Source organism: Barbus barbus (genome assembly GCF_936440315.1).
Source record: "Barbus barbus genome assembly, chromosome: 25".
Classification (NCBI taxonomy): domain Eukaryota; kingdom Metazoa; phylum Chordata; class Actinopteri; order Cypriniformes; family Cyprinidae; genus Barbus; species Barbus barbus.
The window spans coordinates 513,724-802,081 of NC_136753.1; the positions used below are offsets into that span (position 1 = coordinate 513,724).

General features: G+C 38.0%; 8 protein-coding genes across 11 annotated transcripts; 5 read left to right on the plus strand and 3 right to left on the minus strand.

Annotated features, from left to right (window-relative positions):
* The first annotated feature begins 17,851 nt into the window (after positions 1 to 17,851).
* Positions 17,852 to 28,625, plus strand: LOC306844879 (cytohesin-4-like). 2 transcript variants are annotated; one of them, XM_079377301.1, is made up of 14 exons: positions 17,894 to 18,011; positions 18,316 to 18,366; positions 19,435 to 19,508; positions 20,601 to 20,665; positions 21,307 to 21,373; positions 22,549 to 22,667; positions 22,742 to 22,822; positions 22,902 to 23,014; positions 23,733 to 23,881; positions 24,887 to 24,998; positions 25,243 to 25,319; positions 25,391 to 25,462; positions 26,368 to 26,522; positions 27,870 to 28,625. In XM_079377301.1, exons 1-14 carry the CDS (start codon positions 17,990 to 17,992, stop codon positions 27,949 to 27,951), a joined length of 1,239 nt encoding a protein of 412 aa, XP_079233427.1. In that variant the 5' UTR covers positions 17,894 to 17,989; the 3' UTR covers positions 27,952 to 28,625. The 2 variants fall into 2 exon arrangements, with proteins under 2 accessions (XP_079233428.1, XP_079233427.1); XM_079377302.1 differs by lacking the exon at positions 18,316 to 18,366 and having other exon boundaries at positions 17,852 to 18,011.
* Positions 28,626 to 33,258: 4,633 nt separating this feature from the next.
* Positions 33,259 to 39,348, minus strand: fam83fb (family with sequence similarity 83 member Fb). The gene is made up of 4 exons (XM_079377387.1): positions 38,799 to 39,348; positions 36,334 to 36,498; positions 35,737 to 35,858; positions 33,259 to 34,639 (listed from the first exon to the last, which is right to left on the minus strand). The coding sequence occupies exons 1-4, from the start codon at positions 39,261 to 39,263 to the stop codon at positions 34,000 to 34,002; spliced, it is 1,392 nt and encodes a 463-aa protein (XP_079233513.1). The 5' UTR covers positions 39,264 to 39,348; the 3' UTR covers positions 33,259 to 33,999.
* A 3,616-nt stretch (positions 39,349 to 42,964) lies between these two features.
* Positions 42,965 to 60,093, minus strand: LOC306845426 (GRB2-related adapter protein-like). 3 transcript variants are annotated; one of them, XM_079378212.1, is made up of 9 exons: positions 59,934 to 60,083; positions 52,971 to 53,151; positions 51,979 to 52,075; positions 51,689 to 51,780; positions 49,161 to 49,280; positions 48,912 to 49,071; positions 48,727 to 48,780; positions 48,574 to 48,648; positions 43,189 to 43,702 (listed from the first exon to the last, which is right to left on the minus strand). In XM_079378212.1, exons 3-9 carry the CDS (start codon positions 52,054 to 52,056, stop codon positions 43,526 to 43,528), a joined length of 756 nt encoding a protein of 251 aa, XP_079234338.1. In that variant the 5' UTR covers positions 52,057 to 52,075; positions 52,971 to 53,151; positions 59,934 to 60,083; the 3' UTR covers positions 43,189 to 43,525. The 3 variants fall into 3 exon arrangements, with proteins under 3 accessions (XP_079234336.1, XP_079234338.1, XP_079234337.1); XM_079378211.1 differs by having other exon boundaries at positions 52,894 to 53,151; positions 59,934 to 60,053; XM_079378210.1 differs by lacking the exon at positions 52,971 to 53,151 and having other exon boundaries at positions 42,965 to 43,702; positions 59,934 to 60,093.
* Positions 60,094 to 96,778: 36,685 nt separating this feature from the next.
* cacna1ib (calcium voltage-gated channel subunit alpha1 Ib) lies at positions 96,779 to 179,447 on the plus strand (the record flags this gene model as incomplete). The annotated part of the gene is made up of 35 exons (XM_079377143.1): positions 96,779 to 96,936; positions 113,104 to 113,239; positions 113,516 to 113,649; positions 115,548 to 115,645; positions 125,016 to 125,175; positions 132,581 to 132,923; positions 133,079 to 133,171; positions 136,025 to 136,636; positions 136,925 to 137,076; positions 137,963 to 138,148; positions 138,230 to 138,347; positions 138,992 to 139,147; positions 140,499 to 140,589; positions 140,932 to 141,188; positions 143,167 to 143,574; positions 146,121 to 146,221; positions 149,113 to 149,236; positions 150,210 to 150,278; positions 153,196 to 153,374; positions 153,766 to 153,892; positions 153,993 to 154,118; positions 155,093 to 155,182; positions 156,216 to 156,408; positions 157,152 to 157,303; positions 158,497 to 158,606; positions 158,682 to 158,815; positions 160,282 to 160,352; positions 161,640 to 161,718; positions 162,326 to 162,447; positions 166,294 to 166,695; positions 170,532 to 170,678; positions 172,302 to 172,436; positions 175,461 to 175,605; positions 177,076 to 177,272; positions 178,866 to 179,447. The coding sequence occupies exons 2-35, from the start codon at positions 113,147 to 113,149 to the stop codon at positions 179,445 to 179,447; spliced, it is 6,186 nt and encodes a 2,061-aa protein (XP_079233269.1). The 5' UTR covers positions 96,779 to 96,936; positions 113,104 to 113,146.
* Positions 179,448 to 196,825: 17,378 nt separating this feature from the next.
* LOC306844729 (arf-GAP with dual PH domain-containing protein 1) lies at positions 196,826 to 211,024 on the plus strand. Its single transcript, XM_079377086.1, has 11 exons — positions 196,826 to 197,057; positions 198,915 to 199,045; positions 200,624 to 200,715; positions 201,935 to 202,017; positions 202,104 to 202,216; positions 202,772 to 202,918; positions 206,251 to 206,334; positions 206,415 to 206,477; positions 207,690 to 207,761; positions 208,941 to 209,172; positions 210,424 to 211,024. Exons 1-11 carry the CDS (start codon positions 196,970 to 196,972, stop codon positions 210,450 to 210,452), a joined length of 1,134 nt encoding a protein of 377 aa, XP_079233212.1. The 5' UTR covers positions 196,826 to 196,969; the 3' UTR covers positions 210,453 to 211,024.
* A 1,848-nt stretch (positions 211,025 to 212,872) lies between these two features.
* On the plus strand, positions 212,873 to 213,892 carry uts2r4 (urotensin-2 receptor 4; the record flags this gene model as incomplete). The annotated part of the gene is made up of 1 exon (XM_079377144.1): positions 212,873 to 213,892. The coding sequence occupies one exon, from the start codon at positions 212,873 to 212,875 to the stop codon at positions 213,890 to 213,892; it is 1,020 nt and encodes a 339-aa protein (XP_079233270.1).
* A 5,488-nt stretch (positions 213,893 to 219,380) lies between these two features.
* Positions 219,381 to 223,574, minus strand: LOC306844870 (galectin-2-like). The gene is made up of 4 exons (XM_079377290.1): positions 223,548 to 223,574; positions 222,428 to 222,507; positions 220,694 to 220,850; positions 219,381 to 219,641 (listed from the first exon to the last, which is right to left on the minus strand). Exons 1-4 carry the CDS (start codon positions 223,548 to 223,550, stop codon positions 219,495 to 219,497), a joined length of 387 nt encoding a protein of 128 aa, XP_079233416.1. The 5' UTR covers positions 223,551 to 223,574; the 3' UTR covers positions 219,381 to 219,494.
* Positions 223,575 to 225,904: 2,330 nt separating this feature from the next.
* On the plus strand, positions 225,905 to 234,656 carry kynu (kynureninase). The gene is made up of 13 exons (XM_079376633.1): positions 225,905 to 226,348; positions 226,477 to 226,597; positions 227,400 to 227,482; positions 227,783 to 227,844; positions 227,927 to 227,998; positions 228,082 to 228,156; positions 228,235 to 228,381; positions 231,243 to 231,341; positions 231,467 to 231,540; positions 231,629 to 231,681; positions 231,887 to 231,972; positions 233,210 to 233,440; positions 234,372 to 234,656. Exons 1-13 carry the CDS (start codon positions 226,192 to 226,194, stop codon positions 234,495 to 234,497), a joined length of 1,386 nt encoding a protein of 461 aa, XP_079232759.1. The 5' UTR covers positions 225,905 to 226,191; the 3' UTR covers positions 234,498 to 234,656.
* The last annotated feature ends 53,702 nt before the right edge of the window (positions 234,657 to 288,358 follow it).

The following is a 288,358-nucleotide window of genomic DNA, read 5'->3' on the forward strand; positions in this document are numbered from 1 at the left end:
AGTCTGAATGATCATTAATAATAGAAAACATGAGTTCATTGACCAGCCCAGAGAAAGGCTCAAACATCTTATGCTTTATTGGTCACTGGCTAGAATAAATATCTGTGGACTGTGTCACATTAGTGAAATTTCTGGGCAAAAAGTAAATGGTCTATTCTCAATAGTCACTTTGAACACCAGTGAATTGCCGTGACCAACCTGAATATGAGAACAATCTGCATTGAAAAATTGTTTGCCCAAACAAAAACTCCCAAACGAATGGAAATCCATGTCCACCACAAAAAAAACAACAACAAAAAAACAAATTCATGCTTTGGTAAGCCATAATTATGAGATGAAAAGTCAAAATTATTTAAATGACTTAATTATACTAACAAAATACAACTTTAAATGTCATAATTTTGACATACTAAGTAAACATAATTATGAGACAAACATATAAAATGATTACTTTAAAAGTCAAAATGATGACAACAAGTAGAAATTGAGATGAAAAGGCAAAAATGGACTATATCATAATTTCAAACTTAGTATGTCATAATTTTGACTTTATCGCATGACTTTTTGTCATAATTTCAATGTTTTTAACTTGACAGACTTGGCAGTTTCATCTTTTAAAGTCGTAATTTTTACTTTTTAATCTCATAATCATAATGTTTTATTTCAAATTTGACTTTTCATCTCTGTCTCATAATTATGACTGTAATCATTCCAACTCAGTATGTTAATAACTTTTAAATTCATAATTTTGACTTTTTATTGCACAATTATGATCTTGTGTCAAAATGTGAATCTCTTAATTATGAGATTATCTCATATGTAAATTTTGAATTTCTCATAATGACTTTATCTCAGAGTCAATTTAAATTATTTTTTTGACAATTATTACTTAGTATGTCAGTTTCAACTTTTAAAGTCATAATTTCGACATAATTACAGATGTTTCTGGAAGATATTGATTGTAGCTGGTCTGAATTTATGCACCTTTGAGTCAACATTGCCAAAATTCACCACAATTAACACTTTTTTGATCACAACTGAGACATTTGTTGGGAACAACAGATTAAGGAAAGGATTTTCAGCACAAGACTATAAGACTATGAAAAGACTCATTGTGTGAATTATTGTGTAAATCAGGGATTGCATAAGGACTGGCGATGTTAATCATCCCTCCTGTGTGTTTTTGTGGCTCTTTTATGCGTCAGACTGTGTTTTCCTCTTTCTGCAGATAAAAAGTCACCCAGCTTCACCTCCTCCATCCATTATGATCTAAACGCTCTTCCGATAATTTACTCTAGAGTTCTGTACATTATTTTCTCTACTGACATTTACAACTAAAAGAGACGCAGAGATGTTAAAGACCTCGTTTGATGACGCGCATTAAAGGCGATTACCACACACACACACACACACACACGCACACAATAGAGAAAAACATCTAGTGTTTGTGTCCACAAAGAGACATCAGCGGCAGTAAACTATGCAAACACCTTCATCATCATCATTATCATCATCATCATCATCATCATGTGTGCAGGAATGTGAATCTTGGTGAATAAGATTTATGGTGCAATACAAAGATCAGGACACACACACACACACACACACACACACACACACACACAGAGTTCAGTACAAGTGAAGGGAAGGGCATCTTGTCACCATGGAAACGGCCTGGTCAGTGTCTGAAAGACCATAAAAGACAAAAGAGGATGAACACACACGCACACACACACACACACACACACACACACACGCACACACACACACATTGAGAGTGAGATTAGACCTGTTCATTATCTGAGCACAATGACTGTCAGTGGAAGAGCTCAACACTAAAGAGACGAGACGCTTTACAGCGTGACATTAGCCTCAATAACCTCGTAGCAGGTGTTTCCCAGATAGCATGGTGACACTGATACAGTGTTGAGTTTTGATCAAACCATCATTTTGGCTGAGATTGACATTTCAATGTTTAATATGTTTATGTTGGATCAACATTGATTTTGATGAAAGTCGACAGTGAGACTGAACTAACAGTGATTTGTAGTTGATGAGCACAAGGTCATGCAGACATGTGTCTCTGCAGAACAACAGTGGCTGTGTCTCAATCAGTGGCGTGTGTCAAAACACGATGGGCATTTTCCATTGATTTAGCCGATCTGCTCTCATCCATGGGGCTTGGTTTCAGGCTGGGCCTTCATGATTTTAGTAAGTCTATTTAAAAATGATTGAAAAACACCAGTTGGAGCTTGAAAATGTGCACTTATTGGCAAACACCCATTTTGGTTCTGCATGTGCACTTCTCAGTAATATAACTCATGCTTCCTTATTAGAAAGAAAACACAGGTGCATCCTATACAGTAGTCTTGTTTGTTGAACCGCCTGACTCTGGGTTTCAAACAATGGTGCATCCATCATAATATTTCTCTGTTCCTTTGTTTTGCATGCTTGTTATTTGCATTTGATTTATTGTTACTGAATCTAATAAGATAAATTAAATAAAGTTATTGAAGTATTTGAATAAACCATCAATTTTTCTAAATTCTTAAAAAGTGCATTTTGCTTTAGTAATATTAATTAGGAATTTTCTGATAAAATTTCTGACTATATTTAACAGATTTCTTGTAGTGCAAGTGAGATGAACGTCAGCAAGAATATCATGCTTTACACATAGCCCACGCATTGCATCTATTACTCAATGCTTGCAAGGCACTTTGCCTTCTGTCCTTTAGTAAGTGATGAAAACAGAAGAGTATGGACAATTAAAAACATGAGAAGCACCTTCGTGATTGTGGTGACATAGATTATACATTGAGTTGTAGTCGCCATGATCTGGTATTTGATGCTATCCTTCATATTCCCGAATCTGTATTAAATTTGATGAATGTGACTGATCTCCATTCAGTTTCCACTGAAACACAATCACAAAAAAATACACCTTTGGCCTGAAGCACGAAGCCGGTTTCAGTTCTTACACAGGAAAGTTCACATTTAAGGTCATTGCACATTGAGTCTGAAATTTTATTTAATGTTGTGTGAATCACGTTTGCACACCGCCTCCGAAACTTTTGTCCGTTAAAAAATATTCGGATCAGGTTCGATTTTCTGCGTTTTGGCATCCGTAGCATGCATTTGTTAGGAAAGGATGGGGAATGCGAAAAAACGGAAAAACGCATGTGAAAATTATGATATGAATAAACTTGAATAAACTTATATGTTTTCCTTTTGAGCTCTGTATGAAACTATATAAATAATTAAATGCAGTTTATTCCTTTGCATAGTCATATATTTTCTTTCTGCTGCCAAATATTTGCTGCAGCAGAAGTGTTTAATGCTGCCTTGTAAATGCATTTAAATTTATTACATTTATTACAACGACATCTCTTAATCTCCAGCAGAAAAGTGAACTGCGGTGACTCTCGCGAGAAGTGAATCCAAATGACGCTTCACGAGTTCGTGTGCCCATATAATCTTAGCGTTAGTGGTAAACGGATTTGGCTTGATGTCTGCAGTGGAGGGCTCCGATAGCCCCCTATAGACAGAAGGATACATTAAATAAATATGCATAAAGGAGGAGATGGGGAGGTGGAGGGCTGCTGAAAGAACTAACAACGGAAGTGGAAGAGGCTGTTTTATACTCGGATATTAATTGGAGGATTAGATGGGTGTACTCCTCCTGAAATGACTCCTGAAACACTTTGCCGATGCTCTCCTCGCTCCGTGTGATTGGCTGTTTGCTGCATGCGCTCCAGAGTTAATCACAAACTCTGCTTCAAACTCTGAGTTGACAGAGAGCATTTATATCGAGCTTTGTGAGCCTGCTGAACCTGATCTAAACCAGGTTGGCTTTATCGGGTTTTGTCAACTCAAAACTTACTCTGCAACTCTGAGTTTGTTCATCTCTCTTCGTGCTACAGGCCACTGATGACAGCAGTATTTTATGTTGACATTTCAATTGTATTTTAAATGTTTTAACAAAAGTGATCTCAAACCAACATCTCTTCATAACGTTGATCCAATGTTTTAAACTGAAATAATATTTCACAAGTTTTACTGTATTTTTGCTCAAACAAATGCAGCCTTGGCGACTTCTTTTGTTCAAGTAGTAGGGGGTTCTTAACCAGAATAAACAGAGTTTTGCACTGATACACTAAATGAGGCGAGTAAAACTGTGATAGACCTGTGATGAGATGCAAATATGAGGATCTGAGGATTCACAGATCTGAGACCAGCTGCATAAATCCAGACAAAACAAATGATCCAACAGAAGATATTAATGTAGAGACACAAACAGAGGTGTAAATGAAGAGACTAACGAATCTCCCGGGGAAAGTGAAGGGTTAAATGTAGGAAGGTGTGAGACGTCTAACATACAGACTCATTAAGAAGAAAAACTCGTTAAATCCATGCAGCACTGAGACTCTGATTCCACAGATCAACTCAATCTGAAACACAGACGCTCATTACACGCTTAACTACGTGTCTCTTAATGAGAACTCTTGTGGTTCAATGCATTAGTTCAAGTTCAAGTTCAAGTTGAGCTTTATTGTCATTCTGCTACATGTGGGGACATACAGTGGAACGAAATGTCGTGTCTCGCAGGACCACGGTGCTACATAAATACAGACATACAACAATGAAGTAAAAAACACTATAAACCTATACACTACTAACAGATTTAACTATAAGTATACTATATATAAGTATTTACCCTATACAAACTAAAAAGGATAAAAAATACAACTATATGAATGCTTCACATAAATATTACCCTATACAAACTAAAAAATAGAAGATAAAAAATACAAACTATACGAATGCTTCACAAATACTGTACATGTGCAAAGAGAGACATTTGAGTCAGCAGCTGGTTGGGGAACAGTGCAGGATGATTTGTAGTGCATGAGCATGTAAACATACATATATTGCTGAGTCTTTTGTGAGATTGTGCACACGCAGCAGTGTGTGTAAAGTGTCCATAGTGCACATAGTGTAAGGTGTAAAGTGTCCATAGTGCACATAGAGGAGAGTGTGAGTGTCCATAGTGTAAAGTGTCCATAGTGCACATAGAGGAGAGTGTCCATAGTGTAAAGAAAAATAAGAATAAAATAAATTTAAAAAAATAATTAAAGTTCCATACAGTTTTTCTTTGGTGTGGTAAGGTTTGGGGTGGGGGGTGGTCCATGTTCAGGAGGTAGGGGTTTGCATGGGGTTTCAGAGGGGGGCGGGGTGGTTTGAGTTCAGGGCTCTCACAGCCTGGGGGAAAAAGCTGTTGAGCAGTCCGGCGGAGCGGGCTCTGATGCTCCGGTACCGTCTTCCTGATGGTAGGAGCTGGAAGAGACTGTGGTAGGGATGGGTGGAGTCCTTCATGATGCTGTTGGTTTTGCTGGAGCATCGTGTAAGGAAGATGCCAGGATGGAGGGGAGAGGGGCACCGATGATCTTTGCAGCTGTGTTCACTGTCCGCTGGAGGGTCTTGCGGTCAGCAGCACTGCAGTTCCCGTACCAGACAGTGATGCAGCTGGTCAGCACACTCTCAATGGTGCCTCTGTAGAATGTGGTGAGGATGGGTGGAGGGAGACTTGCTCTTTTCAGCCGGCGGAGAAAGTGTAGGCGCTGTTGTGCCTTTTTGGAGAGTGACATGGTGTTGGTGGTCCAGGTGAGATCCTCTGTGATGTGGATTACTTTCCAACAGGGCCAATTCATTTCTGTACGAATTCAAATACTATATTTCTTACAATATTTAGCATTAAATGTGGTTTCAACATCGTTTCAAACTTATGTCTAGCATTAAACAACAGCTATTATTTCAATGAGTGTTAAAAGTCAACATTAAATCAACTATTCACTCGTTTAATTTATGTTTCTGCTCTTATTGATGATGATCAATCAGTGACGTCATTCTGAATAAATAAATGCCTTTAGAATCATTCCCTCGGGCTTTCCTTCAGCTGACGTCGTCGATCGCTCTTATTGATCAACCGGCTTGATTTAAAGAGACTTTTACTATCAGCTCATCACGGAGAAAATCAACTCCCATCATTTATTCTCATTTAACATCCTGATTGACCATGTCATGTTAAAAGCGCAGTTCACCCCAAAATGAACATTTTGTCATCATTTACTCGTCTTCATGTTTCAAAGCTGTTTGAGTTCTGTGTTGAACCTTCTGGTCACCTTACGCAAAGAGAATATATATCCTAATATATAAACAATCAACATATTAAATGATATAACTGTATATTAGGAAATATACAGAGTAATAGTGTAAATATATATGTATATAATATATAAGGAATTGCCGCTTTTACATATTGAAAAATATGTGACAATATATTTACTTATATATCACAATGTATGCAATTTTATATTCAGTAATACACTTTATAATATATAGATGTATATGTGATGAGATATCGAATGGCATGCGTATAAATATATTGAACATATATTTAGATACTAATGCAGTATAAACACATATATGGAAATATATATTTCTTATGTCTAAATTTATATATATCTATACAGTGGTGTGAAAAAGTGTTGGCCCCCTTCCTGATTTATTATTATTTTTTTGCATGTTTGTCACACTTTAATGTTTCAGATCATCAAACTAATTTAAATATTAATCAAAGATAACACAAGTAAACACAACATGCCGTTTTTAAATGAAGGGAAAACAAAATCCAAACCCACATGCCCCTGTATGAAAAAGTGTAATTGAGATCTATCAGTCTGGAAAATGTTATAAAGCCATTTCTAAAGCTTTGGGACTCCAGCGAACCACAGTGAGAGCCATTATCCACAAATGGAGAAAACATGGAACAGTGGTGAACCTTCCCAGGAGTGGCCGGCCGACCAAAATTACCCCAAGAGCGCAGCAACGACTCATCCAAGAGGTCACAAAAGACCCCACAACAACATCTAAAGAACTGCAGGCCTCACTTGCCTCAGTTAAGGTCAGTGTTCATGACTCCACCATAAGAAAGAGACTGGGCAAAAATGGCCTGCATGGCAGAGTTCCAAGACGAAAACCGCTGCTGAGCAAAAAGAACATAAAGACTCGTCTCAGTTTAGCCAGAAAACATCTTGATGATCCCCAAGACTTTTGGGAAAATACTCTGTGGACTGACGAGACAAAAGCTGAACTTTTTGGAAGGTGTGTGTCCCATTACATCTGGCGTAAAAGTAACACAGCATTTCAGAAAACGAACATCATAGCAACAGTAAAATATGGTGGTGGTAGTGTAATGGTCTGGGGCTGTTTTGCTGCTTCAGGACCTGGAAGACTTGCTGTGATAAATGAACCATGAATTCAGCTGTCTACCAAAAAATCCTGAAGGACAATGTCCGGCCATCTGTTCGTGACCTCAAGCTGAAGCGAACTTGGGTTCTGCAGCAGGACAATGATCCAAAACACACCAGCAAATCCACCTCTGAATGGCTGAAGAAAAACAAAATGAAGACTTTGGAGTGGCCTAGTCAAAGTCCTGACCTGAATCCTATTGAGATGCTGTGGCATGACCTTAAAAAGGCGGTTCATGCTCGAAAACCCTCCAATGTGGCTGAATTACAACAATTCTGCCAAGATGAGTGGGCCACAATTCCTCCACAGCGCTGTAACAGACTCGTTGCAAGTTATCACAAACGCTTGATTGCAGTTGTTGCTGCTAAGGGTGGCCCACCCAGTTATTAGGTTTAGGGGCAAGCACTTTTTCACACAGGGCCATGTGGGTTTGGATTTTGTTTTCCCTTCATAATAAAAAACTTCATTTAAAAACTGCATGTTGTGTTTACTTGTGTTATCTTTGATTAATATTTACATTTGTTTGATGATCTGAAACATTAAAGTGTGACAAACATGCAAAAAACAAAACTAAATCAGGACGGGGGCCAACACTTTTTCACACAGGTGTCCATGTTTCATATTTTAAAATATACAGCATAGGCACACTTGATCATACTATTATTGAGCAAAACTCAATAACAAAACACTTAATTAAATTTTTTTAACAGCATACATACATTCACATTTATATGGTAATATGTATGTGCAATATATACTCAATAAAGGATCAAACTTTGCGAGTATTAGATGTACTTTTGTCTTCATTTCTAAATATATTCGTATGTGTCAATATAGAGCCATATATTGTCAATGCATATATTGCTGTATATTGAAAAATGTAAGCACTGCTTTCCTGTTTATGGAAATGTATTATGTAATATATCACATTATATTTTGCAGTATATTCCCATATATTTTTGTTACGTAAGGGTCCCCAATGATTTTCATTGTATTTTTCCTGTGCTATGTAAGTCAATGGCTACCAGCAACCAACATTCTTCAAAATATCCTCTTCTGTGTTTAACAGCTGAAAGAAACTTAATAAATGATTAAATGATGTCAGAGTTTTCATTTTTGGATGAACTATCCCTTTAACTTTAAAATGATGAATGCATGTGTATATGTTTGTGATAATGAAGAATGGCAGAAACATGAGCTTTATCAAGTTTCTACTGTTGAACTGAATGGAGATTGAGAGCCGATGGAGGGTCAACAGGAGCGAGAGCGTCAGAGGTTAAAGCTTTATTGCTGCCATTCCTCCTTCATCGCTCAAAGTGAATCGAGCGGCTGCAGTGTGAACAGCTGTGCAGGTTAATGTGGATTAATGGCACCTCTGGGAACAAAAGCTCCAGCCATTCTGATCTCAGTCAGTCTGCTGCCATTGAAAAAGCCTTTCACCAGAAACCGTCACAAACAGCTGCGCCGCACACGGGTGAAATGCCAGCGCGTTCAACGACCATTCATCACCGCACAATAATTATTATTTCATCTAAGCATAAAACATCTCATCCTCATGTGAGAATTCAGCACATTTGAGAAGGAATTAAGTGCATCTACTGTAGAATGGATAATAATGTGATTCTACATTCACATGCAGATGTGTTTGCCTTTTCACTCATATAAACAGAAAAACTAATTTTATGCAACTGGTTTTTAAATGAATCCTTCAGGTTAGATCATGCTGTCGATTACCACAGAAAATCATCCAAAAACAAGCACAATTCTGTTATAAATAATGAACTTACAATGCAAATAGACCTTCAAACACACTGTTTATTAATGACCATAAGCATTATTTTAAGTTAACACTCACTAACCTCTTCTGCAACTCCGGTCATTAAATCACATAAACCTGGCAAATTTTGTAACTCGAATCAGAAGTTAATCTGTTTAGACAATTTAAAGCTCAAAAAATAAATATTTGTGCACAAGAATTAACTTAAGTGATTTAACAAAACATAAACGTTATACTTCTGCATCTACATTCTCCTGAATGTGTTAAAAGTGCAGTACTATAAACATGAATTTTTATTATTTTTACACATTATGGGTCAAAACGAATCATTGACACCAGAACGTTCATATAAAACACAACACTCTTCAGTGCTCATGTAAACGGTTCTGTGAGATCTCACACAGAAGTTCTCTGATGTTGTGACACGTGCAACATCAAACAACAGCATCTCTCAATCACTTACACAAGGTCATATTTAGTTACATAATTAAAGTTGGTTTCATATGCCTCCAATTAATAATTTCAGATTACAGTAAAATTTCAAAGTAACATGGAAACTCACCGTTAATAACTTCATGCGTGTCCACCTGCTCAAGCGACTCTGAGGAAATGAGCCACCGCAGCATCAGCAGCACGAGGAAACACAGCATCCCGTATCCAGGCAACCAGAGCAGTGATGCACTGAGAGAGAGAGAGAGAGAGAGAGAGAGAGCAGTGATGCACTGAGAGAGAGAGAGAGAGAGAGCAGTGATGCACTGAGAGAGAGAGAGAGAGAGAGCAGTGATGCACTGAGAGAGAGAGAGAGAGAGAGAGAGAGAGAGAGAGAGCAGTGATGCACTGAGAGAGAGAGAGAGAGAGAGAGAGAGAGAGCAGTGACGATGTTCTTCTGAGATTTCTTCATGAAATATATTCCTCTCATAAATGTGGGCGCATGCCAGGTCAGATGGACCTGATCTGGGATGGTTTGACTCTCCTGTGAGTCATTTAAAATGTTAGTAGAACTTTGTGTTCAAAGATGGTAGCAAATGGGAAATTAGTTTTGGTGCAATTGCCAAAACTACAGAAAAACAGCCAGAAATACCAACACAACACATGAATTAAAAGCCCTCAGTGTTTAAAAGTGTACAGGATTCATGTGAAATCATATCAATGGTTTCAGAAGCATGTAAACAGTAAATGCTATCATTGTATTGCTATTTGTTTAAAACTCACTGAACCCTGATGAAATCAATCAGTTTATTTCCTCATTAGTAGTGATCTGTATCTTCGTAATAACATTGGCGCTGGAAGTGAATTCACTCAAATGGATGACAGAACAGCTGAGACACAACATTTATAAAGTGATATAAATGAATGTACGGCAAACAGAACAATATTATTGATCAGGGTCTTGTTTCAGATCTTGTCACATATAGCAAATTGTTTACGTTGAACCTAAATTATATGAAAATGAATGATCAGATTTTATATTGAGTTTAGGTACAGTTCAGTTTTGTTATTGTCTAGTTCAGTTGCTTATACTTGTCTGTTTTGTGTACTTTTCAGAATCATTGCCTTATTATAATCCTTATTTTCTCTTTTTTTCAGTTTTTTCTCATATCTAATGACCAGAAATTGTTCAATATATTGATATACCGAAATGTGTCCCATCAGTAAAGCCCATTGAGACAGACAGACAGAGCTGCAGTGTTCAGCTGATTCCTCCTCAGTCACTGTAAGGAAAGAAATCAAGAACATACTCAACATGTTTTCAACATACTCCTGCTTTAGAGTCTCTTCCACTCGTTTTATGCTTTAAATGAGGGTCCTGAATGATTTTGAGCAGGCCTGCAGTGCAATAATTCAACAGCTCATTGAAGGTAAAGTGCCCGTCTGCATCCTTCAGATCAGCATTCAGATGCTCGTATGAAAGCTTCTGATTAGTTTTAACACAGATTGGTTCTGCTGTCAGCTGGAGGTTTTGATCGGCTCGTCTCGATCTCACCCGCTGCGAATCTAGAGTGCTACATTTCTCAAAATAGTCATGAGAATCACGCCAGGGATTGATTATAACAGCACTCTGGTTTAATACTCTATATCTCAACAGTAAATGCTCAAAAATGGGTTTAATCCACGTTAGTAACAACATCTATGTTTACATTAAATCCATATCAATCCATAAGTAGAGGATGAGCAAAGGGACTCCTGAGTGACATGATGGCTTTGAGAATAAATAAATAAATGATCAGATTTTATAAATAAACAGCCTTTGGCACTGATCTGTTTTTGTGGCAGTAAGCGGATCAGTCTTGGCAGCTTTTGCAGTTATTAAACAGCCCAAGAGAGAAAACTGACATGTACAGGTTAATGAGGTTAATGCTGCTACTTGCTCAGGATGACCTACCAGCAGTTAAAACTAACCCTCCTCTAACCCTAATTAACTAATAAGAGGTGGTTCGTATTTTCAGGACACTTGTCATGGTGCTATTGAATGATTTCCGTTATTAGGTACCACGGATTTACTCCAAAACTCATTATGTTTAGTGGTCTCGAGAACTGCCAGAGGGCATAACTGAGTGGAATATCTTCCTGTCCTCCTCCTTGTCGAGAACCTAATATAAAAGCTGTCATGACCTTAATGACATGTCTGTCTATAAACACGTCCTTGTGTCTTGATGATGAACATCACATTGCTAGGGGCACCGGGCATTTTAGGGAAGCTCTGGAAGGTCCATGCATCCATCGCAACACGATGCCCCTAGCAATGCGACGTGCTCGCCTCACAGGGATAAGCATTAACTCGGAGGGAAGTATGAAAAGACAAGCTTCGACTTTGGCCTCCACTCCTCTCCTGAAACAATAGAAAGGTTAAAAAGGACTTGCTCGTAGAGTTGATGAATTGGGAAAATTCAGGAGTTTTGGCAAAACTGCAACTCCAGCCAACTTCTGAGATTGCTGAAACTGGTATTCCGTCTCTCACACAGCCTGATCTTGCAATATTTCCGGATGACCTTGATTGTGTCTCCATGGCAGCCACAGACTCGCTGTTCTCGGAAGAACAATCTGTTTCAGATAAGGAACCAGGAATGACTGACAGTGATGTTAATGCAGATGAATAGAGTGAAGGATCACTTATGTCTGACGATCTAGTAAACACAATTCATAGCTTTCAGTCATGTGACCGGCTTGAAGACCTGGAGGGCAAAACATCCATAGAACTGCAGGACAAGCCTGTTAATTTCCATCTATTTCACAGCTGCAAATATTTAGATCACCTCTCAAAAGAGCAAGTTTTGGCCATTTGCAATCCATTTTAAGCACCCGAGGCAATATTTCAATCATAAACAGTGCGACAAAACGTTGTAAAAACAGTTAAAGTGCCTTAATATATTTAAAACAGTAATATTAAAATATCAAATTCTGTAATCTCGATATTAATGATGCGTAGTTTACACAGGCAAGCAGATGAGGTCGGAATATGAACACAATCCACTTAAAGGTTCAGTGTTTTCCTTCGAAGGTTTTCTATGGGAAACCACTTAACATGAAACTTTGTTTAGATTCTGGCTTCATCTGCTTGCCTGTACAAATGTCACGCATATGTGGTTGTAGAGGTAGGCGCAAGACAAAGGAGTATACGAAAAGGAGTTTTTAAATAAACATCAACACACTATTTCCAACATTAAACTCAGACAAAGACAAGGGCAGAACTGAGGACTTATAAAGGAGATGGAACAAAGGAGCAAACGAGATAATTAATATAAGACAGGTGATCTAAATGAACAAAGATTAACTAATGACAAGAACCGGAATAAAAGCAAATGTGGGCAAACAGGAAATAAACAGAAACCAACACGTGACAACAAAATATACATCACCAATAAGGTGTTTACTGAATTTCGCCTTTTAATATCTGTGTTTTACTACATTACTACTTAATGCAAACTGCGTAAATATAACTGGTGGTCAGTGGAGCAAAGCTTCGTTTTGCCCTCCAGGTGGACGTTCCTAAGGGTGTGACGTCATGTGAAAACTATCAATAAAAACCGCTTCTGGCAAAATTATGAATGGATCCCAAATCAGTAATGGGAATTGTGCATACAAGTTTTTTACCGTTCTTTGCCACGCACTAATGTATTTGCGATTCCACAATCTCCAGATTTTATGGAGGCATTCTCGCAAACATTTAAATCTGCTCATTCAACCAGACTGCATCGGGTTTCACATCTGTTAGCAGCAATCAAGGATCTGGGCCCAATCGGTTTGGGTCTGATGCCTCCAATAGAACCTGCAGTGGCATCTTTAATTGTGCCACATGATGAAGCATTGAGACAGGATCCAAGATGTCCACATATGGAATATAGACAGATGGACAACTTAATAGGCAAAATATGCAATTCAACGGCCTGTTTAGGGAGGACTGTTATTGGCAGTTATTGCCTCACTTAGTTCACCAGACACTACAGCCACAGAACTGGTTAATCTAGCTCTGCGATCGGTGGGTTTAATAGTGGGTCTTTGTGGTAACGTTATGGGTTGTTGGTTCAGGCGTGCCGTCAAGTTTGGACGACTTTATCTGAATTTTGCAGAGCCACTTCGCATTAACTTTTCTCGGTCAAATATTTGGACCAGCAGGAGGTGTTAGACCGAAGGCTCATGGCTTCAGAAGCACGATGTCAGTTACAGAAACAGCGCACTTTATTTAAAGTGCCTGGTTATTCGCTATCCTATTCATTCCGCCAGAGTACTTTTTCCTCGCGCCACCAAATTCCAGTACGTGACCTGACAGCAAATAGATCATATAAGGTTCAACAATCCCGGCCATATGGGGCTCCACCCAGATCATATCATTGTTCGAGACATACGACGGTGGCCTCTGATAACCCCCCCCCCCCCCCCCCCAAAGACAAGAAATCCACTTGCAAACAGCATTGACGCACTAAGGTCAGCTAACTTCACAAATTCATTATTGGCATTTAATGACAAATCAATGGATTTTAAAAACAATTTCACAAGGTTACAAGGTTTCTACAGTTTCATCGCCGGCCCCCCTTGAACACTGGAATTCATCCTACCATTACGATGAGCCCAGAAAACACAAAATTCTTTCCATGGAAATTTAAATGCTACTAGAAAAAGACACTATAGAGGAAATAAAACCACTTGCTGCAACACAGGGTTTTTTTTCCATGTGCTTCATCATTCCAAAAAAAGATGGAGGGTTCCATGCAATGCGATGGCCCACAGTTGTCTCATATATGCATTCGAGTAAGGAGCCAGCCGTTGTTATTAATAGCCCCATGTTGGATGAACAGAATGTGGTTTCGTCTTCTTTACCATCTTTTAACAGGTCCACCAGCCTAGTTACTGATCAGACCAGATCTCCTGAATCCTCCCTGTAGAGTCATGATTCCACAGTATGCTTGTATATATATATATTTTTTTTTTTTTTTTTGAAAATCTTGAGTTTCGAAAGTCAGAATCACGAACCTATTCTGCCAGACCGAAAAGAATCGACTCTAAACAGTGATTCATTCGTGATTTGGCATCATTATATCTGATTCTAAACAAACGACAGAAAATACTGGGAACACAACGTGATTGCTGAAATACTTTGCATAGAAAATTATTCTCAGATCTTCTTTACCATGCAAGAATGTATCGGTAAAGTTTAATTGGGGCTTACAACAAACTGATTCCTAATGCTTTCTATTGTATCAAAATAATTCATAGGGACTTTAATCTGTAATTAATGCATGTCACGGGGTACTGATTTTATGTGTCTGGTGTTTAGTAATAATACAAATCACCCATTTCTAAAGTAACTGTCTAACACTGGACAAAGTTTCAAAACGAAGTTACGTTTTCCTTCTTTGCTTGCGTTCAGGTGATCAGTCACGAGAGAGCAGGAGATGCCTCCACTGTGCTGTGATTGCCCGATCACGCTCCATAATGACAATGAGCTTCTATCATTAATATTGGTCCATCTCAATAGCAGATCAAGACTAGATCATTGAGAATCTGAAATGATGAAATACACATAAATGCAATGGCACTATAAAGCTATATTGCAATATAAATCTACTCAAATATGATGCTATGGAGCTTGTTAACAGTCTCAAATGTAAGATAAACAGTGTGCTTATATTGATTTAACCCAGAAACTGAAATGAGACGTGAATTGACCTCATTTGAGAAGACAGCTTTGTAACTGATGCCTCTCTCTCCAGGGTTTGGATTAAAAGAAGTACTGTAGAGCACAAATACTTCTGATTGACAGAATATTGACCGTATATGCGGCTTGAGAAGCGAAGGCATTGAGTCATTGACTGCAGCACTAAATCAGCCTCATGCCTGTGCAGAGAGAAACAAGAGTGCTCTTTTATCTTCACTTTCAACTCGAAATAGATCTCCTAATGAATCTGAAGACGCTCTTTGTTATTTACTATTTTAATCGGAACACATTTGCATGTAAGAGCCATTGCCATGGCAACGCCTTGCAGAGATGAGCTCTCAAGACTTGTTTATTTGGGCTGGTTAGTGTCACACCACTTAATAAACTATTCAACCTGACACAGACCGCTCATCTTCATCACGTGTCACATCACTGTAGGAAAAATGATCATGAGAGATGATGAAATACACGCTACAGGGTTTTTCAGCAATATTAAAGGCAAAGTTCACCAAAAGCTATATAATAAAAGAAGAATGTTGATATGCAAACAGTTGACAGTAGACATTGACTTCCATAGTATTTTTCTTTCCATATACCATGGAAGTCAATGGGGACTGACAACTGTTTGCTTATCAATATTCTTCAAAATATTGTTCATGTTCAGCAGAAGAAAGAAACTCATACAGGTTTGCAACATCTTGAAGATGAGTAAACAATGACAGAATTGTTTTTTGGGTGAACTGTGTCTTTAAGGAGCAGTCGTGATCTGCAGTGAATGCAGATTCTTCCCCCTCTGGTGTTCTTTTTAAAGCATCTTATGCATTTCACAGAAACTGCTTGCTTTGAGATATTGAAATATTGATGTTTCTACCACAAAGAGCGTCAGTTATGAACATGCACTCACTCGCCAGGCAGTCTGATTTTTCCAATGGTTCAAGCCACTGGTGATTCTGGAGTTTTTCTTTGCAGCTGAAATCTTTAGTTCAACAATAAAAATAAAAATCTTAAAAACATTAAAACATGCACATCTTCAAAGCTTCTTTGCACCTACACAGAAAAAGCAACCAACCCCATAAAAAAACTAAAAAACAAAAACAAACAAACAAAAAAAATCACATTTCACAGATAAATTCCCAGTCATGTTTTATCCGCTTCACTTTGAAATAAAGGTTACATATATTTTTTAAATGATCAATTTTGAGTGCTAGTATACATGTACTTATTCTGTTCAACATAAAATACGATTTATTGTGATGCATATTTTTGTAACGTGTAAACAATTAAATGAGTTTATGTCCACCCTGCTACATTGGTGCTACTTGTCCTTCAAAATTTTAAGTGTGTGCCATAAATCACATGACCTGCTAGAAGTGACATCATTTCCTTGGAGGGAAAGTGTATCCAAGAATAAATGAAGTATTAGTCATGAACTTTTCTTTCTTTTCCTCATTTTTAGAAATCTTATCTATTAGTGTAAAACTCAATATGTGCACCCTGTTGAGTCAGTTTATAATGGAAATGAAAATGTCATATATCTGTTAAATTTCTACATCTTCTAGGCAGTAATGGGCTTCGGTGGGTTAAACGTCCGCCCTGTTTGCTCAGGATTATTGGGTTATTGATATAGTTTGATACAGTCTGTTGGATACTAACAATACTAACAACACACATTTTATACCTTTTATAGACTGAAAAAGCACTGCATTTTAATTTTTTTTCACCTTATCTGCTCAGTCAATAGTCCACCAAACTGTAGGAATGACCCAGAACACAGATGATTTTCTTTTTCTTATTATTTTTTATTGTTTATTTATTATTTTTTAATATAAAAAAGGCTAAAATAAAACAGAAAAAATAAAAACTAAATGATAAAGATAAACTGGAATTGACTATCAGAGAGAGATAAAAAACCACATATACACCTTCATACACATACAGTTGTGGTCAAAATTTTACATACACTTTGCAGTATCTGCAAAAAGTTAATCGTTTTACCAAAATAAGAGGGATCATACAAAATGCATGTCATTTTTTATTTAGCACTGACCTGAATAAGATATTTCACATAGAAGACCACAAGAGAAAGTAATAGTTGAATTTATAAAAATGACCCTGTTCAAAAGTTTACACTCCCTTGATTATTAAGCTGTGTTGTTGCTGTGTGATCCACAGCTGTGTTTTGTTGTTTAGTGATAGTTGTTCATGAGTCCCTTGCCTGCTGTTCTTCAGAAAAATCCTCCAGGTCCCACAAATTATTTGGTTTTCCTGCATCTTTTGGGTATTTGAACCCTTTCCAACAATAACTGCTGGATTTTGAGATAGTCTTTTCACACTGAGGACAACTGAGGGACTCATATGCAACTACTTCAAAAAGTTGATAAATGTTAAATGCGTTTGACAGATGATTTTCTAAAGAATCTGAAGTTTTTTTATGAGGTTCATCAATCATTCTGTTATTGGTCAGTCATCAGTGTGTAAGGTGTTTTGTGTTTTCAGTGTGTCCATCACCAGCAGAGGGCATCATCAGATCAGCTGAAGTCCCCTCATCATCTTTCATCTTGTGTTTGTGTGTGTGTGAGTGTGAGGTCCTCCTGCGGAAATGCTTCACTTCTGGTGTGAAACAGTGTTTGCAGGGCAGGGCAGCGGCTGATAGAGGAACTCACACCATCTACAACAGACATGAAGAACGCTTGAGTCCAAACTCACAGCAGATCAGCATTATATATACTGCACATATACATAAAGTCACCATGACCGAGAGCTGTCACTCAGGTAAGACAGCATTTAACTTTAACTAAGCTAAACTCTTATTACTGACAGACACCTCTCTGTCTTCTATCAGTGTCTGTATTTCCATTAACGTTTGATTTATTGTTTATTGGTAATGTTTTATTGATCTGCACTTTATATCAAAACACCAGCAAGCAGAAGGACAGATTTAATGCAGGTTATAGATGATTAAAGTAAATTTAACTACAGATTATTCTTTAATGTAACTGTAAAGTGCTAAAAGAATCAGAATCAGAATGAGCTTTATTGTTCAGGTGTGTTTACACATACGAGGAATTTGTTTTAGGGACAGAAGCTCCACAGTGTGACAGAGAGACAGCAACAGGACAGGACACAGGTAATAAAAGAATAACAACAATTAAGCAAATAGGCAATGTACAAAGCAGCAAAAACACAATATAAAAACACAATTAAAAACACAATTAAATCTTATCTCTATTTTTATATCAATTATTATTTTTTTAAATAATGCAAATGTCTTTTTGAGTTCTGTTGAAGTGAAGTTTGATGTCTGTGCTGATGGATTTTATACAGAAATGTATATCTGTAGGATCACTTCCACTCCCGTAACACCGCTGAAATATTATCTGACATACACTCATCAGATGATCCGGTGCCAAATACTTCTTTATTTCATATCTGCTGCTATGATTGATGGTAGATCAGCTCTTGTTTCTGTCCTCTGATCGCTGTGGTGTGTTTGGATGCTCAAATCTGAAGTGAAACACACACGCACACACACACACACACAGACTCACACACACACACACACACACACACACACACACACACACACATGTTGGTTTTTGTGGTTTGTGGGGACTCTCCATAGGCGTAATGGTTTTTATACTGAACAAACTGTATGTGCTATTGCCCTACACCAACCCTACACCTAAACTTAGCCCTCACAGGAGACTTTGTGCATTTTTAGATTTTCAAAAAAACACCATTTAGTATGTTTTTTAAGCCTTTTGAATTACGGGGACATAGGCAGTGTCCTCATATACCACCTTCATATTGTAATACCTCTGTCATACCCATGTCATTATACACATTTGTGTCCTCATAAACCACATAAACATGCACACACACACACACACACACACACACATGCATGTGTGTTCAGAGGCCCCTCACAGAGCCATCGGCCCCCATGACAACAGATTTCCTGTTTCATAAAGCAGAACAGGACTCGTTGCTCGTGAAGTGTGCAGCTCATTGTTCCAGTCTCCAGCTTCACTGTAGGCTTCAGGAACGTGATTTCAGACGACTCTGATCTCCTCAATAACATGTTTCAGGGTTTGTTTTGATGTTGTCGTGTTGAGTAGAAACTCGCTGCGGTATGTTTATATAGAGCAGAGACAGACTGATGTTTGATCAAATGTTCACTGGTTTGGTTTCTCAGATTTGACGGCGGAGGAGCAGATGGAGATCGAGGGGCTGAAGATGCACAAGCAGATCCTGCTGGAGGACATTGAGGTAAATGAACATCAGCTTCTTCACATCACGTCACATCTGAGGAGAACATTCATACTTGATACGCCAGAAGATATGAACCAAACACAAAATAGCCTAAAACACTCATTTAAGTGTCATATTGGACTTTCCCAGCTAACAGGGAATATTCTCAAAACTTTTTTCAGAAGTTATATAAATGTTAGGACAAAATGTTCATAATGTTTATGGAACGTTCAATATATTAATATTATATATACACGTTCTCATAACGTTAAGAGGAAATGTTCTTTGAGCAACATTCTCTGATGTTATTTGTACTATTGCTCTATGAATGCTTTTGTAACCTTTAGATAATGTTATTTTAGCATTCTTAGGCCCGGTTTCACAGACAGGGTTTAGACTAAACCAGGATTAGGCCCTTGTTCAATTAGGAAATGTAAGTAATTTTTATTAACATGCCTTAGAAAAAACATTACTGGTGTTCATCTTCAGACAAAACAAAGGCACTGATATATTTAAAAATCAGTCGGAGCAAGTTTCCTTCAGTTAAAACAGCTCAGATTTACACTTTAGTCTGGGACTAGGCTTAAGCCTTGTCTGTGAAACCAGGGATTAGAATATTAAAAATAAATGTTCAAATAATGTTACATTTTGGGTGAAAATAAAGTTAGTAGAATGTTGTAAGAAACATTTGAGTAACCTTTATTCATTCATTCACTTTATTTATAGAGCACTTTAAACACATAAAACACATAAAAACAAAACTCACTGAATACTAGCCCAACCTCTCAAAGGCTAAAGACAGAACGTAACTAAAAGTACTTTCTGTAACTTTAAATAACTTTCTAATCATAACAGAAACACTGGACATTTCAATATTTTAGAAACATTCAAACAATGTTTCCAGAACGTGTTTATGACCTAAATGTGTTGTGATGATGTACGGATCATCAAAGCTTGTTTGCAGTCACAATTATTGCTAAGTGTATAATAGACAATCATGGTGAATTATTTGTGTCTGCGAGACATGAAATGAGCTTTACAAACCTTCACACAACGATGTTTGAGCTGATCATCAGCTCTGAATCTTTAAAATGTTTTTTTTTCTTACAGAAACTAAAGAACCAGATTGAAAACGTCATGGCAGATATCCAGGGTTTCAAATCAGCAGAAGACAGGTGAGTGAATGAATGAATGCTGAGCGTGTGTGTCTCATGATCAGAGAAGATACGCTTCACCACAAACATCTGGAGCCTGAATTCAGATGCAGAGTAAGCAGAGGTGTAGAGAAACACAGTTAACATCATTCACTAACTAACACAACACCTCCTCATCACTTACAGCTCCTGACTTAACCTGTGCTATTTTACTATCATTTATCTACTACTATAGCTTTATTTTTATATTTTCAATTTTTATTTCAGTTACATAATTACTTATTTTGTTACATGCTTACAATATTACAATATTATAGTTTTTTGTTAAATTTTTATTGTAAACTTTGTTGTTTTTTGTTTTATTTTACTGTTGTTGTTTTGTTTTTTTAAATATTACTAGGTATGTTTATTTATGTTTTTATTTCATTTTTTAATGAATAAAGTTAAAATGAATAATGTTAAAAGTTTAGTTCAGCTTTAGTTTTGATTTATTTCCAGTTAGTATTTTTCTTTATTTCAGTTAGCAGTCATGGTAACATTTCAATTTTTAGTTTAGTTTTTCATCTAATATTTATGCATTATTTCAGCTATATTTCAGTTTTTTCAGAAACGTCCGTTAGATGTTCTGGTTGAGAAGTTGTTTTTGTGTGACTTTTTCGCAGTAAGACGCTGGAGAGAGAGAAACGCTTCTGTAGCGGCAAGAAGAAGTTCAACATGGATCCTAAAAAGGTGAGATCTGGAGGATGATGATGTTTCCAGCGTGAGATGATGAGTGGAACACATTCGTCTTACTTTACCATAAACCTTAGATCTGAGACATAGAGACACGACTGAGACATTCAGCCTGTGTGTGTGTGTGTGTGTGTGTGTGTGTGTGTGAATGAGAGAGCGACAGACAGAGTGACGTGGAGGATCAGAACACCTTCAGGTCAACACCTGAAATACTTTAGGTTGTTCTCGTTCTGAATCATTGTGGTTTTGCTGCTGCACATTAAAGAGCGAGACCAGCATGAGCTGCTGCAGACCCGATGAGCCGAGAAGAGACAACAGAGAGAGAGAGAGACATGTCAATGTTTGATCTCTGTGAGGTTAAGAAACAAGAATGTTACACCACAAACACACTTAACAAACCTAACTAAACTACAGACAACACACATGTACACTGGTGCTCAAAGCTTTGGGGTCGACTAGTCTCTTCTGCTCACCAAGCCTGCATTTGTTTGATCCAAACAGCAAAAAAACTGTAAAACTGTGAAATATTAATACAATTTAAAACAGCTGTTTTCTATGTGAATATGTGTTAAACTGTAATGTATTTCTGTGATCTGCAGCTGTATTTTCAGCATCATTACTCCAGTCTTCAGTGTCACATGATCTTCAGAAATCATAATAATATACTGATTTACTGCTCAACAAACATTTCTGATTATTATCAATGTTGAACACATTATATATTTTTGTGGAGACTGCGATATATTTTATTTTTCAGGATTCACAGATGAATAAAAAGTTCAAAAGAACAGCATTTATTTGAAATATAAATCTTTTGTAACATTTAAAAATGTCTTAATGATGCACTTATGATCAATTTAATGCGTCCTTGATGAGTAAAAGTATTAATTTCTTAACTTTTTTAATATAATATAATATAATAATGATATAATATGTAAGTAACGCTCAACCAGAGTAATGATTCTGATTTTGTGTCGAGGGTTTTGGTCTTTCTTTAGTCATTCTGCTGAAAAGGGAAGTGTGGGTTTGAAGGAAAATCTCTAAAAACAGATGTTGAACTGTGGAGGAACTGGTGTGGATGGAGCTGATAAACTCACACGAGCCTCTCTTCGTTGTTTATCTGGCTGGGTCTGTGACAGTCACTGAACGGCTCAAACGGCTCTGTGTTTCAGGGAATCAAGTATCTGGTGGATAATGAGCTTCTGGATTGGAAACCAGAGCGAGTGGCTGAGTTTCTGTATAAAGAGGAAGGACTGAATAAGACCGCCATCGGAGACTTCCTGGGAGAGAGGTGACTTATGAAGTATTAACCATCAGATGTGTTTGTGTGTGTGAATGTGGATCTGATGCTGTCTGCTGTTTCAGGGAAGACATGCACCTGCAGATCCTCAAAGCGTTCGTGGAGCTGCACGAGTTTTCAGATCTGAACCTGGTCCAGGCGTTACGGTGAGGACACGAGCTCTTCTTCATCCACCGACGAGCAGCTGAACTCGTCTCATTTCTGTTCATCTTCTTCTTTCTGCAGCCAGTTCTTGTGGAGTTTCCGTCTGCCGGGTGAAGCTCAGAAGATCGACCGCATGATGGAGGCCTTCGCCACACGCTACTGTAACTGCAACGCCAACGTCTTCCAGTCCACAGGTCAAACTCACTCACGCCTTAATATCTAATGACTGAGAAACACTTAATACACTCAAAAAATATTCAGGTCTACATTTAAGATTTATGTATTTGAATTGCATTTAAAATTTCCATGCATTTACATAGTTTGAACACAAACAAATAAGTTTAAAATCATGCATATTTGTCAATCACACATTAACAGATTTCCCATATAGCAAAAAAAAAAAAGGATTTTCAAATATATTCTAAATATATTTCAAAATATACAAAAATATATTTGTTAAAATTTGTTATATTTGGCATATACTTAAAATACATTTTATAGCATATATTTTTTGGCCATATGGGTTATTCTGCTTCTAAGCGATTTTAATAAATGCACTGAATATATAGTTATGTAAATAAAATCTAATGAATGCAAATATTTAATAAAATGACAAATATATTGACAAATACAGTATGCATCACATTAAGTTGATTAGTTTATGTTAATACTATGTAATATATATATATATATATTTTTATGCAATTCAAATGTTGGCCTGACTATTTTTTGAATGAATGACAAATCATTTGACATTAAATTAACTCATAATAATAAAAAAACTGTTTATGTATTGGCAAATCAATGAATTAATCAAGCAGATACTCATAATGGTCAAATATCATTGAGTTTGCTGATCAGTCTGAGCTGAAGGTGTTGAAAGCGTTTGTTGTGTGTGATTGTGATCGTTAGACACGTGTTATATCCTGTCGTTTGCCATCATCATGTTGAACACGAGTCTGCACAATCCCAACGTGAAGGACAAGACTACGCTCGAGAGATTCATCAGCATGAACCGCGGGATCAACAATGGCCAAGATCTGCCTAACGACCTTCTGACGGTGAGCAGCCAATCACAATCGGCCCTCGCTGGTCACATGATGCTGCTAGTGCTAGACCAGTTCAGAAATACCAGACCAGGCTTGAGCCAGATGCTCGTTTGTCTCAATGTTATACTTTATACAATGATATAATAATAAATAATTAAATAAATGTTAATGCTATATTCAAGTTTGTATTAAGTAATGTAACTTTTAGATACAGTATTGTCTGGACCGTTTTGCTGTATTTCTCCAATCATTGCATCTCTGATCAACTCAGTAATGTTTCATTCCTGAATGATTAAGTGTTTTTAAACTAATTTCAAAGTGAGTCAATGATTCATGAGACATTCATGAAAGCAGCTGCTGAATTCGACTAATTTACTATTTTTAGGATATCTTTCTGTGGCCTAAATAGTAATATTTGTACACGGTTCTGAAATCAGCAAGTCACTCCATTCATTTGAAATGAATCAGTCGAATGAGTGAAGTAATGATTTGTTGCAACCTACTATTGGGTTTAGTTCATATTTCAGAGTTCTATTTGAAGTATATTTTATATTTAACACATTAATCTTCTATTACTTTTGCAATTGTAACTGCAGTGTAAATGCATTTATTGCATGTCTGAGCTGCATTAAGCATTCTACGTAAATGCATCTAAATCCTGCTTTAAATGCAGTTTCTTGCCAGTGCATTTTGATTGGTATTTGATTGGTATCAGTCCTATAGTGTCTTACTATTCAGATTGCATTTATTGAATAAATATATGAATCTCCATGAAAGATGATGCATACATTTAATAACGTTAGAAAATTTGTCCTTATAAAGGTAAAAAAAAAACAATTGCCACACTGAAGCTACATGTCGAGATGACATCTTGTGAGAATGGGCACAAATGTCACCCTGGTGTTGTTTATTCGTCAGCGGTGGCGTATATTTACATGAATAAGCAGAACTAACAGAAAGGTTGTGGTTTTGATGTGTTTTGGAGAAAATGTGTGGTTTTGTTTTTTGCATCAACAGAATCTGTACAACAGCATACACAACGAACCCTTCAAAATCCCAGAGGATGATGGGAACGATCTGACACACACCTTCTTCAACCCGGACCGAGAGGGCTGGCTGCTCAAACTGGGTAAAACCGAGCTCAGAAGAGAACATTAGATATTATAAAGAATAATAGAATTCACTACTGACTGCTGAAAACAAACAGATTTTGATCTTCACTGTTGAACATGAACAGTCAAGTCTATAAAATCAAGAGCTGATTTTATTATATTGACAGTAAATCTGTTAAGTTGAATACTGTCACACTAATTGACATGCTCAGACTGTAAGAATATGATCATCTGACAGTGTTATATATTATCTGTCGGCAGGCGGCCGTGTGAAGACGTGGAAGAGACGCTGGTTTATCCTGACCGATAACTGCCTGTACTATTTTGAATTTACCACGGTAAGAACCGTGGAGTCTCTCTGAATGCATGAAGGTGTGTAGATCAGGAGTGATCATGTGTTTGTGTTCAGGACAAAGAGCCGCGTGGCATCATTCCTCTGGAGAATCTGTGTGTGAAGGAAGTCATGTTTCAACGCAAACCGGTGAGAACTTCACACAGACTGGCTTACAACCTCGTGAATGGCAATGAGAAAGCTGTCCGGACAGCTGGACAGAAACATTGCACTGCAGTTTGGCCAGCTCCTAAAGCAGAAGGATAATCACAGAATTAATATATTCAATAAGACTAAAACTAGAGAAGAAATATTAGAAACACTTTACAATATGTGACCCTGGAACACAAAACATCATCTGAAACCAGAATAAATGATCTTTCCATTGATGTATGGTTTGTTATGATCGGACAATATTTGGCTGAGATACAACTATTAGAAAATCTGGAATCTGAGGGAGCAAAAAAATCTAAATATTGAGAAAATCTCCTTTAAAGTTGTTCAAATGAAGTTCTTAGCAATGCATATTACTAATCAAAAATTAAGTTTGGATTATAAATATAATACATACAGTATAGAGTGATTTAACAGACTAAATTAAATAAATAAACATTTAAGATATGTTAATTCTCATAACATATTCTCATGAAATATTAAATGAAATACAATGAAGAAATCACTGAATACATGTTGCAATAAATAAATATAAACCTCATGAAAAGTGAGTACACAAAACATTTTTTAGTGTGGAATATATTTATGTAGCATGAAAAAAGTGACCTGAAATACAACATGATATAGGCCTAGAAATGAACATTATCATCTATCACAGTCTCAGTACTAAAACAAAAATCCTGATAAAATAGTTCAGTCTAATGAAAAGTTGACTATCTGAGTTAGTAGTGTGTGTTTTAGTTGAGAAACATACAAACATCAGCCTGTATTGGGGAGTGATGCGGCTCATGAGGGTTTGAACACAGCCTGTGTTTCTTTGATTTGGTCAGTGAGAGGTTTTATTAGTGAAGGTTAACCTGTGACCTTTGACCTGTGTGTAGTATTGTTTGGAGCTGTATAACCCCAACAGCCGGGGTCAGAAGATCAAGGCGTGTAAGACAGAGACGGATGGACGTGTGGTGGAAGGGAAACATCAGGCGTACACCATCTGTGCCGCTTCAGCCGAGGAGAGAGACGACTGGATCGAATCCATCAGGTATGAACACACGCTGACACTCGACTCATCTGAACACATATGACTTGTGTGAACACATGTGACTCGTCTGAACACACTCGACTCATCTGAACACATATGACTCGTTTGAACACACGTGACTCGTCTGAACACACTCGATTCATCCGAACACATATGACTCGTTTGAACACACGTGACTCGTCTGAACACACTCGACTCATCCGAACACATATGACTCGTTTGAACACATGTGACTCGTCTGAACATCAAACACAATCAAACCTCTACAAATGATTCAGAATGCAGCGGCACGACTGATCTTCAACGAGCCCAAAAGAGCATGTTACACCTCTCTTCATCTCCTTGCACTGGCTACCAGTGGCAGCTCACATCCAGTTCAAGTCACTGATGCTTGCGTACAGAACTACCACAGGCTCAGCACCCTCCTACTTCCACTCACTATTACGAATCTACATCCCCTCCAGAAGTCTGAGATCTGCTAGTGAGCGACGCCTTGTGGTACCATCACAGAGAGGCTCAAAATCACTCTCCAGAACATTCTCGTTCACCATTCCTGGCTGGTGGAATAATCTTCCCACCCCTATCCGGAATGCTGGATCCCTGTCAATCTTCATGCAACAACTGAAAACTCATCTCTTTCGGCACTACTTGACTTCATCCTAAACTAAAAAAAAAAAAACCTTTATCTTTCTCTCTGTCCTTCTCTCCCTCCCTTACTAGCTTGTACTTATTTGAACAATGACTGAGACTTGGTGTTACGAGCACTTCCTCTGTCTGATTGCCTCTTCAAGATTAATCGCTTTTTGTATTCCCCAATTGTAAGTCGCTTTGGATAAAAGTCTCTGCCAAATGACTAAATGCAAATGTAATCATTCTCGACTCATCTGAACACATATGACTTCTGTGAACACATGTGACTCGTCTGAACACACTCGACTCATCTGAACACATATGACTCGTCTGAACACACTCGACTCATTTGAACACATATGACTTGTTTGAACACATATGACTCAATTGAACACACGTGACTCGTCTGAACATACTCGACTCATCTGAACACATATGACTTGTGTGAACACATGTGACTCGTCTGAACACACTCGACTCATCTGAACACATATGACTCGTTTGAACACACGTGACTCGTCTGAACACACTCGACTCATCTAAACACATATGACTCGTTTGAACACACGTGACTCGTCTGAACACACTCGACTCATCTGAACACATATGACTCATCTGAAAACATGTGACTCGTTTGAACATATGTGACTCGTCTGAACACATGTGATTCGTTGGAACACTGACTCGTCTGAACACACGTATGTCGTGTCTCCACAGGGCCAGCATCACTAAAGACCCCTTCTATGATCTAGTGTCCACCCGCAAAAAGAAAGTCATCAACAAAGTGGCAGAGAAATGATGAAATGACTGAACTACAACAACAAACGGACAGAACTATAAGAGAGCACTGCTTATTTATTTAAGCTCAGGAGATCAGCTCTGTCTCAGACGTTTCTCCTGAAAGTCCTTTCATACAGATTCAAATGAGTCAATAGTTTTGAGTATAAACCTATTGAGTATTGAGTATATATGTTGAGTTCATATTGAGATCATTTGAGACATTGTTGAGATCTTGCCTGTTGATTTTAACGTGATTTCTCAGAGGTTTCTCTCTCTAGCTCAGGAAATGTAAGAAGTATAAACTTGGTCTCAGATGTTGCTCCTGAAATTCATCAGGAAATGTAAAAATACTGTAGGGCCAAATGAGTCACTAGTTCTCATCCAGCAAGACATCGTTTGCTGAAACATGATTGGGATGTTTTCTGAAACTCTGAGATTACTGGTGTCATTTTTGGAAGCGAATGTTCATTTGACTTCATGAAGAGACACTGAGATTGTGTTCATGTTTAACATTCGACTGAATCCATTACAGCAAGCGAACACACATTCAGGACAAACACAGTGACTTTGATTTCTTTGTAGCAAATGTTTTTCTATGTAAAATACTTTTGTAAATATTATAGATCACACAGTGTTAAAGATTATATGTGATGAATTGTACAATAGATTATTTAATTAAAGTTATTTGAGACTAAATGTCCTGTGATGATTGTTGTTAATGAACTGTCTCTAGTTTGAGTAGAAACACACATTAGTGCCATCAGGACTCATTACAAAACAAGACGTCTTGACTGAGAAGAAGCTCAGCGTCTCACTCTCAGCACACACACACACACACACACACACACACACACACACACACACACACACACACACACACACACACACGCGCTTAAAGAAAAATGAATGAACACTATTACTCATCAAGGACGCATTAAATGGATCAAACGTTACAGTAAAGACATTTATAATGTTACAGTAGATTTTTATTTCAAATAAATGTCAATCTTTTAAACTTCTATTCATCTGTGAATCCTTAAAAATGTACAGTTTTTTACAATCACTTTGCTACTCTTTTCAGAAGATTGATGTCATTTTTCACATCTCTAGACTCAAAACGGTTATCACTTGTAACACAGGCTGTCTAATGTTCAAAACATTGCATTGTGCATTCATATCTTTAAAGAAATCTTGCACAATCATTGGGTCAAAAAACAAATTTACTGTGAAATACCATTGAAACATAACTATAGATCACCCACACACAAGCAACCGATAGTTCCACTGTGTCATTGTTCGTACAATCATTAAATATTGTAGAACAGAATAGGTGATACAGGTTTCATTATGGTACTACATGTACAGTAAATACATCTCTGTAAAAGTACTGCAGGAGGATGAGAGAATACTACAGACACAGTGGAATCGTTGAACAAAGTTTGTAATATATTGATGCAAAACACTACAGTACAATCACAACATAGGTTTATTTGAATCAAAGCAAAAATACAGTAATTAGCTATGAAATAGAAAATTTCATTTTACATGATTACTGTACTTCTACATTCATCAACTCTGTGTTGTGGATTTGGCCACAGGTTCTCATCTACATCACAATGGATGTTTTCATTAGCCAAACATCTTGGAAAAAACCTTCGGGCACGGCCAATCCAGGCCTGACACTGGTCTGCTGTGATGTCATTGCAGGCGTCATCCATGGCCTGGAGAAGAGTGACTTGTTCATGAGGGTGTCTATCATGAACCTTCCATCTCCATGCGGAGAACAATTCCTCAATCGGGTTAAGGAAGGGGGAGTATGGGGGTAAATACAGGGTGGTAAATTGTGCATGGGCCTGAAACCATGCTTGCACCACATGAGCATGATGGAACCTGACATTGTCCCACACAATGACATAGGTCACACCTTCAGCTCTACAAACCTGATCGAGCTCATCAAGAAAGGTGACAAGGAGAGCTGAATTATATGGTCCAGTATGAGGTCTGCGTCCCACCACACCATCTTCTGATATAGCCGCACACATGGTAATGTTAGCCCCACGTTGTCCAGGTACTTGGATGGTTGCCCGCTGGCCAATGAAATGACCTCTCCTCCTGGTCTTGGCCAGATTAAAACCTGCCTCATCCAAATATATGAATTTGTGATGGTCGTCATCAGCATCCAGCTCCATCACCCTCTAAAAATACATTTTGGAAAGAGATTTAGAGATTACTGTACAATGTAGAATTTTTGGGAATGTTTTTACAGCCATCTTGAAACTGAACTTACCTGAACATACTCAGTCCTCATTTGCTTCACTCTGTCTGCATTTCTTTCAAAAGGCACACGGTATAGTTGTTTTATAGATACCTGGTGCCTTTTCGGTATGCGTGCAATAGTCGGCAAACTTATGGATCCCACATTGTTGAACATGAACATTTTGATTTTTGATCAAATGAATCCAGCCTTGGTGAGCAGAAGAGACTTTTTTGAGGAACAGTAAAAAATAATACTGACAACAATATTTGCAACAGTAGTGTGTGTGTGTGTGTGTGTGTGAGTGTCTTATTTTAAACTTCTGAAACATGATCTCAGAGTTTTAGAGGAAGATGAATCTGTGTCACTAACGATGATTGCAGAATCAAATAGGAATAGAATCTTCTAGCATCTGTCGAAAGGATGAAAGCTCTGCGCTCTGGTCTTTATTCACGCAACAGCAAAATTTAAAAAGGGAAACATGAAATGACCTCATTGCTTTCACTTCCTCCATCAGAACAGCAGCATGTGACATCTGCTGGTGGTTTTGTGAAGGCCCAGGGCAGTTTAAATAGCGTATTTGTAGTGTTTATGATGCTAAAATCCTCTGATTTAACCAGTAACACAAGCAGATGTTTCTCCATCATCATCTCAAGAACATTGGCATGAGTCCATGAGGAGCATCTGAGGAAACATGTTCATCTGATGGACAGATGTATTGTCATTAGTGAATGTAATAATGTTGTACAGCCAAGACCAGTTTTTGAAGGTTTCAGTCTTGTCTAGGCCTCAGACTATGAGGCTGTAGGATTTTATTCAAGATGGATTTAGTTTTATATTTAAAGCTATCATTTTATTTTTTTGTTTCTATATTCAAAATTTTATATATATAACAATATACACATAACATTATTCATGCAGTTGTAATTGTAACAATTGGGATGCAACTTCTGTTCCACCTATGCAGTGCAAAGATGAATTTATTGTTTCATTTGTGATTTTATTTGATTGGTAACAGCTCTGTAGAGTGCCTGGTCTTGGTCTCGGTTTCTGTTTAAGTGGTCTTGATTAAAACACTGGAGTGTTGCTTATTACATTAACACTCATCTGTGGTCACTTCCTCTTCAGAGCTATTGCAGTAAATCCACTGATCCTTTCTGTGGACAAAGCTGTTGCAGCACACACACACACACACACACACAGAGAGAGAGAAAGAGAGAGAGAGAGATCCGGCTAAATAATGTCACTCACTGAATAATAGCAGAAGTGTATTTCTGGCACGTGTCTCAAATGACGCACTTCATGTGCTCTCCTGGGGAAGTTCAGGAGATTATTCCCTATTTGAGATTATGGGCTGTTATTGCTGTATTCGCTCAGAGAAGTGTGTGTGGTGCTCAGGTCCAGCAGCAGAGGGCGAGCGCAGCGCGTCTATAAAGGGCCGTCATCATGAGCCAATCAGAAACGACTTTGAGTTTCTTCACCTGTCAAGCATTTTGTATATTTGGCTCATCTGACATCGGATTGGCTGATGTGCATTTAGTTAGTAGGAGGGATTTGAAGAGCACGTGTGTTTGAAGCCAAGGGAAAGTTAGTAAAAAAACTGATCACACAACAGCTTTAGTTTTTTTTGTTTTGTTTTAAACACAGACTTAACCAAAGCCTAAAATAAAATTCAGTTTGTCATTTCAGAAGTGAATAATATAATGCAGATCCTGCACAGCTGATTTGAAACAATAGGTATGTTCGACTTGAAGCAGAGCTGCGCAGACTGATCAGTGTATGACATCAAAGTACCGCGAGAGCGATAAGAGAGCAGATGGATCCTTATGCTTTCCAATCGCTCTCGCGGTACTTTGATGTCATACACTGATCAGTCTGCGCAGCTCTGCTTCAAGTCGAACACAGCTAATGTGCCCAGCTAACAAACACGTTATCACGTTTTGCTGACGTTCCCAGTTTGGAAAACATTATTTCGGAATGTTCTCTGAAACAAGTTGTAACATTTGAAAAAATGTAACAAAATGAATTGTTCACCAACATTCTATGAATGACATAAATAACATTTTGAGAACATTACTAAAGAACAGATAACTTTGAACAAACATTCTATCTGGAAGAACATTTGTTCATTACTTTGTTCATGACTCCATGTTAATATCACTATATCAATAAGCTATTCATAATTGTTTCTACCTCATATTGCTGCTATTTAAATACCCTGTACAACTTTTTTGCACATTATTTTGCACATTCCTCTTATATTACTATTTATGTCAACAACATACTGACCTGCACATTTCTATATTTTTTTCTTTTTTTATCTTTTCTTTTATTATTTTTCTTTTCTTTTCTTTTTTTCTTTTCTACTTTTCTTTTTCTTAATATTTGTATTCTATACAATTGCACTGTCCTTGGAGCGGACCTGACTGCTGGTTATACTCTGTATAATTGTGTATGTGACGAATAAAATCTTGAATCTTGAAAGAACCTTGAATGAAAATTTCTGATAGCGGGGTATATGTGAAAACACTGTACAGATAAACCTTTCTGAATTTAAATCTAGTCTCTTGGTAGCACTTTATCGTACAGTCCTGTTCCACATGTACATACTAATTACAATAACTAGGTAAAAACCCTGGACCTACCCCTAAACCTAACCATAGCACATGCACTTACCTTATATTAGGGTAGACTGAGTACAACTGAGACGTGTACAGTTGAAATAAATAACTTGTGTACACAAGAGCCCTGAGCCGTGATTTTTGCTCCACACATGTGTATTAGTGTTCTCTTTGATTGTGGGAAATTTGAAATGTGTGTGTCTTTCCTCTCTGAATATATCGACGAAAGTTTTTTTTCCAAGGAGAGATTTTCATTTCGCCATGTCCCTTCCACAATGAATAGCTTATTAATCTTTTATGATTGTTAAAGTTAACATATGTCATTGCAAACGTTACTCTGTGCTCTAAAAATAGACATATTTTATGACATTGTGCCATGCAAGGTCTTTCCATAATCTAGAGAAGCGTGCGAGCATGTCAGTGGTTGAGACACAGTGAATTAACTCCTGTTGCTTCACATGATGTTTAGTTGTACAGTGTTATGATAATAGGATAAAAGTCATATTTACACATATGCTATGCAAATTCTGTTAAAAAATATATTTGTGATATTTCAGCTGTCTATTATTAATGGACATATTTTCTAACATGAATGTTAAAAGGATTACATAGCATTTTAAGAAATATACAAGGTGGCAAAGTGGGTATAGTTGAGACACCCTTTAGGTTGCTATGTACAGTAATAAGTATTACTATACTTATGGCTATTATCAATTTATGATATTTTAGTACACAAGCAAAAGAAATATCATGTGAAAAATCACTTCATTTCAGCATCTAGTTTTTGTGTAGTGATGAAAAAGCAAAAAGTGTCTCTACTGTACTCAGTCTACCCTACAGTACATTCTTATGCAAGTACACTTTAAGTACATGTACTGTAAAATAAAAGTGCAACCAGGCTCTTTATGCACCATTTCCCCCCTTTTTTCCACAGGTTTCCAGAAGGATAAATATCACAAACACAGTTTCACCCCTAAACTTCCCCTTTAATGTAATTGAATAGGATTCCTCATCAAGCATTGTACATCATTAGAAGGCTATCACTATCAAACATATGAACTGAGATGAGAATATCCCAAACACACTCAGGAACACATCAGGAGTCACGTGTTCTGTAAACATGAGGGTTAACAGTCTTCAGGAGTTAAAAACAGCGGCTCATTTAAAAGAGTATGATTAAAACAATCCTCATTCAGCTTCTTCTGAAAAAGCTCATAAATCCTCTCTTCTTCTTCTTGAGGCTGTTCTGCGCCTCGTCTCTGGTGAGTGTGTTTTTAGACGCGTCGTCTGAAGGGTTTGCCACGTTATCTTCAACAACCTCATCACTCGTCTGGTTCTTCTTTCCTTTCTTCCTCTGCTTTGTGTTAAATGACAGTTTCTTGAGTCTCTTGGACTCTTTCTTCTCGGGCTGAGATGGAGCAGGTGTGATGTTCTCCAGGTCTTCTGTGGGATTCTCCAGGTCCTGCTCAGCCGGATCGGGCGGCTCCATCTTATTGAAGAAGTCCTGCAGCGGCTCCGAAGGTCCTGGGATCTGTCCGAGTGCTAGAAGGTATTTTGGGTTGTGATATTTGTGTGCTGGCACTTTCAGATCTCCACGTGAGGCGTCTCCGAGATTGACCTGGAAGCGAGAAGTGGCCACTGTGGTGCGTTTGGGCACCGCCGCCCGCGACAGCGTTCCTGTTTGGGGCTTACTGATGTGAAACTCCTTAAAGAGGTCCAGTTTGTCAGAGTTGGCGTAAAGTTCCCGGAAATCATTATCGTAGAAATCCACCACCTGCCCCGACATCACCGTGATCATGTTTCTGTCCATTCGATAAGAGCTCCAGGAGAAACTGCAGACACACAAACACAGCCATAGATGAGATAATCACAAGATAAATCAAGACATGTTTCTACTGTAACTATGGACTCCGTTGACGAGAGTGATGCAGAAGTTTTATTCACCATGAAGCTTACACTGGTGATGTATCTGAGAGAAAGCGGATTTCACTGGAAATTATCTCATTTTCAGCAGTAAGAAAACAAGTGTTTTAAAGCTTATTGTTTTGTAGAACATCACAGTTATATATGATATGAGAACAGTTGGGCCTGTAGATAGGGAATATGTGTTATTTAATAAAAATATAATTATATTTTCAGAATGACAATTTTTTTTTCAAACATAGTCAGTGGGGTAAATAATAGTGCACCCCCAATGAACATGGCTTAAAGGGATAGTTCACCCAAAAGTGAAAATTATGTCATCCTTTACTCATCCTCAAGTAGTTCCAAACCTGTATGAATTTCTTAGTTCTGCTGAACACAAAGGAAGATATTCTAAAGAAAGTTTGTAACCAGGCTGTTTTGGGGCACCATTGACTGCCATAGTAGGAAAAAAACACTATGGAAGTCAATGGTGCCCCAGACCTGCTCTGTTTCCCACATACTTCAGAATATCTTCCTTTGTGTTCAGCAGAACAAACACATTCATACAGGTTTGGAACTACTTGAGGATGAGTAAATGATGGCAGAATTTTCATTTTTGGGTGAACTATCCCTTTAATTACTGTAAATAACAAATAAATCATTTGTTTTTCAATCAAATGTATTCTAACTAGTTGGTTGAATAAAATATTTGAACTTTATACTTAAAAATTAAGTTAGCAAGCCAGGTAGCATCAGCCAACAATATTTTTCAAATAGGCTATTATAATTTTGTAATTCATAATTATTGATTATATTCTTTTGAATTTGAAGATAAAACTGCCTGTACTCTGATTCTGCTGTAAATGTATAAAGCAAATTGCTTTGTCAGACTGGGAGAAATGTATTTTTTATTAAATCTATTTAATAAGTTGAAAACTTCAAGAACACAATCTTTAGGGGTGTGTTTCCCCGCTCTACTCTATGAACATCATGTAAGAGGTTCAGATTATAAACTCTCGCTCACCTGTATGTTCCAAACATGACTTTGTCTCCGTCGATGAGCATGTACTTGCTGTTGACGTTTCCCGGGATTCTCCCCACGGACAGATTCAACCCGATTCCCTTCACGGTCCGAGTCCGGACATTCTGACAGAAACAGACCATTAAACATCAGCTCAAATTACTGCTAACGTCTACATTTCCAGGTTTTCACCTGATGGGTACAGCAAAAAGAAAAAAGAAAAGAAGTGCCGAAATATATGTAAAAATATGCTGTAAACTGAAGCTCAATGAAATATGTTTTTGAAACAGAAAATATAATTAGGTTTCAACCTTCATATACAAACATTTATTTCATGATTATCACCAATAAGATTATTGCTTTATATTTTCTTATATTAGCTTACATTTAAATGCAAAAGTATATATAGTGTGATATTGTAATTTTTAGATCATTGTAAAGTATTATTTATTATGTCTATATAAATTTTATTTGATTTTTTAGTTAAGTTGTAGTTATTTTAGTAATTTAAGTATTTTTTTTTTAAAGTTTATTTTAATTTCAGTTAATGTTTATTTTATTTGAAGAAAATTGCCTGTTTTTCTGGTTGTAGTTGTGTACCTTCAGCTCTCTAGCTCCGACCTGCAGCCGGCCGCACATGTCCAGAAAGTGCGGCGCTCCCTGCTCGTCCAGCACAATGTAGACGGGGACGCCGCGCTTGGACGCCTCAAACAGATCCCGCAGAATCTGCAGATCGGTCAGCAGGTCCATCACGATAGCCACGACCTGGACAAAACACAGACAGACGGTTCATTTGTTCTCATCAGCAGCAGTTAAGAAGTAGTTAAACCTTCTCTTTGGGGAAAATATTGATCATCTGCCTCTGAATGAATCATGATTCATCTGATGGAACTGAAGCCTGATGGTCCTTTTTAAAAAGATTGTCAATATTTCCCATCCTTGCTTCCTGTTTCAATAGAGAATGTGTCAATACAGGAAAGAAAACGTGTTTGTCAAAGCATTTCAGTGCTGTTTGTGTTTCTGTTCTCTGAGAACTTCTCATAAATCATTGCTGTCGATCACTGAACAGCTCACTGAGGATAATGCACAATGCATGTTGATACATGATTTTAAAAAAAATCTGAATGCAACTGAAATTTGACAATGACTTAGATTAGGCTCACACAAAAGCATCATATGAATGATTAATAATATGATATATTTCATGTCTACTCTGCACAATCAGAGTTAATCAGGATTACAGGAATACTTCAGACTGTAAATGTAAAGAGCTGCTGATTCACAGCCATAGAAACAGCTTTCACTTTCTCTTCTACAAACACTCTCTCTGTTTCTGATCTTCCAGCTGACATCTTTGTTTAGTTTGTTTGTAAAGCCTCAATAAATCCAGCAGGAGTAAATGAGGGCATCTTATTGTTTATTTGTAAAGGCTGGTAAGACAGCAGTGATCTCTGTCCTTCTGTTGCTGTGAAGCAGAAACTGGCTCTGGAATCCGGTGAGACCTGCCTGCTGAGCGGAGACCGATTTTCCCGTATATAAAAACAAGAGATTTGCATACAGACAATGAAGATGATTTGTGAGATGATGTTCAAGACACACTGATTAGCTCAGCACATTATTACACACTCTTCCAGCTTCTTTCACATGACAGATGTTTTGGAAAACAGAAACAGAAAGAGTGTAATTTCCTGCTAAATGTCGAGTCCGTTCAGTGAGTCAGTGATTCCAGATCATTTACAGACATTCCTCAAGAACTGGAGCTGATCAAGTCTGAACAAGAACTTCAAGCATCCAGCACTGCAGGAGATGAGAAACAGAGAGACCTGTGACATGAGGGACTCACTCAGGTCCTGTATAGTCTATCCTCATTGGGCCAGAGGGATCCTCCTATATAAACACTTCCCAGGAACTGTGGATGAATGGGACGGTCCAGAGTACAGTCAACAAAACAAATTCCAGTGTTTGATGAGGCCTGAAAAACTAGTAGATCTAGGGAAACATTTCATGTTATTTTACACTTACAAAGCAGTTTTAAGTGAAAACAAACATAGCTTAATAATTTACATATAAAACAAGCACAAGTTGATATTCCCAGGTTCCTGTGTTATGGCTCACATTTTTTACATTGAAATTGCTCTTTATTAGTTTTTTCTGATCAGTTGTATAGATAAGGGGTTTATGTTACATCTGTTGATAACCAGGGTCAACAGGAATGTCAGTCAAATGAATGGATAATAACCAGTACATTTGACATTGTTGTTGTTTTTTTACAGTGTAAATATATAGAACAGATTTTATTAATTGGGCACATTAACCTTATTTCAGTTAATGAAATATACACTTTACTGTCAATTTAAGTTTAATCTGTAATGCATAAAATGTTGCTTCCCATTTTTATGGTAAAGTTCTGGCAACCACAGCTGCTGCCAGTTTCAGGTACATTTCAGGGAATGTTGTTTTAAAGTCTATGATAAACCAGTTAATTTATATAGCAACCACCTGAGGCACATCTTTAGATAACTGACATGCAAGGAGTGTCATGATCTGATAATGATCACAAGAGAAGAGAAAATGAAACTGAGCATTATGATGATGAAGAGGAATCCCCTTATAAACATTTATCACAGTAACCATACCGAAAAAAAATGATTAATTTAATTTACTGTTTTTTTAAGGTAAGTGGTTGCAATCAATTTATTTTAGATACATTTAAATAAACACATTTAGCTAATTAAATTTCAACATTTGTTTTTTAAATGTAGCTAAAATAAGTTGATTGCCAAAATTTAGCATCATTTTTTCTGTGTAGTTACCAGCTTACTAGCCTATGTTAGTGCACTGAAAATGGCGACATTAACATTAACTGGTTTGAATCAACCTAAATACATTACTTCATACAAACAAAACTGATTTTAGGGGTTAAATGAAGCTATATAATAAAATAATAAATGTAATATAGGTTAATATAATAAAACCATGGCACCTTTTCTTAATTTATTACCATTTACCACCAGTAACTTAAAAACGTAAGTAATCTGCTACTGTAACAGTGAATGCATGCTGACCTTGCAGGACTCGTGTATGAGTTTGCGGGCCACCTCCTTGATGTGTGGGCTGTTCTCTTTAGGCGGGTGTGTGTACACTGACACCCGGTTGACCCCTTTAAAGAGCCCTGATGAGGGCCAGCCGATGTCCAGCGGCGGAACCTCGATGTCCGACATCTGCGGCCAGTACGTGGAGCGCAGCGACTCGGCGTCGGCAGGTTTGTCCTGACTCGCTGCCGCTCCTCCATCGTCTTCCTCGGGCTTGTATTTGACGAAGCTGCTGGTGATGGCCTTGATCTCCCGCGCTGACAGGAAGTCTTGGCTGTTCTCGTCCTTCAGGAGGGTCTTGAAGGCTCCGTCTCCGTCGGTGATCAGCAGCTCCAGGGCCGCCCGGTGCTGCTCGCTGTAGTAGAACTCCGGCTTGGACTCGGGCACCGCGGCGGGTATGAGCCCGTCCTCCATACACAAGAGCTGCGACTCCGCCATGACGCGCCGCTACCTGCCGCTCACCTCACGCGCTCGGAATGCCTCACCTGAGCTCTCCGCGAGCCCGCGGGCAGGTGTGTTTCTGCGGTGGGTGGAGTTCACACGAAATGCGTAGGAAGGGGAACTTTGTTTCTGCATGAATGGCTCCAACAGGAGGGATGAACTTCATCCAAGAAACAACTAGAACATGATAACGTGCATATTATATAGGCTATGACTTTGAGAATATTGAGAATATCAATATTCAATATAGATATTATTTATAATATTGAGAAAATCACCTTTAAAGTTGTCCAAATGAAGTTCTTAGCAATGCATATTACTAATCAAAAATTATTTTTATATATATTTGAGGTAGGAAATTTACAAAATATCTTCATGGAACATGATCTTAATATCCTAATGATTTTTGTCATAAAAGAGAAATGTATAATTTTGATCCATACAATGTATTGTTGTCTATTGCTACAGATATACCTGTGTTACTCATGACTGCTTTTGTGCTGCAGGGACACATATTTGTTAGTTCACGTTAAGTGAACATATGGGCGAATTTGAGTAATTTTTACCACTGGTTAATTGTAAGTGGTTTAGACAGTTGGAGCTGTAATAAAATATAAATAAAATGAATGAAACAGAAATTAAGTAGGCACAGCTGTGTGTCGATGAGGATTGACAAATCTTTGGATCATCCAGTTCATTTTAAGAGTGGTGACACAAGGCTTGACCTCAAGTATTACATTTGTTTTGTAAAAGATTTGATTATAGTAAGATATTTTAAATTAAACTGTCATAATTATACAGTACTTTAAATGCAGTGAATCTAATGACAACAAGCAGATATAGAGCACAGAGTAGAATTATACATTTATTTACATTTATTTAAATGCTATTTTTTTTTTTTTTACAGTTCTGACCTTGAGCAGGTGCACTTTTAGTAAAGTCACAACTGTTATTGAGGTAATGAGAAAAAATGTCACCAATATCAGAGTGTTTGATTCTTAATTCAAGGTCAATCCTGCCACACAGATCAGTAACAAAACCCATCTGTAAGAAACATGACCAGACCATGAATCAACCAGAAGACAGCACGTATCCTGATGTAAGGTAAACTGGGGGATTTACTTTTTTGATGCAGTGCATCATCATACATTACTCAAATACAGCATTAATAACGGACAACATTGCATACACCCTATGATTTGTTCAGTGTCTCATAATAAAGAAAACAAACAAATACATTTTGCTCTGTACATTTACCTCTACAAGTCATCTACTAATGTGCTATTTTAATTTCTTAGGAATTAAGTCCTCAACACGGTTAGATCAAATCTGCTGAAGAAGTTTGAGTGTCTGTATGAGGGAACAGCGACGCAGGGAAGCCCAACACTCCTGAATGAGATCTACACAGAGCTCTACATCACAGAGAGTGAGAGTGGAGAGATCAGTAATGAGCATGAGGTGAGACAGATTGAGACACAATCCAGGAGAGCAGCAACAGAGGACACAGCCATCAAATGCAATCACACCTTTACCTGGACAAGACAAAGCCATCAGAACTGTGCTGACAAAGAGAGTCGCTGGCATTGGAAAAACAGTCTCTGTGCAGAAGTTCATCCTGGACTGGGCTGAAGGGAAAGAGAATCAGGACGTCCAGCTCATATTTCCACTGCCTTTCAGAGAAATCAACCTGATGAAGGACAACACACTCAGCCTTTCAGATCTTCTTCATGTGTTTTTTCCTGAAACTAAAGAAATATCCAGTGATGAATATAAAGCGTTGTTCTTAGAGCGTTGACCATCTTTGATGGTCTGGACAAGTGTCGTCTGTCTCTGGACTTTAAGAGCAAAGTGAAACTGTGTAATATATCTGAGCCTCAGTGGATGTGCTGCTGATGAACCTGATTGTGGGGAATCTGCTTCCCTCTGCTCTCATCTGGATCACCTCCGGCTCCAGACCAGCAGCAGCTGATCTCGTCCCCTCTGAGTGTGTCCATCAAGAGACAGAGGTACAACGCTTCAATGAGCCACAGAAGCAGGAATACTTCAGGAAGAGAATCAGTGATCAGAGTCTGGCCAATACAATCATCTCACACCTGAAGTCATCAAGGAGCCTCTACATAATGTGCCACATCCCCGTGTTCTGCTGGATTTATGCTGGGCATTTATGCTGCGGCGCCCGGGGAGCAGTTGGGGGTTCGGTGCCTTGCTCAAGGGCACCTCAGTCGTGGTATTGAGGGTGGAGAGAGCGCTGGGTGGCACTATAACAGGAAACAAAAAACATGGAAATGGCTGTAACTACAGACACTTTAGTCTGATTGACTTAAAATTTGGCATGCAGTGTCTGAGACCAAGGTGCCACCAATATCTATGAGGGCATTGGTCTACACAGTATCTTGAAAAACATGGCCGCTATCAGACAAACAAATTTGAGCACCTATTAGACAAGGTCAACGGAGGCCAAACTCTTTTTTTGACATGAAGTTTGACACTTGGCCCTAGAGGTCTGTGAGAAATTTGAAAGAAATTGTGTTTTACACCTCGTATATCACACAATGTTTCACACATGCATTTTTTTAAGAAAATCCAAATTGGCAGGGAAATATCAATGACGGAAATGAAATGTCTGTGACAAACGGTCTGAGTTGTGAGCAATTTCACATTTTTGATCGCTTTAGTGCCACCTATAGGCCGATTGGGGTGAATTTTTGCCAGTGTCTCCCCAAATTCTTCAGCTCTGCCATCTGGCCAAGTTTCAAGTCTCTAGAACTTGCGGTTTGGTCTGCACGATCAGTTTTATGGCAGAATAATAATAGCAATAATAATAATTATTCATGATGGAACCCCTAAAAACATTGTGCTTTTCAGAATATAGAAAATTGATTGCCATCTTGATTTCCCTTCCATGAACTTGTTGCATTATAAATGGACAGAAACTCGGCATATAGAACTTGTCACAGTTTTTGTTTTGTTTTGTTAATCTGTGAATATGTTGCAAATACAGTATATTTCACAAATAGGGCTATTGATTAATTTTATAAATGTGATTTTATTTTTCTCCATTCATATAACTGCTTTTAGGATGATGTTATTTTATTTCAGCTTTATTTCAATGAACAGAAATGGTTTTATTAGTTTTAGTTATCTTTAATAACCAGTGAGTGAGTGAGTGAGTGTGTCCCAGCACTGGGGTTGCATAAGTTATTGCACTCTCAGGACTGGGTTGTGGCAGGAAGGGCATCCGGCGTGAAACATGTGCCAAATCAGTTGTGCGGATCACTCTGCTGTGGCGACCCCTGATAAAAGGCAGCAAGCCAAAGGAAGAGAGAGAGAGTTGACTTTAATAACCCTACCTGAATGGCAAAACATCCATAGAAATGCAGTACACTTTAAATTTTCTAGCTGTTTCAAGCCACAAATGTTTACAAATATTCACAAATTATTTAATGCCAGTCTGGGACAAAATTCCAGCCAGGCCGGGAATCTCATCATCCAGGCCTCTCCAAAAAACTACAGCTGTTGCAAACATCATTTGCATTACTTTTAAGAATAATGGCAGTAATGTTGGCAAAGTGAGAACAATGTAGGCGGCCTATCTATTGTGCGTAATTTTTACACTTTATTGCATGATCCCCTTTCCTCCCTCGCAGTGCCGGGCCTGCCCGAGGGTGAGCACATTTTCAACACATTTTTATTTTTTTGGGTGAAATATTCCTTTAAATGAGGAAAATGTAGGTGGGGTTCAGAATTGACTAGATAGAGTGGAACTGATGGTGAAAAGTAAGCTACACAGAGCAGCCAGTTAATAGACACTTCATGAAATATTTTCAAGATATTTTTGGTTAAGCATGACTGAGAAAGAGAATTCTGATGTTTTTCAAAATTGTAACAGAACCATTCATTTAATAACATCATGACTCAGTTGTGCGTTATTAAATATGGATGTATTTATTTAATACCTGGATGAAGATCACATCTCAGGAACATTCCATACAGTCCAAATGCAGAAGATCATAACAATTTTGAAAGATTCATTAACTTGTTTGTAAAAGTGCTCAAACTAAGCAACAATTTTTCCAAATCTCTGTGCCAATAGGAAGAGCAATGCTTTACAGGTGTGTGTGTGTGTGTGTTCTGTACACATGACAAGGTGAAAAGTGTTTCTTAAACTAAGAACTGCTAATGTAAATGTATTCATAAATCATTATTATGCAACATCACAAGGTGAAATGGATTTTGAGCCAAACGTCTGTCACGGATCCTCAGACAGGATTGGTGTAGTTGACGGGGAAGAGTCCGGTTCTTCCGCGCAGAACACCTTTCCACCAGAAACGATCAGACTGATCTAAAACCTCGATAACATCTCCAGCCTGAAAGTTCAGCTCATCTGCGTCCTCCGCAGAGAAGTCATACATGGCTCGAACCTTCAGCGCAGACGCCTGCGCACACAAACAAACAGAACCGGCTCATTCAGCACCACTGACAGATCTAATGCTTATGCATCATTTGTACATAATATGAGCATAACATGATCTGATGTCGTGTGTGTGAGTGTGTGCATTTGTACAGCTATCTTTGTGAGGGCCGGTTTGAGTTTTAGACCATCGAAGTGTGGACAAAATTGTAAAGTGATGACATTTTTGCCTGTCCTCACTTTCTGAGAGCCTTTTAAAGGCCTGTTTGAGGGTCAAGACTTGGTTTTAGGGGTCAGGTTATAGTTGGGTAAAGGGTAGGTTTAGAGTAAGGGTTTGGGTGAGGCACTTAGTTCTGATGGGTAGGGTTTGGGGAAGGAGCTAGAGATTGCATTGTCTCAATCAATGTCTTCACATAGATAGCTGTACAGAGTTGTGTGTGTGTGTGAGTGTGAGTGTGTGAAGGGATGGGCAGTTTTTCAAATACATGTATTTAAAATACGTATTTGACATACAAAATACTATTTTGTATTTTGTATTTGAATACCTTTGAAAAAAATCTAATGTATTTTGTATTTAAATACATTTAATCTTAATATTTTTGTATTTTCAAAATACATAAAATACTTTTTGCCAATCGACCTCTTTATTAGACTGCTGATCTCCTGCATCAACTAGCTCAAACATGCCACTTTCATGCTTTTACAGGGAAAATCTTATTAAAGTCAAAATTGTAGATATTTAAGATATTTAATTTTGAATAAAATGTAGCATCCCATTTGTTGACAACTATATCATCATTCACAGTGCTATCTTTACAGTTAGCTTGTTGATTCTGGATTTTCAGTTAATTACATGCTTGTTTTGCTGTGTATAAACCATACAACATGCTTGAAATGGTTATTGCACTACTATGTGCATGACCTTAACATTAAAACAAGGTGATCTTGCTTTTGTGGGAAAAAAGCATACCTGTCTCAGCAGGTAAAAAAAAAAAACCCTAGCAAGGGGAACATAGCATTAGCACTAGTCAGTTTTTCTTTTTTGGTCAGATTTTGGTTTTATCACCTAGTAAAATGTGTTCATTAAACTTTAATCATTACTGCTTGCTATGGAGATATGCCAATATAAATGTCGGCGATTATATAAGTGTAAATCGATTTAACTTTTCTATATCGTTTATCGTCATATGCAAATATATCTGTGGAGCTTCTAGTGGGCAGAAGCTATTGACATGTCAGAGCGATGAATAAACATGGATAAATGAGTAATAAGCAGCTTTCTGTGTGTGTATTCCAAGACAAAGATAACTATAATGCTAATTAATAAGAATTTGTTTTTTAATTGTTCTAAGGGCATACTCACACTGTTACTCATACTCATACTTTTGCTGTCATAATGATAACAATAGCGCAAACAAAAATAGTACATTAAAGGTGGGGTACGCGATTTCTGGAAGCCAATGATGATATTTGAAATCACCAAAACAAACACGCCCCTACCCTTATAGGGTCTTGCCCCTATTTTGATAGCTCCGCCCCACACATACGTACCCTAAACAACCCAAGCAATGATTATTTCTGTGAAACAAAGCAAAACCAATGTTACACCATGTCTACACTGGACGCGAGCGGTGCGACAAAATAATATAGAAGTCATTATAATCAGTGATGCTGTCAACACTGGATGCTGCACGATACGGGTCCTACTTCTTGCCTTATCATTCCGCAGATGTTTTCCGCTTTTGTTTTTTATCCACCATCTATTTCTGTTACTCGGCTCGGATGTTCAGTGAACACTCTCTCTTTCATATCATGAGTTGACACGCCCATTACTGCTGATTGGCTACAAGTTTGTTTTGTTATTCGGCCCTGACTCAGTTTCTAAAGCATTTTTGAAAAATTACATACCCCACCTTTAACTGTCCCATGCTCCAGTGCGGTTAGCGATCACACTACATGCGTACCGCACCTGAGCCACCTCTTCGAGCAGCCCAGGGCATGGTTAAATGAACCGCACTGGACACAGTACAGAGCAATCACACTTGTGAAATGAACTGGACTTTGGGGGTCAATCATGCTCAAGCAAGGATCAGATCCCCTAGTGTGAATACATCCTAAATCTAACTGAATAAAACACAGCACACCACAACAATAACAGCACAAAAAATCACCTGCCTACACCTTCAACAAAAATGGAAGGAGCTAGAAGAAGAAGAAGAAGAGTGAGAATGAGAGGGGGAGCTCAAAGAGGAGATGAAGGAGGTAGAGGGAAAGGAGAAGGAGATAGAGGAAGAGGGGAAGGAGATAGATGAAGAGGAGATGAAGGAGGTAGAGGAAGAGGGGAAGGAGATAGAGGAAGAGGCCTAGGTAGAGGAAGAGGAGAAGGAGGTAGAGGAAGAGGAGAAGGAGATAGAGGAAGAGGAGAAGGAGGTAGAGGAAGAGGAGAAGGAGGTAGAGGAAGAGGGGAAGGAGATAGAGGAAGAGGCCTAGGTAGAGGAAGAGGAGAAGGAGGTAGAGGAAGAGGGGAAGGAGATAGAGGAAGAGGAGAAGGAGGTAGAGGAAGAGGGGAAGGAGATAGAGGAAGAGGCCTAGGTAGAGGAAGAGGAGAAGGAGATAGAGGAAGAGGAGAAGGAGGTAGAGGAAGAGGGGAAGGAGATAGAGGAAGAGGCCTAGGTAGAGGAAGAGGAGAAGGAGGTAGAGGAAGAGGAGAAGGAGATAGAGGAAGAGGAGAAGGAGATAGAGGAAGAGGCCTAGGTAGAGGAAGAGGAGAAGGAGATAGAGGAAGAGGGGAAGGAGATAGAGGAAGAGGAGAAGGAGGTAGAGGAAGAGGGGAAGGAGATAGAGGAAGAGGCCTAGGTAGAGGAAGAGGAGAAGGAGGTAGAGGAAGAGGGGAAGGAGATAGAGGAAGAGGAGAAGGAGGTAGAGGAAGAGGGGAAGGAGATAGAGGAAGAGGCCTAGGTAGAGGAAGAGGAGAAGGAGGTAGAGGAAGAGGAGAAGGAGATAGAGGAAGAGGAGAAGGAGATAGAGGAAGAGGCCTAGGTAGAGGAAGAGGAGAAGGAGATAGAGGAAGAGGGGAAGGAGATAGAGGAAGAGGAGAAGGAGATAGAGGAAGAGGAGAAGGAGATAGAGGAAGAGGCCTAGGTAGAGGAAGAGGAGAAGGAGATAGAGGAAGAGGAGAAGGAGGTAGAGGAAGAGGAGAAGGAGATAGAGGAAGAGGAGAAGGAGATAGAGGAAGAGGCCTAGGTAGAGGAAGAGGAGAAGGAGATAGAGGAAGAGGGGAAGGAGATAGAGGAAGAGGCCTAGGTAGAGGAAGAGGAGAAGGAGGTAGAGGAAGAGGCCTAGGTAGAGGAAGAGGAGAAGGAGATAGAGGAAGAGGCCTAGGTAGAGGAAGAGGTAGAGAAAGACTTGAAGAGTTGATAGAACCTGAACAAAGAAGACGAGGACCAAATTTGACTCAAGAAATCCGTGCAACACTTATTGACCATGTTATCAACCATGGACTGACACTGATGGAAGCTGGACAAAGAGTTCAACCAAATCTCAGCAGAAATACTGTTGCGTCAGTAATTCAGACATTTCATCGAGAAAACAGGTAAGCTAACCACACAGTACATTGAAACTGAAGCTTTCTGTACTTATCATCAATATTGTTTACTGTGACATTTGACGGTAGGCTGCATGTGCATTTTTATATATATATTTTACATAGGATTGAGGGTCGAGGACACCAAGGTGGACGGGGTCTATGTTCACTCGTGCACAAGAGGCCGCCGTTGGGAACATGGGTTAGACCAATAATTGTATCCGGCTGCGAGAAATCCAAGCCAATATCATCAATGATGACCATATTTTCAATAACATCCAACGAGTCTCTCTGTCAACATTAGGTCGAATCCTCAAGAAAAATCAATATACATGAAGCAACTGTATCGGGTACCATTTGACAGAAATTCAGAGAGAGTGAAACATCTGCGCAATGAGTATGTGGAGGTATGTGTTGTTCATCTTACTATGGTGTGGTATTGTGCACTGCTCATAATGTTCTGGCACAAAACAATACTGTGCAATAGATATTGAATAGCATCTTATTGTCTTTTACTGTGTTTCAGAGAGTCTTGCAAATGGATGTCTGACCAAAAATCTAGCACATGCTATTTCCTAAAATTAGTTTTTTTACAAATGTGTTTTTTATTTGATCACAGCAGTGTGAAACTGGCTGCATCGAGGACTGTGTTGGTTAAATGAAAACTAATAGCATTTTCACAAATATGTGTATATGTTTTGACTGAAGTGTGTCATTTTGCAAACAATCTAGGAATTATGCAAATTGAGTGTGGTGTTTGGATAATTGTGATTTATATTTTGAAAAAACGAACCCGGTTTTCAAAATTGCGTGTAAACAATTGAAAAAAACTGTAATAGTGTTACTTCACTGGATGGCCAATTTCAATTGTATTTTGTGTATTTTCAAAATACAAAGTACTGTATTTGTATTTAAATACATTTTCCCACACAGTATTTTGTATTTTTTATTTTAAATACATTTTGATGCATTTGTGCCAATTTCTGTGTGTGAGTGTGTGTGAGTGTGTGTTTGTTTTGCTATACTTGTGAGGACCAGATGTGGGCCACAAGGATAGTAAAGCCTGAGATTTTTGACTTTGTGAGGACATTTGGCTGGTCGTCACAAGGGAAATAAATTATTAAAAATACCAAATGAAGTTTATCATAAAATGTAAAAATGCAAAAAATCTCCTGTGAGGGCTAGGTTTAGGGGTAGTGTTGGTGTAGGGCATTAGAAAATATTGTTAGGTCAGTATAAAAACAATATAAGTCTATGAAATTCCTCACAAGTATAGTAAAACAAACGTGTGTGTGTGTGTGTGTGTGAGAGACCTGTGGTGGGGGTGGAGGGGAGGGTTCGGCTGGGCGATGATAGGCTGGAGCTGGTGTTCTGTAATTGCGTCTCTCCTGCAGAAGAAAAGCATAATTTGAGACAGAAGCTCATCAGAAGACTGACTGACGTCACAGGAGTGACAGCGGCTGTACCTGAGAGATGGGCGGCAGCTCAGCAGACTTCCTGAGCGGGAAATCAGGTGGATTCTGGGTGAGAGAGAGAGACCAAAGAGGAAGAAACACAAACACTGAGTGTTTGAAGAGAAAGCATGTTCTGAGCAGAACTCGTGAGTGTTTGAGGTGTTTGCTGTATGTTCATCACGCGTGGCTGGACTCACCCGCTGCTCTGTGAGCAGGTAGACACGGCTCTGTTTGGAGATGGAGTTTTGTGTGTAGAACTCCACCAGTCTGTTGAGGGAGCTGAAGGTCTCGCTCCACAGGTAATACTGACCGTGCCGGTCTCTCATCACTTTAAAGTGCTGCACATCGTTCTCATGTCTGACGGCACAAACACATTCAGTATGAAAAACATTACGTCTATGGATTGTCCTGTGAAACCATTATGTGTGTGTGTGTGTGCGCTGTACCTGACTGAGATGGAGAATGCTCCAGGTGAACTCTGGGAGCCTCGGATGAGGAAGGATCCGATTGGTTGACACATCAGTTCTTCCTGTGCTGATTGACGGCTGGTGTTCTCCTGATACCAGCTTGAGAAACACTGCTTTAATATGACATCTTCTCAACAAAATCTGAACGATGTTTGCCTAAAGTACAAATACTTAAAACACTGACTTAAGTAAAGTACAGTAACAAGCTAAAACACTGTCAACCACTGGTCATGATAAATGCATTTGGGTCCACCAGCACCCAAAATTAAATTAAAGTAAAGTGAATTTTTAGTTGATTCTCAAAAGCCACAGATCAGTCTTTTGTATTTATTTCCAAATCCTATCACTATCTAAGTCTTCTCCTCTAGATGTCACTGTTTTATATTAATTTGTTCTTATTTATAATGCAATGGTTTTAATTGTGTAAAATATGTTTGAATCAATCTCAAAATGATAAAACAGATTTTTAACCATTCAACTTATTATATTTTGACAGTGAAATTAGAAATCCAGATGTCTTTCGTTAACTCTTTGACTCATAATGATGGAGCACGTCATGTTTCTGTAGATTATTATGAGTTCTATACAGCCAGAACCACTGAGTCTCTGTTCACACAGACAGTTTAGTTTATATATGTGGCTTTATTAGAACTGCATGAAACCGAAGGTTCTTTACTACCACATAAAGCTAGAAACAACCACAGGACGGGGCTTGATCTTATCCACTGGCTGTTGATTGGATTGTGAAGAGCTGTTTACTGGAATAGACACAGATCTGAATGTGATTGGCTTAACTGCAGCACAGCCTTACATGAACTAATGAATCCGTATCAAATCAAGAGCTTTAACTGGGAATCTGTATATGCAGTCCTCCACACTTAAATGTAATACTAGTGTTATGTGTTTGTACAAATCACTCTGAGCACTAGTGATAGTGAGGACTGACCAGGCAAACACCACTAACTAACTATGCAGTGCTGTCAGTGATCTCTTGAGTATTGGTCAATCTGGTGTTACACAAACAGAATATCGCAACTGTTCCGGTTGCTCTCTGTGGCAAGCCGTTTTAACATTGAATCCTTGTACCAGTGTCCAGCTTAATGCTACTAGTATTTATTCCATTAAGTACTAGTACTTATACATTAGCTACTAGTACCTATGCTTCAGGTACTAGCGTTTATACTTTAGGTAGTGACTTTCTGAAGATACTAGTACTTATTCATTAGATACCACATTAGATACTAGTACTTATTCATTAGAGACCACATTAGATACTAGTACTTATTCATTAGAGACCACATTAGATACTAGTACTTATTCATTAGAGACCACATTAGATACTAGTAATTATTTTAGTAGTGACTTGTAATTATTCTACGGTTGCTAGTAACACGTTTCACATTTTTGTCACTGACTTCTATGTATTTGGAATAAATATTAGTATCTAATAAATGTGTACCATCATGGTAACACTTTATTTTAGGGTATCTTAACTAGTTGCTTATTAGCATGCATATTACTAGAATATTAGCCATTTATTAGTAGTAATTAAGTACATATTAATGTCTTGTCCTACATGATATTATTGTACATCCCTAATCCTACCCAATACCTAAACTTAACAACTACCTTACTAACTATTAATAAGCAGCAAATTAGAAATTTATTGAGGGAAAAGTCATAGTTAATAGTGAATAAGTGTTCCCTATTCTAAAGTGTTACCACTATCATCATAATAAATGTGAACTAGTATCTTCTGAATAAGCACTATTTGCTAATAAATGTGTACTAGTCTTGTCAGTCTTGTCTTTGTTTAATGTCTCTTTGTTTGTCTTGTGCCTGAGAGCATGTGGTTGTGTTTGTTTGTGTTGGCCATGTTCTCCCTTGTCCTGCCTCCTTATCTTAGTCCTTGTTGTCTGATTGTGTTCACCTGATTCTCGTGTGCTCCGCTCCCTTATATTATGCTTATTTTCCCTCTTGTCTTTGCTGGTTCATTTTGTGTGTGCCTTGTGTGCATCCTCCTTGCTAGTGTTTTTAGCCTTGTAGAGCTTGCTAATCAGTAGCTGTCTGTTTTCTGGATATCTTAGTCTTGTAAGTTATCTTACAAACAAAGACAATATTGTCTACTTATTAGACTAACTTATCCATTAATGTTTGTCATTTATAAACCAGTAAAAACGTTCACAGAACATAACTTGAGACACATTGGAAAAGCATTACAAGTCTTTTTAACTAACAAAACTGTGTTAACTGAACAAAAAAGAGAGGTGACTTTACTCAGTGACTTGGTCCAAAGTTGAGTAAACTCAAAAAAGCTGTGCAGCAAGCTGCCTTGAAATTTTAAGTTTAGTCAATTTATCATTTTACAGTGTAATGGAATAGACACTAGCAGCTCAAAATAAGTACAAGTAGCATGAACATAGATACTAGTACACTTCATGATTAAATGTTAAAATGGCTTGCCACGGACTCTGGCAGTGGTGTTTCAGTGAGAGGACGTCTGTTACCTGGGGAAGTGGATGTTGATGTAATTCCGAGGAACGAATCCCTCCATGCCACTTATTTCTGCTCTGAACCATTCATCATTGGTGCCTAAAATCTACAAAGTAGCATGTGATGATAAACCACTGAAAGAGCTGCTGAGGAATGGACAAACTCTGGTTTAAAGTAGCTGAACGTGTCAGAATAACTGAATGAGTTGAGTGCATGTGTATCGGTGGATATGTGATACTGTACAATACAGTACATACAGTGAGCTGCAGATGTGTGCTGCTGTGATGTAAATGTTGAAACACACCTTGATTATATCTCCCTTCCTGAAGCTCAGCTCGTCCTCTGCTGTGGCGGTGAAGTCATATTTCCCTGTCGCCTCCATGATGGAGACAACTCAGAGACTAGAACGAGAAACAATGCATAAACAGAGTGAATATCTCAACTTTCAAACCACATGCCAGTCAATCACAGCTGACATTCACAGTGAAACCAGCCGAACACACACTAAAACACAACCACATGAAAGAGACAGATCACCCAAACATCTACTGACCCTCGAGCCACTCCAAACCCGCCTGACCGTCTGTCCTGAGCACTGAGTGTGAGGGAATGAACTATCTCTGTCAGTCTTTCTTCTTTTGCTCAATCACTCTGGGCTGAACTCACACAGCCGATGACATCCACTGCAGTTTAAACTGGGTCTAGTCACGACTAACTCCACATAAACAACCAAAACGACGTCCAGCTAACAGGAAACGTCCTGATAACATTCTGGCAAGTTGTGAGGGTCATTCTACAGAAATGTCCACTTTTGCTATGGGAAGATGTCTTAAAATGTATTTCTTTTTCTAACATTTAAACTTAGACCACATTATTAGATTACCTTTTGACTTTATGAATACACATAAATGACAGTTTAATGATTTGTTTATCTTTGTTAAGCATTTATTTACCCATAAGGAAGGTGACACCAGTGACAATTTCCATGAAAAATGCATTTTACACAATGTCTGCTGCAAGATATCAAACCACATGCTGTCAATCATGGTATACTGACTAAATTAAGTAGTTTAATCCATTTGTATTCTATTTTTTTTATAATTCCCTATCAATAAAGCAGGTCATACCAGTGAGTTCAACTAAAAGCTTCATATGAAATCATGAGATAAGAACATTTCTGATAACTGAAAATAGACAGTGGATTTACAAACAAACTGACCATCAACCGCAACTTTCAGATGCCATCTTTTCTTTTTTAGCTCAACGACAGAATCAAAAACAACAGTGGGATGTCACAGAGAATGAAGGACACACCGATGCTGCCTTCAGAAATCAGTCAGATGGAGGTGTTTGGATCGTGTCCCCTTCCTCCTCTGTGCTGTCTGCAGAGGCTGTATTTTCAGCGAGTGGACGCAGCCGTAGAGTCAGTGTATCCACCCACAATCTGCTCTTCAGCACGACGCCAACCACAGGAAAACTTCAGCACAACAGAAACTCTCTTTAAATGTCAAACACAAGCATGCAGCACTAACAGCTCCGTTCCTTCACTGAAAATAACACCGAACTTCAGCATTTACTTTATCAAGTCCTACAAAGCATGCTGGGAAGTAAAAATCCACTTCCCAGCTTTCAAAGTTATGCAAACAATTTCAAGTTACTACAACTTAAAAAAGTGCAGACATTTGAGTTTAAATTGCACACAATATTAGGCTGATCTGGTTAAATGCTCTTCCCACTGTGCAATAAAATTATCACATAAATTTATTTTATACCAACCATCTTAGTCCATCCCTACATCTTAGTCCATCTATAGCACGTCATTTGTTTCTATTGTTTATACAGCCTAATTTGTGTCACATGTTTATATATATATGTGTGTGTGTGTGTGTGTTTATTTTATTCACTTATCTTTATTTTATTTTATTTTGTTATCTGTAGGTTGTTGTAAGCTTCTGTCACCAACACAATTTTCTTGTATGTTCAAACATACTCGTCAATAAAGCTCTTTATGACTTCTGGCTTCTAATGATCACAATTATGATGTCAGAAGAGCTCATCAGAAGGTTTAATTACAGTGTTTTCCCCAGTTGCCATCAGGACACGTTTCTCAATTCTTGTCACTTCTTCAATCTCTTCCCATGATGAGCACAACAGCAGTCCATGTGAGCTAAACTGGATCATTTATCACTGCTTTGGCACAAACTGCTTTCAATGACTACATCTTTCAAATTACCCTCATCTTTTCTCCCTCCACCAAACTCTGTGTGTCTACAGTTTACATGTTTTCATGCTCTTCTTGTTCTGAATCCAAACAATTATACACAGTTCAGTTTCGCCGAACAACTATATGGGTGTTATTCTTACAGTCATTACCATCTGTACAAAACGAAGGTAACACTTTACAATAACGTTCATTAATAAATCATTAACAAACATTATATAATGCTTAACGGATCATTAGTTCATATCTAGAGACGCAGAATGTGCTCGTTAATGTTTACTAATAAATGTACTAACATGAACTAAGAATGATCAATACTTCTACAGCATTTATTAATCTTAGTTAATGTTAATTTCAGCATTTACTGATGCATTATTAAAATCACAAGCTGTGTTAACATTAGTTAATGCACTGAACTAACATGAATAAACAATGAATAACTGTATTTCATTAACTAACATGAACAAAGATTAATAAATAGTGTAATAAATGCAGTTCATTGTTTGTTTATGTTAGTTAATATCTAATGTTAATAAGTCATACCTTATTGTAAAGTGTTACACATTACCTAATAATGAACATTTCATGTAAATTAAAATGATTACAAATCTCATTAAACTTCTAAAACTCATATGATCATGCACATCTTGAAAATCTATACAAATAATTTTAACAGATGCTATACAATCATGAAAAGCTTTTGTTAATACACAACACGTTTGCTGCTGTTGAGGTGTGATATAAGGCGGACAGGCTGATAAATTAATTATAAATGACGTATTTTCTTGATTTTTTCACCCCCCCCTCCTGTTGATGTATGACTCAAGGAATATTCTGTTTAATGACACACAATAGTCCACTAATATAAGTGTTTAGGTGATAAAACACATGTTTTGCACCCATATTACAATGTGTGACATGTCTTTACCAAGCATTTAGCTAAACTTATACCACTCTTTACACAAACATCATTAAAGTAGCTAAAAGTCCACTGCCAATAAAGATACTAAAACATTAGTAAAGGTTTATAAACATTTGCAAATGATGAATAGTCTCCACTTTAGATTAGGTACTGCAAAAATGATTAACAAATAATTAATAAATGATTTTAAGATGTGCAAACAGTAGAAGTCTACACAACAAACCAAATATATTTGGTCTTTTTATATTTATTTAAGCATTTCAATTTACATTAAATAACGATCTGTTAATCAGTTGGTAATGTTTAATAAGTTCAGTAGTTAACATAAACACATCATCTAATATTTATAGATATGTGAATAGTAATGCTTAGTTAAACATTATATAATATTTGTTAATGATTTATTAGTGAAAGCTATTATAAAGTGTTGCTGGTCATTGTTTCATGAGTGATGAAGTGTGTTTGTTGAGTGAAAACCTGTAGTGTTATAAAATAACGAGTTGATCTGAAACATGTATGAAGTGTTTTGGTAGTTCAACTCCATTTTGAATGTGCAATAACTGCCATGATGAAAGTTGGTTATGAGAGCTGTGTGAAGAGTTTTGATAAAGTGAAAGTGAAAGTGAAAGTGACATACGGCCAAGTATGACCCATACTCGGAACTCGTGCTCTGCATTTAACCCATCCAATGTGCACACACACACACCGTGAACACACACACAGCAGTGAACACACACACACACACACACACACACACACAGCAGTGGACACACACACACACACAGCAGTGAACACACACACACACATGTTGGTTTTTGTGGTTTATGGGGACTCTCCATAGGCGTAATGGTTTTTATACTGAACAAACTGTGTGTGCTATTGCCCTACACCAACCCTACACCTAAACTTAGTCCTCACAGGAGACTTTGTGCATTTTTAGATTTTCAAAAAAACACCATTTAGTATGTTTTTTAAGCCTTTTGAATTACGGGGACATAGGCAGTGTCCTCATAAACCACCTTCATATTGTAATACCTCTGTCATACCCATGTCTTTATACAAATTTGTGTCCTCATAAACCACATAAACATGCACACACACACACACAGCAGTGAACACACACACACACACACACACACACACACACACAGCAGTGAACACACACACACACACACACACACACACACACACACACACACACACACACAGCAGTGAACACACACACACACACACACACACACACACACACACAGCAGTGAACACACACACACACACACACACACACACAGCAGTGAACACACACACACACACACACACACACAGCAGTGAACACACACACACACACACACACACACACACACACACAGCAGTGAACACACACACACACACACACAGCAGTGAACACACACACACACACACACACACACACACACACACAGCAGTGAACACATACACACACACACACACACACACACACACACACACACACAGCAGTGAACACACACACACACACACACACACACACACACACACAGCAGTGAACACATACACACACACACACACACACACACACACACACACACACACAGCAGTGAACACACACACACACACACACACACACACACACACACCGTGAACACACACCCGGAGCAGTGGGCATTTATGCTGCAGCGCCCGGGGAGCAGTTGGGGGTTCGGTGTCTTGCTCAAGGGCACCTCAGTCGTGGTATTGAGGGTGGAGAGAGCGCTGGACAACCATTAGGCCATGACTTCCCCACCTACATATTGAGAATTGCTTACTTAAATTATTTAAGTACTAATAAGTCCACTGAATTTATTTTAGTTAGGACATTATGAAATTATGATTAAATAGGTCGCTTTTCATTCAGAAGTTTGTGTAAGTGACTTCTTCTGTTTGAGAACAATTTAAGAAAAGCATAATTTCTCAGGACTTCTTACAAATTTTTACAACATCATGGTTGAGAAATCATAGTGGTTAACCTGTTAACTGTCACCCGTCCCCTCTGCGGGACACCTAAATTTACTTCACTATTTTACAATTAAATCCTAATCTAATCAAACTATACAAACGATATATCATTGGAAAGGTCTAAGACTCCTAAATAGATATTGTTCCACCTTTTTTGTTAAAAAATTATGTAGGAAACTAATGGATTAATTTATGACAAGAGTGCACCTGAAAAATCTACATCATAACAGGAGTTCTGACATTTTTCCTAGTTGCCTTTTTCCCTATCACGCTTTAGAAATCATAAGAAATGATATAGTTGAAAACTTAAAATCTCAAAATTCATCCTTTGAAACCCATTTTAAAATCAGACATTGCATTACCATGGAAATGGTACATAAAAATCATGTTACAAAATGTTTCGTTCATGAATATAAACATTTAAATTTGAATAGTGCTCTATAATCTCTATGTTCAAAACTGTGAGTGACAGTTAAGGGGTTTTAAAGTATGAATACTGCGTCAAAACTGCATTCAATTAAAAGTCAAAGTCATCTAACCAAAACGTTTCCAATGAAATTAAATGAATTAAATGTGTAAATGAATTTAAGCTTAGAAAAGTAAAAAGTCAACTTTTTTAAAGAAATTTCCTCATTGAAGTGACTTTGAACTTTTATTTTAAGAGGGTGGGCAAGTGTTTTGAATGGGATCTTACTTCTGGGAAACGGAAGTATTTTATATAGCTTCTGAACGGCAGAACTACATGAAAAAAATCAAAATAAATAAAAAATAAAAATCGAAACAAATTAAGAAACATACAGGCTAAATATCATCATACTGTTCATAAGTTTTCAACCCCCGGCTCTTAATGCATTGCATTTCCTTCTGGAGCATCCGTGAATGTTTTCATCTTTGTAATAGTTGTGATTGTCCTCAGAATGAAAAGATGGATCTCAAAATCATACGCTCACTTTTGGAAAGGAGTCAAACACGCAAAAGACGCTGGAAAACCAGACTGTGCAGGAGCTGGAGAGGATTTTTCTGAAGAACAGCGGGCAGATGAACATTCATCACAAAACATAGTTATGGATCATCCAGGTAACGACACACCGCTTTATGATTTAACGTTTTGTCTATTTTGTCTTGAGGGGTAAATATATAACTGTTATGTGAAACAGCCGATTCAGGACAGTTTCATGATACCACTTATAGTTGAGGTCAAAAGTTTACAGAATCTGCAAAATGCTAATTATTTTACCAAAATAAGATAGATAATGCAAAATGCATGCTATTGTTTATTTAGTACTGACCTGAATAAGATATTTCACATACAAGATGTTTACATATAGTCCACAAGAGAAAATAATAGTTGAATTTATAAAAAAATGACCCCATTCAAAAGTTTACATCCCCTTGATTCTTCATACTGTGTTGTTAGCTGAATTGTCACCTGTGTTGTTACTACAGCTGTGTGTTTTTTGTTTAGTGATAGTTGTTTATGAGTCCAAAATGTCTTTAATGTGAAATATCTTATTCAGGTCAGTACTAAATAAACAATAACATGAGTATGATCCTCTTATTTTGGAAAAATAATTAGCATTTTGCAGAATCTGAAAGGGGGATGAAAACTTTTGACCTGTACTGTATTCAGTTAAAATGATGTAGATGTCGTATATTCTGTAGAGGGTTTGTGAAGCTTCTGTATGTGCGTCTGAAGCAGAATTTCCCCTGAATGCGGTGACGTGTTCATCTGAGGTTTGTAATGTAAGCAGCTCGTGTTCTGCTCACCTGCTTCCGTGCGTTTCTGCAGCGCTGCAGCTGCACCAATGCAAAGCCTTTCATCTCATTTGTGTATCGTTTTTGCTCACGGATCACAGGCAGATTTGCTTCACCGAAACACACATTTGATCTCAGAGTAAAAGTGGAATCTTGCAAAACAACGGCTGTGTGAACCACTGACATGCCTGGCTTTGTGTGTCAGCTCTGTGAAATAGAGGGGCTAGTTGTCACGCTTTATGTTGTTCAGGAGCTTTATTTATTTAGCTAATTACTAAGTTGGGTAACACTTTAGAATACTGTTCCATCATTAATGAATAACTACACAAGAACACACGAGTAACGCAATATTAGCATTCTAGTAACTATTATTTTTTCATACCTCCCTAAGAACTACTGTATACAGGTTCATAATTAATATGAATAATACATAATGAATAATTAATTCTAAAGTAAATGTCATGGTAACCCACTAGTAATGACTCAAGTATTACCAAATTCTTCAGAAGGAATTACTAATTATTTGGATCAATATTCTAAAGTGAAGATCGTGATAACTCTCTAGTAATTACTGAAGTCATTATAAACTTTTAAGGTTTTTGTAAGGTTTTGGTTAGTAATTAATTTTGCTATATTTGGTAACACTTAAATCATTACTAGTGGGTTACCATCATCTTTATTTTAGAATTAATTATACATTATGCATAATTCACATTAATTATGAACCTGTATACAGTAGTTCTTAGTAGTTCTCCAGGATATATAAATATATACAAGTTATTGATTAGCTAATAGTGAACTACCCGTTTCAGCTGAGCTCTATTACTTACTAAATCACTAATCAGAGTGTGTTGTTAGGTAATAGTACTTACTACAATGTTAATAGTGCATTAGTGACTTGTTCCTGTAGTTATTCATCAACAAAGGATCAGTATTCTATAGTGTTACCCTAAGTTGTTATTCCTTCGGCTTTATTTTATTCTATTAAAATGTGTTATAATTACAGCATATAAAACATGTGACAACTTGCCCCTAACCTGATATTTCTTTAAAACACTCTTGTTCTGACAACACAGTTCAGTCTTTCAGTCCAAATCTGCCTTCTGACTCTGGTCTGGTTCAATGTACTTTTTTGGGTCAAAATATTTAAAATTAAAATAGCAAAAGCATGCATTTGTGTAAGTTTAACTCAAAGTTACTGAGATCCTGTGATTCTAGCCTCGGTTTCCTCTCTAACAGACTCTAGATGAGTGAGTTTGTCATCAACACAAACACTTTTATCTCTCTCGTGTTTATTCCTCCTTGTTAACTGTGAGTGTTCAGAAAGAGACACTGAAGTGTTGTGTGAATCTAGAAAGATTGTTGTACTTACAGCTCATGAAATGATGATCTGTCTGTCGTCTGAGCCGCACGATGTCAGCTTCACCTGCAGCTCCGCGCTCAGATATTATTTCATTACACTGGGAGGAAGAACAGAAGTCAAGCTTATCTCACTTTCAACACGACTCGCGCATGCATGACTGCAAAAAGGGGAAATAGAAAGAGTAAATCATCTTCCCCTCCCACTGCGAACACACACACACACACACACAAACACGCACACACACGCATTATATGATATTTTTATAGCTATACTCTAGCTCTAAGCAAACCATCAGAAACTTGTGCAAGACTTTTAATACAAAAATTATTTAATCTATTTATAAGACTTTTTAACTGGACCAGTAAACACTTTCACACTAGGAGGCTATCATGATAATTCACTATATAAGTGATGACATTTGGTTCTCACAAGTATAGCTAAACACACACACACACACACACACACACGCACACACACACACACACACACACACACACATGATCATGTTCAGTCTATTTGTACTTCTGTTATTTTGGTTGACTGGCTTATATTGCACTGTTTTCATTTTTTTGGTGATTTCACACATTCAGAATCACCAGTGGTTCGTTTCCCGTAAAACGATGCATCTCACCGCTTAACCGATGTGATGTATTGTTGTAGAAACTACTAGTCACAACTGTTTCCCGCATTGGTTCAACATTAAAGGACTGTCGTTAGTGACGTGACACGCAGGGGCTGGATTAATCACTTCTTATAATTAATCAACTGCTAACACAATATATCTCATTCATTTCTCCAAATAACAGAACATAATAGCAGCACTTTTCTCTAGTCTGTGCACAGTAGCACATTATACACCGTGTGTTTCACAACTGTTTTCATATGTGACTTTAACGTGAAGTTCATGTGCTTCAGTGTACAGTAATTATACTCTGTTGTGTGTTCACATTCAGTTCAAACTTGAGGGTATTTGAGCGTTTCTTTACTAGTGCTTTCATCTGTGAGATCTCTTTAAGGTAGTGTAATGAAAACTAACTATTCTTAGAATTCTCCTGAATTTCACAGTATCTGCACCCCTCTATTTATGTCATATGCTGTAATAGACATGGCCTTGCAGAATGATTCCTGATCCTCAAAAGGAGGTTTGCGTGACAGTGTTTTGAAGTGATCTCACTAGTGTTCTCTATAGTGCAGTAGTCCATGTGTCATCATGATTCTCACAAAAAGGGAGAATATGTATTTGACTAAGGTTCAAGTTGGTGTGTTTTGAAGTGGTGTTTAGAGTTGTGAGCAAATTGGGAATTGTTACATGAATTGAATGTTTGCAGTCGTATACTGTAATCTAATGCTAATGCTATATAATATGTTATTGTGCCCAAGAGCAGATCTTTGTACGTCTACATGCATGTAATAAGAAACTCTGCTTCTAACCGCAGGCTGAGAGCTGTAGATCCAACCACACTACTTTGCAATGCTGTTGCAAATTGTTTAACTATTTTAGTAATGAGGAACTTGCACCCATTGATGCTAATGATGGTTTTGTTAAAAACACATGCAGTGAAGCACAACATTATCTACGTGAGCTAAACTCTGAAAACATGTGTTTCTCATTCAGACACAACGGCAAAACTCAATGTAGCTATGAGCCAGTCTGCACATTTACATGCTCTTTACAAATCTGTTCAACTAAAGCTCAGTGTACAAAATGAACAAGACAGCAATTTGCTACATTTCTATAGTAATACCTTAATGAAATATATTCTATCAACTCAATTTGATGTGTTGATAGTCATTCAATTTCATTCCCATCAAAAGGAGACACATTTTGTACTGAAATGTAAATATCCAGTATCTTATATTACAGTGAATAGTAGAGTCTCATTCTTGTTTTGTAAAGGAATTTTACAAAAGAAAACCCATGTAACGTTACTGTTGTCAGTTGTCATCTTTGCAAATGTTATGAAGAATGACTTGATTTGTGACTGTAAAGGGGTTTTGTTCATTTTGCTGCATTTTGAATGTGAAATTAACAGCTTTGCTGAAAGTTGGAAGAGAACTATGTGAAGAGTTTTGAAAAAGGACCCGCTATAAGTACTGAGAAATGTGTCTTAGCGGTTGTTAAAAGCTAAAAGTAAAAACGGTAGTTGTGTTAATAGTGTCATGGTGCTTTATTGTGCATCTGTACATATTGTGAAGCACATTCTGCTAAATATCTCCACCAGAAGAAAGTAAGTCAAACTGATTTGGAACAAAAATTATAACAGAATGATCATTTTAGGCTGAACTATCCTTGTGAACACACACATGCTGGTTTTTATGTTTTATGGGGACATTCCATTGGTTTTTATACTGTACAAACTGTATTTTCTATTGCCCTACCTCTTAGAAAACGTTTGTGCATGACTTTTGTGCATTTTGAATTACAGGGGCACAAAAAGTGTCCTCTTAAACCTACATGATGCAATACCTCCGTACGACCCATATCATTATACAAGTGTGTGTCCTCATAAACCACATAAACATGCACACATCACATGAAGGACAAGAGCATGTGAAGTTCACACTCTTAAAATTAAAGGTTCCAAAAGGGGGTTTTCACAGCAACACCACAGAAGAACCATTCTGGTTCCCAAAGAACGCTGAATGTTAAATGTTCATGAAACCATCAATGCCAATGAAGAACCTTTAAAGAACCCTGTCTCTCACTGTGGTCTTGTGGTTTCTCTCTCTCTCTCTGTGTTTAAAGTGCTCTGGTTTGATGCTTCTCTTCATGTTGTATGTCAGTCATGGCTATTGGCTTGGAAACAAAAGCTGCTTTCTGATTGGTCGTATCTGTCATGTGTGACTCAAGAATCATCAGGTTAAACTGGGACTAAAAGTCCCCTTACGAAAAAGAAGTTTATTCAAGTGTGCTATATTAGTATACTTCTTTTAAACTAAAAAATAAGAAAGTATACTTTTAGTTGTACTTCTCGGAAATATACTTAAAATGACATACTTGACTTATACTTCGAGAAAGTCTAAATATATTTGAGCTATACTTGTGCTCCTAGAATCTGTGTTTTCATTGTTATATGGCAGGGGCACTAGTACTCATCTTCTGTACAGAATTTCCCAAAAAAAAACAAAACACAAGTGAAGAAGAAAAATAAACAACAGATGCTTCCACATGTAATCTAACAGGATCATCTGACATAAAACAGCATCAAAACTGTGTAATGTTGTGGAATAAAATGTCGACTGTCAAATTAATACCTAAATAGGGACATAGTAGTATACTTAAAGTATGATGTAAAGTTCACTTAAAGAAAATTTACATGTATTGCAGTATAAAACTACTAAACGAGTAGTTTACTGAGACTATACTTCAAAGTGTACTAAAAATGCTACAAGTATTTAATTAGTAAACTATCAGGATACCTATAAGTTCACTTTTAGTATAGTTGCAGTACAAGCTAAAACATTGATGTAAACTAGCTGTGTACTCAAAGTTACTACTGTTATACTTTTATATACTAGAACGTGGGCCAATTTAGTCCCAAAATAGTACACTTACAAGGAAAGGGAAGTGGTGTGTGGCCAAGTATAGTGACCCATACTCAGAATGTGTGCTCTGCATTTAGATGTGGCATTCGACCATAATACAGTGTGAACTAAATATTTACATTTTCATTTATATTAGTCCTATTTTTTAGAAATTGCATTTAAAAAATGTAATTTTGTTAGAACCTTTAATAAAATACATAAAAACAAAGTTGTTTTATTGAACTAAACTCTACTCAACTAGTAAACATATATTTTAAGAACATTTTCTATTAACAACAAAACAAATAACATTTCAAACTTCCATGAACTCTTCTGCTAACATTTAAAAAAATCATCTATAATAATAACATGAGAACATTCTGAGAATGTTATTCTAAAAACGTTTCCTCTCAACATTAGGAGAATGTATATCAAATATTAATAGTGTAATATAAGAACGCTTTAAGAATGTTTTGTCCTAATTACATAACCTACCTGCTAGAGAAACATTCCTTGTTATCTGGGTAAATAAACACATGAATAAATACACACACACACACACTCGTGCAGCTGTGTGGAGTCACATGACTGATCAGGTGGTTTAAGCTCAACAGGTGGGAAGATTGAAAAGCTTGTGCTGGAGGCCAAAACCCACAAACCAGCCAAGCGAACTGACGCATGTGGATTATATATGTTAATGATGATTTGGTTTATTTGAGAACACAAACTCAACCAAACGAGAGAATCTGTGAAGGATGTTTTCCTCCAGAGGACAGCAGCAGCAACATCACTCATCCATAGGCCAGAGCACATTTACTCTCTTTATCAGCACAGGTTCTCATTCTCAACACATTCAGAACAGAGAAAGCATCATGCAGGTGATTCAGTCCTTCATTCTGCAAGTTAGTCAGGCGTGATTCATATACAGGGATTCGTCAGTTCCAGGCACCTTCGACTGATTGAAATACTTACAGTTTTTGCCTATTGCTTGACACTATAGAGACATGCTTAGACCAAAGTAACAAAACTTGAAGCTTTTGTTACTACACCTTAAACACAGTGTAATCATACCTTAAACAAAAGCGCTGCTTTGCACTTCAGTTGCAAATCTGCAACACACTTGCTCCTGCACATTACACACTATTTCATACATAAGACACTTCGTTCATAAATGCAATCTCATGGGTATCATTGGGAAAACACATCTCTTCAAAATACAAAACGCATTGGGTGATTGAAAACACTTAGACACACACCTGAAAACACTTACTTACAAAACTGATTCACAGTTGCATCCATCATAAGGACATTCAGACTGGAAAACAGGTATATCTTCAACTCTCCACTCCAGACTGTATCTACAGTATTTACAGTACTGTACCATATCACATTACTGTATCACATGTACTGTATTGCAAGTTGGCTAGTGCTCCTTTTGTAACAAAAAATGATCGTTTTGTGGAACATACAGTACAGTATAGTACATAGCAGTGTACCATTGAGATGTTACTGTACAGTATACAGTGCTGTAAAAAAGACGTATTCATCAACATCAATCGAGTAGACATTACCATGATCAGACGTGTCTTGGTAAAGCACAAAATCACATTGACGCAATTGTACAAGGTCCCATTTGAGAGGAACTGTATCAGGGTCAAAGGACTTCAACAAGAATATGTACAGGTAAGTGTTGCAGTCCTTTATATTTACAATACAGTATTTATATAATCAGTACAGTAATAGCTGGATATGTACCATTGCATCAGTACCACATAGATACATGCAGAGAGGGACACAGGTACCTGTGTGTTTGTGTGTGTGTGTGTGTGTGTGGGGGGGGGGGGGGGGTCTGTATGTGTAGTACTGTAGTTGTGTGTTTTGAGTAATGCTATGTATTTTTTTGTTGGACATGGATGGAGCTGCACAGCCTCATGAACTTATTTACATTGAGGCTGGTTTCAAGGTTTTACAGCAGTGTATTTTGTTTTGCATTTTTGCGTTACTGCATTTACTGTAAAGTATAGTACTGTGATGTGCAGTATTGAGTCATTTGTAACCTTTCAGTACTTTCATTTTTGGTTGCTGTGAAAACCTTTGTTGGAAAAAAACAGAACAACAAACTGTTGCATTGAGCTTCACAGAATGCTAACTGATGAACTGAATAAAAAGAGTGAAAATTAAAGACTGCAGTGTGTTATATAAAGTACACTAGTGTGTTGCTGCTAATCTGAAAGTGTACTCGTATGATGCAAGTGTGTCTCATTTTGTCATCAGAGTGACATTTTGACAAAGGATTGTTAGGTTTTGATGGCAGAGTTTCAATTCGACATAGATGTGCATGCTTTATTTCCCAGTGTTGTGTCTTGTGTGTAAAGTTTTGACACAATGAGCCGAAGTTTTGCAAAAAGTGTTCAAGCAATAAGCAAAAACTGTAAAAATTAATCTAATGCAAGCTGTTAAGTAAAACGCGTTGGGGTCCATGATTGAGATATATATATATATGCTAATACGAAATATGCACAAATACAAATTGGATAAATTATGGTCTTAAAAGTGTTTGGAGGGTTAAAGTAGATTTTAAGGTGTTTTACTGTTTTTTTTTTTTTGGGAGGCAATGGGGTTAGGGTTATACTTTAAAACATTGTAACGCCTTTTAAATTAGGAAAACATAATTGCTTAAAGTTATAATTAAAATATAAAAAACCCTTTAAAATCCCAGAGAAGCGAATATTCCTGTGGTGTGTGTTGTTTGTGATGTGAGGCGCTAGAGGACGCCAGAGGAACATCTAACACTTCCGGTCAAACTCACCTGATCCTTCAACACTAGAAGAAAGAACAAACATTTTAGAATTGTGTACTCATGTAAGAGTTCTCCGTTCAGTTCAAATAAACCTTATTGGCAAGACTTGTACACTATTGACAAAACATTGGCAATTATATGAACAACAAACAACGACTACTATACTATATAATACACAAAATAAATATAAATCAGTAAATCAGTCAATAATTATAAATAAATTTTTTTTAACAATTGTATTGTTTTATATTTATTTTAAATTCATTATTTTCAAATTTTAATTTTCTCTCTGTATGCACTTGTATTTTTTTTTTTTTTTTTTTTTTTTTACTAATTTGTGCACGCTTGTGTTTGTGAGCATCACTGACTGCAGTCTTGTCTGTCATCTCGTAAATACTGAAGTTGTGTGTTATTGTACAACTTTCTGAAGTCAAATGCTGGATTGTTTTTTTCTCAGTTTCCTCACAGTGAGTGCAGATGGTGAGGAAGGAAGTGTTGCTCATTTGTCATGATTCAGTAGCAGACCTCACCCTTCACTGCCAGTATAATCGCTTCTGTTACTGTCTGCAATATTTTGAGATGCTAATTGGCATTTCAGACTGGATAATGCTTTGTTGGCTCAGAAAGCCTTTCTCCTTTTCTCGTTCTGTTCAGTTGCACTTATTTTTAATCTGAGATTTGTGGCATGTTTGGTCGTACCAAATGCTCTCACTACTGTGGTCTGATCAGAATGACTTTATTGACCGTCAGAACACAGTGTGAACTTTAATTATCATTGAGTTCATCCTGGAGAACGGCTAACAGTGATGTGAAGAGGGTGAGATGATGATAAAATATGAAAACACTGAGTTTCCCTCTGAACACACACAGGACGAGTGTAAGCACTGGCTTGCTGTAAGAGATCAATGCAATGTCAGATTATATCTTTTGTGTGCTCCTTAACTAAGCATAGCCTGTAGTTCATTCAGTTTGGATAAACTTTGCATTGATCACTGACCAGTTTAAATGCTAGTGTTACATTCTAAAGCTTGCTCAAAATAAAGCATTAATGCAGAGAAACATGAAACATGAAACATGTTTTTCTCTCTTGTCAATGTCAAATATATACACTGTGAATCTGAGTGAAACAGCTGGATGTGTGTAATTATAGTAGATCTGGAGCCCATGGGAGCGTTTGGTCAGACATGTCCTGATGCAGTGAATCTCCTCTCAGCTCAGAGATGCAGCGCTGCCATGCTGGAGCCTGCAGACACACTCATAAACATGCAGACACCTGCAGAAACATCCGCAGACACTCACACAGACATGCACAGACACATACATACAGATGTAGACATGCACAGACACACACAGACATACATGAAAACCTGCAGACACACGCATACAGATGTAGACATGTGCAGACACACATACAGACACAGACACACACATACACAGATACCTGCAGACATGCACACAGTACAGTGTAGACACAGTCACATGCACATATACACGTATGCAGATGCAGACACCTATAGACATGCACACACAGATACACATACAGACGCAGACACCTGCAGAAGTGTGCAGACACATGCACAGACATGCAGACACATGCATATAGATGCAGACACAGGCATTCAGATGCAGACGCATGCACAGACACAGACACATGCATATAGACGTAGATGCACACATACAGACACAGAGTCCTGCAGACACATGCACATACACGCAGACACATGCATATAGACCCAGACACACACATACAGACACAGACTCCTGCAGACACATGCACAGACACATGCACATACACGCAGACACATGCATATAGACCCAGACACACACATACAGACACAGAGTCCTGCAGACACATGCCTATAGACGCAGACACACACATACAGACGCAGACTCCTGCAGACACATGCACAGACACATGCACATACATGCAGACACATGCATATAGACGCAGATACACGCATACAGATGCAGACACACACACACACGCTCCTGCTCCATCAGCGTCTACAGCTGCTGCTCATGCGTCTGTGTGTTGGAGAAGTGTCTCGCTGCAGCCTACAAGATCCAGGGAGTGTGGTTGGATCCAGATCCAACTCCTCCCACCTTACATATACCTAAACCTACCCATCTCCACCCCCTGATCCCTAAACCCACCCCATCTCCACCCCTAAACCCATCTCCACCCCCTGATCCCTAAACCCACCCCATCTCCACCCCTAAACCTACCAATCTCCACCCCCTAGATGTGGATCCAACCATGCCCCCTGGATGTTGTGGACTGCAGTGAGCCCTACTTGTTGTGTTGAGCGGATGCTGATGTGATCGTCTGTCAGCAGCATGTTGATGAAGTCTGTAAACTATAATTATCACCTGCTGAGATGAATAGTTGAATTTCATTAAAACGTTCCCATGCAGGTCTTTCCGTTTGATCAGTAATACTATAATTGTTGCACGAACAGAAAGAGTTTTTTGTCCATTATTAAATGTCTGCTCCTGAATCAGAATCCATTAAACTCTGCTGCAGAGTAAAAAAATTGTTTTTTTTAAAAGTTGTAAATAAAGATTATTGGAGTATGTTTTGCCACAAAATATTATTTCAGTCTTTCTACTTCAGAATTTCAGAATCAATGTGTTAACTGCCATTTCTTTGTAACTGTTTGACATTTACTAACAATTTCTGAGTAAAAATGGTTTCTACAACAATTTTGTTTTTTCTGCAGTGTAGTGATCATGTTTTATCTAGCTCAGCCAATGACATGAGTTTGGGGGTGGGGCTATCTGTTAGTCTGACCAATGGCGTTTAGGAAACCTGTTTGAAACTGTCCTGCCCCTGTAATGTGAATGTGGGAGAAGCTGATCATTTTACCGCGGTAATTGGTGTCTGAGCTGCCAGTTTTCTGGTTTTAACAGTGATGTGCAGGCGGTTTGTGTTGTGAGTCTTTGTAAACGGATCAATATCACACATCTCAAAACAGACCGTCTAGCTTCTGTCTGTTCACTGCAGCTGAGAAATATTGATTAACAGTTTAATATATCAATGCCTTTATGGATTCATTCCACTGCTGCTTTATAAAACACATCCTGTAAGAGTCGTCAGTGACAATGATCTGATTAAAAGAATATAGACTCTTATTACTCTCAGTGGAGAGAATCATTCTGTTGATTTATAAGTCGTGACGTATTGTCAAGTATGGTGACCCATACTCGAAATTGGTGCTCTGCGTTTAACCCATCCAAGTGCACACACACAGCAGTGAGTAGTGAACAAATGCACACACACACACACACACACCGTGAACACACACCCGGAGCAGTGGGCAGCCATGCTGCAGCGCCCGGGGAGCAGTTGGGGGTTCGGTGTCTTGCTCAAGGGCACCTCAGTCGTGGTATTGAGGGTGGAGAGAGCGCTGGACATTCACTCCCCCCACCTACAATTCCTGCCGGCCCGAGACTCGAACCCGCAACCTTTCGATTATGAGTCCGACTCTCTAACCATTAGGCCACGACTTCCCCTTCAGAGATGCATTTATATTTCATGATTCCTTCAGATCAGCTAAATATTTGATGCTTAGGTCAGGTGAGTGGAAAGCAGCGTGCTGGCCTTAGACTTGACTTTAATTCAGCGGAGATGGAGTTAAAGTAAATGGTATTTAATGTCTGTGGAGTGCTGGGTTTTTTCACTCCTCAGGTGACGATGTGTGATTGAACTGCGATGCACGGCGATCAATGTCACCAGAGTCGGTCTGAAGGTCTCTGATATGATTGAACACATGTAATCAAGCTGTTCTGTCTGCAGTCTGAGGAGATTCAATAAATCACTTCAGAATGGAATCAGAGTGTCATTATTGTTTAGTCTGAATGATTATGGAATTGATCTGGCTGTTGTGTTTGGTGTCAAAAGCACTTAATGAACATGTTTATTAAAGTGCGTGAGAGAGAGAATCAGTGAGCGTCTCTGAGCTTCATCTGCTGAGTCTGAATGCAACTGATGCAGGATTTACTGTGAAAGTTTTACAATTACAAAGAAACAGCAAGTAATGCACTGAATTAAATGTGAAAGCTTGAAGTAGAAAGACTGAAATAGCAATTTTAAAAAATATGTACTCCAATCATGTTTGTTTTATGCACAAGTTTGAAACATATTTTTACAGTGCATGTACAGTGAAGGAATGATTTGAGCTGTGGAGTGGAAAATATTAGATTTCTCATAAAATTATCATTCTGTCACATTTACAGATTTACACTTTTGACATAATGTCACTCCAAACCTTATTTTTCCTGTGGAAAATTAAAGGATGCATTTTGAAGAATCGTATTGCATCTCTTTTTTAATATACCCATACTTCTTTGAAGTCTTCTGCGAGCATATGATGTTTCTGAGAAGAACAGACTGAAATGTAAGACATATGACTTCAGTAGACTTGAAATATCATGCATAAGTCACATGGCTTGCTGTTATGATGCTGTTATATCATTTTTACAGCTGTACATCCATCACGAACTGCATGATGATTCTTCAGAATTTCTTAACAGAGAATAATGTGATCTGTTTTTGCAGCAATATGAAGATGAATAAATGTTGACATTTTTATATTTTTGTCTTTAAGCCATCATGATTTTTATGAAAATATAGAGAATTAATTTGAAATGTCTCTCTAACATTACAATGTTTATGCATTTGTTCAGACAAAACATTCCTAAAATAATGTTTATGAAACGTTCATATAACACGATTAATGTTGATGTTTGATATGCATTCTGGTAATGTTCAGAGGAAGAACATTGATCTTGGAGCGTTCTCATGATGTTACTAATATTTGCTGAATAATTTCGACGTTTTCAGCATTTAAAAAAATCTGAAAGTTTTTATAATAGTTCCAAAACAATAAAATGCAATGTTTCTGTAATGTTCGCATAAGCAATAAAAACGTCATTTAAATATAAAAAATGAGTGTTAAAAACTGAAAGACCATTCAAATGTAAGATTCTTTTTCTAAAATGATTGGAGGGAGTGTTCCTCTGACGCGCACATAACAAGAAGAAACGTTCTTTATATATTAAAAACTGGAATTTTCGAACTTTTAAAAAACGCTCAGAAATAACGTTTCCAGAGCTTAATGAGAATGTTAGCTAAACGCTCTTAGACACATTTTTGTTAGCTGGGATCGTTACGCACTGCGCGCGCTTCTGATGCGCACTAGAAATGCTGTCTAGGTAGGAAGCACAGACGGTTTTGGGACAGTGACAGATGTTCTTCCAGCTGACGGACACGTTTATTGAAGCGCTCAGGATGAGCATCCCCGTCTCTCTTCTACCGAATCACCGGGAACGCGCGCTCCCGTGTGCGCTCACCTGAGGCGGTGGTGCGCGCTCGCGCTCAGGTGATGCAACAGAACCCACGCGAGACACTCAACACACGGGCTTGCGACTGTGTTCCTGCGTCTTCAGGAGCAGCAGATGCATGGAGATGGAGCCTCGGTGCGCGTCTGAGGGATTCGAGGGAGACGCGTCTGAAGATCGTTCCTGAATCCAGAACCCAGCCGGAGCGCATTCCCACAGATCAGCATGAGGAACGCGTGAGGAACAGCAGAGGATCCGCTTCAGCTCATGAATGGATTTGTCTCGTGGATTTGAGTGTTCTGGAGGAATATCTCTGTCTGAAGTGTCTGTGTTTGTTTGCACTCGTTTAAACGCACCGGAGCGCAGTAATATCTGATTGTTCGTTCGCTCAGAGACTCGTTCAGGATCATCTCGACACATCAAACTTTAATGACACAAATCAAGGTGAGTTCAGGAAATCATCGCTCAAACTTTTCCATTCATCTGATCACACTGCGTGAATGGATAAACCATTATCAGAAGCGTCGTGGCGCACAGAACGACACACACACACACACACACACACACACACACACACACACACACACACACACACACTCTCTCAGATGTTTGTGTTAACACGGTCTTCTAACTTTGAGTATACTGCTATGGTCTTATATTCTCTATGGTTTAGTTATTGTGTATAAACTATTAAAATAAACCATACATAAATATTCCACAACTAACCTAAAATTTTATTTTAAATAATTTAAAGTTTTAAAATTTTATTTTAATATTACATTTTTAGTATTTATTTTTATTATAAAATATGTATTCATTAGTGTTTTTTGTGTCATTAGATTTTTTGTTTTATTTCGGTTTGTCAGTATGTTTGGGGGTACAACCCTAAATGTCCATCCTGATCATTTGCGAAAACAACTTTCAGATGCATCGATGTGAGGTATTATTAATCAGAATCGTTTCTTGAGTTTAAAGTCGAATTCGTGGCTGTTTTCTGTGGTTCGCACCTGCTCATCCCGTCACTTCCCTGATTGATTATTGATTAGCTGCTTTATTCGTAACCAGACGCAGCGGTAGACACTGTAAGGCATGGAGATGGAATGCTTTTGTCATGGTTATTGCTCATTTACAATCATCAGCAGGACTCAGAAGTGTTATTGTTTTATTTATAGCGCGCGGAGACAGGTGCGCGCTCCCGTGGTCTGTCAGGGCGTCTCTGTGCACGCGCTCGCTGTAATGAGTTTCAGGTTTCTGCGATTCAGTGTTTAGTTCGTTTTAAAGACAGCGTTGAAGGGTTATAACCTGGTGATCGACTCATTCACTCATGCATGCTTTAACATGAGTTATAAACTAAAGAATTTAATATTGGCTAATATTAATTCCAACATTTAGGCTACTAATACATTCAAAATTAAAACTTGTATCTGTTAATATTATTTATTGGACATGAGCTTACATTAAGTAACGTTTTAAAATATGAATAAATATCCTAGCATACTTTATTGCTCATTTTTAATGTACAGTTAATGTAAATGCCTTATTGTAAAGGGTTGTGTTGAGGATTGGAGAGTGTTTGCGCTCATGGAGCTTGCCATTGATTAGCATTCATAGTTTAATGAGGAAAACCTCTTCTTCATTCCAGAGCAGGATTAGATCCAGGCCGCTTCCCCTTCATTTAGGCCAGATTTCAGTGTGCTCTGGTTTTATGAACGGTGTTTGTGGTGACAGCTGGATGAATTCACCTGTCACGTCTGGGCTCTGTGCTTTGATCAATCATGGATTGTCCTGTCGAGCTAAAGAAGGACCTGAGCCAGAGACCGCTTTAGAGCCACCGTTGACTCCTGAATCACTGAGATTCAGTTCAGTACGACTCGTTCCAGAGTCGATCAGTAGTGGTGGGTTCTGTCTGTGATGGTCGTTCCTCTGGAGAGATGCGGCTCTCATCAGATTTCAGAGCGACTCTGATCTGATGGAGAACACGTGTGTGTTTCAGTGAGACAGCCAGGTAACACCTTTAGCTTATAAATGTTGTAGGAACATTGATTTGAAATGTAGAAATGTTTCAAACGCTGAAATATCCAGTTTTCTTGTCTTAATTATACAGGTTATAAAAATGTTTCGTACAATGCTTTTTCACCCAAAATGTAACATTATGCATTTATTTTTAATATGCGAAGGGTGTTAAACTGTTCAGTTGTGTGTCAAGTTTAGAACGTTATGGTCACAAAAATGTTTCTTAGAACATTCAAATACAAATAATATCATAAGAGAATTGTGAGAATGTTGATCTAAGAAGGTTTTCTCTCAACTAGTGCTGTCAAATGGATTAATCACATTCAAAATAAGCTTTTGTTTGGATAATATTTGTGTGTGCACTGTGTTATTTATTATGTATATATAAATACACACACATACAGTATATATTTAGAAAATAAGATATGTATTTACATTAGGGCTGTCACGATATTAGATTTTTCACACCACGGTTATTGTGGCCAAAATAATTCACGATATCGATATATCGCGATACCTATAGAAACCTTGGGGAATCAGACAAATTAATTTTTACTTTGGGACTCCACCCCTTTCCTGGACCCTTCCTTCTCGAACACTGCCCCTCCTTCACGATCCCCCCGCAGCTAGACGAAGGACACCACATTCCCTGTTTATTTTGGACACTTTTTCCCCTTGGACACTTATTTTGATATTTTTGTTTAATAAAAACCTCTCCGAGGCCTGATGCCACGCCCACTGTGTCTGTCGTTTGCTCCTCCCACCACTATATATATATATATATATATAAACATAACATTTTTCGGTTACACTTTTTGATAGTCCACTTTAGACATTCTACTAACTATAAGTAACTTTGCAACTGCATATCAACCAATTCTCATTAATTTTCACCTACATGTCTAATAACTCTCAGAGTGGACTTTTAGGTTAGGTTTAGGGTTAGTAGAAAAAGTTGACATACTTGCAAAGTTTCTCATACTTAGTATGTTGTATGTTGTGGACCCATCAAAATAAAGTGATATTAAACAGACTGCTAGCAGTCTACTGATACTCTAATGACTGCTAATTGACATGAATTTGCAAAGTTACTTACTGTTAGTATGTAGAATGTCTAAAGTGGACTATCAAAATAGTGTTACCCATTTTTCTTAAATACATGCATGTGTGTGTATTTATACATAATAAATATACACAGTACACACACACACACACAAACACACACACACACACACACACACATACAGAATATTATGTAAATAAAAACTTTTATTTTGGATGTGATTAAAGTGTGTGTACACATCCATCCTATAATGATAAAAATCCACCCAGTGTTTTTTTTTTTAAATCTCTATTTTCAATCAACACAAACTCAGCACACCTGACAAATTGATAGGTGCGTAGGAAAAACACTCCAACGATGGCAAATCCAATCAATAAAAAATAATATCCCACACACTATCAGTCCATGCTAAATATAGAAATGATCTTTTATAAATCCTCCCACAATAGTTGATTGACAAGACCGTCTTACCTTAGCCCCGCCCTGAGTGAGCTGAGAGCTGTCTGCCTCCGGTGCAGGGGAAGACAAGATGTCTCTGATTAAGCGATTGAGGTGTTTTGTTGTTGGATGTAATATTGAATATAGAAGTTGTCATTTACTCCCGACATCTGAGCCGCTGAAGACGCAGAGGATTAATGTTAATTTAGTTTTGAAGGGAATGCGTCTCTGATCTGCCTAAATGCGTCTATGTTCGCGCGAATCATTCGTGATCCAGCCTCATCTACAGAAGAAGTGAGTATAACATTTTCTTTTATGAATCTTTGCAAATCGCCTTTCCTAATAATGTGCTAGTTAGCCAGTTTCGTAACAGTACTGCTCATCACCCCATGGAAGAGAGGGGCGGGGCCAGCAGAGCTCATTAGCATTTAAAGCAACATGGACTAGAATGGCTTGCTAAAAACAGAGCTGATTTTGACAGGGTAAAAAAAAAAGTTTTTTTACACTAATATTGAGAAATTTTAACCAAAGTATGTCATAAACTTTTCATTAAGACCCTAAAGAATCATATCAACTTGTGGAAAATAGGCATCCGATGACCCCTTTAAAATTTAAATACAATTTTTATTTTTTTAGTGAAGGTTGTGAGCATGTTTCCCTGTTATCAGAGCAGATGAGGTTAGTTAGAGAGGTAGTATAAATTCTCTCTGAACTGAAAGAACGCTCCGCTTTTCTCTTATTGGCTTGAGCTACTGATCCATTGGTAAAAATTCACTAAAAATGATCATTTACTCGCCCTGATGTCATTCCAAACCGGTTTGACTTACCTTCTTTCATCTATTGAACACAAAAGATGATATTCAGAGAAATGTCTTTTTTTCTTCTTCTTCTTCTTTTTTTTTTGGTACATACAATGAAAGTCAATGGGGTTTGCTCTTCAAAATATCTCCTTTTGTGTTCCACTGAAGAAGGTAAGCCTTTAGAAATGTCACGAGGACAAGTAAATGATGATGGGATGATTATGTTTGGATGAACTGTCCTTTTAAAGTATGTCAGTAGTCTATAAGACTCATGCTCTATATTCCAGAGCTTCTGAAGCTGAAGTGGCTCTTCTGAAGTTTGTATCCACCTATTTCTTAATGAGTCGACTGAGTCTCGTATTATGGAAGCACTTCTGGTTTTTGGAAGTTCCACTTGAAAAGACTGAAACAAGTCATTCCCGATCATAAGGTTGTGCTATAATAATCAGTCTGTGAGCTGTATGTTTTCCCTCATGGTCTGTTTTCAGACGTCAGGAGAATAATATAACACTTGGTATTGTAATGTGACGTGATATAACAAGAATATCTATGGCACAAGCTGTTTTCAGTCACTGTGTCTTTTCCTTTATTTGCTTTTTTCCTTTGTGTTGCTGTAGAAATATAAAAAGACATCATATCTTGTACATTTGTGGTTTAATGTGCAATATAGCCCATGAATAATTCACCATAAGATTGTGTTTTTCTCCTCATATCCTCACGTTTTTCACACAGATGCTTTAAATGTAATTTTTAATTTCTATCAGCACTGTTTATCAGAATGTTCCTAAAGCAGGGAAATACAATATTAGTTATGTGTCAAAAAACAGAAATGTTATTTACTGATGTTAATGAACATTTCTGCTTAAGGCAACATAGACAGATATTTAGTACTTCAGTGATATTTAACACGTCTGTGAAGTTGTTGCAGAAATAATCAAGCTTTAGGGGTTATTCATAGTATGCTAAAATTAATTTGTTGACGCTTTAACACTTTTGAAGGGTGAGTATAATAATAATAATGCAGAATAATGTCACCTCATTGTGTTCAGCTTTGAAAACACTTATTATTGCATTCAAAGAGTGAATCTCTTGCTGATTGTTTGCAGTTTAACTGAAATGACTCTCATAATTCACACAAAGCCATACACTCTTAAAGATCCCTTGTGGTGAAAATCACAATGTTTCTGTGTTTATCTGGTGTTTTTAATATGCTTAGACATGAGCAAACTCATCAGTCAACAGCATTGCATTTTCTCCTTAAAACTGCAGAGAACCAAAGACAGTCTCAAACATGCAGATTAAAACAGTCCTTTTCCTACCGCCAGTGTTTCATATCATTAGAAAAGTGTTTCAGGATGCTGGTTTTCTGAAGGGTTCTGTCTGAGGTGGTGAATGGGAGCATGGTTTATCTAACATTAGCAACACATTATGAGCTGTTTTGTAACGCAGTCAGGCTAAATGATAACAATTACTTGTATATTAGAGATAGATTATATGCTTTAGCATTCTGATACATGGATCTGTAGACGATGTGTTCCTCTTCTTCAGAATCAGTTTCTGGTTCAAACATGTACGGCTGAATGAATCCATTATTACTGCTTGCTGTTGTGAAGTGTTTTCTACTTCAGTTCACCGAGTGAAAGTGGAGCAGGAAGACAGAGCTGCTGTGATTGGGTGGAGGCGGGAACTAATTTACATATTCATAGATCTGTGCATATTAAATGAGGTACAGGTGTAGACTTATATTCGAGCCATTTTAAAGTATGAATAAATTATTTATACCAGAAAAAAAAAAAACATTTAAATATTTAATCTGGACTATTAAAAATAATTTTAAGAGATCAAATTATTGATTTCGGGGACTTTATAAATGTTGCAAAAGTTTTTTTTTTTTTTTTTTTTTTTGCTGTGATGAAATAGAAGAACCATTTTTGGTTCCCCGAAGAAACTTTCAGTGTTCAGTTCTTAAAATAACCATGTTTGTCTTAGTTTGAAAGACATTTGAATAATCTAAAGAACCATTTTCCACTATAAAGAACCTTTTGTAGAACAAAAAGCTCCCACAAATGTTAAATGATCCATCAGTGCCAATAACCAACCTTTTTTTAAGAGTGTAGTTTTCTGTTACACTGTAACATTATAATGTATGAATGTGTCTGTAAAGTTTCCATCTGTTGTATCCTGATTGGTTCTGTGTGGGCGGCAGGATCAGTTTCTCATGATCTCTGGATGCTGATTGGTCCAGTGGGGACGCTAGTCTTTGACTGGTCTTACTATAAATAGAAGACTAAGCAAAAACATGCTAACTGAACAGCAGTGGCTTGTGTTTTTAGCAGGTTATAATAATAACAGTGCTCGAGAGCTCCTGTGTGTCTCTGCTGTGTTTGAGGGGTTTCACAGCTGTTGATTTGATGTTGTGGGTTTGTGAGCCCAATTCTAGCGCTGGATCAATAGAACTAATAACTCAGCCCTCCGACCTTGCCCTAGAAAACACACACACACACACACACACACACACACGCTTGTTCTCTGTCTTTTGACTTTAAATGGTTTCTTCTCATTAAGCTGGTGTGCTAACTGCAGTGAGGATCAGAGCGAGGCATTATGGGTCAGTGAATCTCTCTCGGTTCTGTTATTCTGGTCAGACTGAAGCGTCTGCTTTAAGCTCACAGAACATCTTCAGGTCGGTGAAGTCCTGCGGCTGCTGAGTTATGGCTGCATTAATATTGGATCAGCTGCAGACGGAGGCTTCAGTGGTTCAGTTCTGAACCGATCCGGTTACGGTTATTAAACCAGACTGAGCATCACGTCCGGAATCGCTGGTCATAAATAGTGTGAGAATGGCCTGTCTGTGAGAGCAGCAGATACATCACAGTCCAGTGTGAATCACAGACGCTGATCTTAGTGATGTGTGTGTTTCTGAAAGCTCAAGGTAACACAAGTCTGATCTCACGGTCCTGTCATGTGTTTGGTGTCAGTCATTGCTCTGAACACTTGACACTGCTGTTAGATGAAGGGCTGTATGATAATCATGAATCCAGTCTCAAATCTAATTTACTGTAAAATGCAGAATGTGAAAGAATTTGGCAATTTTGGAATTATTCATTCCAAAGTAGTGCTGTACAGTTGATCAAATTCCAATCACGATATGGGCTAATGTCTGTGACTTATTGAATTGCATTTTTTTTTATATGAAATTGTCTCGGATGACAACTTGCTGAAATAAAAGTTTAATGCAACTTGAAGAAATTATGACAGAAATAACAATATAACTGACAGTATAACTTTTACAACTTTGTTGTGCTGCATTTAATTTAATTTAATTTAATAAATAAAATAAAATTTTTATTTACTTATTATTATTATTATTATATATAGTTAACTAAAGCTTAAAATGTCATTTGAAATAAACTTTACCTGAAATAAAATGTATATTAATTTCTATACAGCTAGTTGCCAAAAGAACATTTTTAATTTTTGTTTAGTTAACTTCATGTAGCACAATAACTAAAACAAATATAAGCTATGTAGACAAAAAAGGAATAATGACAAAAACACAACAAACTTACAAAAAATTATACTAAAACTAAAAACAGAAAATATAATATATTCTGTTGTAATGGAGTGTTTATATTTTCTTTTCATTTGCATTTAAAGATTTATGAATTCAGTTGATTAGACATGCTTTTGGATGATTTACCTGATTTAAAACAGAATTTGGAAAATATTAAATTTTGAAAAAAAAAAGAAAACCGATTTTATAGAGCCAAACCGCTATAAATAATGTGTGTTTTTGTTAGTTTTGTTTATTATTTATTTAATTTTATTTAGTTTGTGTGTGTGTGTGTGTGTTCTATGGCTTGTATCTTTGTTTGTCATTAAATTTCTGACTGAAGTGGCATAATTTGATTATTCATTACATTCAAAGTCCTGAGCTTTTTAGTTGAAGCGTGTGATTGTCTGTCTCTCTCGTAACTGAAGTGTGTGTGAACAGATCCGTCCTGCGCTGCTGTGTGAACCTGAGCACTGTTTAGATGCTAAAGCTGGTGGAGAGACACAGTGTGATTGAGTTTCTGATGGAGACGTGAAGCTGTGTGTGTGTGTGTGTGTGTGTGTGTAACACTGTTAACTGCAGAGCCGTCAGCTGCACCATGGGATGGTTTCAGACTCTTTCAGAGAGGAGCGAACGAAGGGCGTCTGATGCTCACCTGACTGATCTGATCTGATCTGATGAACACATGCTGCTCTGTGCTTCAGGTTTGGATGCAGATCACGTCAAAGATGCACATCTTATTTGTTTGTGATTGAGTCTCAGCTGTGCTGGTTAACATTATTCAGTTAGTTTGACATGGTGTTTTGATGGAATGCACTGACATTCAATAGCATTCAAAAGTTTGGAGTCAGTCATTTTTTAAGAAATCTCTTCTGATCACCAAGGCTGCATTTAATTAATCAAAAATACAGTACAAATTGTGAAATATTATTCTAAAATAAGTGTTTTCTATGTGAATATGTGTTAAACTGTAATGTATTTCTGTGATCTGCAGCTGTATTTTCAGCATCATTACTCCAGTCTTCAGTGTCACATGATCTTCAGAAATCATAATAATATACTGATTTACTGCTCAACAAACATTTCTGATTATTATCAATGTTGAAAACAGCTGTGCTGCTCAATATTTGTGGAAACTGTAATAAATTTTATTTTTCAGGATTCACAGATGAATAGAAAGTTCAAAAGAACAGCATTTATTTGAAATAGAAATCTTTTATAACATTATAAATGTATTTACTGTCACTTCCGATCAATTTAATGTGTCCTTGATTAATAAAATAATTAATTTTTGATTAGTATATGTATAGAATCATACTGGCAAATTTATTTTTGTGGGTTTAATGTTTCCTTGAACCTGGAAATGACAGAAGTTTTAGCATTTTAACACTAAAAACAGAAACATTATGATGTGAAATGAAGAATATTTTATCTGTGGGTCAGCAGTAAATAACTGATGTTCAATATCATTTCGAAGCTCTTTCCATTAATTTTCATTTATTCATTTAGCAGATGCTTTTATCCAAAGTGGCTCTCAGATGAACCTGTCATTCTGATAATGTCATTTGTAATGTATAACTCTTCTGTAATATTGAATTAGAGAAGTATATAAAGTATCAGATTCCTCAGTGGTTTGATACTGCTGTACAGTGCATGAATGTAAACTCATCATCTGTTAGACTGAAGGATGTTGATGATCCAAACACATGCTGCTCCTCTTCATTTGATTCCTCAGATGATCTTTATTATTTGTCCTGATTGAACAGTGTGATGTGTGTCTGAATGTGAGGACGTCTAGTCGAGCGCTGGGTTAATCTGGGTAAACTCATCAGTGCAATAGTAGTTGTATTGTAATGATAGTAATAAGTATTTTTGTGTTGCCATGGAGACAAATGGAATAATGATCATGTGAGCATCAGTAATGAACACACTAGTGACGTGTTGATTGTGTTTGCTGTGATTGATTTATCAGAACGGCTTCAGTTCAGGAGCTGATCGTCTTGTCAGACGTCTTTCTGATGTTTATGATGGAGTGTGTGTGTGTTTGTGTGTGTGTGTGTATGTGTGTGTGTGTGTGTGCAGTGTCTCATTGCAGTGCAGCAGCAGCATCTGGAGGTTTGCCACTCTATTAAACGACTCAATTAAATGACTTGGAGCGAAAGTTTGAGTCTCTCTCTCTCTCTCTCACACACACACACACACACACACACACACACACACACACACACACACACACACACAGAGAGTGTGTATGTGTGTAACAGGAGATAATAAAAGACGACACAATGAGTTTTCCTCTTTTACCCAGAGGCTGAATCTCTGTACAAGAGTCTCTCTCTCTCTGTGTGTGTGTGTGTGTGTGTGTATGTGTGTGTGTGTGTGTGTGTGTGTGTGTGTGTTCAACTAAATGGCTTTCATTCACTTATTTCACACATTCAACCATTTTATAGTGAGTGTGAGACCGCAGTGGTGAGATCAGTGTCTGTTTTTTTTTTCCAGCTCTTTGTGTTTTATTATTGTTTTCATTATTATTAATTATTAATTATTCATTTTATTATTATTTTTTTTAGTTTTATTGGGTTTATTTGTATTTTTCTGCTGTATTTTGGACATATTTCTGTGTATGTGATGCTTGATATCAGTTGTGGAAGCTGGTCTGATCTGGAGCTTTACTCCGTAATCATTCTGTCACTCAGAGACGCTGTGAAGCGAACGAGAGACACTGAAATGGATCTGCAGATTCTCTCTCTCTCTGCTTGTTTAATCACAGATGTTTTAACTTACACCAGACTGCATGTTTAAAAGGTGATCGGCCTCTCACTGGTGTGCAGTGGATGACTGTAGAGACCACACACATCTGAACGTGATCTCCACAGGAGTGTATAGCAGTAAAGCCATGTTATGTTGAATGCAAGATATTTCATATACATACATCACCACAGCAACACCTTAGCAACCACCTACTTTACAACACCATTGCATTAGTGGTGAGTTTTGCACAGGTATTCACATTCTTGAAATCTGTTTTGTATAAATTTGAATGTTGTATCTGTGTGTGTGTGTGTGTGTGTGTTTTCTGTCAGCAGGTGTTGTCATATTGTAGCGGCAGTGCTCCTCTCTCTCTCTCTCTCTCTCTCTCTCTCTCTCTCTCTCTCTCTCTCTCTCTGTTACCGGGGAAACACCCAGGTGATGCTCAGAGGGTTTTCGTGTCATTGGTGAAATGATGGCGTTATTAATAACCATCATCAATATTTCAGTCCATTCAGGAAAAGCCATTCGACTCATGAAACACACCACCACGTCTGCCTCAGTCCTGCTGCTTTTACTCCTGCTGGATAAATGATTATTAAAGGTGCTGCATGTAATTTTTCAGAGTGTATGAAAGCATAAAAATCCCACTATATGTATGCAGATATTTAGGAAACATGCTAACTTTACATACTAACAGCTCTGATTGGATAAGCTGTGTTTGAAGTCATTTTCAAATGCAGATAAACACACTCGGAACAGTATTAAGACACTATTAAAGGGGTCATATGATGCTTTTTTAAAGATCATTATTTTGAGTATTTGGTTTAACAGAATATGTTGACATTATTGTAGGTCCACTATGCCCCGCCTCTCTCAGACGCTTCGTTTTCTACAAAGCCCCTCCTTCTGACAAGTGCAGTCTGCTCTGATTGGCCAACTGACCCAGTGCATTGTGATTGGCCGAACACCGCAAGCACGAGTTGGAAATGTAACACCCCTTACCATAATCGCAAGTTTCAGCTTTCCAATAAATATAAAGACAGTTAATAATGTCCTTAGTTTTACCATCAGTTCAAACCCGAGAGGAGAACGCAGTCGCGTGACAGACACAGAGATGAAGCTCATATGTGTTTTTGCAAGCTGCGGTTGTGTGAACTTGTCTCCCTCTCTCACACACGTGAGCACACACACACACACACACACACACACGATGCGCAAAACTCCGCATTTGAGCAGTTAATAGCAAATATTTAAACGAATAACAAAACATACAGTCGCTGATTCAGAAGCGCCAGATTGTCAAAGCAAAGTCAGAATCACCTCCTCTCCTAGGTTCACGAAACGGTCTTCCATAAAATGCGTTGCTGTTCTGTTGTAAGTAATCTGAATGATTCCTAAATGCATCTACTTCCGGAAGGCCAAATAAAGTGCTTTTGCTTTCTCCTAGAAACACAGCGTCTCCCTGACACAGCTGCATCCACACTACTGCTGTTACTGAAACCACAACGCCTTTCCTTGCATTACGCAAACATTTCCACATCGTGCACATATATGATTGTGTTATTTAGATTTAGCAAACCAAATAATGTCAAATTCATGAGCTGTGCTGACTGACTGCTGTGTTCTCGTGGGTGTTTGATTCGAGACATGAGGAGCTGCTCATAAATCAATGACAGCAGCCAGAGCATCAACAAGTGAAGAAGATCACAATCAGAGAGGCTGAGCAAAACGTTTAGGACATGAAGAGTGTGAGAATACGAGAGAGAACAACTTAGTGATTACTCTAGTGCTCTGATTGGACAAGCAGCGCTCTCAGTCTTTTGATTGGTCATGAGCAGCCTTATGAGTGTTTTGATTGGTCAAGAGTTAAGTTTTAAATGTTCTGATTGGTTGAGCAGCGTTCCAAGTTTTTTTGCTTGGTCACATGGAGTTTCAAGTGAACTGATTGGTTGAGTGGAAGTTTGAGTGTTTGGTCAAGTGGCATTCAAAGTGTTCTGAATGGTCGAGCGGTTGTCCGAGTGTTTTGATTGGTCGAATAGCGTTCACAGTGTTCTGATTGGTTGAGCAGCAGAAGCCTTATTGTTCTTATCGATTGAGAATGGCATTGTGAGTGTTCTGATTGGTCAAACGGTCAGTGTTCTGATTGGTTGAGTGGTGGTCTTAGCGTTGTGATTGGTCAAATGGTTATCCGAGTGTTCTGATTGGTTGAGTGGTGGTCTTAGTGTTCTGATTGGTCAAATGGTTATCCGAGTGTTCTGATTGGTTGAGCAGTGTTCTGAGTGTTTTGATAAACAGACCAGCATCTCAATATTGAGTTGGTGTTTGTGTGGCTCCACTGGTGTGTGTTTGTGTGTTTCAGAGGACTGTCGGTCTGTGTATTTCTGATTAGCTTTGACTTCTGAGTCTTTGTTGACTGTGGAACTGAACACAATTACAGAGCACTTTGTGTGAAATGTCAGTGACCTGATATGAACTCCATGCTTACAGTACTTTTTAAAATTGAAGCTGGTTTACCTGCATGTGTAACTGTTGTGTGGAAGTCTGAATATCAGTCATGTGATCGCCTGTAATCCAATCACAGCCATTATAATGTGTGTGATATTTATATTCATGCACACATTTATCTAGTCCAGTGTTTAATGTTATTTATGAATCATTTTCACCGTTGAGACGTCTGCAGAGGGAGGTGTTGTCAGATTCAGCTCACTTCAGGACACAATTACCAGGCAGCTATTTGCAGTGGGATTGTTTATTAGCAGGTGGGATTAATTACAGGGTGAGACAAGAGAGAGAGAGATAGACTGTGTGTGTGTGTGTGTGTGTGTGTGTGTGCTGCCGCCCATGCAGAGAGATCAGTCCTGAGCTGCTATTCATAGACTTCACCACTGAAGACTGTCTGTCTGTCCTTCAGTACACACACACACACACACACACACACACACTCACACACTCACTCACACACACACACACACACACACACACACACACACACACACACACACACACACACACACACACTCACACACACACTCACACACACTCACACACTCACACACACACACACACACACACAGATATATGAGTCATGACACATTTGATAGCAGTCATTAAATGTTTCATCGCTTCTGCTGTGTTGAGGGTTAATTTCCTGCCCAGAGAGGAAGTGACATGAAAGTCAAGCAAAACTTTGTGAATCTCACTCTGTCAAGAACACGTTGCTCATATTTCCTAAATTTACAAAGTTAAAAGAAAGAAATTATGATTTTTTTTAAATAGTTTTTAATTGTGATATTTGTTTATTTTTAACATTGATAGTTAAACACATTTCACCCTTATTTTATAGTTATGCTAATGTGAAACAAATAATATTTACAAACAAGTATTTATTCATTATTTAGCACATCAACATTTGCTGAATGCCAATTAAAATCCAATCATTGTAGTATTTTCTATAATAATACATTTCCAGGCGGTTTTCTAGGATTTTGGTAGCTCAAAATGTATTTAACTAGCCTGAATAATAATAAAAAAAAGACATCGGTTGAACTTCACTGTGGACAAATCAGCATGATCAAAAACTTCTGTGATTGTATTGTTCCTTCAAATAACATATCAAGAGAGAAGGAGTGCAACGGGTCACAAATCTCACGGTTTAGATCATATTCCAGATTTTGGGTCACAGATCGAATCATTTTTTTGGATGAGCAAAAAGAAATAAATGGTTTGTTATTATTTAAAGAACACTTCTTCAGTACCACAGCAAAAAAATTAGTAGCATAACTAATAAAGGTCAAACATTATTAAAGACAAGCGAACCGTTAATAAATTGCAAGCATAAAATAAATAAATGAAATAGAACCGAGTTACAAATGAAATAAGGTCTAACATTAGTTTTCAGGCACAGAAATGTAATAATTAAGTGTAAAATAACACTGCATAGTGTTCACTGTACAAACGAAATGTAGATGAATCTTTATTAAAATCTTTGAGCGTGTGTGCGCGACTCGAGTACTGTATCGAGTTCAATTTTGACTCTTCTTATGCTTGAGGGGTTTAAAATGCTTGAATGCTTAAAGTTGCAACACGTACAAATGGTCAGATATGATCTGTTTCACCAGTACAAGTGAGTGAACAACGCGAATCAAGGAAGGAATTTTATATCACTACTCCGTATAGGCCAGCAGGCACTGATGCAGTTTGGTAGAGAAGATACAGGAAAACAGATATATAGGCTAGTAATGAGAATCATCAATGAGAATAATTTGAGTTGCAAAAAACCCTCAAAAGATGCATTTCATTAATGATATTATTGAGTAAATGTGTTTAATTGATATAAACAGCCATAATGCAACACATCTTAATGTCCTAAAAAAGGCCTAATTGTCTTTATGCACAATATAATTAAAAACTCTTCCTCTTATTTTGGGCTGTAATGTAATGTTCCATGTTCATTCATGTTAAACCTTCAGCTCTGTGTGTGTGTGTGTGTGTGAGATGTTTGTCTGATCCTGTATTTCGGCACATTCTCTTCTTCTGTTTCTCGTCTCGTGCCGGTTTTTTTTTACCTCCCCCTGTGTTTCTGTCTCTTTGTTAAACAAGAGTGTGTAGGTGTGTGTTTTACACTTATGTAAATTGTCACGTTATGCAACGTGAGGTGTGTGTGGCTTATATAGAGCTCAATATAGACTGAGCTTATAGATCTTGATATATTTCTGTGTGTGTGGAGTCCTGTAATCACTCTGAGTGTTCACTTGTTTTCTGTAGTTCAGAGCAGAAGTAGTGTTTGGAACACATTATTTTGTGTTGTGTGTCAGACGGGCTGGGCTGTGTTTGTCTGGGTTGGAGCGGCTGTAGGGTTTCACCCCAGTAATGTATAATTCAGACTGTCCCAGTTCTTCATAATGACCCTCATCAGTTGTGATCTGAACGCAGCTCATAATACCACACCACAGCAGAAAATATCATATTCATGCAGAAACACAAGTTTATAATGTGTCAAATCCTACACTAGATAAGCTCATTATTCTTAAGAATGTTAAGCAAAGTGAGCTGAAATAATCATAAGATGTGATATCTGTGGCTGTTTTTGATGTGATGGTGTGTCGATTGATGCCACAAAGCTGAGAAAAGTTTAATTTAATGCAAATGAGCAGCAGTGGCGACTGCCTATAGGAGTGAGATGTGAGGTCATGTGACGTGTCCGTCAGTAAGATGAAGCACTGCTCTGTGATTGATTTCTGCACACATGCAGTGTTATTATGATAAGGACTGAGAGGAACAGTCAGACTGATTCATATATCGATTATCTTTCCTCTCATATGATGATCGTGATGTTCTATAAGTTTTATGTATTTATTTATTCTTTCTTGGTTTAACCGCAGTGACAGGGAGCAGGGGGCGGGGTTTCGCCTAGCACAGTAACATAACACGTAGCAAAGTTTATAATAAATAAATAAAAAGAAAACAAGTAGAGAATAGAAAAAGAATAGGGAAAGCTAGTGTTAGCGGGACAGTTTTATTAAATAAAAATAAAAAGTCAGTAGAACGGAAAAAAATAGATAATGCTTAATTGTGTTAGAAGGTCATTATTTATAATACATAAAAAGAAAATAAGTAGAAAGACTATAGAGAAAGAATAGAGAATACTAGTGTTAAAGGCTCTTTTTCTTTTTAAATAAAACAAGTGGTTAGAATAGAAACAGAATAGAAAGTGCAAATGTTTGAAGGTCAAGTTTTTTTAATAATAATACAAAAATAAAAATAAAACAAGTACAATAAAATTAGAATTAGGATTATTAGTTAGAGGGTCAAATGATTAAGGTGCTTGGATTGAGTTGGGTAGGTCACCAGGAGGGAACAGCTTATGTAAAAGTCCATGTAGTAGAATGCAAAATGTTTCAATACAAGTATTTAAGTCAATGCAATATGAATATGAATAATGCAATGAATGCAATATTTAAAAACTTTAACCCACTTGGGAAAATCAACCTTTCACAACAGTTTAAAAGCCCAATTCTGTGAAACAAATGCGGACTTGTCAACCCTGCTGCAGGAGTCACAGGTTGAGAATAAGGAGAGATGTCTGACAAGACCATGCTGGAGTATTTGCTGCTCAACAGATCATTCAAAAGAGATTTAAATACTCCACATACTCAGAGCTGCTCCCCGATGCACCAAAATTATATACAATTCGAATGTTTAAAGGAGTGGACATGAAAATCGCGGGACTGAAATTGTGGCAACAGGCGGCAATGGTCAGGAATTCAGCTGGAGCAGGATTAAGAAAACACCCGAATCCCAGACATTTTGGGATGTATTTTTTTAGGTCCAAAAAGAGGACATGTCCAGCAGAAAAAGAGGACGTATGGTCACCCTAACAGTGACACATTGTCTAAGTACCCCATAATACAATATTACAGCCATCCAAAGACATCCATATAAAATGCAGCAATATTCAGACTCGTAGTGTGTGTGTGTCCTGTTTTACTGTGATCAGAGCTGTTCTAGAACATTTCTAAGCTGGTCTGGGTTGAATCTCTCATAGAAAGAGTGTGAAGTGTTTGTGTCCCAGTGTAGTGCTGTGGTTCTCTGAGCTGACAGCAGATGGATGAGTGTTTCCCGGTTCAATAGACATGTTTTTAATGTTGTTGAGAAGGCCGAGGGCCTTGACCAGGGTTTGTGTGTCCGTGTTTAACTGTACGAGTGTGAGGATTGATGGGATGCTGAACAGGTGCTTGTGCTCTGGATCTTGTAAGGATGTTTGAATCTGTGTCTCCGGATGTCTCTGTGTGTCTCAGAGGTTTTCAGTGTGTCAATTCAATTCAATTAAGCTTTACTAGCATGACTGTGTAACACAATGTTGCCAAAGCATTAAAATACTGTATATTTAACAACAACAACATAGATAACAAATAAATAAAATCCATCTAAATAAATGAAAAGATAAAGTAAGTCAGTTTAGAGTTAACTGTGTTTAACACCTAACATTGTGAATGGTTAATACAAATTTTGCAATTAGTGCAGCGGTGTTGTCATCTTCTCCAGGTAAGAAGGGCCTTTTCTCAGTATCACTAAGTTCAGTAAATGATGGGAAAGTCAGTGCTTGAAGTGGAAAAAAAGAAGTGCCGGTACTCACCCGACCCCCCTCCCCCATTTATTTATTTAAAATAAATAAGTACTTTTTAATAATTCACAATGTATGTATAGTGCCACAATCAATCTATCAATCACTAATTAAATAAAAGTTTTCAATACAAATTAGCACAAGTCAAGCTGCTATACCAAACCGGACCACAGGGAGACGCCAAAGACCACTAAATCACCTTCCTTTAATATACGGATCCATTCAGAATCGCTAAATCTCTGACCACCGCATAATCAGCGTTCATTATAAAACACTCTTGCTTTTAAGCCAAATACACGCTGAAACGAATAATCTTACTGCCATCTGGAAGTAAGTCACTATTCTCTCCGTAATCGCTGAAGAAATCGGCCGTGTTTTCTCTGCATTAGTGCTGTTTGAATTCGTTCCCTGGATGCTTGGACTTTCCAGGAGTTTACGGTTTAAAATGATGTGATTGCAAAAGCCTGCTTCTTTTTATTTTAAGATATGATTTTCGTTATAAAGTACTTTTTCAAATTAGTAATCAATAATTAATTATTATTCTACTACTCCGTGCGCCTCCCCTGACATGCTCTCGTGCACCACACAGTGAAGTAGACCGACTCTGCTTACGTTCATTCATGTGATTGATCCAGATGAGAGGGGATCCCGCCTGGGTAGTGTGATTTACATAGTCTCTATATAATTTCTAATCATATATGGGATCATATAGCCTAATCACCCAGACCCTGATGATTTTACTCATGTCAGAAGTGCCGGTACCGGCCCACTTCAAGCACTGGTCAAAGTGTATTTTTAGTGATTCATCATGAGTGTCTTTTAGATTTGTTGTCAATTTCTTTAATAATGGCTTTGGGGTTGAAGCTGTAGTCAGTGATGAGTTGGGTTTTATCAGGGGCGCAGATGGGATTTTTTAACTGGGGGGACCAAGACCCGGGGTGGGGTCGTTTTTTAAAAAATCGCTTAGTGCACGTTTAAGGAGGGGCCAGGCTGCCACTAGGCCAAAGTATACTTCGACTGTCCGCATTACGTCATTTTTGTCATCAAGAGTGCTCGTGGACAGATGCGCACCCCGTCCGCATGCAGGCAATTTTGGAGACCGCGCGGACGGTGAGCGTACAACAGCGCATGCGCGAGGTGAATGTCGAGCTCGTCCGTCTGTACTCATCAAGTATACTTTGAAAGCTGCACGGACGCGGCTGTGCGTGAGATGGAACGGAACGTGGAAAGTGAAGTATACCCGGGCCTTTAGGCTAATGTGCATAGCGGAAACCCTGATTAATCCTCTGTTTACCGATGTTACCTTTCGTAGAGAAAGTGAGGGGGACGGATCGGGACACTATGAATCTGGGGGGTCATGTCCCCCCTGTCCCTAGTGCCATCTGTGAGCCTGGGGTTTATGGACTAGCTGAAGAGCAAGCGTGTTTAGAGGATGAGATTCTGCTGAGGTTTCATTGGTGAGTAGGGCTTTAGATCGATGGAGGTGATGCCAGAACTGAACACATCTCTTCTGGATCTCAATCTTCAGTGGGTATAAACCTAATTGTTAATCGTTGATTTTCACCGCACACTTACTGTTGGTGTACAGAGACTGTATTTTACAGAGACCAATACCAATTTTTAGGAGTTTGTACAGTAAACCATCATGCCAAACTGATTCGAAAGCTTTTTTAAACATGCAAATATTTTCCTTTGTTTGTCCTTGATGTTTTTAAGAATTAGTGTATGAAGAGAGTAGAGGTGGTCAGATGTGCGATGTTTTGGTAGAAAACCAATTTGAGCTTTATTTAAAATATTGCATGTTGAGATGAATGTGACAATATGGCTGTTTATTATACTGCAGAACAGTTTTCCTAAAGTACTTCTCACACAGATGCCACGATAATTATCAGTCCTTCAAACCAGATCTCAGGGAAGTCACTGGACCATAAAACCAGACTGAATAATTTGGCTAGAGCTTTAAATGATGTTTTATTAACAAGGTTTGGGAGGAGCACAATCAGATAATCAGTCTGGCCTAGGTGGAGCTCGTCAGCTAATCACCTTAACAAGCACATCAGGTGTATATATATACAACCAACTCACCTCTGTTCTATGACAGTTTTCCGGCATCCCACCTCCATCCCTCCTCACTCTTACTCTATTTTCATCCTATTCTTGGGATGGGGGGGTTCTCTGGGTTCGGGCTCTATCTTGAGCTCTGAGCCCTCCCTCCGGACAGCATGCCGAATATGCTTACTAATTGCTCAGTCATATTATATGTTAGTGTGAACTTGTGAATCATTCAGTGTGTCTTTGAGTGTATGTGTGTCTTTTAGAGTGTCTGAGTTTCTCTTTGTGTCTCTGTGTCTCACAGTGTCCGAGTGTCTCAGAATGTCTCTGTGTTTCTCTGAGTGTTTCATAGTTTCTCAGTGTGTCTCGGCGTGTATGTGTCTCACAGTGTCTCGGAGTGTCTGAGTGTGTCAGTGTGTCTCACAGTGTCTGAGTGTCTCTGTGTGTCTCTGTGTTTCTCTGAGTGTTTCATAGTTTCTCAGTGTGTCTCGGCGTGTATGTGTCTCACAGTGTCTCGGCGTGTATGTGTCTCACAGTGGCTTGGAGTGTATGTGTCTCACAGTGGCTTGGAGTGTCTTAGTGTCTGAGTGTGTCAGTGTGTCTCAGTGTCTGAGTGTCTCTGTGTGTCTCACAGTGTCGGAGTATCTCAGATTGTCTTTGTGTCTCAGTGTCTCACAGTGTTTGAGTGCTGCAGTGTCTCTCAGATTGTCTCTGTGTGCCTTAGTGTCTCATCATGTCTCACAATAGGCACATTTCCATTACAGATTTGCGCAAAACTTTGGCATTTATAAATGTCGATAAAAAAGTATTGCAAAATGATGCCGTTTCCATTAACAGATGTTATGCGACAAAAACGTAATTTTTTTCCTCTCGCGATAAGTCATGGCAACGGAGTTTGATGGGATTTTGACAGATTTTGGCTATGTTTAATGGAAGGAGGCGCGTGCATGTATCTTTACAAAAGCAGTGCGGAGAGCTGCTTCAGAAACGTGTGCGACGCACCTCATATAAACACAAGCATAGACTAGAGTGGCTGAGATCAACTCCGGTGGCCGTATCAGAGCCACACTGCGTGTGCAGTGTAAATTGTCTAAACATGAATGGCAGGCAAAGCCCCTTATACTTGAGAGCGGCCACGTATTAAGCGTTTCTTGGAGGTTATAGTACATTGAAGAATGATCATATGACAATTTACATACACCATGTGACCTGTAAATGAGAAAAAAACATTTCCATTGCACTTTTGCGAATTATTCCTTTTTCGCATTGCCTGAAAAACCACCTCATGCGAGCGTAAAAACCTTTTTGCGATATATGGGCATTTTTGCGAAATTTACGCGTCTAGTCTCTGAGTGTCTCAGTTTCTCAGCATCTCAGATTGTCTGAGTGTCTGAGAGGTTCACGGTGTGTTTGAGTGTGTCTCAATGTGTATCTGCATGTCTCGATGTGTCTCTGTGTCTCTGTGTCTCAGAGTGTCTCATGTCTCACAGTGTCTGAGTGTCTGAGAGGTTCACGTGTGTTTGAGTGTGTCTCAATGTGTATCTGCATGTCTCGATGTGTCTCTGTGTCTCACAGTGTCTGAGTGTCTAAGATTTTCTCAGCATCTCTCAGTGTGTCTCAGATTGTCTCAGAGTGTTTCGTGTGGACTGGAGTGAGTCACTGTTGTTCCTGCAGGAGCTCGGGGTCATTAATCATGTGACGTACCTGAGCCGTCTGGATGAGGAACAGATTACTGCTTCCCTCTCAGACAGGAAACACACACTGCTGATTTATAACACGCTATTTTACAAGCGCTGCAGTGACTCCTCAACAGAACCCAACGGCTCATTTTGTAGCGTTTTATAATGAGAGTGAAGCCTAAACAGCAATAATTCAGTTTTATTTAACTTTTCTCAATCAAAACCTTCTCAATAAAATGACTCATTTGTGTATAATGAGCTGTGCTCTGATTGGCTGTGCTCAGTTCGGTTATATGTTACTGAGCTCCTGGCTGTAATGTCATGAAGGTTCGTGAATGAATCCAGGTCTGCGTTTTGTTTAGGAAGAGCGAGAGACGAGCAAGTTGGAGGTTTGTGTCTGTCAGGATGTTTATACAGCAGACAGATTTCAGCTCTGCTCCGGCTGTAAACACACGTCACATTCTCAGCGCACACACACACACACACACACACACACACACACTCTCTCTCACACACACTCTCTCTCTCACACACACACACACACACACACACACACACACACACACACACACACTCTCTCACACACACACACTCTCTCACACACACACACACCCACCCACACACACACACACACACACGCATCTGTTTGTGTCCTATAGCTTTTATTTTTAGTTCAACTGTAGTATTAGTTTATTTTGTGCCAAAGCAGTTTTTCATGACTTAAACATAAGTTACGCCGGATGTAGTTTTAACACAACACAAACAAAATAATATATTTAATGTGATGCATACTGGTCAGTCATGCATAAAATGAGTAAGAATGAAATTTGAGTAATAAACAATGTTTTAAATAGACAATAATTAAGTTTATACATTTCTCATCAGTTATTCAATGTTATATAAAACACATATGCCACACAATCCTGCACATCCAGCCATATTTGAACCATATTCATAGTTTTTAATTGATGAATGTAATTATTTTCATGCTGATTCTATGCAAATTTAAATAAATACAATTTGATAATGACTTAAAAGCAAGTAAATTAAAATTCTTAATAAGCTATGTCATGATTTAATGCTTGAGTGTAACATGGACACTAATGTGAGGTGTTTTTCTTTTTTATGGATTGTGTGTGTAATGTGTGTGTTTGTGTGTGCGTTTGCATGTGTGTTTCATCATTTCTGAGGTCATTCCAGCAGGTGTTCATTAGGTAAGAAGGAATTGGGGGTATGCAAATGTCATTAGTTTCAATCCTACAATGCGGCACCTGTGTGTCCTGCTGATTGGAGGAGAAGCAAGAGGACACACACACACACACACACACACACAGCGGTGAAGGGAAGTTCAGATCGTTTTACTGACTCTCTCGTTCAATCTCACTCAGCTCATTCATCATTCCTGATGCTCAAACTGCAGATCTTGATGCTACCAACATCAACGTCATGGGTTTGATTCTGTCAATGCAATGCAAGTCGCTTCGGATTAAAGCTTCTGAAAAATACATTCATGTAGAATGAAACACTCTTTATTCAAGCCATTTGTTATATTTTAAATGGTCGAATTCTGCCCAAATAGCCAGAATCACATCTGTTCTAGATTGAGCTGAGTCTCGTTGTGTTTGTGAATGTAAGACTGTTCTAGATCAGTGACACATGACCTTTGACCTCATCAACAGCAGACGTGTGTTTCTCCTCCTGTATGGAGTGTAGCGTGTTCTGTAGCTCAGGTCTCCTCACATCACAGCAGCAGTAGTGTGTTTGTGAGTCCAGCAACTGAACAGGACAGCTGATCTCTCATAGCGGGTCATTAAACCGTTAGTGCAGTCACCGGAGCTGTGGCCTCTCGTTAAAAACCCTCGTTTACTTCACACTGTGTGTGTGTGTGTGTGTGTGCGTGCCTAATTAACCATATTTTGGGGACAAATTTGTACCCAAAAGTGAGGTAAACCTGACAAAATCTCCAAAAACCAAAGTTTAGGTGTAGGGTTGGTGTAGGGCAATAGCACATACAGATTGTTCAGTATAAAAACCATTACGCCTATGGAGAGTCCCCATTTAGATAGCTAAGTAAACGTGTGTGTGTGTGTTTGGTCAGCAGATGGTGAGTGTCTGTGTCTATAAACACTTATTGCTCAGCGGATCAGCACTGCATTGGCTCACATTGCTTTTGGGAAATGCAACCCAGGAGAACTTGAGAAATTAGAAATGTTTGAGTTCATTTTAAGACCTCTGAGGTTTGAGTGCAGACTTTGGTATTGCGGCACATCTGAGTGCAGTCTGAGATCTCCTTTGAAACTCTAGTGGAGAAACTTTACAGGAGTCTTTTTCTCAGGAGAAACATCTGAGAAACAGAAAACTCATTTGAGCATCTTTCTCTCTCTCTGTGTGTGTTTGTGTGTGTGTGTTTTGCTCCAGCAGTGTCTGTCTGACCTGGAAACCCACAGACAGCAGCACTGAAACCTCTCTGTATTTTACATATTAATGAAAACATGATTTAATGTGTTTATTCATCTGAGACCATTGACTCCACACAATGTAGCTGATTTACTGTCCTCGTGTAGACATTTGGACACACACACACACACACACATGGAGATGGATTGAGATGGTGAACAGGTTAAAGAGAATGTGATGAAGAACATAACAGAATCATTACAGACATTGAACAGCTGATGTGAGTAAATACATTCACATTGTTTGTGTGACAAAACACATCTAACTCAGATTTGATGTGTAACTGGTTAATAGCTGGTTAACACATCATATTTAAATGGGACTGTAGTAATGATCATCTGATGTGATTCCAAACATATGTTGTGATGCCAGAGTTTTATTTATTTGTCGTCCTCTAGACTTTAACGTGCTGACATTAAATGGATATGTCAGCTAGATCATTCTGTTGTCATTTACTCTTCCTCATGTCTTTCCAAACCTGTTCAAACACAAAGGGAGATATTTTGAAAAACTGTAAACAACAATATTGGACCCCATTAAATTTCACTGTATCAACAAAAAAGCAGAATTTATATCTTGCATTTCTGATTTTCTTTCCAGAATTCCAAGGTTATCTCAATTTTGAGTTTACATCTGAAGTTCTGAAAAATCTAAATTGTGAGGTAAAAATAGCTTTAGACCCTCAGTAAACACAGGCCAGACAATCACACGAACACAAACGACACATGAGAACAGATGAAGACGAGCCTCTGATTTCTGATCCTGTGACCGATCATGTGTGCTTCTCTACTGTAAGTCGGCTAAACACATAAATGTAAATGTTATGATGACCGCAGCATCAGATGATCACCGACGCAGTGCTTGAACATCACTGTGTTGATTTAATGTTTGGTCTCTATTCAGAGCAGCTCATTCTTTATGTGTGACTACAGGAATGTTTATAACCAACCCTTTTATTTAGCTTTTACCCAGCGGTCCACCTTTACCAACCACTCAGCAAAATAAGTTTATTTTTGTTGATCTGAATGAATAGAGAAATGTGTGCAGGTCAGAAAGAACTCATTCAGAGACTCAAGAAAAAGTGCTTGACCACTACTTGATTTTGTCCAATAGGAACCTGTGAGATCATTAACTGTCTCTTTCATTGTAGGCGGGTCAAAAGCCATGACATCAGAGGAGGAGCGGCCTGCTGTGGTGAGGGCGGAGCCACACGTGGACCTCTGCGCCTCCCCTGGCTGGGATGGGCTTGTTGAAGAAGAGGCGGAGCCTGCTGAGCAGGAAGAGGCAGGGCCGGCGGAGCAGGTGCAGGAAGTGGCTGATGATGTCAGCAGTGAGTTAAGCGCTCTGGTCGTCCCGTACCCAGAACTAGCGCCCATCGTCTTCTTCTGCCTCAAACAGACCACATGGCCTCGCAACTGGTGCATCCACATGGTGTCCAGCCCATATCCTTAACAACTGAACTAGTGTTTATTTTTATATTGTCTGTTTTAATTTTAAGTACAGTTTCAGTAAATTTTTTGTGGAACCTGGAACCTTTATCAAATTTGTGTCAGAGTTTATATCTTGCTTTTCTGATTTTTTTTCCTCAAAATTGCAAGGTTATATGTCTGAGTTTATATCTTGCAGTTCTGAAAAATCTAAATTGTGAGATAAAAAGTAGCAATTATCCTATTTTTTTTTTAAATCTCATGGGAAAAATAGGTTTGCATATATTTTAGTACATCAGGTTAAACAAAATAAATATGAGAAATGTTACTTTGACAGCGTGATGAAATATAATATATATTTGTAATATTAAATTTTATTTCAGTTTACACATTTCAAGTAACAAAAATGGTTTTAATTTAAGTTAAGCATATGTGTTAACCAGACAAGTTTTTGTGTGTGAACTTGACAAGTAACAGGATATTTCATTTAGTTAGCCCCGCCCACAGTCACATCTCATTGGTCCACATCCTGCTCCACATGCCTGCATATTAAGCATGTTTCCTCTGATTGGCTGTAATTGTGTGAAGATGAATAGCTGTAAGCGAGTCTCGTGGCGTCTGCTCAGGACACGTGTTGTTCTGCTGAACATCTCTTTCCCAGGGTGACTTTCAGTATAACTGTGAATAATAATGGATCGTCATCTGTGATGAAAATATAATGATAAATCAGTGGCCGTCTGCTTCAGTCTGTGTGTGTTTTCGCTCTGAGGTTGAGAATATAATTACAGTGTGTGTGAGATATTACAGCTGCATATTTTCCCTTTTAAAGCTTCTCTTACTGTCTGTTATTTCAGCTCAGATGTGACCGGGCAGAATCTGAAATGTCAGTGTTTAGTCAACTATAGTCTCACAAAGTATTCAGTCTGTATATCATTTGTTTATTCTGGCCAGGATCCGCCCACTCAGAAAGGAAGAGCCGTTTGATTGACATCTGAAGTGATGTGGCCGCTTGTATGTGCTGTTTTTGGTCATCAGACATAGAAAACTCATAAAACACAGGCTTTGTGATAATGAATGTCTTGTGTATGTGCATACAGTCAAAACTCTGAATATTTTTCACAGATTTGATGTGATGAAACTCAAAATGTGTCAGTCCAGTGACTAGATCTTCCTCAGTTGCTCACTAACACAGATTTGTGAACAATATTTGAGAGAAATAGGCGTTTTTTTGTACATAGAAAAAGTCTTCTCAGATAGCACACGTACGTCTGCAAGATGTCTTGATCCGGAAAGCATCTGCTGTCTACAAACGTCTGACAGATGTCTTTAAGATGTCAGTTTTACACACATTCTAAATCATAAACATCTAATAGACATCTACTTGACATTAAAAGTAAACGTCCTATAGACGTATTGCAGATGAGCAAACACCCTAAAAAATACGTCTTGCAGATGTAAATGCAGACGTCAAATAGATGTCTCCGAGCAAAAACAAAAGTGTTGCATTTATAATTTTGTTCAGTGTAGATAACACATTTTTAAACTCATAAATTTTACAATTTTATACACAAAATGAGCTCATTTCATATTTGATGCCTGCTACAGGTCTCAAAATAGTTTTATAGCTAATAGAGTTGCTGAAATGGCGTTTGGTCTCGTACTGTATCGTGTCAGTGTGTGCACTTGCTTGGCCATTTTTAGTTGATAAACAGGAAAGTGGGTCCAGTTGAATTGAAATGGTGTAAAACAGGTTATTATACCGCGGCAGTCGTCGTGTGAAGCCCTCCTCGTGTAAAGACCATCGACTCTACCGTGCGACTCCACCGGGCAGGGACACCGGCAAGGGATAGTAGTATCGCTTTTTATTTTAGTTTTTTCATTTATATATTTATTATTGAAATGTTGTTATATGCATGTCAATTTTATTTAATTTCTTTATTTTCTTAAATATGTGGGTATATAGTATTTATAGAGTTGTAACATTTAGTTTTAGTTACTTTTTCTTATTTGTAAGTCGCTTTGGACAAAAGCGTCTGCTAAATGACTAAAGTAAGTAAGTAAGCTAATCATGTTACAGACCTGATGCCAATTAACTTAATTAGTTGCTAGATGTTCTCCCAGCTAAATCTTTTCAAAATGTCTTGCTTATTCAGCCCTTTGTTGCCCCCGTGGGCAGGCATCAAATTTGAAATGAGCTCATTTAGTGGATAAAAGTGTAAAATTTATCCGTTTAAACATTTGTTGTGTTTTCTATGTTCTATTGTGAATAAAATATTGGCTCATGTGATTTGAAAGTCTTAGTTTTCATTTTATTCAAATTTAAAGAAAACGTCCCAACATTTCCGGAATTCGGGTTGTATTTATAAAACATAAGTAATAAAATAATAAATAGATTGCATAAATTAAGTATGACTACAATGCATTGCTCACGTGGTCAGTCTGCTGTTTTTTTCTGTTTCAGAATTGTTGTGTTAGGGTTAGGAAATGTGATTGAAATGTGATTGAAGCCTCATTTTGGTGGGTGGTTTTGGAGTCTCGGTCTTCCTCCGTTCCTGGAGGTGATCTGAGCTCAGCAGGAGGTTTGTAGGCTGATGTGACGTCGTAGACCTGCTGTAGACCTGCATTGATCATCTCCTGCTGTTCTTCAGACAGAGATCAATCAAACCTGATCAATGCAGAGTGAAACGTCACCTGATCACTGTGTGATTGACGTCTCTGATGATCCTCTGTCAGATTCTGAAGATGCTGGATGATCGTCAGCTGACGGTGTGACGTGATGCCGCAGGTGTTTTCAGTGGGACTTTATGTGAAAGCGCTTGACTGAACGCTGTGCGGTCTGTGATTGTTCTCGTATCTAAAGACTGTCACTCGACCTCTTCGGTCTCTGTGTTTATGTGGAGTGATGACATCTTGCCCTCTCTCTCTCTGTCTCTCTCTCTCTCTCAGTGTGTCAGTGTCTCTCGTCCGCGGCTGTATTCTTCTCCTCAGTGCTCTTGTGTTTCTTCAGCTCTGGCAGTGAATAATGTCTCTAAATGTCAGGCGTCTTTTATTAGGATCAGAACGCCTCTGAAGGTGTTTGTCCGGCTGTCAGGCGGTGTGTGTGTGTGTGAGTGAGTCTGTTTTGGGTGTTTCGTGAGTCTGTATTTATTGTATAGTCTGTATAGTTTGTAAACTGATAATAATAACAGACTGCAGAGGAGGATTTAATTCAGATAATGGCCTGACAGTGTCTATGAATGGGAAACTTGCTCAAATCCTGTGACTATATCTTCCTCAGATGTGTGGTTGTTGAACTCGGTGCTTTCATCTGATATGAACTTGTGTATGTTAGAGCTGGTGGATTATGGATCAGTGTAGAGTTTGATTCAGAAACAGTGAAGTACCACAGAGGTCAGACAGATGCCACATTTATTGTGTGTGTGTATGTACTGGTATTCCCTACATTATGGGGTCTAAATGTTCAAGTATAGTAATACCAGTAAATGTTTGTGGGGACATTTTTTTGGTCCCTATGAGGAAAACAGCTTATAAATCACACAGATTTAAGTATTTTGAGAAACTAAACATGCCTGTAGTTGTGTGTGAGGGGTAGGTTAGGGTAAGGTGATAGAAAATACAGTTCGTACAGTAGAAAAACCATTACAACTATAAATGAACCCATAATGACAGGAATACCTATGTATGTGTGTGTGTGTGTGTGTGTGTGTGTGTGTGTGTGTGTGATCATGCTGGAGATTTATTGAGGTCTGTTGAGATGCTGATCATCAGATGTCTAATGTCTGTGATATTTGCGTAATGTTTGTTGTCATTGTTGTGAGGTGAGGTGTTTAGTAGGTAAATGTCATGTTAACAGCATCATTTAGATTCACTGAGACGAGACGAGATGCAATTAACAGCTGTCTTTACCACTGAAATACAACAAACAAACAAACAAACAAGCCGTTTCCATCAGTATTCAGCGGATCAGTGCATCTGTCTTCCATCTCTGTGTGTTTCTGGAGGAGATTCAGAGTTTTCTCTGTCACATACATGAACAAAAGAGCAGTGAAGAGCCGTCATTATCCACTGGATCATCAGCTCTCTAAATCAGTTCTGGATGTTTGCTGTCAGTGAGTCTGTGCTCAACGGATTGAGTATCCAGTTAATGTTTACAGTAACCTGAAAACCCCTCGGAACCTGCTGTAACCATCTGGAAACCATCCAGAACACCCTAGAAACCACCTAGCAATGCCTAGCAGACGCTCTGTCACTGTGGCTGCAGGTCTTGCACATATAATATAATATAATATAATATACATTTTGTGAATTTTGTGATATTGAGCGTTGAGATTTCAGTGGATCCAGACGAGCTCCTGAGATACACATCAGCTCCGGAGCGAGGTGTGTGTGTGTGAGCGAGAGTGTGTGTGTGTGTGTGTGTGAGAGAGAGTGTGTGTGTGTGTGTGTGAGAGAGAGAGAGAGAGGGAGAGTGTGTGTGTGAGAGTGAGAGAGTGTGAGTGTGTGTGTGTGTGTGTGTGAGAGAGAGAGAGTGTGTGTGTGAGAGTGAGAGAGTGTGAGTGTGTGTGTGTGAGTGTGCGCGAGAGAGTGTGTGTGCGCGTGTGTGTGAGTGTGCGCGAGAGAGTGTGTGTGCGTGTATGTCCACAGCTCATCTCATCAGAGCTCCAGGGATTATCTGGCTTTATCGGAGCAGACACACTGAACGGCCTGATCTGCTGCGCTCTGGAACATCTGCTTCAGACGATGCTCTGCTGGTTTGTGGATTGTCAGTCGTGTCAAAAGTTTGGGGCGGGACTTTCTGTCTGACTGACCGATCACAGACAGGGGTGTATGTGTGGAAACTGCTCTGCAAACATTCACGATTTTCTTAATTTCCTGTCCTTCATCTTCATGTTTATGGCAGTAATCATCACACTGTAGGTTTGTGGTTGCTTCTCCTCCGTCTGTGTTGCTCATCCATCATTAACAGCCTTGTGTTCTCCTCGTCTCTGTTGATCTGCTTTATTTTCTTTTCCAATTTCTTTGTTCTATTTTTTTCTCATTGCTTTCAATTACGAACCACGGCAGCTGTTATTGCCATGGAGATTTAGAGATCACACACACACACACACACACACACACACACACATTTCTCTTCCTTTATTTTAAGCAACAAAAACAGAATCCAAACACCTTGGGAAGTCAGTTTGCAAGATGACAGGTTCACATGGCTAGCATACATTCACAAGTCCTTATATTTATAACAATCAACACTCAAGGATAGACAAAACATCTTTGTTTCCATATTTGCATACTCCCTATAATAGCTGAAACTGAACAACATTTAGTAAGTATTTTTGCTTTCTTTTTCTGCAATCCACCCAGCTGCAGTCCTTTAATCACATTCTTGTGCACATGACCTAAACTTCCAAATACTGGAGTAATTAACTTACACTGGAAGTCAAGTTGATGGATGGATTCAACCAATGGCTGATATTTCAGCAGTTTGGAAAGGTAACAGGTATCCAAATACAAGTCAAAACATCATCCAACTTCAATAACAAATACAGAGTTCAAGCCTCGTTTACAATCACAATATCAGGAGTGTTTGGAATGTTTTAATATAGTCTCTGTCAGATGTGTTATAATAGAACAATTCAACAGTAGTATGCTGGGAACTCTTACTGTCTTTATGTATTATTTTCAAGTCCTTTACAATCAAATCAACCAAGCGATCGCGTCTGGACCCATACAGTCCTTTATAGCAACAACATCCCTTTAAGATGTGAGCGACGGTTTCATTTTCCTGCTGATTTTGATGTAACAGGCAATAGGAGTTGTATTTTGACGGACACCATATTGACAAATTGTACATTGTTGGAACACATTGTAGTCGTGCTTTAATCATAAAAATTTGAATATCCTCTGAGATTGAAAAGTTCGTCAAAACAGAGTGTGATACTGAATGGTCAGCTGATTGGAGAAGTGCTAATTTTCCCTTTAGTTTCAAGCCCATCCCATGCTGAGCACTTTGAGTTTTTCTGAGATGAAGAAGTGAGATATGGCTGGGGTAGTCTTATTTCATCCAATGCATGAAGCATAACATCATGGGACAGTGAGCCAAAGGCATCACGGAAATCCAAAAAAACAGTGAAGAATCTTGCAGATGAATGTTTGAAATCATCAATTCCTGCTTCAAACAAAAATCGTGCTCATTCATTCCCTGTCTATTGATATATGCTTTCTGTTTTGATGAGAGTATTCCTGTCTCCACCAACCAGGGGAGGATTCTTGAGAGCACACATTTCATGAATACCTTATAAACTGTCGGTAGTAGGGATATATCTCTCCAAGTTGACGGGTCATCGGGAATATGATCTTTCTTAGGGAGTCGATGGATCAATGCCCCTTTCCATGCTTCTGGTACTTTACCGTTCGCAGATGCTAAATATATTAGTCAGAACTGGGCACAACGTGCTTTTACCAGATTTCAGCATTTCGTATGTCACACCATCAGATCCACTTGCTTTATTATTTGGTAAATTAATAATCACTTTTTCTGCCTCACCAACAGTAAATAGCGTTCAGTTCAGTTGACTATATTGCACCGGATTTAATGAGCCTGTCCATGGCGGCACACTTAGTGTAATTCTGGTCTTTCAGGCACACATTTGGAAGTGTAATACTTTTGCACAAGCTGCTTGCTATTTGTACAGGCTGGTGCACTTGGATAATTACTATTGTTAAGAATAACTTGAATTGCTTTAGCTTTTCTATTTTGCCATAAATATGCCAATTTGTCTTTGCCCACCTGCTTTTGCTCTTGAGTTGTACTCCGTGACGCCCCAAGTGCCGGCTGAACGACGTCCCGCAAGAAGCGCAGCTCCGGCTCAATCCAGCTTCCAAGGGAATCCCAGGTTTGAACTCGAGGGAGGCCTCTGTTGATTAATGGCATTTTCTTCAATACACGGATTGTAAACTTTAAAAAAGGTAATCCAAATGGTCTCCCATTTCACCAAGTAGTAGAACAAGTTCCGTTCTTGAAATAAACTCCATTTAGGATACAGATGAGATTAATCCATTTTGTTGGCGTTTCTCCAGAGAAAACGAAGTTGTGAAAATTTAAGACCGTCATATGCATACTATTCATGAGATCATACAATGCATTATAAGGTGCGTTACAAGGCATAATGAATGCATTTAATTACACTTATAATGCATTAGATATATAAAGGCTTTAAGTGTTACCGTTTAAAGGCATGCTCAGAGTTTGTGTTCCACAGAACTGTAATGCTTTGGAGAGAAAAGTAGTTGCTGCTGCAGTTTAGTTTCAGTAAATGCTCTTTAAATGCAAAATGCATAAAGTTAATGCTCTTTATGGAGATAAGGATACAAGATTTTCCATTTCCATTTATTCATTTAGTGAGATTTTTGGTTAAAAAAGACTTACCGAGTGAGGCAGGAGTGTGTTATATTCATCTGCTTGTGTTTGTGTAAGTCTGAGTTTTGGCCTTAAGGTTTCTCTCATGCTGCTTAATTTGCCTTAAATACCAGTTATTTGTGAGTTTTCTCCGCGTCCCTTCGCTCAGCTGCTATCAGAGGCGCTTGTGGAGCCTGTTTGTGTTTGAATTTGAAAGATTAAGGGCCCGATTGATCCGCTTGACTGAGAGAGATGACAAATCAAAGAGAAACGATTCACCTGCGCTGAATGAGAGAGATCTGAGCAGCAGAATGAAAGCGCCGCTGACAGATAACACCAGCACAACGCCGCAAAGTCTAATTAGCAATACAAATCCCTTTACTGGGACTATTCATAATGCAATTAACCCAACACATACACACACTTCTCTTTAGTGCTGTACATTCTGACACACTGTGAAGTAACAAGTGGAAACTGAAAAGAGAAACATCACAGTGTAGATGAAAACAGCATAATACCACACTGTTTAATGAACGACAGTCTGATTTAACATCTGTCACGCTGGATGATCTGTCAGATGTACTGTAGGGAGTCATATAGATTGACACACAACATGTGACAGACATTCAAATCACAGCTGATTATATGATCTGACTGATAAAAAAAACAAACACTTTTTTACATAAATTTGGATTCACATTTACTACATTTATTGTAGCCATTTCTATTCTACAGCACCTTCTGAACTCTGCCTCATTTTATTTTATTTAAATTACACACATATATATATATATATATATGTATATATTGTCAGGGTTGTGGGGAGAAGGGATGAGGCGAGGACTCAGTACTGCAGAGAATGGGCTTTTATTAATGATAAAACTAAACAAAACCAACCAAAACTACCCCCTAGGGGAAAAACAGGACAGCTGGCAGGCTAGGACAGGGCACGACAAGGCAAGGCAGGATCAGCACACGACAGGGGAACATACGACGACGAACTGGCACAGGACTGCAAACACAAGGACATTATAAAGGGAGCAAATGAGGCGAGTAATGAGGTAACAGGTGGGGCAAATTAACCAATAATCAGGAAACAAGGTGGGTGGGGTCAAGACAATTGACATGAGAGCACATGGCACATAGAACCAAACAAGACCAGCCATGTGCTCAAACAAAACAAAAACACAAGCACATGGCCAGCAAAACAAATCACTAGCCATGTGCAAAACAGGACAGGAACACGCAGCTAATGAGGAGAATCATAAGCCCGTGTTCACAAAAAACAAACATGAACGCACGCCGCCAGTGAAAAAACACCAGCTGCGTGCAACACAGAGCAAAACAAAAAGAGAAAAAGAGGACAGAACAAAACACACAGAGGACAGAGGAGCGCACTCAAAATCACACGCTCCAATCATTTTTAATTGTATATTTTATGTTTTAGATTTTATTATTATTATTATTTTATCAAAGCAATAATATTATGAAGTATTATTACAAAATATTTTTGTTGAAACTTGATGCATTTTATTTTTCAGGATTGACAGATGGATACAAAATTTCAAAAGAACAGCATTTTTTTGAAACAGAAATCTTTTTTGACATTGTTATAAATGTTTACAAAATATTTAGTCACTTTTGATCAATTTAATAATTCCTTGAAGAACAAAAAGTAGTATTCATTTATTTTTCTTTGTCTTACCGCAAACATTTAAATGATCGTGCATCTCAATTTTCACAAAAAAATAATTATTCCAAACTTTTGACTGGTAGTATATTACATTTGAAATGCTTTTTAGAAATAGTATAAAATAAAATATAAATATGTAAAAACAGCAAATGCATTGTTATAAATGGGTGTTTTTGTCAGGATGGGAAGCATGAGTTTGTGTGTTTATTACGTGTCTGAAGGAACACCGCTGATGATGCTCCAGTTAGTTTGAAGTGTTCAGTGTTGTGCTGTGATGTGATGGGAGTTTCTCTCTGTCACACATTCATTTGATTTCATTTGTGTCTCTGTTCTTTCTGGTCTCTCTGAGGAGTGTCCGTCGCTCGCTCCGCTCCCGCTCTTTTTTTCTGTTGCCACAGCAACAGGACGGTTCTGTCTTGAGGAATGCTGGCGGGATTCTGTTGCCATCGGCAGCCCATTTAACCGGTGAGCATCAGGGCTCCGCCGCAGCAGGAAACACTAGAAACAATACAATGATCCAAACCGTTTGACTGATGCTGCCGAGAGACTAGTCACCACAGAAAATAACCTCAGCCTCGTCCGTCACTGTGTTTACAGTAATCAGCCCCACCAGGGCTTTTCCCTATTCATTTTGTGATCAAAATGACAAAATGCCGTATTATGTATAATGTTAGTTGCACAATAGTCATACATGACACAGAGAACAAACAAAATGCATAAAGCTTGTTTATTTTGAAAATAAAACAAGTGACAGATAAGTACAACATAACGAATACAACAGTGCTTAATTTTAATCACTTTATTTGTTCTGTTCTGTTGTTGTTTTTTCATTAATATTAACGACACAGACAGCAGCAATGCTTTAGGAAACTCTGTGGCAGAATATATGCAGGGTTGCCAGGTCTTCAAAACAAAACCAGCCCAATTATGTTTTTTTTCCTGCAGTTTTTCCCTCTGTTGAAACATCATTCCGGTGAGGTCACTTTAACACTCAGACTTCAAAAGCAATCTGTGGCAACAGTGCACTGTGTTTCCATCCACCTATTTTTATGCACATTTTGGAATATCGCATAAAATAAATGCTGGATGGAAATGCCAAGATGTGCATAAATTCTAAAAATGTGCATAAAAATATATGCGCTCAACTAAGTCAGATACATATCAGATTCGTATAGATCTTGTAAGAAAACGTGCATACTACGATGGAAACACTTTTACCGAATAAATTCCTTAATGTGCATCAAAAAAGACGTGATTTTGCAATGGGACAGCATAAAACTGGACCAACCAATGTACAAATCTCATTGCACAGCATCTGAAATGCTAGTTTTTCTTTGTGATATTTAGCGCAAGTTAATCAGGAAGTGATCATTTTGTTTTCTTCAACTCTCTGGATGGAAACGATGCTTTATTCGCATATTTTTTGCAATGTTCCAATTTTGCGAAAGCCAATTCATAACTTTGGATGGAAACATAGGTATTGACATCACATGTGCGACATCTGTATCCTCATGAAAATAATGCATTCCAACTTTAATAAAATTAGGGATATTTATGATAAAATTTTTGTGAGCCCTTTATTTTTGCAGTTATTTCAGGGTGAGTTTACAAATGAAATAATGGGTTTTGTTGATTTTGCATTGTAATTCAGCAATGATGGAATCATGAAAAACTGGACTGCATTCATGCATTGAATGCAGAACAGCATTCCACCTCAGAAAGATGATTTAAACTCTGTTATAACATATTTTGATATGCACAAATGAATATAGTGGCTTCTTTCTATTTTTCATTGCTTGCTCTGTTATAAAGCGCTGTGCAGTGGAATGCTGTTTTAGGTGGAGTTGCAGTGGTTTTCGGGTGTGTTGGAGCTGCTGAAGCTTGATTTGTTCGTCAGGAGTCTGGTTTGATTACTCACTTGCTCTTGATGTGTTTGCTGTGTGTCGTTCATCATATTGGCGTGTCAGCGGCTCTAAATGACGCCGCTAAAGGTCAGCGTCTCGTCCCTCACTAGCGGTCAGCCGTGAGTGTGATTGTGTTTGTGCAGCGGCTGACAGATGATCTTCTGCTGATTCTTGAGTTACTAATGCAGAGAATCAAGCAATAAACTCTCCAATTAAGGTTTTAACTTATTATTTATTAGGAGTGTTATTTTCCTCATTTAGCCCAGAAAGTTTAAACTTTGATGAAATAATGTACATGGCTAAATCACATGTAACGAAGTGGACAACTGCTAAATTCCACTGTTAAATCATGCACTTTATATGCAATTAATTTGACATGTAGAGTTATTTTTCCCCAAACCCTGCTGCTCAACGTTTAGGTGTTTCGTGGTTAGCTCTCGCAGCGCTCAGTGTTGCTTCTGTCTGTTGTTGTGGTGCAGAAGTGCGGCGATTGATCGTCTGCTGATGTTCTGCTGCTCCTCCTGCCATCAACTTCTAGACTCTCAATTAACTTGATTTAAAAACTCTTGCTGTTGCCATGGAAATCAGAAAGTGTCGCCGTGGAGACAATAAGAGTTTAGTTTCACTCAGCCACTGGGCTTCTCTGGATCGGTTTCAATGAGCCGTGACAGACAGACACTGATTCATGTGTCATGTCATCTAATGCCTGTGAAACACACGCACACACACACACACGTTTACTTTGCTATCTAAATGGGGGCATCCCATAGGTGTAATGGTTTTTATACTGTACAAACTGTATGTGCTATTGCCCTACACCTACCCTACACCTAAACTTAGTCCTCACAGGAGACTTTGTGCATTTCTACTTTCCCCAAAAAACTCACTCTGTATGATTTAGAAGTGTTTTGAAAAGTGGGGACATGGGTCAATGTCCTGAAAAGTCGCCTTCACCTTGAAATACCTGTCATACCTGTGTCATTATACACATTTATGTCCTCATTTGTCACAAAAACGCGCACACACACACACACGCACACACACACACACACATATATCCTCCATGTGAATATTAAATTCTGCTCACCAAGGCTGCACTTATTTGAGGTAAAATACAGTAAAACAGCAAAACTGTGATCTGCAGCTGTATTTTCAGCATCATTACTGCAGTCTTCAGTGTCACATGATCTTCAGAAATCATTCTAATATACTGATTTACTGCTCAACAAATATTTCTGATTATTATCAATGTTAAAAACAGCTGTGCTGCACAATATTTTTGTGGAAACCATGATACATTTTATTTTTCAGGATTCACAGATGAATAGAAAGTTCAAAATAACATTTATTTGAAATAGAAATCTACTGTAACATTATAAATGTTTTTACTGTCACTTTGATAAATGTAGCCTTGATGAAAAGAAAAAATACCAACCCCAGACTTTTGAACATGAATGAACCTTAATCTGTTCATTTATATGATATATTATAACATTTTTTTTCTGTCCACATCATTGAAGCTTTGATGAATTAATAAAGCCAACTATGACCCAACTATGACTTAATTATGAAAATCTCTCAACACTTTTGATCTTTTTATTGTTTTATTATTATATCCTGCTCACTGCTTAATCTTATGGGAAATCAGTATTTTTTTTGTTATTAATTAAAATTTTAAGTGACATACAGCTATTAAATAAAAGTTCAGGATCTCATCATCTTAGATCTGCAGCGAGTTTAGCTGAGTTATTGGTCTGTGTGTGTGTGTGTGTGCCATGATCTATAACTTCAGTGTGTCTCCGGATCTTCCTCAAATACTCCATTTTCCACTCAGGTTCAGTGAGGATTCTGGGAAAGGCCTTCATTATTGTGCTGGTTTCCGTCAGCACTCGTGCGCTTCTGCTGGAGCCGCTGTATAAATAGAGCCCGAGTCCTCTCTACTGACCCCAGATCAGCGTCTAGTGACACCAGAGCTCATGACGGGACAGAAGGGTTGATGAAGGTTCATACGCTCATAATGAGAGCCTCTTTAATGTGCTTTCATGGAGATATCGCTGCCTGTGTGTGTGTGTGCGCGTTTTTATGACAAATGAGGACATCAATTTGTATAATGACTCAGGTATGACAAGGTGAAGGTGACTTTTCAGGACATTGACCCATGTCTCCACTTTTCAAAACGCTTATAAATCATACAGAGTGAGTTTTTGGGGGGGAAAGTAGAAATGCACAGTCTCCTGTGAGGGCTAAGTTCAGGTGTAGGGCAATAGCACACAGTTTGCACAGTATAAAAACCATTACGCCTATGGGATGTCCCCACTTTTCACAAAAACAACCGTGTGTGTGTAATGAGAGGTCTGAGGCAGAGGGATCCATTTGCAGCTTTATTGATAAGATAGGGTCAAACAGGCAGAGATCAGTCAACAGCGACAGGGGTGTCAGAGATAAATCAGAATCCATAAACGATATCCAGGCTAGAGTCGAGGCAGGCAGCAGACAGGGGAAGTAAACAACAGTCCAGAGATCAGGTCACAAAGGCAGGTAGCAGAGAATCACAGAGACGGATAAACAGTCCAAGGTCGTAAACGGGAGATCAATAAACATGGGCTAAACACTCAGTAGTGTAGCCGGGGCAATACAAGACTTCAAGGTGTGTTGTTGGAGATTGCAGCTTATATGGGGTAACAGTGATGGGCAACACCTGTGCTGCAATCAGTCTCAGGTACAGGGCATTGTGGGAAATGCAGTTCGGTTAATATTCCTGTGATGGTGCCCTCAGCGGTGTTCAGGGAGGGCCACAGAGGCCGAGTTTGTGACAGTGTGTGTGTGTGTGTGTGTGTGTGTGTGTGTGTGTCGTCATGATAGAGCTTTATCTGTTTATGGTTCAGCACTAGTGTAAGTGATCATGTGAACGTCTGCTGGGAATCCTGAGTTCAGCGCTCAGACTGAGAAACACTTTCAGCGTCACAGATGGAGATGTGAGTTAATGGAACTAGTCAATTATACTAGATTATCAATTATCAAAAAAAATAAAAAATCACCATACTGATCATATCAACTTTAATTATATTCATCATCATGAGGAATGTTTAGAGCATCTACTGCACAGAAGCATTTAAGTCCGTGTTTCTTCATTCCCTGGTCAGTTTTGGTTTATTTTGCTTCCATAACATGCATCCAAAAATACACATTTAAGTGTTTTATTTTTATTATTTAATTTATTGTTTTATCTGCGTGTAGATTTCAATTTCAATCAATATCTTTAAATATTTTTTTTTCTTTCTTACACACCAAACTTTTCCTCTCTATAATCTGAATGCTTTTACTGAGGGGTTTGGTGCATATTCCCATTTATATATGCGCTATTTAACGTTTCATTTCTAAAAACATGCTGAAAATGTATTTGTTTTCTGTCTGATTTATGGAGGGATAAAACGAGAATCCCAGAATCCCCTCTAGAAAAACCTTTATGTCAACAAATAATTTTGAGCATGACTTTATCTAATGTTCAGGTTCCTGTTTTGGAAATGTATGCAAATGAGTGCATATTTCATTATATAATGCCTCATTTGCATACTTAACTTTTCAGAAAGCTTGTAATACAAATCTGTAGTCATGATGAATCAGCTGCTGAAGTGTGGTGAGATCTGATACCCTGTTCACCTCCAGCATCTCGCCTTAAGAGAAATAACTCTGAATGAGTTGTGTGTTTGGCCTGCTGCAGCTGGATGAATGAGGTGAGGTGTTACTATGGTAACGGAGCAGCTCCACTGCCCACCTGCGCATCACATTCACTGCAGATCACCTGACAACTGTTTAAACATTTGAGGATGATATTATAAACATTAGTTTTGAAGAATGATATCATTTTCTGCCACTCAAGTGGTTCCAAACCTGTATGACTGACTCCTTTCTTCTGTGAAACACTAAAGGAGTCGTTCAGCAGAATGTTCACGCTGCTCTTTTACAGCGTATGAGCAGATGCTGCTGAGCTCCAGGAATGAATTCAGTATCGACTCCGTGTTTTATGCCTCAAAACTCTGTAAAGCTGCTTTGGAACAGTAAACATTTTGACGAGCGCTAGACAAATAAACAAAGAAACGCAGATGAAGACGAATCCTCAGGAGGAGCCGGTGCACATCTGGTGACACACGTTCATATAAACACACACAAAACTCATGCGATCCTTCTGCATAGTGTTATAGAAAGACTATTCTGACTCCTTTAATAGACCAGATCACTTTATAAATTCACTCAAAACTTTCAAATGGTAGTGTATTATTAAGAAGTCTCTTCTACACACCAAAGCTGCATTTATTTGATCAGGAATACCGCAAATGCAGTGAAAATGTGAAATATTATTTCAATTTAATATAGCGGTTTTCTATGTGAATATCTGTTAAACTGTAATTGATTGCTGTGATAATAAGCTGAATTTTCTTCAGTGTCTTCAGTGTCACATGATCTTCAGAAATCATTCTAATATGCTGATATGCTTTAATTATATAGAACTGATTTAATTATATTGGAACTGATTTATAGGCCTCGTTAATCTAAGAACATCAGTTTTTGAGTGAAAAAATTTGTCATTTGTGGATAATTTTATCAATATTAAATTAAGTATGAAAAAATGCACTGTTTATCACACTAGCATGCTTTAATGTTTAAACAAGAAATTTGTTTTGAAAAAATGACTGGCCTACAAAAAATAAAAAATAGCTTATAAATATTTTATGCAATATTGTCACCTAATGGTATCAATGTTTTTGTCAGCTTGTTTTCTTTTAATTAGGATCGGTTTTGTGTTTATTTTTGAAACATTTGAACTTTTTTTTTTTTCAGGATTCACAGAAGAATAGAAAGTTCAAAAGAACAGCTTTTATTTGAAATAGAAATATTTAGTACTGGCACTTTTGATCAATTTAATGCATCCTTGTTGAATAAAATTGTAAATTTCCTTAAATACTATCAAGTGAACACTATTCATTTAATGCATTAATTCTGCTGAAAGAACATGAATTGATGGAGCATGCATATGTCAGTGGTTCAGACTGGTTCAGTTTCTCTCTCTCTCTATTGGTTCATCATGAATGTGTTGGTTTATTGGCTGTGGTGATGTTTTCTGTTCGTCTGCGCTGTAATCACACAATCATTGCATCAAGCACTAGTTGTGTTCTCCTTAACTGGCTCACATGGTTCGAACGGGTCAGTATGATGGTGATCCTGCTAAACTGTGTGACTCTGGGGATGTACCAGCCCTGCGAGAACATCGACTGCTCCTCCGAACGCTGCCAGATCCTGCAGGTCAGTCTGAGGAACCGGATTCATCAGTTTCACATACTTCCAGCAGAAGCCTGTTAATGAGTCCTTCGCTTTGTTAAATCAGCTCTTTCTGATCTCGTGAGGTTTCTGCACGTTAACTAACCAGTTAAGCTTGCGCTTCATATCTAATATTCAGATGATTCCAGATCATCAGCATCATCGAGAGACTCATCATCAGAGCTTCATGTTAATTAGCTAATCATTAGACTCTGATGTCGACTGATTTAATTGCACGGCTGATTTCTCTCTTTCTCTCAGGCCTTCGACGCCTTCATCTACATCTTCTTTGCGCTGGAGATGGTGGTGAAGATAGTGGCTCTGGGGATCTTTGGCCGGCGCTGTTATCTAGGCGACACCTGGAACAGACTGGACTTCTTCATCGTGATGGCCGGGTGAGAACACACACACACACACACACACACTCTCACATACACATAGGGTCGGGTCTCGATTCCGATTCTTATCGATTCCCAGTTTTGATTCCATTGTGGTTAAAAAAAAAAAAGAAGTTTGTGAACCTTTAGACATCAAACATATTTATTCTGTCTCGTTTTGCAAAACATTTAATTGCTGCTGAATACCATGAACAAAAATCAGCAATTACATAAAATTGGACTCAATTAAGAGTTATTGTGTGCAAAATAGAGCTGCACGATTTTAGATAAATTGAGACATTTTTATAGATTTTTTTTAAGGAGGTTGTAGTTCTCTCACAATTCTGAAGAAAAAAAAAATTAGACAACTAAACAAAATCTGATGGAATTTATGAATGGAATGATTCAATGACTCGCTCAAGATTCACTTGTTTCATTACTGGATGAATCAGTGTTTTTGAATGAATCTCTTGAATGAACGATTCATAGACAAATACATTTGTAACAGCCACTTTTCACCACCCTTAAAAAGATGCATGCACAGGACTTAATAGGTGGAATTGAAATTTTAATTTTACACCAAGTATCCGATTGCTGAACTTAAGTATCCGCTATTGAGTGTAGATTCACACACACACACACACACACACACACACACACACACACAGACAGAGCTTTCAGATGGTAACTGTTACACTCTTCAGTTCAGCACTCAAGCAACCCCATTACAGGAGTTTGATTCCTGAAGTGCTGAGCTGATGAGGCGTGATGTGTGTTAGTAACTCAGCGCTCTCGGTTCAGATCAGCAGTGATTCAGGAGCTCTGGAGTTTCTCCATTCAGAATCAATGATGCTGTTAACACTGACAAACCGTGTTAAATCCATAAGGCTGTGCTATAATAATATAATTGTGACATTTAGTATAAAACACACACCACCATTCATATTTTAGGAAAGACATTAATACTTCTATTCATCAAGGCTGCATTAAATTGATCAAAGTGACAGTAAAGACATTTAAAATGTTACAAAAGATTTCAAATAAATGCTGTTCTTTTGAATTTTCTGATCATCTGTGAATCCTGAAAAATAAAATGTATCACGGCTTCCACAAAAATATTGTGCAGGACGACTGTGTTCAACATTGATAATAATCAGAAATGTTTGTTGAGCAGTAAATCAGTATATTATTATGATTTCTGAAGATCATGTGACACTGAAGACTGGAGAAATGATGCTGAAAATACAGCTGCAGATCACAGAAATACATTACAGTTTAACACATATTCACATAGAAAATAATTACTTTATTTCACAATATTATTACTGTGAAACAATTTTTTATGTATTTTTGATCAATTAAATGCAGCTTTGGTGAATAGAAGGCACTTCTTTCAGAAACATAAATAAAAAAAAAAATCTTAACCACAAACTTTTGAATGTTATTTTATTTGGTTTTACAGCATTAATGTCACTCATTTAAACCCACAGACAGCAAACAGTTTGTTTAGATCTGCAGTGACTGAAATGCATTGATTACACTGATGCATTTGGCATTGAATGTGTGATCAGTTCATGTGTTCACTGAGTATCAAACAACACTCATTCATCTCTGTCACTTCTGCTACGCTGTGTTTTATTTGTCTAGTCTGTGTTCTGTATGATGGCAGATCTCCTGATCAGTGTGTAAATGCAGGACAGATGGAGATCTGTGTGTGTTTGCTTGTATGTAAATATGTTGAGCGTATGATCAGCTGTCAGAGATCATCAGACCAGCTGTGTGTGTGTGTATGTGTGTTTGAGGAGCTTCAGAACAAACAGCGCTGAAGAATAAATGTATAAAACACCACCTGTACTGTGTTAGGCTGTACAGATGAACTGTGTGTTTATAGTGTGTGTGTGTGTGTGTGTGTTCAGGGTGGTGGAGTATTCACTGGACCTGCAGAACATCAACCTGACGGCCATCCGGACGGTGAGAGTCCTGCGGCCACTCAAAGCCATCAACAGAGTCCCCAGTGAGTCTGATCTCCGCTCATTTCTGCTGTGTGGAATCAAACCTGACTCTGTTTCAGCTGATTGTGATTGATTCATCAGTGCTGGATCATAAAGGGTTCATGGACAGGAGACTCAAACACTCCTGAGGATCTGCTGAGAAACCATTAGCTGATGAGACATGCTGGATTTAACACCGGGCCTACAGAGACGTTACTGAAGATGAACCCGATAAAAGCAGGAGAAAATGACATGAACACCCCAGAGACAAACTACACACTTCTATTATGAGGATCAGAGAAAAAACGAGGATATTCCATTCTGTTGTTTTTATCAGGGTCTTAAAAAGTATTAATCTGCATGTTCACAAATGAAGGCCTTAAACGCTCTTATATCATAACACAACATCTTAAATTCATGAAGTCATGGCATTACATGTCACATGCAAAGCAAAAAATGAATATCATTCTCAGTATTTTTGTTTTTCAATATAAATAACCAAATATCCTTAAATCAAAATGTTTAATTGAGATGCAAATTAAAGAAAAGTCTTCTTTTCTGAAAAATGTAGAAAAAGTAAGTTAATTTATGCTTAAAAGAAGAACTAATATCTGTCAATGAGATATTAAAACTTTAGTTTTTCTTTAAATTAAGTAAGTTTTTCTGGGCGTATTGGCAGACATTTGTTCTTGTTTTAAAGGGGTCATCGGATGCAAAATGCACTTTTACATGTTGTTTGAGCGTAAATGTGTGTTGGCAGTGTGTGTACACAACCACCCTATAATGATAAAAATCCACCCAGTGCTTTTTTTTATCTGCTAAAATCATTACCCCTTTCTCAAATCAAGCCGTTCTCAGATGCTTGACTGTGTGACATCACACAGACCCAGGCCCCGCCCACGATTGTTTTTGTTTTTTTTGTGAACAATTATTTTTTATTTTATATAAAGGCAAACTATTTTATTTAAAGAAATAAATAACATACAGTGATACAAAAACTATAGATCAGAAAGAAGAAACAAAACGACTTGGAAAAAAAAACAAGACCTCCGTGAAGCTGGCACCCCATAAAAAGAAATAATCACCAAAACTATGCCATTAGTTTGTGCTGATTTGTGCCACAAAAACGAGCGTTTGTGCCGGTTCGGTTTGAAATATTAAACATTCTTTTTTTGACCATATGATGTCACTCTTTGCCCCATGTTGCCCAAATCGCTCCAAACCAGTGCAGTTCGTTTGTGCCGTTAAAACAAAAGCTGTATCTATTTTCCTTCCTTAGATATAACCAAAATATTTTTGGGAGCTGTGATGTCACTCTCCACCCCAGTTCGTCTGAATTGCACAAAACTGGTGTCATTCGTTTGTGCTGATTTGTGCTGTTGAAATAAACGTCAAATATATTTCCCCTTCTTAGAAATAACAAAAACAATTCTGGGCAGTGATGTCACTCTGTACCCCATGCAGTCTAAATCGTTCCAAACCGGTGCCGTTCGTTTGAGCTTGATTTGTGCTGGTTTGTGCCGATAAAAGACAGAATAACCATGACCTCTTTTTAAATATAACGAAAGCTTCACTCTCCACCCCATTTAGCACGGCTGAAGAGTTTAATAATAATAATAAAAAAAAGAAAGTTAGTGTTCGTTCTGCCTTGAAATTTTAGGTTTAGCCAGCTCCAAGTTTTCACTAACTTCATATTTCAAGTTGAATAAGCTTAAATTTCAAGGCAGCATTAAGTTGAAACGGTGAGACCGTTTTTCTTTTTGTTATTGTTTTTTACTGTGAGTCTAAATCGTTTATTAGTTTGTGCTCGATTTGTGCTGTTATCCTTCCACAAATGAACTTTCTGGATCAAAGCAATGTCAACATTTTTTTGTCGCAATAGTTGTAAAAAAACTTATGTTTTATAAGTAAAAACGTATGTTTATGGGGGCCATTTAAACCATTGACAATACAACTTATTAAATTAAATCATTACTATTCAACAAATAAGTGAACTGAACAAATGAGAGAAAGTTATACCACTGCAAATTAATTAATTCAAGTCTGCCTTTAAAAATCCATTAACATAAACTCCCCCCCCCAAAAAAACACTCCATAAAACTTTTACAGACTGGGGTAGAAACCCCAGGATGCCGCCCTCCCCTGTCTTAATCAGTGACAGTAACATGACAGCCAGTACCATTCTTTATAACACCATCATTAGCCATATTATAAGAGAACAGAATAACTTCAAATTCACACGAGTGATAAAGTGGGGTTAAAAAAATCATACTTATAAAGTATGTATACTTTCCATAACGAGGAAACAAACATAAATAATTGCATCATGTACATTGAAAACTGTACATTAGTGATACCAAGTTTCCTAGCTTACATGAAGAACTGCCAGTTCCAGAATAGTAAATCAGATGTCGAGTCTCTCGGTATTATCAAACCCTTATGCCACGTCCATCCCAGGAGAATGACGAGCGGGAATGGAGCTCAGGAATTGACGCGCTTCGTCCGGTGAGTGCATTAGTTTGGTTTCGCCGTGTTTCATGATGATCTTCAGCGTAGCTGGATACTGAAGAAAGGTCTGCAGACTTGCCTCTTTCAATTCCTTCTGTATTGCACTGAAGGAGCTCCTGCTTCTTTGCCGTCGTGGGAGAGAAGTCGGGGAAGAAGCTCAACATCGTACCGTCACCCACTTTCACAGGACCATTAAGAATCTCATTCCTGTCGTTGTAGCGTAACAGTTTGAAGACAAACACTTGCGGTTTGGAGTGATCTGTTGAAGCTCTAGAATGAACTCGATGCACACGTTCGATCTCGATATCTCTGCCCGCAAGTGATGGGATCCAGATCAGCAGTGACCGTTTCAGAAAGCCGATCGGGTCATCCTTCTCGGCCCCTTCAGGTAGTCCCAGCAGCCGGAGATTACTGCGTAATAAATAATTTATTTCTGGGATGCTAAGCTGAGTTTTCATCAGCCATTACACCAGTCTTCAGTGTCACATGATCCTTCAGAAATCATTCAGAAATCAGTCTGATTGAAACAGTTGGGCTGCTTAATATTTTTTGGAACCTGTCATACTTTTTTTCATGATTTTTTGGTGAATAAAAAGTTAAAAAGAACAACGTTTATTCAAAATAAAAATATGTTCTAACAATATAAGGCTTTACTATCATTGTAACACATTCTTGCTGAAAAAAGTATTTTCTTTAAAAAAAAAAAAATACTGATCCCAAATTTTTGACAGTGTATATCTTAACGTTAAGATTACTTTTATCATGCAAACTACATAGTGTACAGCATGTTATATACATGTGTGTGGGACAGAGGGGAACATGGCTACATCACAGCACAGTACTGCCCATATCATAAATCAAAGCACATGAGAGACAGTTGCCTGAAAAACGCCACTCGAAAAACAATCCTTGTCTGCATTTGTAGTACACAAGCGGTTCAGCTTTATACACACAGCTTCTGCACTACCTCTGCTCTGCTTGGGCATCCAGGGTGAAACCAGTGTATTCTAGCAGCTTTCGCAGAAGCTCAATGCATGCTGCGTGATGCGGTCATGACAAAATTGACAACCTACTATCCGCGGTTCGAGTTCCGCTGTTGCTGAGATGCTAGCCGGACCGTTTGCATGGTTTGTATTTTTTTTCCTTTTCAGGAATTCAATGTTGTTTCTATTCTTTATACAAAATAGAAACTAAGTAATATGAGAGAGTGGATGTGACTGGTGTGATGCATTCGCAAGACTAACTGAAACTGAACAGGCAGAAACTGAAATCAGCTAAACTTATAATAAGGACTGTAAAAAATATGGACTAATGAAGCAGAGTGGGATTTGCAAGCCTGCTTCGACTGCACTGACTGGAGTGTTTTCGAAGTTGGTACAATTATCTGGATGAGCTCACGGATTCTGTAACATCATATATCAGTTTCTGTGAGGATATGTACATTCCAGGACTCAATGAACTTACAGCAATGACAAACCGTGGTTCACTGCAAAACTCAGACAGCTCCATGGGGCCAAAGAAGATGCTTTCAGGAATGGGGACAGAGTCTTGTATAAACAGGCCAAATAAGCATTGACAAAGGAGATCAGAGTGACAAAGAGAAACTATTCTGAAAAGCTGAGAAAACTATTTTCTGCCAACGACCCTGCATCAGTGTGGAAAGGTCTGAAAGACATCACCAACTACAAGACACCATCCCCCAGCACTGTGGAAAATCCACAACTGGCAGACGATTTGTTTTATTTTTTTCTAGTTTTATTGCAGGTTTGAAAAAAATCTCACACCCCACTCCCATTCTGACCTTCTCTCCATGGATCCATTAAAACCTCCAGCAACCCACTCCCCACCCTCCTGCATTTCAGATCAGTGAAGACGATGTGCGCCAGGTCTTCAGGAAGCAGAAGAGAAAGAAAGCACCAGGCCCAGATTGTGTTACACCAGCCTGTCTGAAATCCTGTGCTGACCAGCTGGCCCCCATCTTCACACAGATCACTGGAGCTGTGCAATGTCCCTTCCTGCTTTAAATGCTCCACCTTCATCCCCATTCCAAAGAAACCCAAAATTACAGGACTAAATAACTACAGAAGTAAGAAACTGTAAATTACATGAACACATCTTACATCTCTGTTACAGCTAACGCAGCCTTATGCATAATGCACATATTATGCCTCATACAGGCTCTCAACAACAATGACGGCTGATCAACAATTTCAACAGTAGGCTAGATTGGGGTGGGTTAAATGCAGAGTTAATTTACCTACATGGTCAGTAAAAGTAATCATCAATACAGGGATCACTACATTCACGTCATTCTAAAATGACAACGCGCCCAAAGCAGCAAAACTGTACAAACGCTGGACATCCACACACCACACCACAGTATTATCAACGCACCATGTACACCTCCATAACAATATGCATGATACAATACTCATCAAATAATAAAGCATTCACCTGTCATTTGTTAATAAAGTCCATGGGTCTGTCATTCCATGTCCCTTTACACGTATTAAAAATTAAACACGGCCAACAAAATAACTTGTGCTCGGTGCTAGCTGTTATCCACTCATAGCACTCATCGTTGCAATCTTTGAAATGGCGCATACAAACTTTGTTGGCCTTTGTTAGCGAATTTGGGTTGGGTGTAGGTCTTCCTTTCTCAGTGTTTCTCTTTTCTCTGCATTTCTCTTTTCTCTGCGTTTCGCTTTTCTCTGCAAAAGAGCGCCTTGAAAAAGTGTTTTTTTAGTAGATCGGCAAGAAGATCTGTTGTAGGCTGAGATGACTGCAGCTGTCATTTTCTTTTCATTAAATTTCACTTTCGTTCCTTGGAAATCCCTGACTAACGGGGCGGTCTAACGCTGAGCACGTAGCTAGACCCAGAGGGCGGGCTGTCATTGAACGTCAACATTTGATTGGCTGATGATTGTCACTAATGCTCGTAACAAATCAGATGTGACGTCTAGGGCAGTCGAGGTCTAATGGATAGGGAGTTGGACTTGTAATCCGAAGGTCGTGGGTTCGAGTCTCAGGTCCGGCAGGGATTGTAGGTGGGGGAGCCTAATACCAACACTCAATACCATGACTGAGGTGAGACCCTTGAGCAAGGCACCGAACCCCCCAACGCTGCCGAAATGGCTGCCCACTGCTCTGGGTGTATGTTCACTACTGTGTGTGTACACTTGGATGGGTTAAATGCAGAGCACAAATTCCGAGTATGGGTCACTATACTTGGCCACACACACCACTTCCCTTGCCTCCTTTCCAACAAAGGGGTAGTACTATCTGTAGTGCTGGCCTCAGACTTATGCAGAATATTCCAGTTCAACCTCAACTAAATGTAGGCAATATTGTGGACATTACACAAATTAAATTGATACCTAAATCAAAGACATTCACATTTTTATAGGGCCAGCAGAGAAGGCCCGGTTTCCCCTGACAGCCCACCATCAATAATTACAAATGAAGCGACAAATTTTAGTAGCGTTCTAATGTTTAATGCAGTAAGGTTTAAATCAATTTGTCATTTTTTACACTGCATTCAAGCTATGATAAATGGCATACTTTAATGTTGATATTAACCAAACTTTATCCATGCCTGAGAATTGCATTAGTTGCAAAATACTTTTTGCATCTATAGCAAGAAACTAACAAGCACATCACTTAATGTGTGCGAACATCCTACCAGCAATAGTCTCATGATATTACACATGACTTTGCTTAAACGCCACAACACACAAGGCTTGCTTTAATGCTTTTATTGATTCGAGAAGTGTCAGTATGAAGAGGTTAAGGTTGAGAACGTTTTGTAAAGAAATTCAGAAACTTTACAATGTAGTACAAAGTAACTGGAGCAGGGTGACTGCGCATGATCTCACGGGTCTTTAGCACAAACATAGCCCATTGAGGTTGAACAGCTTGCATCATTCCAGCAACGGTCAGCTGTAGGGTGGAAAAATTTAATTAGTTATTCTGATCATTACAGAGGTGTTAGAAAATGAGCCAATTTATATTACTGTGAGAAAATTTAGGATGGCATTTAAAAAAAAAAAAAAAAAAAAAAAAAAAAAAAATTCTTACAGGTCCAGCTGATCTCGCCACAGTTCTCAACATTAATATTGTTAGGTTCATTAGAGCACCAGTTGCTGTAGTCATATGGAGTTCCATCACTCCACAACCACTCTCCTTCCTAAAGAGCAAATACAGCGATTAAAAGAGTGCTCTTCTGTACTCAATCCATAAAAGAACATCATTTAGTTTGGCTTTGAAGTTAAACCATCTCCATTAGAAACCCTTCCGTCTCAACAAATAAATCCATTTAGGCCACGCAACTTAACTTACTTGTACACCATCATGAACACCAAGCCAACACCGTGTAGAAGGCGGCAACAGACTCAACAGAAACTCGTTTTCCAGTTCACTGTGCACAGATGCAAGATTTGCATGCCGATCGATACAGTTTCTCTAAAGAGACATTTAAAAAAATAAAACCCAAACGGTCTTTAGCAAAATAGTCAGTTACACATTTTTAGTTGTTTTCAAACAAAATCTGCTCTGATGGATTAGTTGCTCAGTATGGTTTAAAAAAAATAAAAATAAAACCTTGTAACAAACACTTTACCTCTGCTGCGATCCAGTTAGCCGACTGCGAGAAGAACTTGTAGCATCGGACTCCAAAATCTGTCCATCCATCATGGCATCTTTCCTCTACAATTGGGTCCAGGATGTCTACATACAGTATGTTAGTTTTGTAATATTCACATTACTCGTATTAAGCAAATAGTCAATAAAATGCTTTATATCTCGTTATCCCTCTCAATAAAGCTACAAAATGCTAAAGGTTTGGCAGAACAAGCTTTTAAAATGGAACACAAATACATGTAGTTTACCTTCTGCATTTCCCACGGAGAACACAATGAAATGAAGAAGCAGACTTCTGAGCATTGCCATGAACTTAAAAATTAGTAAGCAACAAAAGTGAATTGTCTGCACTCATATACTGAGCACATTGCATTCTGAATGTACTTTAAGAACACAAAGACAAAGTTATTCAGTAGGTCTCTGTGCCAAAAACTCACCTTGGTTTTCAGATTGTTGCCTTCAGAATTTCAAAGAAAGACTTTGTGGAGTTCCAGAAAGAGCCCTGCTTTTATGCTTTACTTGATATCAAGTGTGTATAAGTCCTTTGACCTAGTTTTCGTTAGTTGCCCTGATTATGTCATTTAGTTCACCTGTGTTCAATTTATCAAGTCATTAGTCCCTCGTTTGCATTAGTATTTCTACTCCTTGTTCTGTTCAGGGGCCTGTTCTTCGTGCCTAGCGTAATACATCTGAGATGATTTGAAAGAGTCCAGGGGACTGCTTCATAAAACGAGTTTACCAAATAAGCCAGGCTTTTTTCAGTAAATCTGACTTCTTTTCACTTGATTTGGTTTCCGAAAGCTGTCAGGCTGAGTTCCTCTAACACGGACCAATAGGAATGCATTGATATTACCACTGACTCTCTCACATGCAATTCTGAATTTATTAGTCCAAACGTAAAGGTATATGGAAAATACACCTTAAATAAAATAAATAAAAAACGGGCTACAACCAGCTGCATTTAATGTATTGTGCCCTAAATGTAGGCTAATGACCTTTTTTTAAGATATATGAAAACATTTTAACATAGTTGCTACGTGTGCATTCAGTTGATCAGAAGTTTCTAGCCATGCAGCCTTTATCTCTGATTTTATGACAGCTGTACCTTTTATGGTTATTAGAACATTAAAACATTACAATCTAAAATTGCTCTTTAAAGTATTAAAGCATTAAAACCACGAAATCAAAAGTTAAAATCACTGAATTAAAAATGAAAATAAAAAATAGGTCAGACTACATTATCAGACTACAAGCCAGCTTACATTTGATTTACAGTTACTGCTACCATAGAAATACACATATGTAGGATTAAAATTCTATGTGTCACATTTAATGTCCAACAACAAACGTTTTCACAGAATGTATATTTTATTCAGAATTCTTGCGCTATTATTCTATTCTGCTCCGTAGCGTGCATGCCTGCAGTAGCACTCGCGTAAAGCTGGATTTTAAAGCTGGATATATATATATATATATACATATATATACACACTGCCCTCCAAAAGTTTGGAAACACCCCTGGCAAAGTGTGGTGATGCTCTGCTGTATGGACAAGGAATTCATCATATCCTGCAAGTACTGTAAAAAAATTTGTGAATGTTTCAGTTGGCCTCTCTGGAACAGAGCGAGGTGTTTCTCCATCAGATGAATCATTCCAGACGAACTCTCAGTCTGTCAGTGGTTGTGATTTTACAGTGAAGTGTCTCAAACTCTCAGTGAAGTTTCTTCAGTCGGCTGGAGTGAGTGTGAGTGTGTCAGATGTGACTTGCTCGTTATTTAGACGCTTTTTACTTCACCTGCGCTCTGGAAACACAGCTTTTTTTACTTCACCTGTGGAAACACAGCTTTTGACGACTAGACCTCCAAACCACAGCACAACATCTGAGTGAATGTGGAGAAGTTAGTGAGGAGATCAGAGGAGGAACATCAGTTATATACGCCTTCAGAGATTCTCACATCCGTCGCATGTCAGGAAGTTCTGCTCCTGGAAAGTTCGTCCCCAAAAGCAGCACATCTGCACTTTGTTTGCATGTGAAGTTGTAACTCAAGGAACGAAGTTGAAGTATTTATGGATTATTGCAGTTTTTGTGATGGAAATGAAGCTAAAATAGAGACAAATTCCCTTCTGATCCAGCACTGATGGCTTGATCTGGTCAGAGATCTCTCAGGCTGATTGTCATGTGAAGGGCAGATGTGTGTTTATTGTGCTGTATATCTGAGTGTTATATCATGTTCTGTGTGTGCCAGGCATGAGGATCCTGGTGAATCTGCTGCTGGACACGCTGCCAATGTTAGGGAACGTGCTGCTGCTGTGCTTCTTCGTCTTCTTCATCTTCGGCATCATCGGCGTTCAGCTCTGGGCTGGACTTCTGCGCAACCGCTGCTATCCGGAGGAAAACTTCACCCTGTGAGTCCTGGCTCATCTTAGTTCTGACTTAGTCTTAGTTTTGTGTCAGATTTACTTTTTAATTTATTCATATTTAGACAACCTGTCCTGTTTTTTTTTGTGTGTGTGTAGTCAGGTTTTAGTTGACTACAAATTTGGGAGTTTTAGTCTATTAAATCACATTTGTGACCATGGACCACAAAACCAGTCTTAAGGGTCAATCTTTTTAAATTGAGATTTATACACCATCTGAATTAATAAGCTTTCCATTGATGTATGGTTTGTTAGGATCGGACAATATTTGTCTGAGATACAACTATTTGAAAATCTGGAATCTGAGGGAGCAAAAAAATCTAAATATTGAGAAAATCTCCTTTAAAGTTGTTCAAATGAAGTTCTTAGCAATGCATATCTAAAATTAAGCTTTGATATATTTACGGTAGGAAATTGACAAAATATCTTCATGGAACATGATCTTAATATCCTAATGATTTTTGTCATAAAAGAGAAATGTATCATTTTGATCCATACAATGTATTGTTGTCTATTGCTACAGATACAGCTGTGTTACTGATGACTGCTTTTGTGCTGCAGGGACACATATTAGTCAGGCTGCATGGTTAAACTGATAATCACAATTATTCTACTCATACAGCGGTGGCCAAAATTGTTAGAACACCTGACAGATCTGAAAATATAGAAAATATTGCCTCCGAAACCTGATTTAATTTCATGATGTTCATGTAACATGCAGATGGTTGCTCTGAGCACAACAAACATCAGATGAAGTGAATCGTACTGTTTTATCCACTTTAATATTTGGTTTGTCCACGTTTTACAGTGATTACAGCAGCACATCTCTCTGGTCTAGTGTCAGTATATTTCCAGAGAATCTCAACACTAATGTTATCTCATGCCTTCTGCAACTCAAGCCAAAGTACAATAGATCTGTCCAGTTTATTTTCCAACTCGCCCCAAATTTGCTGGATGGGTTTGAGGTCCGGACTTTGAGGGGCAGTTCGTCATTTTTAGTTCCGGCAATAGTTTGTTTTATGGGATTTTTAATGGCCAATTCAACAAAACAACAACAACAACAAAACATAAAATACTGAAACCTTTTAAATACACCAAGTCAACTCACACACACACACTTTACTTGACTTCATCTAGTTTACCGATTTAATGTATTATCAGAAATATAAACACACTCTTGACATTTTGAAAACTGCTAAAGCTTCTCTCAAAAGCTTCCTAATATTAATTCCAAGAATTCCAAATTTATTCATGTCTTTATCTATTAAACAACAACAAAAAGGTTTTGTATTGTGGCATAGAGGTGCGTAAGTACAGTTATTTAGCCTCAATCAAGATTGGATTTATTACGTTTTTATTACATTATTACATTTTGTCATAAGAAGGTTTGATGGCAGATTCAGTGTTTCGGTGCAAACAGCTGTGTGAATGAACACTGAATGAACGACTGGCTGTATGACACCATCGTTTGAGCAGAGTATCTCAATAGATATCAATAAACTCCAGCTTGCATGCTATTTTCAGATCATCAGCACTGTTTTCAAATGCAGAGAGAATGTATGTGAATGGTTGCTAGGTCGGGAAGATAAATAAAATGAATGAAATAAAATGTGTCCTTTTGAGAGATAAGCTCTGATTGGAGGATCGGGGTTACGGTGCAAGTATAAAAACTCTTCTTTTTTATTTTGGTGATGAAAATACATAGACATTTTGGAGAGTTTTTGTTTTCTAAATTACTTTTTTTTTTTATGAACTCTTTCCCTGCCAGCATTTTTGAAAAAAGTTGCCAGCCACTGCCAGCGTTTTTGCTGATTTTCACTAAAATGTAATTGCTTTTTAAAAAAATAAAAAAAATAAATCTGTTTTATCCTAACTTCATGCATTGCTTTTTTTTTATCAACACTTGAATGCAGGTAGGTTTCATAAAAAAAAAAAACTAATATTTTGAGCAAAAAGCTGAGACTTTTGTCAAATACTACATTTGGATCATATTCAATGATATTATCAAAGCAAGGATGTAGTAGATGGCTTCCATCAGCACTCCGGAAACCCAGAAAATCCGTGTTTGGTGGGGAAAGAGTTAATTATGATGCATGTTGATATAGTCACAGTGTTTAATGATATCAGTGTCATCTCATCTTTGTCAGAGAACAAAAATATTTTTCATCATAATTTTCAATAACGAAGCAGAATCGGTGGCTTCTCCAGTGCTGGTTTTCATCCTGCTGCTCGTGGTCTGGATCTTTCCTCCTGGTTTCTGATGGATGGGGAGTTTCTGCTGTATATGATTACTCTCTGATCTCCAGCGGTGAACTGCCGTCTCTGAAGGCTCTTCTGGGGTTTGAACCTCCAGTGTTGATGGTCGTGCTGATCTTTCTGGTCTTCAGAAGTGTAAACTCAGAGCGTTTATTGAGCCTCAAGAGGGTTGGAGACATTTGTGAAGCTGTCGCGATGTTCCTTCATTAGAGCGCACTGTGGATCCCTTACTAGAGTGCACAAAGCATCCAGTGTTACAGAGCTGCTTCAGAGAAACTGATCATTATTAATGACCGAGGAACAATAGCAGAATCTGTCATCTGTTTGTGTCTCAAAAATAAGGGATTTGGAAGCAATCACTCATTGTCAATGGGTTAAAAATAAAAGGGGAAAAGTTTCATGGCTTGTAAGAAATGCTTTTGGCTGGTGAGTCCTCTCAATTTACTCATACAATAGAACAAATCTTGTTAACACTTTATTTTAGGGTAGCTTATTAGCATGCATATTACTAGAATATTAGCCATTTATTAGTACTAATAAAGCACATATTAATGCCTTGTTCTGCATGACCTTATTCTACATCCATAATCCTACCCAATACCTAAACTTAACAACTACCGTACTAACTATTAATAAGCAGCAAATTAGGAATTTATTGAGGGAAAAGTCGTAGTTAATAATTAATAGGTGTTCCCTATTCTAAAGTGTTACCAAAATCTTCTAAAGTAACAGAAGTAGCAACTGATTTTTACTCTGGTATTATTATGTACATCCAAATGCAACAGATTATTAAAAAAAACTATGATATTCTTATTAAAATTATGAAATGCATGCAGAAATTAATCATTCATAATAAGATCAATAATATGCATTTAGTAATTCGCTAAGCTTGTCTGTTTTCTAAATGCGTGTTGTTGATTTTATTGTGAATATTCTGTGAAGATATTATAAACATCAAAATCATGATTTTCTGTAAAGCTGCTTTGAAACGGTGTGTGTTGAGAAAAACTTGATTTGACTTGATTTTAATGATTCTAAAAATGGTAAAATATGCTTTCATATTTCTTTCTGTTGATTCCGGGGTGAAATGTGAGATTCCCGCTGTCTCTCTGTGGTTCCTCTAATGTTCCTCTGTGTGATGAGTGATGGCGCGCAGCAGGGGCTGCTGGGAGAATTATGGCTCTGACCTTGTTATGTCACATATGTGGCGGCTGTGATAATGGACGGTGTGTGTTTCAGTGCTCAGGAAAAGCAGCGTTCACTGAGTCTCCATAATAAACTCTTCAGTGTTACTGTGAGGTCAGTCGCACCTGTAGTTCACGACACACAGGGCCTGATGAAGACTGATGAAGACATCTGCTGGATGAGAAGAACATCAATCTAGGATGCTCAAAGTCAGCATAAGATGGAAATTCACCCATTTATTTTCTGTATGCATGTTATAGATCTTATAGTGAAGGATTCATCTGTGCATATCTTTCATTGTTTGGTAACACTTTACAATAAGGATTCATTTATTAACATCTGTTAATATTAGTAATCTACCAATGCAGAAGAAAAGGTCTGTCGATACTGGCATTTCATTGCAACTTTAAAGAAATAGTTAACCCCAAAAGCATTCCATCAGTGTCTCAGCAATGGATGCTCTGCAGTGAATGGGTGCCGTCAGAATGAGAGTCCAAACAGCTGATAAAAACATCACAATAATCCACACCACTCCAGTCCATCAGTTAACATCTGGAGAAGACAAAAGCTGTATGTTTGAATAAAACAATTGTCACTTTTGGGTGAAAAATTCCTTTAATTTAGCTCTTCAGTTCTATTGTGAGTCTTGTTTGAGACGTCTTGGAGAAAAATGTACTTTTATCTTTGTAGCGTTGTGTTCCCAAATTCCCTCCAGTCTCCTGCAGATCTGTAATCTCCTGTCTTACTTCTGCTCTATTTTTACACATCTCTGTCCCATCGTTCTTTAGCAGAGCCCACTGAACCCAGCTCACTGGAGAACAGCAGCGCAGAGCAGCTTTAATAATGACTGACTGTCCTCAGAGATGCTGAAGCTCTGAAACCAGCTGGATTCAGCAGAGATCACAAACAGAACCTGAACTCCCACAGTGCTGAGGACAACAACTCTGATAAATGTCCTACAGGGCTGCATTTATTTAATCAAAAGCGCACTAAAAACAGTGAAATATTATTGCAATTTAAAATAGCTGTTTTCTATCTGAATATGTGTTAAACTGTAATTTATTTCTGTGATGTGCAGCTGAATTTTCAGCATCATTAGATACAATCTACTAGATCCATGATACGTTTTATTTGTCAGGATTCACAGATGAATAGAGGTTTCAAATAAACAGCAGTTATTTGAAATAGAAATCTACTGTAACATTATATTTACTCTCACTTTTGATCAATTTGATCCATCTTTGATAAATAAAATATTAATATATCTGTAACCCTTTGATTTCTTTCTAACCTTTCAGTAGAATATATATAAAGAATCAAGTTTACTGGCAAATGTATTTTAGTGGAATTAATGTTCATTTGAACCTGGAAATGACTGAAGTTTCAGGATTTTGACTCTAAAAACAAAGAAACGCTATGATGTAAAGTTATGAATAGTTTATAGGTCAACAGTAAATAACTGATGTTCAACATCATTTTGAAGCTCATTTCATTCATTTACATTTATTATTTTAGCAGATGCTTTTATCCAAAGTGACTCTCAGATGAACCTGTTATTCTGATAATATCATTTGCAATGAATAATTCAGTATTAAATTAGAAAATAATGCAAAATAGCTTTTGTAACATTAGAAATGTCTTTACTGTCACTTTGGTCAATTGAATGTGCCGTTGCTGAATAATAATAATAATAATAAAAAAAGTTCTTACTAGAAGTAGTGTATGTAAATCTGTATTCCGTCAGAAGTGCAGTGTGTTTATGAAGTGGTGATCTGTTGTTTTGGAACATGTTGGTGGTTACAGCTCTCTATTATCGTCAGTTTCTCAGTGTCAGGTAATTCAGTGGCTCCGAGCGCCACACCACTAATAGATGAATCAACACTCAGCTTCTCTTTGATGATGTTTGTCCTCTGTAATCTTTGCTCTCAGTGTTTGATCTGTGCGTTTGCACTGATGCGCTCTTTAGTTTGTTAAAAGCGTCTGAATGTCGCCTTTATGATCATAGAGAGGAGCGCCAACAAACCGTTGGCCCTCTGAGCTCTGTTAAACCGTCTGTGTGTGTTTCTGCGCTTCTGGATGTTGGTCTTTATATGTCAGAGATATACGCTAAATCACTGTAAACACATATGTGATGAAGGCTGCGGCTCTGTTCCAAAACCTAGTGAGCAGCCTATGTAGGGAGCAGCTTCATTCTCTTAAATCGAAGGCTGTTCCAGAAATTACTACACATTGGTCATAGAGAAGACAATCCCAAAATACATTGCAGTGAGCTTGCGAAAAAATCAAAATGCAAATTTGTTATTTTACACAATATTTATGTGTGCTGTGTATTGTTATACTTTCATGTTGTTAAATTAGCAACCCTAGGTAAAGTTTTCGCAAATCAGTTATTTTTTAAGGGTCCATGTCGGCTGAAATACTGCAAAAAATTATATTCATCTTCAGTATTCTATCAGTCTTGTTTTCCAGTACAAATATTAAAACATTCTTAAATCAAGACACAAGCAAAATGACATAAGATATTAAGTCCTGATTTCTAAAAATAATCTATAAAAATAAGCATAAACTCACTTCAGTTTGATACATTTTTTTAGAAAGAATATGGAATATCTTATATTTTGCTTTTTAAGTACATTAGGTTATTAAACCGTTACACAAACATTGTTTTGAAATATTTCTAAAACATTGAAATCTCTAGTTTTCTTGTCATGATTATAACATTAATTAAAGGTAAAACAAATAAATAAATAACAAATCTACAAAATTTTATTTTTTTATATTCTAATAATGTAAAAATGTCTGGTCTGGAATGTTATTTAAAGGTTACAAAAACATTTCTTAAAACATTCCAGTACAAATAACATGTTCCAAGAATGTTGTTCTAAGAACTTTTTCTCTCAACTTTGTTAGAACATACACTATATTGCCAAAAGTATTGGCACCCCCTTCTAATGAACCATGTTTGACTACTTTAGTCATTTCTATGAGTACAAATCTTAATGTTAAAGCATATAATTGATATTCTAGGGAATTGTGTGCTTCTAATTTTATAGCAACAGTTTTCAAGATTCAAGATTTTTTTATTCGTTACACACAATTATACAGAGTATAACCAGCAGAACTGAACTCCTCTGGTGTCACTTTATATGCAGACCTTGAGCCAAAAACTCATCACCAAATACCAATGACTTGTACAGAAGGGTACTGACATTTTAGACACGTCCAAAACTGTTGCAACAGATGGAAATACAATTTTTAAATACATGAATTATGTTTCCATCTTTGTTGCCACAGTTTTGTTAGTGCCTTTTTCTTTTCTAAAGAAGAACACCCAACACTTTTTTGCTTATAGTGTCTATACAAGTCATTGGTGTTTGGTGATGAGTTTTTGGCTCAAGGTCTGCATATAAAGTCACACCAGAGGTGTTCAGCTGGGATCAGGACTTGACTTTCTGCAGACCAGACAAGTTCTTCCACACTGACTCAATCAATCAGGTCTTTTTGAGCCGTGTCTTATACACAAAGGCACTGTCATGTTAGAATAGAAAAGAGTCCTGTCTGTTGCTATAAAATTAGAAGCACACAATTCCCTAAAATATCCTTATATGCTTTAACATTAAGATTTGTACTCATAGAAATTACTAAAGTAGTCAAACATGTTCATTAGACGGGGATGACCCAATACTTTTGGCAATATAGTGTATATCAAATATGCCTAATGTTGTAAGAACGTGCCATAAACATTACTTTAAAAATGTTTTGTCCTAATATTTATGTAACTTTGAAAAAAGTTGCGAGTACATTCCCTGTTAGCAGGGTCTTGATTTACAAATGCTTAGATATCTGTACTGAAAAACATGGCAAAAATGACAAAGTCTTCGTTTGCAGTGTATGTAGGCAGTAAAGTGTCTGATTAGGTTTTGGATACAAATCTATTTCCTCTTTCTCTCAGCTCAACAGGTGTGGCACTCCCTGCTCCGTACTACTCTCCCAATGAGGAAGACGAGAGGCCCTTCATCTGCTCTCTGCCGCAGGATAACGGCATCATGTCGTGCAGTGACGTGCCGGCGCGGCGTGTGGCGGGACATCAGTGCTGTCTGGATGCGGATGATCTCCTGCACCATCAGGCGCTGGGTCTTGTGACCGAGCCCCATCTCAACGCCAGTGCCATCGTCCCTGGGCTCTGTGTCAACTGGAACCGATACTACACCCGCTGCCACACCGGACACAGAAACCCGCACAAAGGAGCCATCAACTTTGACAACATCGGATATGCCTGGATCGTTATATTTCAGGTATCTGCTGAAGACTCATTTCCACAGTAGAACTTGTGAAAACTGTCATCCAGCTGATTAATGTTCTTTGTGTTTAATGTGAACTTATTGGAAGCAAACTTCATTTCCAGAGAACTGTTTGAAGTGTTTTTTTTTCTGCAAATGATGGTGTTTAGGTTATTACTCTGGAGGGCTGGGTGGAAATCATGTATTACGTCATGGATGCTCACTCATTCTACAACTTCATCTACTTTATTCTGCTGATTATAGTAAGTACACAAACACACAAACTCACACAGATTTATGAGTCTATTCTAAAAGAGCAATATAGAGTGTTTTATCTGACATGCTGATGATTCATTTTGATATCGCCGTTGGTGCTTCAGGCCTATTTGATGTTCTTTTACTTGTTTACAAATTAATTTATCCTCAATAGATGCATGTAATCCTATGAAACTGCGCATGTAGTATTCATTCAGCTTAATGTGGGCATGCAGCCCATAATCCTACAGATGATTCTACCTGTTCTGTGTGTTTGCAGTGAGGCAGGTGTTTGCAACGAGATGAGTTTGTGTTTGCTGTGAAATTAGTGAGATGAGCGAGTGTTTGCAGTGAGAAGAGAAGAGCGAGTGTTTGCAGTGAGATGAGCGAGTGTTTGCAGTGAGAAGAGAAGAGCGAGTGTTTGCAGTGAGATGAGCGAGTGTTTGCAGTGAGATGAGCGAGTGTTTGCAGTGAGAAGAGCGAGTGTTTGCAGTGAGAAGAGCGAGTGTATGCAGTGAGATGAACGAGTGTTTGCAGTGAGAAGAGCGAGTGTTTGCAGTGAGAAGAGCGAGTGTTTGCAGTGAGATGAGGGAGTGTTTGCAGTGAGAAGAGCGAGTGTTTGCAGTGAAATGAGCGAGTGTTTGCAGTGAGAAGAGAAGAGCGAGTGTTTGCAGTGAGATGAGGGAGTGTTTGCAGTGAGAAGAGCTAGTGTTTGCAGTGAGAAGAGCGAGTGTTTGCAGTGAGATGAGCGAGTGTTTGCAGTGAGAAGAGCGAGTGTTTGTAGTGAGATGAGATGAGCGAGTGTTTGCAGTGAGATGAGCGAGTGTTTGCAGTGAGATGAGGGAGTGTTTGCAGTGAGAAGAGCGAGTGTTTGCAGTGAGATGAGGGAGTGTTTGCAGTGAGAAGAGCTAGTGTTTGCAGTGAGAAGAGCGAGTGTTTGCAGTGAGATGAGCGAGTGTTTGCAGTGAGAAGAGCGAGTGTTTGCAGTGAGATGAGATGAGCGAGTGTTTGCAGTGAGATGAGCGAGTGTTTGCAGTGAGAAGAGCGAGTGTTTGCAGTGAGATGAGAAGAGCGAGTGTTTGCAGTGAGATGAGATGAGCGAGTGTTTGCAGTGAGAAGAGCGAGTGTTTGCAGTGAGATGAGAAGAGCGAGTGTTTGCAGTGAGATGAGATGAGCGAGTGTTTGCAGTGATGAGCGAGTGTTTGCAGTGAGATGAGAAGAGCGAGTGTTTGCAGTGAGATGAGATGAGCGAGTGTTTGCAGTGAGAAGAGATGAGCGAGTGTTTGCAGTGAGAAGAGCGAGTGTTTGCAGTGAGATGAGCGAGTGTTTGCAGTGAGAAGAGCGAGTGTTTGCAGTGAGATGAGGGAGTGTTTGCAGTGAGAAGAGCTAGTGTTTGCAGTGAGATGAGCTAGTGTTTGCAGTGAGAAGAGCGAGTGTTTGCAGTGAGAAGAGCGAGTGTTTGCAGTGAGAAGAGCGAGTGTTTGCAGTGAGATGAGCGAGTGTTTGCAGTGAGATGAGCGAGTGTTTGCAGTGAGATGAGCGAGTGTTTGCAGTGAGAAGAGCGAGTGTTTGCAGTGAGAAGAGCGAGTGTTTGCAGTGAGAAGAGCGAGTGTTTGCAGTGAGAAGAGCGAGTGTTTGCAGTGAGAAGAGCGAGTGTTTGCAGTGAGAAGAGCGAGTGTTTGCAGTGAGATGAGGGAGTGTTTGCAGTGAGAAGAGCGAGTGTTTGCAGTGAGAAGAGCGAGTGTTTGCAGTGAGAAGAGCGAGTGTTTGCAGTGAGAAGAGCGAGTGTTTGCAGTGAGAAGAGCTAGTGTTTGCAGTGAGATGAGCGAGTGTTTGCAGTGAGATGAGCGAGTGTTTGCAGTGAGATGAGCGAGTGTTTGCAGTGAGATGAGCTAGTGTTTGCAGTGAGATGAGCGAGTGTTTGCAGTGAGATGAGCGAGTGTTTGCAGTGAGAAGAGCGAGTGTTTGCAGTGAGAAAAGCAAGTGATGAGTGTTTTCAGTGGTGTGTGTTTGTAGTGAGAACAGCGAGTGTTTGCAGTGAGATGAGCGAGTGTTTGCAGTGAGAAGAGCGAGTGTTTGCAGTGAGATGAGCGAGTGTTTGCAGTGAGAAGAGCTAGTGTTTGCAGTGAGAAGAGCTAGTGTTTGCAGTGAGATGAGCGAGTGTTTGCAGTGAGATGAGCGAGTGTTTGCAGTGAGAAGAGCTAGTGTTTGCAGTGAGATGAGCGAGTGTTTGCAGTGAGATGAGCGAGTGTTTGCAGTGAGAAGAGCGAGTGTTTGCAGTGAGAAAAGCAAGTGATGAGTGTTTTCAGTGGTGTGTGTTTGTAGTGAGAACAGCGAGTGTTTGCAGTGAGATGAGCGAGTGTTTGCAGTGAGAAGAGCGAGTGTTTGCAGTGAGATGAGCGAGTGTTTGCAGTGAGAAGAGCGAGTGTTTGCAGTGAGAAAAGCAAGTGATGAGTGTTTTCAGTGGTGTGTGTTTGTAGTGAGAACAGCGAGTGTTTGCAGTGAGATGAGCGAGTGTTTGCAGTGAGAAAAGCAAGTGATGAGTGTTTTCAGTGGTGTGTGTTTGTAGTGAGAACAGCGAGTGTTTGCAGTGAGAAAAGCAAGTGATGAGTGTTTTCAGTGGTGTGTGTTTGCAGTGAGAAGAAAGTGTTTGTAGTAAGATGAGATTAGTTTGTAGTGAGATGAGTGTGTTTGGAGTGAGATGTGTTTGTAAAAAAGTGAAAAGTTTGTGAAAAGTGAAAAGGTTTGCTTGCAGCGAGACAGTTTGGTGTTTGCAGTGAGTTTGGTGTTTGCAGATATTGAATCTTGAATCTTGAATCTTGAGTGTGCTTCTCTCTCTTAATTTTTGCGTAACTCCACAGGTTGGCTCGTTCTTCATGATAAACCTGTGTTTGGTCGTCATAGCGACTCAGTTTTCGGAGACCAAACAGCGCGAGCATCAGCTGATGCAGGAGCAGCGAGCCGCCTGTTTGTCCTCCAGCACGCTGGCCGAACCCGGCGACTGCTACGAGGAGATCTTCCAGCTCATCTGCCACGTCCTCCGCAAGGCGCGCCGACGCACCGCTGCCTTCCTCAGGATGCTCTACCACAAACCACCAGAGCAGACGCATGAGAAAACAAACATCAACGGAGGAGAGAAGAGCCTTCAACAACATGGTGAAGAGGAGAGGGAGGGGTTTGGATTGCAGAATGAATGGATGGATGGATGCAGCGCTGAGCTTTTCTCTCACTGCACTACAGATGGAGCCGCACCTTCTGCCTCAGCAGCCAATCAGGAGACAGTGGAGGAGGCTGCCGAGGAAACGGACAGGCACAAGAGGGTGGAGGGGGCGTGTCGGAGGCGGAGCCGAGAACTGTGGATGGAGATGAGGGTCAAACTGTGGGGCATCGTGGAGAGCAAATACTTCAACAGAGGAATCATGGTGGCCATCCTCATCAACACCATCAGCATGGGCATAGAGCATCATGAGCAGGTTACAAACACACACACACACACACACACACACACACACACACACACACACACAAATCTCATACATGCAGTGTTTTTCTATAGGTGTAATGATATTAGCTAAAGCCCAACCTATTATATCACCTATGATATCAAGTGATATGGTTGTCAATGTGTTCTTTCAGTGATTCTTTAATGAGCTGAAGAACATGAGGATGAGTTGATGAGAATCTCTGTGTCTCATCGTTGTTTCTCTTCATTATTTGAGTTAATGATGTGTTTCATGTTCTCATTCTGTGTGTGTGTTCAGCCGGAGGAGCTCACTAATATTCTGGAGATCTGTAACATCGTCTTCACCAGTATGTTTGCTCTGGAGATGATCCTCAAGCTCGCAGCATTCGGCTGCTTTAATTATCTGCGCAATCCATACAACATCTTTGATGGGATCATCGTGATCATCAGGTAATTACCAGTGAAACACCTACTGATGCTTTTCTGTTACATTTAAAATATGTTTTAAGGTTTTAATACACCTTAAACTGTGCATACACATGTAGACATTTGGGATTGGGAAGAGTTTGTAATGTTTCTGAAATAAATATCTTCTGCTCACCAAGGCTGCATTTATTTGATCAAAAATACAGTAAAAACAATGAAATATTATTCCAATGTAAAATAGCTGTTTTCTATATGAATATCTGTTAAAATGTAATTTATTTCTGTGATGCACAGCTGTATTTTCAGCATCATTACTCCAGTCTTCGGTGTCACATGATCCTTCAGAAATCATTCTAATATACTGATTTGCTGCTCAATACCACACAATCAACAATAAAATGTACTGGCCAAAATACATCTAAATAAGGAGCAGGAATCAACAAATTCAGCAAGATGACATGTCTGGTTATTATCAATGTTTTAAACAGTTGTGCTGGCCAATGCTTTTGTGAAAACCATGATCAATTTTATTTTTCAGGATTCACAGATGAATAGAAAGTCCAAAAAAGCATTTATTTGAAATATTATTTATTTATTTTTACATTATAAACATCTTCACTGTCACTTTTGATCAGTTTAATGCATCCTTGATGAATAAAAGTGCAAATCTTACTGACTTCAGCTCAACTCTCAATTTTAGTTTGCACATCAACAAGCAAACATAATCATGTTTTTATCATCACACTTACCTGTAGTTTTGAAAATACAGCTTCAGTATGTAATGTTACATTATCATGAGACGTGTGTGATAGAATAATTTCAACTTTAACAAAACAAATTGACTACTCAAATAACAGATGTCTGTGCATAAGAACAGAAGTGCGTTCACTAATGGCCGTCCCAATTGCAGTGTGTGTGAAATCGTGGGTCAGTCTGACGGAGGTCTCTCGGTGCTCCGCACCTTCCGCTTGCTGCGGGTGCTGAAGCTGGTCCGGTTCATGCCGGCACTGCGCAGACAGCTGGTGGTTCTGATGAAGACCATGGACAATGTGGCCACATTCTGCATGCTGCTGATGCTCTTCATCTTCATCTTCAGGTGTGTGTGTCAGTTTGAGACTAATGGTACTAGACTACTGTAGTATTTTTTAATCACACGTCTCTCTCTGTGTGTCTGCAGTATTTTAGGAATGCATATATTCGGCTGCAAGTTCAGTCTGAAGACGGACACTGGAGACACAGTCCCAGACAGAAAGAACTTTGACTCCCTGCTATGGGCAATCGTCACTGTGTTTCAGGTAAAGAGAGAGAGCGATGTCACACACACACACACACACACACACACACACACACACACACACACACACACACACACACAGAGACTTACATTTAGTAATTTAGCAGATGCTTTTATCCAAAGCGACTTACAAATGAGGACAATGGAAGCAATCAAAATCAACAAAAGAGCAATGATATGCAAGTGCTATGACAAGTCTCAGTTAGCAGTACACGTAACAAGGTTGTTTTTTTTTTTTTTATAAAATTATATAATAAATAAAAAGAAAACAAATAGATAGAATACAAAAAGATTAGAAAAGTTAGTGTTAGTTTTTTTTTCTTTCTTTAAGAATAGAATTAGAATAAAGAGTGCTAGAGTTAGAGGGTCAAATAAGTGGAAGAGATGTGTTTTTAGCTGATTCTTGAAGATGGGTAAGGATTCAGCTGCTCGGATTGAGTTGGGCAGGTCATTCCAGCAGGAGGCAACAGTTAATGTAAAAGTCTGTGAAAGTGATTTTGTGCCTCTTTGGGATGCACAATAAAGCGATGTTCACTTGCAGAATGCAAGCTTCTAGAGGGTACATAAAGAACAAGAGCTTGAACAAGGAGTTGTGAAGCATGTTCACACACACACACACAAATCTTTCCTCACGTGTGTGTTTAGATCCTAACTCAGGAGGACTGGAACGTGGTCCTGTATAATGGCATGGCCTCCACGTCTCCTCTGGTGGCTCTGTACTTCGTGGCTCTGATGACATTCGGGAACTACGTGCTGTTCAACCTGCTGGTGGCCATTCTGGTGGAGGGATTTCAGGCTGAGGTGAGTCCTTTAAACCGGTTCAGTGCTTCACTGATTACACCGTCTGATTCAGTTTGACACATTGATTCTAAACAATGAATGTATCAGAATAGTTGAAATGAATTATTTTAATTTTAATACCTCTTGATAATAATAACTCCTGATTTGTAGAGTGAGGCAAAGAGGTTCTTCAGTTTAATTTGTTAATGTTAGTTAATGCATTAGCTAAATTGAACTATCAATTAGCAATATATTTTTATGGCATTTATTAATCCTTCTTAATGTTAAGCATTTTTGGTTCATGTTAATTCTCAGTGCATTAATTAATGTTAACAGATACAGCTATGGATTAAAAACAAATATATTAGTAAATCTAAACATTTACTTCACTTAAGATCAATAAATGCAGTAGAATTGAGTTAATTGTTAGTTAAAATGCATGTAGTTAAATAATGTTAAAAAATGAAAGGATTAATTGAATTTGTTTATTTTTAATACTATTGAGGTCAAATGTAATTCAATTTATTTTTGTTCTTCGTGTTTTTGATCATATTCTTTTTTGTTTTGTTTTTTATTAAAGTATATGTGGAAGTCTATGATTTGTTGGGCACACTTTAGTTTGGGGACCAGTTATTACTATTATCTATCTATTAACTTTAACTTTTGCCTAAAAAAACTCCCAATTAGCTGATTATTAACCGTTTTTGCACACTGAGTACGAAATGTTCGTATGCATTTTTTTAGTTTTTCGTATTCCTCATCCTTTCCTATCAAAATGCTTGCTACGGATGCGAAAACGCAGAAAATCGAACCTGTGTAAACGTGATTGATACAATGCGAGGTCGTATTTATTTTTTAGTATGCAAAAAATTGGGACGAGAATTTCAGACTAAGTGTGCAAAGATATTTAGTAAGTTAGTTGTTAACTTTAGGTATGGGGTTTAGGATTAAGGGATCTAAAATATGTTCATGCAGAATAAGGCATTGATATGTGCTTTACAAGTACTAATATGCAGTCAATGTGCTAGTAATATGCATTCTAATCGGCAGCTAGTTAATAGTGAGAATTGGTTCCTAAACTGAAGTGCTTCTCTTTATTGGTAGAATAAGAGAGTTGCAGCAAGCAAAATATAGATAGTTTCTTTATTGGGAAAGCCATTATGTAGTTGTTTCTGATTGGAATTTCATGCTGTTCAGTGAGGTTTGTGCAGCTTGTCACATTCATCCTCACCAGCCTTTCTGTAAATCTGTAATCTATAAACTTAAATTTGTGGTGAAAACGCACTGTCTCTTTGACTTTGTGAAATTACTTAGCCAGCTGTTGTTCGAGTGTTGTCCTGTTCTTCATGCTGATGTGAGCTGTGTGTTTTAGGGTGATGCCAATCATTCGTACTCTGATGATGATGATGAAGGATCTTCCTCTAATGGAAGTGAACAGCACAAAAACTCGCTCACATTCTCTGGTACGATCACAGCGCATTCACTCTCATTATATAACCCATCAACTACATCCAGCTCACTGCCATGCTTCATTTGTCCTGAATGGATACAAGTTGGTGGGACACAGATTTGCAGTTGAATCAAGATGTTATACTTACCTTAGTGTAGATGAAGTCCATGAAACATGAAAAAACACTAGATTTTGGACTGAACTGCATCTCTTGCATCAATGTGTCTGACTTGACTTATTATTAATGTGATGTTGATTTGGACTCATATTCAAATTGTTTGGACTCATATTGGGATTGTTTGACACTTTTGAGGGCCGTTAATCCTCCAGTTTCTGAGTTTCTGTGGCTGTAAAGGGCGAAGAACTCCACAGGGACTCATGAAGGAGACATTAGTGCTCTCTCTGGAGAGCTTCACGGCCTGTGTTGATGGCCAGAGATCTGCTCTTGGCTTTGACTTCCGTTTCTTTCCTCCAGATCCCAAGCTGTCGTCCCTCACTCCTAATGGGCATCTGGATCTGGCGCCGCTAGCAGAGGAGAAGACCAAGACCGGCTCCTCCGAGGAAAACCACCGGAGCAGAACCATCTGCCTGGGCAGGAGATCCTCATCTCTGGTCAGTCGATGAAGAAATCAATGTCATCACGCCAGACGATCATTTGTCATGTTTGCGTTTGTGTGTCTGTGGATGCAATGAGTCAAGGGAACATTAGTGCAGATTAATGTTTGGAATTAGAAAATCCCTCAAGCAGAGACTCGTCTGTGTGTGTGTGTGTGTGTGTGTGTGTGTTTGCAAGAGACCACAATTCTCTTGATAATGTGCAACGGATGCTCAGCCAAGGCTTTTGGGGTTTCCATAGCAACCCCTCTTTTAATTGAAGCAGCCGTGTGTATCGAGAGAGACGAGCGTGAGCCGCTTGGGTTAAATATAGTGTGTCGGGCTGTTGTTCTTGAAGTCACGTGCCATCGGGAGATTGTGGTGGGAAAGAGTCTCTGGGAACATGGTAAAACACGGTAAAACCCGTGATCGTTCAGACAGAAATTGTTTGCACACATCATACAGAATGAAATGTTTCTTGCTGCGTAAATCCCTAATCCTAATGATGTCGAGTCACCAGACGTGACCTGAGTCACTTTATTGACGGTCAGATGTGAACGCTGAGGTTTCGTGAGCATCAGGTCAAAACGAGAGCTTGACGCTGGAGAACACAAGTTTCTATGGCAACTGCTTTTGCCGCCCATGCTGCTAAAAATGAGCGAATGCAGTCAGCGAGATCAGAAACACCACAACGGCAATTAACACACACACACGCGACTGCGTGAAGTTAACTCATCCGCAGAGCTTCTCATTAAGAGTCAGGGGACGGATTTACGAAACATTCAAGAATAAAATGAAGTGAAGTGACCCATACTCGGAATTTGTGCTCTGCATTTAACCCATCCAACGTGTACACACACAGCAGTGAACACACACACACAGCAGTGAACACACACACACAGCAGTGAACACACACACACACACCCAGAAAAGTATGAAAGACATTGTCAAAATAGTCCATCTGACATCAGGGGTTCAATCTGAAGTATTCTCGTCGCTTCACAACATTCAGAATGAACCCCTGATGTCAGATGAACTATTTTGCCTCCCGGGTTTCATTCACAATATCTTAAATTGTGTTTCAAAGACGAACAAAGCTTTTACGGGTTTGTAATGACATGGGGGTAAGTGATAAATTACAAAAAAATTATTTTGGGGTGGAATTACCCTTTAATGTTATCCCATGCCTTCTGCAATTCAAGCCAAAGGCTTTCCTTTAAAATGTACAATAGATCTGTTTATTATCCAACTCTCCCCAAATTTGCTCAATGGGGTTGAGGCCTGAGCTTTGAGGGGGCCAGTCCACCGTTTTATGGGTTTTGTAATGGCATATTCAACAAAAATAACTGAAACCTCTTAAATATGCCAAGTGTTGTATTCCAACAATTTTGGCCACCACTTTAAATACAAAATAATCGGAAAAAAGCATTTTCAGACAAAGCCAAAGACTATCGTTTTCTTCTTCAGAAAAAAACTGAATCAACATATTTGAGAACTTTTACTTTGAGAATATTTTGAGAAATTTATACATGAATTGCACTTATGTAATTTAAAATTTAAAACTTCTTTAAGAAGATTTTTGTGAATCCAGCCCCAGGACGTAAAAAATAATGTTTCTTTTTTGAAAACTACTTAAGAATTTTTCAAGAATTGCACTTAGGAACATTCTTAATGTCTTCACTCCTTTCTTAAAAAAATAAATAAAAAAATCACCCGGAGGCTTTTCATCAAGGGATCTCTGGAATTCACTTCTTTTTAAAAACTCTTGTGGGAAACGTGACTATATGATTCACTGAAGAAGGCTTGTTGCCGAAATGTCTGATTGTTGTTTGCTCTGTCGCAAAATTAAAATAAATTTAAAGTTATTAAGTAAAGAAATAAAGAATATTAAGTTAGTGCGGCTACCTTACTTGAAGTTAACTCCTTTCTTAAAAAGATTTTTGTAAACCTGACTCCAGGAGATAAAAATTTAACAAGTTTCCTTCTTATTCTATAGCGCCACAGCCGCAGTTCTCATTACCACCACTGGGGGCGTGCTCCCTCTCAGCCGTCCTGGAGCCGGCGGTGTAGCTGGAACAGCGCGGGTCGCTCCGCCCGTGGCCTGAGGGCTGGAGGGGTCATCGGAGGGAGCTTACGGGTCCGCAGTGTTCACTCGTACCCCGCCGAACACGAGTCTCTCCTGCCCCACCCACCCTTCCTGTCGCGCCGACACCGCCGCGCTCTCTCACTTGAGCTGCCGGAGCTCCTGCAGCGCCCCCTGCTGGTCCGGAAGAAGAGTGTGTCTGCAGAACACCAGGATTGCAATGGGAAAGGCCCGGGCCCTCAGGGGCCATTGCTGGGAGAGGTTTATCCACAGCTCAACGCACGCAAAGACAAGAATGACTTGGAGGAAGACACCGAATATGTGAGTGCAGAGCAACATCCTGTTAAAACGGCTATAAGTGTTTCTTATAAATTAGGTTTTCTTGTCAAGGCTTAATGTTTACAATGAGGAAGTGTTCCCCTTCACTACAGATACATGGATGGATGGATGGATGGACAGACAGATTAACAGATAGATGGATGGATGGATAGATGGACAGATGGATGGGCAGAGAGACGGATGGATGGGTGATGGGTAGATAAGTGAGTAGATAGGAGGATAGGCAGATAGATGGATGGATAGATGTATAGATGGATAGACAGGTGGATAGATAGGCAGATATATGGATGGATAGATAGATATGTAAATGAATAGACATGTAAATAGATAGGCATTTAGATGTGAAAAAGTTAGGACACCCTATTGAATTCCATGGTTTTCTTTATCAGGAGATAATTAAAAAAATTCCTGGTCCTTGGAAAGTCTTAAAATTTGGAAATAAAGCCTCAGATGAACAATATCACATGACATATCTCACCGTGTCATTATTTGATTAACAAAAACAAAGCCAAGTGGAATAGCCATGTGTGACAAAGTTAGGACACCCTATGATTCAATTGCCTGTAGATCCACTTTTAGCAGCAATAACTCGAAGTAATAATTTTCTGTATGACTTTACCAGTCTCTCACATCGTTCTGGAATAATTTTGGCCCACTCTTCTTTAAAACGTTGCTTCAGTTTATTGAGGTTTGTAGGCATTTGTTTATACACAGCTCTCACCACATGATTTCAGTCAGGATAATGTCTGGACTATGGCTGGGGTATTGCAGAACCTTGATTCTTTGCTTTTCAGCCGTTCTGTTGTAGATTTTCTGGTGTGCTTGGGATCATTGTGGCTACAAAACAAGCCCAAAATCATCAGCCCTCCACCCGCATGTGTGACTTTTGGTATGAGGTTTTTGTGCTGATTTGCTTGTTAGGTTTTCACCAAACTTGCTGCTGTGCATTATGGCCAAACTTCTCCACTTTGGTCTCATCTGTTCAAAGGACATTGTTCTAGAAGTCTTATGGTTTGTTCAGATGCAACTTTGCAAACCTAAACCGTGCTGCCATGCTTTTTTAGAAGAAGAAGCTTTCTTCTGGCAAGCCTTCCAAACATGCCATACTTGTCCCATATTTTTCTAACTGTATTGTCATGCATTTTATCATTTCACATGTTAACTGAGGCCTGTGGAGCCTGCAGTGAAGTTCTTGGGTTATCTGCCATTTCTCTGAGCATAATATGGTCTGATCTTGGGGTGAATTTGCTGAGACGTCCACTCCTGGGAGGATTGGTGACTGTCTTGAATGTCTTCCACTTGTGATTAACCAACCTTGCTGTAGAATGCTGGACTTAAAATTGTTTGGAAATGGCCGTATTACTCTTCCCAAATTGATGGCAGCAACAATATCTTCTCTAAGATCATTGCTGATGTCTTACCTCCTTGGCATTGTGTTAATACACACCTGAAGGCTCCAGACCAGCAAACTTTTCAATTTTGGCATTTTTTTGACAAGGTGCAATATGTCATGTGTTGTTGTTCAACAGAGGTTTTATTTTCCAAATTTTAAGATCTGGAAAGAACCGTTTTTTGTTTTTTTAAAATTATGTCCTGAGAAGGAAAACCATGGAATTCAATAGGGTGTCCTAACTTTTTCACGTGACTGTAGATGGATAGGATAGGCACATAGATAGACAGATGTATAGATGGATAGACAGGTGGATAGATAGGCATGTAGATAGGCAGACAGACAGAGATAGATGTATAGATGGATAGACAGACGTATAGTTGGATAGACGTATATACAGGTAAGTAGATTAGATAGACAGATAGGTAGACGTATATATCTATAGACAGGAGAATAGATAGGCCAATAGATGGATAGATAGACAGATAGATGGTTAGAGAGGTGTACAGACAGATGTGCTGTTGCTTTCAGCGGTCAGTAAGTGTTGAGTACTCTCAGCTCTGCTGTTGAAGCCATTATGCTAATTTCAGATGATTTTCTCTGAGAAGCAGCACATGAAAAGTGGAATAAAGTTACACATTCTCTCTGAGCCTGACGATCTCTCTCAGTTTTAAAGGTCCTTTAGGAAGCTCTTCCTCTCAGTGAAGTGATTTAAAAACGCTATTGTGAATCAGTTTGAGTGTATCATCAGAGCGATTTTCTGCTGAGCGGCACATCGTCACATCTGACAGACGACTGAGGAGAATCTCGGCTCATTTTAGCATTTAATAAACGTCTCATAAGTGAAATACGGCTGCAGTAGATTCACAGACTTGTGTTTGTGTGTGGAGGATAAACAACAAGAAGAAGCTCATTATGAACAATGACAGCAAACACAATAGCCAAACTCCGCTGGGTCACAGCAGCTGTCCGCTCACATGAATATGGATGTCATACGGATGCGTTAATCCTCATATTTTACTCAGTTTATTGGAAATGTCTCCCAGGCAAAATGAAACTGTTATTCAAAATAAATTGGAAAGAGTTGCCTTTATCTCAGATAACCAGAGCCCTGTGTGTGTGTGTGTGTGTGTCGCAGAGCCTGTGCTTCCGTATCCAGAAGATGATGGAGGTCTATCGTCCAGACTGGTGTGAGAAGAGAGAGGATTGGTCCATTTACTTATTCTCCCCACAGAACAAGTATGTACTCACATACACTCTCATTCTGTTCAAATGTTCGGTCAGTCTGATTGACTGAATGATGCTTTTCAGAGGTGTGAGTATTTGTGTAGCATTACTTCATTACTACACATAATCTGTACTTTACTTGAGTTCTGTTAAAATGAGAAAATAGTCATTTTTGACAGGCTTTACTTCAAAAATGATAAAATCTCTACTGTCTCTTCATTTCAAAAGTCATATTAACTCTTTCCCCGCTAGTATTTTTGATGATTTTCACTAAATTTCCATGGACCCTAGAATATCGTGTTTTAAGAATTTCTGAACATGCAATACATGAAAATAAAGAAACGACTCGCTACTTTTAAACAAAATTATTATTTTTATAAATTCATTTTCCATTTTATCCTAACTTCAAGCATTCTTTTTTTTTTTTTATCAACACTTGAATGTAGGTAGGTTTCATAAAAAAAAAGAAAAAGCTGAGAAAATCGCATTTTTATCAAATACTATATCGGGATCATGTTCAGTACTATTATCAAAGTAAAGATGCAGTAGAAGGCTTCCATCAGTATCCCAAAGCTTTCAGTCCTTTACCCCTTCCTGGATCGATATTTCACTCGGTAACATTAGGCAGTTTTCATTTATATGTGGTTTAGTGTGAATGATCACATTATTTTTCATATGTATATGCTTACATATGAGACCGCTCGTTTCTTCATCTTCCTTGTCTGCGTTTTTGATTGGAACATTAAAAACTCATTGAGGAGATTGTAATAGTGCCCCCGAGTGTTTAACAGCGAGAACACTGAAAATTACGTGTTTGGCAGGGAAAGAGTTAATAAGCTTAGAAAACTCGTTTAAAAAAAAAATTAATTTAAGTACAGTTTCTTAGTGCAATGCTTGATCTGGTGTGAAATAGTGAATGCAGTCACTCTGCTGTGTATCGTGTCTGAACGCCCTTCCGACAGCTCTGTATATCAACTGTATGATGCCGACTCTCGTCTGACCGCCTCAGACTCCCGCTGCTCTGCTGAGCTCCTCAGCATCTGGTTTGGTTGAGTCTGGTATGTATTGACCCATCAGGATGGGTTTTCCTCATGTGGTCTGTCAGATGTTCTTCATCAGAATCAGAGTTTAATGAGACTCACAGATCTGATTAGAGTCGTGCTGATAGCAGGAAGAGTCCATCAGAGACGCCGCTCGCTGTGCTGGAGCTCAGTGCTGCTCTACATGACAGAACACACATGTGAAGTTACTCAGAGACTGCAGAAGGGCAAACATATGACCTCTGAGAGTCTCAGGCCTGTTTCACAGCATGTGATCATTTCAGCACTCATATGAGCAGATCACATTGTGTTGATAAAGCAGATGCTTTGGGTCAAGAACTTGTCACTGGATATATCAGAGGTCAGCAGCCTGTGACACGTGAACAGCTTGGACAAACCATCACTGATCACTGTACATCAGGAGCAGCTGATAGCGACACGTGGGTTTAGGGAAACATGTACAGTGGAGTCACACTGAAAATATGCTATTCAAAATGAATTTAAATGGATTATTTTAGGATTTCAAAAAGTAAAAAAAAAAAGTTTTGAAAAATAAAAACGTTTAATTCTTTTTAGTATTGGCAGTATTTCTATATTACTAACCAAATAATCAGATTTATGATTGATCATCACATTGCAAGTATAAAATGCATTTTTTTTAATGACATTTTAGGAACTTCTATATTTCAAAAGGATATAAATCCTTATATGTCTATAAATGCTATTTAATTGTAATATATATAAATATTTATATATATACAAATTATGTGTGTGTGTGTGTGTGTATATATATATATATATTTTTTTTTTTTTTGTCACATTGCACATTTATAGGTTGCATTTGTGTGTGTGTGTGTGTGTGTGTGTGTGTATATACATACATACATACATATATACATATATGTACATACATACATACACACATGTATATGTGTACAGTATATATATATATATATATATATATATATACATATACATATACACACACACACACACATACAACCTATAAATGTGCAATGTGACAAAAAGTTGGTCTATATTTATGATCTAATATTCTGAGGTTTTCTGTCCAGGATTTTTCAGGAGTTTTGTTTGATGTGATTAGTGGCAGGTAATCTTTGCAGCATGACTTTCTTTTTTTTTTTTTTTAAAGGAGATGGTGAAGGAGATTTGCAGATGGTGGCACTATTATTTCTACTATTTCAGATAAAGGACACATAAAACAAAATAGACTGGTATTGCTCAAATTAATTTTAGCATTAGTTTTTGATATTTACTTTACTTTACTTTTAGTCATTTAGCAGACACGTTTATCCAAAGCAACTTACAAATAAGAAAAAGTAACTAAAACTAAAAGTTAACACTCTGTAAATACTATATACACACCCATTTAAGAAAATACAGAAATTAAATAAAATTGACAAATGCATACAACAACAACATTTCAATAGTAAACATAAAAAGGGACATTCTTTTTAAAATGAATTTAAAATAAAAAGCAATACTTATATCCTTTGCCGGTGTCCTAGCCCGGTGGAGTCGCACGGTAGAGTCGATGGTCTTTACACGAGGGCTGCCGCGGTATAATAACCTTGTTTATACCTATCTAACAAATCACTACTACAATTCAGCTGAACCCACTTTCCTATTAATCACTAAAAATGGCCAAGCAAGTGCACACACTGACAAGATACGCGATACAGTACGAGACCAAACGCCATTTCAGCAACTCTCAACATAGTGATAGGCAGCATAAGATACAATTCCATCACTTAGCCTTAAGATCTAAACAATATCAAAGCTAAAGTAGACTAGAAACACAAAGTAAAATTGGTTGACTGAAGAATGACTGTCTCTCTGCAGGTTCCGTATGCTGTGTCAGACCATCATCGCTCATAAGCTCTTTGACTATGTGGTTCTGGCTTTCATCTTCCTCAACTGCATCACAGTGGCTCTGGAGAGACCCAGAATCCATCAGGGCAGCCTGGTACGTTCCTCACTCTCTTTCACAGTCTCGTCTAGCAGGAGTGACACAGTGATTTGCAGCTCTGCATGAATACCGTCACATCAGCGCCTGAGCTTCACACAGGAGAAACCAACAGGAAATTCCACCTGAACGATCTGCACAGATCTAAGTGTCAGACAAGATCACGACGGTGTAACATCACATCCTACAATCAGACAGAAATCAAACAAAATCTCTTTTTACAATGTTTTCTCAAAATGTATTAAACATACTAAACTGAAAATGTTTATTACTCATTAAAAACAGTCATGCACCCTAGTAAAGACTTATCAACCACCAGAACACCCTAGTGACCACCCACAACACCCTAGCAACCACTTCGAAACAAACACGAACACTCCACCATGTATCGACATTACAAAGCACCCTAGTAACAACTTTTCAACATCCTAGCAACCACTCGCAACACCCTAACAACCACTTAGCAACCAACAAGAACACTCCACCATGTACCAACAGTACCAAACACCTAGTAACAACTTTTCATCACCCTAGCAACCACCAAGAACATCCCACCAGCTATGCATCAACAACACAAAACAGCCTAGTAACAACTTTTCAACACCTTAACAAGAACAATTTACCAACTGTGTATCAACAATACAAAACCCCTAACAACTTTTCAACACCCTAACAACCATTACAGCACCCTAGCAACCACCCACAACACCCTAGCACCTGCTCTGATTGTGTAGCACTAGCAAGCGCTCGTCCTGTAGCCTCTCAGTGGTGTTGAATGAGTGTTGAAAGCGCTTCAGCCGTGTGAATGTAGCCTTTCCAGCAGGATAATCACAGAGGATATTTCACCCCCCTGTAAAAGTCATGCGTCTCATTCCTAGAGCTGCTGTATCATTAGCTGCCGCTGCCACCGCTGCTGTAACATTCATTCTGTTTCTGTTCCCTGTTTGACCGTCTCCCTCTCTTCTCCCGTCAGGAGCGAGTCTTGCTCACCATCTCCAACTACGTTTTCACTGCCATCTTTGTGGCCGAGATGACCGTCAAGGTAACTGCTCACCTGAGCACCTCTACATCAGTCATCAGTAGCTATGTTTACATCCACAATTTTTGGTTCAATCGGACTGAATTCATTCCGATTGATGAATCTGAATGTTGTGTTTACATGAACGCTAAATAAAGTAATTGGGTTGATGTGCGCGTTTCTGTCACCAGTTTTTTTGACATGCGCACACTGCACAAATATCGTTAGTTTCTCACTGTTTGCACATAATAACCACTCTCCTACACTGTTTCTTCATTTGCTTTTAACAGCAGAATTAATATTTATCAATTTGTGGATAAATATACATATAAAGGAGAGTTTTATAATGACAGGATACACATTTATAACACTTTATTCAAAATGAAGAACCGCTTGTTCCGCACGTCATATGACGCCATTTCTACATCATAGCCCATGCACAGTCATTTCAGTTTCGGTTTTCAATCCGATCAAGTGTTTACATGCACTCTCAAACGTGTTAGAAAAGGAATAAACCACCCCCTTCAATCGCATCGAAATTTCATTCCGATCGAGCTCAATCGGATGTTTACATGAAGGTTTTTCAATCCGATTGCAAACGGATTATTTGGTTGCATGTAAACGTATCCACAGTCTTACAGGTCCCTTTATATCACTAAGTACTGCCAGACAGGAAGAAAACACCACCCAAACATCCTCATTATGAACCGACAATAACACTCTTCTAAAACACCCACCTTAAGACTTATTAACACCCTAGCAACTACCAGAACACCCTAGCAACACGTACATCTGCACTTTGTTGATGATGAGAGAATTCAGTCAGAGAGAACATGCTCAACAAAGCTCCTGTGTTTCAGCGATTACTCATCTGAACGCCTCTGATTGGCCACTGCATTCATAAACTCAACGGACTTGTGTGATTGGTTGTAATGCACAATGCTGTAAAAACGTGTAAAAATAAATATGGCACAACACGAGCAGATCTGATTTTAATACCACAATCAACTCTTTCCATTTCATTTTTTTTTTTCACTTTGTGACAGTTGTAATGAATTTATTTTGATTGTAACGGGGGCATTTTTGTCCGATTTGGTGGCGTTTTTACATTTAGTCATTTAGCAGACGCTTTTATCCAAAGTGACTTACAAATGAGGACATTAGAAGCAATCAAAACCAACAAAAGAACAATAATATGGACGTGCTGTGACAAGTCTCAGTTAGCCTAGTGCAGTACAAGTAGCAAGGATTTTATATGTAATAAATAAAAAGAAAACAAGTAGATAGAAAAGAAAAAGACTAGGGAACGCCAGTGTTAGAGGGTCATTTAAAAAAAAAAAAAAAATTAAGTCAACACATAAATAGAGAAATAGAGAATGCTAGTGTAAGAGGCTTATTTTTTTATAATAAATAAAAAGAAAATAAGTAGATTCTTAGTAAAATTTGCCCCAAGCCCTCATTAATTTCTGACACGTGTCCAGGGGAAGTGTCAAATAAAATCATTGGCTATTTCCTGTTATTTTGTTTCATTATCTGTGTCCTGTCCTGTTACTGTCCTACTGTGGAGCTTCTGTCACTACAACAAATTCCTTGTATGTGTAAACATACTTGGCCAATAAAGCTCATTCTGATTCTGATTCTGATTCTGAAATGCTATCACTATTTATTTTAAAATACATTGATTTTGCCATGAAACAGGCATAGTTGCTGGTGCAGCAATCAAAATAAATGTCTTGGTGGCCAGTGACACTGAACTGATTTTGTTGTGTCAGCTGTTGTTTCTGTAGAAAACACATAATCTGACTACGTTTGACTGTGAATATTCATTCATTCTCACACACACACTGAGGCGGTTCAGCAGTAAGTGTGTTCATTACAGTGTCTCAACGGTGCTGTCTGCTGCTCACACTGATTATTCAGCTCATTTAGATCCTTTTAAAATCAGTCTTGTTAGCAAATGAGCCAATGAGAGCACTGGAGACTGTCGCTGTGCATGCTGGGAGAACACGCTAGTAAATAGTCTCCAGTTTAAAGCACTCTGAGTTTGTTCTAGTCCGGCTCTGAAGCGTCAGGGTGGCTGTCGGTGTCCTGTAGGTTTCTGTCTCTTGAGGTGAAATCAGCTTCAAACGCAGTGCAGCTGGTCTTTCTCTCTCTCTCTCTCTCTCTGTACCTGTCAGACCTTACCGCGGTAAAAACTCTAATGATGCTGTCAGAACAGAGTGTTCTTCCGCTCGCAGAGAGAAAAAGCCGGTCTGTATCAGAAAATAGCACCAAACTTACTGTATAATCATACAGAGGGTGAATCGCTCCACATATCTTCAGTTCTCAATATCAAAGGTCATGTGTCCATCAAACTCAGATATAAGCAAACTCAGGTCTACTCCATGTCTTTTGTCACATTTAGTGTAATTGTACAAATGTCCAGCTTCAGCTGCTGCTTTCTGCTGTCAAATCTTGGTTGATTTTTACATCAGAATAACTGTAGTAATATTTCCAGACTGAAGCAGCTCAGCTTTACTTGATTCTCCATCGGTCATTTTTTAGAAAGATCAGTGCGTCTCAAATCTGATCATCAGGATCTTTTGAGGAGCGTTTGTTTCCAGAAGCTTTACTTTCTCTGTTCCTCAGCGGAGGAATGATCTTCACAAGCCTCCAAAACATCTCACATCTTCTGAGGAGCGTTTATTTCTTCATAATTTTGCATATCTCTGAATAAAATTGTGCTGTTTTTTTCCTCCATGTTCTCACTATATCTATAGTATATGAGCCATAAAACCTGATATATCAAATATGATGCTCAACAAAAAAGTGTAGGCCTATACACAAACTTGTCTTTAAATATCTTTTATATTTTGTTTAAAGCTTCAATAAACTCTTCCATTAAATGTTCAGGCTCTAAAGGGTTAATATTCAGCATGTTTTTGTTTGTGTTCTGTCGCAGGTGGTTTCGAAGGGTCTGTATCTGGGGGATCGGGCGTATCTGCGCAGCAGCTGGAACGTTCTGGACGGGTTTCTCGTCTTCGTGTCTCTGATTGATATCGTGGTGTCGATGACGGGTGGAGCGAAGATCCTGGGCGTCCTGCGGGTGCTCCGTCTGCTGAGAACATTACGCCCGCTCAGGTGAACAACTAATTAGTTGATTAGTTGAGTCAACTAGACACAAACCAATTTTGCTGGGAATCGATCTCATAATTTTGCCGTTTGCTAAAGCCGTCATCTAATGCTTGAGCTTCAGGAAAGCACAGAAAAAAAATATAATTCAAAATTTTAAATAAAATGTATATATTTAACAATAACAAAAACTGTAATGTACTGTAATATTCAGATTTAGTAAAATACAAGGAGTTTTACAAGTCATATGTTTTACTCATGGTCTGCTGTTTTACCAGATTTTTTCTTTATGTGAATTGTATTGAATTTATTTAGGGCCATTTTGGGTCTCTGAGGTTGACTGTCTATTGGTCCGGTGTGGTTTTGTGTGTTTGTGACTCGGTTCTTCATGGTTCCTCAGGGTGATCAGTCGAGCTCCAGGTCTGAAGCTGGTGGTGGAGACTCTGATCACATCGCTGAAGCCCATCGGAAACATCGTCCTCATCTGCTGTGCTTTCTTCATCATCTTTGGCATCCTAGGAGTTCAGGTTCATCCCACGTTCAGTCAACAGTGATCTGTTGTCCTGCTCCGTCAGACGCTGGTCTCACTGTGTGTGTGTGTGTGTGTGTGTGTGTGTGTGTCAACAGCTCTTCAAAGGGAAGTTCTTTTACTGTGTGGGTTTGGATGTGAAGAACATCACCAATAAATCCGACTGTCTCTCTGCCAATTACCGCTGGGTTCATCACAAGTACAACTTTGACAACCTGGGGCAGGTGAGGGTCAGACTCCTGCTAATGAGCCCAACAGCGAACGGACGCGTTTGCTTCCTGAAGTCTTTGTTTCCCCATTTACTTCCTCCATAAACACTACAAAATATTCTGCAATAAAGAGTTTTTAGCCATGAACCAAGCCAGCCAGATCTGAACATTACACACTTTCGTTTCATGAAAAAAATGGTATGAAAATGTTGTCAATAATGACAAAGATACAGACAGTGTATTGAAACTACGTTGTATGAACTACTATCCCATGATGCATTGTGAATGACACTGGTAAAATCACAACAGTAGAATATATTACTAATCATTTACAGTAACTAAGTATCATATTTTCTTGAAAATAAGTGAAGTGCATCTGCAGCTTGCATCTGGTCAAAATTGCACTGAGAAGGAAAAAAATCATAATTTGACATTTTATTATTACATTCAGAAAAATTAATGAATAAAATAAAAATAAACATTTATAAACTTTATGAACACTAAACATATATTTTAGTTCCTCTCACTCTACAAGATGTCCTTTAAATTGAACCATATTCAGAAAAACAAGATTTATATTCCAGAAATTACAGTGCAAGTTTAAAAGAATATCTTTACATTTTAATTCATATTCATACAAAAACTATAAGTGGTTTTAGATGGCAGAGAACTTATTCATGGTGCATCATGAGAGTGAGGGATCAAAATATGAGTGGTGTTTGTCATGATTTTCATTTCCATGGTAATAATCTCGAGTGCATCTCCTCAGGATTATGAGTTGTTTGGTTCTTCACTGAATGTTCAAGTATTGTTTTTAAACTCAAGTTAAACTTACACTGACTGTCCGACTCACTATCAGGAACCTCATGATTTATTTGCTAGCTTTAGAGATCTGTTCTATCAGTTCAGTCTTGTGGAGGAAATGAATGTGATCTTGACTTCCTGCCGCTGATGATCTGCTGTGTTTGTTTGGTGATTCTCCATTTCAGGCTCTGATGTCACTGTTTGTGTTGGCGTCTAAAGATGGATGGGTAAATATCATGTACCACGGTCTGGACGCTGTCGGGATCGACCAGCAGGTAAAACACACACACACACACACAAACACACACGTGCGCGCACATACATGTATACACTTTTTTTTTTTAATTCTAACGTTTCTGAAATAAGTCTTTTCTATGCACCAAGGCTGCATTTATTTGAGCAAAAATACAGTAAAACTGTGAGATATTATTATAATTCGAAATAGCAGTTTTCTATGTAAATATCTATTAAAATGTAATTTATTCCTGTGATCAAAGCTGAATTTTCAGCAAGTCTTCAGTGTCACATGATCTTCAGAAATCATTCTAATATTCTGATTTGCTGCTCAAGAAACATTTCTGATTATTATCAATGTTGAACACAGTTGTGCTGCTCAATATTGGACGTTTTAAACCGTGACGTTTTATTTCTCAGGATTCACAGATGAAGAAAGTTCAAAAGAACAGCATTTATTTGAAACAGAAAACTTTTGTTACATAGTAAATGTCTTTACTGGCACTTTTGATCAATTTTGATGTCCTTGATGAATAAAACTATTAACTTCTTACAAAATACAAAACTCTTCTTCTTTATATGTGGAGCACAAAAGCAGTCATGAGTAACACAGGTATATTTGTAGCAATAGCCAACAATACATTGTATGGATCAAAATTATACATTTCTCTTTTATGACAAAAATCATTAGGATATTAAGATCATGTTCCATGAAGATATTTTGTAAATTTCCTGCTGTAAATATATAAAAACTTAGTTTTTGATTAGTAATATGCATTGCTAAGAACTTCATTTGAACAACTTTAAAGGAGATTTTCTCAATATTTAGATTTTTTTGCTCCCTCAGATTCCAGATTGTCAAATAGTTGTATCTCAGACAAATATTGTCCTATCCTAACAAACCATACATCAATGGAGAGATTATTTATTCAGCTTTCAGATGATGAATCTCAATTTTAAAGTAAAATGACCCTTATGACTGGTTTTGTGCTCCAGGGTCACATATGTAATATTTCGGCAGTGTGTTGAGCAGTGTTTCTCAGCGTTGAGTGTTTTAACTCTGTCTGTGTTCAGCCCGTCATCAATAACAACCCCTGGATGCTGCTGTACTTCATCTCCTTCCTGCTGATCGTCAGCTTCTTCGTCTTGAACATGTTTGTCGGTGTGGTGGTGGAGAACTTCCACAAGTGCCGGCAGCATCAGGAGGTGGAGGAGGCACGGCGGAGAGAGGAGAAGCGGCTCAAGCGCATGGAGAAGAGGAGGCGCAGTAAGAGCTTTCTGAAGGAGACTGAACGTCTCTTTAGTTTCTCATCTGTTCTCCATCGTCCCGCTGCTCTCTTCCTCTTCATTTGTCTTCATCTCTTCATCTCGTCTGTTATTATTATTCATTTTCCCTTGTCGTCTGCTGCTCTCACTCATTTATCTCTCGAGCTCCTCCTCGTTCTTTTTCTCCTGAGATCCTGGGTCACATTCATCAGCACTGACCCCATTGTTTCCTCTTCCTCCTTCCATGCATCATCTCACCCTCACTTACATCTACCCATCACTCTGTCAGTGAAGTATTAGTGCATGTTCCTGTTAAAGCATCAGCAGTGCAGGTGATGGTGATGATGTTAAAGGAGTAGTTCACTTCCAGAACAAAAAAAAAAAATACAGATAATGTACTCACCCACTTGTCAATCAAGATTTTCATGTCTTTCTTTCTTCAGTCGTAAAGAAATTATGTTTTTTGAGGAAAATATTTCAGGATTTCTCTCCATATAATGGACTTCTATGGTGCCCCTGAGTTTGAACTTCCAAAATGCAGTTTAAATACAGCTTCAAAGGGCTCTTAATGATCCCAGCCGAGGAAGAAGGGTCTTTAAGCCCATTATATGGAGAGAAATCCTGAAATGTTTTCCTCAAGAAACATAATTTCTTTACGACTGAAGAAAGAAAGACATGAACATCTTGGATGACTAGGAAGTGAACTACTCCTTTAATAATAATAAAGTCTGTGTTTGTGTTCAGAGGCGCAGCGGCTGCCGTATTACTCCTCGTACGGTCGCGTTCGGCTGATGATTCACTCGTTCTGCACCAGTCATTATCTGGACCTCTTCATCACCCTCATCATCTGCATCAATGTGGTCACCATGAGCCTGGAGCACTACAACCAACCACAGGTGAGCGGCAGCGTCACATGACCCGCAGCCAATCGCTTTGATTGGTTGGTCTAGATCCAATGTTATTTTAGTGTCACTGGAGATACTATTATATGTTTTATTTATATTTGAATGAGTTTGCATCTTTATATATATATATATATATATATATATATATATATATATATATACATATATTAGTGTTGTCAAACGATTAATTACGATTAAAAGTTTTTGTTTACAGAATATGTGTGTATAAACAGAATATTTGTTTACAGAATATATGTGTGTTGTGTGAATATTTATGTATATATAAATACAAGATGTTATGTTTACATATTAAATATATCTATAAATAATATAAATTATATGAATATACATATATACATGTAAATATATGTTAATATTTTCAAAATATATACTTACATGTGTGTATACAGTACGCACACATGTAAAAAAAAGTACTTTGGATGCGATTAATCACACATATATATATATATATATATATATATATATATACATATACACACACACGCACACACACATTACATTTTCATTTTGTCATTTATTTATTTTAAATGGGCATTTATATATATATATATAATTTGATAACATTTAGAATTTAATTTAAATTAAATTTTTATTTTATTATTTTTTCATTTTTATCATTTTAGTTATTTTAATATCAGGTTAAGAAAAAGAGCATAGTTAAGTGTATGTTAATGAATTCCTCATTATTCATTCTTAAATATTTGCACACACATTCACAATTAGCATAATCCCCCCCAAGAATGACATATCTTCTCGTGTTTTTATTATAATTTTTATTAATATTTTGAATCAGTTTTTAATTCGATATTTTATGTTTTCATTTCGATTTAAACATTTTAGTAATTTTGTTGTGTATTTTTATCATTTTTATCATTTTTAATTTTTTTAATTTTTTATGTTTATATAACTAATTTCAATTTGAGTTATTTTAGTACATTAATTTAAATTCAATTACAATGAGAAATGTTTCCTTGGTAACTAGCTAAATATATATATGTATTTGTTTGTTTTATGTAAGTTGCAGCATGTTTCATGCATGAATCGTTGTGTTTGTCAGAGTCCAGCCGCTCTGAGGAGCATCATCTGTAATCAGACTGAACAGAAATCCATCTGTTAATGACAGTAAATCTGGAGTTGAGTTTCTTCTCTCTGGTTTCTCTCAGTCGCTGGAGACGGCGCTGAAATACTGCAACTACTTCTTCAGCTCCACGTTTGTGGTGGAGGCCATGCTGAAGCTCATCGCGTTCGGCTTCAGACGCTTCTTTAAGGACAGGTGAGCACACATCTGAAATAACACAAGCCGCGCTTCCAGAGGATCTCGGCTGTGATGAGCTCTCTGTCTCCTCAGATGGAATCAGCTGGATCTGGCCATCGTTCTGCTGTCTGTGATGGGAATCATTCTGGAGGAGATTGAAATAAGCGCTTCGCTTCCCATCAATCCCACCATCATCCGCATCATGAGGGTCCTGCGCATCGCTCGTGGTGAGCACACTCGTTTATACAACGCATTACACACACGCCGCGGGAAATCAGAGATAAAAACGTGTAAAATAAATGTTAAAATCACTTCTGCAATCAAAAATTCATAAGATGGAAAACCTCAGGAGCTTCTATGTATTAAATGCAATTTGGACCTTAGAAGGGCAATAATTGACTGAAGAGGTTAGTATTGTTTTGTTAGTGTTTCATCTGGATCCATGTGCTTTTAATAATTTATAATATGAGACCACCTTTTGTGTCTGATGGAGAGAAAAGGACTACTAATTCAAATATTTAGAAAATATAACAATCAGTAATTCTAAAAATTATATATATAAAAATTTACACTGTATAATTTTTTTTCATATTAAATAAAATGGATTGCATTTTACAAGAAAATATTTCATTATTTGTACTTAAAAAAAGAAATCTAATTTAATTCAATGCAGTACTTTACATTTTTTTGGTAATTATTTGTGAAATTTATGGTATAATGTATTATAAAGGTAAATTTTTTAAATGTATGTTGTTCATAAATAATTTTATCCTATATTACTGCTTGTTTTCTTTAAAAAAAAGCTTTTCTAATCTTTTTGTATTCTATCTATTTGTTTTCTTTTTATTTATTTTACAAATAAGAAAAGCAAAAATGCCTTTTAACACTAACCTGCTCTATTCTTTTTATATTCTATGTTTTCTTTTTATTTATTATGTAATAATAATAAAAACCCCTGCTATTTGTACTGCGTTAAGTAACAGACTTGTTTTATAGCACTTGCATATTATTGCTTTTTTGTCAATTTTGTTTGCTTCTATTGTCCTCATTTGTAATTGACTTTGGATAAAAGCGTCTGCTAAATCACTAAATGCAAATGAATACAAAACTAAAATGCATTATAATTGCAGATTCCTTATAGTTTGTTGTGTTTTATTGCATATATGTTGCAATAAATATATGCATTGTATAATATAATATAACTGTGGTTACAATTATTCATGAAATCAGTGAATAACAAGGAGCACAGGGTGATATTAATGCATTAAAATACTTTTGAAAACATTATATATAAAGGCTTCGAGTAAAATGTTTCTAAATTTATTAGAAATGTCTGAGTGAAAATCTTTGTAGAAATGGATTTAATGAATAAAAAGTCTGTATGAAGGGCATGAGCTGAATGAAATGATCCAATGGCGTCAGTGATCTGACTGATTTATTCCAGCACTGGAGTCTGTTTCCGAGCGTTTGAGCATTTTTAATCACTACTGAGATGAAAAGTGAAATTATTTTGAAAGCAAAACATAGAGCCACAGAAGTGTGTGAGCAGTAGTGAAGCCGTAAACAGTCCATCTCAGTCCTGGCTCTCATGCATGTTTCTGTGTGATCTTCATTTAGAGAGACTCAGATTGAACTTCTGAGATGTTTCCATCTCTTCCTTGACATTCAGTGTGTTTTTGTCTCAATTTCACAGTTCTGAAGTTGTTGAAGATGGCCACAGGAATGAGAGCGCTGCTTGATACCGTGGTGCAGGCGTTGCCGCAGGTACACACACACATGTAAACATATACACATTTTTATGGCTCATATAGTCTGATATAGTTAGAATATGGAGGAAAAAACAGCCCAATTTTATTCAAAAACTTAGCAAAAATATGCAATCTGGAGCAGATGCTGATATTTATGTAACGAAATTCTGATGCTTGTAAAGTAAATCTAAATATCAGTCGTCGCTCTATATCTCCAATAATATGATTTAATAAGCTGAGATTGAAATGATCCAAACATATAATGCAATGCAATGCTGATTGAGAGATGAAGATATAAACGCTCCTCAGAAGATGTGAGATGTTTTGGAGGCTTGTGAAGATCATTCCTCCGCTGAGGAACAGAGAAAGTAAAGCTTCTGGAAACAAACGCTCCTCAAAAGATCCTGATGATCAGATTTGAGACACATTGATCTTTCTAAAAAATGACTGATGGAGAATCAAGTACAGCTGAGCTGCTTCAGTCTGGAAATATGACTGCAGTTATTCTGACGTTTACTTGAGAAAAATCAGTCAAGATTTAACAGCAGAAAGACACGAGAAGCAGCAGCTGAAGCTGGACATTTGTACAATTACACTAAACAAGCTTTTACTGGATAAAAAACTCTAAATGATCAATCAGACGACAGAAGACACGCAGTAGATTGAGTGTGAAACAGGTTTAACATCAAAGCTGATCATGTTTATCAAAATAAATATGCATATCATAGATGACCGTGTCTCAGCAGACGGATCTGATTTCAGCATCTACACAATGACGTTCAGTCCTAAAGTCTCAGAGAAGCGTCTGGCGTGTGAATGAAGCGTTAGACGTGCTCTCATCACGTCGTTTCAAGAGTCATTGAGTGTTCAACACAGCTGACTCATTTCACACTCACAAACACATTAAACAGATGGCGTCGATCTACAAACCTCCTTTCACTGCATTAACTGCGCCGATGATCACACTTCAGTCCTGTAAATGTGTCAATAGTAACTTAATTCATGCGATTTCAAATCTATATTTATATAAAACCACTGTGTGTTTTTGAGTAAAGCGTATGTGAAGAATAATGTGAGTAAGTGTTTGTTTTCTCGAGCTCAGATGGGCTTCTAATGGAAATGAATTAACCTTGAGCAATAAAGCAGCTGTGAGCGCACGATCGCGCAGCCTGACCAGCACAAACCTCATTCTGGGAATTAAATGACTTTCTTTCTGAGTGTTGACAGCTGCTTTAGTGCCTCAGATGAGCTGAGCGCCCCACGACGGATACACAAACACTGCTGGTGTGTGTGTTTTGTTCAGGTGGGGAATCTGGGCTTGCTCTTTGTTCTGCTGTTCTTCATCTACGCCGCACTCGGAGTCGAGCTGTTTGGAGAACTGGGTGAGAGAAAGCTATTTCCTTTTCAGTCCTAAAGCACCTAATGCTTCATTTTATTTTATTTTTTTAAAGAAATTATTATTTTTATTCATTAAGGATGAAAGTATTAATTTATAATCATTAAGTAATCATTTTAATCATTAATTAAATTGATCAAAAGTGACAGTAAAGACATTTATAATATTACAGAAGATTTCTGTTTCAAATAAATGCTGTTCTTTTGAACTTTCTCTTCATCAGAGAATCCTGAAAAATAAAATGTATCACAGTTTCTACAAAAATATTGTGCAGCACAACTGTGTTCAACATTGATAATAATCAGAAATGTTTGTTGAGCAGTAAATCAGTATATTATTATGATTTCTGAAGATCATGTGACACTGAAGACTGGAGTAATGATGCTGGAAATACAGCTTTGATCACATAAATAAATTAGTTTAACACATATTCACACAGAAAACAGTTACAATTTCAATAATATTTTACCGTTTTTACTGTGTTTTTGATCAGATAATTGCAGCCTTGATGAGCATTATGAATAAATATGGAGAAAGTAAAATAAAATGTGATTAGTTGATGAGATAATTGTGTGTGTTTCTGTGTGTTTCAGTGTGTAATGTTGAATATCCGTGTGAAGGCATGAGTCGTCACGCCACTTTTGAAAACTTCGGCATGGCGTTCCTCACTCTCTTCCAGGTGTCTACAGGAGATAACTGGAACGGCATCATGAAGGTAGAGCTCACGCTGCTGTCATTGAGCCTTTATATGAACACAAACCACACACTAAAGACAGTAAAGCAGCTGCATTCAGTCCCGAGTGAATGCAGAGTGTTGTTTTCCTTAACAGTTCATTTTCTTTTCAATAATAGATGAGTAATTTATTTGTTGTGCTGCTTGATAAGCAGTTGTTAAAATTGTATTGATTAATAATTTGGGTGAATAGGGTAAAAAATGAACTTAACAGATATCGTAATCATTGCAGCTCGTCAGGGGAGGCACAGCCTACTCACAATTTTGAGGTGGAAAAAAAGGAAGAAGTAGCTTACAGTTTAATGTTAATAAAATCTCAAGTTATTAATTTCATGTCTTCAGAATGTGTATTTCTTGTAATTTCACCATTGCAAACCATAACATATTACTCAAGTTGGAATCCCATGTGGTTTACTGCTGCTATTCCACATGAACGTCTATAGAGAAAGACAGGAGAGAAGCCTTCATTGATTATTTGACTGTCAGCAGAGCGGCTCTCATTGGTTTAAATATAGAAGAAGAAATAAATCCACTGCAAAACTGCGTGGCTGACCTTAATTGATGATGCATAAGCCTTAATTAATCATAGACACATTTGCTTCAAAAAAGGACAAAAGAATGCATTTTTTTCTTCAAGCAATAGGTGAGTGAAATGTTAAATATATTGTTGTATTGTATACATACATACAGTACCAGTCAAAAAGTTTTAGACTGGTAGAGTAATGATGCTGAAATGTAGCTTTGATCACAGGAATAAATTACATTTGAAAATATATTCAAATAGAAAATTTAAATGGTTATTTTAAATGGTAAACATATTTCACAATATTACTGCTTTTGCTGTATTTTTGGATCAAATAAATGCAGGCTTGGTGAGCAGAAGAGAATTCTTACTGTTCAAAAACTTTTGACTGGTAGTGTATAATGTAGTCTTTTATTGAGCAGCAAAAAACCCCATCAGAGTTGGGATCGCTACAGTTAGTGTGCCTCCTCTATTTTAATATCCACAAGCTGCCAGTGATCATACTTTAAATGCTCTCTTTTTATCACTCCATAAATCAGAAAATACTGTCAACAGACAGAAAACAAATACATTTTCACCATGTTAAATATATATCAGGTGTATATGAACAAACCCCTCAGTAAAACCCTTCTGAATATGTTCTGAATATCTCACAGCCTTCCAGTATGGATTAAAACTGAAATCTACAGACGAAAATAAACGTGGTGCAGTAAAACAAACACTTAAATTTGTATTTCGGAGGTTTTCTTTCCATTAATCTGAAAGAAAAATAGACCAAAATCTCATGAAAAAACTGTGCCAGATGTGACACACTTCTCAGTGCGACCAGCGGCTGTGATGCATGACAGATATTTAACTGATTTCGTGGTTTGTATTTTAAGGCAAGGTGAATAGAGCTAAAACAAACAAAATAACCTTACTTACCCAGTTGATTGATTTAATTGATAATTGCAAACATTTTTTGTATTACAAGTTTTCAAAATGTTGCATATAAATATGCAAATGAGGTATTATTTAACAAAATATGCGCTAATTTGCATAAATGTCTAATACAAAAATCTGAACACTGGATGAAGTCAGTTTCAAAATTCTTGTTTAATTTTTTTGACATATTGGAGTCAAAGGTTTTTACAGAGGGTATCTCATTTTTGTCACACAATTAGAACAGACAGAAAACAATACATCTTCACAAATTTTTGGAGAATAATATGTTGTATATAATCAAGCAAGTTACATATGAACAAATCCCTCTTTAAAAACCTTCAGGATATTGACAGGAATAAAGATGTATCGTTTGGTGAGTAAGTGCTGCTGAAGTGAAGATTTATGGCTCAGTGTAGGATAAAAAACTCATTTTGAGAAAACTGCCTTTAAAAACATGTATTGTATTTGAAATCTATTGACACAAATAGTTAAAGTGCTATAAAATAAACACTTAAAGGGTTAGTTCACCCAAAAATGAAAATTAGCCTGTTATTTACTCACCCTCAAGCCATCCTAGGTGTACATGACTCTTTTTTTCAGACTAATCCAATAGGAGTTATATTAAAAATTATCCTGGCTCTTCTAAGCTCTATCATTGCAGTGGGTGGCTGTTTCTGTTCAACAGAATAATACAAAATAAATTGTGCGCATCCATAATAAAACATGCCTCACACGGCTCCAGGGGGTGAATAAAGGCTAAATATATTTTAGACATCCATAAATTGTTGATGAAAAAAATAACATAAAATAACATGAGTCCGTGACTGTCAAGAGCGTCTGGACGGTGTTTAGTGTCCCGCAGCAGCAGCGAGCCGTCAGCACAGATGAAGAGTTCTGCTTCAAATACACACAATAAACCAAAAGCCCCAGCAAAAGTAATTACCATGAATGTGTCCGGGGGAAATAGTAAGGATTCACCATCTCCTCGTTAGACGCGCCTTTAGAGAGAAGTGCATCTTCACGGATACCGATTATATTAAATAGTTTTTGTATTAGTTTTTATTTATTTTGTTAAGTAGTAATTTAAAGCTCTCTATAGATATATTTATCATGTCTGTGAGGCATGTATTTTCATGAAGCGCTCCTGTTCAAGATAAAAGCACGACGTTTTGTTGATATTGTGAGTGCAGAAATAAAAGTAGACCCTTTACAGTTACAAATGATGTATTACTCTTACCTTTATGATCAAAAATTACGGCGTAAGTTGTTTCCATTGAAAAAGAAATTGCAATTGATTGCGCTGGCGCCTCAATGTCCTGCGCTTTAGCTTCCACTCTCCGCACAAATTACTGGATGCAGCGCACATTTATCTATTTAACGTTTAAACAGTTATATGCTTGAACTGTTTTAGTATATCTAAAGATTTTATTTTAGGCAAGTCATGATGATTTGAAAAGGCTAAATTGTTCAAACATGCCTGCCGGTCTGCCGCTGGCTGCTTGGTCGTTACTTTAAGAAAGAAAAAAAAAACGTATTGAATGAACAAAAAATGCTCCAAACATTTTTCTAAATGAACTTAATAAAAAAACCGAAACTAAATATAAACACTTTGCCTTTATATACAAAACTGAACTATTTTAATAGCTGAAACATGAGCCGTTTTGGGAGAAGGGGGAAAACAAAGACGGGCTCGGGTCGGTAATTCTGATAAGCTGTCGGACACGGGCCGGGCTAGGGCTCAGTGTCTCGGGCCAGGGCCGGGCTATGGCCTAAAACTGAGGCCCGTGCAGGGCTCTAGTTCATTTAGTCATTTTAGAATGTTTAGTTCTACTTCTGTAGTTATTTTGGTGAAAGTAACTCAAAAGTAATACAGGAGTTATGTAACGCATTACAATTCTGAGACAGTAATATTGTAAGGTAAGAAATTACTTTTAAATAACAGTAGCAAGTCATCTGTAATGTATTACAGTTTGGAAGTAACTTGCACAACACTGTTTTATAATGCATGCACTTTATTTAAAGTGTTTTGGACTGTTAAAGAGAAACGCTCACCCACTGCTATAATAAAGTTTGGAATAGCCAGGACAATTTTTAATACAACTCTGAAAAACAAATGTAATAAACACAGGCTAACACAGTAAAACACAGGCTAATTTTCTTTTTGGGTGAACTAACCCTTTAACAATATCTTTTGAATGTTTTCTTTCCACTCTAAAAAAAAAACAAATAAAAACACTTTATGAAAAACCAAAAAGCTCAAAATCTCAAACTTGACAGGTGCATGAAAACACAGTTTTTGCCTGCAGTGTCTCCCCTAAATGATCATTTTGAAATGATCAGAACTGGACAATCATTAGTCATTAGTGTTTCTTTGCTCACAGGACACGCTGCGCGAGTGTCCGCCAGGCGACAGCTACTCGTGTAACTCCAGCCTGCAGATCATCTCGCCCATGTACTTCGTCAGCTTCGTTCTGACGGCTCAGTTCGTCCTGATTAACGTGGTGGTGGCCGTGCTGATGAAGCACCTGGATGACTCCAACAAAGAGGCGCAGGAGGATGCGGAGATGGACGCGGAGATCGAGATGGAGCTGGCACAGGGTGGTCTGTGCTGTCTGGGTGGTCTGGACCAGCCGACCGGGGCTGATGGGGGCGAGAGGCCGACGGGAGACTTTGGGAACAGACAGGCGGTGATGGCTGCGGTTCACTCTCACACCAACACCAGCCAGAGCGGATTCACACCACGCAGAAGCACACAGAACCAGAGACTCTACTCACCGGCACAGGTGCGACTCACATTCACCGACACACCGAACGATGCTTCAGTCATAATTCTACTGCAGATACAGACCGACACAGGCATTTACTGGAAAGAAACAATCAAAACATTTGACAAAAGTCTGATTTTTGAGGTTTAAACAAACTGAAGTTTGAGAAACCCCCACCTGACTTAGAATGCAATGGCAGTCATGATGTCATCATATTTGCATACTAAATTGTGATTGGTTTATAGTGTTGTTGTAATAGTTACTATAATGTAACTGTAATGATTACTATAGCCAATAACCGTTAATAACTATGATAAATATAATAATAACTTTAATTATAATTAGAATGACAATAATAAATATGATAATTGCTGTATATTAACCGATACTGTAACCGATAACTATTATGATAACATAACAATAACTATAATACTGATAGATTTAACTGTAACAATAACTTTAATGTTACCTTTAATTACAATAAATATAACAATAACTATAATTATAACATTAGCTATGATAACTATAACCGATAACTAAAATAACAACAATAACATTAACTTTACAATGTTAACTATAGTCTAATGATAAACTATTACTAATAACTATAATTATAACATTAACTTTGATAATTATAACCATAGCAATATAAATTATAACTAGGTAACTATATATAAAGATAGCTATAACTGATAACTATAATAATAATAACAACGATAATTTAACTATAACGTTAGCTATAATGACAGCTATGATGATAACTATGAGTATAAAGATAACTATAATAACTATAGTAACAATATTTTAACTATTATGTTAGCTCTAATAGCAGCTATTTGTATAATTATAACTTTAACAATAATAATAAAGATAAGTCTAATGATAAACTATAACCAGTAAAAACAACAATAAAGATAACTACATCATAATAGCTATATTAGCATCCACACCAGCGGATGATAACTCTGTTTATTTAATAATCACTCTGTAGTTTTGTCGCCTGCCATTTTAAATGCTGGAGCTCATTAAAGTCAAATGGATTCTGATCGGATGTCAATGTTTTTACCATTTATCAGATAGAAAGAAAATCCTGGAGTCTGTTATTCTCTTAGATTGATTATTGAAATGGGTTACACTTTATTTTGAGTCCACTTTAGACATTCTACTAACTATAAGTAACTTTGTAACCACATGTCTAATAACTCTCAGAGTAGACTGTTAGGGTAGGTTTAGGGTTAGTAGAATAAGTTGACATATACTTGCAAAGTTTCTCATAGTCAGTATGTTATATGTTGTGGACCCATCAAAGTAAAGTGTTAGAAGATATGAAGCAGACAGTCTACTAATACTCTAATGACTGCTAGTTGACGTGGTTGCAAAGTTACTTACTGTTAGTAGAATGTCTGAAGTGGACTATCAAAATAAAGAGTTACCTTGAAATGTATTAGTTATCATTTGTGGTGTGTCATTTGTAGTTATCATAGACTTTAAAACCTGAAGTCATCTCAAACTTTAAGACTTATGTGCTGCTGCGCAAACACTGAGATTCACCGCAGTAGATGAACTTCTGCAGTGACGGCTTCATTTGTCAAGTGTGCTTTACATACTGTACTTGTGTGTTTGAGTGTATGTAGATAGGTGTCATTAGAGAAGGTGTATTCATGAACAGAGATGATAATATTCCCCTATGATCTGACTGTAAAGGCTTTGTTTTTGAAGCGGGACAGCAGTCATGAATCTCTCATGAGTCATTACACTGAGTGATTGTAAATTTCCTCCCTGACATCTGATGGCCCGCAGTGATCGTGTACGTGTGTGTGGGTGTGTGTGTGTGTGTTAATGGAGACACATTGTGAGTCATCAGAGGAAATGAAGTTGCAGCTGAAACACAAAACAATCTGTCCACATGTGATGAGCAGTGAATCACACACTGTCTCGTTCACACTGACAGTGATTTATTGCTGGTTGAGGGAAGGCAGGGGGGTATGGGGGCGTTCACACTGCTGGACGCTCTGCTGTTATCGCTGGACTTTAGACAGTCTTAGTGCTGTCAAATACAAAAGTTGCCATGCCAACCTGCTACTGTAAACAAAAGCTTGCAGTGCTTGCCCCGCCTCCGGGGTCTTCAGATTGGTCCACTGTTTTGGAACTGACATTGATGAGCGTATCGATATATCTATGGATGAGCGGCGCTATCACTCCTCTCATGTGCGAGACACTGCAAAACACGCGAGTGCAGCGGTCACGTCCATATAGACCCTTTTAGGGCCGACGTCACAACGCTAGCTGGAGGCTAAACAAAGCGAAAACTGTAGGCAGCCAATTCAAACTAGCTGTCAATTAGCGTTGCATTGCAATTGGTTGTTTATTGTCTTCCACGTTTCATCAGTCAAAGCGTCTCTATCTGCATGGTATTCAGCTGTAGTGATATCTGATGCATCTGTCCATATAAGGGATTTCCTGGATCTCACTTGTGAAACAGACACTAAAGTACATGAGGGTTAGGGTTAACCCTGCTCCATAATGCTCACATCATCTGATTTTGGGTAAAAATCAGCAAACTACTAGTCGTATTGTTTTTCAGTACTTTTACTTGTAACCCTAACCCTAACCCTAAAGGTCTCTGCACACTGAGTCCGAATTTTTCGCATGCGTTTTTTCGCATTCGCAATCTTAAAAATTCGTCACGCACAGAGACCTTGCAGACTGAGTCCGATGCGTTTTAATTAATCCGTTGCGAAAAAATTCGCAAAACTATACAAAATGTCTTCAAGCAGTGAGGCTGATTTTGTTGTCCTCTCTCTTTTTAAAAAAATAAAAAGAAAAAGGAAATATTAGGTCCATCGAATCCTTAGATTACGCAGAGAGGAAGGAGAGTTCCACCTGCGGGATTATCCCGAGAGATTCAAAATTTATTTCAGGATGTCAGTGCCTCAGTTTGATACTTTGCTAGCGATACTGAATCCACATATTAAATAGAAGACCACCAATTTCCGTGAACCAATTTATCCTGAACAGAGACTGTCTGAGGTATGGATACACCAACAGACACACACACACACCGAACTGCGGCATCGGAAAGGTGCACGCCAGGCATAAAAAAATAGACTACAGCAGTTCTTTATATTCTGTATCTTTGTATTCCGCTATTTGTTTGTCATAAAGTGCTCTGTGCTGCAAGACGAAGTGTATTAATTTGTCTGACACTATTTTGGATTTTGGCTTTCGCTTGTACGGTGGCTCTGAATGGTCAAAACACCTTCTCAAAGCATCTCAAAATGCTTTATACGGATGCGAAAAACGCAAAAAATCGAACCCGATCCGAATTTTTTTTTGACGGACGAAAATTTCGGAGGCAGTGTGCAAACGTGATTGACAAAACGTGAGGTCGTATTTATTTTTCAACGTGCGAAAATTTCGGACGAAAAATTCGGACTCAGTGTGCAATGGACTTAAGTAGCAATACTTTTACTTAAGTACAATTTCTTAGTACTCTTTCCACCACTGTGCTACACACACTGACTGATGGTGTGTGTCGATGGTCTCGGGTCATCTGTTGGGTCGCTGGACCGAGTTCATCTGTCTAATTGAATTCTGACTGATTGATCAGTACACATGCTTGAATGCTTCACTACACACACACACACACACACACACACACACACACACACACACTCACTCACTCATCACTGTGTTTTTGTCTTGTTTTCCAGTACAGATATCCAGACATCTCTAAAAATAGTGCAAGGAAAAAACAGCATTAGAAAAACAAAAGACTTTTTAATTATCCAGTGTGTGTCCAGTGATCTAATACACATCACTCAGAAGTTTGTGTGTGTGTGTGTGTGTGACAGGAGAACCAGTGGCTGGAGAGCGTCTCTCTGCTGATGAAGGACTCGCTGGATGGAGAAATGCAGATGATTGATAATCTATCAGGATCTGTGTTCCACCATTACTGCTCTCCACCAATCAGACGAGACGGCAGGAGCCAATCAGGAGAGGTGAGGATGCCTAACACTTCCTAAAATCTCAGAACGACTCCTTAAAGCAACAAGTCCTGAACTGTTTTTATCAGCCGAACCTCTTAGACGTTATATATTTACTTGAAGTTCCCCTGAGATTTTAAATTAAAATTTCAATAATTGAATAACACATTTGCATGTTTACAGTTCTTTTCTGGCAATAAAAAATAAAATTATTATTTAATTGTTAAAAAATGTACATATTTTATTAGTGTTGTATTATATTTAAAATGATACAAAATAAAGACAAATGTATTGCTGTTGTAAAGTACAGTAAAATGTACAGTAAAGTACATAAAATAAGAAATTAATATTTTATTTGATACATTTGCATGTTCACAAATCTCTGATTTTAATAAAATGCATGATAATAATAATAATAATAATACTTTGAAAAAGGCTACTAGCCATAACGTTGGTTAATAAATATGTTTAAGTGAGTGTGCAGTTGTTCTCTAATTGAGTAATAATAATAATAATAATAATAATAATAATAACACTTAATTTTAAGGTGTGCTTGTTACACGTTACATGTACTTACTATTATAATAACAATAAATGATGCATCATTACATGCAAGTAACACTAAACCAGACCCGAATCCTAACCCTAACCCTATAGTAACTACATGTAGTTAATTAATATTACTCTGTACTTAAATGTATAATTACACTTTAACAAGGACACCTTAAAATAAAGTGTAACCATTATTATTAGTAGTAGTACTAGTTAGTAGTAGTATGTTTTAATACTAATTATAAAAATTAAATTAAATTAAATACAGTAATACATACAGAAATGTATTACAGTTGTACAGTATAATTGTACTATTAAATAAAAAATAATATTTGATAATTATGAATCACATTAGACTCTACTAGATTCCTTTGATTTGATAATCACACTAAGCTACATCACAATCATCATGCAGACCTAATTATTTATTTTAATTTTACGTCTTATACAATTGTTTATTAGCTCATATCAACTCACAAACCCCCTGCAGTTCCCCTCATTTGGGAAAAGCTGCACTAATTAAATCATTCAGGAGTCAGAATCATTCAGTGGAATCAGAATCAGAATAATTTCGTTCATTTGATTCTCATCTGTCATGAAGCCCGACAGACAAATGATCATCAATGATCTCGATTGCAGAGAATTGCATGAAACATCATCGTCTTAATCATGAGAATGCAATGTTATCATTTATCTTCAAGATTTATGCATATTTAAGAACAATGATGACAAATTAAGCGGCATTTGAAATCCTTTCTGTAACGGATCATACTGAGTGTATGTGTGTGTGTGTGTGTGCGCCTGTATGTGTGTGTATGTGTGTGTGTGTGTGTGTGTGTGTGTGTGTGTGTGCGCCTGTATGTGTGTGTGTGTGTGCGCCTGTATGTGTGTGTATGTGTGTGTGTGTGTGTGTGTGTGTGTGCGCCTGTGTGTGTGTGTGTGTGTGTGTGTGTGTGTGCGTGTATGTGTGTGTGTGTGTGTGTGTGTGTGTGTGTGTGCGCGCAGTAGGTCATGTGACTGAGGGCTCAGATCTCTGCATGCACCAGTGTTTGACAGCTTCCTGTGGTGATGGTGAGTGTTTTGTAGATCCGGCTGGCGGAGGTCGAGCAAACGTCTCTGATGTCGGAGCAGCTGTCAGATAAATCCTCCTCACCTGCGCTGCCAGATGACATCAGCCTGGACGAGCTCAGTGACTACCAGCTGCTGGACAGGGACCGAAAGGTGTGTGTGTGTGTGTGTCATCATGCTGATTAATTAAGGTGACCATATTGTAGTTTTCAGAAACGAAGACAGTAAAGTATAGCACAAATACCATATCCCAAATATATAATAAAATAAAATACATACATATTTTACAGACACCGTTATGCAGACTGATCATAAACACAGCTAAAAGGCTTCCTACCAGTGGTCATCCTTCACAAAACTTAACATCTATCACAGTTTTATCACAGGTAGAATGCAAAATGTTTCAATACAAGCATTTAAGTCAAATTTATGCAATATTTCAAACCTATAACCCATGAGAGAAAATCAACCCGCCACAACAATTAACATCCCACAACCTGCATCCAAAGGGATTTAAATACTCCACATATTGATACTGGCTCCCTGTTGCTCGAAAATTATATTCAATATTAGAATGTTTGCGGGAGCAGGAGGTGATGGTCAGAAATTCAGTGGAGCAGGGTGAAGAAAACAGGTCCGCAGGCTTTAATACAGAAACCCACACAATGAATGGCGACTGTAGAAAACAAAAGCCGAATCTCAGACATTTTTATCCTGGGTGATTTAGAAATCCCGGCCGGATGCATTTTTTTATGGGAATGTCCAGGGAAAAGAGGACGTATGGTCACCCTAGATTATTGACATGCTTAATTAACTGATAAGTGCATGGGTCTCTCGGGTGGATGTGTAACGTCTCAGCAGGATCTTCTCGCTCTGTCTGTGTCTCTGATGCTTCTGCTGTTCGACTCGTGTGGAGAAGCTGGAGAACATTCTCGACTTGCACTGAACACTTTAAAGAAATAATTCACTTTAAGAAAATCATCTGTCTTCCTGTACTCAGCGTATAGGCATAACTTGACGTTTGAACGTTCTGAGGCCAAACCAAGAAAAATCGATTTGGTCAATCAGACTTTTAAACACATATTATATTTTCTGTCGTAAACCTGCAAATTCACACTTTTGTGTACCATTCAAGTTATTTTACTTACATAGATCATCAGTAAGTGCATGAGGTTTTCATGATACATTGCATGCAAATCACTTTTAAGGCCTGCACTACATCTATTTTAAACGCTTTGGAAAACATGTTTGTCAACACAATCTCAAAGGCTTTTATTAAGCAAATCAAGGAGTGAATTAGTCGCCCACTGCTTTAAAACAGACGTCTGCTGGGCATGATTCAAGCTAAATGCACAATAGCAGGCACACAAACACTTGTATTGATTAAATATTACTGCAAACAGATGATTAAGCAGTTTATATTGCATAAACTGTTTTGTTTTATTTGTGTGTAAATTAAATAACATTTTACTGTAATGTAGATGTAGAACACTTGTCATATATTTGTGTACACTATTTGTATAAATTAATTTATTTAAAAACGTGCTTTGCTAGAGAGCACTATATTGGTGAAAAAACTATTATAAGGCATTAAAAAAAGCTTAATAGGTTCTAGCCAAAAAACATTTCAATGACACACTTAATGAATTTAAAAGTCTTTATTTTTACATGGCTATAAACAAAAGATAAAAAGAGACTCCCTACACATTTCTACGGAAGCGTATTGCATTCACTTGAGGAAAACAAATCTACTCTGTTTTTCTGAATTAATGAGTTAATTATCTCAGAATTACGAGATCATTTTTAATGAAAAAAAAAGATGATGTTGTTTTTTTGTTTTTTTATGCTCTTATGCTCATCAAGGCTGCATTTATTTGATCAAAAATAGCGAAAATCTGTTGAAACTGTTATGCTGCTTAATATTTTTTGGAACCTGTGATACTTTTTTCAGAATTCTTTGATGAATAAAAAATTAAAAAGTAAAAAAATTATATTTTCAAACAATAAAAGTCTTTACTACTTTTTACCCAATTAACACATCCTTGCTGAACAGAAGTATTATTATTATTATTATTTTTTTTTTTTAAAAAGGAAACAACTTTACTGACCCCAAACTTAGTATTAATAGTAGTGTATATTGTATATTGTAACACAAAATTTATATTCTAAATAAACACAGGTCTTTTTAACTTTTTGTTTATCAAAGAATCCTGAAAAAGTATCATTGGTCCCCAAAAAAATGTTAAGTAGCACATCTGTATTTAAAATTGATTATAAATCCGCATATTAGGATGATTTCTGAAGATCATGTGACTCTGAAGACTGTAATGATGCTGAAAATACAGCTTTGCTTCACAGGAATAAATTATATTTTAAAGTATATTAAAATAGAACACTGTTATTTTAAATTGCAATAATATTTCACAAAATTAGTTTTTTTTTATCAAATAAATACAGACTTGATGAGCATAAGCAACTTCTTTAAAAACATTAAAAATCTTACTGATCCCAAACTTTTGAACGGAAAGGTATACCCTTGGTTTTTGCTGCTTGTTCTTAAATTTGGGAACAACTCCTTTCAGTGGAAAGCAAAAGATATTTAGCAGTTATGTCCATGCTGCTTTTTGTCCATATGAAATACATGTGTATAGACTAAGGGCCAGTTTTACTAACAGCTTGCGACAGCGCAAACCGTCTTTTGGCATTAAAATTGTACTGCCAAGTTTGTGACAAATGAGTGACAAATTAGCGCTGAAAAGTTATTTTTGAGCCTGACGTTACTGAATATGCATTTGTAGGAGTTTCCCTTTCATATGTAAAACTTATGGGAGGAGAGTATCCAAATAAATGATGCAACGCATTTTACTAACATTTTCACTCGTCAAATTACTGGCTTATGCGCCAATATTTAACACCCATAAATATTATGTTTATGTTTAGTATACATAACATAAACATAATATTTTTGTGTTTAGTAAAACCGGCCCTATATCATCCTAACAGCCTGTGATATATCTCTATACTTCATTATTATATGATGCTTTGTGTGGAACTGGAGCACTCACTGAAAATCTCCTCCTCCACTGCAGCTCTCAGATCTGATTCAGTCGTAATATGCTGTAGGTACGGTGTGATATGAGTGATGAGACGCACATGAAGCACTGTGTTTCTGTACAGGAGCACGGCAGCGCCGACCTGAGCACAGACGAGCTCGTGTGCAGAAGACTTCTCTCTCAGAGCGAGGCATCCAGCCCAGGCCGAGACAGACGGGATGTGTGGCGTGAGACGGGTCATCGGCTCCGGTCTCCAGCTCACCGCGGAGGTCAGGGGCCATCTGTGTATTCTGCTCTCTCAAGGGCCGTTTACATCAGATGTGTTCTTACACTTGCACCTAGAAATCTATTTGTCTGTCTGGCAGTGTTGGGTAAGTTACTCTAAAAAAGTAATTAATTGCTAGTTACTTATTATATCTTCAATTAGATTACTGTACAAATTACTCTCTCTAAAAAGTATTTAAATACTCATTACTAATTACTTTGTAAACCTCGACAAGTTAATGATGCAAGGATAGACATAAAATGGTTCTTTTAATTCTTTCAAATAACTACATAAATTATTCTGGTCACTCTTTAGAAGAGGGTCCAATTCTCACTATTACCAAACCATTAACTATGACTTTTGCCTCAATATACTGCTAATTACTTCTTATTAATACTTAGTAGAGCAGTTATTTATTTAGAATAAGGTCTTGCAGAATAAGCCATTAATATGTGCTTTTTAAGTAATAATAAACAGCCAATATCATGCTAATAACCAACAAGAGAGAATTGGACATAAAGTGTTATCAATATTCTTATTAACTCACCAAAGTATTTAAAGTGAGAAGGGCACATAAAAAGCATGCATTTTAAGGTTAAACTTTCAATTCTGATGTTAAATCCACTATTGTATTGTATATAAATGATCTACAGACTATACTATACACAGCATTACGTTCAATTACATAAGAAGTAACTGTAACTAAATTACAGAAAAATAAGAGTAAAACTCACTTTACTTTTTCAAGGGAAAATAATTAAATTAGAGTAACTAATTAGTTATTGATTAGTTACACCCAACACTGCTGTCTGGTTGCCGGAGAGACTGGATGGCCTTATAACATTTAAAATTTGAGCTATTAAAGGTTAGGCTTTCTCAAGCCAGCATCAAAGTTAGTCTTGACAAACGTTTCTTCTAATATAAAGCTGCGTGGTATTAACTCTGTTAACGGAAACCCGCAACTAACAGTTTGAACATATTTAGTTTCCCTAGTGAAAAATAAATATACTAAAATGTACATTTATTTCATGCTAAGTATACTACAAATATATTTACATTTTTATGTACATTTGTAATACCCTGCAATTGTACTTTTGGTATAAAATACTTCATAAATGTTAATAATTTGAACTATACTTAGTATGAAATAAATGTGTTTTTAATGTATTACTTTTTTACTAGTGTTTACACATCTAAATGAATGTTAAACTAAGGCCTTGTCCACACTAATACGTTTTCATTTGAAAATGCATCATTTTCTCTCTGTTTTGGCCTTGCGTCCACACTGAGATGGTGTTTTTGTCAAGGAAAACTGAGCTTTTTGAAAACGCTCTCCAAAGTTGAAAAATTTGAAAAGGCCATTTTTGCATTGTAGTGTGAAGTATTGCAGATGAAGCCTAACTCGCACAAGAAACTGCAGTATAAAACACCTGTTGTGTTCCACTGAAAAAGGCTGATGGTTTGTGTGTGGCAGATGGCAGTGGAGGAGACAGCCAGATGTCTTCACCTCTCTTTCATCTCCCGGCTGAGTTCTTCCACCCCACCACCGCTGCGATTCCCCAGGGCAGCCCAGCCACCGGAGCGGCCCAGCCGGGCTCCAGACACGCATCTCCGGCCTCATGGGCTTCTCTCAGGTCCCCAGGGGCCAACAGCAGGGTCATGGGCTCTCAGGTAAGAGACGCCACATGTACAACTTGACAGGCGACCGTTCAAACTCAATCAGGACTTACAGTCAAGTATCTGGATACCAACATAAGGATGAAGGGGTCTTAGGTAGACAGACTTTGGCTACAGACATTAAGTGAGGTCGATTTTGCTGCTTTTTCTGGCCAACAGTCATCCACTTAAAGGGGTCATAGACTGAGAAATCAGAATTTCCTTGATCTTTTGACATTTAAGAGAACATTGTACTATAAAAACATCCTGTAAGTTTCAGAACTCAAAACTTTTTCTTTAGTCTAAAAACAGCGTATATTGAAGCCAGTCTGCCAAAACGACAGCTTGTGGAATGTGCCACTTTATGATGTAATAGTGTGGATAAACCCCTCCTCCGCAGAAGATCAACGCTTGCTTCTACATTTAGCCCCGTCCACCGATTCTACAGCACAGCCTGTTTAGCCCCGCCCACTGATTCTACATCACTGCCTGTTTAGCTCCGCCCACTGATTCTATAACACTGCCTGTTTAGCCCCACCCACTGATTCTACATCACTGCCTGTTTAGCCCCGCCCACTGATTCTACATCACTGCCTGTTTAGCTCCGTCCACTGATTCTACATCACTGCCTGTTTAGCTCCGCCCACTGATTCTATAACACTGCCTGTTTAGCCCCGCCCACTGATTCTACATCACTGCCTGTTTTGAAATTTGATGGGAGCCCACCTTTATCCAATAGGTTTGATATCTGGTTTACTTGCTACTAACTGGCCCCACTTCCTTCCACTAAAAGTCAAATGTCATCTTGCAATAATTATGTCATTTGGAGCCAGAGTCTGTGCAGTAGTGATTCATTTGAAGCCAGAGTCTGCGAAGTAGTGATCGTGAGGTGGAGCCGCGGTATCAAAGTCCCGCCCAAACTCCCACAGACCCAATCGCAAGCTCACAATCATGACACCACAGCCCATTTTTATAACATTTACATTTACATTTACATTTATGCATTTAGCAGATGCTTTTATCCAAAGCGACTTACATTGCATTCAAGTTACAGTTTTTACATTTGATCAGCTTTTGCTTTCTCTGGGAATCGAACCCATGACCTTGGCGTTGCTAGCGCCATGCGCTGCTATTTGAGCTACAAGAAAGCAACATTATATTATATTATATAACATCAAATAACTAACTAAAATCAAACTTATTCAAAAAACGAACACTTGAACATACATCATGCTAAGAACTACCTAAAATGATTGAAACCATCTTTGGAAAAAAAATTATTTGAAGTGTAATTTGATTATTTAGTTTGTCTCACGTGCCATTAGATTACATTTACGACCTATACTGGGTCCAGCCACTTGGGGCGATCTAAATCTTTTGGCTTCACTTTTCAGTATTTGTACTTGTGTAAACCTGATTTCCAGGTGAGGGTGCACAAGTCCACCAGACTGATGTTCTCCTGTAGGTTGGGGAAACCCCATCAATCAATTTTTGCCAATTTTCTGTGCGGACAGAAAATTAGCAGTTGCAGATTTGAGTCACTAAGCCCTCTCATGTCCAGATCCAGGTTCGCTTCTCTCTCTTGACTCTCTTCATTTCTTGCTGCAGACATCCCACAGTAACTCCTCGCTGGCCACGGGCAGTTCGGTGAGCAGCCTGCAGACCATGCTGGAGGAGGGCGTCTCCCCGTCAGGAGACCCTACTCTACCCTTGATCTGCCGAACCCACGTTCGTCCTCCAGAACTCAGCCAGAGATCCCACACTCCACTGACTCTGTTCAACCTCCAGACCACCAGGGGGCACCACAGGAATCGGAGCGGATACAGTGACTGCACAAACCCTAACTGGATCCCACAGGACCCCTCCGATGAGGACACTGGATCCGGGGTTAGGGCTGGAGGAACCGGTCAAGCCGGTAATCCGGAACAGTTATCGGATAATCTGAGTAGTTTCTCTTTGACGTCTCTGCACCCGCCAGATTCGCTGGCACTGCCGCTGGCCAAGAAGTGCAACAGCACTGGGAGTTTAGTACAAGGGAGCCTAGCAGTCTGGAATAAAGATGGGAGTTGCCTGTACGGATTTGATCCCTGGACTGAAGCAACAGGTGAGGAAACTGAGAGGGATGAGTCCCCCATTGGCGCCAAGACATGCAGCCAGACTGTGGGTTCTGGCTGCCGTAAGAACAGATGAAATGCGCGGTTTGGTCCAGGTATGGGACAGTGTTTGGTCTCTTCTGTGAACTCGTCTCCATGTTTATTTCGAATGACACAAACCTGTTTCCTGTTGTGCTACTGACCAGCTGAAGCTCACAGCCAGAGCAACACAGTGTCTTTTCTTCTTCAGGGCATTACACTGGACGCCTCGGAGGAGATGCAGTAGTCATGGAGTAGCGTAGAATGTTCTGGAACTGAGTACATTCATTCATAGGCAAAAACAGACTAAGAACCTCACCAGCCGGAGTGTGTAGCGATCTTTAGGTGACACCGGGCGTGTAGCATGTGACACGTTCAATGCAGAAAGGTGCCGTACAATGCTGCGTTCATGTCATGTCGAAATTACTGCCATTATGAGTACTGTGGTTGTGAAAGTCATTTTCTTCTAAAAGCATCTTGAAACACTGTGGAGAATATGCCTTTTTTCTCAGAGAAAATTGTTGGCAAATTGTCTTGTTTAAAGCAAAACTTGACTAAATTTAGGTTGTAATGTTTTCCCCAAGGATGTTTTGAAGCTTGTACTGGGAAACGATACAAAAAACTGAACAAGACAAGAAGTGTATCTGAAAGCTGATAGTGTCTATGTTCTATCTTTGATGAGGAATATGTACTTGCTTTGTTCTTGTATCAATGTGTGGATGTGACTTCATGTTATACTGTATGTGACCTATGGCATCAGTTGCGTCGCTTTAAGTCAAGTCACCTTTATTTATATAGCGCTTTATTCAATACCGATTGTGTCAAAGTAGCTTTACAGTGTCAACAGGAAAATAGTTTGTCAAGAATGCAAGAGCACAATGGCAAAGATGTCATCATCTAGTTTAGCTCTCTTCCAATAGTGTCTGTGCAATCAGTGAAGCGTCCCAAACTAAGCAAGCCAAAGTGACAAGGAACAAGGAACCAAAACTGCATCGGTGACAGAATGCAGAAAAAAACTTGGAAGAAACCAGGCTCAGCCAGGGGTCCAGTTCTCTTCCGGCCAGACAAAACCAGCATGGCGTGGCTTTAGTGCCGTTCAAAATTACTCTGCCGTGGGAGAGTGTCCACTAGCAGAAGGTCATCCAGGTACTTTTTGCCTACTGTTTTACAAATTTTAACATACTACTCATTTCAGATACTGTTTTACAATAGGAAAATAAGAATATTCTGATGCACTGGATGGACTTTTTGCAGGAAACTGGCAAACTATGGAAGCTCTGACTTGAGTTAAAACCAAAACTGCTGATGAAACCCAGAAGGTTAATTCACCTCTGGTTCTCTATTGATATTTTCTTTAATGCAGGACAGTTTAAACGTCTGAAAATGAGCTAAAGAAACAAATTAAACATCATTAAACTCATCATTGCTCTAGAAGCACATCATTTCTGTGTCGGTGTTCAGATCTCGTGCAGTAATTCTGACGTGATGTGAGCGTGGGGTTAGAACGCCGTCTTTCGCTTCATTTTTATGTGGAAGGATTGAGTTTTATCAGCCGCCCACAGATCATTAGAGCTGCAGGGTGAGTTTATAAATGTGTGATGGTAGTTAAGAATATTGACTGAGGAAACATCTCAAGCCCAAACCACGACACGCACTGAATGCTGGACTCTACAGGATGATTGAGGATCTTGTAGGGTTTGTTTTTGGATGTTCTGTGTTTCTAGTATAATGATGGTAGACGCAGAAACATGAGCTCTGATCCTAAACCCAGTGAGCTGCCCAGCTAGACAACAGTGTTGCAGTTGGTCTGACCATTTTTTATCACGTTTTATCATCCAGCAGATTGGCATGAGATCCCATAGCATACATGTAGAGGAACATGCATGTGAACCCAGCATACATTTATCAAATCTTTATTTTTTGAGGCGTTCGTGAGTTTTTGGAAAGATTCATGTATTTTTGTGTCCAGGATGTTGAGCTGTTAGCTTACTGTTGTGGAGTTTTGTTTCAGCTCACGAGTGTTTCATTTCAATCTCTAAAACATTGAGGTCACTTATTGAGGTAAACAGCGAGGTAACTCATTGGGTTTGGATTAGAGCTGAATTTTGTCTCTGGAAATCATGCATGAGAGATGATGTCACTGTACTGTGAAGATGGCAAATAGTGTTGATTTATTTTTAAGGTATAATGTGAAATTTCATTATTTTACTTGCATAGTTTTACATCTCTGTCTTCCACTTTAAATTTTGTACAAACGTCTCCCTAAAAGCACAACCACATGTGGTTCTGAGGCCCAAAACATACTTTACACAAGAACATGAACAGTCTTTTCTAGCTCTGCATTATATTTCATCATTCGTATGCATGCCATGCAAGTTTGAGTCGCGTTTGCTGCAAGCATCTCTCAAGGTGCCATTGCTGTAAACTGTCTTCTTCAATGATCAGTTTTCTCTTCCAGATAAGGAATCTTATGTTTATGATTTTTACAGACATTCGATGGAAACTTTAGTCAGTCCTGCAGTGTTCTTGCACTTGCATCACTGGCAGTGCACGATGTGTAGTGTATGTTTCTGGCCTTTAATGAGATGCTGAAACGGAGGCAGATCAGTGAAATGATCTTACTGATTTTGTTTCACATTTGCACAGCTGATTTGTTTGTAAAGGACTCTCAGTGCAGATTCATTTGCATGATTGCATCTAAATTTATGTATACTTTAGTGTCCTTATTTCAAAACTCCTGCTGCGATCGAATCCTTCTCACTGGATCTACAGCGCGGAAAACCTGGTCAAATCAGTCACAAAGTCATTCATTTCTCAGACTTAAAAAAACAACAGCAACAAAAAAAACATAATATTTGTAAGCCTTTTGATGATAAATTAAATGTATATTGATTTATGTATTTGCTCTGAAACTCTTTTTAGTATCATGCTTTCAACCAAACAGTCATTGTTTCCAGAAGAAGCTTCAGGTCAAATAATCAAGGCATGTTTCCCACAACATTTTTCACTAAATAAACACAAGAATGATATTTGATATGAAGTGAACAATACATAGCAATACTGACCTATTTATATTTTTACAGAAACATGTTGAAGCATGTTAAATTACACATGAATTCAGTGAACATTTTTGAATGATTAACCATCTGATTGTTTTGAATTGATTTATTGTAATGAACCATTCAAAAGTGATTCATGTAAATGAACTGAATTTCTCAACTCGATCAGTGTTTTTGCTCTTGACTTTAACCTCAAGACTCTGTTGAAATATCTCTGTTTTGATGCATGTATGTGTGGGTTGTGAGACAAGAGACGGGTGTGAAACCGGTCTGCTGACATGGTCTTTATGAAACTTTATGAACAAATATAAAGCATCAAAAGCATTTAAACCTTTGCAATATTTAGTTTATTCACATTGCCAATATAATTCTGTAGTAAGCCTTATCTCAGAGATTTCCATTTAGATGAAACTGAAATTCTGCTTTGGTTCTTCTGAAGTTCAGAGGAGTTTTGTGCTGTAGCATTTCATCATTCACAATCCTAATAAAGTGTCTGAACTGCTTTACTGATGTCAGTGGATCAGCAGAGTTTGGGTTAGCATGGGTAGTGTTGTGTCGGTGCTTGATTCGGTTCATTGATGTCTGTCAGAACATCTTTCTGCTGTGAGGAATCATCCCATGAGTCTGATTTTAGGGTGAATGGTTCGTTTAAGTCAAGTAATGATGCGGAGATCTTAATGAGCTGTCAGAGGATCCCGCTCTTTGAAGTTCTCCGTGAGATCTGTGATTTCAACATCATGAGTCTAAAGCACTGATCCTGGGATTGAGCAGATCTCACAGATCAGAGCGGCTCTGCAGGATTCACTTAATGCCCAAAGCACCATAAATACCATAAACAACTTTTGAAAAATTCAACAGGCTTGTTTTTACACAATTAAGTCTCATGAACTAACAATAACAGATATATTGTTAACAGTTATTAAATACAATTGTTCATTTGTTTGTTCATGATAGTTGCTTTTAACTGATGTTAACGGATGCATTAATGTATTAGTAAAACATTACCAAGATTAATAAATGTTGTTCCTTCATTGTTAGTTCATGTTAACTGGTATAGTTAACTAATATTATCAAATTAAATCTTATTGTAAAGTGTTATGTTGTTTTTAAATGATTTTTTTATATTGTGATATGGTTTTATTTAGTGAAGAATTTACCACACAAAACGCATCATGATGAGTCCTCAGTGCTGGAATAATCGTGAAAGGAGTCTCTTCTGCTCACCAAGACTTTTTTCAACCAAAAATACAGTAAAAACAGTAAATTTGTGCCGTTTTTTAATACCATTAAACTGGTAAACTGCTCTCTTTTGTAATGTATTTTATAATGTAGTTTATTCCTGTGATGGTTAACCTTAGTTACTGTAGTTGTGTTCATAGTTTTTGAGAATGAAGCTGTCTCTTTGTTTTGTTTAACTAGGTCTGATTATATATTGAGTTAAACTGAATCATGCGTGTTGATGATTGTCTCGATCAGAACAGACCAGACTGATGTTCTCCTGACCTGTGAGCCGATCAGAGCAGCAGATGGACATGGCAGGTGTGTGTGTGTGTGTGTGTGTGTTTCTGGACATCAGTCCACAGTTCATCTGCTGCTGGACTGTGAGCTGACCAGAGTCTCATTAACATATGCTAATGAGCTGGCAGAGGCCACAGCAGGAAGCCCATCAGTCACTGTTTGTCTGGATGAGTTTGAACAAGAGCAGAGCAGATCTGCCACCTGTGTGTGTGTGTGTGTGTGTGTGTGTGCGTGCTCTCCTCAGTTCACTCCATGCAAATGAGCAATGAGCAGCGGTCAGTTATTATGCGGTAGAAACGCCCTCGTCAGCCCTCAACCCTCCAGAAATAACATCACAGTCAGTGTCCGTTCCTCCAGTGTGTGTGTGTGTGTGTGTGTGTGTGTGTGTGCTGGAGCTCCATCAGCTGTAGATGGTCAGTGTCTGATTCAGTCTGTCTGTCTTGATTTACTGTGACATGATGAGATAATGGCTCAGAGTGAGTGTGATTGGCTCTCTGCAGTCGTTTATATCTAATGGTCTTGTCCTCCTCTCTCTCTCTCTCTCTGTCTCTCTCTCTCTGTCTCTCTCTCTCTCTCTCTCCCTCTCACTGTCTCTCTCCCTCTCTCTCTCTATCTCTCTCCCTCTCTCTGTCTCTCTCTCACTGTCTCTGTGTTCATCTGACTTTAAGCTGATTGATCAATTGTACACCAGAGTTACTGGAGTTTTGACTCTGATAATCTATTCCAGTACAGATGACTCACGAATGACACTTAAAAATAAAATAAAATTAATCAGTTACCAATTTCCTAATTCAAACATAAAAATAAATCACTTTGGAAGTTCATTTAAATCACTAAATGGACATTAATAGATAACTATGTTTTAAAATATTTCAAATGTTTTATGTTTTAAAAATGTAGTTAAAATAATACTTTAATAAATATGTTTTAAAGGATAAAATAAATATATACATTTTAAAATTTAGTAAATTAAAAAAATAATTTTTAGAACTACATTTTAAATTGAAAAAAAAAAATCTAATAGTTGTGTGTGTGTGTGTGTGTGTGTGTGTGTTGTCAAATGCTTGTCAAACATTTGTCAGTTGAGTTGACAAGACAAATGCCATTGGACAGTTCACTCGCTTTCTCACTGCTTAAAATATTTATAAAATATTAGACGGTACGAAAGACCATACCATCAGTATATTCTGTAAATATTGATTTTCAATTTAAAAATTACTTTTTAAATTTTTTTTACTTGGTGATATATTTGACTGAATTACACGCACTTCACTGTAGAGCTTCAAACTCATGAAAATACTTAAACTACCTACAGCTGATTTAAAGGAACAGTTCAACCAGACATGAAAATTAGCTGACAATGTACTCACCCTCAGCCCATCTAAGATGCAGATGAGTGTGTTTCTTCATCAGGTTTGTAGAAATGTGTCTCTGCATCAGTGTCTCAGCAATGGATGCTCTGCAGTGAATGGGTGCCGTCAGAATGAGAGTCTGATAAAAACATCACAATAATCCACACCACTCCAGTCCATCAGTTAACATCTGGAGAAGACTAAAGCTGAAACAAATCCAGCATTAAGACGTTTTTAACTACGTCCATAATCCATAATAATGCTTTCTACATTTTCAGCAAATTTAAATTTTTTGGTGAACTGTTCATTCAAGTTGTTGTCTAGGAAGGTAGAAATGAGACTGAGGTATAACAATACACTAAATAAATCAAAAATATATATATTTTTAACTCACTCTGTTAGAGATGGTAATTTGTGATTTCATGTTGATTCTCCAGATGAAGTATGCACTTGTTCCGCTGGTTCAGTCAATCTAGTCATGACGCGCATCAGTTTTCAGCTCTGAAAACTCATGCAAGCCTCAACAACTTAACATTGAGATTTACAGTCATTTACAATAAGAGCTCCTGATTCAATTTGAATTTCAATTTGCTTCTATAATTACAGCGCTCTGCTGCGCACCGATTGCACTTTAATTAGACACCGCCACGATGACGCTCAAACCCGCTGGAAGCCGACAGCTCATAACGCTCAGATACACGCCAGTGCAGAGATTCACAATTAATATCCTTACATGCAATATCTGCACTTATAAGAGAGTTATGATTTTAACACAGCAGAATGACATCCCTGAACGAGGAGAGGAAGGAGTCGTGTTCATGATCGATTTCTGCGACAGTCCAACTTCAGATTCATCTTTTGTTGCAAGACATTGTGAGAAAAACACAAAAATAACTCAAAGCACACACATGATTTATGGTGAATGAGACGATCTGCCCCAAACCACATTATAATTACTGCAGTTCAGTGATGAGCACAAAGTGAAGTCGAGCTGTGAATCAACATGAATCTTTTAGTAAGTTGTGACAGAAAATGTGATGCAAGAGCCTGATGGCAAATGGCATATGTGTTTGCCTCTATATTTAAAATAGTACTTCAGGCAAAATTAGAACATTAAATTAGACATTTTGCAGAATGTTCACACTTTTTAAAATCTAAAATGCACAAAAGTGCCATTAAAAGTTGAAAATAATGTTTCATCAACATTTATATCGGAAAGAGAAGTCTCCTCTGCACCTTTAGTGTTTATTTGATCATATGATCAGAAATACAGTGAAAACAGTGAAATATGATTCCAATTTAAAACAGCTGTTTTCTATGGGAATATGTGTTAAAGTGTAATGTATTTCTGTGATCTGCAGCTGTATTTTCAGCATCATTACTCCAGTCTTCAGTGTCACATGATCTTCAGAAATCATAATAATATACTGATTTATTATCAAGAAGCATTTCTGATTGTCATCAATGCTGAAAACAGTTGTGCTGCACAATATTGGTTGTGCACTCTTAAAAATAAAGGTTCTCCATTAATTGGACTCACAAACTTCCAATTAAGCAGAATGGAGGTAATGTCTGCTGGGGCTCAATTCTTACTAGCTGATTTTAGACCTCCAACCAGGTAGCATAGAACTAACACACAGTAAGAGAAAACCTCCAGGGTCAAAATTTAAAGAAAAACTCAATTTAAAGCACAAAGCAATGTTGCATGTTTGCTCTGTAGCTTTGCAAAGTCTCATTCATTTTAGCAGATTAGTTTGCTTAGATGGTTTGCATCAATTAATTAAAATGGTCTCTTGTGTTAAGAACTGATTACTGAAAGGTTCTTTGGGGAACCAAAAATGGTTCTTCTATGGCATTGCTTTAAAAAAAGAGTGTTTGAAGATATGTTCCTTCAAAATGTAAAATCCTGATCTTCCAGTGAAAACTCTATAAAAAAAGTCCTTCTAATCTTGTTCTACATTTCACTCACATAGGCTACGTTACAATACAGAAGATCTGCTGCTTCATGGCGACTTTAAAGCATCATCGTTCATGTGATATAGAGTCATGTGATGGATCAGACCCACATATGAGATATTAGCTGATAATCTTCCTCTTTGCGGCAGTCATATTTTATGCTGTTTGATGTTGCTGACGTAAAGCCTGAACACGAGGCGCCTGGGTTTGGCAGGTTTGGAAAGTTATGAGAGTTGCAAATAGCAACTGCAGTTTAGTGATGTTCCTCTCACAAAGCATCATTACACGGCCACTTTCCAGTTCATGCAATTTTAAAGCGAATCAAATTGTATTTGATGCTCAAATCGTCTTGAATCGGAGTCTTTGAAATGTGAGTTTATGATTTATTGGTTTGAGCTTCCTTAAATATTCTCGCTGTGCCTCTGAGGTTTGTGTTAATCCATGAAGTTTCTGCTCTCTCACGCGTGCTCTGTGTGTGTGTGTGTCTGTTTCTAGATGAGTGATGGATATGCATGTTGTGAGCGTGTCGTGTCAGTCTCTGATAAAAGAAAGAAACGCAAAGAAAGTCTCTTTGATCTGCTGTCGGTTTCTCTCAGGAGCGTGTCGTTATTTGCTTGTTGTCACTGTCAGCCGTCGACGCACAAGTGCAATCACACACCAACATCATCAGCTTTCCTCGTGCTGTCAGCTCACGTCCCGTCTGTTTGAGCAGCAGATTGTGGGTTGTGTTGGATCTGTGTGTGTGTAGGTGTGTAGGTGTGTATTCTGGTCCCGGTGGAGTCGCTTGATCAGAGGCCGTGTGTGTTGGCTGAGACTCAAAGGTTTCCACGCACAAACATTTCCACCAACGGCGCTCTGATTCACACACACACACACACACACACACACACACACACACACACACACACACACACACACTCTCTCATGTGTTTCTGTGAATTGTGGTGACTTTACATAGACTATTACTTTTATACTGACCAAACAATATTTTCTATCCCCTAACCCTAAACCTACCCCTTACAGAAAACATGTTTGTATTCTTACACTTTCAGATAAACATCATCTCATATTTTTAATCATTTGTTTACCTCGTGGGGACCACAGGCCGCTCTCCACAATGTCAAAAATGTCAGGTTTTACTATCCTTGTGGACACACACACACATTCTTTCTCTCTCTCGCTCTCTCTCTCTCTCTCTCTCTCTCTCTCTCTCTCTCTCTCTCTCTCTCTCTCTCTCTCTCTCTCTCTCTCTCTCTCTCTCTCTCTCTCTCTCTCACACACACACACACACACACAAAAGCACCACAGCACAAGAATGACACTTCAAGAAATATTTCATAATGCTTCAGCCGTGCAGATGAGTGATCCGAATGAACCGGACTCATTTGTAGACAGCAATGCAAACTGCCACGGACATCGATAAAATAGTCCATGTGACATCAGAGGTTCAACTGTAATTTTATGAAGCTACAAGAATACTTTTAGTGAGCAAAGAAATCCGGATAAGGACTTTATTGAACAATTTATTTTCTTCCGTGTCAGAATTCAATGCGTATTTACAATTCTGAATATTTCTGTGGGAACTGTGTTAAATTTTTATTTTTCAGGATTCACAGATGAATAGAAAGTTCAAAAGAACAGCATTTATGTAAAAATAGAAATCTTTTGTAACATTATAAATGTCTTTACTGTCAGTCTTTTGATCAGTCCTCTTTCAAAACAACCCCAGCTTTTAATAATTTCAGCATTTCTGAGATGATCTACTGACCAATCAGCATCCATCCAGGACTGTAATGATTCTTTTTATCTAATAACTGCTCATTTCCCCATTACCTTGTGCTCTGGCTGTGAAGGTTTCTAGGGTTTTTTTCTGGATTATTCTTCTTAAATCACCTTCATCCGTCCTCTGCTGATGTCGGTCGTGTCTGCGTTTGTTTATGTGTGATGGGATGAGTATTGATTACATGAGGCAGACGCTCAGGATATTAATGGTGTTCGGGTCGCTGTGAATAATGTCATTCACTGACCCTGATAACTGGGTCCAAACAAAAGCCTGCTTTTCTTCCCAAAACACTCTACAATTCATCTGTCAGCGTTTGAGTAAAAAAAAAGCAGAATCCTCCTTTGTTGTTGTGCAGTTAAACCTCACGATGGGCTGCCGCCGGCTGTTTGCCGAGTGTGAAATTGAAAAGTGTCTCGGGTCGTTGTTGATTTTAGGCTCAGTAATTGAAATAGTTTGGGAGGGTCAGATGTGTTTTCAGAGGGAAATCCTCATGATCTGTTCTGTGAATGTTAATGTGTGTGAATGTGCTGTCAGATCAGTTTCATGAGTAAACACATGAAGGTCATTTTTGTGTTTTTGTTTGATATTAAGTGCATTTGTCCTTTAATTTCTTTCTCCTTTTAAACCTGATGCCAAATTTACACAGCACAAAATGGCACAGAAGCCCTTCTTAAGTGCCATTTAGGTGACTGTTTAATGCATTTACACATTAAATACAACAGTATGCTTTGATAGTAGTTGCTGAGGTGGCTCAGAGCAGGCTTGATTTAGTCTGGCTTTTATGCAGCATTACATCTTTAAACAGGATTTAAGGAGGCACAGAACAGCCTTAACTTGGCTGTGTAATTTCTGCAAAATTCTGCAATAATTGGATGTCAAACAATAACATATTGTACATATGCACTAATCTGGTGATATGAGTAGTTAGTGACCTAGTTAGTTTGGGAAAGATGGGATGTTTTCTGGATTACTTTTGGAAGAGCATGACGAAGAGTTTCAAATCTCTGGTGATGGATCTCTGTCGCATGTACTGTGGTACATGACCCGGATTCCAGAGAAAATGTCTAGTTACAAAAACAAACACCGAAGAAACAGAAGATATGTTTGAGGACAATATGTGTGAACTAAGAAAGCTGAGGTGGTTTATCAGAGCAGTCATGAAAAACTGTGTTTACCGTGGTAAAATCACTGTAGCGCTGAAGTAGTGTAAAAAGCTATTTTTTCTTCTTTTTTTTTCTTTTGCAAAACACAATATTTTATAGAATTGTGAATACATTTTGGTGACAGTTGACTTCCACTGCATAGATATTTTTTTTTCCAGTGTTTGTAAACATTCATAGTTCATTTTCCATCCTTATTTTCACTCTCTTTAAAGGGGCGTTCCTCTCACAGAAACAGAAGTAAACGCCCACTGCTGTGATTGGCTGATTCCATCACACTGTAGCCACGCCCTCCTTTAAAGCATGTTGTGTTTTGGTAGTTGAGATGCCAATCGTTGAATATGTTTAAAACAGCACAACCACACCAATCGCAGCAGTCTGTTTCTGTGTGGAAATAGCTTTTGCTTGCTTAATTGCTAAATGTTCAGTTTGAACTATAAGTTGTCGCTGCATGTGTGCGGGTATGTACTTGTTTGATTAGCAACACTCACATTGCAGCGCAAACTCTAAATGTCAAGAACCTTTTGATTCTCCATTTCATGGCCCCTTTAATGCTTTTATAACACTGCAATAGCAGACATATGAAAAATGACACAGTGCACCAATTTATGAACTTTGGTGTGTGAATCTCATGCCTCACTGAATATAAAGTGAACACACTCTCCATCATCATCATCCTCATGCTCCTCATGAAGGGTTACAATCCATCTCTTGTTTTGAGTCACTATGCAGAGTGTGACAGAAACCCATATTATAGTGAAGACTGAGAACTACCCAGAATCCTCTTTTTTTAAATCCATCTCCTCCTCTGATCCGTCATGCATAAACCTCAGCAGACACAAAAGCTAAACTAAAAAAAATGCAGTTCACGACTCGCAGCTGACATTCAGCAGCGTAATTGCGTCACCCTGAATCTTTGACTAATTGACGTCTCCCTGTCTTTGTCTTGGTCTCTCGTCGAGCTCTTAAACCCGGCGTCTGATTTCTGTGCTTTCAGGTGAGATTGTGACGTGCGATGATGGATTTCAGCTGGCAGCAGTGCAGCTGTGAGCGATTCTGGAGAGCTTCCCCTCATCAATATTAATGTGGCCGCTGCTCAAACACACAGTTTGGTATCAGGACTGAGCAGAGAAACAATCATATGAAATATTACAACAGCAGAGAGACGATAATCAGCAGCACCACATGAGCTCAGCGACACACTGAAACACTGAGAGTCGCTGCCGCTGCGCTCAGTTAGATATATGTGTACTTTTGAGAGAAATTAATACTTTTATTCATCAAGGATGCATTAAATTGATGAGACGTGACAGTAAAGACATTTATAATGTTACAGTAGATTTTCATTTCAAATTTTGAACTTTCTATTCATCTGTGAATCCTAAATAAAAATAAAATGTATCATGGTTTCTACAAAAATATTGTGCAGCACAACTGTTTTCAACATTGATAATAATCAGAAATGTTTCTTGAGCAGCAAATGATTTCTGAAGATCATGTGACACTGAAGACTGGAGTAATGATGCTGGAAATACAGCTTTGATCTCAGAAATAAATTACAGTTTAACACATATTCACAGAGAAAACAGCTGATTTAATTTGTAATAATATTTCATAATTTATACTTTATTTTTGATCAAATCAATATAGCCTTTGTGAGCTTCATTAAAAAAATCACAATGTTTCCAAACAGCAGTGTAGTTTATATGTATGCGTTATGATTGTATATGCTGTATTGCTCATAATTTATGTTGATTTTATTATTGTTTGTAATTGCGTCTGAACAGGATAGTTTTTATTACTGTAATACAGCAATGGGAAATCGTTCAAAAAATACCTAAAAGTATATCTATACTTATGCTTAAGGTATATAGGTATAATAGACGTACCTATACTTTTCAAAGTAATGCAAACAGTCTTAACGATCCTAAAATAGACTTTCTTCATAAAAAAATATAATAGTATATAATATATAGTTTTGGGGTGAAATTTACCTGATTTAATAAGAATAACCCATGTAATAACCCTTTCACTCACTAATGCACATACATTTTTGGTAACACTAGTTTACATTTAGTCATTTAGCAGACACTTTTATCCAAAGCGACTTACAAATGAGGAGAATGGAAGCAATCGAAATCAACAAAAGAGCAATAATATGCAAGTGCTATAACAGGTCTCAGTTATACTTAACGCAGTACACGTACCAAGGTTTTTTTTTTTAAATGTATAAATAAAAAGAGAACTGTGTGTGTGTGTGTGTGTGTGTGTGTGTGTGAAAGAGAGAGAGTGTGTGTGTGTGTCTGTGTGTGTATGTTTTTGAGGACCAGTTTGAGATCGCAGTGAGGACAATTTTGAAAAGGGAGGACATTTTGGCTGGTCCTCACTTTCTGAGAGCTCTTTAAAGGCCTGTTTGAGGGTCAAGACTTGGTTTTAAGGGTCAGGTTATAGTTGGGTAAAGGTTAGAGTAAGGGCTTGGGTGAGGCACTTAGTTCTGATGGGTAGGTTTAGGGTAAGGAGCTAGAGATTGCATTGTTTCAGTGTATGCCCTCACAAAGATAGCTAGCTATACATGGTTGTGTGTGTGTGTGTGTGTTTGTGCCCAGAGCGGCTCGTTGCGTGAACGTTGGGCACGGTTTCAGTGCGGTACTGAAACAGACGGCCACCGCAGCCTCCCTCCGAGTCACATCAGACACCTCCACTGCGACGGCAAACAGCCGTTAGGATTACAGAGTGCAGCCGGTGCAGATTACGGCCGTATGCTAACAGCTGAGACTAAATCTGCCTGTTACAGCCTTTACCACCGGCACAAGAGACAATGAGTTTGACAGGGATTATGAGAGAATTCACAAATCCTTCATTAACTTTTAAAGTGTAAAGTGTAAAAATCTTGAGGAACAGCTCGATCCTTTACACATTTATTGTTAGTTCTTCTGCTGGTCAGGAATAACATCTGTCCTGCTTCCTCCTCTTGACCTCAGTTTAACGGCATGGACCAGGTTTCTGATCATTGATGTGTAAATGTGGATGGCCGTGTGTTGATGTTCATCTGTGGGACATCAGAAAGCTGCAGAAGTTCAGAACAAGTCCTTTCTGCAGTTTAGTGCATGTCAGTACACTCAAAAAAAAAAAATTGGCATTCCATGAAGAACTGTTAACATCCATGCAATTTTTCTATTCCACAAATGGTTCTTTATAGTGGAAAAAGTTTCTTCAGATTAATAAAATGTCCTTCAAACTAAGAAAAACATGGTTCTTTTTAGAACTGATCACTGAAAGGTTCTTTAGGGAACCAAAATTTTTTTCTTCTATATGGCTTCACTGTGAAAACCTGCTTTTAAAACTTTAATTTTTGAGAGTGCACATGTTCCTTATAGGCTGAGGAGGAAGGTTTACCTTCTTTAAGTTGCAGGATGTTTCAGTATAATGGAATTTTTATCTGAGAAGATCAAGGAGATCTTTGGACATCATGAAGCCAAAGCGAATCCGAGAAATAAACAAAGCACATCCAGAGAGAAGCTTCAGATAGGTGTGTGTGTCTTCAGCTGATAAGTAATGATGAATTACAGTGAAATGTGCAGCTTTATTATCTAAAGGTCAGGATGTTAAGCTGCTGGTTAATGTGGTGATTTCTTGAAGGAGCAGCTCATGGCCTCTTCTTCTCCTCTTTCTCTTTCTATTCGTTAGTTCTTCCTCAATCTGATTTCTTCACATGTTTTACTTGTTTTCAGATTGCTGAATCTCTTCCTCTATTTGCTTTGTGCTTCAGGTTCCTGTCTGTGAGTAACCTTTTTTTTTTTTTTGCATTAATTTTGGGGGGAATGTAATGGGCTGTATTTAAACATGGTTCAATTTGTTAAATGCAGCTGAGAGTACTGCACTCCTATTAACCATTTTCATATCTCCATTCTTCTCATAAGCAGAAGTTGTCATACTTGAGAGAGCTTCAATAGCGGTGAACAGAAACTACAACAAATACAATTTTGGTCGTTCCCTTTTGCTCTAAAGGCAAAAAAAACAAAAAACACAATAGCATTATAAGCATATAGCAATCATAAGTTTTCAGGGTGTAGCAAATTGTCATGCATTTTTGTTTAATTTAATTTATCTTCAACAAAAAGTCATTAAACAATCTATTATATTGTATGTTTTAAATACTAAATATATATATGTGTGTGTGTGTGTGTGTGTGTGTGTATTTATTTTGTATATATAAATACAAACACATGCATGTATACATTTAAGAAAAATATGTTATGTTTATATATTAAATATATTTATATAATATAAAATATAAGAATATAAATATATAAATGTATATGCATGCAAATAATTCCAAAATATATGCTGTATGTGAGTGTATGTATATATACATAATATTACACAGTACACACACAAATATTATGTAAACAAACAATTTCGGATGCGATTACTTGTTTGACAGCACTAATTTAATTGTATATTATAAAATGACATTTTTAGCATTCTTTTGTGTCAATTCCAAAAGTCAAAATTTGCATTTCTATTACTTTATAAAAGAAAGGAAAGGAAAAATAATAATTACATTATTTGTTAAATAATTAAATCCAATAATTATGGAAATGCATCATCACAGTCTGCGTCCATTGGTCACTTGAACTGTAATAAAATGTAATTTCTGCAGGTTTGTGTGTGAATAGAGTCTGTGATGAATCTCAACTCAATTCAGTTTATTCATTATAGCACTTTTCACAATACATTGTTCCACAGCAGCTTTTAACAAAAAGTGCTTTACAGCTCCTCAAAGCCTCTCTGAGATAGTTGCGTAAATTAGGAAAAACCTTAAGGGGAAGCGAGACTTTCTTCATCTTGATTAAAGACGTACACATCCCTGCAGATTCTCATAAAGGCGAATAGTAAAACCTGTAGAGCAGGACGAGCCATTACAATTTTTGTCTGTGAATTCTAATCGCACAGCAGAGATGAACAATATTTCACGGGCTCTGAAAATGAATCATTTGTATGAATGTGATTTCAGAGGAAGATTTGCAGGTGTCTGACACAAACTAATGAAATGTGATGTAAGGTCAGGCTGATGATGAGCAGAACTGTCATCACTCTGGACACACAGCAGATCTTAATGGATGGTGTCACTTCTCTAATAGCTTCAGTCCGCCAGCGTTCATCTGCACACACGATGACTGAGGAGTGAGAGTCTGGTTCATTATCATTCGATCTGCTGTAATGTCCACGAGGAAGCCTGGCGCTCCCTGCTTCAGTTCTTTATTTATTTGTGCTATTTCGGTGGTCGTTGTGGCAGCATCATTTGGGGTTGCCATGGAGACAGTGTTACAGTCACAGCACATCTGATCTACTGTATCACTGCGGTCAGTCAGTCTGATGAAGATCAGAAGATCTGTGCTGAACTCTGAGGACTGATGCTTTGAGAATGAACGCTGCTCAAACAGAAGGACTCATCTCACTTATATCCATCGATCACAAACATTTGGATCCACCTGCAGCTTCAGCGAAGATGAAGTTGGTGAGTTCACACTGAGAAACTATTAGCCTATAATAAAAGCAAAACAATCTTCTAAATTCATAAATTGTAAGGAATCTGACTGTAGACTCATCTATATCATCCTATATGCCTGTATCTTTCTGTTGTGATCAATACAAATGATTATTTCAGCTGATCTGGTCTCGTCTGTTTCAGTGAAGAGCGACTGATTCACAGTGATCTGCCTCCATCATGTGGACAGACAGTGACAGTGAAACATAGAAGTCATGTATGATTATTAAATCCTTCAACAATATGTAAAAATCTTTGCATTTTATTTTTGCATGAAATTAATATTTCCTTTTCATCTATGGTCTAACTTTTTTCCCCCCTATCCTAGCTTTCTAATAAACTTGGCATTGTACTCTATGAATATTGGTGGCCTTGCGAATAATTGCTTATTTTCTTCTATTGTAAGTCACTTTGGATAAAAGTGTGCACTAAAGGCATAAATGGAAACATAAGTCATACACGTTTATATGAAACCGAGAGATCAACTTACTGGATGATTTCTCACATTTGTTAAATAAATGTGATGCATGTTTGTGAAGCTTCCAATAAGAGTTTTCAGGTTGAAGCAAACTGTCATGCATTTTTTTTTTTTTTAGTTTAATTTACTCTTTAATTGAAATGGCATCAAGTCTATTATATTGTAGCCTATGTTTTAAATACAAACTAGTTTTTTTTCTATTTAAATAAATAAATAAATAGCAAGAATAAAACAAATAAAACGAAAAAAAAGGGAAAAACTACATTTAATTAAATGTTAATTGTATTTGTTTTGGCAATTTCTTTCTTTCTTTCCCTGGCTACAGGTTTGGTCTTCCTGGGTGGTGTTAATATTCATAATTAGATTATATTAAATCATTCGTAATTCGTTTATGTGTGCATACTCTTTAAATTAGTGTATTTTGTGTGTACAGTATACATTTGTGTCATTTATATGTAAATTATAATCTGTGTAGTGTAAATAATAGATGTTTAACCTGCGTGTTTATAATGTGTTTGATGTGATGGGGCTCTGGAGCACACACACACACACACACACACACACACACACACTCTCTCTCTCTGTGGTATTTCTGATGCGGAACAAGTCTGAACAAACTGCTGCTCCACTTCCGAATGTTTGAAACACCTCCATCAGCCAGCGCCTCCTCCCGCTCCTCCTGCTCCTCCTGAGGAGACACCGATCCGCTGCTCCACCGGACCGATGACGGACAACGAGCGAGCCGCCAGAAGCCTCAAACACGTTCTGCAGAAACCGGGGAACGGCTGCTGCGCGGACTGCGGCGCCGACAGTAAGTTATTGTTCTTTACACGCATCAAACATTCACCGATCAACCAGAACCGAACCTGCGCGAGCGGAGGAGAACTCACCTGACTCACCTGAAACACTGCGTCACGACGAACTCTGGCGACTTGGAATCGAGATGTTTCATACAACATATTACAACCTTATTTTATTAAACGTGATACCAGAGAGAGTTCATAAAGTCAGATGGGAAATTCCCTGTTTTAAATCTGAAAAGAAGCGCGTGCATGCGTTTCCAGACATACCTGTGTAATCAGAGACCGCAGGAGTTTGTGAAGGAGAGACGGACCTGATGATGGGTTCAGGGCAAGCTACCCGATCTCATGAAAGTGTGTGTCAATAGCACGAGTTTATGTTTCGATTTGGCGTACTATTTATACGCAGAAATGGACTTTGGCGTGCAAACGATACGAATGGATAGGATTAGGGTTGTGGGGTAGATGCGTGTCATATGTAGCGAAAACTTCGTATAATATGCACGTGAAAACTGCGTATCATATGCACGCCAAAGTCAGCTTCTGCGTATCAATAGCACACTTTTCTGTTTGTGTTTGGCGTACTATTTATACGTATGGTGTGTGTGTGTGTGTGTGTGTACTCATGTAAGGCAGGGTTTGATTTCAGGAACTCTACAACAGAATAGTTTCCTTCTGATTCAGGATGATTCACTTAAGAGTTTAGAAATGATGTTTCAGTTTGTCTGGACAGGAGCTGCTGCTGGAGATGGGGTCAGATATAGACTGAAGGTGTGGCTGTGTGTGATTTCTACATATTTCTAGAGAGAGAGAGACAGACAGGGGATGTGGGAGCGGTTGAGGAGACTGATGAAGAAACAGGAAGTGTGTTTCTCCACACTGTCCAGTGTAACACATGAAGAAATACAGAAAGAGCTGTTCTATCATAGCATTTTCAGCCAAAGTGCCTTTTAAGGAAAGTCTGTTCACTCTGCGGCCACATTTGTAATGCCTCCAGGCAGCTATTTTCAGGCATGCAAGACCAAAGCTGTGTCCCAATTCGCCTACTTATACTACGTCCTAAATATATATACCTATATATATATTGTTTTTTTTTGGTTGTTGTTAAGATAAAGTGTATACTTTTGAGTGTGTAGCAGAAGAGTGGCAAGCTTTGGGACACTACGTGATAATTCAAATAAAAATGAATGTTTTCTTCAGAATTGAATGCAATGTTGAAACTCTTTGAAACCTGAAATGATTTTTGTAAATCCAGAGATCAAATACTGACTAATGACTGATCTGTGAGTGTGAGTGTCCACAAAACTGAAGACTTTCTGAGTGTTTATAAGCAGTAGACTATTTTAGAAAGGAACATTTCAAAGAGGAATTAGGGAGAATTAATAAATCATGAATTAAATATAAATACATTTATTACCCAGCTTTGCACACACACATGTATTTCAAATACTTCCTTCTTCCATTAAAAACTGACACACTTGTATATTTTTCAAATTTTCATTATATAAATGAATGAGGTACAGTATATGAAGTATTTTTAAAGAATATAATGACATCTGTATTTAGTGTTCTGGTCTAAATCTTTGTCTTTTGAAACCCAAGTCAGTCTTCCTTATTCTGTCAGTTCTGTGTGTCAGTAAGAGCACTGTAATCTCATAATTACAGGATGATCTGTTTGTCTGGATCTCAAAAACATCAGCCAGACCTGCGTTTACAGCATTTACTGGATTTATCCAGGGAAGCCTGTCAATTACATCTTTACTGTTTGGTGTGTCAGACAGACTAGAAGAGCCAAACTGAATGCTGACACCTCGTGTATTAATATCTAATAACAGCTGTTTTATTGACTATTTCCCTCTCTCTCTCAGATCCGGAATGGGGCTCGTGTTCTTTCGGCGTCTTCATCTGTCTGGGCTGCTCTGGGATCCATCGCAGTATTCCCAACCTCGGAAAAGTCAAATCGCTCCGACTCTCACGCTGGGAGGATTCAGAAGTTCAGGTGTTCATTAAGATTTCACAGAATAATCACACTCTGTCATTATTCACCTTTCTTCATGCTGCTTCAAACACATATCAGTGGTATTTTGTATTATTTATATACTATTATATTAATGATTTGGTAACACTTTAGTATGGAGACCAGTTCTCACTATTAACTTGTTGCTTATTAGCATGCCTTTTATTAACACATTGGCTGTTTCTCAGTACTTTAAAGCACATATACTGCATGAGCATACATCCCTAATCCTATCCTATACCTCAACTCAACAACTACCGTACTAATTATTAATAAGCTGCAAATTAGGAGTTTATTGAGGCAAAAGTCATAGTTAATGGTTTGTTAATAACGAGAATTGGACCTTCGAATAAAGCGTGACAATTTATTTTATATATTAGGTTGTTATTGTGTATTTATTATTTAATATTTTTAAAATATTTCTATTTTTAGTATTTTCATTTGCACTTTTAATTTTAGTAATTAATTATATAAAATGTTTGTAATACTATTATTGCATTTAATCTTACAATTTAAAAAATATATATTTTGCAGTTAAAGTGTTTCATCAGATATTTATACTTCATTTCAATTATGAAAATGATTTTTAATCGTTTTAGTTCTAGTTAACAATAACGACACTGGTTTGGTGTTATTTTTCATGGAGCAACAAAAGGAGAAAGTTTGGAAAATCATGCAGCTCTTTCCACATTAAAACAGTTTATAGTTTCATAACATGTAATTTGTAACTAACTGCATGATTTTAATATTATTATTATTTTATTTTTTACTGTACATTTCTGCCATAGTCACCTACTCCTAAATATAATGTCGAAATTTTTTCTGTAAAGTTGCTTTTCAACGATTTGTATCGTGAAAAGTTCTATACAAATAAACTTGAATTGAATTGAACTGAATTATAGTTTCTGTGACTGTCGAGCTGAACTCGATCAAAACTTAATTTTCAGTCTTTCTCAAACAGATCGTCACATGACTTCTGAAGAATATATAGTGCATATGAGTCTTTATGATACATGTATGGTGCTCGTGCTATTTCTCTCTGGAGCTTTATATGTGTCCCTGCAGCACAAAAGCAGTAAGAAGCAGCACAGGTATATTTGTAGCAATAGCCAACAATTATCGATTTTTCTTTTATGCCAAAAATCATTAGGATATTAAATAAAGATCATGTTCCATGAAGATATTTTGTAAATTTCCTACCGTAAATATACCAAAACTTAATTTTTGATTAGTAATATGCATTGCTAAGAACTTCATTTGAACAACTTTAAAGGAGATTTTCTCAATATTTAGATTTTTTTGCACCCTCAGATTCCAGAATTTCAAATAGTTGTATCTCAGACAAATATTGTCCTATCATAACAAACCATGCATCAATGGAAAGATGATTTATTCAGCTTTCAGGTGATGTATAAATCTCAGTTTCAAAAAATTGAGCCTTATGACTGGTTTTGCTCCAGGGTCACATATGTTCACTATGAACTGCACAGAAAAGAACTGCCTTAAAATAGCATGAGATTTCAGTTCCAGCTGTTTCTTTAAACATGTCTGTGTTTGTAGTTCATGTCTGAGCGAGGGAATGATGCCATGAACGCCGTGTATGAAGCTGCACTTCCTGTTTACTTCTACAAACCCACACACAGAGACTGCCAGTGAGTTTCCATGGCAACGCACCACATCTCATCACATTAACACACAGCTGCATATGGAAATATCATCATATCAGGCTCTTGGATGCTCTGGCAGGCGTTATATTTAGGGTGAGATCAGGGTCACTTCAGCTTCAGGACACTTAATTGAGTTTATTTAGCTGATCGGCCGGCTTTACAAAGAAGATCACGCAGATCTGTCTTTGAGGCCCTTAGTAAACTGGATATCTCTGTGCCAACGAGGTATTATCACACTATATATAATATTATATCTACTATTTATTCATATTAAAAATTAGCTTTCAATTCTATATTTTTAGTTCTAATTTACTAAAATAAAACAACTAAAACACAAAATAAGACCTTTTTTATATCAGTGTTTAATTGTTTTTATTTCAGTTTCACTCATTCTATTTCTTCAACTTAAACTTATTTCAGTTTGTTACCAAGGAAATGTTTCTAACTTTCTGTTAGTTTGAGTTGTCATCTAATATTTATATTTTATTTCAGCTTATTTCGGTTTAATTTTAGTTAATGATAACCCTAATATGAGCAGAACTGTCACTTACAGTATGTTTCACTTGTTACACAATCATTTATAGTAATATTATTAATTAACTTTTATTTGTATATTTTCTTTTTCATTTTAGTCCAGTTTTTAGTCATATGATTATATGCTTTTGTTATTTATATTAGGTTTTTGGTCATTTAAAATATTACTATTTAAGTTTAATTAGTTTTTGTTTCAGTTTCAGTTTTTATTTATATTCCGTTAGTAATTTTAGTTCATCTTAAACTTATTTTAATTATTTGCCAAGGAAACATTTCTAATTTTCTTTTAGTTGAAATTTTAATTGACAAAAATATTTTAATAGTTTTAGTTAATAATAGTGTTTAATAGATTAGTTAATAATAACCCTGCAATGATCAAAAGCATGTTAGAACACTTAATAATTGGTTTCAGGTTCACAAACACCTGATTAGATTTCATGTGAAACCACGATGAACTGTTTGGTCACTTTCCAGGTCGATCAGATGACCGTTTCTCTCTGTCTGTGTGTCTCGGGCAGAATGAATGGCAAAATGAGCCGGACTTTATCACAAGACGAGTTTATTCCTGGCTAGAGTTCAGTGTTATTGAGCTCACTCCAGTCAGTTTAGCTGGTCTCCTGTGTGTTTCTTCTGCTGTAAGCGTGTGTGTGTGTGTGTGTGTGTGTTTCAGGGTGCTGAAGGAGCAGTGGATTCGGGCGAAGTACGAGAGGCAAGAGTTCATGGAGAATGGCAAGAAGCTGATCTATGAGGATGGTGTGTGTGTGTTTGTGAGAGAATCTCAGAATACTTGCTTTCTGTTTCCTTCCTGATGATTGTCATGCTTGTTTGACCAATCACAGAGACGAGAGACGGCATGCTAATGAAGAGGGGGCGGGACAACGGACAGTTCCTCAGCAGACGATTTGTCCTGTCGCTGAGGGACGGCACACTAAAGTACTACACTAAACTAGACGTGAGTGATAGCACAAGCATGCAGCAGGATCATTGACAGACTATTACAGTTTTTGTTAAGATTAGAGTTTATTTTTATATTTTCTTTTTAAAATCTTTATGATAAAATGTTTAACTACATGAACATGAAAGAGCAGTCAGAATGCATTTCTTCTGTAATGTGACATTTCTGAATGAAATAGAATAGCAGGAAATAATGTAGGACTTTCCTTGATTTTATTCATCGAGATTAGATTACATTAAGTTATATCATATACTGTTCATTATATATTTTTTTTTTATGGTTTTAGTTTCAGTTTTAGCAAGATGTGATTTTATTTGTTTGTTTATTTTTTTTATTTATTAAATACTTTCTTGCTTACTACCCTACTAAAGAAAACAGAGAAAAAGGGGTTGTGGCAAAAAACAACTTTCAGTGGGGATACAAAAATGTGGTCTGTAGTTTTCACAAAAGACGTTTGCTGACAAACAAATGGGATGAAAATAATACACATTGCTCATTTGTTGAAAATGGGCGAACTCAGCCTTTAACACTGCATCTGCTGTGTCTCTGTAGGCTAAGGAACCCAAAGCTGTTATAAAGGTGGACAGCATCAACGCCTGCTTCCAGCCGGATAAGATCGGAAACCCCAACGGCCTGCAGATCACCTACCTGAAAGACAACATCACACGAAACATCTTCATCTACCACGACAGCAGCAGGGTGAGACATAACACACACACACACACACACACACACACACACACACACACACACACACACACACACACACACACACACACACTCGCACGCACGCACGCACGCACGCACACACACACACACACACACACTCACGCACGCACGCACGCACGCACGCACGCACTCACGCACGCACGCACACACTCACGCACGCACGCACGCGCGCGCACGCACGCACGCACGCACGCACGCACGCACGCGCGCGCACGCACGCACGCACGCACGCACGCACACACGCACACACACACACACTCACGCACGCACACACACACACACACACACACACTACCAGTCAAAAGTTTTTGAACGGTAAGTTTTATAATGTTTTTTAAAGAATTATCTTCTGCTCTCCAAGCCTGCATTTATTTGATCCGAAATACAGCAAAAGCAGTAATATTGTGAATTTTTTTTGCTATTTAAAATAACTGTTTTCTATTTGAATATATTTGATATTTTAAATTTAATTTATTTCTGTGATCTGCAGCTGTATTTTCAGCATCATTACTCCAGTCTTCAGTGTCACATGATCTTCAGAAATTCTAAATTCAGAAATCATTCTAATATACTGATTTACTGCTCAACAAATATTTATTAAGTCAGCTTTATTTATATAGCTCTTTTAACAATACAGATTGTGTCAAAACACTTAACAGTATCAGATTGGAGGATAGAGTGTCAGTAATGTATAATAATAAGATTAAACACCCAATTTTCAGTTAAAGGCATTTCATTATTGAATTCAGAGATGTCATTGTCTATCTCAGTTTAGTTTAACTAGTATCTGTGAAATCAAATTGACGACAATCGCTAGAAATCAAATGTCCCCACCTGAGCAAGCCAGAGGCGACAGCGGCAAGGAACCAAACCTCCCTCTGAGACAGAATGGAGGAAAAACCTTGGGAGAAACCAGACTCAGTCGGGGGGCTAGTTCTCCTCTGGCCAGGATATTAGTGTTTATTTATTGTTTACTTATTGTTTTAATTAAAATTTTAAATGTATAAATGTATTATATTTCTATTTTTATATTGTTGCAATTTATAACAATAATAGTATTATGTAGTTAGGTATTTTATTATATTTTTAGTTATTTTGTTTTATTTTTAGTTTTATTGTATTTAAGTCGAGGTCCTCGGGGTTCATCCAGGTGTCCCAGATTCCGCCGACGATCAGGGAGACATCATCTCCCGGCACCGATCCACCATCTGATCCGGACACGGACTGAGAAACAGAATAAGAAAGAATCAGACAAATATTAGCGTAGATACCATTCTTCTTATGATGCAACGAGTACATCATGTGTTATGAGGAGTGTTCCCGGTTCCGGTTGATCTAATTAATGCAGCCTAACAATCCTTTAACGGATTTGAATAATAGAAGTGTATTAGTGCGTTATGTGTAAGCCAGGCTAAAGAAATGTGTCTTTAATCTAGATTTAAACTGACAGAGTGTGTCTGCCTCCCGAACATTGTTAGGTAGATTGTTCCAGAGTTTGGGTGCTAAATAGTAAAAGGATCTGCCACCCGCAGTCGATTTTGGTTCTAGCAAGAACTCTAGCTGCTGCATTTTGGACCAACTGTAGTTTGTTGATCAAGCGTGCAGAACAACCACCCAATAAAGCATTACAATAATCTAACCTTGAGGTCATAAACGCATGCATTAGCATTTCTGCATTTGACGTTGAGAGCATAGGTCACAATTTAGATATGTTTTTGAGATGGAAAAACGCAGTTTTACAGATGCTAGAAACATGTTTTTCGAAGGAAAGATTGCTATCAAACAACACACCAAGGTTACTAAGAAGAATTGACAGAGCAGCTGTCAAGTGTTAGATAGTCTTCTAGATTATTACATGTGGGGTTCTTACACCTGTTTTTTCAGAATTTAGCAGTAAGTAGTTACTCGTCATCCAGTTTTTTATATCGACTATGCATTCCGTTAGTTTCTCAATTTGATGTGTTTCACCAGGGCGTGAAGAAATATAGAGCTGAGTATCATCAGCATAACAGTGAAAGCTAACACCATGTCTCCTGATAATATCTCCCAAGGGTAACATGTAAAGCATGAAAAGTAACGGCCCTAGTACTGAGCCTTGAGGTACTTCATACTGCACTTGTGATCGATATGATACCTCTTCATTCACTGCTACGAACTGATGTCGGTCAGATAAGTAAGATTTGAACCATGCTAATGCACTTCCACTAATGCCAACAAAGTGTTCTAGTCTATTTAAAAGAATGCTGTGGTCGATAGTGTCGAACGCAGCGCTAAGATCCAGTAGAACTAATAAAGAGATACAACCACGATCAGATGATAGAAGCAGGTCATTTGTAACTCTAATGAGAGCAGTCTCAGTACTATGATACGGTCTAAATCCTGACTGGAATTCCTCACAAATACAATTTTTCTTTAAGAAGAAATATAATTGCGAGGATACTATCTTTTCTAGTATCTTTGACAGAAAAGGGAGATTTGAGATCGGTCTGTAATTAGCTAGATCTTTGGGGTCAAGTTGTGTTTTTTTAATGAGATGCTTAATAACAGCCAATTTGAAAGTTTTTGGGACATATCCTAATGACAGTGACGAATTAATAATTGCCAAAAGAGGATCTATGACTACTGGAAGCAGCTTTTTTAGTAGTTTAGATGGAATATTATTATAATTATTATTATTACTATGTAGAAAACGTCTGAGTAGATTTTTTCAGGTTTCTTTGATGAATAGAAAGTTCAGAAAAACAGCATTTATCTAAAATAGAAATCTTTTGTAACATTATAAATGTCTTTTATCACTTTTGATCAATTTGAAGCATCCTTGAAGCATTAATTTACTGACTCCAAGCTTTTGAATGGTATAGTGTATAATGTTACAAAAGCTTTTTATTTCAGGTAAATGCTGATTTTTGGATCTTTCTATTCATCCTGAAAAATATACTCAACTGTTTTAAATATTGATAATAATAATAATATTAATAATAAAAAAGTTTCTTGAGCAGCGAATCAGCATATTAGAATGATTTCTGAAGGGTTATGTGACACTGAAGCCTGGAGTAATGATGCTGAATATTCAGCTTTGATCACAGAAATAAATTACATTATAAAAGATATTCACATTATTTCACCAATTTTCACTATTTTAAATAGTAAAAAATATTTCACAATATTACTGAAATAAATGCAGGCTTGGTGAGCAGAAGAGACTTCTTTAAAAAGCATGAAAGATCTTACTGTTTGAAATCATGTGTCTGGTAGTGTATGTGAGACTCTGATACACGTCTCTGTCTCTCTGTGTCCATCAGGAGGTGGTGGAGTGGTTTAACTCTATCCGGGCGGCGCAGCTGCACTATCTGAAGGTGGCATTCCCTGGAGCCACGGACGCTGAGGTGAGTCCTGAAACACCGCCGCTCGTTTCAGTTCCTTGTGTGAGTTTGTGACGTCTCTCACAGCTTCTCTTTCTGCTCAGCTGAAGCCCAAACTGACTCGCAGCTTCCTCAAAGAGGGATACATGGAGAAAACGGGCCCTCGGGTGAGAAGCGCTCATGCTGTCATTTACAACAACTCCTCACAGAAGTCACAGCTGAACAAAATACAACACTTGCAATACACTTTATTTTAAAGTACCCCTATTATGGGTTATAAAAGGTTCATATTTTGGTTTTGGGAGTCCCCAACAACAGGTTGACAGGTTGACATCACATTTATTTTTACGTTATTTGCTGAACGATTCATTTTTCCGTATGCATAATTTATTGTTGTTATAATAGTAAGTACATGTAACATGTAACAAGGACACCTTAAAATAAAGTGTTACAAACACTTGCAATACATTTGAAACCTTTATGGTACAATGTACGGCCAAACCAAAATGTATTGAGTCATCTTCAGCATTTCTCACATTATTACCGTTTATTTGTAAAGGGTAATAAAATATGACAAGAACTCAAGAGTTAAACTGTATCAGAACAAATTCATCTTGATAATGTCAGATAACTTTGATAGAAAGGTATGTAATGGATTACAATCAACCAAAATTATTCAGATGTTAAATTTAAGTAGACAATCAGATAATAGCAATTTAGGTCAAACCATTACGAAGCAATGCTTCATTTTGTTCAGTCTGTGGGGTAAAAAGATTATATTAGCAATTAAAGAAAAAAACACTTAAGCAAAACATGCTCAGGTCAAAGTATCAAATAATTGTTGATCCAAATTTTTTTTTATCAGTTTTACTGGTAGTCCACTTTATGAACAATTTTTGAGTATAATATGTTACAGTTTACTTTATTTTGCTATCCTCACTTACAGAAATGAAGTATAGTGTCCTGCACCTACTAGTAAAAAAAAATATATATATATATATATATCAAAAATGATATCTGGTGTCTGAATAATTTTTGGTTTGACTGTATTTAACAACAGCAGGAAAGAGGATTGTGACATTTCTAAATGAAACAGAATAACAGAACATAATGTAGGATTGGCTTTGATTTTATTAAACAAGATGTGATTAGATTCTTAAATCATTCATAAGAGCTCATGTCTGGTCATTTTATTAGCCTGTGTCTGCTCCTGATCCTCCTGTAGGATTTATATTGTGAGAATGACCAGCTTTTTCCTGCTTATTATACCAAATAAATACAGTAAATATCATCATTAATGAATAAGACTAGGATGACACATTAAGGAGGTCTGATTTGACGTTGAGCCGGGCTGTTTGTGCTCTGATGTGTTTCTGCAGCAAACAGAAGGCTTTAAGAAGCGCTGGTTCACGCTGGATCACCGGCGGCTCATGTACTTCAAAGATCCTCTGGTAAGACGCCTCTTGTCTCACGTCTCCTGTAACACAGTAATGAAACGGTCAGATTGAGTGACTTACTGCATTGATTACGGTTAAACAGGTTCGATGAGAGGGAAATATCATCAGGTGTTAGCACCTGCTCTGAGATCAACAGCGTTCCTGTATTTAAATGCTTAGCGGCAAGATTTTAATAGGCAAAGATGATTAGACATCAGCAATGAATGTGCATTAAACCTATATTCCACACACCGGCTGATTAAAATAGATAAATAAAGAGTTCTATAAATAATAAGAAATATAGATCAACTAATAAAAATATGATTACAATTAATAAATACATAAAAATTAATAAGTAATCAATCAAATTAGGTTAAATAAAAAAATTAAAAAACACCTAACTAATACAGTTCATTACTGTAAAAAACAAAACAAAAACAAATATTTTGCAAATAATGTTTTAAATTGGTATAGCATATGGTAAACCAGTTAAGTCTTCCGTTAAATTCAACCAAATGTATTGTTTTGTTTTTGGTTAATAAACAACAAATTGAATAAACAAAGAAATATAGACAAATTGGCAGTAAATAAATTGGTATATTGGCATATATTTGTAGTAAATTGCAGAAAATAAAATTATATTGATTTTTTTTTATTATTATTAAAGTGTATGCTGTTTTTATGACCATATTAATTTAGATACTTTTTTTGCCATATTTGTACCTAAGAAAATGTTAAATCAATGAGTGAAGACAAAAGATCATTACAGTTAAAAAAAATAAAAAAATCTGTCTGATGATTGGCAAAAAGCAGATGGATATATTTTGAGTCAATTACTCTTACAGAAAATAATTAACGTTAAATGAAGAAATTGCATTAAGAAATGAGAAAATTATACACAATACAGCACATTTCATGTGTTTCGTGTCATGATGTCCGTTACCATAAACAAATGACTCACCTGTTTGCCATAACAACCGTTTACAGTAAATACACTTATAAGGGACATCTAGAACTGTTTTGAAAGTTAAACCACAGTGCAAAGTTATGATAATAATCTAGTACAAAGATAAACGCCTATCAAAAACTGCATCTGCAGAACGAGTGATTCAACGTTTCAGATGAATGAGGAACGAGAACTTGTCCAATCTGAAAGCAGCGTAATAAACCGAGTTTCCCCTGTGTGTCTGGCAGGATGCGTTTGCTAAAGGCCAGGTGTTTCTGGGACACAGAGATAACGGATACCGCGTCACGATCGGACTCCCCGCCGGAACTCACTACAACGGGATGTGGCAGTACGCCATCACCATAGAAACGCCTGAACGCAGCTTCCTGTTCACCTGTGAAACAGATACGGAGCAAAAGGAGTGGATGAGCCATTTCAATGCAATCATCAGCACTCCCATGAGCCCACAGGAGTACACAGGTAACACCACACACACACTCTCTCTCACACACTCGATCAGACTCATTCACTCACTCTCTCTCACTCACTCACTCACTCACTCACTCACTCACTCACTCACTCACTCACTCACTCACTCACTCACTCACTCTCACTCACTCACTCACTCACTCACTCACTCACTCTCTCTCTCACTCACTCACTCACTCTCTCACTCTCTCTCTCACTCACTCTCACTCTCTCACTCACTCACTCACTCTCACTCACTCACTCACTCACTCACTCACTCTCACTCACTCACTCACTCACTCTCACTCACTCACTCACTCACTCACTCACTCACACTCACTCACTCACTCACTCACTCACTCACTCTCTCACTCACTCACTCACTCACTCACTCTCTCACTCACTCACTCACTCACTCACTCACTCACTCACTCACTCACTCACTCTCACTCACTCACTCACTCACTCTCACTCACTCACTCACTCACTCACTCACTCTCACTCACTCACTCACTCACTCTCACACTCACTCACTCACTCACTCACTCACTCTCACTCACTCACTCACTCACTCACTCACTCACTCACTCACTCACTCTCACTCACTCACTCACTCACTCACTCACTCACTCACTCACTCACTCACTCACTCACTCACTCACTCTCTCACTCACTCACTCACTCACTCACTCTCACTCACTCACTCACTCACTCTCACTCACTCACTCACTCACTCTCACTCACTCACTCACTCACTCACTCACTCTCACTCACTCACTCACTCACTCACTCACTCACTCACTCACTCACTCACTCACTCTCACTCACTCACTCACTCACTCACTCACTCACTCTCACTCACTCACTCACTCTCACTCTCTCACTCTCTCACTCACTCACTCTCTCACTCACTCACTCACTCACTCACTCACTCACTCACTCACTCACTCACTCACTCAATACAATTCAATTCAGCTTTATTAGCATGACTGTGTAACACAATGTTGCCAAAGCATTAATATATATAACAACAACATAAATAAATAAATAACAACATAAATAATAATAAATAAAATCCATCTAAATAAATGAAAGATAAAGTAAGTCAGTTTCAAGTTAATCATGTTTAACATCTAACATTGTGAATGGTCAATACATATATTGCTGCTAGTGCAGCTGTTATCACACACACACACACACACACACACACACACACACACACAAGTGTCAACACCACAACATGAGTTCTGCTGTGTTTTTCAGTGGAGGCCTACTTCAGACACAAACACTGATGGCCCATGGAACCCTCAGCGTGACCTGTGACCTCTGTAGCTGACCCGCCACGGATCTCACAGCACGTGCCTCGGATGTTTGTGTTTTACACTAAGTATTTGTTTGTAAACTGTGCTATGATTCTGTATCGTTAGATCTTGAAACTCAGAGTATTTTGTCCCTATAACATTATGTTTGCATGTCTGCATTTCCCACAAACTGTTTGCTACTAAATCTGTTTGTTTTATTTTTAAATCTGATTTTTGTTTTTTAAGGATTAAAGGCTCCATCTAGTGGTGATATTGAGTTATTTAAGCACTGACCCTTCAAATGTACATTTATTACAACAATTTTCAACACATTTTAAGTGAAAGTCAACTCTAGTTCTAAACCTCCTTTTATTTGCATATTAAAGGGACAGTCAGAAATTATATTAAAAAAATATCATCCTGTCATCATTTAATCACTCTAATGTTGTTCCAAACCTGTATGACTTTCTTTCTTCTATGGATTGCAAAAGGAGATCTTTTGCAGAATGTTCACACTGCTCTTTTTCATACAATAACAGGTTATAGGGATCACATTTAGCCTAAAAATAAGACCAAAAAGCCTAATAAGTGTCATAAAACTATCCAACATGTGTCTTGCAAAAATGTTCACACCCCTTAATATTTTTATCACATCTTATCATGTTGCAATCTTTTCTCCATTGCATTCCATACCCATAATGACAAAGTAAAAACCAGATTGTGATTTTCAAGTGTTTTTATATATATATATATATATATATATATATATATATATATATATATATATATATGTATGTATGTATACTGATAAGAAAAAAATAAAGCATTATAGCATGCGGTTACAACATGACATTTGAAAAAAAAGAAGTGGTGTGAATACTTTTGCAAGACGCTGTATTTTTAAGGTTTTCATATGATGGTTTGTGTAATGAACAGACTGAAATGTGTCACTGTAAATCTACTGCAGCTCTAAAATCTCATTGGTTCTAGTGTGTCACATGACCGTTCAATCAGAATAATTAAATACACATGGCCACAAATGAGATTTGAGAGCTACACTGCAAGAGAAGGTTCTGAATCAACATGAGGGTGACTAAATCTTGACAGAATTGTCTTTTCCTGTATTAGTATTATGATCCGTCAGGGTTTAGTGCAGCTTTTTAATAAAGTACTGATCTAACCATGTGTTTGGGTCTGATTTAGATTTTTCATGTGAGCTGCAGGAGGATATTAGTGGACGTGTGTGTGCTGTGTGTTTGAACGTGAGTGTGAATGGAAGATTATTAAATGCTGCTCATGATCGGGGTGTGTGAAACGGCACCAGGGTGCTCAGAGACGCTGGACGTCACATCACACCCTCCTGAGAGAAAGAAAGAGAAGAGGCAGACACGAGAGAAACCTGCAGACACAAGAGAAATGAAGATACATACAGAAGAGCTGAAGGCAAACGCTCAGAGCTGCATGGATGCAGCAAAGAACATCAGAGGAACGTCTGTATGGTCATGAACGGAGGTTTATTTTACCACAATCCAGAGTTGGATCATGGGTATGTTTAGGACTTGTTACAGAAGGACTTGTCATTCTGCTGCTCCATGTTCATTTGGTGCTTTGATGTTTGAAGAAGCTTCTCTGTCTGTTTTCCGCCGTAAAACCATTCTTCTAACTAAACGTTCCAAAAGGTGTTTTTCACAGCAGTTCCACAGAAGGACCGTTTTAGGAACTTTTCAGTAAACAGTTACTTTTTTTTCATTTGAAGAACATTTGAGTGATCTAAATAACTTTTTTTTCACTATAAAGTACATTTGGAGAAGTTCCATGGATGTCAAAGGTTCTTCATGCAACCATCAATGCCAATAAAGAAGTGAAACAGCTCAGTTTTACAGGAAATTTATTTCTTCCAGATCCTCACCTAACAGCAGTGATGCCACAAAAGAATGATTTTGCGAAGCTTTCAGTGATCAATTCTTAAAAGAACCACTTTTTTATTCACATGAAGAACATTTAAGAACCTTTTTTCTACTATAAAGATCCATTGGTGCAATGGAAAGATTCCATGGATTTTAAAGGTTCTTCTTGGAACCATCAAAACCAATAACTAGAGCTCAGTTTTATTAGGAAACATTCGAATTGATATATTTCCCCCCGGATCTTCTGATGATGAGTAACTCGCCCAACAGCAGTGATGCCACAAAATAATGATTTTGGGAAGATTTCAGTGATCACGTCTTAAAAGATCCACTTTTGTCTTCATGTGGAGAACATTTAATAACCTTTATCCACTATAAAGAACCTTTTGTGCAATGGAAAGATTCCATGGATATTAGAGGTTCTTCTGGAAACCATTGATACTAATACAGATCTGGTTTATAGGAAACATTTGAATTGATATATTTCTCCCAGATCTTCTTATGATGAGTAGCTCGCCCAATGCCAGCAACGCAGCCGGAAGCGCTGGAGTAGTTTGGGTCACTCCGCTCCTGGGCGCCACGCTCGTCACCATGTGCGTTTTAGGCGTGACGGGAAACCTGTACACCCTCGTCATCATGCGATCGGCCACGTTACGGCGCGCTGGCTCCATGTACGTCTTCATCCTCAACCTGGCAGCGGCGGATCTGCTCTATCTGGGCACCATCCCGTTCGTGGTCTGCACCTACTTTGCCCACGACTGGTTCTTTGGGGAAATGGGCTGCAGGTTGCTGTTGAGTCTGGATCTGCTCACCATGCATGCCAGCGTGTTCGTGCTGGTGGCCATGAGTCTGGAGCGCTACCGTGCCGTGGCCGCTCCCTTCCGAGCCCGTCGCTCAACCGTGCGTAATCACTGGCTGATGGTGTTGGGAATCTGGGTGGCAGCGTTTGTATTGACGCTCCCTATGATGGTGATGATCCGTCTGCGAGAGGGACGTCCCAGTATGGTAGGCCTCGTCAAACGCATCTGCTTCCCAACGTGGACGCCCGAGGCTTTCAAGGCTTATCTGACTGTGCTCTTCTTCACCAGCATGCTCCTCCCCGGCCTGCTGATGGTGGGGCTTTACGCAGGTCTCGCCTGGCATTACTGGGCCACCCAGGCTAACCTGACTCACGGATCCTCATCATCCGCTCGCAGGCGCCGACTTAAGCACAAGGTAGTGGGAATGATCTTCTGCATCGTGGTGGCATACTGGGCGTGTTTCCTACCGTTCTGGGGTTGGCAGATGGCAAAGCTCTTCTCGTCCGAGTCGCTTCGCTCGCTGTCGGCAGCCGCTCACACCTACATCAACTTCTTCGTCACCTGCCTGACATACGGAAACAGCTGCATCAATCCGCTGCTCTATACGCTGCTGACGCGCAACTACCGCGACTACCTGGCCCAGAGAGGTCAGTCTTCGGGGGCGAGTCGAGGGGACCAGGGGTCGGCCGCAGGGGTCAACCCCATCCAGGATCATATAGGATGAGTTCAGGAGAGTTACAAATTCTGGGTCCAGTTGCGTAAACATAGCCACTATGCTAAAACTGTGTCTCTGGGACTCTTTGGTCAATTTGACCGGAAGATTTAACATTTTGAATTATTTTATTTTTTTGCTTCATTGGAATGTGTTGACACTTGGTGACTTTTGTTGCATTAGCTATATGAACATTTCTAAAATTCTAAAATAATCAAATATTATTGAACAAAAATATAGTACACTGATTTTCCTGAAAAAAAAATAAAATTACATTTCAAAGCTTTGGTCACTTTTGAACATGAAGGTATCAGGTGTGACCCACGAATGAAGAGGTTCAGAGGGTTTTAAGAACTAGTCTGTCCAGCTAGCAGTCAGTCCAGTGGTGATCAGTCTTACTTCTCAGATCCAAATTAGACCAATCTACGTTTTTATGTAACTGATTTAAAGTTATATACAGTCTTAAAGTGAAAACTACATGACTAACTTATAAAACTAGTCTAAGCAGTTTATGCAACCTGCCAATGTTTTGATATTTCAACTGGTGTTGCTTCAGTTCTGTGTTTTAGACTTGACTTTACACATTACCAAAACGGTTTACTGTACAAATGCAACAACAAAAATCATTTCTTCACCACTAGTGCAACGTAATTGCAAAGATAATGACTGTTTTCAAACAGGTTTCTCAAACACTCCCCCCTCACTTGTGATTGGTCAGCTAGACAGATAGCCCCACCCCAGGCTCACGTGATTGGTTGATTCAGAAGTTATCATGATAGGCCGCTCAAACAGATCAATGTTGTGAAAATGCCCCAGAGTCGGTGTTTGACTCTTAATTAACCTACAAATGCATTATAGTGACTTAATATTACTTTTTGTATATTAATATTGAGATGTTCAAATTCACCGTGTAATCAAGTAACAGATGAGTTTTTACAGAAGTACTGTAGTATTTGTTTGGACACACCTTTGACATGAACAGCAGAAGATATGGGAATTGGGAAGTGTTTCATCTTCCCTTTTAAAAGTTGATAAGGTGTTATTTTAATTATCTATTCATATATTGCTCACTATTATTACATTTTTATGTAGTGAGTTCATTGGTTAATGGTTATAATTTTATGATCTGCATTAATCATTGTTTTTAACTGTTGTTTGTTTTGGACCAGACAAACGCTGCTCTGTATCGTCTGAGTCTGTATTTATAGCTCTAAGTTTTGAATATTACACTGATGGACAGACTTTATGGTGTTTGTTTTTATTTCTTTGTACCTGTGGAGTTAAAAAGTTCATTCATGCAGATGATTTATGAGTGAGTTTGTTGTCTCTTCAGAGGTTTATTTAGTAAAAAGTTCAAGCTAAATAAAGTTGGTGTGTGGAGGTGTGTGTGTGTGTGTGTGTGTGTGTGTGTGGAATCTGTTTTCTGTCCGTCACATTCCTCAGCTCCTGCTCAGGCCTTTTCGAGTCGCTCTGTAAATGATCATGAGGATACTGTAACTCTGAACTGAACTCATATGTATAGCACAGCAGGGAAAATAATGCATTGCTAAATGATTCTCTGAATCGAGGAGTTCTCTAACAGATGTGAAATCACACACTGGGCTCAGACTGATGGCGTTCAGCTTTCTCATCTGCTAAATCTATATTTAGATTGTTTTCACAGGATTCATTTTCATCAGTTCTTAAATTTGAGCTATATATCGAGTCATTTGTAGTCGCTGTACACTAAACCAGAGCAGTGAAACTGCACTTACTGATTGTATCACACTTTGCATACTACAAATTACTCAAAATAAATTAATTACTTATTACTAATTACTTTCTAAATCCTATATCAACCTCAACAAGTTAATGATACAAGGATAGACAAAGTGGTTTGGTAACACTTTAGAATAGGAGACACTTATTCACTATTAACTCGGACGTTTCCCTCAATAAATTCCTAATTTGCTGCTGATTAATAGTTAGTAAGGTAGTTGTTAAGTTTAGGTGTTGGGTAGGATTATGAATGTTGAATAAGTTAAGAGATCCTCAAATAAAGTGTTACCAATGGTTCTTTTAATTCTTTCAAGTAACTACAAAAATTATTCTGGTCACACTTTACATTAAGATCCAATTCTCACTATTAGCTAACTATTAACTTTCACCTCAATATACTTCTAATTACTGCTTATTAATACCTAGTAGAGTAGTTATTAAGTTTAAGAATTGAGGAGTAAGGATTTATAATAAGGTCTTGCAGAATAAGATATTAATATGTGCTTTGTAAGTAATAATAAACAGCCAATATCCCAGTAATATTCATGCTAATAACCAACAGAATTGGACACTAAAGTGTTATCAATATTCTTATTAACTCACCAAAGTATTTAAAGTGATAAGGGCACATAAAAAGCATGCATTTTAAGGTTAAACTTTAAATTTTAATGTTAAATCCACTATTGTATTGTTGTGGTAAAGCGAGCTGCACCAGCTCGCTTGGGGGACGTAACAAGTGTCCGTAAAGATGTTAAAAAAAATGATGGCTCACCCGCAACAGCACTTTTGTGCACAGTGTAATTTATTTACAGTGCCTTAAATGTACAGTCCTCAGTGAAGTATTTACAGGTGCATAATAAAGCAAAACCCAAAAGTAACAAAGAAACAACAAAAGAGAAAAATAAACAGGAAAAAATCCAATATCTGTATATACAGGTAACACGTATCCACAATATACAAGGATGGTGGATTGGTTCGCTTGAGGCACCGCTATTGCCCTCTCGTTACGACTTGGTAAAACAAGTCCCCTCTTTAACTCCAGTCCCCCTTTTATAAGACAGGCTCCTCCCCATTCTAGGATCATTCCATTGACAGGTAAATATTATAGTTTAAAACCCAAGTACTTCATATACTTTCCATAATTATGCCCATCATTCAACAACAACTCATACTCTCTACGTATAATTCATAAATAAAAATAATCTTCATCAATTTATCCAGTTAACCCTTAATTTCGACATATTGACATACACAAAACCCCCTACTAATGCCAAACAGTGGTTTCGCCCCACTCCGCCTGCTGTGCGCCGGCGCGGCACAGTCAGTGACGTCATAACTGCTCGCCGCCCGTTCGCTCTGTTTGGCCGGACTAACATACACTGACGCAAACAAACACATAACAAAGACGAAACCTCATACATAATGCCGTGTGTATGCGTGACATGCCCAGAAATGCATAAACTGATGGAAGGGGGGGGGAAATGTTCAACCTGTCCATGTGTCGTCGGATCGCGTGTGCACCCGCTTCTCCGACAACAGAAACAGCGGGAAGGGATGAAAGTGGAGAGTGAATGAGGTATGTGTGTGTGTGCCAGTGCCGCTTCCCCAGCAGTGACAATTATGTTGCCCTTGTCACATCACCTCCCTCCCCTCCATGCCGCGTACTGACCGGGAACCTGGACAGGTAGTCGGCGACTACATTCAGCCTGCCAGGTCGATGCCGTACCTTGAAGTGGTAAGGTTGAAGGGCCAAATACCACCTTGTGATTCTGGCATTGTGATCTTTCATTGAATGAATCCACGTCAGAGCTCGATGGTCAGTCTCAAGGTCAAACTCTCGTCCAAGGAGGTAGTAACGTAAACTATCAAGGGCCCATTTGATGGCGAGACACTCTTTTTCTATAGCTGAGTATCGGGTTTCTCTCGGTAACAGCTTGCGGCTAAGGAAGATGACTGGTTTCTCCTCTCCTTCACTTCCCTGAGCAAGAACTGCCCCAATCCCTGTCGCAGAAGCATCCACCTGCACCAGAAATCGCTGGAAGAAATTTGGACTTTGCAGGACTGGGCTGGAACACATCTTTTCTTTCAGCGTATTGAACGCGGCTTCACAGTCTCCAGTCCACGGAATTGGATTATTTACCGTCTTGCTCAATAGGTTAGTCAGGGGTACTGCAATGGAGGCAAAATTTGGTATAAACCTCCTGTACCAGCCCACCAAGCCCAAGAAAGACCTCACTTCCTTCTTTGACTTGGGTCTTGAGCTCCGCAGGACTGCCTCCACCTTATCCACTTGCGGTCGCAGCTGGCCGTTGCCTAGATAGTACCCAAGGTAACTGGCTTCTTGTCGTGCCCACTCACATTTGGCAACGTTCAAGGTCAACCCTGCTGCTTGGATCTTTTCTAAGGTCTGCTGCACATGTTGCAGGTGTTCTGCCCAGGAGTTGCTGTGGATTACAACATCATCAAGGTAGGCGGCAGACCATTCCTCACAACCCTGGAGGACTCGATCCATCAATCTTTGGAAGGTGGCAGGTGCCCCATGCAGGCCAAAGGGAAGGACGGTAAATTGGTATAGGCCCAGCGGAGTTCGGAACGCCGTGTATGGTCTAGAGGCTGGACCGAGGGGTACCTGCCAGTAACCCTTACACAGGTCCAGGGTGGTGATAAATTTGGCTTGTCCTATTTTCTCCAACAAGTCATCCACCCGAGGCATCGGGTAAGCATCAAACTTCGATTGTGCGTTCAGCTTACGGAAGTCGATGCAGACTCGAAGTGTCCCATCCTTCTTTGGGACAATAACCAAGGGACTGCTCCATTCACTTGTAGAGGGCTCTATTACTCCCAGTTCCTTCATCATCTTGATCTCCTCCCTTAGAGGTTCCACCAGCCTCTCAGGAACCCGGTAATATATATATATACATAATGCCGTGTGTATGCGTGACATGCACAGAAATGCATAAACTGATGGAAGGGGGGGGGGAAATGTTCAACCTGTCCATGTGTCGTCGGATCGCGTGTGCACCCGCTTCTCCGACAACAGAAACAGCGGGAAGGGATGAAAGTGGAGAGTGAATGAGGTATGTGTGTGTGTATGTGTATGTGTGTGTGTGTGCCAGTGCCGCTTCCCCAGCAGTGACAATTATGTTGCCCTTGTCACAATTGTATATAAATGTTCTACAGTCTATACACAGCATTAAGTTCAATTAGATAAGAAGTAACTGTAATTAAATTACAGAAAAAATTAGAAATCCCTTGCTGTACTCTTTCAAGGGTAACGTAATTAAATTACAGTAACTAATTACTTAGTAATTAGTCATACCCAACACTGACTACAAAAATTTAATTTGCTGTGATAAAGCCTTCTGTTGACTTTTTGCATGCATTTATTTTATTTATTTATTTATTTATTTGTATTATTTTAAGAATGCTCTGTTATAGAGATATTATATCTTGGTATTGCAGACACCTTGGTTGCATAAGTCTCGCTCTCTCTCAGTTTTTTTTTTTATTCTTTCTCTCATTGAATTTGTTATTTTAGACAGTTACTGTAAACAATTAATTATAAAAACAATTAATTTCAAAATGAATACCTTCTAAATTAAGTATGAATTTGTAATTTCCTAAACTACCAGCTATTTAGAATTTAAAAGTAGTTTTTCCAAACGCTGCACTTAATTTCTGACTGTATATTAATACTTTAGCTTTATCATCACTGAAGGAGAACCTTCTCAAACCCCAAGAACACAACAGCGAGTCCGTTCACATTCTGTCAGTGGATTTATTTGACACTCTTTGGTACATTAAGTGGAGTGAGTTCTGACACACAAGGAACCACAGGAGAACATCACTGTCCTGCTCAGTTGACTTTAATGCTGTTGATCTTCACGTCTCCCATCACGTGCACGTGTTTGAAGACGTCATCACCGAAGCGGTTTGGGAAGCTCATCATGGTGCCCTCTGGGAGCTTGATGTAGAAGGTGTCGTTGTTGAAGCTGATGGTCAGCTGTTGGAGGAGAGACACGGTCAGATTTACACACTCCATCAGCTACAAACATCTGAATGTTTGCATGAAGTCTTTGGACGGGGGGGAATATAATATCACAATTGAGAGAAAAAAAAAAGTGAAAAAGTTTGTTTCTCAATTTCAAGGCAAAAATTTGATTTATTTTCCACAATTCTGAGTTAATTTCTCAGAATTTTGAAAATGACAGAATTACAAGATATAAGCTCTTTTGTGAGATAAAAAGCTGCAACTTTTTATTTCATGGTCGGGGAAAAAAGAGAATTGCTAGTGGAATTGTGAGAAAAATAATTCTAAATTTATGCCTCACAATTCTCACAGTTTTTCTCAGAATTCTGCCACGGGATAAACAACAAAAAAATGTAAAAAGGTAATTGCAACTTTTTATTTTGCAACTCTGAATTTATATCGTGCCTTTCTGACTTTCCCCCCTCAAAATTGTGAGATAAACTGAATTGCAAGAAAAAATTTAGCCTATTTGTAGTAAATGTCATGACACTTGTGATCTAATGCAGTGACATTTATAAATGTGAATTTCAGGACAGAGTACATGAGAAGCTGTTGTAAGTGAGCGAGTGATTGCAGCACAATTCCTCCTCAAACCTCTGAGCAGTGGGCGGTTTATTGCTTGAGTGGTTAATATGTGCAAAGGGTGATGCTTTATGACTCATTGTGACAGGAGTTACTGTAATCTGTCAAAAGACTAAAGCTGAGCAACTAACCCAGATACAGGAATCACTGGAGAACTGGTCAAAGAACACAGATAAAGGCCCAACTGAGGTTTGACACTATGCTGCTTCAGATGAAGTTTCATGCAAAGGACAACAGCAAAGTGTGTGGATGCAAGATTTAGACTTTTTAAATGTCAGGAATCCAGAAATATGAGAGTAAAGCATATTGTGAAGCATAAAAAGGTCAAAGAAAGAGAGCGCGTGATTGTTAAATTTGTTTGATTGCTCATGAATCAAATACTGTGCTGCTGGATTTGTTTGTGACGTGGATGAGGTCAAAGGTCAGAGGTCACCAACGCTCACCTTGAACTCTTCGCCCTGTTGGAAAGGGAAACAGGGTTCTTGATGTTCGGCTCCCCATCCGCCCTGGTTGGAGTTGCATACGATGACGTTGCTGCTAAAGCGAGGGTTGAAGTGAAGAGCGATTGCGTCGGCGTCGTGACCGATGTTGATGGAGAACCTGAGGACAGAGACGGACGCTTTGAGACATTTATATGCATAATATATAAAAGTGGTTTCATGCCACTGTTGCCACCTTTGGTTTGCTCAGTTGGGCTTTAAAAGACAATTCATATTTAGTAATCTTATTGATTAAACTGCACTGCACAAGACGTTAACACTGTCAGTGTAATTATAACACTGTAAGCTGCATACAATCTATATGCAATTAACTACATGCAATTGTACAATATATATATAGAGTTCAGATGCAAAATATCACAATATCAAAAAGACATCACCTTTTGTTTGAACCCACCCATTTTTCATGTGAGCAAAAGTATTGGAACATGTGACTGACAGGTGTGTTTTGTTGCCCAGGTGTGTCCTATCACAATGATTATTCAAACAATAATTGGCACTGAAGGTCTACGCTCAGTTTCAGATTTGGGTTTTGCCTGTTCAAACTGAGGTGTAACCAACATGCAAACCAGAGAGCTGTCTATGGGTGAAAAACAAGCAATTGTGAAGCTGAGAGAAGGAAAATCAATCAGAGCCATTGCACACACATTGGCCATATAGCCATTTCAACCATTTGGAATGTCCTGAAGAAGAAAGAAGCCACTGGTGTGCTGAGTAACAGACATCGAACAGGTAGACCAAGGAAAACAACTGCAGTTGATGACAGAAACATTGTGAGAGCTGTCAGGAAAGACCCTGAAACAACTGTAAGTGAGATCAGCAACAACCTCCAGAGGGCAGGAGTGAAGGGATCACAATCTACTGTTCGCAGAGGACTTCATGATCACAAGTACAGAGGCTACACCAGAAGATGCAAACCACTCAAGAATAAGAAGGCCAGGCTGTAATTTGCCAAAAAGTACAGAGATGAGCCTCAAAAATTCTGGGACAAAGTTGTATGGACTGATGAGACAAAGATGAACCTTTACCAAAGTGACGGAAAGGCTAAAGTTTGGAGAAAGAAAGGATCTGCTCATGATCCCAACACACAAGCTCATTTGTGAAACACAGTGGAGGTAATGTCATGGCTTGGGCTTGCATGGCTTCTTCTGGGACAGGCTCATTAATCTTCATTGAGGATGTAACGCATGATGGCAGCAGCAAAATGAACTCAGAGGTCTACAGAAACATTTTGTCTGCCAATTTGCAAAGAAAGAAATGCAAAATCAAAGAAAGATGCAACCAAACTTATTGGGAGATCCTTCATCATGCAGCAAGATAATGACCCCAAACACACTTCCAAAACAACAAAGGAGTTCATCAGGGGCAAGAAGTGGAAGGTTTTAGACTGGCCAAGTCAATCTCCAGACTCAAACCCTACAGAGCATACCTTTTACCTGCTAAAGAGGAGACTGAGTGTCTCAATGATAAATAACTATATACATACAGTATATTTAAAAACACGACAAAATCTAGTAAGCTGAACATCTTTTGTCTGTTCCTGATTTTGTGGCTGATTTGGGATGTTTTATGTACCACACAAACAGATTTAAAACAGACTGAACATATCAAGGTGTGAAAATACTGAAGGGTTACTAAAATATAATTTTCTCAAGGTTGAAAAGTGGATGTACGCACGCTTCACAGCCTGGTTTAGTCTTTCCAGTGACCTTCATCTCCATCCCGGCCTTAAAGCTCATGTCCTTTATGGTGAACACCTGAGAGAGATGGAGGAAAACGCCATGAACAATTCCACACATCAGACTCAGGTGCGTTGGTCTTTCACATTTTTGCAGTTTGAAATGACAATATAATTGATATAACATGACATGGACACAGATGGTCTTTTATACTTCATTGACGATGTATCTGTCAAATTACTGTTTAACCTGCGATTCTGTGGATAAGAGGAACAGTTGTTGGACAGAATGTGTTATCTGAGCGGCCAAACCCAATGTTAATGATAAACCGCTGATAATAAAGTCATAAAGAGGTGAACAGGAAGACCCAGTGAGCAAACAATGATCTAACACGAGACGACATACAGACCTGAAAGATAGATACGGTGTGAGGTGAATGCTGGAGACTTTCAATAAACTCAAATATCATTTTGATTTGCATCCTGCTTATAATTCCTATACTTCAAGATGTTATTTTATAGTTTAGATGGCTGTAATATATGTATATAATAATGCAGATGAGCATGTGTCACTGTGATGATGATCAGATGTTTCTCTTTAAAAGAGAAGTTTGAGTGCTGCTAAATCTTATGAAATCTCTTCTGAAATCTCGCACATCACAGCAGTTTTTTGTATGTGTGGGAAAAAGCATATATTTAAAGTGTTTTGTGGCTGTTTTCTATGCCTTGAAATCATGATATTAAAATGTGCTGTTATTTCCAAATTACAGATTTATTTTTCAGGTTAATTAGTAAGTCATACTAAGTCTTTAAATTTAAGCTCATTCTGGGTTATTTTATGCTATTTCTTAATAATATAATAATTCAACTGAATAATAATTTCCTAATTCATTTAACATGTCATTTTGCAATCACAGTGTTGCTGCGGTGAGATTCTTCAGAGGAAACAATGATTTGATCAGTTCATGCTGTTGATTCAACACAACGAACAGCTCAGTGTCACTGCAGATCACAAACACTCTGAGCAACTGTGACACTTACAGAATACAATACAATAGAATAGAATAGAATAGAATAGAATAGAATAGAGAGCCAGTGAAAGGAAGTGATGTCACTCACCATCTTCTTGAGTTGGTGGAGCCGCAGCTGTGTGTCTCGTTCACCTGCCGGCCCTCATTATAAACCCAGGAGGCGGGTCCAGACACTCCAGCCAATAGGAGCAGAGTGGTGAGTCTGAGCCAATCCAACACATTCTCACTCCCGACTCGTCACATATTGAATCTTGGTCAGGACCCCGTTAGCGTCACTTTTCGACGTGCAGGGTCCTCCATTGTTTTCAGTTGTTTATCTTAATTTAATGGTTTGCATGCATTTGTAAAAAATAGAAATAATTTTATATAAATGTATACTTTCATTGGAGCACCTAATCCCACCCTCACCCTAAACCTACCCGCTTCTGAACAATATAAAACACGAAATAGGCAAATATAAATATAAGTCACAGGTATTTCTTGAAAAAAATGACCATAAACAAGCAGTATAAAAGCATAGTCGTGTTGCATTCCAAGTCTTCTGAAGCCTCACAATATCTTTATGTGAAGAAGAGAGTAAAACATAAGGTTTTAATCGCTGAAAATGATCCCGCTCAGTTAAAGCGCTCACATCTCATTCAAAAGCATACTCCGTCCCATAGCATGATGCAGTCGGTCAGGAGACACAGGAGCCAATAGCCTTTCACAACCAAGGCTGGGATGAGCTTACACAGATGGATGTGTCATACTCCATCTCTAATTATATCTGAGATATACTAAATATTAATTGCATGTGCATTTCCAATTTCATTTGTCACATTGCAGAGCCATTCAAAATGAACCAGTGAGGACAAAAACATTATTAGATGATGAAAATCTGATACACTTCCCTGATTGTTGATTCGGTGGTCTTTGCAGTCACATCTTCTGTTGTCAGTATAGTTGTGATTTCTGTGAGCCGGTTGTTTGATTGTAGAGGATGTTCAGTGAATGTGTTTTCTCACGGTCAGTCACGCGAATTGATCATTCAGCCGGGCGTAATGAAATATTTCACACAGAACAGCAGCGCTCAGGATATGAAGAAGTCTCAGGATCTGTACGAGCTCAGTGTGATTGATTCAGCTGAAAGAATCGACTCATCATCATCATCATCATCATCAGACTGAATGTCTGACAGACACGTATGTATGAGGATCACGCTCATGTGGATCACGTGTATGTACTGTGCCTTTAAGACATGACCACTACACTGTAAAAAAAAAAGGAAAAAAAAAGAAAAGTTAAGTCAATTTAAAATTAAGGCAACCAGCTTCAGCAGATTTTTGAGTTCTCTTTATACAACAAAAGAGATTCTCATCTTTTGTTGTATAAACTTAAAACAACAAGTTTAGGAAACTCAACTCTGCTGAAGCTGGTTGCCTTAAAATTTTAAGTTGACTTAACTTTTACAGTGTAGATTTGTGTCATTTTGGGATTTAATTGCTGATGGATTATTACAGAATGTGTGTTGAATTAAAATGAAGCGAATGAGTGTGACATTCTAGACAAAAGATATAATGCAATATAACGTTGCATTATATTTACTGGGGGAAAAAAGACAAAAATACAGAGGAAGAAAATATATATTTTTTTTGCAGTGCATTCAAAGGGAACCATTTGAATATGAAACTTCATTTCCAGAAACATTTACATTTGTAACGTTTGCTTATACTTTTTTATATTTCAGCTTCCACAAAGAATTAATGGGTAGCACTTCTTATGGTAATGAATGCTCGTTGCACTTTATTTTACAGTACATGTACTCTCAGTGTACCTACCTAAGAATGTACTTTCAATATAAGGTACTGTAGCTACATGGGGTAGGGTTAGGTTTAGGGGTAGTTTCAGGCTAAGTACCTAGTTTTTACCTAATTATTGTAATTACTATAATAAGAACATAGTATGTACATGATTAACATGACTGTAAAATAAAGTGCTACCGTAATTCTAACAGTATTATCCAGGACTTTCTTAGGTAAGTACACTGTAAGTACAGGTAAGTGCATGTACTGTAAGATAAAGTGTAACCAGTTAATGGCTCTCAGTTGTTTTTTCTGATCACGAACAATTTAAAAAGTACAACGTGAAGTACGAACTAAACTGTATTGTCAATATTCACAGTAACAACATGCTTCATAAATCTCTATTTGCATATATTTTTATTCATTACGGTTATCTGCATTCATCTTGTACAGTATATAAAATATATCTAATTTGAATTGCAGGCAGCAGAACCATAAAATAACTGAATATCTTTAATTCAGCTGTTCGTAGCAGACGTCAGTGTGACTGTACTGTAGGCCCAAAGCAAAAGACATCCATTCATTCATGGTTACAGCTAGGATTTCTGATCAGGCATCAGACAGAACAACACAAAGCAGTCTGAGGTCCAGCGAGGGTCACGTTACACGTGATTAGATTCACTCTGAAAGCAGAAGTGACTCCATGCGTTGAGGAAGAACTCAATGATTTCATCATGAACTGAAACACCAGGAAGTGTGTGTGTGTGTGTGTTATAAAGCCTCCTGAGAGACAGAGGGGCGAGTGGAAATCAGGAAATGATGCAGACCTCTAGAAATCATTAGCTCAGGTCTGATGTGTTTGCTCAGGGGTCAAAGTGCAGAGTTACTTCTGGGTCTCTACTGGAGATTCCTGCAGGTCTGTGAAGCTCTGTTGCTCTGAGTCTGGTGTTGATGATGGAGAGCGTCCAGCAGACGATCACGAGGGTCTCTCAGGAGCTCGGCTGCAGCCCCACGTCTCGCTGCGTGGCAGAACATCTGGACCGACATGACGAGCTGCGGCTCCTGCGCCAGGAGTTCCTCATCCCCAAAATATCAGACCTACCTCCGTGTGAGTGACGCTTTATGACCCGACATATATCACAGCCTGACATATGACTCAGATTATATCAGCATGATGGAGTGTTTGCTCAGATTCATACATCATCTGATTTCTCATGATTTCTCTTCTGTTTTTAGCGGATTTGTCACTTGTGGACGGGTCTGAAGACTGTGTTTATTTAGCTGGGAATTCACTGGGTCTCCAGCCGAAAAACACCAAAAAATACATCGATGAGGAGCTGGAGAAATGGGCCAAAATGTGAGTCGCCTGTCTTGATTTAGCAGCTGATAAATGCTGAATCAGTTTCAGAAAAATATTACATCAATAGCAAATAAACAATACTGTGAAAATGTTTCAGGCTTTAGGATGTCATTTTGGTGACTGTATTTGTCTTGTTTTATTCTGCTTTTTAAAAGCTTAATTTCTATATTTGTTTTTTTCTTATATCATAATGTAATTTGAATTGAAATTTATATAATTTATTATATATTTTATTTAATATTTCATATATAATTTTGGTGAATGTATTTTTCTAAACATGTTGCTTATTAGGAAAATATTTTCCTTTTGTTTTGCTGAAACATATTTCTATTCTAAATCATAAGTTAATTTTAATTAGTTTTTATTATTTATTTCATTTTCTATGTATATTTCAGGTTTTAGGATGGCATTTTGGTATCTGTATTATCCTATACATTTTGATTATTAGAAGCTTGTTTTCTATATTTATTTTATTTTATTTTTTATTTTCACACCAGAAAATTATCTTAACTTCCAAAAATATGATTTTTCACTCTAAGGTAACTGGTGAACAGGTTCGTTACTGAAACATGTTTTTTCTTTTTCCATTAAAATTGCTACATTTTTTTTTTAAATAAATATTATTTATTTGTTTATTTATTTGCAATGACAAGCACTGTTAAGAATTAATTAGATAAAACAACAGAAAAGCTTTGAAGGAAGCACAGTGGTCATCTCCTGTTGTGTTTATTTGTGCTATATAAATGCAATGAAATGGAAATCCCATACTGCAGTGACATTAATCACATGTTGTTTCCAGCGGTGTCCATGGCCATTTGAAGGGGTCGCGACCTTGGGCCTGGGCTGAGGAGACCCTGGAGGAGCTGATGGCAAAGATCGTTGGTAATTAAGAGCTTCTTAACTAAGAGTTTGTTATTGATTTCAGTTTGACCGTACACAGTCTCATCCAGTTTGAGAATATAGCTGATAAATGAGGTTCATGGGGAACATTTGCTTTGTATATCTCTATGGGATGCAAACACAGAGAGAAGCCATACGTCTGTCTGTAGATAGCATGTGGGAGGTTCATCTAAGGTAAACAGGGTAAAGAGAGGACTTTACCCCCACATTTAATCCCAGAGATCCTGATTTAGCCAGACTGCTTTTATTGACGTGTGTATTTGTGTTTGAATCTTTAAATAGGTGCTAAACCTGAGGAAGTGGCTCTGATGAATGGACTGACAGTCAATCTGCATCTTCTGATGGTAAAAACAATCACAAAAACATTTGCAAAATTGTTCTCTGCACACTGATTTTTAAAATATTCTTCTTTTTTTATCCTCTCAGCTTTCCTTCTACAAACCGACTCCAAAACGCTATAAGATCCTTCTAGAAGATAAAGCCTTTCCATCAGATCACGTATGTACCCCTAAACTAATGTTAACGTTATTGTGAACATAGGTTTGCATTAAAAACATGGCTGTGTTTGTGTGAATGTGCAGTACGCCATTGAATCTCAGATCCAGCTGAGAGGACTGGATGTGACCGACAGCATGCTGATCATTAAACCCAGACAGGTAATGACATCACTTCCTCTCAGTATGACATCACACAGACAGGAAGTGCTCTGTGAGCGTGTTGATTGGCTGTTTCAGGGTGAAGACACCATCAGGACGGAGGACATGGTGTCGGTCATCGAGCGGGAGGGTGACGCCATCGCTCTGGTCATGCTCAGCGGCGTTCAGTATTACACCGGTCAGCTGTTCGACATGGAGGCCATTACTAGAGCTGGACACTCCAAGGTCAAACGATCACTCACTTTACATGCCAATGAAATGTCATCAGAGATTAAGTGATGATACAGTGGTCAACATTTGAAGTGGATCAAAAACTTTCTTTAAAGTTGTCCTTAATCCTAAAACCAAAATGCGTTCTTGTTTTAGGACTAACTTTTTTTTTATACACTTCTAATGTTGACTACTGTATTTGCTTCTGTCGAGATGCATATGAGCGTGATTTCAACTTCAATAAAAATAATAATAATAATGATAATAATAACTAATCAATAATGCCAAAAAAGAGACCCACCAATCAGTAGTTGCTGTTACCATGAACAGTCTCAATAAGGACTGTTCACTCATATTGGGGTTAGTGTGGCATTTAAGTTGACAATTTCCGATAAGTTTATGGAAAAATTCAAGATTTTTTTTTTTGGAAACTTTCTGAATTTTTTTTACATTTTTGGAAAGTTTCAGGAAATTTACTGGAAATGATTTGCCCCTTTGCAACCCTAATTTTGATTGATGTAATTGATTAATATATGCATAAGACGTTTGACCTCTCCATCTTCTCAAACTACTTGTATATCTGTACAGGTACATCTCAAAAAATTTGAATATCGTGAAAAACTGCATTTTTTTGTAACTTATTTCAAAAAGTGAAACTTTCATATATATTTTAGAATCATTACATGTAAAGTAAGATATTTCAAAAGTTTTTTTGTTTTAACTTTGATGATTAGAGCTTATAGCTCATGCAAGTCAAAATCCAGTATCTCAAAATATTAGAATATATCCTAAGATCAATCAAAAAAAGATTTGCAAAGTAGAAAAGTTCAAGTTCTTTAAAGTATGTGGATTTATGCACTCAATACTTGGTCGGGGCTCCTTTAGCACAAACTCCAGCATCAGTGAGGAACAGCATGGAAGCGATCAGTCTGTGGCTCTGCTGAGGCACTATTGAGTCTTCAGCTCGTCTGGATTGTTGGATTGACTGTTTCTCATCTTTCTCTTGAAAATATCCCATAGATTTCATATGGGCTTCAGGTCAGGCATGTTGGCTGGCCAATCAAGCACAGTTATGTCATGGTCAGCAAACCACTTGGAAGTGGTTTTGGCAGTGTGTGCAGGTGCTAAAGTCCTGCTGGAAAAGGAAATCAGCATCTCCATAAAGCTTGTCAGCAGATGGAAGCATAAAGTGCTACAAAATCTCCTGGTAGACGGCTGCATTGACTCTGGATTTGACGTCACGGCACCTCAAATCATCTCTGACTGTGGAAACTTCACACTGGACTTCAAGCAGCTTGGGTTCTGTGCCTCTCCAGTCTTCCTACAGACTCCAGATATTGATTTCCAAATTAAATGCAAAATTTATATCTATCTGAAAGAGGACTTTGGAGCACTGAGCAACAGTCCAGTTCTTTTTCTCCACAGCCCAGGTAAGATGCTTCTGACGTTGTCTCTGGTTCAGAAGTGGCTTGGTAGCTCTTTTCCTGAAGACGTCTGAGCGTGGAGACTCTTGATGCACTGACTCCAGCTTCAGTCCACTCCTTCTGAAGCTCTCACAAGTGTTTGAATCAGCTTTGCTTGACAGTATTCTCAAGCTTGCGGTCATCCCTGTTGCTTGTGCACCTATTCCTACCCAATTTCTTCCTTCCAGTCAACTTTGTATTTAATATGCTTTGATACAGCACTCTGTGAACAGCCACAGCTTTCAGTAATGACCCTCTGTGACTTACCCTCTTTGTGGAGGGCGTCAATGATTGTCTTCTGGACCATTGCCAAGTCAGCAGTCTTCCCCATTATTGTGGTTTCAAAGAACAAGAGATACCCTGAATTTATAGTGTAGGGATGGTCGTTTAATACACCTCAAATATAAATATTCTAATATTTTGAGATACTGGATTTTGACTTTCATGGGCTGTAAGCTCTAATCATCAAAATTAAAACAAAAAAAACTTTTGAAATATTTGAAATATATATGAAAGTTTCACTTTTTGAAATAAAATGCAGTTTTTCACAAGATTCAAATTTTTTGAGATGTACCTATATGTCTGAAAATTTTGAAATTGCATTTTAAAGAGAGTAATTCATCTTGTAAATAACATTTGAGAATTGACAACATCCTTAGCGATGCTTCACAGGATGAGTAGTTCATTTAATCACTGAAATGAGTACTAAAATAAACAATATTTCAAACAATTTTATGCAAAGTTTGCAGGGTTAGTTGCTTTTGTTTGTTTTTCATTTATTTATTTAACCAGGAAGGTCCCATTGAGATACAATATCTCTTCTACCGGGTTAAGTCCTGGTCAAGATAGGCAGCAAAGGACACATTTACAAAGAAATAAACATCACCACACAATAGACAAAAAAAAAAAAAAAAAAAAGGTTTGTGGCTCAAAATATTAAAAATTTATTTTTTGAAATAGATTTTGTACATGCATATAGGGAAATGTAAATTGGAAAAATACTTCTACTATAATGGTCATTTTTATTAATTTAACATTTTTATTATCATATTATTATTATTATTGCTTAGAAAAAAGGCTCACATATGCACTCAAAAAAAATGCTGACTTGTTTCAACCCAAATTTGGGTGAAATGGACTAACCCTGTAATTTTTTTTAATTACATTTTTAACCCAAAAGTTTGGTTAGTCCATATTTGACTGAAAGTTGGCTTGAAACAACCCAGCATTTTTTTACACACACATATGCCTTAATCCTAGTTTCAGAATGTCAAGTCATGTCACATTAATTTCTATAGCGCTTCATGCAAAGAACAGATTGTTTTAAAGCAGCTACACAGTAATAAACAGGAAAACAACAATTACTGATCTTCAAATGTTTCACACAGCATGTGCGTATTTGTGTGTGTTCAGGGGTGTTTGGTAGGGTTTGACTGTGCACATGCTGTAGGAAACGCAGAACTGAGACTTCACGACTGGAATGTGGATTTTGCGTGCTGGTGCTCTTATAAGGTCAGTGTCTGTGTTGTGTCATATTCATTAATTCATTTTTATTTATTGTTGTTTTATATTTATTGTATTAGTGTTGAATATATGGTGCATCAGTGTTAGTGGTATTTAGTGTGTGTTTTATTCAGTATGTGAACTCAGGGGCCGGTGGTTTGGCTGGAGCTTATATACACGAGAAACACGCTCACAGCGTCAAACCCACGTGAGTATCACACACACACTCTTACAGATGAAATAAAGCTCATGAGACGCTCATGCAGTGTGTGTGTGTGTGTGTGTGTGTGAGTCAGTCTGACGGGCTGGTGGGGACACAACCTGAAGACAAGATTCCTCATGAACAACGGTATGAGAATCCTGTTGGAATATCAGTCACTGACACAAACATTATGATGATCGCTGTAAGTTTTGTGGGATTGTGGGAGCTCACAGCCTGCTCTCTGCTGACATCAGTCCCAGTATATCTGCAATATTTAAAAAATAAATAAAATCATACTAATATAAAAAAAGAAATACTTGAATGTTCATGGATGACTTGAATATTTCTGCAGAAATGGAGCTTCTGTCTGGTATTAATGGATTCCGTCTGTCCAATCAGCCCATTTTACTGGTGTGTCCACTGCAGGCCAGTCTAGAGGTCAGACATCACACAGCACTCATAAAAACATACTGACAACCATCATACAACACACTGAAAACCATCTAATGACATACCGACAACTATCGACTTACTGACAATAACTTACTGACAACCATCATACAACATACTGACAATGCACTGACAACCATTATACAACATATTATCAACCTTCTTACAACATACCGACAACCTTTGTACAACATACTGAAAACCTTCGTACAACATACTAACAACCATCGTGCAACATACTAACATATTGAATTTTAAAGCTGCAGTCTGTAACTTTTTTTGGTTAAAAATGCTCCAAAATAAATTTGAGCAAGTACATAACCAGCCAGTGTTCAAAACTATCGCCTTACTTTAGCCTGGTTCACAATGCTAAACTTATAATGATGTTTTATAATTCGAGTGGCACTGGTAGGAATTTGCGGGAAATTGGAGCATACTGCCGCATCATTACTTTATGTCTGTAAACATAAAAAAGGCATCCCGGTTAGTAGCTATATCGCATGTGAGGATGCTGCAGGTAGCGGATCGTTTATAGCCTTTTCTCACAGCAGCTAAAATAATTAAACCTATCGTTTTGATGCAGGATTGTAATCCAGAAAGGATTATGTGTTTATGAAACACATGTGACTGAAATTAAATTATATTCCAGTTTTAAATGTGCATCTGATTACAGATAGCCTACGTGGGATTACACAAGATTTGTATTTTAAAGAAAACCAGTTCTAATGAAGAATAATTAGCTTTTTGGGTTAAAATAATTTCTTTATATAAAATTCGAATGGTATGACGATTAGAGATTAGAGTGTATTGAAATCTACATGCTAATACACACTATATACACATGCTGGTGTTATTAACATTAATCATTTGAAAAGAAAGTATAATAATAATAATAATAACAACATCCGGTGAAAATAATTATTTGCTTCATACTTCCAAGACGTACAATCTGTTATTCCCGAAGTACAGTGAATATCCACACCGGTGCGGTGACTGACAGCCACACATACTCCTCAAAACATTAGATCCATCCGCGCTGGAGCCGAGCCGGAGCACAACCCACGTAAAGAAGATAATTGCTCAAATAACTGCAATTGCAGGTTTCAAACAGAGATGGCGACAAAGTTACGGACTGCAGCTTTAAATTTTGAATCTTAATTTATATAGGTGAATATATTGTCTCATTCTTTTTTCTGTGTTGACGCACTGAGTTTCTGGTGTCCAGATTTTTAACCGGACGAGTATGAAGGATCTGAGGAGGAAGTCTGTGCTGCTGACGGGGTATCTGGAGTATCTGATCAAACATTACTACAGCAAAGACCCATCAGACCCCAACAAACCCTGGGTTCACATCATCACACCCTCTGACCCCGAGCAGAGAGGCTGTCAGCTGTCTCTGTGCTTCTCTTGTCCAATCAGAGCCGTGTTTCAGGAGCTGGAGAAGAGAGGAGTCGCCGTATGTACCGTTTTATTTTTGTGAACATTCTGTTGTCATTTAAAGTATAGCACACTGCATCCAAAATTTTCTCATGTTTTTTCATATTCATCATCGTCACGCACAGAAACCTTGCACAGTGTGTCAAAATGCTTGCTATGGATGCGAAAAACGCAGAAAATCTTGCATGTTTATTTTTTAACATGCAAAAATTTCAGACACAGAGTGCAAAGACCTTTATTCTCCCTCATGTCGTTCCAAACCACTATGACTTTCATTCATCTTTGAAACACAAATTAGATACTTTTAATAAATCCATTGAAAGTCCAGGTAACCAAAACTTTGAAGATCCAAAAAGGTCATAAAGGTCTCATAAAACTAATCCATCAGAACTGAGCGGTTTAATCCAAGTCTTGTGTAGAGACAAGTGTTGTGTTGATCACATATGGATTCTCACGCACATACAACATACCGACTACCATCGTACTACATACTGATTGGTTCTCACCCATCATGCATATGTGTACTTACTCTATTAATGTATATGTGACCCTGGACCACAAAACCAGTCTTAAGGCGCTGGGGTATATTTATAGCAATAGCCAAAAATACATTGTATGGGTCAAAATTATTGATTTCAAATTTTCAAAAATTTGATTCGATCTGTTCCTCATATGGATTTGTTTTATGATGCTTTTATTACATTTCTGGATCTTGAAAGTTTTAGTTGTGAGGGACTTGTGTCTCTCAACAATGTCTTATGAGTTTGAAATGACGTGATGGTGAGTAAATGATGACAGAATGATGATTCTGGGTGAACTATTCCTTAAACTCACACCATTATCATGAGATCTGCCCATTAAACAATCAAAACTGCCTTTTAGAGATGTGATTCCATAGACCTGTCGAGGCTGTGTGTGTGTAAGTGTGTGTTGTGTGTCTGCTGTTTCAGTGTGACATGAGAGAGCCCAACGTGCTGCGTGTCGCACCGGTGCCGCTCTACAACTCCTTCACTGATGTTCACCGCTTTATCACTGCTCTGGGATCAGCACTGAACACCAGCGGAGCCCAACACTGACGACTGGTGCCACATGAAGTCTGAAATGTTTTTATTAGCCACTGTTGCTCTGTGAAGCTGCTCGTTAACATGACGAGGGCATCAGTGTCCATTACAGACAAATCACATTTATATGCAGTTATTTGCAAAATAGCTAATAAATGTTTTTTCTTCACATCAGCGGGAGTTCAAAGAATTTTGTGTCAAAAATTCTGAATTACTGTTATATATTTTATAACAAGAGTTTGTTTGGACCAGTTAAAAAGTAGACTTAACATGCATGTTGAAATTAGTCTTTGTTCATCAAACAAATAATTCTGTTCAAATGGGTTACTATTTACTGATATAAAAAATATTCAAAGTAATTCAAAACTGCAATAGTATCTTAATGATTCTGCAATACTTGTTTTAATTTAGTTTAACTTGATAACTAAATCTGAAACTAAAAATGAACAAATACAAACATAAAAATTAGAAATATTACAAATATAGAAACAATATCAGGAACAATAAAACAATGCAAAATTAAAATGACTAACACAATAAAATTATTAAAACTTTAAAATTAAAAAGGAAAATGTAAAACTAAAAACGTATTCAATTATTACTCAAATTCAGTCTGATTCAGATAAGCCAATCATTACTTTTGTGTTATGGCCGATAACCAATAATTAGCCGGAAAACAAAATCTATAATATTTTGTAGAAATAAACATAAATATGTCAAAATAAAAAAATAAATTGAAGTTAGGCATTACATCATTAAAGTATAACAAATAGATATTCAGTTTGAATTTTCCAACGTTTTAAATATTAAATTAGTATTTTTTTTTATTACTTTTTTTTATGTTGACAGTGTAGTGATATTTTATCTGGTTCAAAAGTAGTAGGAATGTGTTCAGTGCAGTAAAACTATGAACTTAGTGTTAAACTTTCATCAAAGCGTCTTTTGATATGAGAACCGTGAAACAGTCATTCGTACTTTGCACTGGATTGAGTTATTCATTAAACCTTAAACTGAGCCCCTCGTGGGAAAACGTGTCCTGTTTGTTGAGGGGCGTTTGTCCTTCAGAGTGTGTTTAGAAGATTCATTAAACCTGAGAGTCCCTGAGATGACTTGAACACTTTATTTGAGTCTCTTTTCACTCTCTGAATGAATCCTGATTAACTTTAATTCGTTACTCAGCCTGCTGCTCTGCTCTTCACAGGAAATCTCCAGTCTTCCACAAAGACTTAAGAAGAGAAACTCGTCAAACTGAGGATGGTTTCTGTGATGCAATGCTAGTATTTGTTTAGAATGTGTATGAAGATCATTTAGAAGATCATTTACCGTGTTTTACACACAACTGTCTCTGCAAATGTTTGCTGAACAGGTTTTATTGTCTTGTAATGCAGGAGCTTTTGACTCATTGATGCATTTTATCTGAAGTCCATTAATCGTGTCTGTCTCTCCAGATGCCGCCAAGTTTGCATGATAACATTCATCTGCATTTAGTCATAACTGGACTTCAGCATGAGCTGCAAGTCTGACTTCACACTGAATCTGCTGCACTCTTTACAACTTTCCAAAATTAACTGAAACACAACCACATTTGTAATGCATGCCTTTACAATGTTCAATTCAGTCGCACAATTTATTTGCATCTTAACTAGTGTTGCAATTACTTTCGACCTCACGCCATGAAATAATATTGTACAACAGCTGCCAAAAAACAGTACAGATCATTCATGTTCACAAATACTGAAAAATATTATACATCCAAAATATTATAAAATAAAACTGAAATAAAGCTCCCCCCATAAAAACAATGGACATTGTAACGGAGCGAATGAGACGTGAGACGTGCAGATCCATTTGCAAGCTTTATTAAACGAAGACGTGGTCAAAAAACATCGGCAAACAGGTATGGCACAGACAAGATACAAGAATAATCCAAAGGGCAAGCGTGGGTCTTTGATCGGCGAGCATAATCCAGAGGGTTTGACAACAGGGGTAATCCAGGAACATGAGCGATAGTCCAGATAATGTACAAACAGAGTCCGAACGGTGAGACAAGGGTAAATCCAGGAAACACAGACTAGAAAACAAGAAACAGGTTCCATATCGCAGCTAAAACTAGGAGAGTAATAAACACAGAACCATACAGGAACTTAACAGAAAACATAGAATGGTTCGGTAAGGCAGCTAACACTAGGGGAGTGCTATACACATAACAATACACGATGATCTTTGAAAACAAGTCCATGGTTTATAAAGGGTGTGTGATTGTGAGATGGTTCTCAGGTGTGAGCGTGTGATTGAGACAGCTGTGTGTACTTAGTGCAATGAATGATGGGAAATGCAGTCCAGGGTAATATGTAACAGTCTGTGTGGTGTGAAGGTCAATGTGATGGAGGAGTGACCTCTGTTGGTGAGTAAACGGAAGTTCATAGACCAGATTCGTGACAGACATTGTAGAATATCAGAGACCGAATCAGACAAATTTAAGATTCGATCAGAACATTGAAACATGAGGAGCTGAAATTCCAAAGAGGCCCCAAGGCAACAGGATGTTGTAAATCAGATCCCTAGCTCCCACTAGTCTGAAGGAAGCAAACCAACCAACTCTGTCAGTGAGCAGCTTGCAACAGTGAAACAAAAGGAACACTTATTGATAATTCCAACTCAGGAAGGAGTCAAATTTAGGGGCAAGTAACCAAGACTGATGGTCAAAGAGATGGCCATCACATGTGTTACACGATAGAAATCACGAGCTTCCTTAGATTGACATTTCCCCCACACATAGAAGACACAGACCAGACTGAAATTCCTTTGTCTACAGAACATGTCTTTTTACTCTACACAAAACTTCAGAGACTGTCTTTTCCATATGCACCAAAAATTATCTTAAAAGGACTTATGAGCAACTAATGATTTCTATGCATAACTCCATATTATGCATGTAACACACGGACAGGGACCTCCAGAGCGGAACAGACAGATCGGCCATGGCGGTGCAGGGAGCTCAGGAAGCCATGGCAGATGGTCCTTGCGGCCATGGCCTTGGTGCACTTGGCCCGGCCACTCCAGCCGGGCCCTCCCAGGGTCCCTCAGCAACCGCCTCCACTTCAGCGACAGGAGGGGCAGGTGGCTGCGAATGGACTCCGTAGCCACTACAAGAGGAGCTGCCTGTCCCCGATGAGTCTCCGTGGACAAGACCGACATGACAAGGTATGATTAAAATGTTAGTATGGCACAAGAAGACTTAAAAACCATGACTCCTGGGAACATGGAACAGCACTCCTGGCCGTGAAGTGGACTGTATCCACGGGACTTGCTGGAGTCAGCGACGGCCAATGGGCTTGAGTCAACAGCGGGCTTGGGTGAGCAACAGATGGCAGCGGTGCTTTCCTGCGAACGGTGGGCTTGATGGAGCCGTGGACGGCAGCGTCGATCTCAGGCAAACGGCGGGCTTGGGTGAGCCACAGACGGCGACGGCAATCTCCCGCAAACTGCATTTAACATCCCGCCGAACTCCCACGCTTTGTCACGGGCTAGGGCGGAAGGACGAGCGGCGACTTCCATGCTGTGGGGTACAAAAACAGGAACAAATAAAAACATTTAAAAAAAAAGAACAAAACAAAACGGTGAAGGGGCACCGCTTATAGGTCTGGACTTCTGTCATGGTGCACAAAGGAACAAGAGACGGGGATGTAAACTCAAATAACAGTCTTTAATGACTCCAAACAAGGCAGTGCAAGACAAGACAAGGCAAGGTAGACACAGACAGGAACACTGGGGAGTAACGAGTAGACCAGACAAACACTACCTCAACAGACAGGAACTTAAATACACAATATAATCATAGATAATAAGACAAACACAGCTGGACAAGAATTAACTAATAATGACACTAAACGAGAACAGGAAACAAACCAAATATGGAAACAAGAGGCTGGAACACAAGACACACACGACAGAGGACTGACAGACATATTAATGTCAAATGTATCAAAAAATATTATTGTTATTAAAAAAAAGGTCAAAAACTATTTAAAAACAACACAATTAATAAAACCTTAACTAAAATGAAATAAAAATGGAAAATAAAAAAATAAAATCTAAAAATAAATCTAAATATAATTTAAAATTTTTATAATTTTAAATAAATATAAAAAAACCCTACAGTAGTATCCCAACTCTTTTAAACTGTCTGGTCCGGCTTTCTCAAGTCAACTTAAAGTTTGTCTCGACAAACTTTTTTATCTAGTTTAACTTGATGTACTAAAATAACTAAAACAGAAATAAAAAATTAATAAATTCTATACAGTATATACATATTAAAACAAAATAAATAAAAATGACAAAACCAAATCAAAAGGGAAAATATATAACTAAAAACTAAATCAAACTATTAATAAAAACTATAATAGTATCTCAATAATACTAAAAGCAGAAGGATTTGGAACAGACTCTACAAATCACTCCCAGGCTTGTTTGCGCTTCATCCAGCTGCTTCCAGACAGAATACGGCAGACTAAATATTCATACAAGCCCATCCCGTCCTGTCCCGTCCTCTTCCCCGTTTGCTTTTATCATGTTCGGACACGCTCAGGCGAGACCCAGCATGGGGAGGTGAGGTGCATTATGGGATGCGCTGTTGACGAATGTGTCTGGTCTGGAGTTCGCACACCTCAGTGCGTTTGCCCGAGTCGCTCTAACCCAATTACGAGAGACGATCTTACACGTGTTCCCGTGGCCCGATGCGCACCGACACTCTTTCTGCACTATTACCTTGACTGATGCCTCCTCTTCAATTAGATGTAATTGGCATATCAATACGCAGGAGTTAAATGGATTAACCTTCTTTAGAGTAACGAGCAGCCTCCTCCGTCTGCATCCAGGATATCTGCTGTCAGACAAATTCTGCTCAATACAGGATTTAAATGCGTTAAAGCACATTTTGTGTAGCCTATGTTAGTAAATGTGACCCTGGACCACAAAACCATTCTTAAGTCGCTGGCGTATATTTGTAGCAATAGCCAAAAATACATTGTATGTTTCAAAAGCATTTTTTTATGCTTTTGAAAGAAGTCTCTTCTGCTCACCAAGGCTGCATTTATTAGATCAAAAATACAGTAAAAAAAAAATATATTTTTTTAAAATATGTGAATATTCTCTATGTGAATATGTGTTAAAATGTAATTGATTTCTGTGATGCACAGCTGAATTTCCAGCATCTTTACTCCAGTCTTCAGTGTCACATGATCTTCAGAAATCATAATAATATACTGATTTGCTGCTCAAGAAACATTTCTGATTATTATCAATGTTCAAAACAGTTGTGCTGCACAATATTGTGAAACTTTGTGGAAACTGTGATACATTTTATCTTTCAGGATTCACAGGTTAATAGAAAGTTTAAAAGAACAGCATTTATTTGAAATATAAATCTTTTGTAACATTATAAATGTTATTAATGGCAATTTCAGTCAATTTGATGCATCCTTGATGAATAAAAATTAATTTTTAAAAACTAAAATCTTACTGACCCCAAACTTTTGAACTGTACTGTATGTAAGTCCAGAGAGAATTAACTTTTACAATTTTAACATTAATTAAGTTTAGGCTCATGTAATCTAGGCCGCACAGGTTATTAGTTAATGTTAAGGTTAACCCACAGTCAAATAGCTATTTTTGTCTGTGATTTAGGATGTGGTTGTAGGTAATGCAGCTGTTTTTTTTTTTTTTTGTGTTTTTTTTTTTTTTTTTTTACAGCTGGGAAAAAATACTTTGATCCCCTGCTGATTTTGTATGTTTGCCCACTGACAAAGAAGTGATCTGTCTATAATTTAAATTATAGGTTTATTTGAACAGTGAGAGACAAAATAACAACAAAAATCCAGAAAAACACATTTCAGAAAAGTTATAAATTGATTTGTATTTTGATGAGTTAGGGTTAGGGTTAGGTTTGTTGAAATAAGTATTTGATCTCCTATCAGTCAGCAAGATTTCTGGCTCCCAGGTGTCTTTTACACAAGTAAGGAGCTGCGATTAGGAGCACTCTCTTAAAGGGAGTCTCAGTTTGTTACCTGTATAAAAGACACCTGTCCACAGAAGCAATCAATCTATCAGATTCCAAACTCTCCACCATGGCCAAGACCACAGAGCTGTCCAAGGATGTGAAGGTCAAGATTGTAGACCTACACAAGGCTGGAATGGGCTACAAGACCATCACCAAGCAGCTTGGTGAGAAGGTGACAACAGTTGGTGTGATTATTCGCAAATGGAAGAAACACAAAATAACTGTCAATCTCTGTCAGACTGGGGCTCCATGCAAGATCTCACCTAGTTGAGTTTCAATGATCATGAGAACGGTGAGGAATCAGTCCAGAACTACAATTGAAGAAAACAATTGGTAACACACTACGCCATGAAGGACTGAAATCCTGCAGCGCTCGCAAGGTCCCCGTGCTCAAGAAAGCACATGTACAGGTCCATCTGAAGTTTGCCAATGATTCAGAGGAGAACTGGGTGAAAGTGTTGAGGTCATATGAGACCAAAATCTAGCTCTTTGGTATCAACTCAACTCATTGTGTTTGGAGGAGCAGGAATGCTGCCTATGACCCCAAGAACACCATCCCCACTGTCAAACATGGAGGTGGAAACATAATGCTTTGGGGGTGTTTTTCTGCTAAGGGGACAGGACAACTGCACCACATCAAAGGGATGATGGACGGGGCCATGTACTGTCAGGGCCAGGGCATTGAAAATGGGTCGTGGATGGGTATTCCAGCATGACAATGACCCAAAACACACGGCCAAGGCAACAAAGGAGTGGCTCAAGAAGAAGCACATTAAGGTCCTGGAGTGGCCTAGCCAGTCTCCAGACCTTCATCCCATAGATAATCTGTGGAGGGAGCTGAAGTTAATGACTTGGAGAGGATCTGCAAAGAGGAGTGGGACAAAATCCCTCCTGTGATGTGTGCAAACCTGGTGGCCAACTACAAGAAACGTCTGACCTCTGTGATTGCCAACAAGGGTTTTGCCACCAAATACTAATCATGTTTTGCCAAGGGGTCAAATATTTATTTGACTCATTAAAATGCAAATCAATTTATAACTTTTTTTAAATGCATTTTTCTGGATTTTTTGTTGATATTCTTTCTCTCACTGTTCAAACCCTACCATTAAAATTGTAGACTGATCGTTTCTTTGTCAGTGGGCAAACATACAAAATCGAATATTTTTTTTCCCCACTGTATGCAGGTTCATACTGTAATCTAACATTGGTTAACTGGTTACATGTAATAAGGCCTAAAATATGAATTTGAATTTGAATTTGAATATAATAACAAATCATGATATTTTGACAAAAAGACATTCGTATTGGAACACATGGCGATCAAATCACCACCAGTCACTCAGAAATACGTCACATTAAGTAAAACGGAGTGTGAATGTTGTTTTATGTGGATTTTAATGTTTATATCTGAATAGTTCTGAGCTTTGTAGACAAAGAAAGATAGAAAGAAAAAGAAAGAAAGAAACAGTGCAGTGATCTGTTAATGTGCTCCAGTGATGTGTCCCAAATCAGATAGCAAGAGCTCGTTAGCATGTGAGCTGATTTCCATATTAACGACTCTTCTGAACCATCAAATAAATGAATAATTGAGAACAAATGAAATGTTTGGATTGTGGCGTCGCCGAGCATGTTTAATGTTTCATATGTTGCTCCCTGGCTAATGACACGCGTCTGCGGTCAGCGTGACGAGGTCAGCAGTAATTAATGATGAGGGTGGGCCGCACTGACCCAAGAGAGCGTCGCTCTGCCGCATGGGACTCTGGGTAATTAAAACCCTGTGCCGGCGAGATGAGAGGGGACAGGAGACCGATCTCTCTGTGTGTTATTTGTTGTTGTTGAGTCGTTAGAGCAGAATGACCTGCTGTCTGCCGCCACAAGCCTGATCTGCTTCATAGGAATTAAAATACGCTCATTATTTACACTCATGTTATTTCAAACCCTAAGATGGAAGTTTAGAAGAATCTTCATGAAGATTTTTGTACTTGACTGTCCAGCTCCAGAGAGCCACTAGGAGGCGATCTGCAGTCAACCATTGAACCAGTGTCTACACTCTTAAAAATAAAGGTTCTTTATTGGCATCAATGGTTCTATGAAGACAGCCGTGGAACCTTTCAAATGCAGAAAAGGTTCTTTATAGTCGAAAAAGGTTCTTTAGGTTTCTAAACTGTTCTTCAACATGGTTCTTTTAGGAACTGTTCACTGAAAGGTTCTTTGGGGAACCAAAAGGTTCTTCTATGGCATCACTGCAAAAACACCCTTTTGTATTTTAATAACACAGTATAATTAAAAGGAATAGTAGTATTTCATAGTCTCTTATTGGCCTGTTTAGCAAAGGCCTTCATAAAAAAAAACAAAAAAAACAATAAAGCACAAATTTTGAATAATATTAAGTATTAAGTGTTTGTATAATATGTGATATTTGATTAATTGTAATAAAATTACACTTCATACTTAATAGTATTTGATGATTAATTAATTGCATTTAATAGATCACACTTTCAATAAAATATTTACAATTGGTTTGTAAAAGGTTTGACCACCAGCAGGGCGTTTCGAACGCTACGAAATAGCGAATCATTTTGTGAAGAAATTGGTTCAAATGAATCAGCGTTTAGAAAACACAAGTGCTCCACACCTGAAAGTTTCTCTCTAGAAGGTAGCCTTTTTAAGGTAGCCTAATTAAAATCAGTAAGTGAATTGAATGTGTGAGACTTCTGTGTCATTCCCTTCCAGTTATTTTAGCTGTACAAAAACAGTCCGTTATGCTGGTTGATATTGCAAAATGTTTTTTTACCCCCCCCCCCCCTCCCCCCTTTAATGTCAGAATCACAAACACACTGGTTTGAAGGTCAAATAGCTTTATTGTTTACTGCACTTTTTTATTTTATTTTATCTTTTTATTGTTTACTTTTGGGCCTAGCAGCTAATGAATTGAAATTTTTGCACAATTGCAAGAAATTAAAATAAAGATGGATACTTTGGGCTCAAAAGGGGATAGATTTTCAGTGAATGACTTCCATTTGGTTTTGTTTCTCACACAGAGCATCACAGCTTAATAGGATTTGGGATATATATAGTGCACTAGGTATGCGTTCATGCTGTTGTGATGTTTTTGGGACAGCTGTGGTTATTATGAACTGTTGTTGTGTGGAAAATATTCTTATTTGAACAAATGAGCTAACTCAGGTTTGTGTGGTTGAGTGTTTTCTCAGTGTTGGAGTTGTCCTGAAGCTGCCGCTGTGATGGTCATGTGATGTGATGGGGGTCATAACCAGGTGTCTGACAGTCTGACAGATTGTTGACACCGACATCGAAACATCTCAAACTATTATTATCTGCCCGTGTGTTTCGCTCCAAGCCACTTCAGATTGACCGATCGCAAGAAACATCCGGAGCTCAAACGCCTGCTGAGCAGAAGGTGTGTGTGTGTGTGTCACTGGAGGGCTTATGTTTATTTCCTGCTACATGTGTCTGCTGTGTTTGATGAGTGCATTTGCTGTGTGTTTTACCTTGTCATCCTGAGACAAGAGATCAAAAGACAGACATGCTGGAAATAAAACCAGCCGTGACCTTGAGCTCACACACACAAACACTGATCAAAGGTACCTAAAAATACCTCCACACCAGAGTGATGGTGAATGTGCAGTGCAGTGAGTGTCCAGCAGGGGTCAGAACAGCACCATCAAATCACTGCTTAAGTTCTGAGATCTTCAACATGATTCATGTTCATATTTCAGATCTTCTGGAATCATCCATCTATCAGTAGATCTACTCGTGTCAAATCATCTACTTTATTCTAGCAGAAATCTGCATTCATGTATTTTCTGGTGTTTGTAGGTCAACCTGTAGGACCGATTTACTAGCTCATATTAGAGGAGAGCGGGGCTAGTTGTCACCTATTATACTCCAGTGCTGTGTCACTTTCTGTACAGACACAAAACCTTAAACCTCTACAATTCTTTAAAGAATCGCTTTGTTCTTTTGTAAACTGCTTTGCATAAATGCATAAATGCAAATGTACAGCGCTGCATAATGTTGTAATATGGGTAAGCTGTTAAACTAAACAACATATTATTGGCTTTACAGCTAAATTAATTGAGTTAAGAAACATAAAATACTAAATGAAGAAAAAAAATGCTACAGAAGTTCTAATTAATTTATTAAAAATACATATGAATGTTTCAAATACCCAACACGCCCAGAACTGACATTTATGTAACCTACTCAACACAATTCGATCTTTCAGTTTAAATCTACTGTCTTTATACTGTGGCTGTTGTCTGAATAAATGTCTTTCTGGTTTGTGTTCTCATCCAAAAGATACAAAACTATGATGTAATGATATAAAATGTTCTAAATTGATGCTGTTTTAATATAGACAGATAAAGATTTTGGTTTGAAGCTCATGAATGTCAAAACTGCAGCGCTCATAAAACCACATCGCTGTTCATCTTTAATACTGTGTATTTTAGAGAGAACGAGACACATAGAAACACTTGGCGTCTCTGGAGTACATTACATCATCAAGGCTTCCCAAACTCAAGTTCACAATGAAACTGAGTGTTTGTGAGTTTAATGAAAAGCAAATAATTAATTAAATCATACAAATTTTAAATTAAAATAAATCATAGTAAAATAACATCAATTAAAATAAAACACTTTAAGTACTCTAATTAAATATATTATATATATTCCCCAAAAAAGTTGGGGAATATATCCCTGCATTACATGTAAATAAGAAATAACACATTTAAAAAACAAAAAATTAAAAGATGAAAAACAAGAATTAGCAAGAATCAATAAATTATTAATAATTTATTGATATTGAGAGGATAATATGTAATCATGTAATCAACAAAAAAGGAACTTTAGTCCGATTACAAGTATTTTAAAATGCAATTTAATCAAATTACAACTACTTATTTTTTTAGAATATGATTACGTAATCCATATGTAATCAGTTACTACCCAGCTCTGCATATAACATACATGAAATCACCCCGTAGCAGATCTATACAGGTGGAGCTGGGGAAGGTGGAGGGCTGCAACTGCTACAGCAAGCACAAGCCGAGTATTTGGATGTTGAGCAGCGAGCTCATTGGCTGCTGATCTGAAAAGTAACCAATCAGCTGTGCCATATAAGTACTGATGCATTGTAAAAAAAAAATAATTAAATCTGTAAAATTTATGGTAAAAAAACTGTAACTAAAATTTACAGTAAAATACTGTAATTTTATTAACTGATATGCTGTTAACATACGAACCTATTGAAGTACTGACATTTTTGTACCTTTGTAATATACTTATAACCACTAACCACTTATAACCACTGTCATTCTGTCTCACTGTGGAACTACTGTCACTAAAACAAATTCCCTGTATGTGCAAATATACCTGGCAATAAAGCTAATTCTGATTCTGATTCTAATATAGAAGGTGCACAGTGTCATTCACATGAACACTAAACACTATCATGGTAACCCACATGAAACTGAAATAATGCAATAAACATTCATTTAACAACATTACATGTAACATACAACTCTTATGTACACAACTGATAAGGAAAATAAATAAATAAGAAGAAATAATTATTTCAACAAAAATGCATCAAATTTGAAATGTAATGCAGGGAATTCTGGGAATGACAATTTACCTTCGTTTCCAAAAACGTTATACTACCGTAAAATTACATGTAATGCCCAATACAGTTTTTCAAAAAATATAGTAAGGGGACTTACCGTTAAGTCGTTAACCATTTATCAAGTTTTTACTGTAGCATTTTTACAGTCTTTTACCGTTAAATTCATGGTCATTTTTTTTTACAGTGTGTGATTATATCAGATTGATTTAGAACCTTTTGTAACTTTGTATTATTAACAGTAATATTTCTGATCTGGGTCTGGACTCTGTCTCACTCTCCTCAGGTGGCCAGATTAACTCAGTCTGTCTCTCTGTATCCAGTTAGACAGTTTCAGTGCTGTCACATGTCCAAGCCTGCCAGCCAATCCGTGACCCCGGAACAGCCCTGACATAGGCGCCAGCCCATGGAGCGGCCGGCGGAGACGCATGTATTTGTGACCCATATTACAGAGGTATCTGTGACCGGCCGTGTGTGGCGTGTTTAATAACAGGAGACAGATCCTCCTTTGCAGTGCTGCGTCTGCGCTCTTCGGTAAAAGAGCTTTCAGAAGAAATATTGTAATCTTGGGCGCAGGCCGCTGTAGGGGTGGAGGGATTGTCAGAGTTCATCTCTATTACTCCTTGGGAGAAACGCCCACCGTCCGGATCCGGCCACCTCCGGCTCTTCTGGAAATTACGGGATTTTTCTTGTGCGTGGCTCTGTCACCTTGCCTTAAACACACAGGGAGCGAGAGCCACAGATGAGAGAGGAGCAGGCCGTTTCTGGTGCTGTAATGCAGAACCTGGCCTCGGGTGATTGGAGAAAATGTGATATTTTGTGCGTCTGGTCAATGGATGAGCTCTCCAGCATTCAGATGACCTCAGGAAACGTCTCCAGTTATCCGCTGCATATGATAGTCATTTCTCCTGCGCTCCTGGGCTTCATGATACTGAGATGTTTGTAGATGATTGTGTTTTCAGTACATTGCCAACTTGGAATCGGCTTGAGTTGCAGATTTAAGCATTTCAATGAAATTTTAAAACATATATTTGTCAGAAAACCTTATTCATTAATACTTGATTATTTACACAAACGGGATGTTGGTAGAGTTAATGCTGTTGCAGTGAAGCACTGAAACTCAGCTTGAAGTTCTTTTTTATATTTTCAACTTTTTTTTAAGATATATTTATATTATCAAACTGATTTGCGCAATTTGGACAAAAAAGCACAAATGCAGAGAGACACAAAACCACTAACGCCACAAAACCACCCAGAATTCATCAGAGCTTACTAATGATGTTTGTGCTGCCGTTTTCCCTCCAAAATGATGTCACTTCCTGGATGATGATGTGATTGAGGCTTTAGTTAATTAAAGGGATTTTACAAAAGATGGATGTGAATTGACATATAAAAACTTTTTTTAAATTGATTATCAGCTGTGGTGGACGAAGTACACATATCAAGTACTTGAGTAAAAGTACAGATACGTATTATAAAATATTACTCCAGTAAAAGTAAAGGTACTGCTTTATAAATTTTACTCGAGTGAAAGTACAAAATTACTCAATTTTTTTTCGATTTATTTTGCAATTTTATATAAACTACTTGATTTAATTTTATATTAGCGCATATTTTTATAAACCTACTGCTCAAAATACCTGGGATTTTCCCAAAATAACCACTACATGGAGTCAAGATATATATTTTGTTGTTGATATGGTCTACATTGACGAGAGTGATGTAGTAATGTTCACTGTGAAGCTTACATTGTAATGTACCTGAGAGAAAACAGATTTGACCATCTAATTTTAAGTAAGAAAAAAGTGTTTTAAAGATTGATGTTTTGCAGAATATCACATATGACGCGAGAATAAGGCCTGAAGTTAGGAAGAACATTTTAAGGAAAATATAATTATATTTTCATGATTTAGTTTTTCTTCTCAAACCTTGTCTGTGGTGTAAAAACACCCTTGGCCAAATGCACCCAGAGGGCATCACTTCCCACTTTTATAATACTGTAGTTACCATGTTCTGAACATCACATCCTTTCTTTTCCCCTCAGATGTAATCTATCTAGGTGGTTGAATAAAACTATTTGGACTTTCTATCTAAAAATTTCCTCAACATAGCACCAGCAAGCTTGTTAGCTAGACAGTTAGCATCAACTAAAAATATTTGCTTATAAACATTCATAGCTGTCTACTCGGCTAGTTGATCTAAACAATATAAAAATGTATACTGTTGATAAACAATATAAAACATAGGGCTAAATGCTTAGCATTTGAATAAAACTACTAACATTACAGCAGCAGGGAATTTGAACGTGCACAAGTTATTTGATTTAATCTGTGTTATTTTATTGTTTCATTTTTTGACCCAAAACATAGAGACAATGATCAAACACATCATGTGCCGGAGGAAACCTGCTGCTTCCACCCCGGCTGCAGCCCCTCAGCCTGCTCGTCGCCGTGGGCACCCCCCTGCGGCCGCCCTCGCTCCCGCGCAGCAGCCTTCCACCAGGGAGTGTCGTTGAGCCGGTCGCAGGCAGGACGCTCAGCCCGTTCAGGCCCCCACCAAACCTGGCGGCAAGTGCAAGAGGCCCTGAGACAGGCGACCCAGAGATGGAGGAGACTGCTCATCGGGAGATGGTGACCGCACCACTCCCTCCCCCGGAAGAGGGCCGGGTGGAGAATCTTTGGTTTCGTTTTGCTTTTGTTCCGCCAACGTCCCAGCAGCCAGCGGTACCCAAAACATCTGTAAAAGAGCGATTTCCTCAATCTCTGGGTCTCAAGAGGAGAAGAGTGGTGAACCGTGCATCACGGGGTCACTTCCCTCCTCCTCTCTCGCCAGGCAGCGGGTGGTTGCCCAAGAGTACCCCTCCTGCCCATTTGTGGAACCAGGTAAGGGCGGTAGCACTCGAGTCCCCGCTTCAAGTCATCAAACGCCGGGTTGTCACAAGCCTCAAGCCGGGTTCCTGTGTTTCCTCCCGCACGAGGAGGAATCAGGTGAGTGTTACACCACACACCCAGACCACGCTCCCTGCCGTCACAGGCCAGGCCGTCACAGGCCCCAGGGCGGGTCCCTGTGTTCCACCTCGCTGCCCATCCGCGGGTACGTCGGTGGCCCCGCTGGTCCCACTGGCACGGTCTCTCTGAGCCTGGCTAGCGCTCCCCAATCCGTCTCGGTGGCTCCTGCGGACCATCAGACTCGGCTACGTGATTCAGTTCGCCCAGCGTCCCCCCAAGTTCAGGGGCATACGGTTCACTTCAGTCAAGTGCCCCTGTCTTGCGTGCGGAAATCGCATTCCTGCTGGCGACGGACGCGATAGAGCCAGTCCCTCCAGCCGATATGAGGTCGGGGTTTTAAAGCCCTTACTTCATTGTGCCCAAGAAAAGCGGTGGGTTACGACCGATCTTGGATCTGCGAGTTTTGAACCGTGCACTTCACAAGATGCCATTCAAGATGTTGACGCAGAAACGCTTTTTTGGGTGCGTCCGTCCCTTAGATTGGTTTGCAGCAATCAAACTGGCTCATACTTGCACAGTCTCTAGAGCAGTTGTGCGCACACAGGGACCTGGTGCTCAGGCACCTAATCCAGTTGGGCCTTCGGGTCAACTGGGAAAAGAGCAAACTCGTGCCAACGCAGAGGATCTCTTTTCTCGGCATGAAGTTGGATTCTGTCAACCAGACAGCACGCCTCACCCAGGAACGTGCTCAGTCGGTGCTAAACTGCCTGAAGACTTTATCAGGCAGGACGGCAGTCCCACTAAAATACTTTCAGAGGCTCCTGGGGCATATGGCTGCAGCTGCGGCCATAGTTCCGCTCGGTCTGCTCCATATGAGACCGCTTCAGCACTGGCTCCATTGCCGAATTCCAAGGTGGGCGTGGAAACACGGTACTCACCGGGTTCAGATTACACTGGCCTGCCACAAAACCTTCAGCCCGTGGTCAGATCCCTCATTCCTTCGGGCAGGAGTGCCCCTGGAGCAGGTATCCAGGCATGCTGTGGTATTCACAGATGCCTCGGCCACCGGCTGGGGAGCCACGTACAACGGGCACGCAGTGTCAGGGGTTTGGACGGGTCCCCAACTGCTTTGGCATATCAATTGCCTCGAGCTGCTGGCAGTACGCCTTGCCTCAGAGGGCGCCTTCAGGGCAAGGACGTTCTGGTCCGTACGGACAACACTGCGACCGTTGCGTATATCAAACGGCAAGGCGGTTTACGCTCCCGTCGCATGTCGCAACTTGCCCGCCACCTCCTCCTCTGGAGTCAGAAGCATCTGAGGTCCCTTTGTGCCATCCACATCCTGGGAGTGTTCAATCGGGCAGCCGACGAGCTGTCTCAAGCAGCACTTCCAGGGGAATGGAGACTCCATCCCCAGGTGGTCCAGCTGATTTGGAGTCGTTTCGGAGTGCCCATATGAGAGACCCTGTCGGGATCCCATATGTGTGTCCCACGGTATGCTTATTAGAGCTGTGTTTCCCCTGGCAGACCACGTTCTGTCATCTCTGATGATGCAGCCTAAGCCGTCTCAGAGACTTCCATGTGCTATAGGGCCCTACGGGGTTACTTCACATGTCTAAATGTCACTTAACCCCCTCTGGGAGGAGGTGACTCCGCAGTGTGCCTCTTTCAAGCAGAAGGGCACGCTTTCTAGTGTTATCCAAGTCCTACTGGTGGGTTGCTCAAGGAACAACAGTAGTTGACCTTCTCTGTGTAGAGCCCGGTCCTATCGTCTGCCTTATAGGAAGGATCAGGAGGCCTACACAGGGCACTGGAAGGGGCAGCTTCTGTGGTGCTTTGGTAGGGATACCAATTTCGTCGGTCATCCGACGTGACTCTGAGTGACCGACTGAAAGGGAACGTCTCGATTACGTATGTAACCCTTGTTCCCTAAAGGAGGGAATGGAGACGTCACGTCCCATCGCCACAGTCGCTGTACCACCACTGAGCTGCCGGGTCACCAGCTCGGCTCCTCAGCGAAAGCATGAATTAATGCGGTGCACCTGCCACCTCTTATGCTCACGCTGTGATCAGCGGCAGCTGGATGCAATGATCGCATGCCAATGTCCATTGGCTCGTTTAGTTACACTCGAAGTGGATTGGTCTCTCTGGCGAGATCACAATTTTGTCGGTCATCCGACGTGACGTCTCCGTTCTCTCCTTCAGGGAACGAGGGTTACATGTAACCAAGACGTTACTCAAAATAAAACTACTCCAGTAAAGTGCAGATACTTCAAAAATTTACTTAAGTACAGTAACGAAGTAAAGCTACTTCATTACTGACCACCACTGATTATCAGTCAAAACACTATTCACAAGAAAAATGTTTAGTTTGAAACATATTGATTAAAGAAAGTAAAGATTAAGAAACCCTATTTTTTTAAAGGGACAGTTCACCCAAAACGATCATCATTTGCTCACCCTCACGTGTTTCTTCTGCAAAAAATAAATATATATTTTGAACATCGAAATTTGGCCATACAGTGGAAGTCGATGGGGTCCAAAGGAGTTTAGATGCTAATGTTCTTCAAAATATCTTTTGTGTTTTGCAGCAGAAATAAAGGGATGCAGGTTCAGAATGACTTTAGGGAGAGTAAATGATGGAAGATTGATCGTTTTTGGGCAACTGTTCCTTTAATAACCTGAATAAAATCTAAAAGTGAAGTGTTTAATCCAGCATAGTCCATATATGATGGTGAAAATGTTGTGCTAGTCTAAAGACCATGTCCAAAAATCTGCAACAGTACATTTAATGTTATATGTGAGCTATTGCTCATTTGAATTTATTCAATATTTAACATGAAATCACTCATGATATAACAATGCAGTAGTAAGATTACAATAAAACAAAATAGTGATTATATTAGATTGTCAGTATGAATAATAGAGTGTGTAAAAGCAGCTGCCTGCAGGAGAGCTGTTTCTCTCTCTCTCTCTCTCTCTCTCTCACACACACACACACACAGTTTTCATCTCAGTTTACCACACACACCTTCACTAAAGAGGTTGATCTGGCTCTGAGATCTCATCCCGCTCCACAGCGCTCTGAAAATTGGGGTCATGTTTACATGAGACGGGTGTTTGCGATCAACCCTGATGTCAACATGAACTGAGCTGAAATAATCTGCTAATGACTGTCTGATTGATCTGATCAAACATGGCATTATTGTGCTGTCATTTCATGAGTTTGTATTGAATATTTATCAAAAACGTCAAAATCTACAGAAGAGCCAAACCGTAAAGTAGATGCAGAAAATGATGTGTTCATATGAGAAATCAAGCTCTCCTTGATCTTCTGAGAAACATCCTGTTACTCTTCATAGAAAAGACTTGTGTAATCCAGGGTTATTGTAGTTAGTGAACTAAAACAGAAACTAAAAACTAACCATTTTAATTTCTTGAAATAAAATAAATGTTAGCTGAAACTGAATATTAAAAAAGTTTTTTTATTATTTAATGAACTTGAGTTAACATGAACTAGCTATCAACAGGCAATCTATCTAAATGAGAAAAACACACAACAAAATTATTAAAATTAAAATGGAAAATATAAAACCTCAGTGATTCTAAATTCACACTGGAGTGATCTAAACTCCTGCGAACAGCAGAAAGTCTTGAGAAACTTCTAGACGACGTTATAATGAAACGGTTGGTGTTATTGGATTTATGTTTCCAGATAAGCCAGTAAACACTATTACGGCTCTGTTTTAGGGCCGTCGGGTCTCGTCACCCCCTGCGGCGCCGATCGGATCCGTTCCAACTCAATACATCAGGCACTCAGGTCCGGAGCGGCCTAATATCTCATCCTGACACCCCTTCATCCTTCACTGTCCCGCCGGTGACACCACTTCCTCTGCCTATCTGCCGTGTGATTGGACAGTAATTGTTTGGGGCAATAAAACTCATCTGATAAGAGTAAAGACGAATGTGCTTTATTTGATTTTATTGTTCAGTGATATTTGTAGCGTAAAAGGTCCCGGATGAGTTATAAAAGTGGATGTTACCTCCTGATATCAGCACATTTTGAGTTAGAACGACTGGACCGTATTACTGGAAACCAAAGTTTGTGATCAAACGTGTTTTTCTCAATTAGATTTGACTGATTTGATCAGTTTTATCAAGCATTCTGCATTGCATTTTTTTTTTTTAATAATAAAGCAATATATTGCTTACATTTTATATAAATTGGCAGCAGCAGCAGCAATATGATAAAAAACTATTTATTACAATTTGACTTTTTTTCTGAGAATTAATATTATTTATCTATTAAATTATTAAAGCCATCTTACATATTTTCAGTTATTCTATGTTTCCAGATATGTTTTCAGTGTGAAGGATGAGGAAAACACTCATCACTCATTCACTCAAAATAAAGATTAAGTCTTAACTCTTAAAAAATAAAGTCTCTATTGGCATTGATGGTTTCATGAAGAAATGTTAACATCCACGGGAAATTTTGATTCCACAAAAGGTTCTTCATACAGAAAGAAGTTCTTCATTGTTCTTCACACTAAGAAAACAATGTTCTCAGGTTTTTTTGTGGAACCCAAAATGGTTCTTCTATAGCACCTCTGTGAAAAACATCTTTTGGATTTTTCTTTGCTACACTCAAGCCAAGTCAAGTCAAGTCACCTTTATTTATATAGTTCTTTTAACAATACAGATTGTGTCAAAGCACTTAACAGTATCAAATTGGAGGATAGAGTGTCAGTAATGTATAAAAATAAGATTAAACACTCAATTGAAAGGCATTTCATTATTGAATTCAGAGATGTCATTGTCTATCTCAGTTTAGTTTAACTAGTATCTGTGAAATGAAATTGACGATAATCGCTAGAAATCAAATGTCCCCAACTGAGCAAGCCAGAGGCGACAGCGGCAAGGAACCAAACCTCCCTCTGAGACAGAATGGAGAAAAAACCTTGGGAGAAACCAGACTCAGTCGGGGACCAGTTCTCCTCTGGCCAGGATATTATTGTTTACTTTTTTAATGTTTAATTATTGATTTAATTAAAATTTTAAATGTATAAATGTGTTATATTTCTAATTTTATATTGTTGCAAGTTCGAACAATAATAGTATTATGTAGTTAGGTATTTTATTATATTTTTAGTTGTTTTGTTTTATTTTTAGTTTTTCTCCAAAAATATAATATTTCTTTAATCGCACCAATGATTCCACGAAAAAAAAACATTTTCCACAAAAGGTTCTGTAAGGTTCTTCAGATTATTAAATGTTCTTTGAGCTGACTTGAAGGTTCTTTGGGGGAACCAAAAATGAATCTCCTGCGAAAAAACCTCCTTTTAAAGCTTTATTTTTTAGAGTGTGGATAAAAAGACCTTTAGACCTGCAGGTTGTAAATTCCGGAAACTGACATCCGACAGCAAAGACAGACCAACACACAGTGGGGAAAGCTACTTTTAAAAGTAATCCTTTACAATGTAACTTTAATTCTTAAAAAATAAACTAATTGGGTTACTTAGTTGCTTTTTATTGAAAGTAATATGTTATGTTATACTTTTGTCTTACTTTTTTCAACCTGACTGGGTATGCTTATTTGTTTTTAATATAAAAAAAGTTATATTTTTGGCAAATTCAGCAATTTTTGCTTTTTAGTATGGTTGAAGTGGATCACTGAATGTCAGCAGCATAAAGGATAAATAAGAATAAATACACAAAGGATATTTGTATTATTATGCAGGTTTGCATCATTTTTATTAATTTTGAGGAATACTAAATCTGTTTCTGTGCAGGTGAGATGAGTAAATAATGTTGATATTTAGTCTAGAACTACAGTAAGATCATGATGATATTTAGTCTAGAACTACAGTAAGATCATGTTGATATTTAGTCTAGAACTACAGTAAGATCATGTTGATATTTAGTCTAGAACTACAGTAAGATCATGTTGATATTTAGTCTAGAACTACAGTAAGGTCATGTTGATATTTAGTCTAGAACTACAGTAAGATCATGTAGATATTTAGTCTAGAACTACAGTAAGATCATGCAGATATTTAGTCTAGATCTACAGTAAGATCATGTTGATATTTAGTCTAGAACTACAGTAAGATCATGTTGATATTTAGTCTAGAACTACAGTAAGGTCATGTTGATATTTAGTCTAGAACTACAGTAAGATCATGTAGATATTTAGTCTAGAACTACAGTAAGATCATGTAGATATTTAGTCTAGAACTACAGTAAGATCATGTTCATATTTAGTCTAGAACTACAGTAAGATCATGTTCATATTTAGTCCAGAACTACAGTAAGATCATGTTCATATTTAGTCTAGATCTACAGTAAGATCATGTAGATATTTAGTCTAGATCTACAGTAAGATCATGTAGATATTTAGTCTAGATCTACAGTAAGATCATGTAGATATTTAGTCTAGAACTACAGTAAGATCATGTAGATATTTAGTCTAGATCTACAGTAAGATCATGTAGATATTTAGTCTAGATCTACAGTAAGATCATGTTGATATTTAGTCTAGAACTACAGTAAGATCATGTTGATATTTAGTCTAGAACTACAGTAAGATCATGTTGATATTTAGTCTAGAACTACAGTAAGATCATGATGATATTTAGTCTAGAACTACAGTAAGATCATGTTGATATTTAGTCTAGAACTACAGTAAGATCATGATGATATTTAGTCTAGATCTACAGTAAGATCATGATGATATTTAGTCTAGAACTACAGTAAGATCATGTTGATATTTAGTCTAGAACTACAGTAAGATCATGTTGATATTTAGTCTAGAACTACAGTAAGATCATGATGATATTTAGTCTAGAACTACAGTAAGATCATGTTGATATTTAGTCTAGAACTACAGTAAGATCATGATGATATTTAGTCTAGATCTACAGTAAGATCATGTTCACACACAACACTCTGCACTTACTCCTGATTTCTCTCAACATGGCAACACCAGAGCTGTCACTCAATACATGAGAATTTGAAAAAGTAACTCAGATATTTCCTTCTAAATTAAAAAGTAATGCGTTACTTTAGAAATTACTTGAAAAAAGTAATCTGATTACGTTACTTGTGGTTCTTAATGTGTTACCCCCAACACTGCCAGCACATTTGATATGTGTGTTCTGGACCATATCTTCAGGTTTGTGCTGGTCTGATGTGATTGCCGTGGCGTTTGCGCAGCTGTAGTAACTTCACATGTGTTAGTTTGAGCTGTGGGGTCGTGTGGAGGTCACCGCTCCTGATATCCTGAAGGCCGCACTAACTTGTGCTGTCATTTACATATCCAAAGCACATCTGCATCACAATCACAGATTAATATTCATTCCCTGCTGCACTTGCATGAGTCATGTAAATGATGTGTGAGTTTTACAGGCCGCTGACGGTGTGTGCACGAGCTTATTGGGTTAAATTTAGTGTTTTTGGCATTAAAAATGGGTTGTGTGCCATTAGAAAACAGAATATGGTAGATTGTGTACAGCAGAGAGTTAAAATAGTGCAGTGTAGTGTGATATAGTATGTTTGTGTGTAGTTTTATGCTGTTTTTTTATTTTATTTTACTTGTTGATGTCTGCATATGCTATGCATTGTATATACAGTGTGTGTGTATATATATAGTGTGTGTGTGTGTGTGTGTGTCTTCTCAGAGTCATAGTGGAGGAAGCACGGTGATCCTCTTTCGCTGATGTGTATCAGATGTGAATGAGTTCAGAGTCTCTTCAGGACGTGATGAATGAGTTCTGATAGAAGCTTTATTGTGTGAGACCCTCACCAGACCCTCAATGTTATTACTGACCATCAGTTTAGTGTTTACACACGCCTGACACACTTACTGTCTACCTTTGTCTCTTATGATCAAGCCCTGACTGTATATTGCTAACTTTCTGTTTTAAGGTAAATTCAGATAAAAGCTTTTTTTTTTTCAGAGCACAAAAACATTACAGTATTTTAAAATTTAATATCTCTGTGTTTTCTGCACTGTATTTTATATTTTCCAATTTGTCTCATTTGTCTGATTAGTTTGTTTGTTTTTTGTTGCTCTACACTTATTACTTAAGATGTATATTTTAGCAGAAGTACATAGACTGATGTGCTCATATAATTGTAGTAAATTTAATGTCAGCTTCTGTGATGTTGGTTATGTGAATTTTAACCTATGTTGATGAGTGTATGAGCTACTGATGCAGTTTTGAGTAATACATTGCTGTGTTTGTCCATTGAAAAAAAGCGAAGGAGGTATTTTGAAGGAATGGCGATTATGAACAGGTTTTGTTTCCCCCTCATCTTTCTCATTTGGACCCTATTGACTTTCATGGATAAACCAGTCAAAATATCTTTGTGTGTGTGTGTGTGTGTGTGTGTGAGAGAGAGTTTTTCAGAAGTCATACAGGCTTGGAACTTCATGACGGTGAATTATTTTAGGCAGAATGATCATATTTCAATGAACTGTCACTTTAAGGTCAGTATAAATCAACAAAACATAGCTACAGTCATTATGTATAACTTTATTTTACATTTACACTACTGCTGAAAGGGGTCAGTATGATTTTTATTTATTTATTTGTTTACTTTTATTCATCATGGACACATTAAAATTGATCAAAAGTGACAGTGAAGACAGTTATAATGTTACAAAATATTTATATTTCAAATAAATGCTGTTCTTTTGAACTTTCTATTCATCAGAAAATCCTGAAAAATAAAATGTCTCATGGTTTCCACAAAAATATTGGACAGCACAACTGTTTTCAACATTGAAATAATCAGAAATGTTTGTTGATCAGTAAATCAGTATATTATTATGATTTCTGAAGGATCATGTGACACTGAAGACTGCAGTAATGATGCTGAAAATTCAGCTTTGATCATAGAAATAAATTACAGTTTAACACATATTCACATAGAAAACAACTATTTTAAATTGAAATAATATTTCACAGGTTTACAGTTTTAAAAGTGTGTGTGATCAAAAAAATGAAGCCTTTGTAAACCGAAGATACTTCTTTCAGAAACATTTAAAAGAAAAATCTTACTGACCCTTATAACTTTTGAATAGTACTGCAGCACAAATCCGTCAGATAAAGCTTTAGAGTTTAAAATGTTCTTAAGATGATGTTTGGCCTGTTGCTGGTGACAAATGTGTGTCGCGCAAGACAAACCTCAACAGAAAATCGCTGACAGAAAAATAAGTCATTGAATCATTCACACACTGCTGTTTTTAAACTGTTTCTGCCCTGATTTACCTGAGGACGGTGTGAATTTTTGAAACACTGAAATTTTAAAGTCCATACATCACATTTGCCAGTAATTATCCTTCATTGTGGCATATTTGATTCTGCATGGCATGTTATTACTATATGCAGTGGGCCTGTTACTCTGGTTCACCTGTGTTCACTGTAAAACAAGAGGTTATAAACTGTATTGAAGTGACCACACACACACTCAGGGCTAGTGTGTAACTGTGTGTAAGGCATCAGTGAGCAGGTAAATGTTTCTCACCTCAGTGGGGAAAAGCCTTGGGAAATATTTACAAACTCACACGTCAGTAAACATTTTCTAGCGCACACAGCCGCTTACCTGAGAGAGATGAAGATATGCCGCAGGCTGAAGCGCACCACCTGCTCTCACTCGCTCTAAAGAATGAGAGAATGAGCTTTATCTCCAGGTATGTTTACACATACGAGGAATTTGTTGTAGTGACAGAAGCTCCACAGTGCAACAGAAAGACAACAACAGGACAGGACACAGATAATAAAAAGAATAATATACAAATATACAAAATAGGCAATGTACAAAAAAAAAAAAAGCAAAAACACAATATATAGTATAGACAATTATGAATGTACAGGTATGATATGTACTTTGAAATTATGATGTGTAATTTTAAATGTAAATAAGTATGTGTGATGGATAAATGATAAATGATGTTTAATAGTGTTGTGTTCCACGTTATTGTCAAGTGTTCATGAGATGTATTGACTGAGGGAAGAAACTGTTCCTGTGTCTGGTCGTTCTGGTGCTCAGAGCTCTGTAGCGTCAACCAGACGGTAACAGTTCAAAGAGGGAGTGTGCTGGATGTGAGGGATCCAGAGTGATTTTGCCAACCCTTTTGCTCACTCTGGATAAGTACAGTTCTTGGAGAGTGGGGAGGGTTGTACCAATGATTCGCTCAGCAGTCCGGACTACTCTCTGTAGTCTTCTGAGGTCAGATTTGGTAGCTGAGCTGAACCAGACAGTTATTGAAGTGCAGAGGATGGATTAAATGATGGCGGAGTAGAACTGTTTCAGCAGCTCCTGTGGCAGGTTGAACTTCCTCAGCTGGCGAAGAAAGTACAACCTCTGCTGGGCCTTCCTGACAATGGAGTCAATGTGAATATCCCACTTCAGGTCCTGAGAGATGGTGGTGCCCAGGAATCTGAATGACTCCACTGCAGTTACAGTGCTGTTCATGATGGTGAGTGGGGGGAGAGCAGGGGGTTTCTCCTGAAGTCCACGATCATCTCCACAGTTTTGAGCGTGTTAAGCTCCAGGTTGTTAAGACTGCACCAGACAGCCAGCTCCTTAACCTCCTGTCTGTAAGCAGACTCGTCACCGTCCTGGATGAGGCAGATCAGTGTGGTTTCATCTGCAAACTTCAGGAGCTTGACAGAGGGGTCTTTAGATGTGCAGTCGTTGGTGTAGAGGGAGAAGAGCAGTGGGGAGACAACACAGCCCTGAGGAGCTCCAGTGCTGATGGTGCGGGTGCTGGATGAGAATTTTCCCAGCATCACTAACTGCTGCCTGTCTGTCAGGAAGCTGGTGATCCATGGACAGATGGAGGTGGGGACGGAGAGCTGGGTTAGTTTATTCTGAAGTGTGTCTGGGATGATGGTGTTAAAAGCGGAGTTGAAGTCTACAAACAGGATCCTCAAATAAGTCCCTGGTCTTTCCAGATGCTGCAGGATGAAGTGCAGTCCCATCTTGACTGTATCATCCACAGACCTGTTTGCTCTGTAGGCAAACTTCAGGGGGTCCAGTGGAGGCCTTCAGATAAGCCAGAACCAGTCTTTCAAATGATTTAATGGCCACAGACATTAGAGCCACAGGCCTGTAGTCATTAAGTCCAGTAATTTTGGGTTTCTTTGGGATGGGGATGATGGTGGAGCGTTTGAAGCATGAGGGGATTTCACACAGCTCCAGGGATCTGTTGAAGATCTGTGTGAAGATGGGGGCCAGCTGGTCAGCACAGGATTTCAGACAGGCTGGTGTCACACTGTCTGGGTCTGGTGCCTTCCTTCTCTTGTTATTTCTGAAGACCTGGCACACGTCATCTTCTCTTATATGCAGTTCAGGTGTGGGAGAGAGGGGGGTTGCAAGGAGGCGTGAATTGTGTTTTTTCAAACCTGCAGTAGAACTCATTCAGATCATCTGCCAGTTGTTGATTCTCCACAGTGCTGGGGGATGGTGTCTTGTAATTGGTGATGTCTTTCAGACCTTTCCACACTAAAGCAGAATCATTGCTGGAAGAGAATTTGTTCCTTAGCTTTCCAGAATAATTCCTCTTTGCCACTCTGATCTCCTTTTCCAGTGTGGATTTGGCCTGTTTGTACAAGATGTTCTCCCCCTTCCTGTAAGCATCTTCTTTGGCCTTATGAAGCTGTCTGAGTTTTGCAGTGAACCATGGTTTGTCGTTGTTGTAAGTTAGATGAGTCCTGGTAGGAATGAACATATCCTCACCAAAACTGATATAAGATGTTACAGTCTCTGTGAGCTCATCCAGATCATTTGCAGCAGCCTCGAAAACACTCCAATCAGTAAGGTCGAAACAAGCACCTCTTTAGTGATGGTGTGTGTGGTAAACTGAGATGAAAACTGTGTGTGTGACAGAGAGAGAGAGAGTACTTGTTTATACCACATTTAGGGGACTAAATGTCCCTACAAGTATAGTAAGCCCTGATTTTTTTTATTTTTTTTTACATTGTGGGGACTGACCTGCAGTAAAAAAATGTGTGTGTGTGTGTGTACCTGGTTTTTATCACATTATCAGAACCAAATGTCTCCACAAGAATAGTAATACCAGTAAATTTTGACCTATTTATAAGCTAGGAAACAAGCTTATAAATCATAAAGAATTAAGTTTTTTGAAAATCTAAAAATGCAGAAAGTTTTCTGTAAGAGGTAGGTTTATATGTAGGGTGATAGAAAATACAGCTTGTACAGTATAAAAACTGTGTGTGTGTGTGTGACAGCGACAGCATGCAAGGCCTGCGAAAGCTCAAAGAGAGAATGAATCGCTGCGGCAGCTGAAACTCACCTTGTAGCGACATCAGAAGCGTGAGTTTCGCTCACCTCCGCGGCGCTTCCGCGACATTGCGGTCCAGGCAAAGAGAGCCGCGCTTTCAGGCGACTGACAGCATGTTCCCCTGGACCTGCCAGGTCGCATTGAGCTGACAGTGGACTGGGAAGGTGCACTCCAAGCACGCGTCACTGCAAATCACCTCTAACTGTGCGAGACGCGCGGGGACAACGCGCGCTCTGAGGCGCTCACGGGCGAGTTGGAGGAGAGCGGCCCCGCGGCGCGCACACGGACACAGATGCGCGCTTAGTTACAGAGAGATAGAGAGTTACAGGCGCTTTGGACGAGAGACAGAGAGAGACGTGTGCTTGAGTTCACTTACGGCTGTCTTTAAAGTCAACAAGGAATCAAAGCGCACTCGGGTTACTTTCTAAATTCATCCAAACAAAGTTAGAATCATTTCGTGACACCTGCTGTTTCATTGCTTGTGCATTTTTGAAAGTCCTTACCATGAAAAATAGGTTATTAGAGCAAGTGATCATGCTGTTTAGTATTCCTGTAGGTCTGAATGTAGAGCACATCGCTTGCAACGCTAAGGTCATGGGTTCAGTTCCTATGGATTGCATGAACTAATGAAACATGCACTTCACAGTGCAAGTCACTTTGGATTGTCTTCCAAATGCATAGATATAAAAACTCAGATTTTCTTCCAAACGCATAAATAGATGCAATTTGAATGGTAATTAGGCCACGCAATTGAAACAGTTGAGAGATCATTGATTTTTTTAATCAACTCAACACAATGCAACCAAGAAATTGATGCCATCCATACCAGGGTTGCCAAATCTGCGTCGAAAAAAAAAAAAAAATATGCCACTCCCATACCTAAAATATACTTTTATAGTCACTGTTATGTGTGTGTGTGTGTGTGTCAACCAGTGGCAAAAGTAGTCCAAACCATGGACTTGGCAACCCAGCTGTGTCCTCTACTCTGCTGTTTGAGCAGAAACGGCTCTAAAAGCACTTGCTTTTTCTTCTTTTTTTTATTTTACTTTTTGGGACTAAATTCCACAATACAGTTCCTCCAGTGAGCTTGTGCTCATCCCTATTAATATAATAAAGTTTGATCAAACTCTAGTAGAACATGTCAAATATCACCACATTCTGTTTCTATGATCCTCACCTGCTGTTTGAGCCACAGACTTCACTGTGAAATCAAAATTGACAAATCATATTTGCATTACATCCAGATGAGTTTCAGTGCCTCCCATCCAGTGACCTGTCACTCAGGTGAAATGATCACAGCAGTTAGCAAACTACAACAATCCAGTCAATCCCCAATGGACTAAATCTAGCCCAGCCCTACTTTTTTTTTTTTCTCATTCCAGAAGCCGCTTTACTCAAGTATACACCAGGGAAGTAAAACAATCGCAATTTGCAATTTCATGCCGACTTTAAAGATTGATTCTATGACAAAATGTAATGTCCTTAGCTTTTAACTCTACTATACTACTAAACTACTACTAAACTACTAAAAGATGTCAACATTGTAAGTCTACTACAAAAAGACGACAAAACAAACTTTTAGCAAATGTCCATCATTTCCTCATTTATTCTCTCTAGAATGAGAACGTCTATTCCTTCATAACTGACCAGCATGATTGGGCTAAATTCAGAATATCTTACTCTAAACAGTTCTAAAATATATTTGTATAGAGTGTGTTAGTATACTGTTTGTAATTATATGATATAAAATATTTGTGTCTTTATGCATATGGATGACAAATTTGTACAAACAATCCATGTTCACACGGACATGATGAAAACAACTGAAAGTGCTGCATTATTCTTGCCAGGCCAGTAGTTGACGATATATGCATTCCAATAGACTGAACACGTAATACACATAACATCACTGTTTTCACAGATTCACATTAATGGAATTTTGGAGACAGTGTCAAACACTTGCAGTTTGAAACTAGTTTTCAAAAGTTTGCATTTTCAGGCCTTCAGAACTGTTGTTGTATAAATTAATGCCAAAAATGCATAAGAAGTTTTCTGTTTTTAGTTGAAAATGGTGTCGTGTAAACGACCCCTATAAAACCTGCTATTTAATTTTTAAAAAAGGAGCAAAGCCTTTGTTGCAAACAAATATTGAGTTTCAGTAATATATCACACAAGAAAGATGACACATTTAATGACAGAAAACACAATTGTTCAAACACAAATTACAATTTCTTCTTCCGTTAGTGTGTGTGTGTGTCTACCTGGTATGCCCTATGTTATGAGGACCAAATGTCCCCACAAGTAATACCAGTAAATTTCGACTTTGTGGAGACTATTTTTTTTTTTGGTCCCCATGAGGAAACAAGCTTATAAATCACACAGAATGAAGAGTTTTGAAAATGTAATAATGTCTTTAGTTTTGTTGTAAATCTTAGGGATAGAGTTAGGAAATACAGTTTGTAGTAGAAAAACCATTAATGAAAACATAAAACATTGAAAATGTGTGTGTGTGTGTGTGTGTGTTTATATGGTTTATGAGGACACAAATTTGTATAATGACATGGGTATGACAGAGGTATTACAATATGAAGGTGGTTTATGAGGACACTGCCTATGTCCCCGTAATTCAAAAGGCTTAAAAAACATACTAAATGGTGTTTTTTTGAAAATCTAAAAATGCACAAAGTCTCCTGTGAGGACTAAGTTTAGGTGTAGGGTTGGTGTAGGGCAATAGCACACACAGTTTGTTCAGTATAAAAACCATTACGCCTATGGAGAGTCCCCATAAACCACAAAAACCAACATGTGTGTGTGTGTGTGTGTGTGTGTTATCTTGTTTGTTTTCGGAAACAGTCATGTTGCTCCACATGAATCTTAGGCTATATTGGTAGTAAATAAACAAATGTTATAAAACGAATTAGATTTTTTGAATAGTTAATTTAAGATCCCCCTGCGGTTCTATTTCCAGAAAGATGTGGATTAATTTCATGCATGTGCTGCTTCCCAGAAAGTGAGAAAATTCCCGGCACATCTCCGGCTGAAGGTACAACACACACACACACACACACACACACACACACACTGCTGTAAGGGGAGAGAATGTCAATGACTGCAGCCACGGATCAATCAGTGGCGATCAATACGTGACATTTACCCTCCCAGATATCCACACTGACCCCGTCATAAATAACAGGCGCTCACGCGAGTCACCTATGATGAGTTTCATCCTGCGATACAGCGGCTTTTAAAAGTATTAGGTTGCTCAAAAACCATCTGAACTTTAAGTAATGAAACGTGGTATTACACTTTAATATGCAATTTAAATTCAAGATTTAAATTGCATATTTTTCCTCCTTTAAACTGTTGAATGACTGATGTAACCAATTAATTCTGCCGGTGTCAGGCACGACGCGTCCGTGGCTTTTGGAGTAAATGGCCCCTTTAAACAATATCGTCTTAAGTACCTTTGCAGAGATGAATCTAAATGTGATCCTCAGCATATAGTATTTAAGTTGACACTGAGATACAGCAGCAAACACCCGCCGCGGCCCGTCTGTCAGCCACCAAAGGGGCAAATTAACCGTCTTTGAGTCTGATCCCTTTAGAAGCTCATCAGCGTGTTTACGAGCCGCGAGAGACTTTAAGAGAGCGATTTTAATCCAGGGGTTTCAGCGGCTCAGTGCGTGTGGACTGACCACTGCATGTCAGCGCAATAAAGCCTTATATCGCCGAGCGCCTGTAATTACTGCTGTTTAATGACTGACTGCACTCAAGGTGAGAAGCTGAGTGTGAATGTAAGGACACCTGCTGCTTTAGGTCATTCTGGGAGCTTGTTTCTGTCACAGAATTAAATAAATAAATAAAGTGCAACCTTCACATTTTTTACTTTATATCTCACAATTCTTGTCTCACAATCTTGCATATATCTCGTAATTCTGAGTTAATATCTCATAATTCCGAGTTTTTTTCCTTGCAATTCTGACTTTATATATTTAATTTCTAAGTTTCTTAGTTTATATCTCTCAATTTAGAGTTTACATATCATAATTCCGACTTTATATCTCTTAATTATGTGTATATATATCTCAAAATTACGAGTTTATATCTCTAGACACACCCAGGCCTGATTACTGCCACACCTGTTCGCAATCAAGAAATCACTTAAGTAGGACCTGCCTGACAAAGTGAAGTAGACCAAAAGATCCTCAAAAGCTACACATCATGTTGAGATCCAAAGAAATTCAGGAACAAATGAGAAAGAAATTGAGATCTATCAGTCTGGAAAAGTTTATAAAGCCATTTCTAAAGCTTTGGGACTCCAGCCGTTATCCACAAATGGAGAAAACATGGAACAGTGGTGAACCTTCCCAGGAGTGGTCGGCCGACCAAAATGACCCCAAGAGCACAGCGACGACTCATCCAAGAGGTCACAAAAGACCCCACAACAACATCTAAAGAACTGCAGGCCTCACTTGCCTCAGTTAAGGTCAGTGTTCATGACTCCACCATAAGAAAGAGACTGGGCAAAAATGGCCTGCATGGCAGAGTTCCAAGACGAAAACCGCTGCTGAGCAAAAAGAACATAAAGGCTCGTCTCAGTTTTGCCAGAAAACATCTTGATGATCCCCAATACTTTTGGGAAAATACTGTGGACTGACGAGACAAAAGCTGAACTTTTTGTAAGGTGTGTGTCCCATTACATCTGGCGTAAAAGTAACACAGCATTTCAGAAAAAGAACATCATAGCAACAGTAAAATATGGTGGTGGTAGTGTGATGGTCTGGGGCTGTTTTGCTGCTTCAGGACCTGGAAGACTTGCTGTGATAAATGAACCATGAATTCAGCTGTCTACCAAAAAATCCTGAAGGACAATGTCCGGCCATCTGTTCGTGACCTCAAGCTGAAGAGAACTTGGGTTCTGCAGCAGGACAATGATCCAAAACACACCAGCAAATCCACCTCTGAATGGCTGAAGAAAAACAAAATGAAGACCTTGGAGTGGCCTAGTCAAAGTCCTGACCTGAATCCTATTGAGATGCTGTGGCATGACCTTAAAAAGGTGGTTCATACTCGAAAACCCTCCAATGTGGCTGAATTACAACAATTCTGCCAAGATGAGTGGGCCACAATTCCTCCACAGCGCTGTAACAGACTCGTTGCAAGTTAAAGTTATTTTAAAGATTAAAAAAAAAAAATTAATCAACATCTCAGAATTGTGAGATGGTGGAAACTCTTTCATATATTGGATAATGATAACATATTCTTTAGGATTATTTTATCAATGTCACAGTGAAGTGAACATTGGGGTGAATTTCTAAATTTATTTCACTACTAAAACTGACATTTTATTCAGTAATATTCCATAGAATATTCAATTGAAGCGTTTCAAACTAAACATGTTTTCTTGAGAACGTTGTTTTGATTCAGCAGTTCCTGAATGACATCATCCTCCAGGAAGTGACATCATTTTGGAGGGAAAACAGCAGCACAAAAATCAGATCAGTGAGTATGAATTCTGATGAATGTTTTGTGGTGTTAGTTGGAAATGTTCATCCTGTTTGATCAAATTATACAAAATTAGTGCCATAATATCAACATTTCAAAGGATTGAGCCAATAGAGCAACAAACATGAATGCAGCGCAGGTCACTTTAGATAATGCATCTGCCAAATGCGTAAATGCAAATAACGAAGTTGAAGTCCTCATGCACACTGTCAGTCTCTCACTGAGCAAACACCAACTTTAGCCCTTTATCAGCATTCTAATTGTGTAAATAATCAAGTTTTAATGACTAAAGTTGAAGTGTCTGTTTGGTCAGTGCAGACATATGCTTTTATAGAGATGCATCCCTAGTAGTTTTAAAACTAAACACATATATATATATATATATACACACACACAGAGAAGTGTGTGTTGTGTGTATCCGGGGTCTTTGTGCTCCCAGCATGCTGTTTCCCGTAATTACAGCCGTTAAGAGAAGAAGTGCAGAAATTCAATCCGAACACAGCACAAAAGCAGCGTCTTTTGTTTTGGAAATATTTAACGCCGCGAGTAATTAAAGCAATCAGTCTAGTTCTCTCTAACTCATTTCACGCGCCTTTGTTATTGTTTGATTAATATTCACACTATCACATTTGTTTTCCAAACGCGGCCTCCTAAAATGCACAATTTTCCCTACTGACAATATAAGAAATTGCGGGGGGTGCTCTTAACGAATCCCGACGCCCGATATAGGCTACGGGACAAACGGGAACGTTTAGTTCTGTCCAAATAAAACACGGGCCGTGATCTGCTTGATTGCGACACGCAGCAGGTAACAAATCAGTCAGGGTTTGTGTAAAACCCATCCTTCTGAAGCACTGATGAAGCTGAACTAGTTCTCTCTTGAGCTGTTTATGTGTCTCCAGCCTTCACCGATCACACGACCACCTGTCACCGTTTGCACAGACAAACAACGCCAGAACAATCCAGTAATCTCACTCGCTCTCGTCCTCCTCTCGCCGAGCGACAGAAGTAAATATTTTGAGCAAGAGGTTTTTGTGTAAATTCTGCGGGTCAATCATACACAAACTCAATTGTTACCTTTATGAAATCGCCTCTTTGTGTTTATGCAGGAACAGAATAAATGATCTCAGTGGAAACGCTGTTTGCAATATTAGCCGTTTAAGAGCTGAAGGGAGGCAGCTGACGTCTGCGTACACAGTTTACACGGCCAACCTGTTTATACAGCTAAAGAAGTGTATTTTACAACCTTTCCCAAGCTGTTTATTTTAACTTTGGGAACGTTCTGCGTGTTTCTCAGCGCGAGTCCACCGCCGAATCAATCACGGCGCGCCGGTCAGGGCCTTTCAACGCTGTGACGGCCGAGCCGGGATTTATGCGGAGCCGTATGGACGTGCGGTTCTGCCCAGTTTGATGTGGCCTGTGTGGAATCCGGCTCGGCTCACGCTGCTGATGTTGATGGGTGACTGTGATGCCAGCTCCAGTTACACGACTTTATAAACTTTAGACACGCTTGACAAAGAAGGCATGATGTTTGACAATTCTGGGTGGCTGTCTGTCTGTCTAAGGACAGTTTTTACACACACTCATATATATATATATATATATATATATATATATATATATATAATCAAACAAACAAGCAAACATGACTTATGTTGCTGAATTGCTAAATACTGTCACAAACAATCTTGTGTTAAAGTCATTCATCAGTAGGCCTACTAGTCCTCAGTGATTTGATCAAACCCCTCAAACACTCAGAATGACCTGCTCTATACGCTGCAAAAAAAAAAATATTTTGACTTATTTTCCATTATAAATAAATCAAGGTACATTTACTTAAGCAGTAAAATGACTATTAGGTATATTATGACTATTAGGTGTTTTCAGAAAAATCAAGTAAAATTAAATGAGTTTATGCTTAAAACAAGAAAAAAAATCAATATTCACACAGTTTAGTCTAACTCAGCTAACAGGAGTGTTCTGGCAAGGTTCTCGCAAAGTTCTTCCAGCAACGTTAATAGAACTTTCATTCCATTTATAACCAAGAAACAACATTTTTTAAACATTTGTGTCTTAAACTTTCAGAGAACATTAAACAAATATTTCATAACTCACTGGGAATGTTAGCAAAATGTTCTTAGAACCAGTGTTGGGGGTAACGCATTACAAGTAACACAAGTTCCCCTAAGTATTCAAATGACTTTTTCAAGTAACTAGTAAAGTAATGGATTACTTTTTTAATTTGCAAGAAAATATGTGAGTTACTTTTTTTCAAATAAGTAAGGCCAGTTACTTTGTTTCCCATGTATTGACTGGCAGCTGTCCTCATGTTGAGAGAAATCAGGAGTAAGTGCAGAGGGTTGTGTGTGAACATGATCTTACTGTAGTTCTAGACTAAATATCTACATGATCTTACTGTAGTTCTAGACTAAATATCAACATGCATTTATTCAGTATTCTTCAGTATTCTTCATTCTTCAGTCTTCATGGATATGCTTTAAATAACACATATCCATTAAGCATTTAATCCCATTTTACTAACCAATGTCTTTGCTGCGGACCTTCAGTGATCCAATTCAACCATACTAATAAGCAAAAAGGACTTTAGATAAACATCACATTTGTGTTTTATTTTTATTTATTTATTATTGCTAAAGCTTGTTGAGATTTCTTCTCCTGCATCCTATTCTTCATGCAATCCACAACAGCAGCGCAGCTGAAAGGTTTGTTTGAGGAGCTGTGCCCTCTACTGTACTGATGTGAATTCACATTTTCTTCAGCCTGAGGCTTATTTGATTCACTTTTGGTGTGAAATCGCTTTTACATTTGCCAAAAATAGAACTTTTGTATATCAAAAACAAACATGCAAGCCCAGCCCAGATGAGAAAAAGTAATGCAAAACTAACTTAAGACATTACATTCCGTAAAAAGTAACGGTAACACTTTATTTTAGGGTTTCTTAACTAGTTTCTTATTAGCATGCATATTTCTAGAATATTAGCCATTTATTAGTACTACTTAAGCACATAACAATGCCTTATTCTACATGACCTTATTCTATATCCATAATCCTACCCAATACCTAAACTTAACAACAACCTTACTAACCATTAATCAGCAGCAAATTAGGAATTTATTTAAGGAAAAGTCGTAGTTAATACTGAATAACTGTTCCCTATTCTAAAGTGTTACCAAAGTAGCTAAGTAACACAATTAGTTACTTTTTAAGGGAGTAACACAATATTTAAATGCATTACTTTTAAAAAAGTAACTTTCCCCAACACTGCTTAGAACATATTTTTTGTTAGCTGGGAAGACTTTGCTCTTGCAGTGCAGCTAATGTAAAAGCAGATCCGTGTGTGAAGCTCCAGCTGCTCTGGCTCTGTGTTTGTTGGTTCTAAATGGCAGGTTTTCTGTGAGGTAGGTCTGTCAGAGAAACCCGTATAAACATCTTATCTGCTGTTGTGAGTTTGGCTCCGAAGGATTTTTCAGAATCCACTGTTTTTAAGAGCGGGAATCTCTCTCCAACACTCTCCTTGGTGTAAAAAGTGTTTTGTTTACATCTGTTGATGGAGTGACGCTGTGTTATGGCATGTGCGCATGAGGCCTGTACACTCCAGAAATACTCGCACACTGTCAACAACCTCCAAATATGTGGCCATTGTTTCCTGCTAAATTCTGAAGTGTTGAAATCGTAGATTAAACAAAGTGGAGACATGGAAACATCTCCATGTTTAGAGCCTTGGCGCGCAGGGTTCTGACCCCTGAACGCTTCAGATGGATATGGACGCCCGTGTCCACCACTAAATACAAATTAAAAAGGTAATTGCGACTTTGTTCCCCCACAATTGTCAGTTTACATCACAGAATTGTATCATATAAACTTGTAATTCTGACTTTTTTTCTCCTAATTGTGAGATATAAAGTCAGAGTCGCGAGATACGAAGTCAGAATCGCGAGATATAACTTTATATATCGCAGTTCTGACTTTATATCTTGCAATTCTGACTGTATAACTCGCAATTGCATGTTTACATCTCACAATTCGGAGAAAAAAAGGCAGAATTGTGTTTATATCAGGCCATTGTGAGATGTAAACTTGCAATTGTGAGAAAAAAGTCAGAATTGTGAGATGTAAACTAACAATTACGTTTTATTATTCAGTGGCGGAAACGGGCTTCCATAGATGGAGTCACAGTGTATTGTGGGAAAGCATAAACTCGGTGAAACTTGCGCTCGTCCTCAAACTGCCAGAGGAGTGTGTGACGGGTCTGTAGGCGGCCGCTGCTCTCTGACCGGTGTGTGTGCGCTGGGGGCCGACGCGTCACGGCCAGAGGAAGACGACTGACAAGAGCGGGAACACAGCCAAGGTCATGGGGTCACATGTCCTTAAAACAAACTGTAACCTAGTTTCCGTCTGACAAGCAGTCCTCAAAACGACAAGGGCAGCACAGGCTGAAAGTCACAGCAGATGCTCTGTTTGCGTTTGCGAGAGAGACTTCTGACGCCCGCGTGAGGTCACGTCTGACTAAAGAAGAAGAAGGGACGTCATTTTAGATCATCCTGCTCTTCAGGTTATTACGAACTCACTTACAAAAATCACATTAAACTGCAATAACCAATCACACAGAATGATGACCTCTAATAAGCCATGTGTAATTTTTTATTATTATTTTTTTATTATTCTCTCTCTTGTTTTGTAGATATTTGGGCTGGCACATGAATCAAGTACAAGAAATAGATCAAATAAATATAACATTTTAAATAAAATAAATATACCGTTTATAAGACTATAATATATATATTGTTTAAATGTTTTGTTTGAAATGTTGTTCTTCTAATTGTACTACCATGTTTTTTGTTTGTGTGTGTGTTTAATTAAAAAACAATATTTGTATTTTATCAGAGACAATACACATTCATAATACATAAAACCAACATAAAATGTGCCAAGGTGGATCATTTTTTTGTTTTTCATAAATTTGATCAATACTCTCTTTTCTTAAAAAAGCAGATAATAATAATAATAATAGAAAACATCTGATTTTTGTGAGGACAGCAAATATTTCTGTGCTTTGCCATGATTGTATTGTAGAATTTAGGTAAGTAAAAAACAGTAAATAAAATGTGTGTGTGTGTATATATATATATATATTTTAATAAAATAAATACAGAAATTTTCTTTTGTAGTCCATAGAACATTGGAAATTAATGTTCACATTGAGTGTTGCATAAAGTTGTGTGAAATTTGATAAAGCAGGTAAAAAAGAATCAAAAACATCAGATTTTTGTGAAGAAATCAAGCATTGTAGACTTTTTTTATTAATTAATTTCTTCATTAAAGTTTGTATGATGTTTACAGAAGAAAGAAAGTCATAGAGGTTTGGAACAGTTGAGTAAATTATGAAGATTTAATTTCTTAATGAACTGGTGCTTTCAGTCACGTGTTAAAGTTTGTGTTAATGTAGTTAATATTTGTTTCTGTCTCTTCTCAGAATGAAACTTTGAAGTGATGAACAAGAGAAAGAGATTCGTCCTCAGCAGAGGAAAGATCTCAGATACAGGGAGAGAATGAATCTGATCGTCAGAACGAGGGCAGATGCTGGGGTCCATGTGTTTGCGTGTAATTCCAGCTCTTGATCAAGACACGCGTGAAGAGCAAGAAAAGAGCATCTGATGCTGATATATGGGGACATTTGTTTCCTCTTAATCTCTGCGGCCCTCCTGAACAACTGATAAATCAGCCCAGCGCTTGATTCTGTGACAGCAGCGACGTCTCTCAAGAATAAATAATGGAGGCGAGTGACGACAGACGTGCGATCTCATAACATGCTTAAGACTTCATCAGAGCCCAGCGATGCTTTACTGCGCTGCATTTGGACAAATCTTAATGCAATGAGGATTTATGAGGATTACAACATAATCTCAAATAATCCAAAGTGCCACAGACAGGGAAACGCTTGTAATAACGGCATAAAGCCGTCCTGCGTTCTGACAACATTGTCAGTCAACAGCAGGATTAATTGTTTGCAGGGAAACTTGCCGCAAAAGCAGCTCGTGGTGAAGGGGTCTGGAGACACTGTGTGTGATTTAAGAGTCACTGACGTCTGATCCAGACACTGGACTAAAGACCAAGAGAAAGATGCATGTGATCCGTTTCTGTGCTGCAGAACTCTCTGTCCCTCCAGTGACCCCAATGAGACTTAATGTGCATCTCAACCAGTGTTCATCTAGTACAGTGGTTCTCAAACCTGTCCTGGGGACCCCTAACCACTGCATATTGTGTGTCTCTCTCATTCAACACACCTGATTCAACTCATCAGCTCATTGGTATAGTCTGCAAGGCTTGAACTAGATGTGACCTGTGAGAGAGACATACACAATGTGTGGTGGTTAGGGGTCCCCAGGACAGCTTTGAGAACCACTCATCTAGTACACTGCAAAACAATTATTTTAGTCATATTTTTATTAGTATTCTTGTACAAATATCTAAACATTCTTGAAGCAAGATAGATTTACTTGACAAGCAAAATTACTCAAGATATCAAGTCTTATTTTCAGAAAATACTATAAAAATGTTGTTGGTTTTTTTTTTCTTCTTCTTCTTCAAACAAGAACCATCTACCACTGGGGCGAGAAAATAATCTTTATTCAAAGGAAGTACAACATTGTCTTTCTTACCCCATTGGCAGATGTTTTTAATTTATATTTCAGTTTTATTTCAGTTTTAGTTATTTTAGAAACTTTGATTTAATAAAAGTTAATTTAAACTAAATTAGAGGCGTTGCCTTGGCAACTAGCTGAAAAAAATGCTTTTTAATTTTAGCCTATTTTATTTCATTTTAGTTATTTTATTTCAAGTAACTTTTTATTTCTTTATTTATTTGTTTTGGTTTGTTTTGGTAACTAAAATGACCATGACCCTGATTTGTACAGGTTAAAAAGTTGCCTTTTCACTATTAATTTGTATATAATTCTACACAGTACTGAATTTCTATTTCAGTTTTAGTTATTTTACTATATCAAGTTAAACTTCATCAAGTAAAATGAAATATAATTATTATTTATTTATTTATTTTTTACTTTTAGTTAACTATAACCCTGGGTTTAAAAAGTAGTTTTTTTCCCAGGAAAGTTCTTGCCATTCTGGTCTGTGTTTTGAAGCTTGTGTTGGTTTGATTGGTTCTGATTGATCCTCACAGAATCTCTGAATTATTTCTGATTATGTTGTTTCCTCTAACAGCTTCTGCTTCATTCATGGTGCCTTCAGAGAAGCGTTTACCAAAGGCTCATTAAGATTTTTTAAATCTATTTATTGATTGATTGATTTTTCTCCCTCCGGCATGCATATTTAAAGTGATTTGCAGTGATATTATTCGTGTCCTGCTAGTGTTCGTAGGCTAATTAGCGGTTGCTCATGTGTTTGGTTAAAGTCTTTCGTTACTGTGCGTGGCTAGTCTGAATGCAGCTAATTTGTGACATAATCAGCGGCTACACAATTAAAAAAGCAATTTAAAGCATCATACATAAATGGACGTGATGCAGATTGCGTGTTTGCATTGCTGACTTCCCGTGTGATTGAATTAATAAGCAGTGTTATTTCTGTCTAGCAGCGATATTCATGTCATGAACACCTTGTATGTTGTACAGCAGCTCTGACGCAATGTTTATTTGTTCAAATAATCTCATAAACCACCATTTGTCAAATCAAACGAATATGATCATATCCAGCTAACCTGATACGGGTCATTCAGGCAGTTTGGTGAAAGCAAAGTTAAAAAGTCAATACTTTTTTTTAGTCTTATCAGAGATAACAGACTGCTGGAGCTCAGGCCTCAAACTATAACAATAACCTAATAATCCTGAGCCAATATTTCAATCAGTCCACCCTGTTACAGGACATTTCTACACTGCAGTGTGTAACCCACTGAAGCCCATCACTGGATACAAAAGAACACAACTTTAATAGATATATAACATTTTCATTTCTATTGTAAACTGACTCAACAGGGTGGACACGTTGAGTTTTACACTATAAGATTTATTAAAAATGAGGAAAAGAGATAAAAGCATATAATATACTTCATTTGTTCTTGCATGCATTTTCTCTCCAAGGAAATGATGTCACTTATAGCAGGTCATGCGATTTTTGGCACACACTTAAGATTTTAAAGGACACGAAGCACCAATAAACTCATTTAATGGTTTGAACCTTAAACAAATATGCATTTCAATAAATTAGTTTTATGTCAAAGAGAATAAGTTCATGTAAAAATCTCAAAATTGCTCATTGTTTCAAAGGGAAGTTGATTGGGAATTTGTCTGTAAAAAAAAAACTAAAAATAAAAAATAAATAAATAATAAAAAAAAAAAAAAAAAAAAAATATATATATATATATATATATATATATATATATATATATATTCCGAGGTACTATTTATGTTTTTTATTTTTTTTGTAACTTTATTTTAAGGTGTCTTTGTTACTATTATAATAACAATAAATGATGCAAGTAACACGAAGCCAAACCCTAATCCTAAACCAAACCATATAGTAAGTGCATGCAGTTAATTAATATTACTCAGTACTTAAATGTATATTTACACTGTAACAAGGACACCTTACCTACATTTCACTGCTGGTTATACTCTGTATCATTTTGTATGTGACAAATAATAATAAAAAAATCTTGAATCTTGAAATAAATTGTAATTTATAGGGTAATCTATGCATGGCATGAAAATTGATGAATATTTTATGTAAATTATGTAGGGGACATACAATCCACTAAACTGTAATAATGAGCCATAATCACAGGATGTTTAATGAACAGTTGTTATCAGTTCTCAGTTCTGCCATCTAGTGCTGAAGCTCAGGAGCGCAGAAGGCTGTGCCGTGCTGGAAAATCTCACTTTCACAGGTTGTTTCTGTGTTTTCCGCCGGACTCCAGATGGGAATCAAACCCTCGAGAGTGGATCCGCACCGGACGTCATAAAAGACACCCGGAGCTGCAGATCTGAACGGGAGAAAGGCAGGAAAACTTTGTCAAACAGCCCGAGTGAAGAGAATTCCCCAGACGAGGAGAAAGCAAACACGGGCAGGCGTGGAAACCGGGCCTAGAGAGAGCGCTTATCATCACTGGCCATCAGGAGCTGAAAACAGACGCTTTTTCCAGAGTAAAACGCATGAGAACAGAAGAACTCTCCTGGAGCTCTGTGAACACATCATCAGCAGGCTTCCTGTCTTCCTGTCCTCCTCCGATGGCTTCCTGTGTCACTGACAGCAAACACACGGCAAAACGCTGAAGCGCAGAAGTTTGAGACGGGAATGATCCACCTCACCGACCTCATCTGGAGCCAAATCTTGTTGGTTTAAAAAAAAAAAAAAAACATTAAACAGCTTTTATTTTGGTAGTAAACTCTTTGAAATGCTTCTCTTTTGTTTATAAATGATTCTCATCACAAACTTGGGAAGATGATTCACACTTTTTCAACGGCACATTATAAATGTGATTCAATAATTGTGATAAACCATATTGGATTCTTAGGTGTTGTAAAAATTTATATAAAAAGGTGAGTAACATGGTTTAATATACTTGCCAGCGTTATTTTTTATTTTTACTTGGCATTTGACATTTGCTTGGCATTATCTGGCATTTGACAAGTGTGGCACTATATGCTGCATATATATATATATATATATACAGTATATATATATATATATATATGCATTATAGTCAGTGTTTGCCATATCAGACGCAGACAGACAGACAGACGTGATTGTTGTCCCAGCGCTGCTGTTTGTGTTATGAGCAGTAAATATATACAGCACTGAAGTGAAGCTGAAACAAACTGTCCTCAGCCGTGGTCTCCTCTGGCTCTCAGAGGTCAGCCGTGTTTCTCTCACAGCATCTGTGTTCCTCAGCGTTCACACAGCGCTTCCCGAGTCTCACACTGTTCTGCTATTGTTCCAAGCTTCCTCGCCGGATGCTGCTGTCACCGAGACCCCGCTATAGAGACGAGGGTCGCGACCCGAGGCCTGATCTACCTTATTGTCTGCCGTCACCTCTGAGCCGTCTATCTTTAGCTTTTGTCTGTCTCCAAGTCAGTGTTTTTATATATTGTGCTGTGTTTGTGATGTTAATGTGCCCTGAATAATCCTGTACAACACATCACAGAGAGGGAGAAGTGCTGTGTGATGAGATCAGATAGAAATGAATCCGGTGAGTCACTCTAAGGAAATGTATGGACTGTACCAGAAACCTTACATTTGTTTCTATTTAGCATTTCATTTCAAAAAGATTTTGTCAGTAAATCATAAATCATATTTTTTCAATATCCCTCAATATTCAGAATAGTGCTCAAAATATTATTTACAGTCCTAAATATATACCTATTTTTACTAACCCTAAACCATATTTCCACCGTTCTGAGTAAGTCTGAAATGTATTTACAGTAGCATTTAAAAGTTTAGGGTCAGTAAGATTTAAAAATTAATACTTTTATTCATCAAGGATGCATTAAATTAATCCAAAAATGTTAGTAAACACATTTTTAATGTTACAAATAATTTCTATTTCAAATAAATGCTGTTCTTTTCAACTTTAATCTGTGAATCCTGAAAAATAAAATGTATAATGGTTTCCGCAAAAAAAAATATAATAATTGTGCAGCACAACTGTGTTCAACATTGATAATAATCAAGACATGTTTCTCAAGCAGTAAATCAGTATATTATAATGATTTCTGAAGATCATGTGACACTGAAGACTGGAGTAATGATGATGAAAATACAGCTGCAGATCACAGAAATACATTACAGTTTAACACATATTCACAGAGAAAACAGCTGTTTTACATTATTTTACAAACTTTTACTATATTTTTTAATTAAGTAAATGCAACCTTGGTGAGCAGAAGATACTAAAAATGCATTAAAAACTCTTACCAAGAACAAACTTTTGAATGCTATTGTAAATGGAAAAGGTCATTTCTGCTAAACACAAAACATTATTAAAGGTTATTCATATTTTCACTCAATTAAATGATTTATTACAGTTTCACACATATAATCAGTAGAAATGCCTGCATGTAGAAACTGATGAAAACCTCAAACTTTAATTGCAATAATTTAATTCCAGTACTAGAATGCTTAGTTCTTACATTTCAATGATAGTAGAATTCTATTTATTAAAAAACACCAACAAAATATAATGGGGACATGCAAATGGGCTAATATTCTGATGAAAAACTGATTTTAAAATTCAAATGAGCTGTTAGTTGTATCAATGAGGAAAGTCTGAGAATGAAGATACATTAAAGTAATACTTTCCAAACATTAGATGAGTGTGATGTGTTTGATGTTTATTCTGCAGATGCTGGTGTCATGATGTAAAGCGCTCCGGTCAGGAGGAGCCGCTCTCATTAGCTCTGGAGAAGCTCGTCTCTCCGTCTCTTCCAGACCTCTGCGGACTGGTTTGTTAGTTCGAACGATGTGTTTTTCCCTCTGATGGCTGTTTTGAGAGCTTTCTCTCTTATTTTATCACTGTGAACCCATGATAACACAGCAGCTCACCAGAGGCCAGCCTTTGTTCGCTCGCCTCCCCCTCCTTCAGACGGCCCTAAGCCTGTCTCGCTCGGTCCAGCGGCCTGTCAGTGTTTAGCTGTGGATAAAGACGGAGAGAGCCGGAATTCCCAACCCTGGAGGATTGAGAAACGAGAGTTTGTGACGGACTCTTTCTGTGTGTTTTCTAGCTGACAGACTTAAGTTAGTAGAAAACAGTTGGAGCATGAGAGAGAGAGAGCGAGAGACACTGTGTGAGAGTGTGTTAGACGTGAAGAACAGAGGCCTTGACAAACACAATTGAATGGTGCTTCCCTTGAGCAAACACACACACACACACACACACACACACACACATCACAGGCTCAGACCGCACAGAAAAGACGAGAAACAAGAGACTTTCTTCATATTCCAGAGATAATAAACAACCAGGGACTGAAGTTTGAGATCAGGTCACTTTAAAACACACTTATGATCAAAACAACCTGCATAATCATTAATTCAGACTCTTATTGTGCTGCTGACATTCAGTGCAACTAACTATTCTCTTCACAGAACACAAAACTCGAAGGTGACGTCATTTATCTGTTCAATGTTCAAAAATTTCCAGCCCAAAGCTTCGTCAAAACCGACCCTAAAGGAATGAAAACTAGCTAAATGTATTCCCTGTCCAATCACAGCTGATTTATTACATTAATACCCTTTAAAATAAACATTTTGGTTTATTTATTCTATGTTTTGAATCTTAGCAAGACTTGTTTATATATAGTATGAGCATATGCATATTCTTTTACCTTCTCTTTTGCTTTAATTTTCAGCACTTTTCATGATAAAATTTAAAATTAGCGCTGGGTGATATGGCCAGAAATATTATGACAATATATCGTTTTTTTTTATTTTATATCATACCAATATTTATCACAATATTCATTTACTATTTTTATGGAAGTAAATAATTTGAGAATGTAAACTTTTTTTATCTTCTTCTTTTCATAAATTCTTTCAAGCCAACTTTTAATTTAGGGCCCCGAGAAATTATTTTACCTAAATTCTGTGTTTTCCATTTTATTTATTTTAGTGTTTTATGATTCAATACATACTAATCATGGAAAATTCTGTCTAATGAAATTGGTAAATAAAACATTAACAATTGAATGAATTAATTTCTATTTATTTCTGCTGTGTAGAAGCCTTAACATCCATGCTGTGTTTGGACGAAACTCATGTAATAGTTTGTGATGTGTGACATCCTCTCTGTTCTTAAGTTGCCAGGTATATATTCAGAGTATTATACACATTAGTCTCTAGAAAAGGATCTATTTTCATCTGTATTTGTCTAAAGATTCACTTTAGGTGGCCAAGGAACATTATAAAAGAACCCCCCCCAAAAAAAGACGCAACTCTGTAATTTTTCCCTCGACTGCATTTTCAAAATAGCCCAAATGTGCGGGAAAACACTGAAAGGCAGTCGCTGGATGGGGCGGGGCCATATGTCTGACCGGCCAATGACAGGCAGGGGGAGTGTCCAGGAAACCTGTTCGGAAACAGTCAAGCTGTTCATTTCCACAGAGAATACTTGTGACTGTTTGCATATGAAAACAGGAATTTCATTTACAGTAAAGCACAATGCCACCAGTGTGCCAGATGCAGAAATATTAAAGCAGTTTATATTTTCAGTTTCATAAAAATGATATGATCAGATTTATAAACGTAGTAGACATAATAAGAAATACATATTTTAAGTATGCAAAACTTCTAATGCCAATTTCAATTTAGTTTAAAGTTATTGGAAATAAAAGTATTAATGTTAATTAAAATATTAAAATAATTTAAATATTAGGGGCACTAATAGTTTATTGCTATTCGAATTTAATAATAAAAAAATAACCTATGACAGGCTGAGCATTATGGTGATTTTAGCCAAATTATAATTAGTGGTAAAATTATATTTAAACTTATTGCTTTTATAAAACTTAGTAGTTTTGGTAGTAACATTATGATACAATATATACATTTTAAATAATGTCACCAGTGCTCCAGATGGTGTAAAAAGCAGAAATATTATAGCAGTTCATAAAAATGATATGATCAATAAATCATGGTGTTTTTCCATTAACTCGTCCAAAAAATGTAATCTTTCTTTTATTGTGTGCGTTCAAGATTGAACTGGACAAGTTGGTGCACTGGTGTATTTTAAAGCATTTGCAACATGATATATTCAGTATAAATGCTTATTATTTGAGTTGTACTGTGTCTAGTTTGTTCTTTCAGATGAGCGGCTGTCAGTGGATTCCTGCGTGCCTGTTTGTGCCGTGATGAAATACTGGGTAACTTGAGGTTAGTAAGTGATGTGATCATGTGTAATGAAGTCTTGTGGTTGTGTGTTACAGTAGTTTCCTGCAGGAATGGTGTGTGTTCTCTGAGCAGCGTGTGAAAGGCCGCAGTCGTATCACTAAAGCTGCACAAATCCAGTCTGTCCAAATATGAGCTCGTCTTTCACAAGCAGGTGTTTGTCAGTTCACTCTCTCTGCAGAGATGGGCCACCTGTCTCTCTCTCTCTCTCTGTGTGTGTGTGTGTGTGTGTCGGAGTCGGTGGGCTGTGAGGGCGGTTTAAGGGTTTGCCGTGGCTGCATGAATGCTCCGGGTGTCCGCCTGGCGCTCTAATCCGCACCGCTGTTTCCTAACACAGCTAGTTAACTTAATCCGTCTCATTTAGACAGCTGCACTGCCGGGAAAAACAGCAGAGAGAAAAGAGGAATCCGGCGACTGTACCGTCCCACTGACTCTCGTTCTCCGAGACCGGATGAATAATGTGACCGCAGATCCACAGATGGAACCGGCTCCATTCATGCCCCTGAAAATATATTTACAGTATTTATTTAATACATAGAAATACATTTGTTTGTAAAAGAAACACATAATTAGATCTATTGTTAAAAAGATATACTTTTTATTTATATATTATTTATAGAAGTGCTACTTTAGTGTTACTCTAAAATTATAAAAATAATATTAATACAAATATTAAGCATATTTAAATAATAATAATATCTATATTGACATAAACACTATTATGTCAATATAGATATGAATCATAATTAAAATAAATCACATTTAAATGAACATACTTATTATAAACACTATTATTAATAGAAATAAATGCTAAACCATCTAGTGCTAGTATCAATTTACTTATAAATTAGAAAATATATTATTAATATAAATTAAACTAATACTAATATTATAGTAATCATAATCAAATATCCATTTAAATGTTTAATGAATGTTAATCCTATTGAAATTGAAATAAATATAGATATAAAATAAAATAATAAAATAAATATAAAAATAGTATTATTAATAATATAAATAATAATGTTAATGCGTATGGTAATCATAATCAAATCAACATTGTTTTATTATTAATAAATATTAATCATGTTTTATAAGCACCATTACTAAGATAAATACTACAAATAAGTACTTTTAAGCACTTAAAACATCTATTGCTAGTTTGAAGTTATGTTAAAATTATAATAAGTATCATTAGTAGATAAGTATCATTGTCATCGTAATTATGAATAATAATTAAATAGGTTTTATATATATATATTTAATTGACATTAGACTAAAACATTAAACCATGACAGGCTGTGCAATGTGTTTTAGCCGAAGTACAATTAGTGTCTAAACCTTTTTTCTTTAAGCTTATTGCTTTTGTACAATTTTGGCAGCAGCAATATGATAATATTTAAATAAATAATGATATTTATTAATAATAATATTTAGAAAAAAAAATAGTTTGACTGTGTCTGCTGTTTATAGTCGCCACTCTGCATTAGCATGGCATTTAATGTGTGCTCGTTTGCGTTTATTACCATTTTACCACATGCCTCAGAATTTAGAGTCAGAACTGTTCCATAATTGAGGAATAAAATGCACATGAAAAAAGACAGGGAAAAGACTCGAGCTGTAGAGCGGCAGGTCAACAGCGCAGCAATTTGGGCCATTTATGAACATCTGAGGCCTTTATGCATGACAAACTCTTCAGTCGTGTGTGTGTGTGTGTGTGTGTGTGTGTGTGTGTAGGTAACACTCTCTCTGTTTCCTCTCCTCTGTAAGCGGCTGTTATGGGCTTTGATCCGTCCGATGGTAAAATACAACAGACAAAATGCTCTGGGAGCTTGTCAAGCGGAGGTCAAACAGGCAGAAGAATGCAGTGAAAATTACTCCCCGAGAGCCTCGTCAGTGTCACGCCGAGTGTTACAGCTCCTCTCGCTGAAGCCCCGAGGCGCCGCCGCTTTACGTGGATCTGGAATCTTCTGTGCTTGAGTTCAGGTGCAGCGTCCAAGAAAAATAATTGAACAAACGATTACAGCGAGCGTTCCCACGTCGGGCCGCGTCAGGCCTGCGCTGTGTACTCTGGCAGCGCTGCGTTCGCCGGGAATTTACAACCTTTACTCTCGCTCTGCAGAGCTGCACAAACACCCATGGCTTCCTGTCAGGATCTCCTTACGTTTCACTTCAGAAAAAACTTTATTACTGGCTAAAATATATTTAACATTTAATTTAAAATGAAAGAAAATATATTTTCAATCTTAGAGTAGTCTACATTAGGCTAAAGGCAAACGTGGGTGGAATCAACACGTTATAAAGCTTTTCATCAAATGTGACGCTGGACCACAAAACCAGTCATAAGGGTCACTTTTGTGAAACTGAGATTTATCATCTGAAAGCTGAGTAAATGTGTTTATTTATATGTTTATAAATAATAATCATGGTTTGTTAGGATAGAACAATATTTGGCTGAGATGCAACTATTTCATGGAACATGATCTTAATATCCTAATGATTTTTGTCATAAAAGAAAAATGTATAATTTTGAGCCATACAATGTATTGTTGCTATTGCTACAGATATACCTGTGCTACTCATGACTGTTTAGAGGGTGAAATATATTTTTAAATGCTTTTAAAATTATATTTACATTTTTAATATATTTGTTCAAAATATATTGGTAGAAAATATGAAGAGTTTACTTGCAAAAACAGATAGACTTACTCTGTTTTTTTACTTTCAAAAATCATGTTTTCTTTTGTTGTTGTTCTCGTGTTTTTATTGTGTTTTATTGTGCTAGTTAGCTGTATATATATATATATTTTGTTGTTATTTTTACTTAATCAAAATAACCCAACTGCAGTTTGATTGAGATTAACTGGAATGCACAATAAAAAAACATGACTTTTGAAAATTGTTAAAAACAGAGTTACATTTATCTGTTTTTGCAAATGAACTCTTCATATATTTACATAAAATATTTTGAGATATATTTGAGCAAATATACATTTTTTTTATATTTAAAAATATACAAAAAATATTTTCATATATTATTTTATTTGCCATGTGAGGATCATTGCGTCTCCGTCTCGTCTGTGAAACGAGTCAGTGACCTCTCGACCTTTGAGGTTATACTGAGTTTTTCTAAGAAATGTGATGTAAATACATTCAAAGGCTCACAAAACCTTTTTTTTCCCCAAACAGGTCTAAAATGTATCCAGTTTAGATGTGAATTCTGCTTGTTTTTTTATTTATTTATTTTCTCTCTTTTGTTAAAGAATTGCATTCCATGTGTAAAAAATTACATTTTAAAGCTGTTTATTTTAATATCACGGCCAAAAAAACACTGTGAAGTGTCACAAAGACCGTGACCAGAAGCAGCGTCTCCTGCCTGTGACCAGTGCTGTCTGTCTGTCCCTGTCTGTCTGTATCGAGTGTGTTTTTTCCTGCTGTCTTTAGCAGAGACACATTGGCAGTGATTATGTAATAACAGATGGGGGATGAAATTAACACGTTCAGTGTGTGTGTGTTTGAGAATATTTCTCGTGTTGAGTCTTTCAGAGTCTTGGACCCCAGCAGACCGACTGCACCTGTCAGAAAGTAACGGCCGGAATATTCCAACGCTAATTAACAGACCAGGAATACTGATCAGGAGAGAGAGAGAGAGAGAGAGAGAGGCATGTTGGCATTTACACCAAACACAAACACACACACACACACACACACACACACACACGAACACACACACACATACACACACACACACGAACACACACACACACACACACACACACACACACACACACACACGAACACACGAACACACACACACACACACACACAAACACACGAACACACACACACACACACACACACACACACACACGAACACACGAACACACACAAACACACGAACACACACACACACACACACACACAAACACACACACACGAACACACACACACACACACACACACAAACACACACACACACACACACACACACACACACACACACACACACACACACACACATGCTAGACACAAAGCAGTAGAATTAGTTCTATTCTATTTGAATTTATATGTGAATCTTTAATTAAAAGAGGACTGATTTAATTTTATAAAAAAACAATAATAATAATTATTAATTAATAATTAATAATAATTCTGAAATGGCTAGAACTGGCTAGAATATTTTATAATAAATTCTTCTTGTTTTATTATCAAGGAGGATTTTTCTTCTTTTAGTGTTGAAATAATCACATCTGGTTCTCCATGGTGTGCTACTGAAATTATTTACATGATAATTAACATTATTCAACATATTTAACACTATTCAATGTGTAATGCAACACAAATGTTATCATTAAAATGTTTGAAATAATAATATATATATATTTGTTTTGTTTTTTTACATGAGAAGATCAGGCAATCTGCATGACTTAATTTATCATCAATAACATTACATTTTGATTAAACAATTAATGATAATAATTCTACATAAATTGTGCTTTGGTTAAAATGAAAATGTAATGCTTTCAGGGTTTAGTTCATATTCTGTCCTGCGTTTTCTGTTCAACCCTGTTATGCTGTGACGTTTTGTTTGATATTTCTGATACAGTATATTGAAGGAAGTGACATCATCACTCAAAGGTTCAGTCAGAGTACGTTTCTCTTACAGTCTTTATCAGTATTTTTTATGATTTCACTCATACTAACCATGTTAAGCATAATAGTTCTAATCTGTTCTGAGAAAAATGACAGAAATCAAACTCTTGGCTGTAAATAATATTTTTTGGTGCAGCATTTGCAACCTCAGACCTTGAAATATTAAACTAAATGATTTGAAAGAGACATCACAGGTTATTATAATTTAAAAGGGAATCTGCAAATGAGTGATTCTAGCAGATATCATATTTTCTTGACCTGGTAAGAACTCTAGCCGCTGCATTTTGGACTATCTGTAGCTTGTTTATTGAAGATGCAGGACAAGCAGCTAGCAGTGCATTACAATAGTCCAGTCTAGAGGTCATGAATGCATCAACTAGCTTTTCTGCAAAAAACGATATCTAAAACAAGATAAATTTACTCAAAAATAAATAAGTAAATAAATAATCCACCAGTGCAGTATAAGACAAAATATATTTATTTTCAAGATCTATGAAAACAAATCTTATGCACTGTTGCTTATCAAGTAAATCTATTTTGTTTTAAAGATTTTTGGGAATTTTTTTTTACCTGAAAATATTTACAAAACACTCATAAAAACTCCCAAAGGAGGTGATCTATGGCAGCTACAGCACTGATACCTTCAGTCCTGAGGACAAAAAAACTGATTTGGTAGAAGTTGATGAGTGTGAAGCAGGTTTGACTCGCGGTTCTGATCAGTTTAGTGCCTCTTGGCATAGATTTAACTCAAATCCTGCTTGATAAACGTCACTCTTCTGACGCTGTGATCATGTGGAAGTATTGTGACCCATCTAGGTGTGTTTTTAAGCAGATCACAGAGATGCGGCTTCGTGCTCCGTGGCCTGTTTTACCGGACAGCAGAGAAATCTGTCTAGGCGTTGACATCTCGTTAAAGCCCATCAAGCCCAGCACGTTTGAGAGTTTAACCTCGTGGCAGGCTCGCGTCGCATCATTTCACATGCAGACGAGAAACGCGTGGCCCTTTGTCTTGAGGATTCGGACATGATTAATGCATCATGGACAGCAGCCCAGCGTGAGCGTCTCCGGGGACCCACCAAAATCACACCAGAAATATACATGACCCGATAGTGACCACAGCTCAGATATCAAGCACGTCATCCCACTTCAAGACAACAAATGCGTCTTTGGTCGCTCAAATTTTATTCTGGATGAATAAAACAAAAGAGAAAGGCATGAAAGCAGAAATATGTGTGATGTCAAAAGGCTCTGTGATTTTCTCTAACATGCCTCCCTCTTCAATTATTGATAAGAGTTTAAGAAGCACCTGCTGAGAGTAGAAACACATCTCCACTTTTAACAAACCGCTGTGACACGACCGCATCGGACGGAGAGAGAGAGAGAGACGGATACGCCAGCAGAGGAAACAACGCCTCGGGCTAAGAAGTAATGAGTGCTTTTCCACTGAGGCTTTGGACCCACTATTTGAAAATTGTTTTGTGTCTTAATAAATCTTAAAAGTGTAATTTACTGGTGAATGAGAAATAACAAAGGCGCCCGCACCGTGTTTGATAAAAACACTTGTTAGGGCTGATGTGTCGGCGGGGCCTCGGATGCCAGATTGGGATTTTTTCCTCTCATCGGTTTCTTTTTATTCTTTCCTCAGGTGGCGCCATGGCCTCAGATCTTTCCCGATGCAATATGCATTGCGTAATTTTGTACGTCACATCAGCTTGAGTCAAGGCCATAACAATGTCTTGAGCATTGGAGGGGGGGGACCATTATATATATATATTAATATATAGATATATATAATTTATGTATGCAGGTGTGCATTTAAACTGTTAATTTCAAGTCAGTTTTAATCACCAATCTGCCATGAGATTGGAGACAGAAACATTCAGAAACTTGCTGTAAATGCTGACTTTTATTAATAAAATAGTGATACTCAATCCTGAATCGCTACATTATATTTCTCAGTACTGAGCGGGTAAAATTGCTGATTTTGACGTGAAACTCACAGCTTCATTGTTTGTAGAGAGACAAACAAACTTAATTCACTTAATTCACACGTGCAACTTTAATCTCTCTCTCAAAATAGCCATATTTGAGGGAAAAAGTTGAGTAGTTGGCATCAATGGATATAACCATCAGTAATTTGAGGAATTCCAGTCATTTCTATCGTAAAACAGTTAACTAATAGCCTATAAAATGATTTGCAATTTCCATCTTACCTTGCTCTCTTTCAACATTAAATTAACATTAATATGTTCAAAATGATCGATTTATCATTAGGATATTAAGATCATGTTCCATGAAGCTATTTTGTGAAGTTCCTACCATAAATATATCAAAACTTAATTTTTTATTATTAATATGCATTGCTAAGAACTTCATTTGGACAACTTTATAGACAACTTTCTCAATATTTTTTGTTTTATTTATAAATTTTTTTGCACCCTCAGATTCCAGATTTTCATATAGTTGTATCTCAGCCAAATATTGTCCTATCATAACAAACCATACATCAATGGAAAGATCATTTATTAAGGTTTCAGATAATGTTTACATCTCAACATAAAAACAATTACTCTTATGACTGGTTTTCTGGTCCAGGGTCACATTTTGACATTGACAAGCACTGTTAGTCCACTGAGCAGGCCAGGCTGAACATGTAACTTTTTAAAACTGTTTGTCTTCCTAAAAACAGAGCAACACATAGTGGAGTGCATCAGATCAGTGCAAGAATTTCAAAGACTGGGGGGACAGTTTGGCCATTTCACATTTTTTTGGAATGTCTCAATGTCTATGGTGGCTACGGCCCTGCCTTGAGTCAAAATGAGACCTCTCAGTGTCAGAGAAAC

Coding starts and splice junctions, on each gene's coding strand:
- LOC306844879 (XM_079377301.1), top strand. CDS start 17,990: ATGACCGAGAGCTGTCACTCAG. Junction 18,367..19,434: donor AGCAACAGGACAGGACACAG/GTAATAAAAGAA, acceptor TTGGTTTCTCAG/ATTTGACGGCGGAGGAGCAG. Junction 21,374..22,548: donor TCAACATGGATCCTAAAAAG/GTGAGATCTGGA, acceptor TCTGTGTTTCAG/GGAATCAAGTATCTGGTGGA.
- fam83fb (XM_079377387.1), bottom strand. CDS start 39,263: ATGGCGGAGTCGCAGCTCTTGTGTATGGAGGACGGGCTCATACCCGCC. Junction 36,499..38,798: donor TCATACACGAGTCCTGCAAG/GTCAGCATGCAT, acceptor TGTTTTGTCCAG/GTCGTGGCTATCGTGATGGA. Junction 34,640..35,736: donor GTCATGTTTGGAACATACAG/GTGAGCGAGAGT, acceptor GTGTGTCTGCAG/TTTCTCCTGGAGCTCTTATC.
- LOC306845426 (XM_079378210.1), bottom strand. CDS start 52,056: ATGGAGGCGACAGGGAAATATGACTTCACCGCCACAGCAGAGGACGAG. Junction 48,649..48,726: donor AGCTGCCGCCCATCTCTCAG/GTACAGCCGCTG, acceptor TTTCTTCTGCAG/GAGAGACGCAATTACAGAAC. Junction 43,703..48,573: donor CCCCTCCACCCCCACCACAG/GTCTCTCACACA, acceptor TTGTGTGCGCAG/GCGTCTGCGCTGAAGGTTCG.
- LOC306844729 (XM_079377086.1), top strand. CDS start 196,970: ATGACGGACAACGAGCGAGCCGCCAGAAGCCTCAAACACGTTCTGCAG. Junction 206,478..207,689: donor TGGAGAAAACGGGCCCTCGG/GTGAGAAGCGCT, acceptor GTGTTTCTGCAG/CAAACAGAAGGCTTTAAGAA. Junction 207,762..208,940: donor TGTACTTCAAAGATCCTCTG/GTAAGACGCCTC, acceptor TGTGTCTGGCAG/GATGCGTTTGCTAAAGGCCA.
- LOC306844870 (XM_079377290.1), bottom strand. Junction 220,851..222,427: donor ACTAAACCAGGCTGTGAAGC/GTGCGTACATCC, acceptor CTCTGTCCTCAG/GTTCTCCATCAACATCGGTC. Junction 219,642..220,693: donor AACAGGGCGAAGAGTTCAAG/GTGAGCGTTGGT, acceptor CTCCTCCAACAG/CTGACCATCAGCTTCAACAA.
- kynu (XM_079376633.1), top strand. CDS start 226,192: ATGATGGAGAGCGTCCAGCAGACGATCACGAGGGTCTCTCAGGAGCTC. Junction 227,999..228,081: donor AAGCCTTTCCATCAGATCAC/GTATGTACCCCT, acceptor GTGAATGTGCAG/TACGCCATTGAATCTCAGAT. Junction 233,441..234,371: donor TGGAGAAGAGAGGAGTCGCC/GTATGTACCGTT, acceptor CTGCTGTTTCAG/TGTGACATGAGAGAGCCCAA.